Below are 274,589 nucleotides of genomic sequence, written 5' to 3'. Positions count from 1 at the left end.
GGACGCTAGCGCCGGCAGCATAGGGTTCCTGACACTAGAGGGCGCTTTTTATTTGTGCCATAGGAACGTTATTCCGAAAGTAGAAGTCCGGACACATATGGGAAATCCTGCTGCTGGCAGCCTTGTAGCAACCTGATAAGCTGCACTCAGATTGCATTCACGGCTTCTCTCCTTGACTTATACTTCGCTGCTGTCACCTCTGCATTGGGTTTTGTTTTTCTGCTCCATTTGGGAAGCAGGAAAGGGGAATCCCCGGGCTGAATGGATCCCCCTTGTGACGGAACCAAACAGACTCCATTGACTATAGTGGGGTTCGTCCGGCTTCCAATCAGCTGCCTGGCATTTTATCGGAAGAGAAAGCACTGCATGCAATTCTTATGGCATTTTGTGATGGAAGTTCCAGCGCAGATGCGAAGCCTTACCCTCATTATGCCACCTCAATTGTAACTTCTAGGCTGCAGAAAAATGCAACGTCCAGACGTTTCATTTATCTCATTTAGCATTTATTAAAGTCAAACTCTGTTCAGTTAGTGATGCTACCAGTCTACTTTAAGGGGTTACATCAATCTCTTGTACTCGCATCTCTGCCAATTTTGCCAAAAATAACGAAACGGCAGCGTATATACATAACCACTGCTTTGTTCTATCAGGGCACATGGGACCGCTGTTCTCCTGATCAGTGGGGATCCGAGTGGTTGGACAATTGGAAACTTATCTACTAAGCGCACCGCCTTCAACACCTTAATGACCGCCCATATGCCTTTTTACAGTAGCCATTAAGGGGCTTTTTTCTAATGCGTCTTTTACAATGTGTCTCCAGTGCCAAGAGGAGCGAGGAAGGGCCTGGCTAGCTGATGACATGTGCAGAGCTGACAGGTAGGGGGCTCTCTCTGTCACCCATCTGTTGCTGGCTGAGCTTCATAGGCTATATAATACACTGCAATACTAAAACATTGTAGTCTATTATATAAAACATCAAAAGTGGTGAACTTCAAGTCCCCTAGTGGGATAGAAGTAAAAAAAAATGTAAAGAATACAGAAAAAATAAAGACCTTGCCCCATTAGTTTGTAAAAGGAAACACACGCAAATAAAAAAAATACTAATTTAGTATCACTGTATTCGTAATGACCCACATAAAAAAATTAGTTCATAATTTAACCTGCATGATACCAGTCATCAAAAAATATATTAAAAGCATGGTGAAAATAGAAATTTTTGCATGTTTCACCTCATAAAAGGTTAAAATCCCACCCCCTGGACTGCTGACGAAAAAAATGTTAAGGATCTTTTAATGCAGCAATAAAAAAAAAATGCGTACAGCTTTGAAAAAAAAAGTGTGAAAAAGTTGCTGTTTAACCCCTTAATGACACGGCCTATTTTGGCGTTGAGGACCAAACGATTTTTGGTATTTTTTTCATCGCCATTTTTCAAAAGCCATAACTTTTTTATTTTTTTTTTTGTCGTATAAGGGCTTGTTTTTTGCGTGGCAAACTGTAGTTTTTATTGATACCATTTTTGGGTACATAGACTATACTGTAAAACTTATTATTTTTTTTTATGATCTCAGGGAGAGAAAACATCAATTCTACCATAGATTTTTTTTAGAGCAGTAATTATGCAGCATAAATGATACACTACATTGTATTTCTGCGGGACGGTACGGTTACAATGATACCAAAATTCTTATATTTTTTTTAGGTTTTTCAAATTTTCCACAATAAAAAACCTTTTTTGGAAATTTATTTTTTTCTAAAGCGCTGCATTCAAAGTCCTATAACTTTTTTAGAACTCCACCCTTGTCCCACTCCCTCCCATTGCAAACACCCGGAGGAGAGAGAAGGTGAGGCGGCGAGGGGGAGGGAAGGGGAAGACCGTTTAGATAGTAGCGTATATCGGCCGGCCATTAAAATGGCGGCCAATAAACGTTCGTGTGAATAGGCCCTAAAAATGGGATACTTAAAGGGGTTGTCCCACGCCGAAACGGGTTTTTTATTTTTTCAATAGCCCCCCCGTTCGGCGCGAGACAAACCCGATGCAGGGGTTAAAAAAGAAAACTGGATAGTGCTTACCTGAATCCCCGCGCTCCGGTGACTTCTTACTTACCTGGTGAAGATGGCCGCCGGGATCTTCACCCTCGGTGGACCGCAGGGCTTCTGTGCGGTTCATTGCCGATTCCAGCCTCCTGATTGGCTGGAATCGGCGCACGTGATGGGGCGGAGCTACGAGGAGCCGCTCTCTGGCATGAGCGGCCCCATTCAGAAGACAGAAGACAGGACTGCGCAAGCGCGTCTAATCGGGCGATTAGACGCTGAAGATTAGACGGCACCATGGAGACGGGGACGCCAGCAACGGAACAGGTAAGTGAATAATTTCTGTATGGCTCATAATTAATGCACAATGTACATTACAAAGTGCATTAATATGGCCATACAGAAGTGTATACCCCCACTTGCTTTCGCGGGACAACCCCTTTAAAGACTTGTATTCATCCCACAAAAACAGGGCCTCACAGAGTTCTGTCAATGGAAAAATAAAAATGTTATGACTCTTGGAATGCGGCGACACAAAAGCTAATCATTAAAAAAAAAGAAAGTATTTTTAGTGTACAAAAATAGCAAACCATAAAAAAAGAATGGCGTAAGCTTTGTTTTGCCAGAATTGTACTGACCCACAGAATAATGTTATCACATTACAGTATTTATTCCGCATACTGAGGGCTTATTCCAATGTGCGTATATCAGTCAGTTTTTCACGCCCCGGCCGATATATGCTGTCTCTCTCTGCAGGGGGAGGAGGCGGGCCAGGAGCAGTGCACTGAGCTCCCGCCCCCTCTCTGCCCCTCGACACTATTTGCAATGGCGGGGGGCGGGATGGGGCAAAACTTAGCACCCATCCCGCCCCTTCCATTGCACTTGTGTATTGATCTCGTATACAGTTAGTCCCTGACTTACGTACAGGTTCCGTTCCAGGAACCTGTTCGCAAGTCGGAACAAATGGTTGTATGGAGGGGATCGCGGGTGGATCCCGCTCCATACAACATCGGGTGCCGGCTTATATTACAGCGGGCACCCGGCAGCAGCAGTTCCGACGAGCCGCGCCGCTTGTCGGAACTGTTAACACTTTAAATACCGCTCTGACAGCGGTATTTAAAGTGTTAACCGTTTTGACGAGCGGCTCGTCGGAAGTGCTGCCGCCGGGTGCCCGCTGTAAGAAACAGCCGGCACCCGACGTTCAGGGGGCCCGTACAGCGTCCCACGATGAGATCGCGGGACGCTGTGCGGTTGCTAGGCAGCCGGGGACCTCCTGAAAGGCCCCAGGGCTGCCTATGCAGAGTGCCCATCAAGCGCACGGCTTGATAGGAGCTCTGCATAGACAGCCCTAGGGCCTTTCAGAAGGCCCCTGGCTGCCTAGCAACCGCGATCTGACCGGACAGGCTTCTATCAGGCTTGATAGAAGCCTGCCCGGTCCCTGCACAGTATGATGTAATGCCATAGCATGACATCATACTGTGCAGGACAGATAGTTCGTAACTTGTGAAGTTCGTAACTCGAATGTTCGCAAGTATGGGGCTATCTGTATCTGGACTTCTCTAAAGCATTTGACACCGTGCCGCATAATAGGCTGATATATAAAATGAGGCAGCTCGGATTGGGGGAAAACGTGTGTATCTGGGTAAGGAATTGGCTCAATGATAGAAAGCAGAGGGTGGTAATAAATGGTTCGTACTCTGATTGGGCCACCGTCACTAGCGGGGTGCCACAGGGTTCAGTATTAGGTCCCATTCTGTTCAATATATTTATCAACGACCTGATAGAGGGACTGCACAGTAAAATATCAATATTTGCAGATGATACAAAATTATGCAATATAATTAATGCAACGGAGGACAAGGTGCGGCCACAAATGGACCTAGATAAACTGGGGGCTTGGGCAGAAAAATGGCAAATGAAGTTCAATGTTGATAAATGTAAGGTTATGCACATGGGCAGGAGAAACGGATGTCACCAATATACACTAAATGGGATACTGCTAGGGAAAAGTGATATGGAAAAAGACCTGGGGGTACTAGTGGACTGTAGACTAAACTGGAGTAACCAATGCCAGTCAGCTGCTGCAAAAGCTAATAAAGTCTTTGGGTGCATTAAAAGAGGTATAGGGGCAAAGGATGAGAACATTATCCTTCCATTATATAAGGCACTAGTCAGGCCTCACATGGAATACTGTGTACAGTTCTGGTCACCGGTGCTCAGGAAAGATGTTACAGTGCTTGAGGGGGTTCAAAGAAGGGCAACTAAACTAATACATGGAATGACTGGACTGGAATACCCAGAGAGGCTATAAAAATTGGGACTATTTACCCTGGAAAAAAGACGACTAAGGGGTGATCAAATGATTATGTATAAATACATGAGGGGACAATACAAGGATCTCTTCCATGATCTGTTTATTTCCAGGACTGCGACGGTAACGAGAGGGCATCCGCTACGTCTAGAAGAAAGCAGGTTTCATTGCCAACACAGAAAAGGGTTCTTTACTGTAACAGCAGTTAGACTGGAACTCTCTGCCTGAGGATGTGGTGATGGCAAAATCCATAGAGGAGTTTAAAAGGGGACTTGATGTCTTTCTGGAGCGGAAGGATATTACAGGATATAAATCTTAGGTTAATTGTTAATCTGGGTATACAGGCAGGTAGGAACTATTAGGGGTTGATCCAGGGATTAGTCTGATTGCCATTAGGGAGTCGGGAAGGGTTTTTCCCTCAAAAGGGCTGATTGGCTCCTGCCTCTTGGGTTTTTTTGCCTTCCTCTGGATCAACAACACAGGAGGATAACAGGCTGGACTAGATGGACATTGTCTTCATTCGGCCTTACATACTATGTTATTGCAAGCAGTGGCGAGGGGGCAGGAGCTCAGTGCATCGCTCCTGGCCTGGCCCGCCTCCTCCCCCTGCAGAGAGAGACAGTGAATATTGTGAAAACCTGGCTGATTTTTGCACGTCGAAATAAGCCCAGAGCGCCATGAAAATTAGATTGAAAAAGCAGTGGCTTGGTTTCTTTTCCCCAATGCACCTCAAAAAAATTAATAAAAGTTATACTATACATTATATGTACCCCAAAATTATGCAATTAAAAAATACAGCTTGTCCCGCAAAAAAACAAGCCCTTGGGGCTCATACCCACTTGCATTTTTTTAATGCTGGGATATCGCACCGATGAAAAAAACTGAAAAATTACTTGGTAATTAAGACGCAACAGGCTCTGGTATTAAGGGGTTAAATTTTATTATAAAATTGAGAATGTCTTGAAGGCACCACACCTCACAAGTGAAGTGGAATGTCATGGAAGCTCACAGAACAGGAATGCAGAAGAGCCCAGTGCATAAAAGTCACCCGTTCCCTGGTGCAACATTTGCAGTAAGGATAGTTTCACACGCGTGATCACTGCAAGAAAATTGTGGCAAAATCGTGTCTTTGTTCCTGCTAGTTTTGAGCGTCAGTGCTGCTTTTTCTCGCCAAAACTTTGTTGCCACTTGCTATCTTCCCATGCGATTTTGACATGATTTTTTAGTGCAAAAGTAAATAGGACTTACTAATGTTAAAGGTGCATCGCACAAAAAACGCAAGTACGTGCATTGCGATAAAATGGTGGCTTCATAGGAAAACATGGGCAATAATTAATCGCAAAACACAGAAAGATAGGACTTTTTTTATCGTAACCTCGCAGGAGTGAAAACATCGTAAATGTGAAGGAAACCATTGAAAATCTTTGGTTTCATAATTCAGCGTTTTTACTCACTCTCAAATCACACGAAAATCAACCGGTTTCCCATGAGCGATAAAATAGCTGCCTTCCCCATCTTTCTGTGTTTTACTTTTCTTAATCTCCCATGTTTCTCTATTAAGCCTCCTTTTTATCGCATCACAAAGCACGAACCTGTGATTTTCATGTGAGGCATTTTTAACATTAGAAAGGCCTGTTGTTTTTATCACTGCAAAATCGCACAATGAAAACGTGCTCAAAAATCACAACTGACAGCGATGTTTTTAGCGAGAAGAAGAAGTAGCACTGACACACAAAAATCGCGGGAACAAAGAGCGATTTTCTCATGGCTATATCACGATCGGCTGTGTTTTAATTCTATCCTTGTACTGTGGGAATTTACATGTTCATTGACTGCTTGTGTAACTTGTTTGATTAGTTCATTTTTGGGTTTTTCATATAAATCTTATATTAGAAAACAAAACAAAATGTTTTTTTTTGGTGCCTGGAATTTTCCACCTGATTCTGGGTATTTGTTTGCCGCTGATTCCAGAAATGCTATTCTTTTCTTTGTAGGAGCTCCCGTTTTTGAGAGATCACTGATATTATTAGTTATCACTTTATTTTTGCAGCAGAATTTGTTTACTGTTTGTGTACATTATATCCTTAATTTTGCTGATGCTCAAGTGTTTTGTATCCATTAGGGCTAATGCCCACGGACGTATTTCCGCCGCATGAAATGCGGCAGAAATCCGCGGCATTACACTGCAGCTAATAGGTTCTATCGAACTTAATAGTGCAATGTTCTTGCTGCGGAATTCTGCAGCGTGAAATAACCGGCGGCATGTTCTATCACCCGGAGGTGAGTATGAGGTCTTTGGGGGGGTGGGGCGCCATGACAGACTCTGCTGCTGTATTCCGCTGGTGGAGTCCGTCATGGCCGTGGGCATGAGGCCTTACAGACATAGATATGGCAACATCACAAAGAAAATGTGTCCATCATCCTGATGGTTTTTGTTTCATTGCGGGGAATACACATTCCCCCAGCAGAGACAAGAAAAGAGCTTATTTAATTTACTCTGCAGTAAAATCGGGGGACCAGGACAGCCTTGGCACCACATAATGTGTGCAAAACATGTATAGAGCACCTGCAACAATGGTGGAATGGGAAAAGGAAGTGAATGAAATTTGGTATACCAATGGTATGGCACGAGCAGAGCAGCCATAGCCAATGACTGCTACTTTTGTTTGGTGAATGTAAGAGACATCCATGGGATAAACTGAAGTAAGTGAACATATCTATATTTAGCCTCCACTAAATGCCCTGTATCACATTCAGAAGATATACCTGTCCCAACATGTACTGTAGCAACCTTGCAGAGCTAGGTGAAGAAACATAGGAACTGGCTGGTGAGAAAATCTATGCTGAGCAACATGAAAGCGATTTTGAAGGACCTTAATCAGCTGCATCAGGTTTCAATCAATTAGAATTGAATGGTACTGTTGTATCTTGTCTCCACCAGAAGGATGGGTGCAGACCTCGTGAATGACAGTATCTGCCCAGGTAACGCTCCCAAGCAGCTGATTGGCTAGGGTGTGTTTTTGGAATGGCTAGAGGGAACCTCGCAACATCATCAGCCGCTGAAGCGGGACCGAGGTAGCCAGAGCAGCAGCTGCTTTCAGCCTTAAATTTGTGATGACAGCGCGTCATGCCTTCTGCCCCAGATGATCCTTGCATGCAGCCATGCTAACACCGGCCCCAGCGTCATTGGTACGGAACAAAGAAGAGCAGAGGCTCACGGTGAGTTACAGGAGCCAGGAGGGGTGAGCCGCAATGCCACAACAAACAGCACGGCAACAGGGTCTGTGACAGGCGGCGGGAGAGGTACAGAGTGTGCAGGTTACAGGAGCTGGCAGGTTAACTCTTACAGCAGCCAGGAGGGGAGAGGTCACCAGGCAACATTGCAGAATGGCTGGAGGCGGACTGACGACGAGAAGGAGGACACGCTGGGAGTCCTGCTTCGGGGACAGTCACTGCGGGGACGCAATGAGAAGCAGACGCACAGCCCTCACAGCCACAGATGCCTTGCCTAGTAGGGAAAGTGACAGCAGCGGCATAAAAGGAACACTCACTGCCATGGGCGGTGGGTTGGAAGCGGAGTCGCAAGAGCCTGCCAGCCCGTCGGCTACACTCAGCCTCCAGCAGCTAATCGCCGCCTGTGAGTGTCACCTGGCTGTCAAAATGGCTACACCTTCTCTCCACCCATGCGTCCACAGTCGACAAGATACACCAGTACCGAATTGAATGACCTCATAAGAGACGTAAATCTTACCAAGGAAAGCAACTGAGTTATTAGCTTCCCGGCTGGCAGAAAAAAGTTTACTGTTACCGGGAACTAAAATCACAGATTACCGCAACAGAGAAGAGGAGTTTCTGCTATCCTTCACTAAAGAAAAAGATTTAGTTTTGTGCAACAAAGTGAAAGGGTTACTCAGAAAACTGAATGTTAGCGAATATACACCAAGCGAATGGCGAATTGAACCAATCACAGCCATTCATCGAGTGCTGGCTGTGATTGGCTAAGCGTCAGCCAATCACAGTCAGCGCTTCTAGGAGGTGGGGATTTTTCAATCCCTGTCCAGAAGAGAAGAAGATGAACAGGGCCGGGACCTGGGGAGAAGCTGCAGCGGAGCCCCGGACAGCGCGGGAGAGGTGATGTATACTTTTTGAAAAAACTTTTCCTCAGCTATGGCTGATTTTCAGGGTAGGGCTTATATTTCAAGCCCCACACCTGAAAACCCTCGCATGCGGTGCTCCAAAGTCATGCGACTTTGTAGTCTTACAAAATCGCGGTATTGCCACGAGAAGACACATGGACAAGCGATGCGATATCGCAGCGATTTTCTCTCCGTGATGCCTTGTTGCCCATGTGAACGAGGCCTTACTTGCATGTGCTGTCAGGATACAGTGGGTGACAGTGTTTCATCAATTTTTCCTTGCGTGAAAAACACAATGAAAACGGTGCGTTTTTCACTGCCCGCGCATATGAATTAGCCCATTGAGTGGTGAACCAATCTGCAAAGACATGTCTTGAGTGCATATAAATGTAGCCGGCAACTCAATGCATAGAGTTGCAAGAAAGCATAAAGGACCTTTACACTGGACAGCTGTCGGACACATAAGCTTTCATCCAGGAGTGATAGTTATTTATTGATTGGAGGCAGAGTGGGCCAGAGATCTCTCCTGGCCACCAGCCTCCACTCACTGCAAACAGGCTATTGTTCAAAGACTGAACAATTCTTGTTTGCACTGAGTGAGAAGCCGATCACTTGTTGCTTCATTTCAGTGAGCCAAAACAAAGCAATAAGCTTTTACTGAGCAATTTCACGCTCACTACCCTGTCGCTGGCTATGTGCACATGGGATGACTATCACTGAAAATTGCTGTTTCTAGTGATTAAATGGTTATTACAATGGATCTTATCGATTTAAATATCATAACTGCCGTTTAACCTCTTAGTGACCACCCATTCGTTTTTTCACGTCATAGGTTTGTGGGCTTTAGGCCTCGTTCACACAAGTGACAAAGTCACGCGATTTTGTAGTGTTGCTACAATGTTACAAATCGCATGTATGAGAAGCCTGTGCTTTCTTATGGGTTACTTCACACATGCGATGTTTTGTAATGCGACAACCCAACACAAAAACCTCGCAAGTCTGGGGATATGCACGTGACTTGGGAGGTTTTGTAGCCCATGTTTCCCTATGGAGCCTTCCTCTCTTTTGCATTGCATCACATCGCACGAAAATTTTTTTAAAAAACACATACATCACCTTACAAGCCAATCACAGCCAACGCTCAATGAGTGGCTGTGATTGAACCAATCGCAAGCATTCATCAAGTGCTGGCTGTGATTGGCAAAGCATCAGCCAATCCCAGCCAGCGCTTCCAGGAGGTGGCAATTTTTTAATCCCTGCCCAGAAGAGAAGAAGATGATCAATTCCGAGACCTGTGGAGAAGATGCGGCGAAGCCCCAGACAGCGTGGAAGAGGTGATGTATACTTTAAAAAAAAATTTTCTTCAGCTATGGCTGATTTTTGGGGTAGGGCTTATATTTCAAGCCCCCACTCTTGAAAATCCTCGCATATGGTGCTACAAAGTTGTGTGTAGCACCACATGCGACTTTGTAGTGCTACAAAATCGCGGTATAGCCGCGAGAAAACGCAGCGATATCACACGGTGCTGCAATGCGATATCGCTGCGATTTTCTCGCAGCGATGACGTGTCGCCTGTGTGATTGAGGCATTAATCTACAGGACCACTAAAGGTTTTCTACAGGTTACAGTGCAAAACACATTCACCTTGGTGGAGTCACACATGTGCTCCATATAGACATGTATATTTACCCTCCTCCAGATTCTGGCATTACGCTGTGCCAGAAAGGTGGAAGGCAGCTTCATCATTGACCACTGAAGATTCCATAAAACCATTGCTTTCCATAAGAGTTAGCATACTCTCACAGAAAGAACGTCGCCTCGCTTTGTCATCAGGTTTCAGGGCCGGTAAGAGTTGCAATCAGTAGGGATAACATCACAAATTGTGGGCAGAATCTTCTACACAATCAGCTGTGGGATGTCCAATTCTCTCCTTCCTGTGACTGAGGCTTCTGAGTACTTTTCATAAAACTTGCACGGACAAGCTCCATTGTTTCCACACTTACTGTTTGGTCGGCTGGATCATTTTTTCTACAGATGCATTTTCCTTACAATCGGAGTACCGCTTATGAATTGTGTGCCCGCTGGGTTGGTCTTCACCAAACTTTTTTACAAAATGACGTTGCATACTAACACTGGTATATGTGAAAATCAAGGACACAAAGCGCTCGTCTGTCTTTCTTGGCAGCCATTTTGTCTCATATACCCCTTATAGCAACTACGTCAGAATGACATTTTTTGGGCGTCATTTAGCTAAACTGTCTAACAGTAAAACCGTGCTTGTAGCCCATTGCATCCAATCACAGCACAGCAGCTTTTATTTTACCTCAGCAGCTTGAAAATGAAAACTGCACTGTGATTGGTTGCTATGGGCAGCAATGACAGTTTTACTATTAGTTTCTCTTTCTATTAAGCTCTAATTTCTGTATCTGAGTGTCATTAACCCCTTAAGGACCAGGCAGTTTTGTACGTTAAGGACCAAACACTTTTTAGGAATTTTAGCCATTAGGTTGCTTTACTGCCCTATTTTTTTCCTATAGCTGTGTTATTTTTCCTGTGACAAATAGGGCTATTTTAAAATATCCTTTTCATTGACTTTCCCCCCCTTTTTTTAGTTTTATTGGGGGTAAAAAGCTAAAAAAAACCGAATGTTTTTTAAACATTTATAATTTTTTTTAAAAATTGGTATATTTACGATAAAATAAAGTATGGGAATGGGTTCCTCATTTTGTTTTGGATGTTTTGATATATAATATGTGTGGTCTCTCTCACTTCGCTGCAATTTTCTCATAAAACACATCACACTCATAAGCCAAAATTGCAGGTTTAGGGCTTATTGAATTGGCGTCTGTGTTTTTACGTTCGCTCGCCGGTAACATAAAAACACGTGAACGGGTGCACAAATTTGGCGTTTGTGTGCCTGTTCAGACGGCTCAAGCCTGGTGCATATACCGTTGGGCAGGGAGGAGACTTCCCTCACTGTCTATTGCAGTGATGGGCAACCTTTTAAGCTCGGTGTGCCAAAATTCGCCCAAAAAACGAGCATAACTCGGGTGGTGTGTCACTTCAAGAAAAAATCCATAAATTTGCGATATTTATAGTTTAAATAACAAAAAAATATAATTGTAATATATGACTGTATTTAGTAACCCTAAAACACCCATAACACAGGCCCTCACCTCTCCCAGCCTCCCCCTCACTTATCTTAGTAATGATGAGCCCCCAGCAGTGACAGTGCCCCCCACAGCAGCCCCCAGCAGCGACAGTAGCCCCCCAGAAAAGAATAAATTATGTTTTCATGTCAAAGTCATTAAAATTACAGTATTTCTAGTATATAGGGGTTCCTATAAATTTCCTTATATGAGAATTCTAATCATCATTGTTTTTACTTTGTCAGTTCTTAAAACGCTGTAGGTAGGTATTTAACTGGTATGGTTTCTTAGTTGATGTCTTCAGTACTTTTTATTGCTTTCTGTATCCACTTTGTATAGTATTATTGCTGTTTACACGGTGAAGATAGTTGTTTACCACATATTTTTATATGTTTCATGTGGACAGCCAAAAAGAACCAATTCTACCCTGAGCAAAACAAAGTGGCTAAATACAATCTGTTTGTTTTATAAGGAGAGACAGTGTTCCACTTCTCATGCTGAGTGCTTCAGTAGACAATGCATTGTGGTCATCAGACTAATTGCTTCAGTGCGCAATGTCTTCCGCCTGTCTTGCCAGAATTTCTATTCACATGAGTAACTTCAACTGTAAGGGTTTTAAAAATAACAGAAGTGATTCTTGAAAAATATAAAACACATTTTTTATAGCTTTAAAGGGGGTCGGTTGGCTTGAATATGCTGTCCAAACTGCAGGTATGTTATAGAGCAGGAGGATCCCAGCAGTTTGGTATATAGATTGATGGGGAAAGATTCAGTGTAACGTGTATTTTATTCATTTATATCTCTGCTCATTTTGAGCTGAATAGTCCAGTGGGCGGTCCTATCAGTGATTGGCAGTTATGTATGACTACATACAAGGGTAACTGTCAATCACTGATAGCCCCGCCTATTGGACTGCTCAGTTCAGAATAAGCAGAGGTTTAAATTAATAAAATACAAGTTTTACTGAATCTTTCCCCATAAACCTATATATCAATCTGCTCAGCTCCTCCTGCTCTATAAGATGCTGCCTGCAGTTTGGACAGCATGTTTGAGCTTACAGATTCACTTTAAAGAAAAACCCTATCTAATCATGATACAGTATTTGTACACAGTACAGGGTGGTCCAAAGGTATGAAATCACTGGTAAAATTTGAAAACAGTGATTGGGAACTCCATCTTGTGTGTGTTACGTTGCTAATGCGAAAAGAACAAATCTGACCGGGTTCGTGTACAACATGGTGACCAATTTGAAAGCTGCCAACTTGGAACCAAGTTGATATTTTCAAATGGGAAGGGGTGCATGTGACATGGGTATCTGATAGTGAAATTGATGAGGAATCCAAATTTGTGCTGAAATGTCATATACCTTTATTCCTAGTAAAGTTATTAACATTTTTTCTGTGATATGAAACACAACGACAACCCAGTACAGTAAGCGTTGCGGAACAAGTTGGCACTATATAAATAAAGATCATTATTACAGGGTATGCTTGATGTGCTCCCCGTTGTTTCAAATTGTCAAGGCTATCCTCTTCTCCCACTCAGGATGCACTAAGAGCAATATCTCAGCAGAAATGCTTGCATATGTGCACACTCTGGATTTTCACTGTGTAAACCCTAGACTTGACATCACACCACAGGCAGAGGTCCAAAAGGTTGAGATCCGGCGAGTGTGGGGGCCACTTCACTGGGCCACAAAGTCCAGTGCACTTTCCTGGAAACTGCTGATCCAAAAACTCATGGACATCATGTCTATAATGAGGAAGGGGAGGCACAATCCTGTTTGAAGAACACTGGGAATGTGCCATCTTCGTTGCACAGTGATAGGAACACCTCATCAGTTACCACTTGCAGATACGAGTACTTGGCAGCAGTAAGGTTACTGTTATCAAAGAAAAATGGGTCAATTATCTTCTTACCCCACACACTATACCACACTATGATTTTCTGTGCGCCAACCATCTTGGAGGGATCTGTCGATTGTGGGTTTGTGTCAGACCAGTAGTGAAGGTTTTGTTTGTTCACCTCTCTGTTTATGTAGAAGTTTGCTTCATCGCTGAACAATACTGTCTTTGTGAAATGTGGGTCCCATTGCAATTGTTTCTACATTCATTCTGCAAATTCAACACGGTGATTGGGATCATCCATATTGAGATGATGCAACAACTGGATTGTGTGCTTTTTGTATATAACCAGTATCTGCCCGATGAAGATTCAACTCAACCCACTCTTTTGTGACAGATGCTGGGTTCTACAGTGTGGGCTCTTGCAGAAAGACGTCAGAGCGGCCATTATTGTTAGTTCATCTGTCGCATTTTTGTTACGTTACCCTTTTGGCAGGTCAAACACAGAACTTGTTTAATGAAATTTGGCTAGCAATTTGATAACTGTGCCATGGTGGATGTGTGGTTTGTTAGGTTGCCGACCGTTGAAATCTGCTGCAATGATTCGGGTACTGCGCTTCCTGGCGATCAGGCCAATCTCTGTCCTCTCCTCGCCTCACGTGTGAATCTCATAGCCATATCTGTATTTGTATCAAGGAGAAAATTGATAATGACTTTGGCAGGAAACAAAGTATGTCACATTTCTCATCAAATCCTTTATCAGATACATATGTCACATGCACCCCTTCCCATTTTAAAATACTGACTTGGTTCCAAGACGACAGCTTTCAAAATGGTCACCCTGTTAGTCATCACCCCTTACAGATTTGTCCCTTTTCCTTAGCAACATGTCACACACAGGATAGTGTTCCCAACTACCGTTTTCCATTTATTCAGGTGTCTCCATCTTTGGACCATTCTGTACATTCTTTACACTACACATACAATGACGCATTTGTTGTGGACTTTTAATATAATGTGAAGTTTCATATAATCCTTTACCCCCTTTACAAAACACCATCCACATAATGCAGAAAATAAAAATGGATGACAGGGCAGAGTCCCCTATACATATTAGACATTCAGAATTGGAGGGGCCTCCAACATTTATCTCCTGTTTATGGGCCCCTTGAGGTTAAATTCACACAGTTTGCTGCTTGACGGTGGTATGTAGTGACTATCATTTATAAACATATTGTTCACATTATACGACTAAATGCTCAGATATTGTTAGGGCAGCACTTTCCTAAAGCAATCCACAGATCCAACTGTTACCAGCCCCTCTCCAGTTTACAAGATGGCTGCAGCCCTTCCCTGTCCACCTAAGCTTCACTTACTACCTAAGACACTACATGTGTCAGGTTCGGTAGCTCTAGGAGTCTCCATGACTGCACTACCGGTCCTACCGTATTACCCGGGCTGCGGGGGTGCAGCGCAGAGGAGCCCTGGTCTTGGTGACCTCCCCTGGCCGCTGTGATCCGGTAAGCTGGCTCTGGACATGCGCTCCCATGGGCAGGGGGTGTGCACCTAGTTAGCTGGGTTGCTGGGGACTCGGCAGGTTACCGCCCTGCGCCATGTCCCGGTTGCCATGACACCTGAGTGCGCTTGCTCTGCTGGATGCCTGCTCTCTGCTCTGTACTTGCTGTTTGAGGTTTAGGTCTCTACTCTGGACTCTGCTCAATGTCTGGGTCCTGCTGCTGTCAGGCTCCCCACCCCCATCAGCTGCTGCGGCAGGAGTTCTGACAGCATTTAAACTGCTCAGTTCCTTCAGACCCTTGCCAGTGTGGGTCTCCAGCTATACCTGTGTATCCTGTGTTTGATTACTTGCTGTGACATGCTTGCTTTGGACCTGACCTTGCCTTTGCGTGACCCCTTGTACCTCATTTTTCTCTGTTGCCGACCCGGATTGCCTGACCTGCCTTTGTGTTTGTTTGTCTCTTGTGTTTGTATGCGTGTCCGGCTCCTTCCCGCGCATCCCTAGCCAGTCTATGGACTATCGCCCAGTTGTCACCTTAGGGCTAGCCTATGGGGGCAAGTAGGTAGCGACAGGGGTTGCAGGAAGTTTTCATGGACACCCAGTTTCCCGGATCCCAGTTCCCTGACAGATACACTGGCCCACAACAGGTAAGACATTTTTTTTCCGGACCGGCGATGTGTTGCTCCTGTGGAGGCCGTGTCTGCCTTGGCAAACCAGGTCCAGGGCCTGACAAACCTGATTCAGGACCTGGCTACCTATTTACGACAACGAGAACAGGTGTTGGCTACCGGTCTGGCCCCCCCCCCCCCCCCTCGGTACCAGTGACAACTCCTGAGCCTCGAGCTACTTTGCCGGATTTCTTTGCTGGTGAGTGGAAACTTTTTTGCCTTCTGGGAAGGCTGTAAACTGCATTTTGAGCTGCAACTCCACTCTTCTGGCACAGAGTATCAGAGGATGGGGATCGTAATTTCCCAACTGAGAGGAGACCCGCAAAACTGAGTGTTCTATTTACCCTCTGACTCCTCCACACGTCAGTCTTTGGACTCCTTCTTTTCAGCTCTGGGTTAGATCTATGACGAGCCCAACCAGTCTGCCTATTCTGTCTCCCAGCTGTTGTCCTTGCGTTAGGGTCGGAAAGTGTTTGAAGACTACTGCTCCCAATTCAGACAACACTGTACTGAGTCGGGATGGAACGACTCAGCCCTCAAGGACCTCTTCCTGACCGGCCTTTCGGAAGGCCTCAAGTATCTGCTGGTTGCCCATCCAGAACCTAGTACCCTTGAGCAAGCAATGTCGCTGGCGATTCGAGCTGACCGTCGACTGAGAGCCAGACAATCCGTTAGGACCAATCCGGTCCGCTCGTCCTCCTCCTCTGTAAACCAGACAACTTCACCTCCCTCCGCTGAACCCATGGAATTGGGAATGATGTCACTTAAACAGCAAAGAAAATTGTTGCATCCTCCGGACATGCAACCTCAATAAGATAAATCAAAGGCACAGCTGTGCAAAGGAAACATAACACTATGGGGAATACTCTCTCTATAGTCCCCTAACCCGGGAGGGGGCCCTGTCACTCGGCAGACCGATCGCTTTGACAAGTGCGAGCCCGCACGCGTGCCTGGGCCACTAGCAAGTCCCTATCAGGGAGCCCTAGCACAAAATAGAAGCGAAACAGAACCAAACAAAACAGAAAAGAACTTAGCTTGCATGGAGAGCTTCCGCCAAGCTGTGTTGCTCCGTCGCTGTCCAAAATGCAACTGAAGTGATTGACCAGCACAGGAGATAGTGCTGGCCCTGTTTAAATAGGAGCCAGGCTACTCAGCACCAGGTGCTGAGTGACCATCCTCCTGCAGCTACCACACCCCTCAGCTCCCGGAGAAGCAAGGGCACACCCAAAACCTGGTCTGGCCTGCAGGCAAGGTGCAGGCCTCAGCACGGCTGCAACAGTACCTCCCCTTCTAGAAGGGGTCCCAGGACCCTTAGGACCAGGATGACCAGGGTTTGATCTGTGAAAATTTTTTACCAGACGATCTGCATGAACATCCGCTGCAGGAACCCATGACCTCTCTTCTGGGCCATAACCGCGCCAGTGCACCAGGTACTGTAGGGAATTCCTGACTCAACGGGAGTCCAGAATGCGACTTATTACAAACTGCTCCTCCCCATCCACTAGCACAGGAGTCCGGGATGGTGAGTCATTCCCCGAATCGATGAATCTTTTGAGCAGAGATTTATGGAACACATTGTTAATCTTCATCGTGCTGGGAATTTCTAACCGGAAGGCCACCGTGTTAATCTTCTCAATTATTTTAAATGGACCGATAAATCGAGGGCCCAGTTTAGCGGATGGTTGTTTGAGTTTTATATTTCTGGTAGACAACCACACCAAGTCTCCAACACAGAATCCCACCCCCTCAGAGCGGTGCCTGTCTGCAACTCGCTTGCTGCGCCGAACGGATCGCTGTAAGTTTTTCTGGACCTCCGCCCACCCAGCCTCAATATCGGAACAAAACTCATTTGCTCCTGGTACCTCCGAAACCATCTTGGAAAGGGGGCCAAAACATGGGTGAAATCCATAGTTACAGAAGAACGGTGAAGTCCCCGTAGCCTCCACTGATCTATTATTTAGAGCAAACACGGCTAGTGGTAAGAATTTCGACCAGTTCTCCTGATTTTCCGAGGCATAACAACGTAAATACTGCTCCAGGTTCTGATTACACCTCTGTTTGCCCATTGGTCTCAGGATGGTATGCCGAGGAAAACGAAAGCTGGACACCCAAACGAGAGCAGACTATTCGCCAAAAGCTAGAAACAAATTGTACGCCGCGATCTATATTCTCTGGCAAACCATGTAGTCTAACAATGTGGCAAATGAACAAACTCGCCAACGTCTTGGCATTAGGTAAACCGGGGAGTGCCGCAAAATGGCACATTTTACTAAACCGGTCCACTACCACCCACACAACCGTGTTGCCATCGGAAGGTGGTAAATCCGTAATGAAGTCCATGGACAAATGCGTCCATGGTCTCTTAGGAATAGGCAGCGGCAATAATATACCGGCTGGCCGACTGCGGGATGACTTGGTTCTGGCACACACCTCACCTGACGAAACAAAACTGAACGTATCCCGTCGTAATGACGGCCACCAATATGTTCTAGAGAGTAATTAATCCCCGGATGCCCAGCCAACACCGAACTGTGAATCTCGGCCAGCACCTGTAACCTTAGATGAACAGGAACAAAAAGCTTCCCAGCCGGAAGCTTTGACGCGGCCAAATTTTGTGCTTTACGTACTTGCTCCTCTAACTCTAATGACACTGCAGACACCACCGCCCCTTCAGACAGGATAGCGGCAGGAGGTTCCTCAGAAACTACTGGAAGAAAACTTCTGGAAGAGCATCGGCCTTCACATTCTTCCAGCCTGGACGATATGTAACTAAAAAATTGAAAGAAAAGCGACCAGTGTGCCTGTCTGGGATTAAGTCTCTTGGCAGATTCCAGATATATGAGGTTTTTGTGATCCGTGAAAACCGCTACTTTGTGTCGCGCCCCCTCTAGAAAATGACGCCACTCCTCGAATGCCCATTTAATCGCCAGCAATTCCCTGTCCCCAATGTCATAATTTCGCTCCGAAGATGAAAATTTACGGGAGAAGAATGCACATGGGCGGAGATCTTGCAATGTCTCCGTTCCCTGAGATAGAACTGCCCCAACCCTCACCTCTGAAGCATCGACCTCAACAATAAAGGGCCTGGAAGAATCTGGTTGCACCAGAACCGGAGTAGTAGCAAAACACCTCTTCAATCTCTGAAATGACTCCATAGCTTCCGTCAACCATTTAGTAGGAAAGCACCCCTTCTTAGTCATATCAGTAAGAGGTTTAACTATCACCAAAAAATTCCTAATGAATCTACGGTAATAGTTGGCGAACCCCAAGAACCTTTGTAAGGCTTTCACATTTTCTGGTAGGACCCAATCCTGCACCGCTCGGACCTTCTCAGGATCCATCTTGAACCCTTCGTGGGTAATTATATACCCCAAAAATGTGATCTCTTGTACAGCAAACACACACTTTTCTCTTTTGGTGAACAAACAATTCTCACGCAAAGCTTGGAGGACTTGGCGAACATGAGAAACATGGGACTCAAAATCCGGAGAGAAGATCAAAATATCATCCAAGTATACTAGTACAAATCTGCCCACAAACTGAGAGAGAACCTCATTGATCAAGGACTGGAATACCGCAGGAGCATTAGTGGGACCAAAAGGCATCACCAGACTCTCAAAATGCCCCTCTGGGGTATTAAACGCAGTCTTTCACTCGTCCCGCTCCTTAATTCGGATTAAATTATATGCCCTACGCAAGTCTAGGTTGGAAAACCAGTTGGAGCCATTCAACTGCGAAAACAGATCCGGAATAAGGGGGAGAGGGTATGGATTGCATTTCATGATTTTGTTCAATTCCTTAAAGTTTACAAAAAACAAACCAGCTGCTAGTGGGGAATTAGATGGCCGTATATGATTCCTTCTCAGGCTGTCCTGGATATAATCTTTGAGCGCCAGTTTCTCAGGGGCTGATATGTTGAACATGCGACTCTTGGGGAACTTGCAGTCAGGGAGAAGTTCAATGGCACAATCCCCCTTTCTGTGCGGTGGTAATTTGTCTGCCCCCTCTTGGGAAAACACATCAGAGAAGTCAGCTATAAATTCAGGCAACTCCTCTGCCTGAATGGAGGCTATATCAACAGAAATGCAACCGGACAGACAACCAGGGCTCCATTTAACAATGTCCCCCTTTTCCCAGTCCACTACTGGGTTGTGTAAGCGCAGCCAGGGCAACCCCAAGACTACTTGCGTAGGGAGGGATTCCATGACATATAGTGTTATACATTCTGTGTGGAACAGCCCAATCCTTAAATGGACATTAGGTACACAAAAACTCAGATTTCTCTGAGATAGTGGAGCAGCATCAATGGCGGACACAGGGATGGGACAATCCAAAGCACTCATCTCTAAGCCTAAACGTTTGACAGTCTCCTGATGTATTAAATTAATACAAGCTCCCCAATCCAAAAAGACTCATATGGGACTGTCAACACTGCCACAACGAATTTCAGCGGGAAGTACCAGCCTGGAAGAGGATACCCAAGCAATCTGATGGCCTAGAGGGAGCTTCTCTCTAACCTCCAGGCCATCTAGTTTTTCCGACTGAGCATTACGAGGTGGGCAAAACTGAGCCATATGACCTGTACGATTACAGACACAGCATCGGCCATTAAACTGTACCGTCCTTCTCCTCCTAACCGTGCCAGCTAGAGACCCCAGCTGTATGGGCTCTTCCATATCTGTAGGTAGGAGGTCGGGATCCGTAGACAGTTCCTGATGCCTCTCCCTGATCCGTCTCCCAACTTTAATAGCCAGAGACATGGCCTCATCCAGACTGTGAGGTACTGGATGTCCTACCAGTATGTCCTTGATCTCATTGGACAGACCACAATGGAACTGGCTCTTTAAAGCAGGGTAATTCCACTGAGTTTCTGCTGCTCAACGTCGAAACTTAGCACAATAATCTTCAACAGTGGAATCTCTCTGTCGTAAACGTCTGATATTTCCCTCAGCCACCGCTATCTTATCGGGGTCATCATAAATAAGACCCAAAGCAGCAAAAAAGTTATCCACTGAGGTCAGAGCCTCAGATGCCGGGGGTAATGAAAACGCCCATGCCTGTGGCGCTCCCTGCAGTCTAGACATTACAATGCCCACCCTCTGGGTGTCATCCCCCGAAGAGCTAGGACGCAGTCTGAAATAAAGCTTACAGGCCTCTCGAAAGCATCCGAATTTCTGCCTATCACTAGAAAAACGGTCCTTGCTGAGAACCTGCAGCGCAAGTTGTCGCTGTTTAATCTCAGCGACCTCTGCAGCCAGCGTGCCGAGCTGGTGCAACAAAACCTCAAGGGGATTCATCTTAACAGCACAGAATCTCCCTGAGTAGGTAAGGGCTGGTCAATCTGTTGCATCCTCTGGACGTGCAACCTCAATAACATAAATCAAAGGCACAACTGTGCAAAGGAAACATAACACTATGGGGAATACTCTCCCTATAGTCCCCTAACCCGGGAGGGGGCCCTGCCTATTCGGCAGACCGATCGCTTTGACAAGTGCGAGCCCGCACGCGTGCCTGGGCCACTAACAAGTCCCTATCAGGGAGCCCTAGCACAAAATAGAAGCGAAACAGAACCAAACAAAACAGAAAAGAACTTAGCTTGCATGGAGAGCTTCCGCCAAGCTGTGATGCTCAGTCGCTGTCCAAAATGCAACTGAAGTGATTGACCAGCACAGGAGATAGTGCTGGCCCTGTTTAAATAGGAGCCAACCTTCCTCCTGCAGCTACCACACCCCTCAGCTCCCGGAGAAGCAAGGGCACACCCAAAACCTGGTCTGGCCTGCATGCAAGGTGCAGGCCTCAGCACGGCTGCAACAGAAATACCGCTTAAAGAGGAACCTCTGTTTGTACTGTGGAGAGTCTGGTCATCGGATCGCTATCTGCGGGGAGAAGCCTCGACAGGAAAGACTTCCGCTCCTAGTCAGTTGTCGGGAAGACTGTCTAGGAGTTAAGCTACGACCATTTGTGTCTAAGATGTTCTTTGCAGTTCTTGCCTTAGATTTTCTTTTTTATTGTGCAGAGCAAGCCTTTGTTGACTCCAGAGTCGCAGCAAAGTTTGTTAATTTTGATTTTGTCGCTCTGATTTCTGGTTCCTTGGTATGGGTAGATCCGCCAATTCAAGTTTCTGGTGTAGACTCTACTCCATTGCATGCTGGCCTCGTCTATCTTGCTACCCCAGAGGTAAAATTCATGGTAGAAGCCTTACATACTGAGTCTTGCACCTTCCTCATCATGAAAGACTTGTCTGTGGACATAGTCTTAAGGCTACCTTGGCCAGGGGAACACAACCCCATTATTAATTGGGAAGCATTTGAACTGGTCAAGTAGAGTTACCGATGTATTAATCACATGAGTCCGGAGGAGGTGGATATCTCTGCTTGTGAGGATATTGAGTTACCAGACTATCTCTCTGAATTTCCTGATGTTTTCTCCAAACAGCTATCAGACGTAAAACTGATTTGATCACAGGTGCCAAACTCCCAAAGAGTCGATCTACAACATAACTGTCCCTGAGCGGGAGTCTATGAAGGACTATATTCAGGACAGTTTAGCCAAAAGGGCATATCTGACCCTCGGAGTCTCCTGTGGGCGCCGGGTTTTTCTTCGTCGAGAAGAAGAACGGGGGTCTCAGACCCTGCATTGATTACAGAGAGCTCAACAAGATAAATATCAGGAACCAATATGCTCTTCTGCTCATCCCCGACCTCCTCAATCAGGTTTCCTGGGCCCAGTGATTTTCTAAGCTCGACCTGAGGGGTGCTTATAATCTAATCCATATACAGGAAGGGGATGAGTGGAAGACGGCTTTTAATACACCTCTTGGCCACTTCGAATACCTGGTTATGCCTTTCGGCTTTTGTAATGCTCCAGCTATTTTCCAAGGGTATATGAATTCCATTTTTCAAGATATCATGGGCGTGTTCATCGTGGTATACCTGGATGACATCCTGATTTTCTCCTCTGACTGGGAGATGCACCGTACAAATGTTCAAACCGTGCTGACTCACCTCAGGGCTAACAAATTATTCACAAAAATTGAGAAATGTGTTTTCATTGTTCAGAAAATATAATGCTTAGGATACATTATTACACCATGTGATATTCAGATGGATCCTGTGAAGGTGAAAGCCATCACGGAATGGGCTCAGCCAGTCACCTTGAAAGCTCTGCAACACTTCCTTGGGTTCGCAAACTACTATCGCAAGTTCATTAAGAACTTCTCCGTGGTGGCTAAGCCTTTAACGGCTCTCACCAGAAAGGGAGCAGATGTGAGTACCTGGTCTTCTGATGCCTTTACGGCCTTTGCTACCCTGAAGGCTGCTTTCTCTTCAGTGCCCGTCCTCATTCAAACCAACCTATCCTGTCTTTTTGTGGTGGAGGTAGACTCCACCGAGTCTGGAGTGGGAGCGGTGCTGTTCCAAGGTCCCTCCACACTCAATCTTAGGCCTTGTGCCTATTTTTCCAAGAAGTTCTCATCTACCGAACGGAATTATGATATAGGCAACTGGGAATTACTTGCTATTAAGTGGTCTTTTGAGTGGAGGCATTTTTTGGAAGGGGCACGCTATCAGATCACGAAAGACCATAAAAGTCTAATTTATTTGGACTCCGCTAAGAGGTTGAATGCTTGGCAAGCCTGCTGGGCCTTGTTCTTTTCACGATTCAACTTTTTAGTGAAGTGCAGACCCAGCTCTAAAAATGTTAGGGCGAATGCTTTGTCTAGGAGTTTTGGTACCCTGGAACCTTCTGAGTCTGAGCTTGAGACTATTGGATCTGCATAAACTGTGCCTGTGTTCATGTGTTTTCCAATAAACTAGCCACAACTGAAACTCTGTAGGACCTGGCTTGGCTTATTAAGGACAAACCTGGATATAGAGGAGTCCTATCCGTACACAAGACCTCTCTACGAAGCAAGTTTTACTACTTGGTTTCTTTATTATCCAAATTGCGGAAGTAGCTGAGGAACTTTTACTTCTGTTGTAATAAAAAATCTGTAACAGGACCCTTAGCTACCAGGTGTCATTTCTAACACTGGTGTATTCTTTTGTGACAGAGGGGACTTCTGAACCCTCAGGCTCCAGGGCCCTAGTAAAATTGCTACTTCTGCACTCCATAAAGCTATGCTGCTGGCCAAAGATCTCTTGGCAACAAACTCTGCAGTCTTCAAGAGAAATCATCATGGCAGTCTGGGTCGAATGTAGAATGATGCCATCTGCAAGTCACCAAAATACTTATTTATTTGACTTTTGTCTGCTTATTTACAAATTGTGTAAATCTGTTTTATTAGCAAGTAAGGGTAGTGTTACATGGAGCAACTATCGACCAAATAATCACTTCAAAATTCAAAGTTTTGGTACTTTTTTTACACCAGGAATGTGCCATACAATGCACTATACATATGCCCCAGCATTGGATTCTTGAGACATAAAGTTCACAGGAAAAAATACCCCATACCAATCATCTACCAAGTCACCATCGCACAGTATTATATCCTTTTGACATGTGGCTATAGAGTCTGGATCTCACAAAAGAAATTTGTATTCGTGAAGTGCTAAAAATATTTGGCTCCTCATTTTACATCTCAGGGCACAAATTTACTTATAGTATTTAGTTCTAAGTGTGCTATACTGCCAGTCTAACACCAGAGGTCAGTATTCCAGCATTTTATAGACCTTGGTAATCACAGGGGAATGATTTCTTTCTTTTTGCTTTTGTTATTTTTTTTGTATCTTCCTAGCTTAAGCTGGCCTGAGACGTGAGGTGATTTTCGTCAGGGAGCTTTCTTCTCTGACCTCCTCATACAAATGTGTAAGGTCCGATAGGATAGAGCAGACACCCTCTGGCATAGTCGTGGAAAGATAAGATGCAAGAGACTTTTACTGAAGCAATTCAATAAACAACATAAATCAGTCAACACTTGGATGGAGTCCTGTTTTGGCCCCCTTGCAGACAGTCTCTTTGTGCCGTTAATACACTTGGGAACAGTCATCTAGTGCAGTGGTTCTCAGTGTGGGCATTATTGCCTCCTAGGGGGCTTTTTTACTTTTCAAGGGGGCGGTGGAAGGAAAAGGGATGGCATGGGGCATTGGAACATAAGGGGGGCAGTAGAGGGGCGTTCTGTTTTGCTTGGTTAATTTTTTTTTTTCGTCTAGTAACTACATTTTCCTAAAAATTAGTAAATCTTCAAAGTGGAAAAAATTATTTTAAATAATTAAAATATCCATTATTCCTTTTTGTTTGGTCTAATTATTTACCATTCATAATATCCACAATGTATCTATAATCTATTTAATATTATTCATATCATTCATTATTGATGTATGCATGTATTTGTAAATTTGAGTAGTATAATCCCACCATATGGTTTTTATTTATTCAATCCTCGTATTAACATTGTTTAACACCTTTAATTAATTGATTTAGATTGAATTTTAGCATAATTAATTTGATGCAATATCACTGCATTGATCCCTCTGGAGGTCGGAGTTATTCCTTTAAACATCAGACCGGGAGCTATATATCTAGCGACCCTCCCTTTTAGAATACGGAGTTTACGTTCAGTTTCAGCGCACATTTGCGCTGGAACACCCTCTCCGTTACAGGGTTATGACACTTAGATACCGCGCCACAGCGACACGATACGGAGGCGCGCGCCAAGCACCTGCAACTCCCACCTCCAAAAAGGTAAGACATGCTATTTAAAGGTTGTACTCTCATCTATCTGTATACTTGAGAAAGGCGTCTTAGAACGCCGAAACGCGTTGTATAACCATTGCTGCAAGACTTCCACTTGCATGCAATCCTTTTATTTGGAAATAAATTTATTATTAATTTATATAAAGACTGTCTGCTACGACAGTTCATTTTATTCTAAGAGGAGCTACAGTAGGAGCGCGGAAAGAGTTTTTTCCACTTTGAAGATTTGCTCGTTTTAACCCATTGATTGAAGTTTTCTCTCTTTGGGATTGTTTCATTCCGGCAGCTCTCCTTCCCCATTGAAGGATATCTGGAGTCTCTTCGTATAATACTACAGGCACACTCGGACCACAGGTGCAGGCGGGGTGTTCCCCAATGATTCAACGGTTTACAGGAACCCCGCTGTGCACCAGGTGAGTTACTCCCATTATTTATTATATGGTGGCGCGGATCGTTACTCCGAATCCTAGAAATTAGTAGTGATACCTCGGTTTTCATCAATAATCCATCCGAAAACAATTGGTGAAATCTGAAACTGATGAAAAACTTAGGCAATTATTTTCATATGAATCATTTACATGCAATGGGATTTGTGTGCAGCCTGCGTGCCTCTATCATATAATGTATGACTTTTATAACAACATGACTCCACTACAGATCAATCACACTTCATAACACTGAATACCTGCTGTATTCCATAATGCCGCTGATTGGCTGGAACCGCTTTAAACTTTCACTTGTATGGGTCTCTGGAAGTTGTAGTCCTAGTGGACACCAAGTGTCTTTTCAGAACACTGATATAAACTGCAAATCTCAGAGACCCATACAATTAAAAGTTCCAGCCAATCAGTGGCAATATGGAATACAGCGGGTTAGGTTGTTCTTTAGGTTATCCAGTGTCTTTGATCTGTAGCGGAGTCATGGAGTTATAAAAGTTATACATCATTATATGACAGAGCGACATAAGCAGTGCATTCTTGAAGCATACTTTATAAAAATGGCTGAGAAGAAGAAATGCCGTTAATATTCAAATGACTACTTGAAATACGGATTCATTCCTTCTCCTACAAACGGACAACTTCCATTGTGCCTCATTTGTGAAAAGGCATTTTCAAATGAAGCTATGAAGCCTTCAAGACTGAGTAATCACCTTGCAAAAATGCATTCAGACAAAGCGGGTGAGCCTATTTCATTTTTCAAGGTTTAAAGTCAAAGTTTGAGAACCGCAGCACTGTCGGTAAGCTATTTGGAAAATCTGCTCTCAATGCTGACAAAGGCCTCCTTGCTTCCTATAAAGTCTCTATATTAATAGCACAATGTGGCAAGCCACATACTATTGGGGGAAAACATGTGTTACCCACAGTTAAAGTGATTGTCAGTACTATGCTGTGGCCTGACACATGTGCCATGGTGAAATTGATTCCTTTGGACATGTTTACGTTTGTTTCATTAATCGGTATAAAGAGGTAGTAGAGGAACTGTTGGTTATGGTTACCAGAAATTTAACCACCGAAACAAAAGGCTCCTTTATATATAAAAGAGTGGAAGAATAAGAGCAAAAAACATCCCTTTAACAAATGTACTTGCTTGTGCAACTGACGGAGCTGCATCTATGGTTGGTCAATATTGCGGATTTATAGCCCATTTAGAATCTGCTATACCTGGCGTAATTGCAGTCCACTGTGTGATCCATTGGCAGCGCCTTGTTGCTAAACATTTATGTGAGAGATTGCATGATTATCTGAGCTATGTAATTAAAGGGGTTTTTACTCACCTAGCCTGGCCAGGACCGATCGCCAGGCATGTCCTCTCCGTCGGGCATCTTCTTCGGTGGCTTCTAGAAGCAGAGCAGGATCGGTCAAAATGACCGCTTCCTGCTTTGCTCCATCCGTCAGCCAGTTCCGAGGTGAACGGACGGGCTGCCCACAGCAAGCACGTCACAAGCAGTGCTTGTTGTGGGCGGCCCGTCCGTCCTGGTTGAAGTCGGAGTTCTGCGCATGCGCAGTGGAGACGGGCCCGTCCTGACTCCTGTCAGAGGGCACCTCTCCACTGCGCATGTGTGGATTCCCGGAGGGGGGGGCGGCTCATCAGAGGATGAAGAGGAGCCTGCTGGGAGATGACCCCGCTACAGAACAACTTCAGGAACAAAGTTAAGTGTAAGATTTTTATGCTTTAGCAGCTATTAATTGTGGGTTCCCTGTGTCCATTAGGCGGACCAGGGAACAATGGCTGCTAAAGCATAAAAATCTGATTTGTGTCAGAACCCCTTTGATGCTATTAACAAGATAAAAGCGCACTCTTTGAATGAAATTCTTTTCCACAAGCTCTGTCAAGACCGTGATGAAGAATTCAAACTTCTACTCCTACACACTGAAGTGAGGTGCCTGTCAAGAGGAAAGTGCCTACGACGCTTCTACGAACTTTTTGACACAGTAGTTGAGTTTCTTCGGCCGATTGACCTAAGCCTTTTTGATGCAATCAAACTACAATGTCTTGACATTGTCTATCTCGCAGACATATTTGACAAACTGAATGAGGTCAACACAAAACTACAAGGAGACAAAATGAATTTAGTTAAAGCTAAAGGTATAATCTCTTCCTTCATTACCAAACTGGACCTTCATACCAATAAACATTTCATAAAAATAACAAATTAGTATTTTCAACACCCTTTAATAAGAATTTCGATGAAATTAAAAAGATATTCTTCAGATATATACAAATCCTGAGACAAGATAATGATTTATGTAAGATCTTAGATCAAGGCATCCAATATGTAGCAAGGAAAAATAGGAATATAGGAAATATGTTGTCTCCTAGTTTACTCCTTTCAAATAAACAAAAATCACAATGGTTGTTGCCTTGTCAACTGCATGCTCTCTTGTCAATAACAACTCTCTGATTGGGAAACTACCCTTGTATATAGGCTAACCACAGACTTATATTAGCAGCATGACATGTTCACAACCTAGGGCTCTCACACCAGTAGAGGTCAGCTACCATTGGGTTTCAACCTCGATCTTGGCAATGGGACCATTGCTTCCTAGCATCATGTTGGTTATGGCATGGTCTAACTAAACTACTGAGAGCTACTGCATGTCATATTACCACAGAACACGGTCCTGCTACACAACTCACGCAACATGTGCATAACCTTACATTTATCAATATTAAACTTCATTTCCCATTTTTCTACCCAAGCCCCCAGTTTATCTAAGTCCATTTGCAGCCATATATTGTCGTATGTTGTATTAATTACCTTGTATAATTTTGTATCATCTGCAAATATCAATATTTTACTGTGCAGTTCCTTTATCAGGTCATTGATAAGTATATTGAACAGAATGGGTCCTAATACTGAATCCTGTGGCGCCCCAATAGAGACTGTGGCCCAATCAGAGTACGAACCATTTACTACCAGCCTCCGCTTTCTATCTCTGAGCCAGTTCTTATCCCAGCTACACATCAGATCACAGCACATATCGGTTGGCCGTGAAAAAGGACGGCCGATATGCGCTCACGTGAAAGAAGCCTCAAGCACAACTGATTCGCTTCACTTACACACTTACTCTCTTACACCCCCTTAGTTACACCCCTCACTTACCCTCTTTCGCCCTCTTTCATCCATTCACTTACACCCACTTATGGTCACAAACACAAAATATACTTATCCGCTCGTCAGCAGGAGTACTCTTCACAGCTCCTCTGAGGCCGATGATGTCACCTGCAGGCTCAGTATTGGGACCTCTCTCCGGGCGGTTGTACTCTCTGTTTTCCTGCCGTTCCGGAACCTGCTCCTCTTCTTCCCGCGGGTCGCATCTTCCAGTGACTCTTCCCTAGAGGCTCTCCTGGTCTTCTTATAGCCCTGGTGCCAGTTTGATGCTCCTCTGCTCCACGGACTCCCGCTGACATCACTTCCGGTATGTCAGTCAGATTATGGATCTCTCTGCCTGAGGATTTGGTGATGGCAAACTCGCTAAAAGAATTAAAGAGGGGCCTGGACGCCTTTCTTGAGTGTAACAATATTACATGTTATAATCACTGATTAATTCAGAAGGGCTGTTAAGATTGCCAGACTTGGAGTCATGAACAATTTTTTCCCCCTAAAATGAGTAAAATTAGCATCTACCTCATTGGGGTATTTTACCTTCCTCTGGGTCAAAATTGCTGGAAAATAGACTGAACTAGATGGATACAATTTTTTTTCAGCCTAAAATGCTATGTTATGTTACTAAGCAGAACGACCAGTCAGACCACTGCGGCCTGTCTAGGCAGACAGTCTGGATCTATATTGTTACACAGACTCCCTGGTTGTTCTAAAAAGGACATATTTGTGGAAAAAAGATGTTTTTTAATTCATGTTTTAGTACCCACACTGCTACAATAAATGATTTAAAATTCAAACAGTCAGCCATATGTTTAACCCCTGAACGACTGCCCCATCGGGAAACTACGTCCTCAGAAAGTGGGCCTTAATCCTAGAGGACGTAGTTTTATGCATCCTCTTTGGATTGATGCCCACTGGCCTGAGGACGTGACAGCACCATGCTGTCGGTGCCCGCAGGTAGCCGACAGCATGGAGCTGTCATCCCAGGATGCGGGCAGTCCCCCCCGGCATTGCGATCGGCGCTATAAAATGAATAGCGCCGATCGCAAAAAAGTAAATAAAACAGTGTAAAAAAGTAGTAATTCAGCTGCTATGATGGATCGGATCCATCACGGCAGCTGAAAATACTCACACGGCTTGTCGGCGGTGTCCCCGGAGATCTGGTCCTCCCGGACCCGCCGGCGGCCTTCTGCGCATGCGCGCCAGACGATGACGTCACGCGCACGCGCAGAAGCCCGGGTGTCCCCGGCAAATTTAAAATCTCCTGGCTCCCGGCTCCCGAAGGTAGCCGGGAACCAGGAGGTGTTACCGGGGACCAGTGTGAGCTGTCCCCGGGCCCGCGATCACCGCTATCCATTGCGATAGCGGTGATCGCGAAAAAGTTGAAAAAGTAAAACAAAAGTAAAGTTTCACCTCCCCTCATGGATCGGATCCATGAGGGGAGGTGAAGATACTCACCCCCGGTCCTCTGCGATGTCCCGATGTCCCGGGACCCGAAATCCCCGTCTGCGCATGAGCGCCCGATGATTGACATCGGGCGCGTGCACAGAGGGGCTCGAGCCCCGGGAAATTCAAAATTGCTCTGCTCCTGGCTGCCATGTGTAGCCAAGAGCAGAGAGATGTCACCAGGGACATGATCACTGTCATCCACTGCATGACAGTGATCATGTAAAGTAAAAAAAAAGTGCAAAAAGTAAAAAAAAAAAAAATTAAAAAAAGGGGTAAAAGGTAAAAAAAAAAAAAGTGCAAAAAGTAAAAAAAAGTTTTAAAAAGTTTTAAAAAGTTTAAAAAAAGCTTGCGTTTCATCTCCCCCCATGGATCATATCCGTGAGGGAGCATGAAATGACATACCTAAGGCCTGCGGATTTATCCGCGGACCTCACCCCAGCTTCTGCGCACGCGCCCTTCGCCAATGTGGCAGGCGCATGCGCAAAAGCCGTGGTTTTTTAAAATCTCCCTGCTCCTGGCTACAAAACTTGAGATTTCACGGGGGCCGCGGTGAGCGGTTCCTGATCACGTGTTCGCCGTTATCCAAAGAATAATGGCGATCACGTAAAAGTTAAAAAAAGGGAAAGGTTCATCTCCCCTCACTGATGCGATCGGTGAGAGGAGATAAAACTTTTTACCGGAGGCCTCCATATTTGCACCCCGACGCAATCTTCTTCCGTGAACTTTCCCGTATTCTGCGCATGCGACCGCCGGCAAAACACCACACACATGCTCAGGAGTTGGGGAGCCCAGGAAACTTAATATCTACTTGCTCTCGGCGACCAACGGTCGCCAAGAGCCTGGAGCAGTGACGGGTGGCCTCGTTGAGCGATCTACCTTTGGCCGGTCTCACATGACCGGATAGGAATTACGGATTCCGCATGCGTTTGATTAGCGGTAATACGCAGATCAATCGCATTGGATTACACAATTCCACTCACATTAGTGGGTTGGAATTGTGTAATCCACTCGCAGAAAAGAGAACGCAGCAGGTTCTATTTTACCGTGGATATCAGCAACATAGAGCCCATTGTGCTCCATGGTCGCGGATATACCCGCAGCCCATACGCAACTACGTTGTATACGGGCTGCGGGTACCCGCGTCATCGCTAAGCGACGGTGCGGGAAATACAAACAACAACAAAAAAAAATGTACTGCGCATGACCGCCCGTGTAAGTACGCAGTTATGCGCAGTACATTACGCGGCCGTACGCAGGGTCACAGCCGGGCTCACAGCTGGGATCCGCTGCGGGCCTCCACAAGCGGATTCCACCTACGGCTGTGTGAGCCCGGCGTTATTCAGACCGCTACCTGTAATACGCAATTTACAAGAAGCCCCGGGAACGCTCGCCTTCCTGCAGTTCCAGGAGCACCTTGTTGAGCGCCTTCTGTGTGAGACCGCCGCACCTCGTCAAGCTTACGGAGACTCACGGAACGCCACTTTTTACACCCCATCCCCGCCACTGAGGTCAAAAAATGACCCCCAAAAAGCATGAGAGGAGGGGGGATACCCGATTTTATTGCCCTATGTGCCCATCCCAACCAGCCTCCATAATTACTCGTCTTTGGAAACACTACACAGTTCACATTATTACTTTTATCTAAGATTTGGGGAACGCCGATAAGGGCGTGGAGGGGGTGGGGGGATTTTAGGGAGTCAATTTTTATTCCGTACAAATGAGCAATGGGGCCTGGAATGTATTCAGTTGTGCCCTGCAATCCAACGGGTGTTCCCTCCATTACAGGCCTTGCCATGTTTCCTGTAAGTAGATTAGGGCCACAATGGGTATGTTTTTGAACACGGGACAAACGGGGGTATCCATTTTGGGGTGAATGTCTTCATTCCTATGTACACTGTACAAAAAAACTGTTTTTAAATTGACAAAATTGCCAAAAAAATGAAAATCGTAATTTTTTCCTTCTGCTTTGCTGAAATTTATTCAAATTCTGTGAGGTCAAAATACGCAGTACACTCCTAGATAAATTCGTTAAGGGGTCTAGTTTTTAAAATGGGGTCATTTGTGGGGGTTCTTTATCGTTTTGGATGCTCAATGGCTCTATAAGTGGGCAATGGGGCCTGGAATTTATTCCGTTGTACCCTAAAATCCAACGGGTGCTCCTTCCATTATAGGCCTAGCCATGCGTCCTTTAAGTAGATTAGGGCCACAAGGGGTATGGTTCTGAACACGGGACAAACAGGGGTATCAATTTTGGGGTGAAAGTCTTCATTCCTATGTGTGCTGTACAAAAAAAACAGTTTTTAAATTGATATAACTGCCAAAAAAATGAAAATTGTAATTTTTTTCCTACTGCTTTGCTTAGATTTATTCAAAAATTGTAGGGTAAAAATACACAGTACACCCCTAGATAAATTCGTTAGGGGGTCTAGTTTTCAAAATGGGATCATTTGTGGGGGTTCTCTGTCGTTTTGGCCACTCAAGGGCTCTACAAGTGGGCAATGGGGCCTAAATCACCTTCATGCTAAATTTCTGTTCTGAAAGCCACCGACTACTCCTTTCATTTTGGGCCCCGTTGTGCATCCAGACAAAAGATTAGGGCCACAATGGGTATGTCTCTGAACACAGGAGAAACAGGGGTATCCACTTTGGGGTGCAAGTCTTCATTCATGTGTGTGCTGTACCAAAAAAGCAGTTTTTAAAACGACAGAATTGCCAAAAAAACGAAAATCACAATTTTTTCCTTTTGCTTTGCTTCAATTCATTCAAAAACTGTCTGAACAAAATGGTCAGTACACCCCTAGATAAATTCGTTAAGGGGTCTAGTTTTCAAAATGGGGTCACTTGTGGAGGTTCTCTTTGATTTTGGCCGCTCAAGAGCTCTACAAATGTGCTATGGGGCCTAAAACGCCTTCAAGGAAAATCTATGTTCTGAAAGCCACCGACTACTCCTTTCGTTTTGGGCCCCATTGTGCATCCAGACATGAGATTAGGGCCACAATGGGTATGTCTCTGAACACGGGAGAAACAGGGGTATCCATTTTGGGGTGAAAGGCTTCATTCATGCGTGTGCTGTACAAAAAAAGCTGTTTTAAAATGACAGAATTGACAAAAAAACGAAAATCACAATTTTTTCCTTTTGCTTGGCTTGAATTCATTCAAAAACTGTGGGGTCAAAATGGTCAGTACACCCCTAGATAAATTCGTTAAGGGGTCTAGTTTTCAAAATGGGGTCACTTGTGGGGGTTCTCTTTGATTTTGGCCACTCAAGAGCTCTACAAAAGTGCTATGGGGCCTAAAACGCCTTCAAGCAAAATTTATGTTCTGAAAGACACCGACTACTCCTTTCATTTTGGCTCCCGTTATGCATCCAGACATGAGATTAGGGCCACAATGGGTATGTCTCTGAACACGGGAGAAACAGGGGTATCCATTTTGGTGTGTAAATCCTCATTTTCATGGGCTCTATAGGCAAAAAAATATGTCTTTAAAATGACATATTTGCAAAAATATGAAATTTTATTATTTCTCCCCTAAATTGAACTAATTCCTGAAAAAAACTGGTGGGGTCAAAATACTCATGACCCCCCTCAGTGAATACACTAAGGAGTGTAGTTTTTAAAATGGGGTCATTTGTGGGTGTATCTATTATTCTGACACTTATGAGCCTTTGCAAACTTGCCTTGGTGCAGGAAAACAAAGTGCTCCTCAAAATGCTGAAAAGTAATGTTAAATTTGTGCGTCCTCTAAATGGTTAAAAAAAAACACAAAAGTTTTTCAAGTGTGCATTCAGAATAAAGTAAACAGATGGAAATACATATCTTATCAAAAATTTGTACAGTATGTTTGGACATATTTGAGATATTACGGTTGAAAATGTGAAAAAATGACAATTTTTTCAAAATTTTTCCAATATTGGTACTTTTAATAAATATACACAAATTATATTGGTCTCTTTTTACAATCTAAATGAAGTACAACATGTGGCGAAAAAACAATGTCAGAATCACTGGGATATGTAAAGCCTTTACGGAGTTATGCCACGTTGAACGACGCATGTCAGATTTCCAAAATTTGGCTCCGTCACTAAGGCGCAAACAGGCTTCGTCACTAAGGGGTTAAAATAAAAAAGTACAACTGCCCCCATGCAGCGATCCACACCTCCTTCTACATTGGCTTGTGCATGTTACTTACTATAGGTGGTTTCAGGACATGTCCAGTGCATCCCACCCCACCCCCTCTGGCGTCTTCTAATAGCGTTGGCACACTCATGCTGGGAAGGGTTCCTGTGATTCCCAGGTTGCATGCTGCAGTGGTGATTTGCTGAAGATAGTCATATTAAAGTTGTAGTTGACTGAAACTTCTTCGTGGTACAATTATGTCACCATTGCACAACACTTGTGCTTCACAGTACTGCAGCATTAAACATTTGTACCACGAATGGATAATGGAAAGAGATATTGCCAAATTAACTCATTTAAAGTAAACCTCTTTTTGGAACAAAATTCTGTCCTGGGACCTGATGCTGGTGTTATTACCTGCTGTTTGTCTTCTCTGCTGATGTTCTTCTGATCTGCTGGTTTGGAATCCCACTTTCAGCAGTGTTACTGCTTATGTAACTCCTATGAGAGCTATGCCTATGTCATACGAGTGTATTCGTGTAGTGTTTTATGTGCGCAATACGCAGCGAATAGAACCCATTAATTACAGTGGGTTCATTCACATCTGCATATCTTGTTTACACAAAAAAATATGCAGCATGCTTTATTTTCCTGCATGCTTACGCAGAAAAATAGCACATATTGAACTAATTACATTAATTGCCAATTGGAATCAATGGGAGCGTGCTTGTATGCTTTTTTGTTGTGCCCGCATATGCACGGTTTGCACGCAAGAAATACAATAAATCATGCATCGGCTTGCACAAAATGCGACACTAATTGCGCAAATACGCAGCACAAATGCATACATAAATACACTTGGCTTTTTCTGTAATCCCTATAGAAAGTGGTTGGCCCATCTTGGGCTGAGACCGGATCACCCCTTTAATGTATCTGTGCCACATTTGTTTCATTTTAAGATAAACGGGTTAAGGGTGCCTACCCACTACCGTTATGTTTTCACTGCAAATTCGCAGCGGTTTTTTCTCCAGGTGTCTATGGGACTTGTTAATGTTACAATCGCAATGCGGGAAAAAAAAATCGCAATTTACCGCGAAATTGAGATTTTTGCCACGTCACGATTTTAACATCAACAAGTCCCATAGACACCTGGAGAAAAAAAAACGCTGCAAATTTTGCAGTGAAAATGTAACGGTAGTGGGTAGGCACCCTTAAGCAGTTTTCCATTAAAAAAACTATTGATAATTATTTCCTCAGAATAAGTCATCAATAGTTGATCAGCCGGGGCCTGCTGTTTGGCATCCCAACCGATCGGCTGCCAGACACCGCTGCACACAACGGTCAGAGCAGCAGCTCCACCTATCCACAGGCAGATTAGTGGGGATCGGACTGCTGGGACCCTCATGATCTTGAGAACAGAGATCCAGAGCATCCTGAAAAGAATGCAGTGGCAGTTACACGTGTGCACACCACCATTCCATGCATTTCAATGGGACTGCCAAAGATAAAAATGTTCAAACATTCCCCCATTTCCAGAGATCCCACTGAAATTGAGCAGCAGTGTAGGTACATTCCCCGCTGCCTTCATTGTAGGATGCTCCATATCTCCATTCTCTGGATCGGTGAGGTTCCAGCAATCAGACCCACTCCAATTTGCTAGTTATCCCGTATCCTATTGATAGGGGTTGACCTATTATTGTGGAACAACCCCTTTAATACATTTTTGCTTTATTTGAATATGAATTTAAATCCATTAAAGGGGTTTTCCAGGGAAATACTATTGCTGACCTATCTTCAGGATAGGTCATCAATAGTTGATCGTCTGGGGTCTGTCACTCAACCCTGTACAACAGCCAGGTGCTCGGAGCCCGGAACAGCTGAATGCAGAAGGCAAGCAGGGACACCCCGCTTGTTCTCTGCATCCTCCGGAGCGCAACATTTGAGCGATCATCTTACGATGTAAATGACACAACGATTATCGCTCAAAAGTCACTCAAAAGACATCTTTTAAAGCTATAATCATTGTGTCTAAATGGGCCTCTACTCGGGGTTCTTCCTCAGGCATAATGAAATAGATCCCAAAAGGCATGCTTATATATACACATACATATGAAAAGGCACAGACATGGTGTGATAAATTTGCACTTAAAACAATACCAGAACAGGATGAGTAGAGGAGTAAATACTTCATTAGCCCACTGATAAGGGATGTGAAGGTTTTATGGTCCCTAAATTGGTGTTAGGGGGTCACCAGGCCTGTGTGTTATCTGTGCTACAGATTTCTCATAATCCCTAGTTACACATGAACCCTCTTGAAATATTTAGACCTGTATTGAAAGTGTCAAAGATGGTTATTAACTTGTACTTCCTGATTCTATAACACTGAGACTTGAAATTGTTTTTAACTTCATTGCCTGTGTTGTCATGAGAACAAATGCAGATGTAAGGGGACTTTAATTCGTTGAATGAAACTTTGCATAAATTTATGGGGTCATGTACTGGTATTAGGTATGAAGAGAAAAACTACTACTATACTACCAATTTGCTGGGACAATGATGCAATTCTAATATATGTGAATTTTGCAATGTGTGTGTGCACTTCAAAGAGAAACAGCAGACATAAGTTCTAGGATATTACTATGTGGTATGAAAGCATGCAAGAGATTTGTCATGATGACCTTTTTGCATGGCAACCACTATTCCTAAGATTTTAAATCCCCTATGAATATACTTTAGTCATGCTGTAATTTCTGAGCAAAGATTTGGCATTCTACTTGCCTTTTTATAACAAGACCAGGAGTATGACGAGGATACTAAAGTGAATGGCTCCTTTAGAAGAGAGCTTTGCTCTCCTAGAGTGCTTTTAGCTACAAATTATGAAATACTCTTCCTCTCTTCTTTCCATTCTGTCATTTACTACATCATATCAAAATTTGAAATGGGGGATTAATGTAAACCTTCAGATATCCAGAGAATACACTCTTACAAGAGTCCCCAACTTTATTTATCTTGGCAATGGTGTAAAATGATTAAACAATATATACTCACCGGCTGCAGACCCTTTGCTGCTCCAGCGCCGCTTCTTCTGTTCTTAATACCAATTGTGTTTACATCCTGCAGTGGGTGACTTTCTGACCACTGCAGCCAATCACTGTAGACCTGTGAGGGCTGTGATCCATCAAGTTACAATGGTCTCAGGTAATATGACTTTTCTTTTTATTAACGTCCATTGCAAGTCCATTTCTTTTTATTCAAAACACAACATTTTTGTATAGACTATTGTATAGGAAAATAAAGCCTGAAAAAAGTACTGTGCAATGCGAGTTGCACCCAAAAATCTCGGTCTCGAATCAGCTATGTAAATCCCCTCTTTAGGCTTTCTTCACACACTTTTTTGTTAGCATTTCATGTATTTTTTGCAAGGATTTTTGGCAATTTTTTTATATCTACAATGGAGCACCTGAATATTCTATTCTTGTGCAAGATTTGTACAAAAATAGGACATGCTGCGATTTTGGCATTGTTCAGCATTGCTACGAGAGAAAAATTGCCTATTTAACTAGACCCATTGCAAAAAATGGGGTCTATTTTCATACAGGTTTTGGGAGTCTCTCCAGTCTGGCTTGGCTACTATACCTGGGCTCCAATCCAATGCCGGTAAGACTTTACAGAAACCATGGCTGCACAAATTACTGGCAAAATTGTGTGGACAATTGCTACCATGGGTGGACATGGTTTGGCTGTGAGTTGTCACCCCTTTCATTTCCTTTAACCCTCTACCTGTGTATATATATGGCACCAGAACTAACATCAGTACATAAATGCAGCAACAGAAGCAAGCTCATACCATGAATACAATGCCAGAAGAAAGCACAGTACATAGATACAGCACCAGAATCAAGTTAACTACATTGGTACAGCACCAGAACTAGCATCAGTACATAAATATAGCCCCCGAACCAACCTCATCTAATATAAAAAAGCCTACAGGTTTTGTTTTTACACCACACTTGGACCCCTTTGCGTCACCTTTCGTGGATGATTTTGGTGTCATTAGATTTGTGACATCCTCACCACCTCCGTAAAACCATAAAATTTGAGTTTGATACATTGAGTGACTGTCAGGCCAGGTCAAAGTTCCTAAGTTAAGTCTAGCAGCGCTGTTATGCTTCAGCCAACAGTGCTGCTAGGGAGAGTAAGGGCCCCTTCACACTGGCGAGGACAATGTCAGGCTAAATCACGGCCCGATATTGCCCTCGCAATCCATGTGGAAACCCTGGCAGGGGATCGCACGGTACTGCCATTATTTATAATGCGGTCGGCACTGCTGTCGCCGGCCCCATTGAAAATAATGGACAATATGGCAAAAAGAAAGGATATGTTTTGCCCTCGCAATCCATGTGAAAACAGCCACACATCCCTGTGGGGCTGAAGGAATCCCCTGGTGTGGCTGTCAGAAGGAATCGCGATGCTCTCCCATTATTTTCAAACGGGCGATATAGAAAAAAGAAAGAACACCCCAGCAATCACCTCACAATGCACATAGGTCTGTAAAGAATTTGTATGGGGGTAGATCTTGATCAAAAATCTGCTTAGTCAGAGTTTATGCAAAGAAAAATCCAGCTCACTTACCAAATCCAGATGTAGAGCACATGCAGTATACTGTCTAAACTATATATATATATATATATATATATATATATATATATATATATATATATATATATATATACATACACACATACACACACACAGAGGGGTAACTTGAAGCTCCTGGGCCCCAATGCAAAACCTGTGACAGGGCCCTCAACTATAATGCTTTATTCATGGGCCCCCTAAGACTCCTGGGCCCGGGTGCAACCACATCCCCTGCATCCTCTATAGTTACGCCAGTGTGTATGTGTGTGTGTGTATATATATATATATATATATATATATATATATAAACCGTATTTATAATATATATTATGAATATGGTATAATAAATTCAATGTACAATTTGTTGCATATCATATTTCTTTTCATAGGAATTCAGTAAAGTTTTCTGTGTTCTGAAATTGTATTTCAATAAATATATTGTGTTCTATCTAAATAGCTTGATTATTTTATTATAATGGTGATAAAAAGCTGTTAAATGTTACTATTTTAATACAGTCAATTTATCACTTAAAAAACATGAGTCATATATGAAGGAGTCAGAGCCGGGAGTTGAAGTCTAGGAAAACTGAGGCAGTTCGGCTTACCGACTCAGAAGCCTTGATTGTAGAAAAAGACAGCTCAACCCAGGCTTGGAAAATTAAAAGCTAAAACTTATTTCTTTTTAGTTTAATAAAATCATCGTAATAAGGGATGTCTGTCTCAACTGTGCCCACAGGCCTATCTCAGTCAAAAGCAGGCTTACCAACACAGAGAATGGACGCCCTTCCTTTTTTCAACCATATCAAAAAGGTTTCCTCATAAAAGAACTATGGCACAGGACCCATCTATCCTGTCCCTTCGTAGGCCTCTCTTGCGACATTAGTACCTGTTTTAGTGATCAAGTTCATTTAGAGTGCACAGTCTTCTAAAAAACAAAGGACAAATCAAGAACAGTGTCCTTCAAAGACAGACTGTTCCTAGATATAATGAAAGAGGGAATAATCAAGGCCGAATCAAAAGGCTGCATCACCCCTCTACCCTTCAGACCTATTAGGCAATGCTTGCCTAACAACAGAGAATTGGTTCATAAACTATGTGTTTTTGTTTTTTTTTTGAAAGTACAACCTTCAAAAGAAACTAGGGAAGAGAAAGCATTTTCTTACATATATGGAGAAAATATTTGAGAACAGTAACATAAAGACTCTGAGGAGTGCTGGTACTTGCCCATATTTGGAGTATATCACCCCCCAAAAATGTGTGAAATCAGAGTAATATTTGATTCTAGTGCCAAGAATGAAAGTATCTCACTAAACGATGTCCTCTTATCTGGTCCAGACCTCAATTGCAGACTCTTAGTCCATAGGCAAGGACTCTGTTGCGTTCTTTTAAATCAGATCATTTTTATTAAAGTTATATATTTGGATACAATTACTCCTTAATTTCTACACATTTATACATTCATAAGCATACTTTACATAAAACATGTCACGTCTGTCTCCTGAGACCTGTGGTTTTACAGGTACTCTAGAGTGCTTCTGCTCAGGTGTGGGGGATTGTGCTGGCTGGGTGTGTGTGTGTCTGCGGTCAGGCAATCACTCTGGGTCAGTACACATAAAGCTGTCTGCCCAAGTGTGGGTGTGGTCTGATTGGGTATTGGGCACTATATGGTGTGATTATGGCTCTGTGTGTCTTCTTCCTCTGTTTAGTTGTCCATGTCTGTGGTGGCATGTGTATGCATCCTAGCCTGGGTGCTAGGGTTCCTAGGGCCAGCAAGGACCGAGATCCGAAGACCTCTGGGCCGCCCTTTATTGGGGCGATGTCCCCAATTAGGTAGGTCCAGTATCACTTACCCTAGTAGAAGAAAGTGGGAGGTGTTAATCTGTGGCAGTTTCACCCGGTGTTCCCTATTTTTGGTAACGTTCGTGTGAGCCTGGTGTTTACTTTGCCCATACGAACGTAACAGAACATAGCGTTAATTATTAAAGTAATTGTCGGATATAGTCTTTTTTTCTTCCTTTCATCTCTCTCTGACATACTGTTATACAGGGACTACAACCTGTCATTTTAGAAACTAATCTACCATTCAGCTCCACACCATTTCTTTCCCCTCACCCCTTTATCTGTTGCAATTTAGATGTGAAAAATATATTGACAACCCTCCAGACCGTTTATTCCTTTGAAGGGTCTCCAATTCAATTCTAGCATATTTCTTGTTTCATAATAAACTTCTAAATATTGTATGGAGTCTAAAAACAGTTTCAGTATGTAAATGAACCATTTTAACAAGATTTCCCCTGCCAATTATCGACAGTGGGTGACGATTCCAGACCTTGACCTTATCCTCAAACTTTCATACCAATGAAAGCAAATTGGCAGAAATATAGTCTTGAGGCTTAGAAGATTCCACAACTCCCAAATATTTGAATTCCTTCACTGTTTGTAGTTAAATATGTTTCAATGAATAGTCCACTGGCAAAGGATTTAAAGGAAGAACTACATATTTCTCCCAGTTAATATCAAGACCCGACATTTTACCAAAGTTATCAAAAATTAATAAGATAGGACAAATTGATCTACTCTCACCTCTAATATACAACAACAGATCATCAGCATATATTGACATACATTCCTCATACATGCAATCCAACTATATTGGGTGATTGCCTTATCAAACTAGCCAGAGGCTTGATTGTCAAGGCAAAGGGAAAAGAGGACACCCCTGCTTTGTTCCCATATCCAACACCATCCATCCCGAAATATGACCATTTGCTCTCTTGCCCCTGTTATTGAATAGAGCAGTTTAACCCATGCCACATATTTTTCATCAAAATGCATCCTATGAAGAACAGCCCACAATTAATTCCACTCAACCTAATCAAAAGCTTTGGCATCATTGAGTGAAAAAACAGCCCTGCTCCCAAAACTCAAAGATCCGTCTGAAGATTTAAGTATAACCTTTTTAGATTAATAGCAGTTGATTTGTTTAGCATGAAGACGGACTGATCTGCATGTATTAAATGAGTCATTACTAAAAGAAGTCTATTGTAAGTGCCTTCACCAAGATTTGTTGACCACATCAGTGGTCAACAAAATATTGGATAGAAATTAAGAAGAGATAAATCCTTTTTCTGTTTAAGAATTAAGACAATCAAAGCATCTATTATTTTAGGTCAAAGTATGTCTTTATGCAATGATCCATTAGGCATTTTCAATAAGTGTGGCAGAAGCATACACTGCTAATGCTTAAAATATTCATTTGAAAGACCATCCAACCCAGGTGTCTTTTGATTAGGAAGTGTTGGTACTGCATCCTTTAACTCACTTAGTGTCAAAGGAGCCTCTAACATCACTCTCTGATCAGACAAAACTGGAAATTGCACCTGAGTCAAATATTCATAAAGGTCTTCACAATCGACACTTAACTTGGAAGCATACAGGTTTCTAAAATAGAGAAAAAATGTCTCCAAAAGGTAATCCTCCTTTACATCCAGAGAATTATCAGGCCTTCTCAATGCTGCCACATAAGATGAGGATTCCTGTTCCTTAATTATTAGAGATGAGCGAACGTACTCGGATAAGCACTACTCGTCCGAGTAATGTGCTTTATCCGAGTACCGCTGTACTCGTCTTGAAAGATTCGGGGCGCTCCGCTGCTGACAGGTGAGTTGCAGCGGGGAGCGGGGCAGAGCGGGCGGGAGAGAAGGAGAGAAAGATCTTACCTCCGTTCCTCCCCGTTCTCCCCTGCAGCTCCCCGCTCCGCAGCGCGTCCCGAATCTTTCAGGACGAGCGGGGAGGTACTCGGATAAAGCACATTACTCGGACGAGTAGTGCTTATCCGAGTACATTCGCTCATCTCTATTAATTATAGAAGCTGCTTCCCCTACCTCAAAGATCTTCCACTTCATACTAAGACGCTTATTTTTTGCAACACCTCTCAGATGATCTGCTAGCGGAGACTATGCCCCTCTTTCCAATTAATTTCTACCTAATTAGTGGGAGCATATATATACGTTTCCTCTGCATCTAAAGCTTTTTGCTGAAGGGCCCAAATGACACCCCGAGATTTAGACTTATGTAGGCTAATCTATATATAATGACCACATATAAATGCCTTCATAGCATCCCATGCTATAGACACTAAGGAAGAGCCAATATTAATCTAAAAAACTTCCAATAAAAACTCCTCCATTCTAGCTTCAAGCAAGGTCAACCAAAAGGGATTTAACATCCAAACTCTATCCAAACCAAATCCCCCACCATTCATAATCAATGTAAAATAGAGAGTGATTAGACACAGTTTATGGTAGATGATCCACTCTACAAACATAGGTACTTGGAAGATCTATTCTAGAAAGGGTGTTATGTGAACTGGAATAACAAGAGTATTGTTAAACTTCCTGATTTCTCCACCTCCACAGATCACACAAACCCAATTTCATTAATAAAGTGTGAAATCAGTTGGGGGGAGAAGTAGCTCTTGTAGGGCCTTAATTAAATCTATCCAAACAGGGATCCAGACAATTATTAAACTCGCTCACAATTAACGTAGGAACAGCATGGGATATAAATTACAAATTCCATCAACTTTTTAATACATTCACTGGAATACGGAAGGGGAATATATTGCCACCAAAAAATATTTCTTTTGTGCAATGATACATTTAAGACAAACAAATCTCACCATAGAATCTATAAAAAATGACTCACAGATAAGAGATTTTTATAAATCAATGAATCAGAACACTTACTCCATACGAATAACTCGAGTACACAAAATGAAAAGAATGTGCTTATACAGAATGGTGAAGAAAGTTCACAGTATTTCCTGTTAAGTGTGTTTTTAACCCCTTAATAACATGGCCTATTTTGGCGTTGAGGACCAAGCGATTTTTAGGTATTTTTCCATCTCTATTTTTCAAAAGCCATAACTTTTTTATTTTTCCGTGGACGCAGCTGTATAAGGGCTTGTTTTTTGCGTGGCGATCTGTAGTTTTTATCGGTGCCACTTTTGGGTACATAGACAATATCGTAAAATTTTTTTATTTTTTTTATGATAACAGGGAGAGAAAACGCATCAATTCTGCCATAGATTTCTTTTTCTTTTTTTTACAGCGTTAATCATGCAGCATAAATGACACACAAAATTTTTTCTGCGGGTCGGTACGGTAACAACGATACCAAAATTGTTATATTTTTTTTTTACACTTTTTTGCCATAAAACCCCCTTTTTTTTGGAAATCTTTTTTTTCTCTATAGCTGCATTCAAAGTCCTGTAACTTTTTTACTTTTCTATGTACAAAGCTCTATAAGGGCTTATTTTTTGCGAGACGAGCTGTAGTTTTCATTGGTACCATTTTGGGGAATGTACGGCTTTTTTGATCACTTTTATTGCATTTTTGTGAGGCAAAATGCTAAAAATTAGCATTTTGCCTCTGTTTTTTAGCTGTTTTTTTTACGCTTTTTGTCGTACAAAATAAAAAGCATGTTCAACTTTTTGTACACGTCGTTACGGATGCGTCAATACCCAATATGTGGGGTTTTAATTTTTTCCACCTTTTTTTATGTTAATATTAGAAAAAGCATAAAAAAAGGGGGTTTTTTACAATTTTTTTTAACATTTTTCTTTTTTTACACTTTTCTTTTCTTTTTTTTACACTATTTGAGTCCCTCTGAGGGACTTGTAGCACTATGCCTATGATCGCTGTCATAAGGCATGGCAGAGCTGCTGCTCTGTCATGCCTTATCGCTTGTACAGCGATTATAGGCACAGGCAATACAGGACGCCAGTGTCTGGCGTCCTGTTGCTATGGTGACAGGCCGGGCTCTCGCGATGACATCGCGAGAGTCGGCCGGAGACACAGAGGGAGCGCGATCCCTCTGTGAACTCTTTCCCTGCCGCGACCTACTTAGATCGCGGCAGGGAAGGGGTTAACAGCGGGACGCCTGCTGTGACTGACAGCCGGCTCCCGCTGCGGGATAGCGCGGGATCATATGTGATCTCACGCTATCCCCAGGACGTACCGGTACGTCCTGTTGCGGGAAGTACCAGGCTCCTAGGACGTACCGGTACGTCCTGGAGCGGGAAGGGGTTAATGGCCAAACAATAGGTACTTGAATTGTTAAATAGATGAAAAAAAGCATATCTTTTAGTTTTATCTGCATTATCTTGAACATTGTACAAAATTATATTAACCACTTGAAGCATTGTAAATGATATTCATCCTTTATATTTTACACATATAATTAAAAATGAGAGAGAGAAAGAGAAAAGAAAAAAAAAACACCCGCAGCACGAAACCCCAACCATACATAACTCATATCTCATAGGGCTCAAATCACCTAGGCACAGTGATAGTGAAAAAAATCCCAATATTACAGTAGGGTCACTAATACTAAGGAGCAGTACCCAGGAACCTGAGTAATATCATTTCAGGCGGTCAAATATTCTATCAATAATCCACTAATAAAGGACTACTTATTACTGTGATAAAAATATTGTTCATGTTTATCAATCCAGGAGGCAGCATCCCTAGAATATCAAAGAAAAAAGTGTCCCCGTTGCATCACAACTCTCAACCGTGCCTGATACAAAATAGCATGAAGCAGCTGTAAACCCTGTAACCTTCTCTTAACATCCTAAATCGTACAGCTATAGTAGGTTTATTTTGTGTATCATTTGGCATATTTTCTGAAACAGCCTGCATAATAATATTCGTAGAGGATGATGAAGCATATAAAACAGGGCCATGCTTACCCTTCTCAGCAGAGTTAGATAACATATTAAAACTCCCATCAAAGGAGGCAAATGCAGCTGTAGATGTTTTATGAGCATTTCTTACTGGGATTGAAGAAGTTGTTCAATGTGCAAATTCTGTCAGCTTGTTCACCACATCGCAGAATTTCTCAGTACAGCAATCAGAATGGTCAAAGCGTTTTCTGTATTCCCCATGATCGCCTAGCTTAATATTTAATATTGCCTCCAATGTTACACGGACAGCCCCACAGTGCAAGTATTTGCAGTAGTGTTCACAGATGCCTGCGCCGGAGCGCCCTCATGAAGCGCATGTACACCAACGGCTTCTTTCCTCTTCGTCATCGCAATTTGGTTAAACAGACAAGCCTCACAACTGACCAGCCTTTGCTATCACTGCTCCTCCGCTTATCTGCTCCACCACAAAAGGAACCGTGGTGCAGCACAACTAAAGGCCCAGGGAGTAGAAAGACAGCCAGCATTGTAGAGTCAAAAACACTGCTTCAGAAAACCAAACTAGGATGCTAGCATGATAGATGGTAGCTCTCCTGCTGTGTCTACACTGCTCACATCATGCTCTAGGCCACACCCTCAGAGACAAAAATGGAATTTGTTGCATTCACAGCTGACATCCAACATATGTTTCACTGCTTCCTCGTCAAACAGGAACACAGAAATTTCTTAAGATTATTTGTGTACTGTGACAATGACTTCTCCAAAGGCATCATAGAGTACCAGATGGAGGTGCATATCTTTGGTAACAGCCCTTCACCCTTCACTGCCATCTATTGTCTCAAACATTCTGCCCAAGAAGGTGAAAGGAAGTATGGGTTACATGTTAGACTCTTCATGGAAAAGAATATCTATATGCATGACTGCTTGAAATCAATGTCCATGAGTAAGAGTGCAATCAGTCTGTTTAAAAGAACACATGAAATGCTAGCTTGCTGTAATTTGAAATTGCATAAAATAGCTTCTAACAGCGAAAAAGTAATGGAAGACTTGAAAGGACTTGCATTTAGGTGCTGTTTTTCTCCCTATACAATGAAGCCTTGGTCTACTATGGGACGTGAAGTCCAACGCTGTCACCTTTCAGATCATTGGGGGAAAAAACCCTTTACCTATAGAGGTGTCTTGGCGACCATAAACAGTTTGTATGACCCCTCTACGATTGATAGCTCCTGTCACCACCCAAGGGAAAGCTATATTGCGGGATTTAATTTGTGATACGACAGACAGGGACGACCCACTTCTCATAGAAAAGAAGGAGCTATGGTTGGAGTAAAGAGATTCTTTAAGAGTCATCAGATGCCCCTGTGCCCCACACAGAGGTTAAAGCTCAGAAACTTTCTGTGTTCAGCAATGTTTCGGTTAAAGCAATTGCATCCGTGGCTTACTTAAGAACTGTGGATATTAAAGGGCAGTGCCATGTAGGATTCGTTGTAGCCAAACAAAACCTGGCACTGCTCCCTGAACATACAATACCTAGATTAAAACTCTGAGCTGCTGTATTGGCAGTTGAACTACAGTAGCAGAGCTGGTTACTACTGAGATGTACATGGAGATTAAAGACACTGAGTTCTACAAGGTTAGTTAAAGGGGTTGTCCGGCCAGAAACATCATAGCTCATTACTTCTGTTTGCCCATTTCCATGCACTTTGTAATATACATTGTGCATGGAAAATGAAGCAAACAGAAGTTTTGGACTTACCTTTAGGGGTGCCCCCCCCCTGTGTTGACCCTCGGTCGTCCCAGGTTACGACAAGAAATCTTCTGCATTTCTTGTCGGGCCGGCAGCAGCTCTCGTCGGCGCTGGAACGCCCCTCTTCCCTTCCGCGCATGCGCAGTCCTTTTTTCTTCTGCCGGGACCGCGCTCTTTACCTCATCATCGCAGGGGACGCGCGCCGCCGGTCGGCGCATGCGCAGTACACTCACTTCCTGGTTTCATATACCAGAGCGGAGTGAGTGACTGCCTGCCGCTGCTGCTTGGACAAGAGCCAAGAAGACACCGCCGGGACTTTAAAAGTATGTGAAAGGGGAGAAGGGGAGTAGGGGAGAAGGGGAGAAATGTTGGAGAGATGGATGGATGGATGGATGTGTGCACGGGGGGGGGGGGGCAGTGATGTGTGTGTGGTGTGCACGGACCGGCTGTCAGAAGTCCCGGGGGAAGGGGGGGTGTGTGGAGTGGGAAAGATCGATGGATGGATGGATGTGTGCAGGGGAAGGGGGGGGGGCAGTGATGTGTGTGTGGTGTGCACGGACCGGCTGACAGAAGTCCCGGGGGAAGGGGGGGTGTGTGGAGTGGGAGAGATCGATGGATGGATGGATGGATGGATGTGTGCAGGGGAAGGGGGGGGTGCAGTGATGTGTATGTGCATTGACCCGGCTGACAGAAGTGTGGGGGGGGGGGGGTCATTGTGAGAGGGGCACTATGAGGGCATGTGTGTGTGGGGAAATGTTTTACTTTACTTTAGCAGGGGGCGGGGCCTGGGCGGGGAGAGACTGTAGAGCAGTTCAATAGAGGTGGGCGTGTCGTGGGCGGGGCTAGGACGTGAGCTGAGGGAAATCCTGCCTTTTCATGTCTTACTACCATCGGGAGCGCGCACACAGAAGAGGGGGGGGGGGCGCAGGGCATGTGAGAAGGCAGCACAGAGGCGCCATCTTTGAAAACTGCAGAGAAGATCAGTCTAAGGTAATAAACTGACATTGCAGCTGATCTGCCGGACAGTTTGAGCCCTAGTATGCTGTCTGTTACTATCCTTACTGAAAGGGAAGCAGCAGCATTATAAAAATTTTTACCCTGTGTGGCCGGACAACTCCTTTAAGTAGTCTTTATGATGAGACTAGATGCTTGTATGTCTGTCAATAACAGTGTTGAGAATTCGAAATTCCACCCGCCCAAGATTGCTTGCTTGCTGCTGCCCATCTCAAGGATACACTATGGTTCATGGGTCCTACATTTTTCTGTAGTTCAAAGCACAGTATTACAATTAATGACACATTTGCATTGATAGGTGCAGATGCAGATGTAAAAATCCACCCTCAGGTATCCACACTCTATACAGTAATGTTGAGTAGTCTCTTTAAACCCAATTGTTTAAGTAGGTTCTCAACCTTGAGGTCTCTTTCCGAGCCATCGCCTACTAAGCACATGTAACTTATCAGCATATAAAGGGTTGGCATCACTGTGAACACATGTACACAGTCACCAGTTTAGATCAATCAAAAATGTGATCCTTCTAATGGTGGAACAAGAATTCTTTGCCAAAGAAATCAACAGCATTACTATTCAAATACTTATTCCTAAAGACAGTGTTTTATCCAAACTTTACTGATTCCTTGACAAAAATGGGTTGTTGAAAGCCAGGGTGTCACCTAACAGAAGCCAGATTATAATTTGCAGAAAAACATCCTGTGATAATCCCTGGTCATCACCATATTGTTACCTTGCTTGTGCAACATTACCACAGTGAAACAAAACATTAGGGCTGAGTATTTACAGAAAGAGCTCTACACACTACTGGACTATGTATAGTTGGATCCAAGAGGTGTGTGAACAGTCATTTACAAATTTGTCACCTGTTGTAAACTCTGTAGCATGTTTTAGACTCAAAAGATAGTCTCCCAATTGACAGACTCCCTATGGATCTTCCCCTCACTAGTGTGGTCCTCGGTGTCTTCAGTTCCTGGTTTGTAGCTACTTGATGCACTAGAAACAATTAAACAAACAGCAAGCGATGGACAGTTATGTTTACTTGCATGGCCATGAGAACTATTCATATAGAAGTAATTGAAACTATAGACACTTCTACTTTTATAAACATATATGCCCTGACATGGGCTCAAACTTTGTGGAGGGAGCCAAAGAACTACAAATTCCTTCCAACTTGATCACTGTTAGGGTGAAAAGATAAGTAAGCATGGATGTACATGGACCTTTAATCTACCACACTCTTTTCAAATAGGAGGAGCTTAGGAGAGGATGACAAACCTAGCACGAAGACTCCTAGACTCAATTTTTTCTTAAGTGAGTTCAACAATGCGTACTTATGAGAAGTTGATTACTGTTATGTTCGTATGGGCTAGTGAGCACCGGGCCCACATGAACAATAGCAAAAGATAGGGAACACATTAGGTGAAACAGCCACCAATTTACACCTCACCCTATCTTCTACAAAGATGACCAAGGACTTACCTGAGCGGAGACATCGCCCCAATAGGGGGCGGCCCAGCGATCTTTGGATCTGGGCACCCAGGCAAGGATGTATACACATGCCACCACCGACAGGGACAACTGGACAGGATAAGATGACACACAGAGCCATAATCACACCATACAGCAGCCAGTATGCAAACACTAGTAGCAGATGTTAATACTATGAAGGCTAGGTATTTGTTGACATTTTTGCCAAAATATGGAAGCTAGTGGGCCACATCACAGCTCCTGGCTATACTGCTAGTCCCTACACTAACCAGGAGTCCCGTGACATAACTAAACAAAATCCAAAACACAAACCTTTACTGCAGCCACAACACACAAAACCTGCTCACACCACACACAGAGAGAAAATGAGAACAGCGAAAGCTGACCACACCCACACTTGGGAAGACAGCTTTTATGTGTACTGACCTAGAGTGATTGGCTGACTGGAGATATACACACGCCCAGCCAACACAATCCCCCACACCTGAGCAGGAGCACTCCAGAGCACCTGTAGAATGACAGGTCTCAGGAGATGGACGTGACACTTACCTTTATGGATGAAGTTTCAGCTATCATAAATGCCAGATCTCTGGCTCCAATGTCCTATGATCCTAAAGATCCATTCATCCTTGCTTCTATTATGCTGCTTACAGAGAAAACAGATTCTCTTAATGATCCTGTTGGAGAATTCGGGCCTAAAGACCTCTATAAACATCAATGAAGGCATGTACAAAGCCGTGCCGACACCTACAAGGATAAGTGGAAAAAATAATATATTCTGCAACCGAGAAAAAGGTGGCAAACAACCAAACCCAGCCTCAAACCTGGTGATGTCGTACTGATGAAAGGCTCGCAGTTAAACAGAAATAAGAGGCCTTTGGGTCTTCTCTTTATTTTATTTATCTTTATTCGTATAGCGCCAACTTATTCCGCCAATTTATTGTCACGTGTTCTACCCATGAACATGGGACATAATATTCATATATCAAAGGAATGTTTCCAGCTGTGACAGAGTATTTCCCATTTGTGTTTATTGCTATGTTATATGCCATATACATAAGATCTTGGTAAGAGCACCATCTAGTGGTTAGCATTGTTACAAACTTTCCTACTCTGTAAAGATTAATTAGGCCGGGCTCAAATGAGCGGGTCGAATTCTGCATGCGCATATCCACAGGGAAAGACCTGCAAATGATTACAGAAGTGAATTGCGTATGGTCGTGTATGCGTGTGGTTTTCCACACAGATGTACTGCGTATAACAGCATAATATCCGTGCGGAAGAACGAACGCAAGCAGGGAATGGCATTAGAAAGTTATTCAACCCCCTGGAACACCCTTCTATCGCTTAGGTAACAGTGTTTTGTGCTGTTGTGGTGAGAGATGTTTTGAGAGCCTTCAGAACGGGATGCTGCTCTCTAGGCTGGTTTATACTACTTATTTTGAAAGTGGTATACAGCATTTAAAAAAAAGACACTTATTCTTGCGGAGGAAAAGCCCAGAAGAATAAGTGGAGGTTGCAGACAACAGTCTGGATGGGTGTGCTGCTCCCTACACTCTGTCCTGCATTGTCTGCCCACAAAGTCCTGCTTTCTTTATACTTTTTGTATTTGATCTTCTAGCAATGTGCGTATGAATCTGTGTCCATACACAATATTAATTATATATGCACTGCGGATCAAACGCATCCATAGAGATCAATGGAGCTCTTATGTGAGAAATCTGCGTAAAATAAAGCATGCTGCAATTTTTCCTCCAATTGCGCAATCCACAATTCTTATCCGCAGGTGTGAGAGAAACTTTGAAAGTCAATGCCTTTCAATGCCCGTGTACCACGTATCATACGCTTGTGTGAGACCAGCCTTAGTGTCAAGGACCTTTGATGACATCAGTGCCACATGAACTGGAGCTGAGCTCAATGGTGGGCGGTAAAATGCATTTTGGGATGGCATTCACTATTTTGAGAATACTCTGACTGGGATAGTCAGACTCCATTTCAGTTGTCTACTTCGCCGCATGTAGCAGATCCTAGTTGCTTAACCCCGCGTCTTGCTGCTGAACAAATGTTATTCTTTTAACCCTTTCCAATCCAATTTGTATCCTGGTTTTCCTAGGGGGCTTACTCTTTTTCTGCCGTTAAACAGCACTATATGCTGACTAAAGCCAGTACTGCATGAGGTGACACGTTGGATAGGCTCCGACAGCAGAGAGGCTGGCAATATAGAGTAAGAGAACCCCCGATGGATGTCTTCCAACATCGGAGCTGTACAGCCTTAAATCATAATGTCTTCAGAGGTCAGACAGTGGATTGGAAAGGGTTAATGTAGCTCTGCAGATGCTATGCATATATGTATTTGATTGATAGACTCCATTCTGAGGTACTCCTAAGTTAACCACGTTGTGGTTCCCTGAGTATTTGATGTATATGTTTACATCTGTAGTTTTAGCTGTATCTGTAGATTGCTGACCTTCTGTATGTCATTCAGTTTGTACTGATTGCCTGCCTGCTTCTGTTTATTTTTTAGTTTTACCTTGCTTACTTGTTCTAATAAAGTTGTACTACAGCAAAACAGTCTCTTTATTAGAAAGCAAGTTTATCTGCATGTCAGAATAAACAGTATAAATGTGTAGGAAGGCAGAACACTTAAAATCTAGTCACCAGCTGCAGCAGTGATATATTCATGTCAAGATGGAGCCAGAAGTGTGAGGGTATATGTATATATTGCCATATGTTTTTTATGCTTTTATACCTATATGCAAGTTCTATTCAGTTCTAAAATGAGAAAAACTTAATCTGTCGCCTTACATGAGATATTCCAAAGGACTTGCAAGGCGAAGACAAAATGTATCTTAAACACCGCAAGGAAGAACCGGATACGAAGGCCGTGTGCTTGGCTGTTTTCCCAGAAGCGCCGTATCTAGATAACGACTGTTCAACTACGTATATGATTTTCACTGTCTCAGGCGGAAATCCGGACTTTACATATATGGTTATGCGGTGAATTTGAGCCAATGAGACCATTACCCATTCCTAGTGATGTGACCAAAGGGTATAAGATCCTTTGTAATCTGTAATAAAGTGCGCAGTTATGTCCCCGTGTGAGGAACTATACCAGACCTCCGTGTGTGGTGTCTCTTCTTTACCGCCGGCAGCGGGGCATTGGGGTGGGCCTGATTGGTGCTGTACGCAGAAATTTCCCTGACAAATGGAAATTTCCCTGACAGAAGTACAGAGAATAGGTGGGGACCCAGGAAGCATTGGAAAGGAGTGGCGTGGGATTGACAAAGTGAGTATTACTTTTAAAGCATACTTTTTTTGTTATAAAATGTAAATGGCTAAATAACCCCTTTAACCCCTCAACCGTCACATTAAAATCGGAAAAACAATCCCAAAAATGTCACTTTTTAATTGCAGATTTTTAATGTCTCATGTAAATATATTTGACATAGAACTCAAGTCATCTTAAATGGGTTTTGTCATTACAACAAAACCCCATCCACCTGCTCGGCCCAGCCTAAAATAAAAAAAGAGGGCACACTGGCTTGTCCTGGAGCTCCAGAACGCAGCTGGTAGCGTCGGCGACTTCCTGGTTGATGGCCCAGCGTAAGTCAGGTGTCGTCTGTTGCCAATCAGAAGCCGCAGTGTAACTGTACATATGTCACCGTACATGCTCCTGGTAAACATGTACGGTGACGCTGCGGCCTCTGATTGGCAGTAGATGACACCTGACTTTCGCCAGTCCGTCAACCCAGAAGTCACCGCTGATACCAGCGACAGCTCTTAGCTGCTTCCCAGGCTCCAGGACAGGCGAGTATGCCCTCTTTTTTTCTTTTAGGCCCAGCAGGTGGACGGGGTTTTGTTGTAATGACAAAACCCCTTTAAGTACATTTTTAACCACTTAGTGACATAACTAATTTTAACTTTAAGTGCTTATTTAGACGATCGTATATCGGCTGGGTTTTCACACCCAGCTGATATACGGTGTCCCTCTCTGCAGGGGGAGGAGGCTGAAAGAGCTGGGAGCAGTGCACTGAGCTCCTGCCCCTCGCTACTATTTGCAATGGGAGGGGCGGAGCTAATTTTCGGAATTTAGCTCCACCCCTCCCATTGCCAATACTGGAGAGGGGGCGGGAGCTCAGTGCACTGCTCCCGGCTCTTCCAGCATCCTCCTCCTGCAGAGAGGGACACCGTATATCAGACGAGCGTGAAAACCCAGCCGATATACGGTTGTCTGAAGCCGCCCTAAGAGCCATTACATCCTGTCCCTTTTTGTGTTCTAGCAGTTACAACTTACTTTTACATCAATCTAGCTGTATGACACCTTGTAATTTGCAAGTCAAGTTCTAGTTTTTATAGGAACCAATTTTGGGTACATCTAAAGTATTATATAACTTTTATTTATTTATTTTTTGCTGGAGGGCAATGAAAAAAAAGCTATTTCACCATTGTTTTATTACGATTTATTTTCATAGCGTTCACAGCGTGGTATAAATATTATGGTATCTCTATTCTACGGGTTATGTCAATTATGACAATTCCGAATGCATAAAGGTTTTAGACTTCACGGGACACAACATTCCAGGACCAGAGCATTATAATTTTTCAGTCTATAGAGTTGTATCAGGTCTGTTTTTGGTGGGGCAACTTGTAGTTTTTATTGGTACAATTTTGAGGTATATACAACTTTTTTTTTAATTCAAATCTTTTTTATTGAATACATTTTTCTTGTGTCTCAAGACACTTTTGGTGCACAAACAGTACAAACACATAGACAATAACAAATCTCCCCAGTAAACAAGACCCAATAGTCTCTCCTGCAGTGTCTCAGCTCATTGTATTAAAGTTCCTTGGATATTTCGCAATCACCGAGAGGCACTTCACAGACCACACAGCTCAACGTCACCTAGAATTCAGGGGTTAGCATTTCCATGACATAGTTATCTCATTGGACATTATCCTCTAGTCAGGTAATTTTTAAAATATATACAACTTTTTAATTATTTTATATTTCTGTTTGGGGGAAAGCGAAGTGATTAGTAAACTGCTGTTTTGGCATTTTTCATCTTTTTCTTCTTTTATTGTGCTGGATAAATAGTGTAATATTTTATAGTACAGGTTGTTATGGATGTGGCAATACCAATTATGTGTAGTCATTTTGATCTTTTTTCAATATTTAAAGCCTTGTGTAAGGGGAAAAGTTAAAAAAAATGTTTGTAGTAAAAATGTTTAAATGCCATGATCAGGAATGCCTGCAGCATCTGCAGGGTTAAACGGTGTAAAGCAGTGATTAGATGAGTAAGTCCCTTTTTTCTAGGAGAAAAAACACATGAAACACATGAAAAAAGCAAATATGCTCTGTGATTGCTGGGTGGTGAAAACATGAACAAAATTCATGTCACCCCTCTCCTGGGACACAGATATACAGAAGAATCATAAATCTTCTATGCTGCTGGCTTGTCTCCCCTCCCTCTCACCTCTGCACACACTGACTGAAATTGACAGCTGTTAATTTAGTATTCTTGACCTCAATTCAAACAACTACAGCTCTGGTTCTGTAATAATCTTAGCTTAAATTAACCCTAAGATGACACTGAAATCATGTTAGTATCCCTAATAGAATTGGAGCTACAGCTGTTTGAAGCTCTGTTCATCCTAAACCGTAATGTCCTTTCCCTGCAGAACTAATAGAGCTCAGCCTAAAGCTTTACAGCTGCAACTTTACTGACTCCAATTGTGTATTTCTTTTGTTTATACTCCTCCCCATTTCCTGCACAGCTCTTATTCGGCTCACGATACTGTGAACATGTCAAATGGAAAGTCGAAATGGCCCACTGTCAATCTAGTCTGACGTCATCCAATGAAGAGCTAAGCAGTTAGCCCCACTGGCATGAGGTCATCAGAGGCCCTCTTTAACCCCTTCCTACCACAGGGCGTAACTGTACATCCTGGCAGGGAAGTACTTAGTGCAACAGGGTGTAGAGTTACGCCTTGAGGATAGCGTGAGATCATTAGAGATCCCGCCCTATGCGGCAGCGGGAGCCAGCTGTCACCGATAGCCAGCCTTCCGCTACAACAGCGGGGGTGCATCTGAGCAGTGACCCACAATGTTAACCCCTTCCCTGACGTGATCGCTGACTCTCGTGATATAATACTAGAGAGACAATGGACGACAGGTTGCCATGGCAACAGGGTGCCAGATACCGGTGTCCTGCATTGCTATTGCCTATGATCGCCATAACAAGCAATAAGGCATTGCAAGACAGAAGTCCTGCAATGCCTTACCATAGCGATCATAGGTGCTATGGTGCAAGTCCTCCACAGGGACACAAATAGTGTAAAAAAAGATAAAATAATATACAAAAAAGAAAAATGGAAATGTACAAAAAAAACCTTTTTGGGGCTTTTTCTCATATTAGCATAAAAGAATAAAAATCCCACATATTTGGATATCGTCGTATCTGTAACGAAGCGTACAAGAAGTTAAACATGCGTTTTATCCTGCACGACAAAAAGCGTAAAAAAACCCCCTAGAAAAATGAGGCAAATGCTAATTTTTAGCATTCTGCCTCCCAAAAAACGCAATAAAAGAGATAAAAAAAGGCACATGTACCCCAAAATGTTACCAATAAATACTACAGCTCGCAAAAAATAAGCCTTCACAGAGCTCAGTCCATGGAAAAATAAAAAAGTTATAGGACTTTGAATGCAGTGATTTAGAAAAAAAATTATTTCCAAAAAAAGCGGCTTTTATTGTGGAAAAACCTAAAAAATAAATAGGAATGTTGGTATTGTTGTAATCGTACCGACCCGCAGAAAAAATGTATTGTTATTTATGCTGCATTATTAGCGCTGTAAAAAAAAATCTATGGTAGAATTGATGTGTTTTCTCTCCCTGCTATCATAAAAAAATTCAGAAAAGTTTAACAATATAGTCTTATGCACCCAAAAATGGCACCAATAAAAACTACAGTTCGCCACGCAAAAAACAAGGACTTATACAGCCGCAACTATAGAAAATTAAAAAACCTATGGATTTTGAAAAATGGAGATGAAAATTCGCCAAAAATCGTTGTGTCCTTAAGCCCAAAATAGGTCAAGTCCTTAAGGGGTTAATACTGACCAATTCTCCTTCTAATCGCTAAGAAGTGAATGAATCATGATGATGTAAGTGTAAATGGTTCTCTCATAGGGCGCATTCAGGGCGCTTTATTAATTCAAGTCCTGGATTTTCTTAATTCATGCTGAAAAACTGACAAAAAATTGGAGTAGCTTGGTAGATTGGACGTGTTCCATTTTTTCTGCATTAGTGTCATCCATTTAATGCAATTATGCCAGAACTACTAATAGAGGGGTTTTTTGGCTGTCAAAAGATTTAAAGGTTGTCAATCTTTTTGCACTCTGGAATATTACCAGGGGCACCTTGGGTAACATTCAAATGTAATGTTTACATGGAATTATTGCTAAAATGTTTATCTTATATAGAACTCCAATATTCCTTTATGATATCTAGTCTAACATTATTTTAAATAAAACTCTCCTTTGGATTGTCCTTTACAGAGGGCATATAATCTAATTATAAAATGAATGGCTGTCTACGCCATACACTTCACAATTTTCCTTCGGGTCAAATATCAATACATGTTATGTGAAAGCATAATCAATTCTAAAATGTATTTTAAATTTATTAGTCTCTGGGGAAGCTCTGCAAGTACAAAATATTTTGTACTGTAATTAAGAATTATCGCTTTCTTAAGAAATTGTATGAAAGAAAACACATTTACTATACTTATTGCTTACTAGCATGAGTCAAATTGGAAAGAACTTTGGTCAAATCTTATGTATGCTATTGTATTGAAATAGCAAATACGCTAATATTGTAGAGTAGTGTTCACTAACATTTTTTTTCATCCATAATTTTTATAGAATTTTTTTTGATGAACAAAGATGATATTTGCACAAACTAAGTCCATAGAACATTACAAGTCTCAACAGGAAACACTCATGATTAGAGATGAGCGAGCACCAAAATGCTCGGGTGCTCGTTACTCAGGACGAAATTTTCGCGATGCTCGAGGGTTCGTTTCGAGTAACGAACCCCATTGAAGTCATAGGGCGACTCGAGCATTTTTGTATATTCGCCGATGCTCACTAAGGTTTCCATTTGTGAAAATCTGGGCAATTCAAGAAAGTGATGGGAACGACACAGCAACGGATAGGGCAGGCGAGGGGCTACATGTTGGGCTGCATCTCAAGTTCCCAGGTCCCACTATTAAGCCACAATAGCGGCAAGAGTGGGCCCTCCCCCCTCCCAACAATTTTTACTTCTGAAAAGCCCTCATTAGCAATGCATACCTTAGCTAAGCACCACACTACCTCCAACAAGGCACAATCACTGCCTGCATGACACTCCGCTGCCACTTCTCCTGGGTTACATGCTGCCCAACCCCCCCCCCCCCCCCCGCACGACGCAGTATCCACAGCGCACACCAAAGTGTCCCTGCGCAGCCTTCAGCTGCACTCATGCCACACGCTGGCCTCATAGCCACACCACCCTCATGTCTATTTATAAGTGCGTCTGCCATGAGGAGGAACCGCAGGCACACACTGCAGAGGGTTGGCACGGCTAGGCAGCGACCCTCTTTAAAAGGGGCGGGGCGATAGCCCACAATGCTGTACAGAAGTAATGAGAAATATAATCCTGTGCCACCGCCATCAGGAGCTGCACACGTGGGCATAGCAATGGGGAACCTATGTGCCACACACTCTTCATTCTGTCAAGGTGTCTGCATGCCCCAGTCAGACCGTGGTTTTTTATAAATAGTCACAGGCAGGTACAACTCCGCAATGGGAATTCCGTGTGCACCCACAGCATGGGTGGCTCCCTGGAACCCACCGGCTGTACATAAATGTATCCCATTGCAGTGCCCATCACAGCTGAGGTAACGTCCGATTAAATGCAGGTGGGCTTCGGCCCCACACTGCATGCCCCAACCTGACCGGGGTTTTTAATTCATAGACACAGGCAGGTACAACTCCCTATTGTGAAGTCCCTGTGGACCGACAGCATGGGTGGATGCCAGGAAGCCACCGGCGGTACATAAATATATCCCATTGCATTGCCCATCACAGCTGAGGTAATGTCATGTTTAATGCAGGTGGGCTTCGGCCCACACTGCATGCCCCAGTCCGACTGGGGTTCTTTAGAAGTGGACACATGCAGTTACAACTTCGTGTGGACCGACAGCATGGGTGGCTCCCTGGAACCCACCGGCTGTACATAAATGTATCCCATAGCAGTGCCCATCACAGCTGATGTAACGTCAGCTTTAATGCAGGTGGGCAAAAAATTAATTGGATTACACTGTAGGCGAGGGCCCCAAAAAATTGGTGTACCAACAGTACTAATGTACGTCAGAAAAATTGCCCATGCCCAACCAAGAGGGCAGGTGAAACCCATTAATCGCTTTGGTTAATGTGGCTTAATTTGTAACTAGGCCTGGAGGCAGCCCAGTTAAAATAAAAATTGGTTCGGGTGCAAGTTTCAACGCTTTAATGAGCATTGAAATGTATAAAAATTGTTTACAAAAATTATATGACTGAGCCTTGTGGGCCTAAGAAAAATTGCCCGTTCGGCGTGATTACGTCAGGTTTCAGGAGGAGGAGCAGGAGGAGGAGGATGAATATTATACACAGATTGATGAAGCTAAAAGGTCCTCGTTTTTGATGGTGATAGAGAACAATGCTTCCATCCGCGGGTGCAGCCTACGTATTGTTTAGGTATTGCTGCTGTCCGCTGGTGGAGAAGAGAAGTCTGGGGAAATCCAGGCTTTGTTCATCTTGATGAGTGTAAGCCTGTCGGCACTGTCGGTTGACAGGCGGGTACGCTTATCTGTGATGATTCCCCCAGCCGCACTAAACACCCTCTCTGACAAGACGCTAGCCGCAGGACAAGCAAGCACCTCCAGGGCATACAGCGCGAGTTCAGGCCACGTGTCCAGCTTCGACACCCAGTAGTTGTAGGGGGCAGAGGCGTCACGGAGGATGGTAGTGCGATCGGCTACGTACTCCCTCACCATCCTTTTACAGTGCTCCCGCCAACTCAGCCTTGACTGAGGAGCGGTGACACAGTCTTGCTGGGGAGCCAGAAAGCTGTCAAAGGCCTTAGAGAGTGTTCCCTTCCTGTGCTGTACATGCTGCCTGATCTCCGCGCCTCCCCTGCTACCTGGCCCTCGGAACTGCGCCTTCGGCCACTAGCGCTGTCGGATGGGAATGTTACCATCAGTTTGTCCGCCAGGGTCCTGTGGTATAGCATCACTCTCGAACCCCTTTCCTCTTCGGGTATGAGAGTAGAAAGGTTCTCCTTATACCGTGGGTCGAGCAGTGTGTACACCCAGTAATCCGTAGTGGCCAGAATGCGTGTAACGCGAGGGGCACGAGAAAGGCATCCTAACATGAAGTCAGCCATGTGTGCCAGGGTACCTGTACGCAACACATGGCTGTCCTCACTAGGAAGATCATTTTCAGGATCCTCCTCCTCTCTTCCTCCTCCTCCTCAGGCCATACACGCTGAAAGGATGACAGGCAAGCAGCATGGGTACCCTCAGCAGTGGGCCAAGCTGTCTCTTCCCCCTCCTCCTCATCCTCCTCCTCCTCAACACGCTGAGATATAGACAGGAGGGTGCTCTGACTATCCAGCGACATACTGTCTTCCCCCGCCTCTGTTTCCGAGCGCAAAGCGTCTGCCTTTATGCTTTGCAGGGAACTTCTCAAGAGGCATAGCAGATGAATGGTGACGCTAATGATTGCAGCATCGCCGCTCACCGTCTGGGTAGACTCCTCAAAGTTTCCAAGGACCTGGCAGATGTCTGCCAACCAGGCCCACTCTTCTGTAAAGAATTGAGGAGGCTGACTCCCACTGCGCCGCCCATGTTGGAGTTGGTATTCCACTATAGCTCTACGCTGCTCATAGAGCCTGGCCAACATGTGGAGCGTAGAGTTCCACCGTGTGGGCACGTCGCACAGGAGTCGGTGCACTGGCAGATGAAACCGATGTTGCAGGGTGCGCAGGGTGGCAGCGTCAGTGTGGGACTTGCGGAAATGTGCGCAGAGCCTGCACACCTTTCCGAGCAGGTCTGACAAGCGTGGGTAGCTTTTCAGAAAGCGCTGAACCACCAAATTAAAGACGTGGGCCAGGCATGGCACGTGTGTGAGGCTGCCGAGCTGCAGAGCCTCCACCAGGTTACGGCCGTTGTCATACACGACCATGCCCGGTTGGAGGCTCAGCGGCGCAAGCCAGTGGTCGGTCTGCTCTGTCAGACCCTGCAGCAGTTCGTGGGCCGTGTGCCTCTTCTCTCCGAAGCTGAGTAGTTTCAGCACGGCCTGCTGACGCTTGCCCACCGCTGTGCTGCCACAACGCATGACACCGACTGCTGGCGACGTGCTGCTGCTGACACATCTTGATTGCGAGACAGAGGTTGCGTAGGAGGAGGAGGAGGAGGGTGGTTTAGTGGAGGAAGCATACACCGCCGCAGATACCACCACCGAGCTGGGGCCCGCAATTCTGGGGGTGGGTAGGACGTGAGTGGTCCCAGGCTCTGACTCTGTCCCAGCCTCCACTAAATTCACCCAATGTGCCGTCAGGGAGATATAGTGGCCCTGCCCGCCTGTGCTTGTCCACGTGTCCGTTGTTAAGTGGACCTTGGCAGTAACCGCGTTGGTGAGGGCGCGTACAATGTTGCGGGAGACGTGGTCGTGCAGGGCTGGGACGACACATCGGGAAAAGTAGTGGCGACTGGGAACTGAGTAGCGCGGGGCCGCCGCCGCCATCATACCTTTGAAAGCCTCCGTTTCCACAACCCTATACGGCAGCATCTCCAGGCTGATAAATTTTGCTATGTGCACGTTTAACGCTTGAGCGTGCGGGTGCGTGGCGGCGTACTTGCTCTTGCGCTCCAACACTTGCGCTAGTGACGGCTGGACGGTGCGCTGAGAGACATTGGTGGATGGGGCCAAGGACAGCGGAGGTGAGGGTGTGGGTGCAGGCCAGGAGACGGTAGTGCCTGTGTCCTAAGAGGGGGGTTGGATCTCAGTGGCAGGTTGGGGCACAGGGGGAGAGGCAGCGGTGCAAACCGGAGGCGGTGAACGGCCTTCGTCCCACCTTGTGGGGTGCTTGGCCATCATATGTCTGCGCATGCTGGTGGTGGCTCCCCGGCTGATCTTGGCGCGACAAAGGTTGCACACCACTGTTCGTCGGTCGTCTGCACTCTCAGTGAAAAACTGCCAGACCTTTGAGCACCTCGGCCTCTGCAGGGTGGCATGGCGCGAGGGGGCGCTTTGGGAAACAGTTGATGGATTATTCGGTCTGGCCCTGCCTCTACCCCTGGCCACCGCACTGCCTCTTCCAACCTGCCCTGCTGCTGCACTTGCCTCCCCCTCTGAAGACCTGTCCTCAGTAGGCGTAGCAAACCAGGTGGGGTCAGTCACCTCATCGTCCTGCTGCTCTTCCTCCGAATCCTCTGTGCGCTCCTCCCTCGGACTTACTCCAATTACTACTACCTGAGTGATAGACAACTGTGTCTCATCGTCATCGTCCTCCTCACCCACTGAAAGCTCTTGAGACAGTTGCCGGAAGTCCCCAGCCTCATCCCCCGGACCTTTCCAAAGGTTGGGCATCGGTCACGACAAACTCCTCCGGTGGGAGAGGAACCATTGCTGGCCATTCTGGGCAGGGGCCCGGGAACAGTTCCTGGGAGTCTGCCTGCTCCTCAGAATGTGTCATTGTAATGGAGTGAGGAGGCTGGGAGGAAGGAGGAGCAGCAGCCAGAGGATTCAGAGTTGCAGCAGTGGACGGCGCAGAATTCTGGGTGGTCGATAGATTGCTGGATGCACTTTCTGCCATCCACAACATGACCTGCTCACACTGCTCATTTTCTAATAAAGGTCTACCGCGTGGACCCATTGATTGTGAGATGAATGTGGGGACGCCAGAAACGTGCCTCTCTCCTAATCCCGCAGCAGTCGGCTGCGATACAGCTGGATCAGGAGCTCGGCCTGTGCCCACACCCTGACTTGGGCCTCTGCGTCCTCGCCCGCGTCCACGTCGTCTAGGCCTACCCCTACCCCTCAGCATGCTGTATTACCAGTAGTGCAGAAACAGAACGCTGTAATTAAATGTGCCGCTTATTGGCCTGTGGTTGGAGGCTGACTTCCCTTACGGAATGCACAGCAGATCCAGGAAACAATTTTGCGCAAGGCTGCTGTAACGCTTAGCTGCGTATTAATTAGGACTACTACCCCCAGCAGATAGATACTGTAGGCAGCGTATAATATTATGTATACTGTTTCCCTCTGGTGGGATGACGGCGCTGATGTAACAGAGACAGCAGATCCAGGAAACAATTTTGCGCAAGGCTGCTGTAACGCTAAGCTGCGTATTAATTAGGACTACTACCCCCAGCAGATAGATACTGTAGGCAGCGTATAATATTATGTATACTGTTTCCCTCTGGCGGGATGACGGCGCTGATGTAACAGAGACAGCAGATCCAGGAAACAATTTTGCGCAAGGCTGCTGTAACGCTTAGCTGCGTATTAATTAGGACTACTACCTAACAGCCTCAACAGTACTGCACACGGTCAGATGTGGCCCTAAGGGTCCGTTGGGGTTCTTGAAGCCTAAAATCACTCCTAACGCTCTCCCTATAGCAGCTCCGGCACCAGCAGCACTTTCCCTGATCTCTGTCAGAATGCATCTGTGGCGAGCCGCGGGAGGGGCCGATTTATATACTCGGGTGACACCTGATCTCGCCAGCCACTCACTGCAGGGGGGTGGTATAGGGCTTGAACGTCGCAGGGGGAAGTTGTAATGCCTTCCCTGTCTTTCTATTGGCCAGAAAAGCGCGCTAACGTCTCAGAGATGAAAGTGAAAGTAACTCGAACATCGCGTGGTGCTCGCCTCTAGTAACGAGCATCTCGAACACGCTTATACTCGAACGAGTATCAAGCTCAGACGAGTACGTTCGCTCATCTCTACTCATGATCTATTTCAAGAATCATCAATGACAACAGAATGAGTAGAAAATCAAACAAACAAAAGGAGTACACAATATAATGAGATTAGAAAAAGAAAACTGAAGCCAAGGATTCCACATAGAACAATATTTATGTAGGCAATTGTGGCGAATTTTCTCATATGCATTATCTTCCAAGACAGTAGAGATCAAATCATTAATAGAAGAAGGTGTGGGAGATCTCCACTTTACATAGTAGCATAGTATGCAGGCCCTTTTACACAGGAGGATTATCGTTAGGAGTTGTTCAAATACCTGCGCTCCCGCAAGTTTTAAACGATAGTCTTCCCATGTAAATGCATGTAGAGACTGAATGACTAGCCATTCAATGTAAACAGCAGTTGTTCAGCTTAGTGGGAAGGGGTGGGGGCCCCCCATGGCCACCCCATTTCCATGTCGGTAGCCCTTTCAGTGATGCCAGCTCCTGTGTAACAACACAGGAGCGAGCTTCACTGGGACGATTGTCGGGGATCATTTGCCCGACAGCTCGTCCTGTGTAAATGGGCCTTTAGTTACATTCTATATATAGGACGCTTGCCGAAAATGGGAATATGGCATGTAAACTTTCTATGTGTAGAGGATGGGGAAAAAAACAAAAAACAACAGTGCTGTTGCTGAGTTATTGCTAATGTTCATACCCTTTTTATAAAGGAAACTTCTCTTCAATAGTTTAACAATGGAGTAGAGTACATGTATAAGTTGATCCAGGAATTATTCTGACTACCATCATGGAGTAGGGAAGGATTTTTTTCCCCCTGAATGAGGGTAAATCGGCTTAAGAGGCTAAGAGTTTTTTACTGAAGTGTTTCATGGCATCTAGATATGTCCAAAAAGTTGATCAGTGTTATCCAATCATTTATGCCCCCTTCAATTCCAAGAAAGGAGCTGACAAGGTCAGTCAGCTGTTTCTGCCTTACTTAATGTAACCCCCTAAATGATTATCCCCAGATGTGCTCTAGCTACATGAAAGGTTAACACTGTTTTGCCCTAGGACAGCTCAGGCGGCAGTATTGTTACGATCGTGTAGGCAAACTAAGCTGGGGGCCCACACGATCGTGACCAATGGAAGGATTCACACGAGGTTCATCCAGGTTTCAGGCAACTGACCCTGTGCTACTGGGGAAAGGATGACATGGCCCTACCTAAGCAGGGACATCGCCAATAAAGGGCGGCCCAGCAGTCTTCAGATCTGGGCCCTGTACTGCTCCTAGGAACCACGCCACCAGAACAGGACACATACACAGCCACATAACAGGGACAGAACAACAGGACACACAGAGCAAGAAAACACAGCATACAGTAGGAAATGCAACCACTAGTAACAGATGATAAGCTATATATAAATACCAGGTATTAGTTGACATTTTGTACAAAACATGGAAGCTAGCGGGCCACTTCACGGCTCCTGGCTACACCGCTAGTCCCTACATTAACCAGGAGTCTAGCACCACCAGACACAGTTCACACAGCAAGCTGCAACAGGACAGGACACAGGTCACACAGCAAGCTGACACAAAACTGACAGAAAATAAACGTACAAACGGACATGAACCAGCAAGAGACCAAGCACACAGCAAGCTGCAACGGACAAGGATTCATGACTGCTCACCCTGAACACCAAACACACAGCATGCAGTAACGGACATGGATACATGACTGCTCACTCAGGACACTAGCCAGACACTGACAAGAGCAGGGTTTATATGTGAGCAAAGACCCAGGAGATTGGCTGGCAGGAAGTCACCACACCCAGCCAGCTCAATCATTCAACACCTGTGAGCTGTGCTTCTACAAACCATAGTACTACAGGTCTCAGCAGTACAATGTAACAAGTATACAGTGATCCCTCCCTATATCGCGGTTCAATGATTGTGGCTTCAGTGCATCGTGAATTTTAGATAGACAATATATAATTCTGTTTTCGCAGAGTTTTTTGCTATATCGTGGAATTTTGCGGTACATACAGGAAATACAGTACGCCACTAGCGCTTGTCAACATGAGATTGTACACGGCACACTATTGGGGGATAGAATATTTTCTATATCGGTCGCTGATTGGCTCACTGACCATAGCATCGGTCTGTTTGTTCACTTTTGCGATTGTTTGGCAGTTTACCCGACAGATTCATTTGTGTAAATAGAACAATGCTACTTCGCTGATTTTCACGTATTGCAGGGGTCTCTGGAACGTAACCCCCACAATAGACGAGGGATCACTGGAAAGGTAGCTGCTACTAAAAGCTCTAGCTTTGTCTAAAACAATACCAGAATTGTAGCTTTAGCCACTATATAGCCCAAGCTTCAGCAGGTTGAAATGGGAGCTGCATATACTTGTAAGTACACTCTCACAAGAGTTTTTATCTGCATTTAATGCTGCGTTTTCAGCGCAGCACTAAACGCTGTTAATCACTACTATTTCAATGGGGCTTCTCAGACAAGCATTGACACGTTTTTTTTTTTTTTTAAACTTGTTTTTATTGAATCAGGACAAACTTTGACATTTCAGTTGCATTTGCTGTTTTGACTTCACAAATAAAAATGTCTTCCTAATTCACTTTTTCATAACATTTTTATATAACTGGGAAAGTTGGGGAGGGGTATGAGGGGTCAGGGAGTTGAAACGAAAGGGAGGGAAGGAAAGACACTCACAATAACAAAACAAAAAACAAAGAACAAAAAGAAAAAAAAAAAAAAAAAAAAAAAAAAAAAAGGGGGGGGTGGGAGAGGAGGGGGGGGGGGGCAGGTCTGGCCGGAAGGGACGGGGGGGGGGGGGGGGGGGGAAGGGGAGAGAACATTTGCATTAAACCAAACTTTTGACCCAATTGGTGTTTATACACTTAGTCTTATGAACTTCGTGCTGGAGATCTTCGAAAGGTATGGAGACCCCGCGCGGCCACGGCACGACCAGTGATTCACCCTATATTGGTGTGTCCCCCACTGCCGCCTGCTCCTGGAACCAGTAGGTGTGGTGAAAGCAATTTTTTAGTTTTTCTTTTACTCTCTGTGGCAATAATTGGATGAAACTTCCCCATGTTTCGAAGAAAGTTTGTACCATCTTCTCCTTAAATAATGAAGTTTCCGCCCAGTCCATTTGAAATAAAAATGCGAGTTTTTCCAGGAACAGTCTGAATGGGGGGCCTGTTGGTTGCACCCAGGTCTGCAGGATGGCTTTTAGGCCTGCTGCTGCTATAAAATGTAGTAACTTTCTTACTCCCCTTGCACAACGATATGTCTTGGGGTCTAGATATCCAAATACTGCCCACGCTGGTTCTTGTGGGCAGAAGTTTGTCAGGTGTGTTGTGGTGTATTCGCGTATTCGGGACCAGAAGTTTTTTATCAGTGGGCACGTCCACAGGCTGTGGTATAGATTAGTGTTTGGTTCCTGGCATTTGAAACAGTTTGGGGTGTCGTAAATTCCCATGTAAAATCCCTTAATTGGGGTGAGGTATGATCTATGGGCTATCTGTAGTCTCATCTCCAGAAACCTAGCTGATGGCAGGCATTTGTGGGCTGATACTAGGGATTCCTTAATTAATGTAGGTGTGAGGTCTGGGTTGTCCAGAGACCATTTCCCAACCCCTGGATCAATGTCCTCTTCTTCCCTCATGTTCCTTATTGCTCTGTATATTTTTGATATCATTCCCCGTGCTCCCGTTTTCTTGGAGATCCAAGTGTTTCCTGCCTGTGTCCAGTCATGTTCCTGGAACTGCGGTGTAAGGCCTGTGATATAGTGTCTGACCTGTAGATATGAGAACAGTGGAATAGGGATTTCGGGGTATTTTTGTTTTGTTTCTGCATGAGTCAGGATTCTTCTTTCCTTTTTGTGCAGTAATTTATCTATTGAGTCCAGCCCGTGCGCCTCCCATTCAAAGAAGATGTTGTGGGATTTTCCGTCCTGAAAGTTGGGGTTGTTTATGAATGTCAAGTGTGGGGATATGTGTGGTGACGTTTGACTGTCTCTACGTAGTTTATTCCATGCTTTCCACGCTGCTAATATCAGGGGGTTATGTTTGATTTGCTTTGGCAGTTCTGAGTATGGTTGGTGGAGTACATTTTGTAGTTGTATTGGCTTGGCCATTATTTGTTCTAGTGGCGTGTTTGTAAAGTGCGACTTGGAAAAAATCCAGTCATGGATAAATCTCGCTTGTGCTGCTAGGTTATAGTCCCTTATATTTGGTAGGTTGGTGCCGCCGTTGTCCTTATGTTTATGTAGGGTTTTAAGGGCAATGCGTGGTCTTCCCCCTCCCCAGATAAATTTTCTATATAGATAGTTGATCTTCTTTATGTCTTTCAATTTTAGAAATATGGGGAGTGAATGCAGGATATATAGTAATCGTGGGAATTCTACCATTTTTAAGAGGTTGATTCTCCCCAGAAAGGAGACCGTAAAGTTCTTCCATACATTTAGGGTCGTTTCTAGTTTTTTGACATATGGTTCAATATTTGTTTTGTAGAGTGCTGAAGGGTTTTTTGTGAGTTGAATCCCCAAATATTGTATGGACTGTTTTTCCCATTTGAATGGGTGTTGGTTTGCCCATGTGGGTTTCGCTGGTCCTCTAAGTAGCAATGCTTCTGTTTTGTCCAGGTTCAGGGTGTAGCCTGAGAGTTTGCCTATTCTTTCTATTTCCCGTAATAGGGGTGATAGTGTTTCCCTAGGGTTGTTGACTATGAGTAAGAGGTCGTCAGCAAATGCTTCTACCTTTATCCTCGTTTCTCCGTAGCACGCCCCTGTATAAAGCGTGGTGTGTGTTAGGAATCTGAGTAGTGGATCAATTGATATGTTAAACAGTAATGGTGAAAGGGGGCAGCCCTGTCGAGCTCCTCTAAAAAGGTCGATGTGGGGGGTATTGTGGCCATTGACTGTGAGGATTGTGGTGGCGTTTGTTTGTGTTGTGTTAATATAGTTTGCAAAGGTCTGTCCAAACCCTCTTTTTTTCAGCAGTACGTTTAGGAATGGCCAGGCCATTTTGTCAAAAGCTTTCTCAGCGTCTAGGCTGAGAAGCATTGTTGTGGGGTTTTCAGGGTTTTGTGCTGCCACAGTTGCCGCTATGGCGGCCCTGATGTTTTTTAGGGCACTACGTCCTTGCGTGAAGCCTTTTTGCGATGTGTCTAGTATGGACGGTAGGATGGTTTGAAGTCTGTCTGCTAGTATTTTAGATAAGAATTTATAGTCGCAGTTTAGTAGTGCGATCGGTCTGTATGATCGCGGGTCAGTCGGGTCTTTATTTTGTTTGGGGAGTAGAATTGTTCTGGAAGTGCCAAAGTCCTCTATTTGGGTATCTTCCTTATATATTGCATTGTATAGTTGTGTCAGCACTGGTACTATATCTGTTGTTAGTATTTTATAATATTCTGTTGTGAGACCATCCGGTCCCGGCGTCTTTCCCCCTGCTGCCGCTGCTATTACGTCCCGAACCTCCTCCTCTCGTATGTCTGCATTCAGTGCTGTTTTTTGTTCCTCTGTGAGTCTCGGCAAGCTCATAGTTTCTAAAAAATTGTGGATGTCCTGTATGTTTGCTGGTTCTGCCCGGTATAGGTTTTCAAAATATTCGTATAGTGTTTGGGTTATCTCTTCCTGTTTTGTCATCAGGATATTATCGTTGATGCCCCTTAGGGTTAATATTGGTTTATGTGGCTGCCTTTGTTTGGTTAGGTTTGCTAACAGTCGCCCCGTCTTGTTACCCCACCTATAGAATTTATTTTTTGTTAGTTGTGTTTGCCAATGTGCATGTGTGTGTACGAATTCATTTAGCAGGTGTTTTGCTGTGAGGAATATTTGATATGAGTTATCGTCTTGAGCGTCTATGTGTTCTTTTTGTGTTGTCAGGAGAGAGCTGTGTAAGGCCTCGAATTCTGTTTGGAATTTTTTCCTTTTGTGGGACACGTAGCTTATGATGTGACCTCTCATCACTGCCTTCGAGGCCTGCCAGAAGAGTGCTATGTTGTCTATGTGTTCGCTGTTGTCGTCTGCGTAGTTGTTCCAGTGTAGTTTTATGTATTCTCTAAACTCTTCCGATTCCCGTAGGTAGGAGGGGAAGCGCCACAGCCGTGACAGCCTCCGAGAGGGGACCAGTTGTAATGTTGTTGCGATCGGTGCGTGATCGCTTAGAGATATCGGATGAATTATAGATTGCCGATGGCAATCAAATATTTTGTTCGATATTAGGAAAAAGTCTATCCGAGAAAACGAGTGATGGGCGTTGGAGCAACATGTATATTCTCTGCTGGTTGGGTTTGAAAGTCGCCACGGGTCGCACACGTGGAGTTGGTCTGTTAGTGTAATTAGCGCTTGTGTAGTTGAGGTTGGTTGGGTGGAAGGTCCTGTTCTGTCTAGTGAGTCGTCTTGTGTGCCATTAAAGTCTCCCCCCAGGATTATGTGGTCGTTTAGGTAAGGTTGTAGCTGTTCAGTTAATGTTGCATAGAATTTTGGTTGGTCTGTGTTGGGGGCGTATATGTTCACCAGGCAATATGTTTGTGAGTCTATGCTGACCCTCAGCACCAGGAATCTCCCTTGTGGATCTGCTATGGTTTGTCTCATCGTGTGTGGTATGTTTTTCCTTATCAGGATGGCTACTCCTCGTGATGCTGATGTATGTGAGGCTGTGTAGCATGTTTCTATCCACGGTGCTCTCAGCTCGCCTTTTCCCTCTTTTTTCCAATGTGTTTCCTGCAGGAATACAATGTCTGGTTTGTGTCTCTTCAAGTGTGTTAGTACTTTTTTTCGCTTAATAGGTGTGTTAAGACCATCTACATTCCATGATAGAATTTGTAGTGTTTTGGGTGTGTGGTAATCTGTAGTCTCTGCGTCTATAGGCATGTTAATGTATGTGTTTTGGTCATATTTACCGTTGTGAGTGCCTTTCTGTCGTCGCATCCCCCGGTCCCAGCGAGCCGTGGGTGCAACTGAATAGTGGTCGTGCCGCGTCGGCGGGGCCTTTCGATCTCCCTGTTGGGTTCCCTCCTAGAATTCAAATGGGTCATGGTGAAAAACATAGAAAAACTTATGTAAACATAAAACATGTATGCAGTCTTTTCTTTTGCATTAGTACTGCCGCATCCGCATTATTTGGATCAGGGTCGTGTTGGGGGATCAAGGACCCAGTTCCCTTTTTCTTTCTGTCTCATCCTCTTCCGTCTTCTTCTTCCAGTTGTAGGTGTCTCCTTGCGTCTTCCGGATTGTTAAATATCAGAGTTCTATTGCCTTCTTGAACCCAAAGTTTTGCGGGATACAGCAGTTGGAACCGTGTGTTCTGTTCGTGTAGGGCTTGACAAATTGGAGTGAATAGTTTGCGTTTTTGAGAGACTGCAGCTGAGAAGTCCTGAAATATGAGGATTTTCATTCCTTGAATTATCAGTTCTTTTCGTCGTCTGTAGGCCTGTATAACCTCCTCTTTCGTTGCCCAGTGCATGTATTTGGCTATTACTGGTCGTGGTCGGGTTCGGTTGTTGCGTCCGTCTCCTGGTGGGCCAATTCTGTGGGCCCTTTCAATTATTAAGGGGTCATTTGGCATGTTGAGTTGAAGGGCTTGTGGCAGGTCAGTGGTTAGATATGTTGAGAGTTGGGCGTTGGTTACCGATTCCGGGATTCCCACAAAGCGTAGATTATTACGTCGATGTCTGTTCTCTAGGTCGTCTACTTTTTCCCGGAGTGCTTCGGTTTCTAATCGGCTTCTTTGTAATGAGGCTTCTAGGGTGGCTATGGATTGGTCCGTGTTTTGGGACTTTGCTTCCAGCTCTGTCAGTCTTTGGGTGTTGTCTGTAATTTGCGCTAGAGCTGAGTTTATAGATTTGTGCAATGTCTCTAATCTGTTGTCAAATAATGGTAGTAATATTTTTGAGACCTCTTGCGCCACCATTGTGGCCTGTGTCATTTCTGCACTGTTATCCATCGGTGATGCAGTGGTTTGTGGAGGCGGAGTTTCAGGGTTTTGGTCCGATGTTGTTGTAGCTCGGGGTGAGGCGTTTCTTGGGGAGGGTATGGGTTGTTGAGTGTTCTTGCTCTCTTTTTCTTTTGTATTCTTAGTCGGTCTGTTTTTCTGCTTTCCCCCTGAGTTTGATTTGTCTGTATCTATCTGGCGTGTTGCTCGCGTTGTAGTGTTTGAATTACGTTCGTTTAGATATTTGTCCATATTTTGGTTTTCGGTTCTGGTGGGTATGCAGACTTTGTGTACAAGGAGCTGCTATTTCCCTGTATCCAATTTCGCTTTTGTTTTGTTGCTGTTTTTTTCGGAGCGGATGCGGCTTCTCGTTTAGTTATTATTCTTGCATTTTTGCTTGTTTGGTTCTATTGGGATTTTCTGGTGGATTTTGTTCTTGTTATGTTTACTTCTATCTCCTTTCTCGCCTCCACTCTACTCTGCCGGGTTGGGGGGTCACTGTTTTGCTGCTGTCCTTCTCCTCCTGTTCGTTTTCTTCCCCCCTTCCACCTCCCCCCCCTCTTGGGGTATTCTCCTTTTCTTTCGGTGTGTTACCCTTCTGTGTTCCTCTTTACTTCTTCTCCCCCTCCCCCCAGGCCTTGTTTATGCCTTTGTTGTTTTGTTGGGGCACTGCCCGGGGCCACGGCCGGGTGGGGTTTGTTTGCTGTTCGTGCGGGGGCTTTTATGTGGTTTTTGTTTTCCCCTTACTATTTTCCCCTGTGGCCTGTTTCTAGGGTGGTGTGTGGGTGGGGGCTACCCACTTTTCTGTGGGGGGGTTCTGTGCCCTTCCCCTTATTCACTGGTTCTCTGATGTCACCTTCAGGGCCCCGTGCCGCTGCCCCTGGGTCTCGTCGGGTCGCGGCCCACCGATAGCCCCCTCCCCGTCGGGGCCGAAGATTCGGGCGCCGCCGGGCCGCGGCGCGCTTTGATCGGAAAGGCCTGTCTCCCAAGCGCCGCTCCTGCGGCTTCATTGACACGTTTTTAACACTGCATTTTTCAAGTGCTGTCTGTTGTATTTTTATGCGTTTCTGTGTTTTAAAACGTGATGCTTTGCCCATTAAAATGAATCGGGTGCGGTTTCAGCGCTGCTTAAAATGTGGTAGAATGTGGTTACCGCATTTTTTAGCTGCGTTTTTTCAGTTCTTGCATTAGCAGCTTACTTGACTGCATTTATAACTGTGCTTAAAACGCAGTCAAACGCTGTCAAAAATGCAAGTCAACGCAGCATTCCTATAAGCGCCCGTGTGAGAGTGGCCAAATTCTCACTTTAGCTTGTAAAAAAAGCAGAGAGAATGAGCTAGCAGTGTGCAGTGAGTGTTGGATTTGTGATTTTCCTCCAGGAGTCTGTGCATAGCTTCAAATGACTTAAGAAGGGGTACAAGAAGGAGGGGTAATTACCCCCCACCCATCAGTTAGAAAGCATACTATATGGCCGCCTGCAGACGGCCGGCTCGGATCCCGCTGCGAGAATTCTCGCAGCGGGACCCGACCCAAGCCCCTGCAGGGACCAGTGCAGCACTCACCTCTCCCGCGTCTCCGGCTCTTTGCTGTGCAGGCTGCCGGCCAGCCGGCACATACGTGGAGCAGGGCCAGCAGCCTGGGAGTTACATTTCAGAAATAGAACATGCCGCGATTTGTTTTCCACGCGTGATTTCGCGCAGAGAAAATGGCGACCGTTTGCCTAGGATTGCGTTTTCTAACGCAATCCTACTGCAACTTCCACGGGCGGAAATTCTGCGGGAAATCCCACCACGGAATTTCCGCCCGTGTGCAGGGGGCCTATGGTAACATAGTATGTTAGGCTGAATGAAGACAATGCCCATCTAGTTCAGCCTATTTCCACCCTCTAGTTGATCCAGAGGAAGGCAAAAACCCCAAGAGGCAGATGCCAATTAGCCCATTTGGGGGAAAATTCCTTCCCAAGTCCATAATGGCAGTCAGACTAATCCCTGGATTAACTTTGATAGTTCCTACCTGACTATAAGACCCAGAACTACAAATCCGCTGATCACTCAATGTCTATATCCTGTAATATCCTTCCGCTCTAGAAAGGCATTTAGTTCCCTCTTAAACTCCTCTATGGATTTTGCCGCCATCACCATGTCCCCCGGCAGAGAGTCCCACAGTCTCGCTGCTCTTATAGTAAAGAACCTCCTCCTGTGTTGGTGATAAAACCTGCTTTCTTCTAAACATAGCGGATGCCCTCTTGCTGCTGATGCAGTCCTGGGTATAAACAGATCATGGGAGAGATCCTTGTATTGTCCCCTAATGTATTTATACATAGTTACATATGTGCTCTCCGATTGTTAAATATGGAGGGGGTGGGGTCTTTTTTCCAGAAAAGAATTCAGACACTGAAAATTTGCTAATCTAATCCCTCCTCTGTGCCAAATTAGGCTGTTGACTATTATTTGGCCGATTAAACCCTCAAGTAAAAAATATTTTTTCTTACAATGCATTGAGTGGTGCACTAAGTAGATCACCTGTTCTAATTTTATATAGGGCAGAATACGCTGGCTAAATGCACTGAGTGGCGCCTTTCAGTGCTGACACCGGGGGAACAATGAAGAAGATAAGTATAACACTGACATTCCCCAACACAGCCTAGTTTATAGGGCTAAAAGTAGGTGAAAGAGTCTCTTTAAACTCACTCTGGCTGAGGGGGGTGGACAAACCTAGGGGTAGATTACCTACTGCCCTAAATCCATGGGGAATCACTGCAGCTAAATTAGAGTTGATGAAATATGGAGCACCTGATACAATCCATGATATGCTAGCTAACGAGGAAAAGGGGTCCAGGGAGCTGCAGGCTTGTTGATATGGTGGGTCTTTATTACAGAAGGCTGCATGGAGGTGGTGCGAGCACCCGCGTTATCATCATGCAGCTTTGGCATCGCTTCTAATTTAAACATCTTTCTCTGCTTCCTTTTTGGCGCGATAAAGAGCTGAGTTGGTGTAACTGCGCTCCCCTCATAAATGCCCAAGGAAATACGCAATAAACAGATGACATCTCCAATGGTCAAATCCAGCATCAGGTAAGAGGGAGTCTTATGCAAGCTCTTTGCCTCAGGTTGATGAAAGCAAACAGGAGATCGCCCAGCAAGCTGACACAAGTGATGATGCCAGCTTAGCCCCTGTGCCGTATCTTCACATACCACCATATCGTCTCTCATTCTTCTCTTCAGCCCTTATGTCCTCCCTCTTCTTCTTCATCCTTTATGTCCTTCTCTCTCTTCCTCCACATGATCCTCTCTCATTGTCTTCCTCCTTCATGTCACTTTCTCATCCCTCTAATAATCTGCAGCCGCTGTTCTCTCTACAGAGGTTCAGACAACAGCCGGATACCCACCATAGAGGGACCACCAACAGGATGGGAAGAGCAAAGGAGAAACAGGTCGAGGAACAGGGACAGCACAGGACCATATGTACAAGATAAAAACACATACAAAGAGGGCACAGACAATAGGGAGGGGGACAAAGCATGATTTAAAGGGCCAGCACCCCAAGCTTATACACTTTATATACTAACTTCCTAGGCCTCACCTACCACCAATATGGCTACCTAATGTTTTGCTGACCCCTCCTACTTGTGTGGGTCCCACCTGATGGTAATTTAGATTCAGCTACAACATGAGGAAATTTTTAGATTCTTTTTCCAGGGCCATTTTAAGTTCAAATCACCCCTGTACAAGGGGTGTGCTGGGAATCGTGGACCCAATATGGGAAGAAGTAGTGAATAATGTGATATGAGGGGGGATACTAGGAGTGGTAGAGCAAATCCTGAGAAGGGATGGTTGGAGATAAAAAGCTGAAATGATTGAGGAGGGTTATGCTAGTAAATGATTCCATAAGCTGGGAAGCTGCTGCCCCCTGGCTGTGAGGAGGGTGACTGACAGCGCTGGTTACAGTGCAAGCTGCGTTGGGGCACAGACTGCGAGATTCCCTGGTTAAAGAGAACCTGTCACATCCCATAGCACTATGAACTAGGTTATGGTGCTGTTAGTAGAGGCAATAGGGAAACAGGGGATGTATTTTTTTTATTTTTTATACTGGCCCGATCACACAGTATTCCCCGCTTCTGTAGGCATGTCGCATGAAAAGCTGACTCTTTTCAGAGTCCCAAGCATCTCTGATATAAATCTATGGGAGAACACGGGAATGAGAACCTGGTTTAAAAAAACAAAAAAAAAGTCTGATTTTCATGCACAGTGCGATCTTTATCAGGTGACAGCACTTAGTTTATGATACTGTGGTAACGTGGCAGGTTCCCTTTAAATGTACCATACACCCCAATCCTGAGTGAGAGGCAGTGGCTGGGTCTACAGAGTCCTCTAACCCTGTTGGCATTAGTCGGTGTGCCTCCTGCTGCAGTGCCATCATCCAGTAGTAGCAGTAGTGTGGCTCCCGTGTTTTGCACGTGCAACTGCGCCATTCTATACTCCAAATATAGCGGAAACTAACAGAGCTCTTGTCAATCTATCACCAAAGTGGCGTCCATTTGCCTAACGACAGTGAATGGTTGCGGGTCAGGGTGCTTCTCCATGAGGTTTTTAGCATATGTGACAGAATCGCAGAGACACACATGTAGAACACGGTGGGGATGCAGCGTTAGGCTGTCTGTACACGAACGTGTCGGATTCCCGGCGGAATCCAACCCTGTACCCAGATGGCAGCCTGTGTAACTGTCATGGCAGCCTTCTGTACTGCGGATGTTGCAGCGTGAGCCGTCAAACATGAGCAGTACAGATTCTCACGTGCCGTCGCTAGGCGAAAACGCAGATCTCGCGACCCTTTTGCAATGCTCACTATGGAAGGGCCATGGGATGGACTGGTTCCATTGACTTCAATGGAAGCTATCTGTCCGTGTGGAGCCTGCACTAAAATAGAACATGATGCCATTTTTGCCCCCTGGGCAGAAAATCTCAATTGATTTCCGCACATGGGCTTGAAAAAGCGCTTTTGCATGGCAGGCATTTGCTGTGTATTCTGGGGGTGGACACCAGCCCTGGATTCCGCAATGCAAATCAGGCCGTAGTCGGCTGGGTCACAACTATGACCCCCATAACTGATGCAAACCTGATGCACACCCAGTACTACGGCTCTGTAGCAGCTGCATGTAATACCAGTCCTACTGCTGCACGTCCCCGCATGTACAAGGAGTGCGGTGACACAGCCGCTGCTCCTACTTCCCACTGAGCGGGTCTGGTTGCTGCGCCCTCCGCTCCCCCCAAGCACTAGTGACGCACTTCCCGCCCTCCGCGCGCCGCAGGGATCGCTCCTCGCTGCCGCTGACCTGGGGCGAGAACACCTATGAAACCCCCGCGTGACGTCTGCAATCAGCTGCTGCCGGTCATGTGACGGGGAGCCCCGCCCCTCCAGTTTGACAGCTGGGTCCCTCCGTGCGATATAGCCGCTGCCGGTCCGCCCCCCGCGTCCGGGTCTGAGCCTTCCACCTGGAGACAGCAGCCGTGAAACATGCCCGAAGTCTCCAGAAAGTAAGGCGCCGAGCACACCGCTGGCAGGGAGGGCGGAGGCTCCACACATATGTCCTGGGCACCCGTCCCGTGTGCAGCCTGACTAGAGCGGCCCCGGCAGCTCGCGTGTCCCTACGAGCCGCTGGTCATCTCTCGGCGGGCCGCCCGACACTTTCCCTATGTCCCGCAAAGCGAACGACAATGTGGAGTACACCCTGCGGAGCTTGAGCAACCTGATGGGGGAGAAGAAGCGGAGGAAGGCGGACGAGGGCGCCGGGGAGAGGAGCCTGATAGCCGCGGACTCCTGTACCAGCATCAACAGCCAGGCGAGCGGCGCCCCGTCCTCCGCGGCCGGAGAGGACCTGGAGCGGGCGGCCCGCAGGCAGTTCCAGCAGGATGTCACCCCGGGCTTCGTGTACGTGGTGTCCGTCTTCTCTGCCCTCGGAGGCTTCCTCTTCGGCTACGACACCGGGGTGGTGTCCGGGGCCATGCTGCTGCTCAAGAAGGACATGAACCTGTCGGCGCTGTGGCAGGAGCTGCTGGTGTCCAGCACGGTGGGGGCAGCGGCGCTGTCTGCGCTGGCCGGCGGGGTGCTCAATGGGATAGTGGGGCGCCGGCCGTGCATCCTCCTCGCCAGCCTGCTCTTCATAGCTGGCGCCGTTCTGCTGGCCGCCGCTCCGGACAAGGAGACGCTGCTCGGTGGGCGTGTGGTCGTGGGGCTGGGAATCGGTAAGTCACATCCAATCCCGAGTCCTTCTCAACTAACCGGTGCAACAGGGTGGCTGGGAGGATATGGGGGTGCTGGGGCCAGTATCGCAGGCGAGACTCGTACAGTGCTGGAGGATATGGGAGTGCTGCGGCCAGTATTATAGGTGAGTCATCTACAGTGCTGGAGGATACAGGGGTCCTGGGGTCAGTATTACAGGTGAGACCCCTACGGTGCTGCAGGATATGGGGGTGTTGGCGTCAGTATTACAGGTGAGACCCCTACAGTGCTGCAGGATATGGGGGTGCTGGGGTCAGTATTACAAGTGAGATCCCTACAGTGCTGCAGGATATGGGAGTGCTGGGGTCAGTGTTACAGGTGAGACCCCTACAGTGCTGCAGGATATGGGAGTGCTGGGGTCAGTGTTACAGGTGAGACCCCTACAGTGCTGCAGGATATGGGAGTGCTGGGGTCAGTGTTACAGGTGAGACCCCTACAGTGTTGCAGGATATGGGAGTGCTGGGGTCAGTGTTACAGGTGAGACCCCTACAGTGCTGCAGGATATGGGAGTGCTGGGGTCAGTGTTACAGGTGAGACCCCTACAGTGCTGCAGGATATGGGAGTGCTGGGGTCAGTGTTACAGGTGAGACCCCTACAGTGCTGCAGGATACAGGGGTGCTGGGGTCAGTGTTACAGGTGAGACCCCTACAGTGTTACAGGATATGGGAGTGCTGGGGTCAGTGTTACAGGTGAGACCCCTACAGTGCTGCAGGATATGGGAGTGCTGGGGTCAGTGTTACAGGTGAGACCCCTACAGTGCTGCAGGATACAGGGGTGCTGGGGTCAGTGTTACAGGTGAGACCCCTACAGTGCTGCAGGATATGGGAGTGCTGGGGTCAGTGTTACAGGTGAGACCCCTACAGTGCTGCAGGATACAGGGGTGCTGGGGTCAGTGTTACAGGTGAGACCCCTACAGTGCTGCAGGATATGGGGGTGCTGAGGTCAGTATTACAGGTGAGACTCCTACAGTGCTGGAGGATATGGGGGTGCTGGGGCCAGTATTACAGATGAGACTCCTGGAATGCTGGAGGATATAGGTGTACTGTGAGTAGTATTACAGGGGAGGCTCATAGTGCTGGAGGATATGGGCGTGCTGGATCCAGTGTTACAGGTGAGACTCCTACAGTGCTGGAGGATATGGGGGTGCTGTGGCAGGGATCACAGGTAAGACTCTTACCATGCTGGAGGATATGGGGGTGCTGGGGCCAGTGTTACAGGTGAGACCACTTCAGTGCTGGAGGATATGGGGGTGCTGGGGCCAGTGTTACAGGTGAGACCACTACAGTGCTGAAGGATATGGGGGTGCTGGGGCCAGTGTTACAGGTGAGATTCGTACAGTGGCTGGAGGATATGGGGGTGCTGGGGCCGGTATTGTAGGTGAGACTCCTACAGTGCTGGAGGATATGGGGGTACTGGGGCTAGTATTACAGGTGAGACTCCTGGAATGCTGGAGGTTATAGGTGTACTATGGGTAGTATTACAGGAGAGGCTCATACAGTGCTGGAGGATATGGGCGTGTTGGGTCCAGTATCACAGGTGAGACTCCTGCAGTGCTGGAGGATATGGGGGTGCTTGCTCCAGTATCACAGGTGAGACTCCTACAGTGCTGGAGGATATGGGAGTGCTGGGACCAGAATCACAGGTGAGACTTCTACAGTGCTGAAGGATATGGGGGTGCTGGTTCCAGGGTTACAGGTGAGACTCCTACAGTGCTGGAGGATATGGGGGTGCTGGGGCAGGGATCACAGGTAAGACTTAGTGCTGGAGGATATGGGGGGTGCTGGTTCCAGTGTTAGGTGAGACTCCTATAGTGCTAGGGCCAGTGTTACAGGTGAGATTCCCACAGTGTGGGAGGATATGGGGGTGCTGGGACCAGTATTGTAGGTGAGACTCCTACAGTGCTGGAGGATATGGGGGTACTGGGGCTAGTATTACAGTTTAGACTTCTGCAGTGCTGGAGGATATGGAGGTACAGTGACCACTGCTGTAGGGATGGAGGTGATGGAAAGGGTCCCTACTAGAGATGAGTGAGCACGCTCGGATAAAGCAGTTACTTGAGCGAGTATCGCTCTTCCCGAGTAACTGCTTACTGGTCCGAGCAGGCTCGGGGCGGTAGTGGGGGGGGATCTTTCTCTCACTCCTCCCGCTCCCCCCCCCCCCCTTTTCCCCCAAGCCTGCTCGGACCAGTAAGCAGTTACTCGAGAAGAGCGATGCTCGCTCGAGTAACTGCTTTATCCGAGTGTGCTCGCTCATCTCTAGTCCCTACACAAAGCTTCATGTTGGGACTGGTGGCTGATGTGAAGAGATAAGCATTGTCTGGTTTCACATCTGTGTTGAACCTCTGGAACAAAATAAAAAATACTGCAAGAAAAAGCTTTGTATGCAGCACTTTTCCTTCCTTCTAAAGGCTCGGGCACCTGAGCGTAAACTGAACAGACCCCATTACAGTTAATGGCGTCAGTTTGACGCTGTTTGGTTCTGTCCTGAGACAGAGCCGCATGGATTCTCCTTTCCTTTACCCCAAACACAGCCGGAAAGTGGAACCCTGGGCGCAGATGTGAGACACTATAACAGAGTGCTGTCGCTGGGGAGAAAGTCTAGATCAGTGCTTCTCAAGTCAATTCCCAAGGGGTCATGGTTTGAGGGTCTCCCATAGAGAGAACACCTTGAGGTCGCACTACATATATTCCAGAAGAGTAATAATACTACTCCAAATATATCTGTCTATTTTCAGCCCAGGAGGAGAATGCAATTTGCAGTAAAAAAAAGATTTAAAATAAAATACATCGGCATATGTGGTGTTAAAAACTTGCTCTTCCTGTAACTTCTAGCCATGCATAGATGGGTTTAGAATTCTCTAGTTGACATTATACACTGAACATGAGGCTGTGACACACGGGTGACCGGCACGGCTCACAGTACCAAACTGTTACAAACTGATTTGATTCCCTAACCAAGAAAAGACCGGGACTATCAGAATAAAAAGCTCAATGATTAAAACAGAACATAAATACAAGGGGTAACAAATGACCCTAGTGTCAGCCTACCTTGACGAAGCACCTGCCCTAAAGAGGGCAATCTCTGATCACCAATCTCGCCCTAGTAATCCCTGCAATGGGCCTCAGGGATTATCAGAGGTATAAAATAACTGGGCCCTAGATTGGTTTGTGGTCAGTCAACACTTGGTCCGGTCTGTGAGCATATAAGTAACTAGCCTAAAGCCGGATTAACACGAGCGTATTTGCGTGCACAATACGCAGAGGATAGAACTTGATTTTTGTGTTTGCATTTCAGTCGTGCAAAAAAAAATATGCAGCGTGCCCTATTTTCTTGCACATTCGCAAAGGGAAAGAACACATTGAACTCATTAAACTAATTGGCCATTTCAATGGCTGAGAGCATCACTGTGTTTTTTTTTTTTTTGCAAAACACGCTTGCAACGCCCATCAGATAACATACACATGTGAATCTAGAGAAAAGCAGTTGCAACCAATCGGATAAAGGCTTTCATTATGCTACCTGCATTAGGAAAATAATAGCTGCAATTGGTTGCCAGGGATACAACTCATTATGTGTGTTAGCATCCTTCATACCACCAGCTCAATTTTGGGCACTAATATGGCGGTTTACCCCCGAGGCTGAAGAATGAAGCCCCCTTTTTTTGTGTCCCCCGCGGCCATCCTGTGCTCTGTTCTTAACCCCATCATTGCTGGTAGTTTGTGGGAACTTATGTGAGCCCCTCTTGCTGTCTTGTCTTCCCAGCTCCCATGGCAGAGAACAAGCTGGTCTACATATGAGACTGATTGCAGCACTGGGCTAGAAGTTGTTTCTACAGCAAAATTTTACTGCACAGGCGTTATTGTGACCCCTGCCTGTGGCAATCTCGATGATTATTATACCACCTGTGCTGTACTAAGAAGATCCTGACATGTTGGGGGTACTTGAGAAGTGCAGTAGAGAAATGTATAGGTTAGAGGCTTATGCTATAGCCAGAGTCATAGAAGTGGGTGTGCGGTCACCAGTAATGGACAATCCAGAATAGCGCCTCATACAGGTCACACAAGGGTGGCTGAGTATAGTCCTGAATGACAAATCTAATGAGTTGTAGTAATCAATACTTGAAAGGATGTATGAATGACTAATTGACTGTAGAGAGGATTGTGGAAGCTTGGTGATAGCCCACATCATGCTGTAATAGCAGCCATATTTGTTGCCATCTGATTCCTTGTTTTCAAGGGGGAATTCTCTTTCTTTACCTTCTACTTACAAAAGCATTTGTTTAAAACTGGAGCAGCCAATCACATTTCAAATCTAAATTTTCAATCTAAATTCTCCACCTTTCCCCGCACTAGTTTCATTAATTTATCTCTTCACTGTGACTTAATGTAAATTCTGAAGATTTTTTTTTTTCCACTGCAGAAAATCTGCAGCAAACTTGCCACGTGTGAGCACACACATAGGGTGCCAGGGCCAGATTAAGGTTGCCCACGGTATGGAGCAGTCAGTTTCAATCCTACCCTACCTTCCTATGTTACCCCCATCCCCAGCCCCCCCTTCCCATTAGTGGAGTAATCTTGTGGTGCGCTGAGAAATCTGGGGTTGTCTAGTATTGCAGCATGTAAATGGAGCTGGGCTTCAGTACCATACATAATCCTATAGACAAGGGTGGCGCTGTGTTTGGTAGAAAGCAGCCATGTTTTTCTTATGCCCCAATAATGCTGCCTTCTTTATTGGTTGGTTCTCAATTGGCAAAAGCTTATCAGGCAATTATGGCATATCCTGTAGGCACTATTGAAATGCCCCTGTAACATAAGTGCTTTTATTCATTTATGGGTCATCTTCAAGAAGATTTAGTAGTACGTCGGTGTAGTCTCAGTGATGAACTACAGTCCAGTCAGGCTGCTTTCAGGTGATACATGTTTAAAGCAACAGTAGAGAATTGTAGAAAGATTCTGTAGTTGCTAGGAGACACGGTGACTTCAGCAGCACTCTGCTTTCCTCCTGTTATGTTATCAGCAAGAAAGGAGGCCGGATTCTCCTCCATTCTTATCTTTTATTACATACAGAGATTGTTTTTACCCCCTAATAGCAGAATCCATAGAAACTAGCATCAGATTTTAGTATATATATTTTTTGGTTAACACTGACTTGGTGCATAATGTTCTAAGTCTACAATCTTGCCGCTATACAGTTGGCACAAAGTGATGTAAACAAATGGCATGGGAACCAGCACTCTTTGGTAGTGATCAGGATTGGAGATGACACCCATCTTCAATCCTGGCCATTTAACTTCTCCATTGTGGTCCGTGGTGGGACATCATCCAAAAATTAAAAATATTCAGAAAAAAATACTAACGGGAAAAAATTAAAACTTGACCATCTTAGGCTTAGTTCACACCTGCGCTAGGGCTCATCTCAGAGTTTCCATCTATGCTCCATTTTTTTAGACGTGAGAAATTGGCAAAAAAAAAATCCCCCCCCCCCCCCCCAATCGATCTCAATGGGGTTTCAAAAGAACCAAGAAAACAAACGTTAAAGCTTCTGCTTGCTTCCATTCCGCCAGGTTTCTGTTTTGATGACGTATATAATATGTCTTGGGTTTCGAAACCCGGGTTTTCTGCTTAATTCGTAAGTGTCAAAAAATGTTGATTACAAAAAAATGTAATAACATGAAAATTATTAATGATTGATAGATACATGAACGGAATTGTATTCAATACAGCATTAAACATAGCATGATGCAACTGCAGTGCAAAGTTGTCCTGAAAATGTGTGCAGCGGCGCACATTAATTTAGGGCTCTAGTCCACGGATGATTTTGCATTGCGTTACTCGTGGCGATTATACAGCCGTGAGTAATGCAGTGCACGCTTGCGCAGCCTCCTGTCCACAAGCGGAGAATCATAATGATTCTCCGCTCACGGGACTCAAATCGCAGCATGCTGTTTGCCGTGATGAGCCTATCTGTCAGATAGGCTCACTGCAGAGACCGTTCTCTCCCCTGCTCCCCGGCAGCGGAATATCGCTAGCGATATTCTGCATCGCCCGTGGACAGGCGGCCTTAGTCTAGCTCTGGCTTCTGTTGTGTGAGCACAACCTTTTTAAGATGTTGTTTGTTTTTTTGCGCTGTATAAAATGGATTATAAATAAAACCTCTATTACTTGTATAGTTATCGGCCTTCAAAACATGTAAATTTTGCAAAAATTAAAAAATGTCCATTTATGCCTAATAAACACCAGATGAGTTATAGAAACCGTCAACAGGAAAAAAGATTGAGAGATGGAGATTCTAAGAATATCTGGATGTCTGACGCTGAGTGTCAATGGGCTTGGTGGGAGCACCTCTAAGTTGAGGCGTTGCACCACTAATGTGAACAAGTGCCCGATACGAATGCGCTAAGTGTCTCCACCACTTAGTTCGACACAAATGGCATATCTGATGACCCAAGCTTTTCATTATCAAGAGATAGAAATCAACCCATGGAGGTTGATAATGAGCCACAACCATGAACATCAATAGACGATTGACACTGGTATCGGTGATATTTGTATGGTTAAAGTGTTGTACAATGGTGTCGTGAGATTTATACTAGGCAGCATTTATATTCATCCTAATGTGTTGATATCTGATATGGATATGTTCAATGCTATGATCAAATATTCACCAACAACTAGACTGATCAGTGAGAACATGGAGGTGGATACTGATGTGCTGATTATAATATGTGTTTTGTTTGTCCAGACCCAGAGAGTGTCTTTAAGGAGACAGCATAGCACAGGGTGTTCATCTGTCACCATTAAACTAAGCCACCTCTCAGAGCCTGGATACAGTTAAGATGAGGTAGGTGGAGTACAGGGGTCTAGAGATAGGTGTAGTCCCACCTCTCGGACTTGCACCTATCAGACATTTATCGTGTCCAAGATGGAAATTCCACTTTAGGGCCGATATATGTTGTCCCTCCCACTCACCGGCTCTCTGCTTCTCTCCTCCCCTCCGAGCGGTTTGCAATGGAAGTGGGCAGAGTGGAGCTAAGCTCCCGCCCCTTGTCCATAGCCAGCAATAGGAGTGGGTGGGACAAAGCAGAGCTTAGCTCCGTCCCCATCCCACACCCTCCCATTGAAACGTAGGAGTGGAGGAGAAAGGCAGAGAGCTGGTGAGTGGGAGGGCAAGGGGGAACTGCTTAGATGGAAGTGTATATTGGCCGGCTGTGAAAACGTCGGCCGATATACGCTCGTGGGAATAAGCCCTTAAGCTGTATTTCAAACTGAATGTTCCTAGACAGTTTACACATTTGCGTGGGTATGGAAGTAGGGCAGTTGGTCAGTTGCTCCATCTTGTGCAATGGTGGGCTGCTGTGTGGTATGTCAGTATTGGTGAACATATTCCCAGTTATGCGCACATTTAAGTAGTGCATTTTCCACCATTGGGTTCATACTGTATCCGTGTACAGAACTGAGACAAAAATCTCTGCATGCTCCATATAAATACGGCAGCACATGGTGGGCGTATAGGTCAGTATTACCCTTGGGTCTATAGGAACACAGTGCCACCGTTCCAGAAATCTTAACATGGTTTCATCAATATGCTGCACACTGTAATACTATGTAGGGATTCTCAACTTGGGACAATTCTTACTTTGTTGGAATGTTCCTCTGACAATAAGCTGATCACAAATGGTCTCCATTTTTGGACCCTACCGATCAGATGTAGTCTGTGGGGAATCTGGCAGAAAATGTTTAATTTCCCTTCAGCTCCACCACAGGGGAGAATGCCAGGCGACGTGCCGGAAGCAGGACAGACTCTATTAGTCAATAGGGACCATCTGGCATCTTTTGCGTCCAGTATATGCCAGATCTGAGACTTCTAGTATTTATGTTAAGCTCAGAGGATGGAGCTAAATGATGGAAATAAAAACCTTCCTATAAAAGGGGCCTCAAACTATATGAATGCGTTTTCACCTACTATATAATAATTTTCTATTTTGTATTTTAAATCTAATTCCCTAACTATAAGCTAACACTTCATAGGAAAAGGTGTATAAAGGTTTACTAATGGTTGCATAATACAGCTGTCAACAGTCAGACTGAGAACAATAAAGTCTGTATTTGACTACATTTAAGTTTTTCTAGCATATCTGCCAGATACAATAGCATAGTCTATTTAAGGGATTCAGATGGAGCCCAAGAACGTGGCGTGAAATGTAATGTGTAGGCCTCCTAATACGTATAATACATTTGCAGGATTTCTACAAATGTATGGACTGTAACTATAAGGTGATCATAATTAAAATATCCCACTTCAGATATTTCTAGAGAGACATCTACTGGACATAATTGAACCAAACTTTGTATTAATACTCTTCAGGACAGGTGGAAGCGATCCATGTGTAAAAAAAAAATGTCAGCACTGATGTCTGTCTCGAAACAGCACATGCACTACTTGTCCTTCAAGTTCACAATAGACTTGTTAACAGTGGCTGTAGCAATGTCTTCTGTTTGTTGTTGTTAGATTAGTTTCCACCGTCTTCTAGGTTGGAATCTTAAGCTTCTCGTACTTTGAGTTTCGCCACTTCTCAGTACACTTGGTGTCACTGGGCTTCTTTACATTTACCAAATTTCTTGAAATTCTTAGTGCTCCTGATAGATCACTTCTGCATATCTTGAATACTATTACAAAGTTTCGTTTAATCTGTGAATATGGATACTTTAATTATGATGTATTTTGCCATGCTGCTGTCAACATTGCTGAATTTTCAGGGTTTAATGTACTAAAGAGGAGCATGTGATTTGTTATAGATCTTTGTGGGAAGTACATGGCTGTAATTATGATTTAGCGTCTGATTAAATTACAAATTATTGGAGTAAAATTGTTCCTAAAAATTCCCTACCTCCCAATTGTGACTGAGCAGAGATTGCCATGTTTGTGGAGAGCTGTATAACTTGCACCTTTAGTGCATATCCTCCTGTACAGATTATACTTTGATTCTGCAACTATAAAAACTGCTCTGGTGAATCTGTATTCTAGAACCATGGATATCGATATGCCAATATTGTGATCCCTTTAACTAGCTGGTATATTTGCTGTTTCATCTTGTCAGAGGATGGATGCTTTCTATTTGGAAGTATAGCTTACCATTAAGTAATTTAATCCCCCAGCAGTTTTTGATGAATTCTATTTGATCAGCAAGCAAAGGCCATTACAATTTATAGGCTACCAACATGTTTTTGGTGTCATTTTAAAGCTACGATTCTTTGCTTTAAAATGACACCAAAAGCATTTCTGTAGCCCTTGGAGAACCGGAGCTAAAGCCATTTGAAACTGAGTCAGGAATACTGAATTTACAGCTGTAACTTTTGAACCATACTTACACTGCCGATAGCGCGTTGAGCCAAAGACTCTTGCGCAGAAAACGCACAGCGCGTCAGTTCTGTGCGATGTGCGGGAGACTGCACATCTGTATGTTCTATTCTTGAGTGAGAATTGCATGAAAATGGGGCACGCTGATATTTTTATTTTCCATCTCGCAGCATCAATTGTGTCTATTTTTGTGCGTCTCACAATTCGCACAAGAAATTTGGCCGTGTAATTACAGCTTTAGTCAGTGTGCAGAGGAGAGGGAGGAGGAAGGGAAACCAGCCCGTAGCAGAAGTGACTTGTGATTTCACCTGTATATCTTCTTGCCCAAAAGAGGTAACATGAATATTTGTTTATCACCCCCTCAGTAATCGGAGAGCATACTTACTCTCTGATTGTGACATATTGGGTTTTTTGCCAACAAAGGAGTAAAACGATAAAAACTTGCTCATCTAATACCTCTTCGCCAATTAACTTAGCAGATTCTGCAATAATTGCTGACCGTGGCATTTAAATGTATTTACACAAGGCTTTAAATATTGAAGAAATAAAAAGAATAAAAAAGCCTAAATATAATTTGTAGCGCCACATCCATGCAACCCGTACTATAAAATATTACATTTATCAAAAAAAGCCAAAATAACAGTTTTCTCATCTCATTTCCTCAAAACAAAAATTAAAAATAGTCGTTTATACCTCAGAATGGTATCGATTAAAAACTACAGTTTGTTTCTCAAAAAACACAGGCCTGATACAGCTCTGACTTTAAAAACAAAATTTCTCTGGTTTTGGTATGTGGCGGCACATGAAGTTTTTTTGTTTTTTTTTTGTAACAAATGTTTAAATTGTGCAAAAGTTTCATTTTTGGTCACTATATTTAAAAAAAATCCTGACACTTCCTTTTTATAAAGAGTCATCTCATTACTGGCAGGGTTACAATGCCAGGTAACGCCTATATGTAGTAAACACTGGATCCATCATTTACAATAGGTGATAAGCTGTGATTAGCTTCTCTCATTGGCTGTACAGATCACAAAGCTTGCCTAGAACAGTCTCCCATAGTCAGTGGATCCTCTCCTGTCTATTCTGTGAATGGCTCATGTGGTTGCTGTAAAGCATTTCTAAATGCAGCTCCAGCAAGATGGCATCCCCCAGTCATGTGCAGACAATAACAAATTTTACGGTCATAAAATAAAGAGGGGATTAGAAAAATGCAAAATGTTTCACTATCTGGTTTTAATTAGAGAAAATGTATCTTATATTTATTACTATCTGAGCACAAAGCGTTTCTGATTTGAAAACGAGTACAATCACTTTAATTCTTCACTTTTGACTATCTTGCTTTAGTTGAATCAAGATCCGCTGTAGGAGCTGTGTGGTTTGTGTTCTTTTCTCCCTATAAAGAATTCTCAAATGTTAAGATTGTTTGTTCAGTAAGTTTATTTTTCGCAGTTACTGGGCTGTGTATCCTATTGTCTGTCCTGTTCCTTGTTCTCCTATGATCTGATGCTATTATGCAACAGTATTGGAAACACTGTATTGTCAACCCTGTATTTTTGTTTCCACTTGATGCTATGTTTACGTCTCGTTTATGTCAAATGTTTAAACCCTAAAAATCTTTTATAAATATTATGTCTCCATGGATTTCTATGGGGCTAAATTATGCCAAGAAGGTCATCCTGGCACGTAATATGTACGTTTTTAGTTAAAGGGGTTTTCCATGGAAATACTATTGATGACCTATAATCATGTTAGGTCATCAATAGTTGATCAACTGGGGTCCTTCGCTCAGGACCCTGACTGATCAGCTGTGCAGGTGCATGCTGTCAGCACCGCAGTAACAGAGGTCGGACCGGAAGACTCTGTGCCAACCTGTAGTGGCTAGCACTTGTAACTTCGGGCACAGCTCCTATTGATTTCAATAAGAGCCGTGTCTGCAGTTAGAAGCACTAGCCACTAGACAGAGGTCGGCGCAGAGGCTTCCATGCACCCGTACAGTTGATCAGGCGGGGTCCTGAGCGATGGACCCCGGTCGATCAACTTTTGATGACCTATCCTAATTAAAGGTCATCAATAGTATTTGCATAAAAAACCCCTTTAATTTTTTGAGCTACTGAATAGTGTAGCTATGCTGCTTGGCTCACTAAAAAGCCATAGTACTTTAAAAAATTACCATTTTTCGTTGGTAATTAAGAAATAAAAATTCTGTTTAGCATAAACTGAAAGAATGTCATATACCTAGTTGAAGACAGCAGCACTAGTTCTATTCTCAAACTTCTCAAGAGACTATTCAGACCGCCAAAACCTGGCATCAGCATCCATATATTTTACTAGGGATTCATTAAACTCTTTATGACATTCATTATTGGAGTTACATCTCAGGATTCCATAAAGGAATAGAATGTCTACGGCAAGCAACTCAACTCATCAAATAGGTATAGTCATGGATGACCTTAAGGTGTTTGACTGTAGTATTAGGGAACACTGTAGATGCACTGAATGTTCGCTCTATGATGCAGACCCTGTTTACCTGTGGTGGTATTGTCCAAAGCATTTCTTGTATTCGTTTGCGCTACTGAAACCTCTTTTGACTTATTTTTGATGCAAATATTCCAAGAAATCCTGTGCTGGGTCCTTGAAGGCACAGGTCATCTATGTATCACTCCATTAAGAATAGTAAAATTAATCCTATCTGTCATTTCTTGCTAGATGAGTAATCCTCCAATATTATTGTAGAAGGGTGCTCCCTTTACACTAGATTGGAAAAGACAGGTCAGCATGGCCTTGCTTTTTAACACTAATCTTTATTTTTTCTACTTTGGAAAATTGCTACTATAAATGGATGTGGTCTGTGAATTTAAGAGGGCTTTAATATTTGTATATGGAGAGGCGGGAGAATAGGAGGAACTTTAGCGTGTGTTTCCATACAGCAAAATCTGGCTACTAGATCATGCAGCTGTTACTTCCCGTGGGTGGGCGAGTTTCAGGCACCAACTGTTTTTCATATGTAGCTTAATCTTCTTGCCCCATATTTTAAAACTGCTGCAGTACTCTTGTCCTAAATGCAGTCTGATTTCAAATGACCTGCATTGTTACCACCTCCACTCTTGCAAGTTGACACGATCCAAAAATTGCAATAAATCAGTTTTGGATTTCTTGTGATGGCCGTGTAGCCCTAGCTTAGAGGGGATTAAAGCAATAGAATTGCCATATACAGTAGAAGAGTTCTAGTATAAATTTTGAATGGAAGGATATTGCGACTTTATAAAGCTGAGGTTGCAGTGTAATTGACCTATTCCTCACTATACTGAAGTGAACTGTTCCTATGCTTTCAAAATGAAAATGTATGTAAGTCAATTACTTGAGATTGTGTGTCTGTTCTCTCGGAATTAAACTTATCCTGTAATTAACCTCAGCAACCCTATGTTACAATAATCAGAAATTCTCTTACTGCATCATTTCCTGTCTTTTAGCTTGTTGTTGGGGCAATTGCTATATACATGTCCTACAGCAGATCTATAATTGTGGATCAGCTGACCACACTAATGCAGCCTAGCCTCATTTGGGGAGCAGTTCCTATTGGCTAACTTCTCTTTAAATATTCCTGCCTTCTGTAGTGTGTTGCTGTTTATAATGTAAATGTTTGGTTTTTTTTTGCCTGCATTCCTTTTTCTAATATCTTGCTCTTAGTTTAGCTTGTTTCTTGTCGAAGTACAGTGTTCCTGTGCTTATTTCTAGTTCAGTCTTTTGCTTCTTAGCCTTGTTGTCTGTTGTCTTCTCTTACTTCTTTGTTTAGCTCAGGTTTTGGTTTTCATGTTACTGGGTCTTGGTGTCCTCTTGTTTTGGATGCTATTTTCTCCAGCAGGTTTCGGGGTATTCTGTAGCTTCCTAATTATGTAGTATGGCATGTGCATGCCTTATAACAACCAGTCAGACACAAGCTATAAGTCTCAGGTCTAAACTGGATCTGGGCAGTACATTGCTCAGACCCTCATTTTATTGAAACACATACCTGCCCTTTATGGGCGTATAACACATTACATCTGTAACATATATATGTTTTCATTCGTTGGGCCATATAAAATCCCCCGCCCCTCCGCACACCCCTCAAGTCCAGTGTATGAGCCAATCTTTGTCTCCACAACAAGTGGTCAGGCAAAAGTAGCTTCTTTGTCTCAGAAGTTGAGGGTGGGGGAGGGCTAGGAAAATGCCCAACGTGGATACAGTTCTTCTGTCTTGCAGTATAGTGATGTGACTTTAACCCTTAAGAGGCTGCAGAGGAGCTTTACATTAGGCTGTTATAGAACACATCTTTCACCATGCCATTGTCCAGCAATTACCATAATGAAATTGTGAACCGAGAGCAAGGCAGGTGGTTTGGTCTCTGCAACCAGAAAGGACGCACACGGGGTGGTCAAGTTAAGAATAATGTATTTACTACAGGTTAATAAAGGCAAGTTAATGGTAAAAGAACAGGAATAAGGACAAGCACAATACACAGTATAGTTGGAACAATTCAAGTTAGATTTCACAATATATTCCATGTTTACTATGTCCACCTCCACAGCACGGACACTGAAAGAACAATAGTCCCAAAACTATCCCTAACTGACCCTAACTTCACATTTGGGTGCGCACCCCTCTTACCAGTGGTCCGGGTGGACTGCTTACAGTTTGTAGAAGCGCGCGTTGGGGCCCAATGTCGTTCCTTTCTTGTATAGCAAAGCGTCCTCTCCTCACGATTATCACAACATCCGAGGCAATAAGATTCTTCTCAGCAGGCAGGAAAACAAAATGGAGGCAATGAAATCCAACAGCAAGTAGCTCAGCCCACCGACAGTCCTGCAGAATCCATACATCCCGGTGTGATATAAGCCAGGGTTATGCAGTTACCGTCCGGTACTCAACAGCACTGCCAGTCTTTAACTTTGGTGGCAATGTCCACAGCCACAATGTCAGTATTACTGGTTAGCCACTGGGCACAGTCCTGTCAGCATGGCTCCACTGAACATACTGTCTCTTTATACTCTGTCTGCCTCTGGACTGAATTACACACAGGTTAGCTGCACAGGAAAGTCCTCTAAGATCTCCACACACTCTCAATGCAGCACAGACACTTTGTTCTTTCTCTGCAAAGATGGCTGCTGCTCTCTCTGTGTTATCACATCCTGCTTCCTTCTCATACTGTCTGCAGACAGGCAGGCTGACCTCATAGGGGTGTGTCCCTCCAGCATCACATTCCCATTGCAGGGGCTGCTGACCAGAATCACAGAAACACATATGCACTCAACTTTAACACAGTTTAAACAAATGAAACTTGGCACATCATTGGGCTGTATATTAGGACAAGTATATGCACAGAAGCAGCACTCCTATTGCCATAAGGCTGGGACACAGTCTGTATATTACAAAATTATGCAGTCATTAGCCTCTACAGAGTTAAATCACTAAGGCTGCGTAATACATCTAGTTTATACAAATCAATAGACATTTTAAGCTAATTAATCATGTCTACTACACTCTCATTGTTAGAGTCAATGTTTCCATTGTAACCCAGTTAGGGTTTCCATTAGGGATAATTTAAGACACAAAGGTCCATAAGTGTCAGGAATGCATTAGGTTCAGTTTTGGTTCACCACCATCTGCTTCATTATCTGTTACCATCATCCCCCTCATTCGTTTGTGCCATCATCTAATTATGGTCACCTTTTTGTTACGGTCATCTGTTGATCTTTTGTTACAAAATGGTATTTATATGTGCTTCATTTTGCATTGTCTGGTTATTACATAATTCAGCTGTACTGTATGTCCTGGGTTTATCAGAACTAGGAGACACCGTATTGAGGAAAAGCAACGGCTAGGTGAAGTTCAGTTCTACTATCCTGTATCCAGCTGGTGTTTTTATACCATATCTGATTCAGCAAAACCGCTCACTCATTAGAGCAGTAATTCCCAACCAGGGTGCCGTGAGAGGCTGCCAGGGGTGCCTCGTCTCTCTGGCTGGAAATCACGTCGATACTGTTGCATCTTGATGCCAGCGGAAGGTATGGGTGTGACAAGGCTTAGATAGAGGGACGGCTCTGTCACATCCCTACCTCCGGATTGGCTGTCATTCAGTGTGCTCTGCTGTGCCCCCGCAGCTCAGTTACTCATCAGCCAGGTGCCAGCGTGTCCTCTTGCAGCTGCGCATGGTCATCTTATCTCTCCCTCTGGCCGCCAGGTAGCTGTTCCTCCATGCAGCCTCCAGCCATAGCCGCTCGCACAGTCACTGCTGTGCTCTCCACCGGATGGACTGCGGTGTGAGCAGGTGCTGCTGTTCTGTGCGCTGGGGGACTTCGACAGACACCTGGGACGCCAAGGGCACTGGCCGGCCGCCTTCACACAGCGCATCACATACACTGCAGCAGGGAGGGGAAATGGTGGACACCTGCCGGGGCAATGCTGCTCAGACTCTCGTTGTCGCTGTGCCATGTGCGTCTGCTGAATACTGGCTGCAGCATGGAGCAGAGCTTGTGCACAGCGGCCGCACATGGCATGAAACCACCCACAGCACACTTACACCTTATGGCCTCCGGGGACAGTGGGTTGAATATCCACACTCTGGCCTCCACTGAGCCACATGACTGCTGCGACCAAAGTGCCTGCACTGCAGACAGAAATTTGCCCGCATCAGGGAACAGAGCACAGCACCAATCCCAGGAGACATGGAACACGCAGCTAAAGGATCTTCAAGGACCTGGAGGAATTCCTACATCCCTGCCCTGTCAAACCCCTAGCTTCCAGTGGCGTCAAGATACACCAGTACCAGGAGGGGGTAAATATATGGGTTGGGTTGGTTAATGTTATTACCCGGGTGGTGGTGGTGGGTAATGTTGTTACTGGAGGGGGGTGGGGTTATTTTTGCTGCAGCTACTGTGGGGTTAATATTACTACTAGGACCACAATAGGGGTCACTATAACTACTGGGACTGCTATTACAGGGGCCGCAATAGGGTTCGCTATAACTACTGGGGTCGCTATTACTATTTGGGTCGCAATAGGGGTAAGCTATAACCACTGAGGCTGCTATTACTACTGGGGCAGCAATAGGGGTCGCTATTACTATTTGGGCAGCAATAGTGCTTGCTATTACTGGGGCAGCAATAGTGGTCGCTATTACTATTTGGGTCGCTATAACTACTGGGGTCGCTATTACTACTGGGGCAGCAATAGGGGTCGCTATAACTACTGGGGTCACTATTACTATAGGGGTTGCTATAACTACTGGGGCCGCAATAGGGCTTGCTATAACTACTGGGGTCACCTATTACTGCCGGGGCCGCAATAGGGGTCACCTATTACTGCCGGGGCCGCAATAGGGGTCACCTATTACTGCCGGGGCCGCAATAGGGGTCACCTATTACTGCCGGGGCCGCAATAGGGGTCACCTATTACTGCCGGGGCCGCAATAGGGGTCACCTATTACTGCCGGGGCCGCAATAGGGGTCACCTATTACTGCCGGGGCCGCAATAGGGGTCACCTATTACTGCCGGGGCCGCAATAGGGGTCACCTATTACTGCCGGGGCCGCAATAGGGGGTCACCTATTACTGCCGGGGCCGCAATAGGGGGTCACCTATTACTGCCGGGGCCGCAATAGGGGGTCACCTATTACTGCCGGGGCCGCAATAGGGGGTCACCTATTACTGCCGGGGCCGCAATAGGGGGTCACCTATTACTGCCGGGGCCGCAATAGGGGGTCACCTATTACTGCCGGGGCCGCAATAGGGGGTCACCTATTACTGCCGGGGCCGCAATAGGGGGTCACCTATTACTGCCGGGGCCGCAATAGGGGGTCACCTATTACTGCCGGAGCCGCAATAGGGGGTCACCTATTACTGCCGGAGCCGCAATAGGGGGTCACCTATTACTGCCGGAGCCGCAATAGGGGGTCACCTATTACTGCCGGAGCCGCAATAGGGGGTCACCTATTACTGCCGGAGCCGCAATAGGGGGTCACCTATTACTGCCGGAGCCGCAATAGGGGGTCACCTATTACTGCCGGAGCCGCAATAGGGGGTCACCTATTACTGCCGGAGCCGCAATAGGGGGTCACCTATTACTGCCGGAGCCGCAATAGGGGGTCACCTATTACTGCCGGAGCCGCAATAGGGGGTCACCTATTACTGCCGGAGCCGCAATAGGGGGTCACCTATTACTGCCGGAGCCGCAATAGGGGGTCACCTATTACTGCCGGAGCCGCAATAGGGGGTCACCTATTACTGCCGGAGCCGCAATAGGGGGTCACCTATTACTGCCGGGGCCGCAATAGGGGGTCACCTATTACTGCCGGGGCCGCAATAGGGGGTCACCTATTACTGCCGGGGCCGCAATAGGGGGTCACCTATTACTGCCGGGGCCGCAATAGGGGGTCACCTATTACTGCCGGGGCCGCAATAGGGGGTCACCTATTACTGCCGGGGCCGCAATAGGGGGTCACCTATTACTGCCGGGGCCGCAATAGGGGGTCACCTATTACTGCCGGGGCCGCAATAGGGGGTCACCTATTACTGCCGGGGCCGCAATAGGGGGTCACCTATTACTGCCGGGGCCGCAATAGGGGGTCACCTATTACTGCCGGGGCCGCAATAGGGGGTCACCTATTACTGCCGGGGCCGCAATAGGGGCTCACCTATTACTGCCGGGGCCGCAATAGGGGCTCACCTATTACTGCCGGGGCCGCAATAGGGGCTCACCTATTACTGCCGGGGCCGCAATAGGGGCTCACCTATTACTGCCGGGGCCGCAATAGGGGCTCACCTATTACTGCCGGGGCCGCAATAGGGGCTCACCTATTACTGCCGGGGCCGCAATAGGGGCTCACCTATTACTGCCGGGGCCGCAATAGGGGCTCACCTATTACTGCCGGGGCCGCAATAGGGGCTCACCTATTACTGCCGGGGCCGCAATAGGGGCTCACCTATTACTGCCGGGGCCGCAATAGGGGCTCACCTATTACTGCCGGGGCCGCAATAGGGGCTCACCTATTACTGCCGGGGCCGCAATAGGGGCTCACCTATTACTGCCGGGGCCGCAATAGGGGCTCACCTATTACTGCCGGGGCCGCAATAGGGGCTCACCTATTACTGCCGGGGCCGCAATAGGGGCTCACCTATTACTGCCGGGGCCGCAATAGGGGCTCACCTATTACTGCCGGGGCCGCAATAGGGGCTCACCTATTACTGCCGGGGCCGCAATAGGGGCTCACCTATTACTGCCGGGGCCGCAATAGGGGCTCACCTATTACTGCCGGGGCCGCAATAGGGGCTCACCTATTACTGCCGGGGCCGCAATAGGGGCTCACCTATTACTGCCGGGGCCGCAATAGGGGCTCACCTATTACTGCCGGGGCCGCAATAGGGGCTCACCTATTACTGCCGGGGCCGCAATAGGGGCTCACCTATTACTGCCGGGGCCGCAACAGGGGCTCACCTATTACTGCCGGGGCCGCAACAGGGGCTCACCTATTACTGCCGGGGCCGCAACAGGGGCTCACCTATTACTGCCGGGGCCGCAACAGGGGCTCACCTATTACTGCCGGGGCCGCAACAGGGGCTCACCTATTACTGCCGGGGCCGCAACAGGGGCTCACCTATTACTGCCGGGGCCGCAACAGGGGTCACCTATTACTGCCGGAGCCGCAACAGGGGTCACCTATTACTGCCGGAGCCGCAACAGGGGTCACCTATTACTGCCGGAGCCACAATAATTACTATCGAGGCCACTGTGGGGGTTGTCATCACTACCTGGGCCACCAATATTGGGGTCGCCATTACAACTTGGGCCACCAATAGGGAGGTCGCCATTACAACTTGGGCCACCAATAGGGGGGTCGCCATTACAACTTGGGCCACCAATAGGGGGGTCGCCATTACAACTTGGGCCACCAATAGGGGGGTCGCCATTACAACTTGGGGTCGTCGTTGCCCCCGGGGCCACCAATATAGAGAAAGGGGGTGGGACACTATTACTACACGGGGCGGATTAGTTGTGGAATCTATAGTAGCTGTAGCAGCAAAGTAGATGAGATTTAGAAAATCATCTACAGTGTGGAAACAATCCGCAGCATTTTAAATATAATGCATATCAATAGCCCATCCGGCGCACTTCCTTTTTTTTTTAAACAGCCCTGTCCTTTTTATAACGATGGAGGTAAAAATCATAAGCCACACCCTAGCCACGCCCATGGCCATACCATAGTCACACCCCTAACCACAACCTCTTTTGGTAGGGGTGCTGCACCATAAAAAATTTTCCCTGGGGTGCCCCAAGGCTGAAAAGGTTGGGAAACGCTGCATTAGGAGGTCTAACAGAGAATACTATAGTCAGTTAAGGCCTTTGTGGAAGGCAGGTACCGTTTACAGGGTCATTTTCCAATATCTTTTTACAGCTGTCGTAAGGGCCTCAACTAATGTTGCAACTTATTATAGAATAAAATGTATGTGCAAGTTTCTGCACTAATATAAAGATCCATGTGTAGTGTACAGAAGTTCATGTATGGAAGGTTCTGAAAGGTGCTGAATGATGTGTGTAGTCTCATGCTTATGTGTATTGTCAGTCTGTTCTATGTTGCATAAATATGAAGTGTATTTCCTAGCTGCAGCACTCCATGGGTTACTGTCTGGGTTATGTCTGGAAAATGTAACTTTTGTAAGTCGTGTGACATTGTCATATAAACGTGATTGCAAGGTGCATGATTGGAGTTCTTGTCCTTAGTCTTGTGCTGACTGAGCTGGCTAGCGTTCGGTTTTTGGCGCTCCATGGAGTAGCAGCCTACCCACGTGCAGGTAACTTCAACGTGCACGTGGTGAAGATGGAGGAAAGAGAGGTGGCCTAGACATTTTTCCTAGGACCCCCTACCCTGAAGTGTGCCTGGAGTGTGAAGTCTGTCGTGCAGAGTTCAAGTCTTTTCAATTTGTGTGAGTGACCGGTAGAGAGTTCTTGTCTTGCTCAGGAGTATTGTTTCCAGGAGCAGAGCTACACAGATAACTTGTGGGTCCGGTATCCTCCTGTGTCTGCCTCCCTGTCCTCATCGTGTATTCTGCCTGCACTGGTGTGTTTTCTACAACTGCTTTCATTTGCTATAATCCATGCAAGTTATTTCAAGTAAAGTTTCCGTTGTCGACCGTTTCCCAGCAATGAGGTGTTTTCACTACTCCCCGTGTGTGTACTTTATTACATCTACAGCTTCACCCCGTAGGAAGGAACGGTGGCGTCACCTGTGACAACCTCAGAACCAAGTAAGCTGCAAACCCCATTTAATAGCTTGCCCTCGGCCACTGGGACTTGTTTTCCGGTTACCCTCCGGGTGGGAGACGGTAGTGCCGCCGCGACATAGCCCTACTCTGATGGCTGCTGTCACCTAGGCTGAGACCTGTTCCTCGAATGCTGCACATGTGCCTGCCAACATGCTTGGTTTTTATCAAACTTCCTCTTCCCCATCATTTAGAAGAGTCCTGGCTGGATAAGTCAGCATTTAACAATTAATTCCTGACACAAATGTAACTAAGCAACTGAAATCAACTGGTGGACATAGCTGACAAAACATTGATTTCCAAGCAGACCATTGACTCAAGCTAGTAAATAAATGTATGAGGCAACTAAGATTAATAGCAAACAGCAAGGCTAAGAAGATATTGCTAACCAATAATTGGTTTTAATGGAAGCCAGTAAAGTAGAATGTGAGTACTATATATTAAATACCTTGGATCTTGAACAAAAAATCCTGCCATGCTGTTATTTCCTTTGAGATTGTAGAGCAGTAATGCAGCAGTTATCTATACATCTCCACTTAGAGAGCATTCTGTTTTATGAATTTTTGTATCTGGTGAATCGTTTCTATATATTGTATAGGGAAATCTTCATGTAAATCCATATACACTGTAATCTGGGTTTATGGCAGATTCTAACTGAGCTGCATGTACAGAACTCTGAAAAGGCACTTTTAGTAGCCGAATCAAGTGATTAACGACTAATTAATAATGAGAGAAGAAAGGTAAACCTCTTTTTTTTCTGTCTGTGTAAGCAGCAACCTCATCCCAGTGGGAGCAGATCTTCCTTTACGCTGCTCTAGCTTCCTTTGAAGAGTACAATTACAGATAAAAGAACCTTTCTTCGAAATGCAAATTATGATCTTGGTTATATTTGAAAATATCTAGTTCTAATACAATCTGCATACTTTAGATACTCTTAACCAAATAGCTGCAGAAAATGTTGACTAGTAAGAGGCAATATTTAAAAACTGACTTTTAAATGTCTGAGTGAATGTATGAGCCTATTTAAGGCACTTCCATATGTTACATCTTATCTCCTCTTCATATTATTAATGTAGTTGTGATGTAAATGTGGATCTGTTCCTTCATCTGACTGCTCAGCCAGAACTGCCTGCAGCCCAGGTTTTCTAGATACCATTCAGTGAGTGCTGCAAAGGTGTTTGCTGAACCTGAAGTTTTTGCTGGTTTAGAAAGTGATTATCTTTTTTCCACTAAAAATATGCATTTACAGATTATCGTCAGGTGTGTGCATTTGTGTATATATAAATCATTCATTTTGTCGAGTAAATAACATTTTCCACTTGATGTAACAGTATTACTGGCCCATTCACTGATTTTAGTTTTTTTATTTCTTATTGCATGTGTTGAATGTTAATGGATTTTCACTAGGTGTTTCAGATACATTTCAGCTGCTTTGAATAGTCTAGTATTAATCATGTTGTTAGAAAGTGCCCAGCCTAGTGCTCAGCTACAGTTCTGCGCAAATGTTTTAGGCAAGTGTGGACCTCACAAAGCTCAGGTCTCCTCATTGAATCTGTCTGGGATTAACCCCTTGAGTGGCAGGTTTCTTGCCACCCTGTCAGACCCACCAGGGCGGGTTTTTTTAAATGGTCTAATCATTTAATTTCAACTAATTTTGCAGTCGCGTTCCAAGAGCCATAACTTTTTCATTTTCCCATTGACACGGCTATATGAGGGCTTGTTCTTTGCGGGACAAGTTGTACTTCTTGATCGCATCATTTTGGGGTATATATAATGTATTGCATAACTTTTGTAAAAAAAAAATTGTAGGGAGATTGGGGGAAAAAAAGAGTCTGCCATTTGTTTTTTCGATTTTTATTTTTACGGCGTTCAGCGTGCAGAATAAATAATGTGATAACATTATTCTCTGAGTCACACGATTCCGGCGATACCAAGTTTATACAGTTTTTATGTTTTGCTATTTTTGTACATTTAAAACATTTTTTTTCTTAAAGGTTTGCTTTTGTGTCACCACATTCCAAGAGCCGTGTTCATTTTATTTTTTCATTGCCAGAGCTCTAGAAGGCCTTGTGGGATGAACTCTAGTCTTCATTTATCTAATTTTTGGGAACATGTCAAATTTTGATCGCTTTTTATTCCATTTTTTTTCTAGTGGCAAAATTAACAAAATCTGTAATTCTGGCATGTTTTTTATTTTTACTGCATTCTCTGAGCACTATAAATAATACATTAAAGTAATTCTACAGGCCAGTACAATTATGCCAATTCCAAATTGTAATAGTTTTTTTTCTTTTTCATGACTTTTTCACACATTAAAAAAAAGTAATAAAAGTTTAAATCGCCCTCCTTTTGCCAGATCTATAATAAAAAATCTAAATCATAAAAGAAAAATACATATTTGGTATCGCCGCGTCTGTAAAAGTCTGATCTATCAAAATAGTGCATTATTTACCCCGCATGGTGAACGTAGTCCGAAAAAAAAAAAATAAAGAACGCCACAAATGCACTTTTTCAGTCACCCTGTCTCCCAGAAAAAATGCAATAAAAAGCGAACAAGTCATATGTATTCTGAATTAGCACTAACGTAAACTACAGTACATCTCGCAAAAAATGAGCCCTTGCTCAAGTACGTCGATGGAAAAATAAAGTTATTGCGCGCAGAAGATGCCACAAAATAATTTTTATTTTAAATGAAATGTCTTTGAAAAAAATACAGGTACTACAGCAAATAAAACTATACAAGTTTGGTATCGTACTAATCGTACTGACCCATAGAATAAAGGTATCATGATGTTTCTGTTGCAGTTTGTGCGCCATAGAAATAAAATGCACTGAAAGATGGCGAAATGTCTTTTTTTTTTTCATTTAACTCCACTTAGAATTTTGTAAAAGTTTTTCAGTACATTATAGGGTACTTTAAATATAGGGCACCATTGAAAAATACAACTCGCTCCACAAAAAACAAGCCCTCATACAGCGACGTCTATGGATAAATAAAGGAGTTATGATTTTTTTAAACGGGGGGAGGAAAAAAACTGGGGGGGGGGGGGAGAAAAAAAAAGCAGAATGTCAAGGGGTTAAATAATGTATTAACTTCTCTGGGTCATTACAATGCAGGGATACCACATGTGTAACTTTATTTTTAATTTTTTACAAAGTAAAGGGAGAAAAGTGGTTTTGGTTTTTATTTATTATAATTTAACTTTTTTTTAAACTTTTTTTTTTGTCCCTTTAGGGGACTTCCACAGAGACCCATCAGGACCCCCTGATCACATTCCGGGGGTCCTATGGTGACAGGCCTTTACATGCTGCAGTCACATAGACTGCAGCATGTAAATGGTTAACACAGCAGAGATCAGAGGTTTTCTCTGATCTCTGCTGTAAGAGCTGGTGTCTGGCTGTCCTCTGACAGTCAAGGAGCAGCTCTCCCTGCCACAGAGATCGGCTGGCTTCTGACAAGCTGATAGTCTCCATAGCAACCTGTAAACAAAGCATTGCAGAGGTTTGAATTCAGAAGCGGGAGATTGCCGGCAGATCGGCAATAACTTCCTGCTTCTGTTTTTTGGTTCTTCTGCACTAGTTCTCTGTGGGACATTGTGCTCTGCAGCTTCCATAGTAATACATAGCCCGGAAATCTTCCGGGCTATATCACTATCGGCAGGTGAGCTCGTTCCGGAAAATTTCCAGGCGTGCCACTCAAGGGGTTAAATGAAGAGACAAGATTTGAGGAAGCCTACATCTACAGTTAAAGTAATGGTATTCCCCTTAGTAACCTATAGATGTGAGAGCTGGACCATAAGGAAGACTGAGCAAAGGAAAATAGACTCTCTTAAACTGGTGTTGGAGGAAAATGCTGAGAGTGCCTTGGACAGCAAGAAGCTCAAACCAGTCCATACTCCAGGAAATAAAGCCAGACTGCTCACTGGAGAGAATATTAAAGGCAAAACTGAAGTACTTTGGCCACATAATGAGAAGACAGGATACCTTGGAGAAGATGCTGCTGTTGGGGAAAGTGGATGGCAAAAAAAAGAGGGGCCGACCAAGGGCAAGATGGACGATATCCTTCAGGTGACGGACTGGACCTTGGCGGAGCTGGGGGTGGCGACAGCCGACGGGAAGCTCTGGCGTGGACTGCTCCACAAGGTCACAAAGAGTCGGAAGCGACTGAACGAATAGACAACAACATCAACAGAAGATCTGTGATTAGTTTTCCAAGGTGTTTAGAACAACCTCCCTGCCGAATTTCTTCAAAAGCTGTGGAAAAGTGTACTTAGAAGAATAGATTGCTTTGAAGGTGAAGGGTGGTCACACCAAAAATTGATTTGCTTTAGATTTTTCTTGCCTCCCATTGGACAGGAAACGGGACCTCCTCCTGGATCTCTTTAAAGGTGAGTTCCTGTCCATGCGACCGGTTTTCATGGAATAACCTCCGAAAGCCCCTATTGACCGCAGATGAAAAATACTGGACAAGATTTTCTTGGCCTAGAACAGTACCCTTTTGATGAGGTGGACGCACTAGTTGCTAAAATAGCAAAAAAAGGGGACTTTAACAAAAGCAAACAGGAAATGTTGCATATTTTCTCCCTAAAATCAAAAGATCATCCTTTAGGATTTGATGCCCTGTCTCTTTCATGGGAAAGGAAGTTTTTTGTTATGCATTTTCTCCTCTATGCCTTCTTCCCAGGGTGATTCAGAAGATGAGAACAGAGAGGGGGGGGGGGGCAGGCTATTCTGATAGCCCTTTTTTGGCTGCACAGAGTATGCATTTTTTTATTTAAGGGGTGGGGGGGGGGGAGAAGATATCTGATAATCTCTCTGAAGGCACACAGAAATTTATCTACTTCTCCAGGGCCCTCTACATCATCCAGATGTGAGGCCTCTACATCTGACAGTGTTGAATTTTGAGAGGAACATATTGAAAAGCAAAGGTCTTTTGGATGAGGTAATTTCTGCATTGTTGGCTAGTTGGAAAAAGGTGACCTCAGATATTTTAGGATCTAAAAAGCTTTCTTTAGATTTTGTAAAACTACAATAGATTTATCTATATGCCCAATAATTCTGAAGTATAGGAGGACATTGCGGTACTCCATTCCTGTGAAATTTTAGCTTGAATGAGGTGCATATGTAACTGTGAAATTAACCCCCTAGGTCCCTACGCACACAAAACTCCTGTCAAGGGGATTAGTGGAAATAGCTTGATGTGGCTCTGGGAATTGGGCGTTGAGCACATGTCTTAGCTGGAGGTATCTGTAAAAGCTGGTTCTAGGGATCTGGTAAAGCTGCTGCAGCTGCCCAAAGGAGGCCAATGCCACGTTGACATATATATATGTTCCAAGATCTATTGGAAGTTGTGTGTCTAGGAGGTTCAGCAAGTGTGGGAGTGCTCTATTAACCCATAGGGGAGTGCCTTCATATCTAGCAATCTGTTTACACATCTGCCAGACTCTAGTGGCCAATCTTTATCGGGAGCAGCAGCCTAGTAAGCAGGTTTGTTTTTTCCAGTACAATCCAGAGGGAAGTCTTAGATAGGAAGAGCGTCAAATGATGTTCCGAGTTTGACAGGTCTGAATCAGAGAGCCAGTGACGAATGTACTTAATTGGCCCGCCAGGTAGTACAGTTTACAGTCTGATAGGGCCGTGCCTGCCATTTCTTTTGGGCACTGTAAGGTTTCCAAACAGTTGAAGGCGGTTAATAGAGAGTTTAGTTTTATTAAAAAGACTTTTGTGCTATTATCGTATCTGCGCGTTACAAGTACAGTACAGGAATTTGAGGAGGATTATAATTTTGATAAGATTAATTCAGTCTGCTACATATAAGGGCAGGTAAAGTCCCCTGGTACAAGCACCGAGTCATGACTGACTCCTTGGGTAATGTCACATTGTGACATTTTGTAGGCAGACTGTTTTTGTGGAGTGGTTTGCCATTGCCTTGGTTATCTTTTTAGTCCCCAGCAAACTGGGTACTAATTTTACCAACCTCAGGAGGATGGAAGGCTGAGTCACACGGGGATTGAACCTGCAACCTTAAGGTCGTGAGTCTAGTGCCTTAACTCTCTACGCCACATGAGGCTCAAAGGGCCGCATTCATATTAAAGCTGCAAGCAAGGTCTCTAGATATGTGAATTCCCAGCTATTTAAAACTTGGGGAAGACTTGGAGGTCATATATCTTTTCCCCAATGGTCCAGTTTCTTGTTCGCAGCGGCATAAACGTGGACTTTTGCCAATTTATGTATAGTCCTTAAAAACGTCCAAACATATTAATCAGGCAGATGGCAAGTGGCAGAGTTTTCTTAGGGTTTTTGATATAAACAGAATCAAGTAATCTGCATATAGTTCGACTCTGTATTCCCTTGGGCCTATTACTATACCTTCATAAATGGGATCTTGACGAAGGAGTAATGCTAGTGGTTCTATGGACAATGCAAACGAGAGGAGAAAGAGGACAGCCCTAGTGAACTCCCCTGGTCAACTGAAAGTGGGTAGAAGTCATATTCTTTACTGAGACTGTAGCGACCAGAGAACTAGATCTATGGATATCCATTTAATAAATATTTCTCCAAACCCAATCTTTGGAGCACCACCAGTAGATAAGGCCACTTGACAGCATCAAGGTAAATTAAAGACCAATCCAATTGCCACCTCCATCCTTCTTGTGTGGCTACCTGCACTCTTTGTATATTATCTGAAGTGGATTTCCCAGGTATAAATCGTGATTGATGCGGGTAAACAATGTTCTGTATAGTTACGTTTGAGTGAAGTGTCAGTATTTTTGTTAGGATTTTATAATCTAAGTTCAGTAGGGAGATGGGCCTATATGAGCCGCACTCTACCAGGTCTTTATCAGGTTTAAGAATGGGTATTATGTTGGCCTCCTTAATGGAATTTGGCATTATGCTTTTTTTTTTTTCTTATATAGCATTCACCATATGGAATAATGTGACACTAATATACTGTACTTTCACCTTTTTTTGATGCAACAATAATTTTTTTAAAATATGTGGCAAAAGGGTATTTTTGGATGTATTTCAGGTTTTCCTTAAAAAAAGGTTTTAATTATTCCTTAGTTTTTTTAGGGATATTTTACATGAATGATTTCCAGATTTTTACAGGTTCTTGTGCAAGAAGTGTTGAAAAAATGGAAAGCCAGTTATGGGGCTCAAGAAAATATGGTCAAGTAAAAGTCTAAACCATAGCTGTTGATGTTACTTGGTTTGTCTCTTATCCGCAAATTTCCTTTATAAATGATTGACTGACTTGATGGTTCTAGCGAGCAATGAATTTACAGAAAATGTTAATTTCATTATAATTTACAATATTTATAAGGTATCTGAAATATTATAAAGGAATATGTGTCTGTGCTTGAATGGGGAATGGTTATTTCAACCCTTAACAAAAACACTGAATACAAAGAGTGACTTTCACTGTAATTCACTGCCTTCATTACTTTATCTGTGTTTGTGCAATTCAAGACTAATTATATGAATTTTTAAGAAGATTGATTACGTAAATATTTAAAATGTGAATATATGAATATAATTACACAATAGAACGTTTTTTTTTTTCTTCTTTAAATGGAATCTGTGTTAAATAGGAGCTAAGCTGCAAGAGATCCTCAGAGGAATTCAAAATTTAGCAGTTGTATAGGGCATAAGAAAATTTTAACGCATTTTATGCACTGTAAATAGAGCGTTACCAGTTTGGACTCTCAAAGGCTTTAATCCTCTGATATGGCCAGTCTAGCTATTCATGTTGCTGCAGCCTTTTGAATGGCAGATGATTCTGCATAGCGCTCTGGCACACTGTCAGCCCTATTCTTCTAAAGTGACAGGGAGATAAAAATCATAGAATAGTAGAGTTGGAAGGGACATCCAGGGTTATCTGGTCCAACCCACTGCTCAGTACAGGATTCACTGAATCGTCCTAGACAGTTGTCAGTCCAGTCTCTGTTTGAAGACTTCCATTGAAGGAGAACTCACTGCCTCTCACGGCAACCTGTTCCACTCATTGATCACCCTCACTGCCAGAAAGTGGGTTTTCCCCCCCCTAATATCTAATCCATGTCTCCTCTCCTTCAGTTTCATCCCATTGCTTCTAGCCTTTCTTTATGCAAAGAAGAATGGGACTGATCCCTTCTCACTGACAGTGCTACATCACACTGTTAACTCATGTTCAGTCTGTGATCAATTAGTATGATCACAGTATGTCCTTTTTTCATTTTTCTTGCCCAAATGTAGTACTTTGCATTTCTCCTTGTTAAATACCATTCTGTTAGTCACCACCCACTGTTTACGTTTGTCCAGATCTTTTTTTAGTCATCTCTCTGTTCTCTAGTGTTAGCTATCCCTCCTAGCTTTGCATCATCGGCAAATCTGATTACTTTCCCTCCTCATTCAAACACTCCATGTGCCCTGTGCTATAAAAAAAAACAAAACCCTTGACCCAACAGCTGCTACCTATTACCAACCAATCTCAAAACTCCTCTTCATCTCCAAATTATTATAACGCCTGGTCTATTTTCCCCTCGCACGCTTTCTCTCTGATAACGATCTCCTCGATCCCCTCTAGTCCAGCTTCTGCCACATACACTCGACCGAAGCCAACCTCACAAAAGTATCAAATGACCTGATGACCTACTGCTTTTTGATACAGTTGACCATGACCACCTCGCTATGCTTTGCTCTATCGTCCTAAAAGACACTGCTCTTCACTGGTTTTCCTCCTTTCTCTCTGACCGCTCTTTCAGAGTGTCCTTCGCTGGCTCTACCGCCTTTCTACTTCCTCATAGTTGGGATCACCCTGGGCTCAATATCTTATCTATCTACACAACTCCAATCGGACAAACCATCCGCCAATTTGGCCTCCAATATCTCTACGCTGATGACACCCAGCTATACATCTCTTCTTGCAACATCTCAGCACCATTCCTCCAAAATATCACTGACTGTCACCATAATAACCCCCAGACAGCACGCCCGCTGTCTTGGGGTCACACTGAATTCTGACCTCTCCTTCACCCCCTACATCCTATCTATGGCTTTAACATGCCACCTGCACCTTAAAAATATTGCTAAAATCCGGCCGTTTCTCACTACAGACACACTTAAGGCATTTGTTCTCTTTTCCCGACTCGAATACTGCAACTTATTGCTCATTGGCCTTCCCCGCACCGGACTCTCCCCTTTCCAATCCATACGAAATGTGGCAGCTAGACTCCTCTTCCTCTCCAGCCGCTTCTCAGGCGCCTCTGCACTATGCCAGTTGCTGCACTGGCTGCCCATCCATTATAGAACCAAATTCAAACTTCTCACTTTCACCCACAAAGCTCTCCATGGCACCGTGCTACCGTACATCGTCTCCCTCCTGTTTGGAGTGTGCGGCCTGGGTGGTGTACAATCGGCCAACACATTTAGATTAAACGCCACTCTACTTTGATCCTCACATGCTCGTCTCTAGGACCTCTCTAGAGCAGCTTCAGTCCTCTGGAACGCTTCAGATTTCTCAGATTCTCCATTGATGCAAGAAGCCCCTCCAAGGTTTATTCAATTCTCAAGTATCAAATATGGTTATAAACTTGTATTCCCAAATTCTTCTATGACGGTGAGATTTGAATTTGCCTTTTAGTATAGTAACTTTCAAGTGTTCTATGTTGTGTCCAGGACTAGAAAGATGCTCCACCTCAGGTAATTCTTTTCTTCTCATCTCATCCTTGCTTTCCGTTTTTGTCCCTTTTCTCCAACACAAAACTGATGTGGAACACATGAATGTTCCCGGAATCTTAGTCCTGCTGTGTGTTGGGGATTTGTATCCTGTCCTTGATCAGTACATGTGAGCAGGTCTTGCAGCTCCTTACATTACAGGGATAAGTTCCTTTTTGTGTGTTAGAGGGCAATGCAGTCCAGATTATAAGGTTCCTCAAATTCGATGGTTGTCTGTAACACAGAAGGGGAGGATCCAGGAATATGGTTTTTAGGCGGTCATCCTTTTTTTAATGGATTTGCTTTGCAGTTTTCCTTAGTACTTCTAGCTGTGAATTGTAGGTCACTACTAGAGGTACACAATCATTTCCTTCCTTCCCTGTGTGTTGGAGTAGATGATTTCTGGGTATCCTGGTGGCTCTGGTGACTTGGTCATCGACTGAGGTGGGATGGGAACTAAGAAACAGAATACAATAGTTTGAGAAAGTTCTTACTAGTTAGGTTATGCGTGTCCTAAGTTCTTACCTGTTGCTTTCTAACACTATAAATGGATAACTTTCATTAACAATAAGGTAATTGTGATGAAGGTGAAATTCTATAATAATTGGGTGCAATGCCCTGTTAGCTCGATGATTATCGGCAAGACTGTTCTGACCCTTTTAGGTCAAGATGAGATGCACAAATATGAACCCTGTTCTTTTGAACGGGGTCATGCACATGAACAATGTTTCCATGCATGGCACTGTGATGCTATGCGGGAAACAAATCGTGACATGTTCTATTACGGTACGTGCTCTCGCATCGCAGCGCCCATTCTTTTTAATGGGTCTAGTAGCAGCATTGCATCATGTGAAAGGTGCACGTGTTGCAATGCGAGATCTCCCATTGAAAACAATGGGAGAAACTGCACGTTCCCCTGCCACAGCAGGCAATTCCCTTCATCCCTGAAGTGATGCAAGGCTGTTTTCACATGAAAATGCTTTGGATCTTTGGATCTTTGGGGCTTTCACATGGATGGTGAGTGGGATTCGCGCCCCCCATATTGCGCTCGCCCTTTTGAAGTTAGCCTTAAGCTTTCCTAGCATAGAAGGCGATAAATTGCAACAATGAGTTAAGTTGAGCAGAGCGAAAGCCATTGTTGCATAGTAATGGTGGATGCTGTTTTGCGATTCTTGACCTCTTCGTGGTATTCCATTACATTATTCAGAGCACAGGGTAAACTCACCCTTTTGTGTGCTCTTTTAAAACTTTGTGTGACAAAAGCAATGATATAGTTGGGGTGCAAAGTGCACATACTTGATATCATACGTGGGAGATTGCAGGGATTATTTTGAGATGTAAACTTCACTGGTTAAACTATTATTCATTTTCTTTTTATACTTCTGTAAATATTTATTTTTCATCTATTCTTATCTCTTCTACAAAAAAAAGAAAAGAAAATCTACAGGTTCTGTTTTGGTATCACATTGAAGCCCCATCTGTGCCTCCAAAAAAGAACAAATTTAACCAAAGTTTTTTTAAAAATTATAATTTACTCTTTAAGAATGTGATATTCAGAAAGGTGAAATATTATTGTGGACCTCTAGGTAGCAGAAATTATTGGTCTTGAGAGGGTTAAAAGGGTTGTCTAGTTGTAGATCGATATATTTATTTTTTTTAACTAGAGCTGCAAATATATTGCAAAATAACAAAAGCTGCAGTTCTTACCTTGCTTCTCTGTTGGCAGTCCAGGGCTGGATCCCAGTGGCCATAGAGAGAGGTAAGTATACTTCAGTTTTACTGCAGGCAGCACTATTGAAGCAGGGTTGTCTGGTAACCAGAGAACCCATTAAAGTCACACAAATTCAACTGGTGAGATTGAAAATCAGAGGTCATTGTTTTTCAGTCAGTTCACATCTGCCTTGATTCATATTTCGATGGCTTACAGACTTTTAACCCCTTAGTGACCAAGGCCGTTTGCGCCTTAATGACCAGGCCAAATTTTGAAAATCTGACATGTCACTTTAACATAGAATAACTCCGTAAAAGTTTTGCATATCCAAGTAATTCTGACTTTGGGTTTTCGTCACCTTTTGTACTTCATTTAGGTTGTAAACCTAGTCTGCTAGAATTTGTGTATATTCATTAAAAGTGCACAGAAGACTGTTGGAGACCAGCGCGAGGGACCCGGACGGCGCCTGCTAAGTGAATATTAAGACACTGCCCCCGAAAATAAGATCTAGTGCCTCCTTTTAAGGCTAAAATTAATAGGGTCTTATTTTCAGGGAAATGCGGTAATACCAACAAACACATACAGGTGGGAGAGAAAGAAAGCGGGGTTATTTACACCATATCACAGCTCTTGTCCAGGGAGGGTGAGACATTGCCTTTCTACATGCAAATATCAAGAGGCTGGGGAAAAAGCTGCTAAATCTGTTGCATTTATAGCGACGTTTCAACTATTCAGGGACTATATAGTGGATACAAAAAAATCAGTGAGGGGTGAATATAGATCTAAGGCCAGACACACAGAGCAAAATGGCTGACGAACTAACAGTATCTATATCACATGAGTATTTTACTCCCACAGTTTTTTTCAGGAGTTAATGCAATTTAGAAGAATATAAAAAAAGAATATATAAAAGAATATAAAAAAATAAACTTTCATATTTTTGCAAGACAGATTTTTTTTCTATAGTGCACCTGAAAATGAGGATTTGCACCCCAAAATTGATACCTATGTTTGTTCTGTGTTCAGAAACCTACCCATTGCAGTACAAATCTGTTTTATGGACACATGGCTAGGCCTGTAATGGAAAGAAACCCTTTTTGGCTTTCAGTGTATAACTGAATAAATTCCAGGCCCAATTAATGACTTGTAGAGCCATCAAGGTGCCAAACCAATAGAACGTCACCCACAAATGACCCCATTTTGAAATCTAGACCCCTTAGCCCACGTATCTAGGTGTGTACTGAGCATTTTGACCCCACAGCTTTTTGCAAAAATTATTATAAAGCAGGTAAAAAATAAAAAAACTTTTTCCCATAAATGTCACTTTCATGACTGTTTTCTTTGTTTTAAGCAGGAAAATCTATGGAGATGACGCCAAATGTTATAGCACTAGTTCTTCTGTGTTCAGCAATACACCCATGGTAGCCTCAATGTACTAAAAGAACATATGGCTAGGCCTATAATGGAGGGAACAACCATTGGATTTCACGGCACAACTGAATAAATTCCAGGCCCCATTGTACACTTGTGCAGAAAAAGAAATTGACTCCCTAAAAAGAATCCCCCTCCCCTTTTTCGCATTCTTTAAATCTTCACTCTAAGTAATATAAAACTGTGTGGTATGTCTCAAAACGGGTAATTACCGAGGCTGGTTGGAATGGCCACGTGTGGCAATAAAACCAGGTATCCCTCCTTCTCCCATGCTTGCTGCAAACCCAACACTTTTTTTCGGGGGGGGGGGGGGGGGGGGGGGGGGGGGTATTTTTTGACCTCAGTGATAGGGGTGGGGTGTAGAAATAGGCACTTTGTGAGGCTTCACACTTCCTAAGACTTGTAAGCTTGCTGAGGTGTTGTGGTCGCAAACAGAAAGCTCTCAACAAGCTGCTCCTGGAACTGCAGGAAGGTGAGCATTCACCGGGACTTTTTAAATAAAATTATATAGGCATTACAGGTAGCGATCTGAAAAATGCTGGGTCTTACACGGGTATATGTGGAATACGCTTGTGGGGGCCCGCAGCGGATTCTAGCTATGAGCCCAGCCGTGGCCCTGCATATGGCCATGCAATGTACTGCGGTCATGTGCAGTACACCTTTTATGTTAATATTTCCCGCACCATCGCTTAGTGATGCAGTTACCCAGGGCCCATACAAAATGTAATTGTGTATTGGCTGCTTGTATATCTGCGATCGTAGTGCACAATAGGCTTTAAGTTGTAGATGGCCACGGTAAAATAGAACATGCTGCGTTTTAGTTTCTGCAAGTGGATTCTGTAATTCTGATATGTTAATGTGAGCTGAATTGTGTATTTCAATACATTTGATCCAAGTATTGCTGCGCATAAAATGCTTGCGGAATCCACAATTCCTATCCGATTGTGAGATCGGTCTAAGGTAGACTGCTACCTTTTTATACCATTGGATGATGGCGATCACTCAATGAGGCCTCCAGTCACTGCTCCAGGCTTTCAGCTACCTTTTGGTAGCCGGGAACAGGAAGATTTTAAATTTTCCGAACCCTCCCAGGCTTCGTGTGTGCGTCTGCCATTTTGCCGACGGGCACATGCGCAGCAGCCGGAGAAAGGTCTGTGGATAAAGATCCCGTCGGGGGACAAATTTGGGGGCCTTAGGTAAGTAATTCCATTTCTCTCATGGGTTGGATCTGTGATGGGAGGTGAAACTTTAGCTTTTTAAACTTTAGTTTATTTTTTTTTACGATTTACATGATCATGTGACCGGGATCGCATACTGCGGCCCCCTCTAGAAATTCCGAGCCTATGTCTGGTAGCTGATAGCCAGGAGCCAGCATGTTTTTACGGCCCTTTAGAATAAAGCCTAGACACCCAGGACGTGAAAACACTTATGGGTGGTCACGAAGTGGGTTAATGCCTAAATCTGGTGCAACAGCCACTGCCAGTTTACTTACTATGGTATGTCTTTTTCCAGAATCTGTTATTTCTCACCTTGCCTTGCATCCATTGACATCCTGTCTAAGTATGCTATATTTTAGTACATTAAGCGGAATGTATTGAAGTAATTACTAGTATGAGTAATGCACTCTGCCCTCCATCAGACCTAGAGGATGATCTTAAGACAGTTAGCTAGTCCTGCCAGTCAGACTGCATTACATTCTGCATATGTTATGCCATTAACTAGACTTAAGATTATGTTGTCACACAAGGTAGAAATAAGGCACAATGGATTTAAAGATGACTGATCTCTCCATTACGGGAAATGGCAAAATCATTTATGAAATGAATGAATCATTACAGCCACTGACTGAATAATCAGAGTTCACAGTGACTGCTAATGAGAAGTTGAACTCAAGTTCAAGCATCACTTTAGTGAATATGAAACATTTTAGTGCCATCTCGATAAGCCATTATAGGCATCATAGTTTCTTCTTTTCTCTTATTTCTACTACTTATTTCAGATTCCAAAGCTTTTCGTGACATCAGTTTTTGTTTTTAAGTGGATGAGTTTTGATCCTAGGATCCCTATTGAACTTCAGAAGCTGGACCACAGTGGCTGAAATGGGGGGTGTGAAGCCAGGGATAGCTTGCCAAGAACATGTACGGCTCTCCATTATAGTCTATAGAAGTTAAAAACCACAAAAAAGCCAAATGCAGCTTCACCTGTGCATAGATATGAGTAATCTTTATGTATAACTCTTCCATTACTGAAATATATCCTGAATGTGAAAGTTTGCACTAAATTTCAGGCTGTACTTTCCATTATTTCATTCATTTTCAGACTCCGGTTTTACGGTTTGAACAGACTTATGAAGGCATTTCCCTCTAGTAATAAGTTAAATCAAAAGGCTGCCCTCCCTAGCACTAATGTATTAGCATAGCTTCATCCCTGTACTGCTTCTGCCTTCTAATACAGTTGCAAAAAATATGCATTTAGGCTGGGCTCACATGAGCATAAGTTTACCGTGTATTATGCTTCTGTGATACGCAGTAATTCGCATGCAATCAAATACTGTTTCCCCAAAAATGAGACCTATACCAAAAATAAGCACTACCTTGATTTTTTGGGAGGCTTGAAATATAAGCCCTACCCCCAAAAATAAGCCCTATGTACACTACATTAGGAAAACAGAGCTAAATTACCTAGCAGGCGCTATCCCGTTCCGTCCCGCTACTCTCCAGAGCCGCAAAGTACCCACAGTCCTCAGAGCTCGTACATCTCGTTCTCATTATGGGCATCAATAAATCCCGCCACCAGGAAGCGATAGCTGTGATTTTAGTTTTTAGACTAATCAGTGCAGTGCTGGATGAACCAATGCGATGGCTGTGATTGGTTCATCCAGAGCTGCATTGATTGGCTGAGCAGCGGTCGAAGAACCAATCAACAGATATTGCTTTGTGGAGGTGGAATTTTTAAAGTGTCTGGCCGCAGCTCAGTTAATTCATTAATCCCACCTCAACAATGTGATGGTTGTTGATTGGCTGAGCAGTGGTCGAAGAACTAATCAATGCAGCGCTGGATGAACCAAAGCGATGGCTGTGATTTGGTTTATTCAATGCTGCATTGATTGGCTGAGCAGCTGTCAAAGAACTAATCACAGCCATCACTTCCTGGAGGCGAAATTTATGAATTCCGTAACCAGGAAGTGATGTTATACGATCGGCCAAGGACTATAGGAGTGCCGGACCTGCAGCCAGAGGGACACGGACCTGTAACGAGCCTGCTATGTGAGTAATATAATATCCTCCAAAAATAAGACCTAGTGCCTCTTTTGGAGCAAAAATTTATGACAGGGTCTTATTTTCAGAGGAAACATGGTACATTGCCTTATGATATACTCACATTTGCTATATGCATTGTGTAATACATGAGTGCCAATGCAACGGAGTGCTACATGTATATTCTTGTGTTGTAAATTAAGGGTTAAAATTCGAGCAGCTCAGAATCACTGACATGTCACACAGCATTTTGTGAAAAGCTGGCTGCACACACAATTAGTTCGGATCTCACATTTCTTCTTTACTGTACTGCGGATGGTCCTCTCGGTGAGCCGTTGGACATGCACAGTACAGTTTTTTTTGTTTTTTCTTTAAATCACGGCTTTTCTAATGTCGTCACTAGGCGATGATGCGGTACCCGGGCCGTGGGTCAGATGGCTTCCATTGACTTCATTGGAAGCCATCTGTGCAGAATCCACACTGAGAGCATGCAGCGTTTTGGTTTTTTTTCTTCCGGGAATGGAAAATTGCAATAAATTTAAGTTTGTGGACAGGAAAAAAATGCTAATCTATAGCATACTATGGGCAATATTTGCTGCGGCACCTGGAGGTGGATGCCCGCTCTGGATTCTGCAATTCAAATCCGGCCGTGTGCAGCCAGCCTAAATCGCAAGTGATTCCATTTATTTGTTAACCAGACAAACTATTTATAGTCCTTTAAGAAAAATGCATTGAAAGTAAGACTAAAAGTCACCTGATTTGACGTATACACAACTTATTAAACCTCTTTATTACTGCTTATTAAACTTGGCACCAGCAGTGATGATTTTCTGTAGTCACGTTTGCTCACGGTCTGAGATTGTTAATTGGTAATCTATAAATGTTCCTAAACTTAGTTAATATTTTCATAAAAATACAGGTATAGAAGATCAAATAAAGTAAAACACATGATAGAACTTTTTATTAAGCAGAGTACATTTTTAAAACAAAGTCCATCTTTAGTCGGTCTGGCTCCACATTTGTGTGAGTTAAGGTCAATCGAAGCTTTTTTTTCTTTTAGGCCTTGTAGACATCTGATTGTCCTGTTCATATGAAGACATGTCAAGTAAGTTACAGAAAATGGAGTGGGAAACAAGATGGTCTTCAAACACTATGGTTTTTTTCACATAAGCGCAAAAAACACAGCTTGTTCTATTTTTGCCACATATTTGGTGCACTAAAGCCTATTGTTCTCTATGGGAGCATAATGAACGCCGCCCATATGGAATTACATTGCGTACGGGAGGCGTTAAGACGCACCATTGCGAAGCGACTGTGGGGAATTTAAAACAGAAAAAGAACCCAGGAAGCCTGCGCATGACGGCGTGCGTGAAATACGCTGTCATGCACATTTTAATATCCCTGCCATGCATGGCAATAGGGCGACGCTCCAGTGGTAAAACCATGTGTGATAACAAAATGGTAGGAAATTGTTTGCTTTCAATTTAGGACCAAATTTACTATAAACACATCAGTACAAAGGCGTTTAACCTTTAACACTGTTTTTCTATACATAGTTAATCTCCAGTTGACTTGAGCTGTGTAATTTCACTAATACGTGGATTAGTAAAGCAATTTTTGATTACTATGGTCTTGTGTTCCAATCAGCCATAATAATAATAAACCCGTCTGCCTAATATTGTGGACCCCACAATACCTCAAGATGTTCTGTGGTATCTGCCTGTACTGTACGGGTGCTTTGATATGGGACAGAATATTCTGCCAGAATGCAGATTTTTGACACTGAATTTCTGGCAGAATTCAGATATTTTTAATTTCACACCTCATACATGCAATTTTTTTCCACATTGTGGGATATTTTCTAATATTTTGTACCTGTATAATAGAGCCCTAAGTAGCAAGTGGGGACTTCATGAATCAGATTTTTTTTCTCCAGCACCTCCCACTGATCCTTAATCCGATTGTGATCTGGGCAAGAAAAAGTAGATGCTGAGTAAAGGTCGATTTGAGTAAAGGTCGCCATGATGTGGTAGATGGGTGCGCATGTTTTGATCAAAGTATGTGCTAAGAACTTTAGGTTTTTAGTAAATAGGCTGTGCAGTTTTATTCAGATATTAACCATGTGCAAGTGCTGAAGCGTGTGTTTTTTGCTACTGTATTTGTTGCAGCCATGGCTCGTGTGCATGTGATTTGCAGGAAGTGCTGACTGAATCTGTTGTATTTGTGGAGGAGTGGCTGTCTTGGCTGCGGTGTACCATATTTTCCCAGCGTGTCTTAAGCCTTTTAGATTACATAGCCTGGATCCTGCTTTCCTTGAATAATTTGAGGTTTGAGCTCAGAGAGGCAAGTCTGTGAGTAGGTTCCCATCTGAGTAAGGCGGGCTCACACAAACGTATTTGCATTGTGTATTTTACGATAACTTGCGGGCATTCAAATGTATTGACTTGTGCTGTCTCACTCCCACTTGGGTATATGCATTGCATATTACGTGCATGTACAAAGGAATGCAGCATGTTCCATTTTACCACGTATTACGTGCGTGAGCCCTGTTGATCTCCATGGGTGTGTTCAGAATGCAGTGCATATGCAATTACATTATGTATGTACAAGGTTTTTTATGCACGTTGCTAGGAAACCTGATAATGTATAAATGATCTGGCATACTCAACTCTGCTAGATTAGCCTTCTTGTTTATGATTATGGGATAACTACTCCCCCAGCCTGTACCCACCACCGCTGTTGTATCGCAGAGTCCTCATTCCACACAGGCTTTTATTGCCGAGCGTTGGGAGTTGGTGAGGCAGTCTCCAACAAAAGGCACGTGTGTATGCTGCAGCTAATCAACAGCTACCTTCAGCCGGTGAATAAGGGCAGCGTTTTTGTGTGACCCCTTGTTGTATCGTTAATAATAGCCTCCTGGAAATGTAGTTTTGCGTTGTACGGAGACACCAGCACTGTAGGAGCCAACACGAAAAGCAGATTGAAGAAAGCTCCCCCCACCCCACCCCCTCGAAAAAAATACAAAAAAAAGCCCTATGCAGCACCTCTGCTCCTACACTCCTTTTGAATGTTTACAAATAAATACCTTGTTTTTATTGTGTTTTTTTTAAAGAAGACTGTATTTAGTTTTGTTTTCTTTTTTTAAACATTTTATTTATTTTCCTGAGTGATCAAAAAAAAAGTATAATTGGGTATTACTTTATAATACCGCCATATTATGAAAATAAAAACATTTTAAAAAAGGTATGTTAAATGGCATTTTGATTTTAAGGAAAACCTTGCATAACTTGGCTATGTTATATAAGCTCGCAACCCACGTCAACTGTCCTCATGGTCTTGAGTCCCTACCAAAAAAAAATGGAAGCCAGTATAAAAAAACTTAGTTTAGAGAGTCCAGATCATCAGGCTTCTTGGATAGTCCATCTGCCATGGAACTTTTCACTGAGGAGTCTAAGTAGTCTGCAAAGAGGCCTCTAACTTAGTGTAAATGATGCTGGCCTACGCTGTGGGTTCTGAACCACTGTAACATATTGTGAGGTTGCTGGAACTGGATGATCGATCACAGTCCAAACCATGTCATTGATCTGGCAAAAATTGTGCACAACCACACCAGCTTTAATTACCGCACACACATTCTTAGGTTCCATATTAAATAATGTAGATAGTCAGGTGCTTGAGCGGAGGAGGGACATAGGCTGTACCTAATGTGCACTTTATTACATTATCACATGATGCTACATCGTATAATGCTAGGTGTGCTAATAGACACCCCTCATGTGGTATGTTATTGTATGTCAGACTTTTGTTACCTTTTGGTAAAATTGATTACAATACTAAGGCCTCCTGCACACAACCGGGTCAGATCCGGCATGTGGGATCTGACTGTGCCTGGCCGGTGACCCTGCTTACCTGTCCGGATTCTTCTTCATCTGTACTGCGAAAGCGCCGGCCATCGCGCATGCACAGTACAGATTATGCTGCGCCATCACTAGGCGATAATACGTATCCCTCGACCTTTTTGCGATGATTGCTGAAGGGGCGGGGACCGGTCGGCTTCCGTTGACTTCAGTGGAAGTCGTTCAGGCGAAAACCTCAGAGAAATGGAGCATTCTGCGTTTTTGTTTTTTTTATCGCCGTTGATATCCACTTGTGCGCAAGATGCAGCGGTTCTCCACAAAAGGCTATAGGCAGTATTTGCTGCCGAGTCCAGAGGCAGCCGCCGGCCCTGGTTTCCGCAAATCAAATACGCCTGTGTGCAGGAGCCCTTAGATTGTCTCGTAGTGGATGTCATTGTGAAAACATTTCTGTGAAGAACCACCAGCTGCATCCCCTGCGTGCTTAATATCCTCTTGATAACAAGTTTTACATAAATACCATGACCTTCATGAGCGTCACATTGTTTATTCTCCTGGGGGCTGTTACTAAAATACATTGGCGACCTGGAAAGCACATGTCAGAAAATGGAACACCAATTGATGTATCAGTATCTTTGGTGCAGATTGTATGCTGTAATTGGCATCTTTTTTAATAACACTTATGCATTAGAACATTAAGTGCCTCTGTAGAGTGTATTTTACTGACAACGTAGGATTATATGAACAAAGTAACGGTTAACCCTTTAATAGCCAGTCTTCAGGCTTTTTTGTTTTCATTCTTGCTATTCATTAGCGATGACTGACTTTTGTTTGTTTTATTTTTTTGGCTGTTATAGTATTTTGAGGGCTTGTCTTTTGCAGGACAAATTATATATATATATATTTTTAATGGTACTATTTAATTTACCTCTTTATATTGAAAAACCTTTTGAAAATATTTGTGTGCTAAAATGGAAAAAAATAAAATATAGCTGTGCAATTTTCAGGGCTTTGCTTTTGTGGCATCTATGGTGCAATAAATTAATGTTTTAAATGTATTCTATGGGTCAGTAGGACTTTATGATTGTGGCAATACCACATTTATATTTTATGGTTTGCTAAAGTTTTTATTTATTTTTTTAAACAAAAGTTTGTCACCATTTTTTGAGCCCCGTAACATTTTGATAAAGCTCTTGGAAAGCTTATTTTTGCAGGACAAACTACAGTTGTGGCTAAATGTGATTTTTTTTTTTTTTTTTCAATCACATTTCATTGAGTTTTATGGTGGAGATGGCAGTTTTTAGTACTGTATATGAATATACTAATATAAGTTTTTTATAATTCTCTCCTGGTGGTCTGGAGAAAAGGAATTGTCAATGTCTGCAACGTTTGAACTGTAGGTGGGTGGGTAAAGGGTGTAGTTAAAAGCCAACCAAAATCTGCAGTGGAATCCACACATCACTTTATTGCAGATTTCTATCACAGTTTTTACTTACTGCATTGCAAGTAATGAAATCTGCTGTAAAAATCCATCACATTTTCGCGACACAGCATGCTGTGGTTTTACTGCAGAACTCGGGCTGACGTTTTTTTTTTTTTTCTCAGGTAGTAATGCAAATGGTTAGAGTTGTGATGTGCTTGAACGGTCTTGTCACCTGAGGCATTAAAGGTGGTTCTATCCTTGGCCTAGAAAAAGGCTTTTGGGCTATAAAGTATAGTATGTAGTGGACCTCTTTTTCTGCTTGTGTGGAGTTTGTTGACCCATAGCCATGCCTTTTCGACATCTAGTTTACATAGTTTGCGTGGGAGGAGCATTCTTGGAATGCAAGAAGCTGGTCTTATTGACAAATTGCCTGCCAGCTGGGTCTTTTTAACCAGACTGTTAGGAGGTGTTGGGACCAGTGGATGTGTGAGGGCACATATCAGGATGCCTTTGACAGACCATCAATGGAGATGATCGTCTGAACATCGAACAAGCACCAGCAGTTCCAGCTGTTCCATTGTCCGCCATCCAGAGACAGGTGGCACCATTGTTACAGGCCCCTGTGTCAGTCCAAAACATCTCCAACCACTTGGTTGAAGGACATTTTGTCTCACAGCACCCATTACATATACTGCCTTTGACACTCGGCCACCTTCGCTTCCATTTGCAGTGGTATTATGAATGACAAAACAGGTCTGCCATGCAGTGGAACCAAGTTGTCTTCAGTGATGAATCCAGGTTTAGCTTGGGCACCGACGATGGTTGTGTTTGTGTCTGGAGAACAAACAGTGAGGGCCTCAATCCTGCCTTTGCTGTGCAGCGGCACACTGTCCCCACTGCTGGTGTGATGGACTGTGGGGGTCCATAGCATACAAGTTATTAGGTCACCCCTATTACTGGCACAAGGGACAATGACAGCTCAGTGATATGTTCAGGACATCCTTCAGCCACATGTTCTTCTCATGGCAGAAATGCCTTCTAAGAGGCATTTTTCAGCAGGATAATGATCGGCCACACACAGCAAGGGTGTCACAGGAATGTCTCCTCAACACTGCTTCACTTCCGTGGTTTGCCTGGTCACCAGATTTATCACAAATAGTCCCATACATGTTCTATCTTGGATGTCAACTTCGACTGCCTGTTAACTTAGGTTATGGCGCTGTAGGAAAGTGTGATGTTTACTTTCTATACCTTTCAATACTTGAACACACAGATAAAACCTGTTAGCAGATTAACATGGTAGGAAGTGCATTGGTATTGCGGCAAAGTCAGAAGATGGGTCTCATAGGGATTCAAAAGTAAGAGGCAGTGTCTTGCCAGTCAGACCTACATGGCTCTGCATGTAACATCTTCATTCACTTAGCCTTCGCCTTTCCCTCAGTAGTTCATTGTTGCTTGGAAGAACATGCCAATGACATGAACAGCAAACACCCTTGCAGGGCAGTTATATGTTTTGCTTAGCTGGCGGTAAACTTAGCCAATTTAAACCAAGCAGAGTAGCCATTTAAAACATGGGGTGGTAAGTCAGCTTGGGCCTCTGAATAGCTAATCAAATAGATTAGTATTTCGCAAACTGCATTCCTCGACACTCCCCAACAGCTCAGATTTTCAGTATTGTACCGGTGATTGTCAGTGCACCAGACATTGCCACGGGTGTTCTACATACAGGATATCCTCAAATAGTGACCTTTTGGGGGATGGGGTGCGTGAGAACTGAAGTTTGGGTAATGCTGATATAAATGGGTTTTAGACAACCCCAGGCTCCTAAAGGATAATGCAATCTAGCTGAAGCCACAGATCATGTCTTTGTCAGAATCCCCAGGGCTAATCAAGCTGCCAACAGAGGTAAAGCATTACCTGGCACTAGGGACGTGTGTGTGTGTGTGTGTGGTGTGTGTGTTTTTTTAACCCCTTAAGGACATGGCCTATTTTGGGCTCAAGGACACAACGATTTTTGGCGGATTTTAATCTCCATTTTTCAAAAGCCATAACTTTTTTATTTTTTCATCAACATGGCCGTATAAGGGCTTGTTTTTCGCGTGGCAAACTGTAGTTTTTATTGGTGCTATTTTTGGGTACTTAGACTATATTGTAAAACTTTTAATAGTTTTAATTTTTTTTTATGATCGCAGGGAGAGAACGCATCAGTTATGCCATAAATTTTATTCTTTTTTTTAAAGCGCTAATTATGCAGCATAAATGCCACAATACATTTTTTCCGTGGGTCGGTACAATTACAACTATACCAAAATTCCATTTTTTTTATTTTTTTTTTTAGGTTTTTCCACTTTTCTGCAATAAAAACCCTTTTTTTGGAAATCTTCTTTTTTTTTTTTTTCTTTTCTAAATCGCTGCATTTAAAGTCCTATAACTTTTTATTTTTATTTTTTTTCCCATGGACGAAGCTCTGTGAGGGCTTATTTTCGTGAGACAAGCTTAGTTTTTATTGGTACCATTTTGGGGTACATAGGTTTTTTTTTTTTTATTACTTTTATTGTGTGTTTTTGGGAGGCAAAATGCAGAATTTAGCATTTTTGCATCATTTTTAGCGTTTTTTTTAAGCTTTTTGCTGTGCAGGATAAAAAGCATGTTCAACTTATTGTACATGTCATTATGGACACTATGATGCCAAATACGTGTTATTTTTTTATGGTAATATGAGAAAAGCCCCAAAAACTTTTTTTTTTTTTTTTTTACAATTTTTATTTTTTGTGCATTTATTTTGATCTTTTTTTTAGACAATTTGTGTCCCTCTGGGGGCCTTGCATCATAGCACCTATGATCGCTATGATAAGGCATTGCAGGACTTCTCTCCTGCAATGCCTTATCGCTTATTACAGCAATCATTGGCAATGGTAATACAGATCCTGTAGGTGGCGTCCTGTTACCTTGGCAACCACCCAGGCTCTCTGCAATTATATCGTGAGAGCCTGATAGCATCACAGAAGGGGTTAACAGCAGGTGGGGGGCGCATCTCTAATGCACCACCTCTGTTGCAGTGGGAGGGTGGCTACGTGAAATCCCTTATGCTCTCTCACTATCCACATGGCATAAGGGAGGGAAGGGGTTAAGACCACGTTTGTACATCAGCACTTTCCCACAAACTATTTTCTGTTGTTGATTTTGGCCACCTTCAAAGAGCTATAATTACTTTTGTTGCAAGACTAGTTGCATTTTTAATGGTGCCATTTAATGTACTAGCACCATTCTTTGGCTTTAAGTTTTATGCCATTCATGCTGTGGTGAAAATAACTTACGATTTTTTTGCATGTAAGTATGATTATGACAGTAGCAAATAAAAGTAACTTTACTGCTTTTAAAGAGAAACTTGAGAAATGGATGTCAAATGGTAATGCTTAAGACATAAGTATCTGACTCAAAGCTATAAGTTGGATAAAAGTGTTCTGAAAACTCTAGCTTAAATGGCATCTAACACATGACAGAATTTCCAACATCAACAACTCCTATCCTAAAATATGCTGAAGAGGTTATGTTTCCCCCCCCCCCCCCCCCCCCCCCCCCCCCATCGGACCATTCAAGATGTCAAATTAGACAGGTGTCTAACTTCCAATCCATTCGAAAACCAATTGGGCCTATATCAAGCTCAATCTAAAAATCAGCGTATGTAAATCTTGACAATATAATTTATAATCCGTTTTACGTTTATTCATTTACAGTACATACTATATTCATCTTATATTTATACTAAAAGAATAAATTCTCTAGTATGTGTGTTTGCCAAATGTTACTCAGTGTGACTGCCTGAGTGGGCACAGCCAGTCTTCAGAGTTGGGTGACAAACTACCTTTAGGCTAGGGTCACACAGGGCGGATTTGTTGCGGTTTTGCTGCGGTTTTTCCATTGCGGTTTTGACGCAGAAGAACTGTTTCTGCGGCAAAACTGCTTCAAAGGTTAATTTGGGCTTGCGGATTTTCGTGCGGAAAAATCCGCAAGCGTTTTTTTCCGCAGTGCTTTTTTACTTTTGTCGCGTATTTGGTGCGGTTTTGGCTGCGTCCATAGAGGTCTATGGACAAAAAAGCGCTGCGGAAATGACCAAAGAATGAACATGCTGCATCTTTTAAAACCGCGATGCAGTTGCATTTCCGCACTGCGGCTGTGCGGAAAAAATCCATCCTGTCAGAACAGCTTTTTGGCAAATCTCATTTGTGCTGCATTGCACTGCAAACGCAGCGGTTTTGCCGCAGTGCGGATATGCAACGGCAATCCGCGGCAAAACCGCGGCAAATCTGCCCTGTGTGACCCCAGCCTTATCGTAACATTTCACTGACATAAGAAAATTAGTTTAAGATTTTATTGCTAAAACTCTGCAACTTTTTGCACCAGCAGAATGTTGCAACCCCTGTTTATATATTACTTAAGGTGGTTAGAAATAAATGACATTGTTGATGAAGATTTCTATTTAAAACAAATACAGTACTTTTGAGACATTAGGCTATAATTTTATCCTAAATTTCTATTTTTCTTCTACTAGGTATTGCATCTATGACAGTCCCAGTATACATTGCAGAAGCTGCACCACCGCATTTGAGAGGAAGATTGGTCACAATTAACACCCTCTTCATCACAGGCGGACAGTTCTTTGCAGCAGTTGTGGATGGTGCTTTTAGTTACCTTCCCAGAGATGGATGGAGGTTCGTAATGAAATAGAATTGCTCAAAAGGTTAATAATTCTCTCTAATATTGAATTTCACAAGTAATGTGAATATATTTGTGAATGTTAATGCCATTTTACTCTTGCATGCCGTTACTTTGATTCTGATCAGTTTCAGCAGGGATTCTCTTGAGGGATCATCTGGATTTCATGATATGATAGACCGATGGTGACCCTGGTCTTGCAGTGATTAGTATGCTCGAACAGAAGTTACATGGCTTGTCCTGGTAGGCTTACCATACAGTTGCAAATTATAGTGAAGAGTCAGCTAGCTGATTGAATAGAGATGCAGAATGTTTTCATATAGTTACTGTGCTTACAGAATGGAAAATGACTGCATACCACCAGATCATCATGGCACGTTGTGGTCAGGTTACCAGCCTTTTTCTAAAAGTCCTTCAGAAGTCTACTGACTGCCGTATAAATGTAAGTCCTAGAATAGAAATAATTGTGCCCAGGCAGACAATTGATTTTTAAGATATTTTATTTTAGTATACAAAGACAGAGCTCATGTTCCATACACTGGAGCTCGAGCTACAAATGGGTTCTAGAAATAGTTGCGTAACGTTGCCATTGCTATTTTTACTTCTGTCCTTTGAATGAAAGGTGTATTTAAAGTGAGCTGTTGCAAGTTCTAATTAGTGAGTAAAAGGGTGTGTACAAATATAGATATTCATTTATATGCGTGTGTATGTATAATAATTTTACAGCCAACTTTACAAGTTTTTATGGGGATGCATGTTACTGGAGCTGCAGTGTTCCGAAATCACAAGCCAATAATGTTTGCATAATACAGCTGTAAATCACCTACTGTGTAACCCAAGCCCCTGATATGACATGAAGCAAAATGATTAATTCCTGGTTTATGGCACTTTTAATGTGAATGTAATAGATTTCATTTCTTCTAAAGAGAACATCTATTCATCATTTCAGGATGTCTAAATTGTTTGATTTTTCAACATTGTTTTCTGAAATTCACTTCACAAATCCAGCTTAATGTCGCAAACAATATTCCCTATTTGTAATCCACAGAATTGACAGCTGCTTTATCTGAGCTCTTACCAGACTATTCAGCATAAAACACATGATATTCCGGGGACCTTTTCCCATTTCTTAAGTGTATTAGTTAAGAGATAAGCATGGCTTTAAGAAAGGGATCAATTAATCACAGCTTGATTCCCTTTGAACACTCTATTCGTTTTTCGAATATTGAAACTGAACATAGCCTTTGTAAGAGGACAACAACATTTAAAATGCTGGTTTAAACCAGAACAATGCAGTTTGCATGAATCTATGACCTGCATACTCTATTTGCTTTATGGTGAAAAGACAGCCAGCTAGCAACAACTGATGGGTATTGGTGGCCTCCCTGTGCTGTAGGAGAGGAAAAAAATGTTCATGCTAATGTGTGTACGATTATCGCTTTATACAAAAGGGCAAATAAATGTTTATACTCGCGAGTTCTGGTACACGTGATCGAGATCTTGCAAACGGGCAGCCAAAATTCCCCTTCCAAGAGGCATTTTGGTTGTTAAAGAAAATTGGAAATAAAAAAGGTTCTGCGCACTTGAACTGTAAAGCATAAACCAGACTTATCACAAAAGGTTCAAGAAAAAAAGAGCAGCACTTACTCGAGAGGAGGGGTGGGGGATATGATGTCCAGAAATCCCCCTCCTAGAAGTGTCGACTCCTTGTGTCAAATAGAAACCATGTCCCAGCCGCATCAACGGGATAACATACAATTCTTTATTCCCCCTGCTCTCGAGTAAGTGCCGATCTCTTTTTCTTGAACTTTTTGTGAGAAGTCTGGTTTATGCTTTACAGTTCAAGAGCGCAGAACCTTTTTTTATTTACAGTTTTCTTCAATTTTCTTCTTGGGGGAGATTCTCTGTGTAGAGAAACCCACAATTGTTTCTGCAGCTCTCCCCATTATTATAGGACGTGAACTGTTCAGCAAATAACTAATTGGTGCCCTGAAACCGCTTTCTAAACGTTTGTTTGTACATTATGGTTGTGGCCCTTAAGAGCCCAAAATAACTAGTGGCAAAGACACTTGAAATCGGGGCATTGGGTAGACTTAACTGTATAATAAAATATAAATTTACACTAGGCTGTGCTTCTGTTAATGAAAAATAGCATTTAATCTAGTTTAACCCCTTAGTGACCAAGCCTGTTTGTGCCTTAAAGGAGATGTCTCGAGGAAGCAGTGATTTTTTTTTTTTGCCCAGTCCCCCTAATTAAACATACATTACTAAGCCCCCCTGTAAATTACTTTCCTAGCTGGTTTCTACTTACCGTTCCAGCGTTTCAGCAACTTATAAAAGTTTCCCCAAGATGGCCGCCGGCTCTTTCCCCGTCGCTCGCTGCAGCCCGACGTGCGCGCTCCCGAGACGCTGCCAGCTGTGTCTCCATGGCAACCGGACGCCAAGCAGCCGCCGACCGGACGCCCCGCAGCCGCCGACCAGTCACCCACCGCCAGGCAGAAGGTAACCGGCGCTAGCCCCCCCCCCCCATCACAGCGGCAGCCCCCCCCGGTGCAGCGACAGCCCCCCCGGCCTAGCGCTAGTTCCCCCATCACATCGGCAGCCCCCCCGGCGCAGCGACAGCCCCCCCCCCGGCCTAGCGCTAGTTCCCCCATCACAGCGGCAGCCCCCCCGGCCTAGCGCTAGTTCCCCCATCACAGCGACAGCCCCCCCCGGCGCAGCGACAGCCCCCCCGGCCTAGCGCTAGTTCCCCCATCACATCGGCAGCCCCCCCGGCGCAGCGACAGCCCCCCCCGGCCTAGCGCTAGTTCCCCCATCACAGCGGCAGCCCCCCCCCGGCCTAGCGCTAGTTCCCCCATCACAGCGGCAGCCCCCCCGGCGCAGCGACAGCCCCCCCGGCCTAGCGCTAGTTCCCCCATCACAGCGGCAGCCCCCCGGCGCAGCGCCAGCCCCCCCCCGGCCCAGCGCTAGTTCCCCCGGCGCCAGCCCCCCCCCGGCGCAGCCCGGCGCAGCGGCAGCCCCCCCCGACCCATCACTTACCTGGGACGCTTCTCGGGGCTGCTGGGCTGGGCTGGGCTTCTCCGCTGGGCAGCTCCAGTTTCTGCACCTTCCTCTAACAGAGAAAGGTACAGAATGGCCGCTCCAGCGCGCTCCCGAGCAGTGACAGCTCGTCTGCGCATGCGCAGAAGAGCTGTAGCGGGGAGCACACTGAAGCGGCTCGTGCTGAATGGAGAAGACCGGACTGCGCAAGCGCGTCTAAAAAAGCAAGCTGCCGGCGAATTTAGACGGAACCATGGAGACGAGGACGCTAGCAACGGAGCAGGTAAGTGGAATAACTTCTGTATGGCTCATATTTAATGCACGATGTATATTACAAAGTGCATTAATATGGCCATACGGAAGTGTATACCCCCACTTTGTTTCGCGAGACCACCCCTTTAATGACCGAACCAAATTTGGGAAATCTCACATGTGTCATTTTGACATAGAATAACTCCATATACCTCCATGGTATGTAGGTCAAGATACTCTTGACATGGTATCTACCTTGCATACAGGTAGTTTAGCATTGCGTAATCCGAAGCGGGTGTCCGCTTCCAGATTCTGCAGCAAATATCTCCCATAGCATGCTATTGCAACACGTGTTTTCCTCTACAAGAGCAGAAATCAGTTGTGAGTTTTCTGCTTGCCAAAGAAAGATCGCAGCAAGCTCTTTTACTGTGTAGATTCTGCATGGATGGCTTCCATTGAAGCTAATGGAAGCCATCCGACCCGCGGACCTTCCGCAATAAAATTGCGGAAGGGTCGCAGATTCCACATCATTGCTTAGCACCGAAGCAGAAAAGATGGGATTTAAAAGGGAAAAAAAAAAGAAACTGTACTGCGCATGTCCGATAGTCTGCCGTGGATGCTGGCTGGGCACAGGGTCGGATTCTAATGTGGGCTCCCGCATTCTGAATCCGACCCAGTCGTGTGCAGCTGGACTTATAAGAACCGAATTGAAGTTTGTTTTTCTGAATGTTTATTACATAGAATATTGGTAAATATAGTTTTATAACTTTCTAAACTGTACCTAGCAGAAGTAAGGCAAATACACCCATGTATTGTGATAAACAGCATGCCTGCTGTGGCATTTAAATACACCTCTTTGTCATATGGCGAAACATCCTATTTATTTAAATGAGACATGAATATGGATAACTGCCTACCCATGAGCAGAAATCTTTGTGACTCATTTATTTGGCTTGCATTTATTTTCCTTGGCATTGAAATATCTGTTTGTGAAACTCTTTATTTTTATGGAACCTTGTATTCTTTTGTAGCATTCTAAATGTAAAGTCTTTACCTTGGACTTTCCAAGGCACTCAGACTATCCTCAGTTCATACAAGCAAGTTACCGTAAATACATATGAATCTTCTTTAAAAAAAATGCATTAATAAAAAGTGCGGTCTTTACTGGCTGTTTTCTGAGTTTTACAAAATGACCTTTTTTATTTCTGAAAGTAACTAGTCCATATACATATGCTTTGAAAAATGTTTTGTAGTGTTAGTAGTAATACAGTAATCTCAATTAGAACATAGTTAAAGGTGTATTCCCATTCCAGCGTTTCATGGATGAAATGAAAAAAACATTGCTGTTTCCCCGACCATCTCGCCGGGTGTTACGGAAACGGCCAAGGCGTCAGCTTTATGCTGTTTCCGTAACTCCCACTGAAGTGAATAGGCGTTACGTAAACTGAATAGTACAGCGTGTTACAGAAAAGGTGTAGTGCACTATTACTCTAACACCCATTCACTTCAGTGGGAGTTACAGAACTGCATAAATCTGCTGGCCCAGCTGCTTCCATAACATCTGGAGAGGTGAACGAAAATGGCCATTGGTTTATCATCTTGTCCATGAAACGCTGAGATGGGGCAACCTCCTTAACCTTTTCCAATCCACTGTCTGACGTCTGAAGACGTTTTGATTTAAGGTTGTACAGCTCCGATGTTGGAAGATGACCGTCTTACTGTATATTGCCAGCATCTCTGCTGTCGGAACCTATCAAACATGTCACCTCATGCAGTACTGGCTTTAGCCAGCATAAAACGCTGTTGTATAACAGAAGAAAGAGTAAGCCCCCTAGGAAAACCAGGAGACAAATAGGATTGGAAAGGGTTAATGTTGCTTATATAAGGGCAGACTAGATGGACCATGTGATCTTTTTCTGTTATCAATTTCTTTTCAAGTTTTTCTATGTTTCTATTAAAGTTATTTTTGACTGTTAACATGAAAAAGAAAACTTAGAAATGGTTTGTCTGCCATACTTTACCTATCATCAGGCTAGACAGCCTATCATGCATGTCAGTTTTTAGCAGAAGTAATACAAATAGTTATACTCTATTGAGGCCCTGTGTTTTGAATGGACAATATTCTGTTTAGGTCACTCCCCTTAAATGGGTTGTGCTAAGATGGCATCCATATTAGAGTATATGAACGTCACAAAGGGGATTCTTCCACTCGGGTCCCCCAATCTATGGTTGGAATGCATGGACCAAGTACTGTCCTTGTAATTGCATTAGGGTTGTTCATGTGAATGTTTGTCTCGTTATAATATATTTCCCTTCAGGTTTTACTGCAGGAGAAACATCTAGGTGGTCGCAGCTATTGCTTGAATATCCCTGCCAGCGGACATATTTACCTAATATGCTAATACAAAGCTATACTATGGTAGTAGGTACCCACTCCACTTCCCGGCAGAATGCAGAGGCAGATTGCTATATGGAGGAGCATTGCAGAAGTGCAACTTACTGATAAACGGCCACTCTTTCACCTACAGATATAGGGGGGGGGGGGGGGGTGGCTGCGTAGCATTAAACTTGCACATAGATAAGGCATACAAAGGGTGCCAAGTCCCACTACTGATACATATAATACACTACACAGGCTTACAACCTTTAATGATGCCACATATTATTAAGCCCGGCGGTTTGCCCTGCATCTCAAGTGAGCCACACACGACTGAAATCCCAGGCTCCCCAGCATCTAAAGGCAAACAATGTCTGCAAAAAAGCGATAAATAAGCGTTGTTAGTTAATATTTTGGCCAAAATACATAAGTTTGCAAGCCCACGACAAGGGTCCTCATTACACTAACGTTTACAAACAAAATGTCTTATGTATGTGCAAGTATTATGTAGTGTCCCGTAGGGTGATTCCAAACACATGGCATGCGCTGAGGAGCTGGGGGGTAAGATGCTGCTTTATCACGGCGGCACTTACCACGCTCCCTCCCGGAGGGACGCACGCAGCCGAGGCCAAGGCAACGCTGGGCCTCTTCAGAACACCCTTGGGATAGGGATGCCCAATAAACAGTAGGACAGAAGTTTGTAACGGGTGACGCCACCATTCCGTAGTATAGTACCTCAAGTTCCTGGGAACGGTCAGGGCCTGGAAATAACTTTACTTGAAACTTCAGCAGTACAAGACACAAATGACAAGTTTGGAAAGTACTGGAATTAGATAAAACAAAGTACCTCCACACGGCAGACCCAGACTTTAGGCAAGAATGACAAGAAAGTTTTGCACAGAGCATCTACATAAGACAGACATGTATGACATTTATGGAGGGGGCCAGGAAAGCATGTACTGGGCCACTATAGTTATACTAAGCAGCCTCTCCCCCCCAATATGTGGTAGATATGTGAGTGACTGTTCATCAGTATCTTGTACTTGTGCAATGCGTCCCTATATCAGTCTGCCTCTGTATTCTGCTGGGAAGTGGTGTTTGTACCTGCCCTTTGTATCTTTCTATTAGTATATAGGTAAATATGGTGGTTGGCAGTGATATTTCAGTTGATATCTCCCTTTACAGTGCTAGGTTTGCAGCATTTACTGGCAATATCAACTGTTTCTTAGGATGCTGAGGGTAGTAGGGGGAGCGATCAGTGGTTTGCCCTGAGCCCAGCATTCTGAAAGCACATGTTGGCACAACAGCCTTTAGTGGTTAACACGTATGGTTGATTTGGGGGGGGTGGAAAGGGTGTGTTTGTCTCCACTAATAGTGGATACACCAACAAAGGTTTTTGTAAATTCTGCAGAAGCCTAATGCAGTGACTTTATGGGTGTCATATTAGGGCTCCGTATTATACGAGTTGTAATATGCCTGCATGGCAAGGCCCTTACCAATATGAGTTGAAGAATGTATGATAGATAGATTAGATATTTCTTGTGTGGCCCCCAGATAATATTGGTAAGGGCTTTTCCATGCAGGCATATTGCAACTTCGTATAATACTAGGGCTACCCAGTGACTTTGGCCACATGACCAAAGATTGCAGTGTAGTGCAGAGACATCGTACTGCCATTGAACTCAACAGAGTTGCAATGTAAGTCACAGGTTGTCTTGAGCCAGGGATGCAGAAGATGCGGTTGCACCCAGGCCCATAAGGCATCTCTTCTCCATATAGGGAGCCCAGGTACTATTAATAAAGCATTATATTTGGGGGCCCTATTACAGATTTTGTGTTAGGGCCCAGAAGCTTTGAGTTATGCCTCTGTCTTTGACACAAAGTACAAGCATGTTGGATTTTTTTGGGACCATGGTGTTTCAGTCTCTGCAACTTGCACTGCTCAATGGCAGTACGATGATGCAGCATTACACAGTAATCTTTGGTCATGTGGCCAAAGTCTGCGTAGCCCTAGCCTTAGAAAAACCGTGAACAAGAACGGTGTTCATGGAAATACATTACGATGGAAGCCCCCGTTGTCCTTTTTAAAAGAAAAAAAAAATATACCTCATCTTAAATTTATCTGAGACCACTTAGATATTCTACAATGCTTCTGGGAAAATGTTTTATGGACCGATGAGAAAAAAGTGGAACTTTTTGGCACAAATCTACAACAGTGTGTTTGGAGAAAAAGAACAATGCACACAAACGCCAGAACTTCATCCCAACTGTGAAACATGGTGGACTGAGTTTCATGCTTTGGGTCTGCTCTGCTGCCTCAGGGACTAGAAGCTTTACCATCATTAAGAAAAGATGAATCCTAAGGTGTATCAGAACATTTTACAGGATAATCGAAGAACAGTCATCTATGACCTTTAGCAGAATAAACATTGAATGATGCAACAAGGTGATGGCCTAAAGCACACAATTACATCTGCTAAAGAAAGATAGTAAAATTATTTGTTTTGGAATGGCTAAGTAAGTGTCAGAGCTGACGCCGTGGTGTGATGAATCCTTGTTAATTCAGGTTGAATGGGTTTTTCAGGGAAAATACTATTGCCCAACGATGACGCTGCAATTACACGGGGGTTGGAGTGGAAGCAGCAGAAGTCTCCGCCCCGACCTCTGTGTAGTGGCCGGCAATTGTAACTGCAAGTGTGACTCATTAAAATCAATGTGAGCTGCTGTTATTGTAGGCACGGCTTGTGTTGATTTCATTGAGAGTCGCGGTTGAAGTTACAAGCACCAGTAACTACATAGAGGTCGGAGCAGAAACTTCCACTGCTTCTGCTCCTACCCCTGTGTAATCGTGCACCTGTTGACAGCACCATAATCAGCTGATTGGTTGTGGTCCAAAGCAATGGACCCCAACCGATCAACTATTGATGACCTAGCTTGAAAATAAATCATCAATAGTATTTTCCCCGGAAAACCCCCTTAAGTCTTCTTTTTCCTTACCTTGTCATTGTCAATTAAATTATTTCCCATATGTGATATTTTTGAACGGCTTATTTTTTGCACTTGGGCTTTTTGACAACACTTTAGAGGGTATATGACCTAATTGGTGTCTTCTGTGGATTCTTATCCGTGGCTCAGTTTTTCCTGTAGTTACATAGTAACATAGTATGCAAGGCTGAAAAAAGACGAATATCCATCCAGCTCAGCCTGTTTTCCCCCCCCCCCCCCCCCCCCCTGCTTGTTGATCCATAGGAAGGCAAAAAAAACCCCAAAGAGGTAGATGCCAATTTACCCCATTTGGTGGAAAAAAATTCCTTCCCGATTCCATTACGGCAGTCAGAATAGTCCATAGATCAACATTTGAAAGGTCCTACCTGACTCCAGAACCCAGAACAACAAAAATACCCCTCTGGTTATTTAATGTCTATACCCTGCAATGTTGTAGCGCTCTATAAAGACATCTAGTCCCCTCTTAAACTCCTCCATTGATTTTGCCATCACCACTTCCTCAGGCAGAGAGTTTCATAATCTCACTGCTCTTACAGCAAAGAACCCCCTTCTGTGTTGGTGATGAAACCTTCTTTCCTCTAAATGTAAAGGATGCCCTCTTGTTACCATTTGACTCCTGGGTATAAAAAGATTATGCTAATCTTTTTAATATATTTTTTTAAGGTGATTATAGTAAATATTTTTTTTCCCTTTTATGTCCTGCCTATGGATGCCTATAGAAGTACTTAAGTATTCACAAGAGTTATGAAGGTTACAAGATGGCGACTAAACATTTTTATAAGACTACCTACCATTTTTATAGCATCATGTAGGCTATAAAAACACCCACCCCAATAAGAAAAGAGCAAAAAAAACACCCTTTTTTCTTTTTTTTCCCCCCATTCCATCCCACTTGGAGATTCTTAGAAAAAATATTTTTCAATACAGTTCTACAGTCTGTAAAATTGTACCACTAAAAATACAGGTTACTGCAATAAACAAGCCCTCATGTAGCTATATCACCCAATTTACTTCTGCACGCTAAAGAAAGTTTTAATATAAACTTTTTTTTTCTTGCATCGCCATATTCAGAGACATAACACATACTTATGGTATTGGTACTCTATACAAACCTGGTCCTCCCCTATGCATAGTAGGTGTGTGGGTGCTTGTTCAGCAGTATTTTGCACCCGTGCTAACTCCCCATTATAGCACTTTTGCCTTCAGCATGGTACAAGGAACTGGTACTTTGTATCTGCCCTTGTGTCAGTAAGTATTCTCAGAATTCCCCAAATCTTAGTCCAATCAAGCATCTGTGGGATATGCTGGAAAAATAAGTCTCCATGGAAGCCATGCCTTTCAACTTACAGAACTTAAAGGGAACCCTGTTATCATGTTTGAGCTCTATAAACGGTTATGTGGCTCTAACATCAGGGAGCTATGATGATACTCACTGGGATACTCACTCTAATGCTGTATGTGCGGAGGAACTATTCGGGCACACCATTCAGGAAAAAGCGACCCTATGACTATCAAACACAGCTTCCGGTTCCATCGCGTTTGAGTCTCACAACATACCGGGTTTCCCCAAAAATAGGTCCTACCCGATAGTAAGACCTATTGGGCTTTCAGGGGAGGCTTGAAATATAAAGCCTCCCCAGAAAATAGCACCTAGCTAAAGTGCCCCCCCCCCCAAAAAAATCAATACTCACCTGGTCCGTGGCATGCCGATGGTCTCAGCGCTGTGGTAAACTTCATCCTCCTTGTCTCACAGCTGAGCTTCTGAGCTCAACAAGCCAATCACAGCACTCACTTTGCTGGAGGCGGGGTATTCAAAGCCTTATCACCAGCAGAAGCTCTGCTGTGAAACGACGAGGACAAAGTTTACCGCAGCGCCACCGGAGACCATCGGGAGGAATCCGGACGCCGTGGACCAGGTGAGTATAAGGCCCACCCTCCGAAAATAAGCCACTGTGCCCTTTTTGGGGCAAAAAATAATATAAGACAGTGTGTTATTTTTGGGGAAACACAGTAGTTAACAGACTAAAACATGATGACAGGTTGCTTTTAAAAGAGGACGACTTGGGTTGCTATTGCAGTCATACTCGGAATGATGTGCTTGCAATACCAATCTGGCCCACTGCAAAGTGTACAGAGCTGTCTGCTTTTGGCTCTGTACTCTGCCACAGTGGCCTGCAAGCAGCTGATTATCTGGGGTGCCAAGCTGTGGATTCCCACCCATCAACTGTTGATAACCTCTTTTGAATGATTTGTTTCTAACCTCTTGGTGCCAGTTTATCTATCCATCCATCGATTTAGCGGAGTCATCAGTTAACTTTGTCCATCATAATGCTCAGTTAAGACAATTTATTATTTTGATATTCTAATTTATTATGTAAAATGTGAGGCTCTCCAATATTGGACAAGCTCACCTACATTACCTATAAAGGTATAAATTATGATCTGTTATGTCCAGTATAGATAGATGTGAAGTTTAACAGCTGAATTATAGTATTAAACTGGAGGTGTTTAAAGGTCTTTAGTGACAAAGCCATGGGACAAAACCCAATAAAATATGATCCGTATACTCAGTGGGGTTTGGGAGCTAAGATATCTTGAAGAAAAAAAATTTACCAAAGTTTGCCACTAGGGAAATATTTGGCGCTGTAGAAGTGTTTAGATATAGGAGTACATCACAATTTTTGGCTAGATTTGGGACCAGATTGTTTACTGTACAATGACTTCTCATGTTAGGAAAAACCTATAGATATGGTTCAATGTGTGCTCCTTGCACATGTTCAATGAATTTGTTACCACTTCGCTGATGATGTTTAACCAGCATGATGTGTTCAGAGTCCTAGTACTGCAGTTGTACTTTACTGGTCTTAATAACAGATTGACAGAATACTTTCACCAGCTGCATTTACTGTACACACCACACCATTCACGTAAAGCACCAAAAAATTCTCAACATTAGGTACATTTTTTTCCTTCAAGAAATCTAAACCTCCTACCCCACTAAGGTATACACACCAGCTTTCATTGGGTTCTCCCCCATAGTTTGTTCGCTACAAAGCTTCTAGTTTAATTCTGATCACCCTATAGATACAGCTTTCTAATTGTTTTCCTCTGTATTTTACAGATACATGCTTGGCCTTTCAGCCGCCCCAGCTATACTCCAGTTCTTTGGTTTTCTTTTTCTACCAGAAAGTCCACGTTGGCTTATTCAGAAAGGCCAAACGCAAAAGGCAAGAAGAGTTTTATCTCAAATCCGAGGAGTTCAAACCATTGATGAAGAGTATGATAGTATAAAGAACAGCATTGATGAAGAAGAGAAGGAAGTGGGTGCAGGTAACGGCCTTTTTTTCTTTTTGTATTAATTTTCTATAATTGCTAAAAGTAATTTAGCGTTTACTTCATTCAAAATACAGGTGCAGCGCTTTTTATTTATTTTGCTCAGTGGATACTTCACAATATACTGTACATTCATTAATGACCGAACACAATCTGCACATCTTTTGTCAACTGGCAGAGGATTTCATAATATCTTCAATGTACAATACCCAGGGTAAAGGTTTGGAAAGCTAGAAAGAAGCAGAATAACAGCAGAAAATTGACCTATGGAAACTCCAGTGTCAAGGCTTTTTATCTAATAAAGAACATGCCTCACTGTTAAGTTAGAAAAGGTCAATCTGACAATTAGTAGTGGGGAAAAGTTTCATTTGGATGCCAATACAATTGATATCCTTGCCTCTTCCAGAAAGCAGTATGCTGTTTATCAAGCTACAAAAGGTTTTGTGTAAGGGCAAAAATGCATCTGGACACGGATGCTTGCAAAAAGGCAACAAATGTCCAAAACGGAGTCTTTCCATACATACAAGTCATATAGGTAAAATACAGGATTTCACATATATCATAAGTGGCAAAAGATCTCTGATCTCACGGTTAACACTCTGTGCTGCAATTAAGTCTGATTTTTACTGTACAAGTGGGATCCCTTATACAAGTGACTTCCAGGGCTGGTGACCAATAATATGCCATAAACAGTGTCTGTATATTTTTAGAAAGCAATTTCAATTTGTTTCAGTTTATGGTATCCACTATGAAAATGCAACCTTCATTTAAGTGCATTATTACTCTGACTAATTTCTTCGGAAAAAGGTGGAAAACCCTAAAGGGAGCTACCCCCTATACTACTACTACTACTACTACTACTACTACTACTACTACTACTACTATTTTGTCATTAACAAAGAAACGGACAAACTATATAGGGATTATGATATCGCACGTCTCTGATAGAGATGGTCCACATCAATGCCATAATGCACTGAATAGGGTAGTAGAGACTTCACAATCTAAAAATTACCGACCACCACTCAGGCATGTTTCACTTGACCACCGATGCCTGCATTCTGTGACTGCTATTCCAATAATTTGTCTAATCCATTCGGGTAAGTAGCTAACTATGTTGTGTGCAGATTTCCTTTATCCTATAATTGTACACTAAAGGCACGTGTACAAACTACAATATGTCTTTCCAAAAAACAAGACCCCATATTTCTGTATTGATGCAGAATAAGGTATAAATAAGTTATTAGTTCCTGAATGGCAATATGAAAAAATATAATTGTCGTTCTGATGGACAAAAATGACCCAGCCCTTTTTAAAAAGGGGCCTTTAGAGTTATAGTATTTATTTATCATGTATAATGTTGATAAGGAATTTATTCAACATGGCAGAGAATAGGCAGAACTGGCTGGACACAGCAGGCCTTTTATTCAGCTTTAGGGTGAATGCGGATGGCCGGGTCGGATTCCGACTGCGAGATTCTAGCAGTAGGATGCGACCCATTCCCCTGCATTGACCTGTGGCTAACCTGTCCGGCGTCTTTGCTCTGCTCTGTGGATGTGCCGGCTGGCGCACAGTAACACATGCGCAGTGCAGAGCCTCACACTGAAATAGGACATACACGATTTTGTTACGGTGCGAGTTTTCACGTGGTCAAATTGCGGCTGTCTGCATAGGATTGCATAAACTAATGCAATCCTATGGCAGTTCTGTGCGAAATCATGCCTTGGAATTTCCACCCGTGTGCATTCAGCTTTAAGGCCCTTTCACATGGGCGGATAATCTAGCTGTGCTAATTACCATTGACCAACAATAAGCATGCTGGACAGTGCTCATGCCCTCCATTTCAGGAGTAGGTTATCTGCTCTATGGAGATGACAGATTAACACAATAGTTAATTCGTTCCCCTACCACTGAATAACTGGTTACATGAGAAGATGTGCAGCGGACCAGAGAGTGTTTTTATGCTTGTCTAAACGACAGTCAGCTCAGGAACAAGCGTTTGAGTGTTTGGCTGATCGATTATTTTAAACTTGGTCCTGTTGTCTAGCAAATAAGCGTTCATGGGAATGTTCACAGTAAAAAAAAAAATAGCATAGCGGGCAGGAGAGCATTCCAGCCCATCTGCCTCCATTCAAAATAAACAGGTAAATAAATAGTGATACTGCCTGTTTATGCTGACCGATTCATCATTGAGTTTTCTGCATGCAGAAACTAAGGGACGAACAAGAAGCAAACAAATTCATTTGTCATTCTGTAGGGGCATGCATTTACACTGAATGATATCGCTCGTACTCTGGATGCGGGAATCTGAACAATTTATCGGCCCATGTAAAGGCTGCAGCATGAACGAAGAACCGCACACAATATGCCTCAGGGTGGCTTCACACGAGCGTATGCCGTACATAGGTGCGCACAAAAGTGCCCACCCACGTACGTGCACAAACACGCATGAATGCAGGTCCGTGCCTATTGCCTTTTAATGGGTCTGCGTCTGCTGCCGCAACCCCATTGCAAGCAATGGGCTGCCAGCAACCCTTGCAGTGGTTTTTGGGGAAGGGCTTTAAAGATAAGCCCTTCCCTGAAAATCATCCCTAAAATGTGGTAAAGATAAAAAAAAAATTATACTCACCTCTCCTCAGCTACCGAAGCTCAGATGCGTCTACACTGTCTTCTCCCTGCACTGCTCTGAAGCTCTTTCAGCCAATCACAGGCAGCTCGCAGCCAACTTCTTTGAATGACAGCTGAGTGCGGCCTGTGATTGATCACAGCCCTCAGCCAATCAGTCAGTGCTTGGCCATTTATTCAATTCTATGAATGGCCAGGTGTGCTGCCTGTGATTGGCTGAGTGCTGTGACCAATCACAGGCAGCACTCAGCTGTCATTCAATGAATGGCTGAGAGCTGCCTGTGATTGGCTGAATGCTCAGCCAATCAGATACAGCCCTTTCAGCAGGCGGGGATTTTAAATCCCCACCTGCTGAAAGGGCTCCAGAGCAGTGCAGGGAGAAGATGGGCTAGACGCGCCAAGTCCCGGCAGCTGAGGAGAGGCAAGTAAAATTTATTTTTTTAAAAATTTTTAACACATTCTAGGGATGATTTTCAGGGAAGGGCTTATATTTGAAGCCCTTCCCTGAAAATCCCTGCAGGGCTTGCCAGCAGTCCATTGCTTTCAATGGGACTGCAGAAGTGCCGATCCCATTGAAAGCAATGGGAGAACATTGCGATCCTTTGTCACAGCTGTGACAGCTGTGGCGGGGGATTCTTTACTCCCCGTAGAGAAAGAAATCCTCTGCCACAGCTGTGGCGGGAGATTCTTTACCCCCCTCGGAGATCAAGAAATCCTTTTGCACACCTGTGGCAGGGGATTCTTTGCTACCCGCGGGGAGTCCTCTTGGCACTGATCACTGTGACAGTGCTATCAGTGTTCAGTGACAATGGGTCTCCCCGCTGGGGAATATTGACACGCACCACAGACCTATGGTGCACGCATGTCCTATGTTTTGCAGGTACGTGCGTTTGCACGCCTGTAAAACACGGACATGTGAACACACCATAGGGAACCAATGTTTCTAATAGGAGCGTGAATTTGTGCGCACAACTGGATGCACATAAACACACTCGTGTAAATCCACCCTTAGAAACCATGAACAAAATGTGAATGTAGCCTCAGAGACCTGTGATTAAAAATTGTTATTCTGCGGGATGCAAAAGTGAGGAATCTCCAGTGAACTATACATTCTGACACTATGGCCCCCTGCACACGGGTGGCAATTCCCCGGCGGTATATCCTGCAGAATTTCCGCCCCTTGCCTGCCTGCATAGGATTGCATTACAAACACAATCCTATGCAGACGGCCGCGATTTGTTCGCGTGAAAACACACGTGGAAAACAAATCGCGGCATGTTCTATTTATGTACGGGTCTCGCAGAGGGTTGGTCCGCATCCCGCTGAGAGAATTCTCACAGCGGGATCCGACACGGCCGTCTGCAGGCGGCCTAAGAAACATATTTTGTTTGGTTAGTACTGCAGATTTTAGTGTAGCTCTTCAGAAAGTATTTCACACCACTCTCATAAACACAAACTACAAGACGGTAGAGCAAATGTTCAGCAAAGCCTTTTCTAAAATGTCAAGATGCCGTTTAAATGCCACTGGTATAATATGATTTTAAAACTGATCAGAAATAATTATATTATAATTAAAAAATAAACTTTTTCCGTGTACTTAAAATATATAGCAATCAGCCTTAACCTTAAAACAATCTACCTAATATTGGGTTGATCCCCCTTTCACTACCAAACCAGCCCTGACCCTTTTGAGGCATGCATTCAACAAGACCTCTGAAGGTGTCCTGTGATATCCGGTATGTTATTTCAGTACAATATTCGGACCAATTTTTCGATCTGAAAATTGGACGGAAAAAGCGCTGACTGCGGATTGCGCAAAAAATATCCGCCTGTGAGTAGGAGCCCTAAGGTAGGTGGTAGGTGTCAAAGGATCATCCGTATAAATACCAGAACCCAAGATGGAACCCTAGACTGATTCTCCTCTCTTTTGGCCAAGGGCCTTCAGACTTGGGGCATGTAGGATACTCTGGGAGTAGCCTTGCCCCAAGCAAGCTTAAATTATGGGTGAGAGAGATTGATGCAGTGAGCCAGTGCTTATTTTATCTTAGAGGATGGGCTACCCAGAGAGTACATAATACCATGTGATTGTCAGATGGAGGAACATTGGATTGTTCCTGTCCCATGAACATGGAACAGAGCAATGTTCATAACAAAAGTTAAAAATGACTCCTATGGGTGGGGGGCTGCAATCCTGCTAATAAAAAAAAAATTCTAAACTACTTTTTTGGCTAGTTGGACAGTCACTTTAAGTGATCTAGAACAGCACTTCATCTGGTTACAGTGGCACTGGTCAGCAATTTACAAAGTAAAATAGATTGTCAGGAATCTCCTCCAAACAATGAGTCCTCTGATTTTATAACGCAATGCAAACAGAATACTGGCAAGTGAAATAAAGTATTGTTTGAATAAAAGCTGATTGTTTCCTATGAATTAACCTCTTTTGTATAGTGAGGGAAGTTGCATGTTAATGAAATTCAGAGTTTGCTAATAGGGGAATTGTACTGGACAATTGAGTCAATCAGTAATCTTTGAATATTTCAGTGTCTACTTTTTATTAAACAGCATGTTTTGTTTTTTTCCTGGTGTTTTCAAATGTTATAAAGAAGCCTATGGGTAGCAATAGCAGAATAAGCAACAATATCCAGGGTTTGCTGGGGTTGGGGGGGGGGGGGGGGGGGAGGGGAAAACCCCCACTGCAAAAAAAAAATCCCACTGTGCAAAAAAAATAAAATAAAAGCCAAAAACCCAAACTGTATTGTACATAGTATTTTTTCACTAATATACTTGTAATGGTTTTTTAGTTCACCCAACCCCATAACCTATAGTAGTCAATAAATAGTAGAAAGAACACAGAGTGCAAGTCTTTAATTTATTTCATTTTAAAGTCAACATTGTAAAAGAAAAAAAAAATCTATCTATCTAGTGCAAGGCAACCCCCACCACACCCAACAGCACCCATGGGGAAAGCGACTAAGTAGCCCATCAGCACCACAACTGCACCTCGGCAACAACAGCTACCATGCAGCACCGCAACATGGGAGCAGGCTCCTAGAGCTTACTTATGCATACAATACCAGAAACCCGTCTGAGATCCAAATAGGCAAAGTCTTTAATTTGTATACTTACACTCCCTTTCATTCCCCTACTTAGCACCTGCAAACGGAGCATTCACTGCATGCTGAAGTATCAGGACTAGTCCTCTCCATTATGGATGCACGCTCAGTCCTCTATGCAGCGAATGGCCATTTTGCAGACACACAACTAAGGAACGGAGGGAGTGTAAGTATACATAAGTTACATAATTGAACTGTCCTTTCTACTTTAGATGTCTGTCATCAGATGTTACTGGTTCCCTATAAAATTGCGTCTTATTTTCAGGTGGTGTCTTATACTCACATAGCAGCCGCCGTCCGGGCCCCTCTCGCTGGTTTCCGGCGCTCCGGCAGGCTTCCGTGTAGTCCTCTGCGCTAACAGAGCATCTCTTGCTGGTAACGGGGCTTGAATACTCCGCCACCAGTGAGAGATTGCTCTTATTGGTTTGCGAGTGCACACAGGCATTTATTGAAGGCGGGGTATTCAGTGAGCATTGTTTTTTTTTTTTCTTTCGAAGTAGTGTAGCTATGGCTTATTTTTGGGGTAGGGCTTATATTTCAAATCTACCCACCCCCGCCATCATTCTTAAAAATCAGGGTAGGACTTATCGGGGTAGGTCCTATTTTCGGGGAAACGCTATGTAACAGCACAGGAGAGAGCATCACTGGGATGAGTTCCTGGCATCATTTGTCCCACAGCTTGTCCCGTGTAAAAGGACTCTGATTTGTAGCGGAACATGGCACTGCTTATTGCAGTAATACATTCTAAAAAATAACTTAAAGGGATTTTCTGGGCAAATACTATCTGATGACCTATCCTCAATGAGCGCTACCTGCAATTAAAAAGTGTCGGTTGCTGCTGCACCTCTATGTTGTGGAGCTGACAGCAGGCGCCCAATCAGCTGATTGGCTGGTGTCCTGAGCCGTGGACCCCAGCAGATCAACTTTTGATTACCTATCCTGAGAATAAGTCATCAATAATATTTGCCCAGAAAACCCTTTCAATGATAGAATAGCACAAAGCTTTTTTTTTTTTTTTGGAGCACTTCTAGCAAAGACACTTGTTTTTATGTTTTGGTTTTTTTTCAACAAAACCTCTTGTGACGAGATGTCTACTATAGGTCAGTAGAGAGTTACTTCTCTAGAAGATTAAAAAATAAATATTTGCAAAAAATGCATGCTATTAAGGCCGCCTGCACACTGCTGGGTCGGATCCCGCTGCGAGAGTTCTCGCAGTGGGACCCGACCAGAGCCCCTGCAGGGACCAGTACGGTGCTCACCTGCTCCAGCTCTTTGATGTGCCAGCTGCCGGCGCATGCACAGAGCGGAGTCGGCGGCCCAGGACTGACATTTCTATGCGGGCCTCTGCGAGACCTACACAGAAATAGAGCATGCCACGATTTGTTTTCTGCGTGTGATTTCACGCGGAGAAATCGCGGCCGTCTGCCTAGGATTGCATTTTCTAACGCAATACTATGGCAGCTTCCGCGGGCGGAAATTCTGTGAAAAATCCTGCCATGGAATTTCCACCCGTGTGCAGGGGGCCTAAGTGGTTTTTTTTCCACAGCTTGCTAAAAAGTCACAAAATAGCTGAAGAAAAGCCTTAAGCAGTCTCATTAGAAACAACCCCTACCAAAATGTGGCCTCTCCCGACAGCTGATTTTGTTAGGAAATGCCGCCGCCAGCCAGACGTGGCCATTTGGGAAATAGCATGGTGGCCATTTCTCGCATAGATGCTCAAGTCCACCAGAACTGGAGCTGCTCTGTGATGTCCATATGCCCTATTACAGCATATGGGCAGGGGCTGTCTTGAACAGAACCCCTTTTTAAAACTCTTTACATATGGTCTATGCGAGCGCCACATTTTTTGTTCCAAAATAGGGCATATCCCATGAGTAGTAAATGGGAAACCTTTCCTAAAGTCCTTGAGACAAAGCATATATCTGTCATACAAGATCATTCATACAACCATATAGATATTCCTTTCCCACTTAAATTCTGCTGCTATTTTTCCATGAAGATTGCTAAGTGGTGAGATATCACTTTAGAATTTGTATCTTTTGATGTGAGCTCTTCGGATGTATAAAGATAACAAAATTGTGTTGGGATTTCAGTCTTTATCAACTTGTGCATGTCTCATCAAATCTTAGTGTTTCTTCATTCTTTGATAGTTGTAATGTTAAGAGTTACAAATTGCTTCAATATTATCTTTCTACATCAGAAGATAGAGGGCTAAAATATGTGATACATCACAGGAGGGACATGAAAGGAACTATTTTGCTCTAAGGTATTGTAGAAGGTAAAACATTCATATTTTCCCAAGAATTACTACCACTAGATGTATAGATTACAATTTTGGTATCAGATGACAGAGCTATGCATGCACTTACAGGTCTAGGAGAGCTATGGTAATGCAGTAAAGTTTAATGTTCCCCAGGCAGCACTACTGACGTTTGTTTTTTATTTGGCATAATCATTTTCCATAAGACTGCAGTAGTAAACCTTTGGACAAAAGTCCCTCTCCCTTCTAACTTTTGAATTAATACATCTTACTCCTTTTTTTTTTCTCCATCCTGTTATGGAGACAGGTCTGATTCAAACTGAATCCTCAACCCACCCCTTCCCCACTCACCCCCCTACTCTACAACCCAGACTTTCCTCCTGGCCTATGCGACTCAATTTGTATGGTGGCAAACAAATAGTTTGACGTCTCTTTATGACTTTCTCATACATGGCAAATTGATCTCAATATCCTCCTTTATTAGCCAATAAAGATCACCTCCACAAGAATGGTGGAGAAGAATGCAAGTCTTCCATTATTGGTCCTCAATCTTACCTCCATCGACCAAAGCAGAGATGAGTTGCATGGAAGCCATATGCAAATTCTGCCCCACACATCCAGGCACTCTATCCCATTTCTATAATATGTTGAATAGAACACTGCAGGATTCCAAGCTTCCCTTTATGCTACAATGGGAGTCCGACTTAAACTCCTCCCTGTCACTAGACCGTTGGCACCACTGCTGCGAGACCTTAAGCAAAAATAGCTGGTAAGTCTCTTTGACAGAGACGTCCTTAAAGGTTTTACATAGAGCTTATCTAGTACCTGAGCTACTAAACGCCATCTACCCGGAGACCTCCCATTTGTGTTTCTGAGGATGTAACGACACAGGCTCTCAGCACCACATTTGGTGGACATGCCCAATAGCACAAGCTTTTTGGAGAAGGGTCTCCCATCTCATAGCCTCTGTGACTGGGACAAGTCCAGGACTCAATACCTTTATCTTATTGCTAGGAAATAAATCCGCAGGGATGCGCAACGCCCCATTCAAACTACAATATATTACTATGGCAGCACGAATCTTGATAGCACAGCAGTGGCGGAAACCAACACTACCATTTGAACTCCTTATATCCCGCATAAATAAAACTCTTTTGAATGAAAAACTCATAGCTATACGCCAAGACAAAATTTAGCAATTCGAAAAGATCTGGAATCCCTGGATAGTTTATGCCAATGTTCCTAATTTACTCTATTTTGTGAGACTATAAAAGGAGGACGAATAAGTAACATATCAGGAGACTAAGAATAGTACTTAAGTAGATCTACACCGATATGTCTCACGCAATCTATAACACCTTAAAAAATGGAGATATTGTGATCTGTTCCTTCTCTTCTGTGTGATGTACGGAGAAATACTGACTATTCCATGCATACATTTAGAAATTCTACCCTGTCTACTGTTTTTCCTATCTGTTTTTGTTTGTTTAAAAATGGAATCTCTGCACTCCAATGAAAAGATTTGATTATATCCCCCTGCGTAGGGTCTATGTGGCAAAGTGTTACCAACTTTAATATTTAAACCAAATAAAACACTTTGAAACATAAAAATTCAAGGTACCCGATCCTCCTTTTCCCCAACATATGTTGGGAGAGTCAGAAGACTCCCATACATTTATAATAGTCCAGCGGGCACTCTGAAATCTGCAGGTTTATTCAAATTTTCCTAAAATATGTAGGAGGGCCTTTACTATTAGCTGCACCATCTCTGTGCCTCTCTACTTCTCTTGGCTTCTTCTCCCTCCTTCCCTCATCCCGTTTCCTAGTCAATGGGGTAGCATGTAATCTGATCTGTCAGTAAGCTGTTAAGGATTTCTCTTTCAATGTAAAAGAAGCTTGAAATTAGCGAATGATGAATGGTTTGCTTTAGCCCCTTAAGGACAAGGCTGTTCTGTACCTAAAGGGCCAGACACTTTTTAGGGATTTTACCCATGTGGTAGTCTTACTGCCTTTTTTTTTTTTTTTTTGTCTTCAGCTACCAAAAATTTATTTTGCTGCATTTTATTTTTCAGTGACACATATGGCTGTTTTTTTTCTTTTACTATTTAGTTTTATTCAGGGGGAAAAGCAAAAAAAACATTTCATTTTATAGTTTTATTTTTAAAATTTATAGATTTACCCCCTAAAAAAGTACGGGAATGGGATCCTCATTTTGTGTTCGATGTTTTGATATATAATTTATATATTTTTGGATTACAGGGCGCATATAGAGACTGTTTTGGTTGGCATCAGTGGTGGGTCATTTTCTTTATGTATATATTTTTATTCTGTAATTTTCGACTTATTAAAAAAATATAGTTATAAAAATATCTGTCCCCCATTATGTCATATAAGACCTATGGGGGTCATTCACATATTTGTCGGGTTTTTTGTTTGTTTTTTTTAAATTTCACTTTCCACTGTAGCTTGGGCATCATTAAAAGCCCCAATTACAGGGGAAAACATCCCCCTGTAATGACAATAGTCACTGGCAGAGCTGCTCTGGATCTGCTGAGACCCTGCAGCTTTGCTGTGCCAGGGGGCATCCAGCGATCATAGAATGGTAGAGTTGGAAGGGAGCTCCAGGGTTATCGGGTCCAACCCCCTGCTCAATGAAGGAGTCACTAAATCATCCCAGTCGGATGTCTGTCTAGCCTCTGTTCGAAGACTCCCATTGAAGGAGAACTCTCCACTCACTGATCACCCTCACTGTCAGAATTTTTTTTCTAATATCTAATCTGTGTCTCCTCGCTTTCAGTTTCATCCCATTGCTTCTACTCTTTCCTTGTGCAAATGAGAATAGTGCTGATCCCTCTGCACTGTAACAGCCCTTTAGATATTTGTAGACCGCTATTAACCATTTCCAATCCACTGTCTGACATCTAAAGACATTATGATTTAAGCCTGTACAGCTCCGATGTTGGAAGATGTCTGTTGGGGTTCTCTTACTGTATATTGCAAGCCTCCCTGCTGTCAGAGCCTATCCAACGTGTCAACTCATGCAGTACTGGCTTTAGCCAGCATATAGTGCTGTTGTATAACGGCAGAAAAAGAGTAAGCCCTTTAGGAAACCAGGATGCAAATTGGATTGAAAAGGGTTAAGTCTCCTCTTAGCCTTCTTTTTTACAAGCTAAACATTCCCAGATCCTTTAACCGTTCCTCATAGGACATGATTTGCAGACCGCTCACCATCTTGGTAACTCTTCTCTGAACTTGCTCCAGTTTGTTTCTTTTTTAAAGTGGAGTGCCCAGAACTGGACACCGTATTTCAGATGAGGTCTGACTAAGGAAGAATAGAGGGGGATAATTACCTCACGTGATCTAGACTCTGCTTCTCCTAATACATCCCAGAATTGTGTTTGCCTTTTTTTGCTTCTGCATCACACTGTTGAGTCATGTTCAATCTGTGATCTATTAGAATACCAAAGTCTTTTTCACATGTGCTGATGCTTAGCCCAATTCCTACCATTCTATACATGCTTTTTAAATTTTACTTGCCCAAATGTAGGACTTTGCATTTCTCCTTGTTAAATACCGTTCTGTTAGTCGCTGCCCAATGTTCAAGCTTTTCTAGATCTTTTTGAATTCTCTCTCTCACTTCTATAGTGTTAGCTATCCCTTCTAGCTTTGTGTCGTCGGCAAATTTGATCAGTTTACCCTCCATTCCCTCCTCTAGATCATTTATAAAGATGTTTAACAACACTGGGCTTAGGACAGAGCCTTGTGGTACCCTACTTGATACAATCTTCCATTTGGATGTGCAGCCATTTATGACCACTCTTTGAGTACGATCACTCTGCCAGTTGTGAATCCACCTAACAGTTGCCTTATCAATCCCATATTTGGTCATTTTTTTGATTAGTATGGTATGAAATACTTTGTCAAATGCTTTCCTAAAGTCAAGATATAGTATATCTACTGCATTTTCCTGATCAGCCCAGTCAATTATTCTGTCATAGAAGGAAATTACATTTGTCTGGCATGACTTGTTTGTCACAAACCCATGTTGGTTCTGGTTAATTATTCCATTCTCATCCAAGTACTTTCATACATGCTGTTTAATAATTTATTCAAAGATCTTTCCCGGTATAGAAGTCAGGCTCACGGGCCTGTAGTTTCCTGGATCCACCTATGTCCCTTTTTTGAAGATGGGGACAACATTTGCTCCTCTTCAATCTTCTGGGACCTCTGCTGTTCTCCAGGAATTTTCAAAGATTACAGCGAGTGGTTCAGCAATTTCCTCTGGTGCTTCCTTTAGTATCCTAAAATGTAATTCATCTGGACCTGGAGACTTGAATTAATTTTAGTTTTAGCTAAGTGTTCCCTCGCCATCTCTGTTTATAGATAGATAGCCTACAGTCTTCAATTCCCCCAGTATGACAGGGAGGATCAGTTGATGTTACATCTACGTTCTGAAAGAAAACCGATACAAAATAGTAATTTAAAAGTTCAGCCTTTTCACCATCACTAGATTGACTTGGTGTTTGCTATGGTATCGTTCTGTGTAAAAAGGGCCCTTAACCTTTCTTGTCTACCAAGTCCGATTTAAGCAATTTTTTTTGTGTGAGTGTGAGCAGTTTAGCAGGGAGGAGGAGGAAGAAGAGGAAAGAAGCATTTTTTGCTGACCACATGCATTGTTTCTTATGCCTGTGCTATTGATTTATGGAAAGTCTGTTGAAAGTTCAGTGACCATTTAAAGGCAAATCTATTTCTGTGTCTTTTATACTAAGCCTTTCAATATGAAAGTAATAAGGATTACCATAATACCTTAGCAAATAACTGCTGTTTATTGAAATATCTACATTCGTAAAATTGGCCTAAAGCCGCCTCTGTGCATTTGACTAACAGACATATTTCAGTTTTCCCGTTTCATCTGAGTAGTATGCAGATTGTAATAAAATGTTTGATCAAGAGAGCAATTATCAACAAATGTTCATCCTTGGTTATTTTACAGTGTTTCAGATTGTTGGTGTTTTTGTGGTTGAATATATTTGGCAGCACATTCCTTAAGCATATTGTGCCCTTTTACATATTGGCAAGTTGTCTTTTGTTTTTTTTTTATACTATTTGAAACAGTGAAACAGTAATGTCAATGTACCAGTAAACAGTTTAGAAAAAAACAACTTAAATATTAAACACATTCTGTTTTCCTAAACTTTGTAAGCATTTTATTTTCTTCCTTAAAGGGAAAATATCACCATTTGTATTTTGTATTAGTTAAAACCAGATGGAGAAACATTTTACATTTTTCTAATCTGTCTTTATTTTCTAATTGTGGAATGTTTGTTTTTTTGTTGTCCATACATGACTATGGGAGTGGCCATCTTTTCTGAGCTTGGTTTAATAGCATATAGAGCACTTAGAAGATGGACACAGTGGACAAGAGGACAATTGACTTGTATGGAGACTGTTCTGTGGAGACTGTGCCCTATGCAGAGGTCATTTTGAAGTGAGGGGAAGTAGACAGTCACAGCTGATCACCTTTTATGAATGGTGATTCGTGTGCTATCTACATATAGGTGTTTTATCTTCCATTATAATCCTGCCTGTGATGTTATGGCCCTTTTACATGGACCGACAGTTGGGTAAACGACTGCACGAGCGCTGACGTCACTGTATGGTCTTTAGTGCTCGTGTAAAACTTTTACACTGAAAGACTTCTCACTGGCTTCTAGCTCAGCGCTTAACCTTCTGTGTGAAGCACTGAGCAGAAAACATTTACATGGAACAAGAAGCCAGCGATCCAGCAATTTTTAGTTTTAACGACTAGTGAGCGATGTTGTTTTTTTCCTGCATTTACACGTAACTACTATCGCTCAAATTCGTTGATTTGAACAAATTCTGAGCAGTAATCTTTATCTTTAAATGGGCCATTTGTGAGATGACTGCTAGAAAAGCTTTCTCTACAGATCAGAAAATATGAGCCTATTATGCCCTGTGGTCAGTGTGAAAATGCAGGATTTCAGCAATTTTTTTTTAAAATGGAGATTGTGACCAAAAAAAAAAAAATCCTAAAAAATGTTTAACACAAAAATGTGATTTATATAACCGGTAACGTCCTAGCTGTTTTGCTGCAGGTAGCAGATACCTTTGTACATTGCGCAGTGTCCCAGGTTGGCACTGCAGGCTGAGGCCCAATGAAACTCTACCTGCAGTATCAAGCTCGGTCTCTGTCACCTGCCTAAAGCAGCATAAATTAACTTGGGGTGCTGTTAGGCAAGGTGACAGCGAGCTGGGTGCTCTATTTTTTTTAATTCTCCTGATTCCCACAGAGTCTTCCACTAAAGTCCAGCTGAAAATCCTACTGTCTTCAGAGTACCATGGGGCCATTCTCCCACTGACTTGTATAGGAGAGCAACACACACAGGACTCTGAAAAGAGTCGGATTTGAAGCAGGTAAGTTTGAAAAATACAGCACTCAGATCCCTGTCACCTTGCCTAACAGCACAGTTTATAGTGCTTTGGCATTTAAAAAGGAACCTGTCACATGCCTAGTCTAGTGTGGCAAGGGAAGTGACAACTGAACTGTTCACCTTTTTGGTGCAGAAAAGTGGCATTCTTTTTTTTTTTTATTGTGAAAATCTGATGCAGCTATCTAATCAAAGGTCGTTTTCCAGAAACATTTTATCAGATGAGTTATGTAAATCAAGTTTTTATGTAAATTAGGAAGATGAAATAATACATTCACAGTGCCACCTATTGGAAGGCAGCATTCCTTCAAGCCAAAGGCTGCATGGAGCTCCAGAGAGCGGCCCCCGGGACATTGACGGCACCTGCTAGGTAAGTATATTGATTTTTTTTTTTCCCCTCAAGCAGTGTAGCTAGGGCGTTTAGCGCTGCCCATTCATTTCAATGGGCGATGCAGGGCCGAAAACGCTAGCGTGAACAGCCCCATTGAAATGAATAGGAGCGTTGTACAGCATTTAGCGCTGCGCTGAAAAAGCAGCGCTAAATGCTGTACAAAAATGTGGTTTGGTGTGTTTTTTGGAATGTCTAGAACAAATTAATTGGATTTAAATTAATTCCTATGGAAATAATTACCTCGAGTTTCATTGGTTTCAAATTTAGCCAATTGCTTTCGGACGGATTACCAACGAAAGTACAGGTCTGACTGTAATTTAAAAAAACCTAATATGCAGTTTTCACTTTAGCAAGATTATTAAGATTATTGTACTGTAGAAATCATTTTTTCAGTAGTCCTGTTATCTCGGGTAGGATTTCAGTGATGGGTATGTCCTATATAGAAGACACAGGATCCACCATTTACAATGGCTGATGGTCACAGGACGTCTACTACCCCACTCTGCAAAATCGCCTTTGCATGCCAACAACACTCTCTCATAGAAGTCAATGAGTTTCTATCAAGTGTATTGTATTTATGTTGTACAAAACAGGATTCAGCCTATTTTTAGGTTTAGTTTACAGTGAAAACTACAAGATGATAGGTTGTTTTTTTGAAGATACATAGTAACATGCAAATAAATGAAAAAATGTTTAAAATATGACTATTTACAGTCATTTTCTGATTGCACATTACCTTTAATCAGGGCTACATAACCTTTTTTGGTTTGTTGGCTGCATTTTTGGCCCACCCAATTAGGGTGCAGAGAACTGAGCCAAACAGTAACCAAACTAGGTGTGTTGGGGAAAAAAAAGTTTATACTAGTCAAAATCAATTGGTCATATTTTCATCATGCCAGTTGTGTGATTCACTCAGTAGGGCTCATCTCAGGTGTGCCTAGAAATGGAAAATCCCAAGTCAGACAGAAAAACAAAGGTATAAATTGGCACAATCTTGAATAAAAATTCAAAGCTTTATTCCAAACGATAGAAGCCATAGATATAAAAATGTGGAGTATCAGTCCAACATTATATTTAAGCATACATAAGCCAGGTGTCAGGGGAAAAATTGATGCGTCTTACGTGTTAGTCTGAGATACAAATGATGAATAAACTCGAAGAAAATAGAAGTTCAGAATTGGACACACCACTTCTCACGTGACATTTTAATTTCAGATAAAATATTACGTATAAACTAAAGAATACAGTTTCTAGAACTTTATGAAGGAGACCTATGGCACAGATGTAGCAAAGCTTAACTCTACACCTAGCTCTTTAAAATGGGGCACAGAACTTTTTTTCTTAAATTTTCAGGAGCTTTTCAATGGCTTTTGTTGTGATAGAGGGGTTATCCCATTTCTAGGTGTTTTGCTGCAGGAAGCAGATGGCCCTGTCCATTGTGCAGTGGCCCAGGTTGGTACTGCAGGCTGAGTGCCCCAATTACTTCAATAGGACTCAACCTGCAGTGCCAACGCAGGCCACTGCGCAATGTTCAGAACTGTCTGCTTCCTGCAGCAAAACGCCTAGAAATGGGACAACCCCTTTAAGATAACTTGTGGCAGCAAATGATCAGCATTGGGTTAAGTTTTACTTCATCTGTATATGCGATCTGCAGTAAGTATTATTGCAAAAATGTAATCCTTTGGGGCATGACTCATTAAATGTGGGTATCCAAAAGACCTTTTAGTTGTGTACCCTGCGCCAGTTGCTTCCCCTGATGTGTCTATTAATGTATTTAACATGATAAAAGGAAAAGTTTAAGAGAACCACGTCTTCCCTCTCCCAACAGAACCATGTTTCCCCCTTCTTCTCCAAACCAGGTCTCCCATCATATCACATCTTTTCCCTCTTTCAACGTCCTCCACCTCATACAGTACTACTCCAATGCAGCCCTTCTTTCATCACAGCACATTGACAAGCATTCCCTCAATAAATGAGCATTTTTGTCAGCTGTCACAGGAGGAGCCTGTAATAAACAATGAGCATTTTTCCTTCATAGTCGAGGAAATCAGCCCCATCTTCAGAAGCACAACTGATGACACAGCAGGTGATCAACTGTGTTTCTCTCTAGCAGGGTTAGCCACATACGGGCCGCGGATTGGGCATCCCAGCTTTTATGGTTCAAATGTATTTTATTTGGTCGTACAATCATTCAATAAGAACAGCTTTGAGATACATATATCTTACACAGTCACATTAGAAAAAATCTTGTTCATAACTTTCACTATATAAGTATCGAGATTTCCGTATATAATGCTATATCCAACATCAACAAAATAATTTATGGGGATGCCCTCCAGAGGAAAATCTCCCCATGCAGATTTAAAATATCAGGACATAGAGGAGCAAAAACAGTCAAGAATTAAAGACAAAAGTATGAAAAGGTGAAAAAGAGAAAAGAAAAACTCCTCCGTGTTCGGCAGGCCGAGCCACCCGCCCCAATTATATAATCTTTTGCTAGTTTCTTACTGATTTAAGGGTGAATTTCCCCTCTAAGGAGCCAGTCTCCAAGTCGACTGGAAGAACGTAATGTTAGCCATGTCGCCCATGTTGCATAGTACTTTTGAAATCTGTCATCTGTAGCTATGGTTTCTTCTAATTGTCTCAGTGTGTCCATGGTTTCCAACCATAATACTCTGGATGGGGGTATTATTGATTTCCAAAATCTCGGGATTACCTGTTTTAGGGCCTGAATGAAGAATCTTAGTAAACCTTTTTTCGCACCTGAGATGGAACTCGGGAAAATCGACAGAAGGGTCAATTCAGGGGAGAAGGTGATCCCAGCATGCGTCAACGCGTTGTAACGTTTGTTTACATCTGTCCAAAGACTATGGATCAAGGGGCATGACCACCATATGTGAAGAAATGTACCCTCCTCTACAAGGCATCTCCAGCATCTATCTGATTGCCGTGGATATATCTTGGCTAATTTTAGATGGGGTTCTGTACCATTGAGAGATCAATTTGTAGTTTGTTTCCTGAAGTTTGCTGGAAATAGATAATTTGTGTCAAAGTTAGAGCCTTCACCCAATCTCCTTCTGGTATTGGGTGCCCCAACTCCCTTTCCCAGTGTGATTTAAACCCCACTTTATCGTCCTTTGTCTCCTCTGCTAGCAAGATGCAGTATGAGAAAGAGATTTCAGCTTTAGGTGGATCAGTTGCCACACACAACTCCTCGAACCTAGTCAAGGGCCTACTCAGTTGTCCCAATGTGCCTAAGGAGTGGGCATAACTACAGATTTGGGGGTACTGAAACCATGCTCCAGTCACCGGTCCCCTCGGTCCCAAAATGCTTTGTAGTGTTTATGTTCCCATTCTCCAACAAATCTCTGATACGGGGTGTCGTAACTCCTAATTTGGCCAACAACGAACCATCATCTGTTGGAATTGGTAGTCCGGGATTCCCTGTTAATGGTGTAAGTTGTCCTAGGCATGACACTAGACCCTTCCTTTCTGCAAAACCATACCATGTCAGGCTCAATCTCTTCCTATTTTCTCCTCCAGGTATCCAAAACATACCTAGCACCTGTCCTGAGGCAAAATCTTGTTCCATAGCCACCCACCTTTTGGTATTCCTATTGTGAAGGAGATCCAGGACACGCTTACAAATCGCTGCCTTATAATATAGATCAAAGTTGGGTAAACCCGTTCCTCCTGTGTCTTTTGTTCTAGATAGTGTTTTGAATTTGACTCGTGGCCTGGACCCCCCCCCCCCCCCCCCCCAGACAAATTTTGTTGTTTCTCTTCTAATACTAAGTATATACTTCCTAGGGAGCTTAATGGGAATGGTCTGAAACAAATAAAGGAATCTCGGAAGAGAGTCCATCTTTAATGCATTGATTCGGCCGAACGATGACATCTTAATGGACCGCCACTGTTGTAAATCCTTCTTTGGTTTAGACCGCGCCGGTATATAATTAAGTTCATATAGTTGATCTGGGTTCGAAGACCTAATAATTCCCAAATACTTAATATCGCAGCGCCACTTAAAGGAGATGTCCCGCGCCGAAACGGGTTTTTTTTTTTTTTAACCCCCCCCCCGTTCGGCGCGAGACAACCCCGATGCAGGGGTTAAAAAAACCACCCGCACAGCGCTTACCTGAATCCCGGCGGTCCGGCGTCTTCATACTCACCTGCTGAAGATGGCCGCCGGGATCTTCTACCTTCGTGGACCGCAGCTCTTCTGTGCGGTCCACTGCCGATTCCAGCCTCCTGATTGGCTGGAATCGGCACGTGACGGGGCGGAGCTACACGGAGCCGCTCTCTGGCACGAGCGGCTCCATAGAAGACTGCTGAAGACCCGGACTGCGCAAGCGCGGCTAATTTGGCCATCGGAGGCCAAAAATTAGTCGGCTCCATGGAGACGAGGACGCTAGCAACGGAGCAGGTAAGTATAAAACTTTTTATAACTTCTGTATGGCTCATAATTAATGCACAATGTACATTACAAAGTGCATTATTATGGCCATACAGAAGTGTATACCCCCACTTGCTGCCTCGGGACATCTCCTTTAAAGGGTAAGGATTTACTTAGTTGGGATATTTCTTCTATTGAGAGCGTGACATTCAGAATTTCGGATTTATGCGCATTGACTTTAAAATTACTTAATCTACCAAATCGTTCAAAGTCTTTGAGTATGTTTGGGAGATCAATTCTGGCATTGGTCATATAAATTAAGAGGTCATCTGCAATTAGGGCCAGTTTCTGGGAAGAAGTCCCTGTTTTAAATCCTCTAATATCAGGATTATTTCTTAAGGCATAAGAATCTCCTGAATCCCGTGCCCTCAGTATGATGGAGAGGGTCCTGAGTGTATTATCCCGAGCTTCACAGCCAGGTACAAAACCCACCTGATCTCTGTGAATTAGAGATAAAACAAGGGGCTGTAACCGAGTGGCTATAATTTTGGAGAAAATCTTAGTATCCAGGTTCAGGATGGAAATAGGATGATAATTACTGCATTCGAGAGGGTCCTTCCCTGGTTTAGGTAGCACCGTAATGATGGCCTGGAGGGCCTGCGAGGAAAAAGGACACCCCCTGGATATGGCGTTGAATGATTTTGTTAGCATAGGGCCCAACAAATCACCACACACCCTTGAAAATCGTGGGGTAAAACCATCTGGTCCCGGACTTTTACCAATTTTCAGGCCTTGGTCTGTAAAATCCGTTTTCAATGCCTGTGCTTCCTCCGTTGGGATAATAGGGGGAGCATTTTCGTTCAGATAAGCTTCCAAAGTTTCATCCTAACTATAAAGAGTATCATTTATTTTATTTTTAATGTTATACAGATACTTATCATACTTCTGGAATTTGTCAAGAATTTACCCAGTTGAGTGTAACAATCTTCCACCAGGGAAATTGATGGCAGTTTTAGGGTGAATAGCCTTTGCCAGCCATTTGCTACATTTGTTGCCATGTTCATAATACCCCCCCCCCCTATTTTATCCCTAAGATAGACAATATCTGGTTTTGAAGTTCAGAGATATCTGCCCGAAGTCTATCTGAGGGGGTGTTTTTATTTGAAGCTTCTAATATTCCTAGCTCTTTTAGTTTCTTCTCTAAATTCTGCGAGCGTTCTTTTTTCAGTCTCGAACCATGTGAAATGCAAGCTCCTCTCACCACACATTTCAAGGCCTCCCACTGTATAGGAGCCGCCGTGTCATCCTGTTTATGATCCGCTATAAATTTTTCTATTAAGCGAATATCTCTCAGGCCTATTGCGTCATTTAAGATATTATCATTTAATCTCCAAGTGCTTCCCCTCCATGACCCGGAGTGACCCATAGACTGGAGCATGATCTGACCACACCATGGTTCCCATAGTGCTTGTTGGGGATGAGTCCAGGATTTCGTGTGAAACCAACAAATAATCCAGCCTCCCGTAACTATTGTGGGCTGCTGAATAGTGACTAAAATCTCTTGATCCTGGATGTAGGATCCTCCATAAATCCACCAGCTTCATCATCCCAGCTTTTAAATCAATGCCACTTTATCATTGCGTTAAATTTCCAGTATCCAAAATGTGAACAGTGCCAAAGATGTATCCTCCAATTGAGGTCACTTTTCATTTTGCAAATCCGTTGCAGACCTATATTACAAATTGTGATCAACTTCTACTGCATGGATCGGACACATCTGATGATCATTTTGGCTGCATTAACCTTTTTTTTTTTTTTTTTTTTAAAGTGCCTATTTTATATATAAAAATGGACCAAACAAGACCTTTTGAAATATGTGATACATATAAATCCATACATTATACTACTACAACATGTCAGTCACTTAGTACAAAAACATGTTCTCCACCAAAGAGCCAGGAAAATCATGTGTGTTCCTTCAAAGGGTTAATAGAAATATCTTGCTTTTTGTCATAAGTAGGATTAGTCATCCTCATCATTTATAAAATTGCAGGCTTTTGTGATTAAAAAAGAAAAAATAGATTAACGTCAGTATAATTACAGTGATATTAAGTGAATGAAAAAAATCTGAAATTGTCACAGGCACATTCTTAGCGGTTGATTAGATTATATTTGTGACCGCTAACCTCATATTAAAGAACACAGAAAATGCTGAGGTATTTGTATTATAAAGGGGCATCCTCATCGATATGTAGTCAAATATGCCATACTCCTCTTTTGTGACAAATTTAAAAAAAACTTTGACCAGATCTGTCAGTGTAAATCTTTTGGTGGTATTGCAGTAGTAAGTATCATGGCGCCTACTGTAGGTTTGCATGAAAATCTAATTGTTAGGATGCATATTCTTGTGTATACTGTATATGTTGCAAGTAAAAACAATTTAAAAAAAGCTTGCGGTTTACCTTTTTTTTATGCATGTAATATGTCTGTGCATATGAGGGCTCCTGCACACGGGCGGATTTGATTTGCGTAATCCGGGCTCAGCAGCTGCCCCTGGATTACGAAGCAAATGCTGTCCATAGCCTCCTATGGAGACCTGATTCTTCCTGCACACGAGCGGAAATTCATGCCGGATCTTATCCTGTCGTGTGCAGGAGGCCTTACTTGGTATATTCAAGGGGTTGTATCAGAATAAGGCCTCATGTCCATGGCACGCGCAGATTTTTCATGCAGATTTCTGCAGCAGATGCACTGCGAGTCATCATTAAATATTTTTTTTATTGCCTCTTGGGAGATCGCGGATTGTGGTTTTTATTTTATTCTTTTTTTTCCCCCTGCACGGATGCACTGCAGATCATCCGTGCAGAAAAAATCCGCAACCCCACCTCCCAGCCTTTTCCCCATCTCCCTAATTAATTTAAATCTTCAAATCTGCAGTGAATCCGCAAATGTATTTGCGGATGCACTGCAGATCATAAGCTCCCAGAGAGATGAATGGAGCACATCTACATGTGGTCTGTGGTAAAATGGAGCATGCTGTGATTTATTATGGGTGCATGGCATCCGCAAATCTAATAAAAACAAATCTGCAGGTGTTAAATGAAGTGGCGACGCCCAATGCTTCTCTATGGGTGGCTTGCAAGTCTCACACCTGGGTTCTGCAAATCAAATCCGCCCTTGGACACTGGGCCTAACAAGTTGTCCTGTGTCTCCTGGTCACTTTTTTTTTTTTTAAACAAATTGCTTTTTATTGCCATATTCTGAGATGCGTAACATTTATTTTTCATTCGTTGGGCTGTGTAAAGGCTTTTTTTTTTCTTGCTGGGCGAGCTGTGGATTGTATTAGTACCATTTTGGGAAACCTTTTTAATTCGTTTTTATTCATTTTGTATTCACAATTCTGGAATTCTGTGCTATTTTTTTCTTTTAAATGGTGGTCACCATGTGGGATAAGTAGCATTTCTAAAAATTTTCTTAAACTTTTTTTTTTTTTTGTTCCCATAGGGAACCTGAACTTAAGATCACAGACAGGGCTTAATAGGCATCCATGCATGACCATTTTGGGAGCCTTTACTAGGCTCTGGGCTACCTTGTGAACTGTTCAGCACCTCACATATATTTACGTGATGTGAAAGGGGTTGAAAAAAATCACTACTATGTAATACCTGTTTATTTTGGTAAAGTGTTCCAGCAGTTAAACCACAAAAGAGTTGAATAAGAATATATTCTGCTCTTATTGAAGCTTGCTGACATGGATAGTTGGACCTTCTCAAAACATCCAGCTTAGAGCACATACACACAGTTTATTTTTTCTATCTGAATTTTGGACCAAAAATTTGTCTGAAAACCGGACAGAAATTGCACTTTTTTTTTTACTCTGTTCTTGTGAGTAAAAAAAAATAAAATTGGTGGCATGTCCTATTCTTATCCAATTTTCAGATGAGAATGGCGCATGTCAATGTGTGGTGTTCAGCATATCGGACAGCACACAGGCAATATCCGTGTGCTGTCCAATGCGAGTTGCGCCCAAGACCTTTTTAATAGCTCGTGAGTATATGTAGTCTTAGCCTTCATTTTCTTAGATTACAGGATTTTTAAAAATTTTGAGAAATGCGCTGATGATAGAGATGGTAAGAAAAGGAATGGCATTCTTTATTTTCTAGAATTTATAGTAGATAGTGTGCAGCTCAGGTTAAATTGGACTAATATGGAAATAAAGCATCCACAGAAGTAGTCCTGGAACGGCACACTATTACATTGCTGTCGGTATGGCGTTTTCTATGATTTCGCTCTCAAGACCTATTTATCCAAACCTCGTATGTAGCTGTTATGAACATCTTTATAAAATGAGATTAACCAGATGTAATATCATGGGCAGAACTTGCCTCCTGAAAATGTAAAGCGAAGTATGTGACTATTTAGTTCATCACTGTCCATGTGAAAACAGAATCCCCTTTGTGGTGTATCCTAGCAACTGGTAGTGAAATATGTCCATGGCATAATATTAAAGAAACCATAAGGGACGTTTGTTGGCTGTATTAATTCTGTAGCAAAGACTCATTTCATTAACATGTTCAGCATATTTTTATGCTTACAGAAGCTTGATTTGTATATTGATGCATCTAGTGACTGGAATGACTAAGCTCAGATACTGTACTCCATATTGCTCACATAAGTAATATCAAGGTGTCTGAGGTTTTTTTTTTCTTTCTGATGTGTGACCAAATCTTAATGTGGAAATATAATAAAAATTGCAGTTTTATAGCGTAAAAAGTAAAATTATAATAGAAAGAATTAAAAAAAAAACTACCTCTTACTGCACTCTCTTCAAGTAATTGTTTTGTTCCCCCAACAGGACATTTACTGCACATGATCAGGTACACAACACTGGATGTGGAACATGTGACTTATAGTCCTGCTGTGTGTTGGGGATTTGTATCCTGTCCATGGTCAGTATATGTGAGCAGGTCTTACAGCTCCTTACATTACAGGGATAAGTTCCTTTTTGTGTGTCAGAGGGCAATGCACTCCTGATTATAAAGTTAAATTAGGAGGTTGCCTGTAACACAGAAGCGAAGGGCCTGGGAATATTGTTTTATGAACGGTCATTCCTGTGTAGGGTATGATGGAGTTTCTTTGCCATTTTCCTTAGTACCCCCAGCTGCGAATTGTAGATCCCTAGTAAAGGTATATGCCTTATTACTTATTCCCCCTCATCCTGTTCTGTTACTGTTTTTAAGTGCAAATTAATCACACCAGATCTGTGCTCTTTTATGTGTATTTGTATACATATATGATGCTTCAGATTTATCATATTATGCTTGATGAAGAATGTTAAGTGGGTTTGAAAGCTTGCTGTAACATCTTTTCATTAGCCATTAAAAAGTATCATGTCTTCGATTACTTTTTTTTCCTCTTTTTGAGAATAATCACATTTTGCTCTACAGACTAAGGCTGGTCTCCCGAGCGGATAGTAATTCCGCGAGTGCTGGATGTGCAGTAATACGTAAATGAACCAAATGCATTGGATTACACAGTTCAGCTCGGAATAGCATAATCCACTCATGGAAAATAGAATGCTGCATGTTCTGTTTTACCGCTGATATCCGCAACATAAAGCCCATTGTTCTGTATGGTTGGGGATATACCTGAAGCCCATATGGAATTACAATGCATATGGGCTGTGGATATCCGCGTCATCGCTAAAGATGAGCGAGCACCCAAATGCTCGGGTCCGCATTATTCGAGTCGAGCATTTCGTAAAATTCGAGAGCTGTACTCGAGTAACAAACCCCATTGACTACAATGGGAGACTCGAGCATTTTTGTATGTGGGATGCCGGGTGCCGAGCTTTTTATTTTCTTCTAGGTTCGTCTCTGTCTCTCTCCTGCAAGACAAAAAATTTGCCAATGACGTGCGGTGGGGAGGGGCCAAAACAGGCACGTCACGGTGGGGAGGAGCCAAAAACTGGGGCTGGGTCGAACACTACTTGATGCTCGTTCCAGTAACGAGCACCATGAAATACGCTAATACTTGAACGAGCATCAAGCTTGGCAGAGTATGTTCGCTCAACTCTACTAAGCAATGACGCATCAAGTATAAGCTAAAAAAGCGTACTGTGAATGACCGACTGCGTGAGTACGCAGTCATGCACAGTACAATTACGTGGCCGTACGCAGGGTCAGGACTGGGCTCACAGCTGGAATCTGCTGCGGGAGGCCCGATTCTGCATGCGGCAGTGTTAGTCCGGTCTAACTCAGTAATAAGCTTTTTTTTTTTTCTTATTCCCAAACTTGAACATGGCTGTGAAAAAGAAATAACCCAATCAGAGCTTTCAGTTTTATCATATTGACATCAGCAATGGATGAAATTTTTGAGTATATTTTTCTCTCATCTTGGGTATTTTCACATTTCTCCAGTGACTCCATACAGTCTCCGGAATTACAGTGAACTTCATTGTATTCTTTGGTAGGCTATATTTACAAAACATCACAATTTATTTATTTTTTGATAATAGTACAGCACACTTCCAATAATATGCAGCCCTTAAACAGAGCAGTATAGTATGGTGACCCACATCAAATGGCTCCAACAAGTGAAAAAAAAAATGTTCTAAATATGCTGCTAAATGCATATAAAACACTGTCACCTTGAGGAGATCTCTTGGCCACTTGAGAACAATTAGAAAACTCAGGTGTTTGTATTTTTCCGAGTTTTGCAGGCAGTAAGAGGTATGTGACATTTCTGTCCTGGCTGTTCTATAGTTTTAGTGCGATGGTAGGGCATCTGTAAGCTTCTATTACGTTAATGAGCAGATTCCACTCTTCTTGAAACACATTTGCTGGATTTTAGGGAAGATCATACATTTACTATCTTTTGCAGAGATTCAGGTCCCCTGAGTTGCAAAAGCGTTGGCTAGGTTGGCTACTGTTGTTGGCTGAAGAATGCTGGGTTCTCAGACATTTAATTGTTTAATTGTTTTTAAGAGCATGTTTTAGGCTTGAAATCCATGCTTTATACAATCCAGTTAAGATATTCGAAAAATTATTTATAAATTGTGCTTTCTGCATATGAGCATTCTCATGTTGAAACAAAAAAGCACTTTCAACCAAAATGTCATCACAACACATGAACCCTTTGAATGTTTGCATGGGGTACTAAGATGTATTGGCTGCAAAAAAAAAAAAAAAAAAACTTACTAAAGGGATGTTTACAGGATAGGTGAATGATAGCCAATCGACAGTGGTCTGTCGAAAGAGACACTGGCCAAAAACTTGTCGGCAAGCCAGCTTGTCACTCTTTATAGACAGAAAGCAGATGGCTCTGTATGTTTAGTGGCCCAACGTGGTATTAGAAGTGCAGCTCTCATTCATTTCAGTAGGAGATGTGCCTGGAATATTATGTTGGACGATGGGAAAATATAAATTGTACTACAAGCAGTATGGGACTTTTTGTAGAATTTTTTTTTTTTTTTTTTACTTATGAGGGTTTTGAAGAAAAAAGTGGTTTGCGCTATCCTGCTTTTAGTTGCTATACCAATATCGCTACTTTTCCAGATTTTGTCCATGTTTAGCATTGTGCTTCACCCAAATGCTATCCTACGTTTTATCTCTGGCATAGATTCTCGATTGGTATAAAGTGATTTTATTAGCTTGACTAGATGTGCCAATGCGCCTAACTCTTATAGGGCCGCCATAGTCGACACAGGCAAAGGCCTTGATGTAGTCGATGAAGCACATGTAGATATTCTTTTGGTATTTAACTTTTTCCATGGTCCATCGCAGGTTTGCAATATGGTCACGGGTGCCATGTCCTCGCCGGAATCCTGCCTGCGCATCAGGGAGTGCCGCTTCAACTATTGATCTCAGTCTTTCCTGTATAATTTTGAGAAGGATCTTGCTTGCATGCGAAATCAGGGCAATTGTTCAGCAGGTTGAGCAATTCTGAGAGTCGTTTTTTTTTGGTAAAGGGATGAAGACAGATATTTTCCAGATATTTAATCAATCTGATTTTGATGGAGGCAGGGGCGTACCTAAGGGCTCAGGGGCCCGGGTGCAAAAGTTCAGCTCGGGGCCCCCCCTTGGGCCTCCACCCCACACTTCCCCGTACCCATACCTAGATCGTGCTGCATACGTGATCTTGGTGTAATTTATCCAAACATGACGCATTTCCTGAACATGATAATTTGTTTGTAGCCCCGCAGGCCACTCTCACACACCGCTTTGTACCGCTATTAGCGCGGTGTCCCGAGCGCCGTACTAACCGCGGTACAACACTCCCAGAGATTTTAATGAGCTTACTTAAACCTGCGCTCGAACACGGTGTTTCTAACGCTGTGATTTTAGAGAGCTGTCTGTTCTATTTTTGCGTTGTCGTGGTTTTTAACACACCTCCTCACAATGATGGGGGGCATTAAAAAGCGCCGTCAGACGCGGTAACCTGTGTTCAAAAACACTGCTCGAAATCCTGGTAAAAATGCCACGATTTCAAGCTGCGTTTTCTGAACACGTGTCTCTATCTATCTATATACTATCTATCTATCTCATATCTATCTATATACTATTTATCTATCTCATATCTATCTATATACTATTTATCTATCTCATATCTATCTATATACTATTTATCTATCCCAAATCTATCTATATACTATCTATCTCATATCTATCTATATACTATCTATCTCCTATCTATATACTATCTATCTCATATCTATCTATATACTATTTATCTATCCCATATCTATCTATATACTATCTATGTATCCCATATCTATCTATATACTATCTATCTGCTGTCTGTATACTATCTATCTATCTATACACTATCTATCTAATATCTATCTATATACTATCTATGTATCCCATATCTATCTATATACTAGCTATCTATCCCATATCTATCTATATACTAGCTATCTGCTATCTATATACTATCTATGTATCCCATATCTATCTATATACTATCTATGTATCCCATATCTATCTATATACTATCTATGTATCCCATATCTATCTATATACTATCTATGTATCCCATATCTATCTATATACTATCTATGTATCCCATATCTATCTATATACTATCTATGTATCCCATATCTATCTATATACTATCTATGTATCCCATATCTATCTATATACTATCTATGTATCCCATATCTATCTATATACTATCTATGTATCCCATATCTATCTATATACTATCTATGTATCCCATATCTATCTATATACTATCTATGTATCCCATATCTATCTATATACTATCTATGTATCCCATATCTATCTATATACTATCTATGTATCCCATATCTATCTATATACTATCTATGTATCCCATATCTATCTATATACTATCTATGTATCCCATATCTATCTATATACTATCTATGTATCCCATATCTATCTATATACTATCTATGTATCCCATATCTATCTATATACTATCTATGTATCCCATATCTATCTATATACTATCTATGTATCCCATATCTATCTATATACTATCTATGTATCCCATATCTATCTATATACTATCTATGTATCCCATATCTATCTATATACTATCTATGTATCCCATATCTATCTATATACTATCTATGTATCCCATATCTATCTATATACTATCTATGTATCCCATATCTATCTATATACTATCTATGTATCCCATATCTATCTATATACTATCTATGTATCCCATATCTATCTATATACTATCTATGTATCCCATATCTATCTATATACTATCTATGTATCCCATATCTATCTATATACTATCTATGTATCCCATATCTATCTATATACTATCTATGTATCCCATATCTATCTATATACTATCTATGTATCCCATATCTATCTATATACTATCTATGTATCCCATATCTATCTATATACTATCTATGTATCCCATATCTATCTATATACTATCTATGTATCCCATATCTATCTATATACTATCTATGTATCCCATATCTATCTATATACTATCTATGTATCCCATATCTATCTATATACTATCTATGTATCCCATATCTATCTATATACTATCTATGTATCCCATATCTATCTATATACTATCTATGTATCCCATATCTATCTATATACTATCTATGTATCCCATATCTATCTATATACTATCTATGTATCCCATATCTATCTATATACTATCTATGTATCCCATATCTATCTATATACTATCTATGTATCCCATATCTATCTATATACTATCTATGTATCCCATATCTATCTATATACTATCTGCTATCTATATACTATCTGCTATCTATATACTATCTATCTATATACTATCTATCTATATACTATCTATCTATATACTATCTGCTATCTATATACTATCTATCTAATCATCCATCTATCTATCTACTATCTATACACTATCTATCTAATCATCCATCTATCTATCTACTATCTATACACTATCTATCTATATCTTCCATCTATCTATCTACTATCTATACACTATCTATCTATATCTTTACACTATCTATATATACACTATATCTTTACACTATCTATATATACACTATATCTTTACACTATCTATATATACACTATATCTTTACACTATCTATCTCATATTTATCTATATACTATCTATCTGCTATCTATATACCATCTATCTATTCATCCATCTATCTATACACTATCTATCTATATACTATCTATTCATCTATCTATATACTATCTAGCTTTCTCATATGAGATAGATAGCAGATAGATAGTATATAGATAGATGGATGAATAGATAAAAAATAAAATGGATAGAAAAAACAGATAGTATATCGATAGATATGGGATAGATAGATAGATAGATAGTATATATATAGCAGATAGATAGTATATAGATATGGGACAGATAGATAGTATATAGATAGCAGATAGATAGTATATAGATAGATGGATGAATAGATAGATATGGGATAGATAGATAGTATATAGATAGATATGGGATAGATAGATAGTATATAGATAGATAGTATATAGATAGATAGTATATAGATAGATAGTATATAGATAGATAGTATATAGATAGATAGTATATAGATAGATAGTATATAGATAGATAGTATATAGATAGATAGTATATAGATAGCAGAAAGATAGAATATAGATAGTGTGTATGTGTGTGTGTGTGTGTGTGTGTGTGTGTATATGTATATATATATATGTATATATATATATATGTATATATATATATATGTATATATATATGTATATATATATATATGTATATATATATATATGTATATATATATATATGTATATATGTATATATGTATATATGTATATATATATATATATATATACACATACATACGATGGAGGGATGGATAGATAGGGGAGGGATAGATAGGGGAGGGATAGATAGGGGAGGGATAGATAGGGGAGGGATAGATAGGGGAGGGATAGATAGGGGAGGGATAGATAGGGGAGGGAGGGATAGATAGGGGAGGGAGGGATAGATAGGGGAGGGAGGGATAGATAGGGGAGGGAGAGATAGATAGGGGAGGGAGAGATAGATAGGGGAGGGAGAGATAGATAGGGGAGGGAGAGATAGATAGGGGAGGGAGAGATAGATAGGGGAGGGAGAGATAGATAGGGGAGGGAGAGATAGATAGGGGAGAGATAGATAGGGGAGAGATAGATAGGGGAGAGATAGATAGGGGAGAGATAGATAGGGGAGAGATAGATAGGGGAGAGATAGATAGGGGAGAGATAGATAGGGGAGAGATAGATAGGGGAGAGATAGATAGGGGAGAGATAGATAGGGGAGAGATAGATAGGGGAGAGATAGATAGGGGAGAGATAGATAGGGGAGAGATAGATAGGGGAGAGATAGATAGGGGAGAGATAGATAGATAGGGGAGAGATAGATAGATAGGGGAGAGATAGATAGATAGGGGAGAGATAGATAGATAGGGGAGAGATAGATAGATAGGGGAGAGATAGATAGATAGGGGAGAGATAGATAGATAGGGGAGAGATAGATAGATAGATAGGGGAGAGATAGATAGATAGATAGGGGAGAGATAGATAGATAGATAGGGGAGAGATAGATAGATAGATAGGGGAGAGATAGATAGATAGATAGGGGAGAGATAGATAGATAGATAGGGGAGAGATAGATAGATAGATAAAGGAGGGAGACAGACAGACACATTCATATGCACTTATCCCAGGGCCCGGTCCACTTCTTCATGTGACAGCAGCAGCAAGCCAGCAATTCAGAAGCTTCCCGTTCAGCAGGAAGCAGGGGGAGGGGGGAGCACATGATCCCTGTCATGTGACTTCTTCCCTCCTCCCCTGCCGTCCCGCATATTAGGTATTTCAGCCGCACTTAAGCAGTTTAATATATCTCCAAAGGGGGGTGTGTACCCAACAACCAATCAGGTCGCTGGAATCGCTCACTGCTGCTTAAGTGCGGCTGAAATTCCAAATATGCTGCCGGCCCATGTGAGTTCCTCCTCCCTGCTCTGCCGAGCCTTCCTCTCACGCTGGCCGTTCCGGCTGCCGCATGATGAGAATTTTGCTGCAGTCAGAACGGTCAGCGATTAATGCACTAAATGTGCATGTTGGTTATGCAGAGGGCGGCCTCGGGGCCCCCTGAGCGCAGGGGCCGGGTCGCCATGGCGACCCCAGCACCCCCTGACGCTACGCCTATGGATGGAGGTCACTGGGAGATGTCCACATGTGTAGTCGACGTTTGGGTTGCATAAACCATGTGTTTGTTATCCTGACCCGATTTTCTTGGCAGAACTGTACCAGGCGATCACCGGCTTCATTTCTTTTACCAAGCCCAAATCTTCCTTTGATGGTTCATTCTGGCTGGCTGCAGACTTTGCAATTGAAGTCGCCCCTAAATGTAAATGATGTCCTTCTTTGGCACTTCATTTAGAGTTTTCTTGACATCTGTATAAAAATCTTCAATGGTTTCCTTATCAGCATTAGTCGTTGGGGCATAGACCTGTAAGATTGAGATGTACACTGGCTTACTACGTATCCGGATGGTGATGATACGATTGCTGATTGTTCTAAAACGTTCTACTGCCTTCGAGGTTTGCTTGTTTGTAATCGAGGCTACTTCATTCCTCTTGATTTTCCTAGTGTCTGGCATAGTGTAATGTGAAGTCATCGGACTGAAAATATCCATTACCTGTCTAGTGCAATTCGCTAATTCCATGAATATCAATGTTAAGTCTTGGCATTTCACAATGTCCAATTTCCCTAGACTCATGCATGAACATTTCATGTTGCTAGTATGTGAGCTTTGGTACAGTGCAGTCCTTTCCTTTCATCGTGAGGTGCATCAGCAGCTGGGCTTCCTGAGGGCTTTTGCCCCAGTTCTGTCATGAGGAAAACGCTGACTACTTGTACTCAGACCTTGCTCTTCCCCAGTAGCATTTAGAGAATCCATTGGATACCATGTCTGAATCATTTGAGAGCTCTTTCATAGGGTTTTGAAGGCAAGGTTTATACAGGGTACATGGCTGGGTTAATCTAACCTTAGTTTGTAATTGCCCAGCTGACATAAAGAAACAATTCTCATGGTTGGGCCATTAAACATCTATTTGAATACCTATTCTTGGTAAACAAACGTACTTGTCCAGAGCTCTTCTATTAGAATTGGAACTGCATCTCTTTAAATTATTTCCTGTTTGTAACCTTACATATCTAGAAAGGACATAGGGCCAAAGTTAGTAACTTCTAAAAAGTAAAAAAAAAATGGAGCCTAACTTTTCCAGCCTAGAAGCTATACTTTCATGCAGCGCAAGTAGCCCAAATCTCGGCACATTCAAAGGCATTAGAGATTGTCGTCCTTTGGATAGGAAAGATAAATCAGATACTGAAAAGGAAAATAAAATACAAAGCAATGTGGCTTTTATAGCAAAATTTAATGTGCAACATGAGAAAATAAAATTGATCCTCAAGAAACATTGGGGAATTTTAAAGAGTTGTTTTTTTTTTTTTAAGTAACCTTATTCCTGCTATCCCGAAAGTGGTTTTTAGAAGAAATCACACTTTAAAAAATATTTAGTCCCTTCTATTCCAAGTAGTTCTAGAGATTCTAAAAAAATGGGCCTCTTTAATAAGACTGGATCCTTTATATGTGGATCAATGAGATGTAGGTTTTGTGAAAGCATACAGAATGGTGTAACACATGTTCCTACATTCAATGGAGGCCCCCATTTAAAATTGAAAGATCATATGACCTGTAGTTCAAACTGTTATTTATTTAATTGAATGCCCGTGTCCCCTTCATTATGTAGGAAGGACTACAAATAGTTTAAGGACCAGAATGAATCAGCATTGTCACAATATTATTAAAGGCTATCTAAAACATAGTATATCTCGACACTTTACTACGATTCATAATAAAGAAATAACAGGATAGAAAATAATACCTCTAGAAAACAAAGAAAATGGTAATTTTACAAAATTAAAACAAAAAAAATGCATTGGATCTATAGAATGAATAGTTTGATGCCAGGGGGACTTAATGAGGTGTTAGAAAAATATTCAGATGCCATTTAAATTTTTTCTATGTGTTAAAACTAGAGATGAGCGAACGTACTCGGTAAGGCTGATTTCGCAATCGAGCACCGCGATTTTCGAGTACTTCACTACTCGGGTGAAAAGTACTCGGGTGCGCTGTGGGTGAGCTGGGGGTTGCAGAGGGGAGTGGGGGGGAGAGGGAGAGAGAGAGGGCTCCCCCCTGTTCCCCGCTGCTACCCCCCGCTCCACCACGCCCCGCCCCACAGTGCACCCGAGTACTTTTCACCCAAGTAGTGAAGTACTCGAAAATCGCGGTGCTCGATTGCGAAATCGGCCTTACCGAGTACGTTCGCTCATCTCTAGTTAAAACTCATTATTTATAAATATAGAGAGATTAATTATAAAGAGAATAGGGCATTCATTGTAATAAATTATAAAATCCCCTTTTTCCTCCTTAAGGATACAAGTAGTAATTTTATTTTTATTTAGAATTAATTAAGCTGATTTTAAATGATGTATTAAGTAGTTTTTTGTTTTTTTTTTTAAGTATGAGTTATTGAGATAAGATGCATTTATTATTGCTTTTAGATAGACTACAATGGATTGTATATTATCATGCTCATTAAGATTGGCACTAGTTTAGGTTATTTAACTCTTGGAAAACAAGAGGATATTGTTTTGCCTGTTTGTAGAAGGCTGAACCGCAACGCTTGCATTCTGAATCAGAGTATGGAACGCACACACGTGATGCACAGTGACGTGGGCGTACTCTGCCTCATTGTGTCATGATGTAATGACGTCATTTATGGCGGAAGACGTAGAGGCACTTTGCATCATTACGTAGTGACGTCATTTATGGCGGAAGATGTATTATGCATATAAGGAAGGATTTTATCGGATAGGATACTTGAAAAAGGGGCACCACAGCCCCGAAACGTGTTGAATCGGAATTTTATGCAGGTTATATTATGTGTTTATTTTTTAGTTGTGTGTGTTTGTGTAATAAATCAGTGTCCACCAACTTGAGGATATGTGACCTCTGTCTTTGGTGATCTTGAAAGGCTCATCTTTCGGCTAAAGGGGGTCTCCAGGGTGGGGACCTCCCAAAGAAGTAAGTGCTTCTTTGGAAAAGAAAAAATGTATATAAACATATATATTATTTACTTCATCCCTATAAGGAGCGCAGGACCACTAGTTTTTTGTTTCTCTTTTTTCCAAATCTCAGCTTGCAATTGTAGCTTCTTTTCAAATTCCTCACTACTCCATCCTTTATAAGAGCCCTAATGTGGTTTCCCTAAGTAGGCGAATACTTAATTTCTAACTTAAATAAAATAGTGACCCATTCTCTCATGTTATTTTTATAGAGACGGGTACAAACGTATCTCTTGTCTTTGCCCCTACAGCCACTATTACTTGAGGGTGCATTCACATGGATGAGTGTGATATGTGTCCGACAAACTGAAATTAATATCGCACTTGCAAAACAGTGATTTTCTATGGGCGTACGATGCATTTTGCGAGAAAAACATCATGTAGATGCGATTTTTCATGCTTGTGAAAATCTAATTATTTTTTTCCATATGGAAAGATTGAGAAATTGCATCCCACTTGCATGATGCAATTTTTTTTCAACCCATAGGGAATAATGGGCAGTTCTAAAAATGGAATTGCCTGAAAATAGAACATGCAACGATTTTTCTATCTTGAACCATCAGTTCAAGACAAAAATCACTTGTGAATAAACAGATGTAAATTAATGTAGTTTTTCCAGTGCGATATCTGACCATATTGCAATCTGTCAGGTAAAGCGTGTGAAAATCACTTGTGTATGCACCCTGACCTCAGATTTTGGACCTGGCTTCAACCCAAGACATTTCAATGGTGGAATCCAATGAGGTCTTCACTCTTTATTAAAACTGCAACAATAATGAAACTATATCTCCTGGAGGTACTTCAGCAAGATTACATTATTCCACTTAGGAAATACTTATGTTATAAACAAATTCACCCGTTTCTATCCTCTTCTATGTAGATTCCTAAAGACTTAGTAATAGCTTCTTTTGAAATTGCCTGTTTATACTGCTTCTAGAAAAAAAAGATTAATTTCTGTGCGTTGTAGTAAATTCATCCATAGTTTAATCGGGTCTTCCTTTGATGTAAGAATATGAGAGAAAAAAGATCTTGAGACCCCTCCCTGAATCCTATTCTTGGCAAAAAATGTTCGTTAGGCCAAGCACTATGTCCCTTTCTAATTACCTAAAAGATAGAACAGTGGAAAAAGGAGGGGTGCAGCAACCTCCAGAAGAGGTAAGCAAATCCCTTGGTCAGAACTATTTTTTTTCTTTCATGGTAGGTCCAAAGTTTCTATAATGGGTACAGCCAACCCAATTACATGGAGTGGAGTGAATTGGCAGTTAAAAATTGGGTGTACGGAGTAACGTTTTAGAGAAGCACAAATACATGGAAATGTTAGCCAAACTTTTGTTTTATTATCCAACATAAATAAAGGTATTTCAGGGCTTAAACGCACATTCCTTAGTATTTGCCTTATTTTTTGACTAATAGGATAGACGTCCAAGCACTGCTCCATACCCTAGACCAGTGATGGCGAACCTTTTAGAGACCGAGTGCCCAAACTGCAACCCAAAACCCACTTACTGCAAAGTGCCAACACATCAGGGGCTTATCATGACGTACGATCTTACCCTCATTGTTCTAAACGGGACAGGAGAGCTTCAAAATAAACAGCATGCAGATTTTGACTGCTTTTTGGACGCTGAAATACTGCAGAATGTCCTCAGCGGAAATTTCTGTGGAACATTTCCGCATCCAAAAAGCAGGCAAAATCTGCACCCTGTTTATTTTGAAACAGCCCTGCCCATTTCCACCACATGTAAACATACCCCAGAGGTAATGGTGACCCACCGTCCCCCCCGCGGCCCTAGCAACAATAGTGACCACCCCACAGCGGCCCCCCAGTATCACAGTGACCCTCCCGCCATAGCAGCCTCCAGTATCAGTGACACCCCCCCCCCCGCAGCAGCCCCCCAGTATCATAGTGACCCCCACCCGCAGCAGCCCCCCAGTATCAGTGACACCCCCACCCGCAGCGTTCCTCTAGTAGCACAGTGACCCTCCACATTGCCCCCCCCCAATATTAGTGACACCCCACAGCGGCCCTCCAGCATCACAGTGACCCCCCCCCCCCCCACAGCAGTCTCCAGTATCACAGTGACATCCCCCCCCTCGTAGCAGCCCCCCAATACCACAGTGACACCCCCCCCCCCCGCAGCAGCCCCCTTCTATCAGTAACGCCCCCCCCCCTGCAGCGGCCCTCCAGTAGCAGTGACACCCCCCACTCGCAGCGGCCCCACAGTATAACAGTGACACCCCCACAGCGGCCCCACAGTATAACAGTGACACCCCCACAGCGGCCCACCGGTATAACAGTGACACCACCACAGCGACCCCCCGGTTGCACAGTGGCCCCCCATTCCTGCCCAAGACCCACATACCCCCTCCTTCTTGTGGAAGCGACACTCCTCCTCTGTCTGGCGCGCCCTCCAGCAGCACTGATAGCAGGTGCATACTGACGCCAGTGTGCTTCCGGACACCTCCTTCCTTTGCTCTCGTGGAACCAAGTAGAAGACTTCGGGGGAGGATGATTCTGGCTGCACACTGACGTCACAGTGTGGCCAGGATGCATATTAACTTTTTCTTCCCCACTTCTGCCCTAATCAGCAATTCCAGAAACCTGAATGGTTGTTTGGTGAATCCATCAGGTTGCTGGAATTGCTGATTAGGGCAGAAGTGGGGAAGAAAAAAGTTAATATGTGGCTGGGATCAGCGCACATAGCGCTGCTAAGTGAATGCTGGCAGGGGAGCTGCGGCTCCTGCAGGTATTCACTAACGTGGTGAGCAGCTGATGGTGACTCATACCAGCAGGGAGGGCTTTGCGTACTGCAGGTTTGCCACCACTGCCCTAGACGTATGTCCCCAGCAAATACTGAGGAAGTGGTTTTTAGACTTGATATTTAGACTTGTGGTGCTGGATAATAAAACATAAGTTGAACAAATCTTTTCACATTACTATTTCTCTAAACGGTTGCGGCTTACATCCTTTTTTTTTTTAACCGCTAATTGGCTTTCAAGATTGTATCGAATACCTGAAAAGCTAGCAAAATTTTTTCCCTCCTTACCCAAGCTTCTGTTTTGAGCCTGTAGGAAAATGATTCACATTTGGGGATTTTGTCCAACTGTATGAGCTCCTTGGAGTAATCTTAGAAAGTTGATCACCCATATAATCTCTGCTACTAAGTGTACTATAGCAATTCGCTGTAAATCCCCTAATATGCCATTTACTTGAACTTTAGCAAAAATACAGGAATTCCATCAGCTTTGCAAAAATGATTAGTAGCACTGAAGACAAAAGTTGTAAAGTTTGAAACCATGTGGTCCATTTGGTTCCCCCAGCATAATACTGACAATCGGCCTTTGCACATACACCCATGAAGAAACAAAATTTAAGCATTTTTTGTCCCAAAATACAAACATGGGGATTAAAAAAAAGCTCTAAAAAATGTCCAAACAAAAATGGCTTGATCCTGAAGAGGTTAAGCAAGCCAGTTAGATTTCAGATCTGATCCTTCGCACTCTTGATTCAACTTCTCAGGTTGCCATACTGCATATATCTCAGTACTACATCTCATTCATAATTATCTCGGATGAATTCTTGTCGATCACTTTATTTATAGCATAAGTGTATTATACTCCAAGCAACAGTGAAACAACCAGAGATAAGTAAATCAGCTGCAATTCAACATATCCACAAAATGCTGCCAATTGTTCAAGTATTGGACTGCTTCCAAAATTCGGGTTGGTTATTTAATCATGTCATTAATTGCTTTTTTGTATGAGAAACAATACCGAAATTTGTGGACTTCAAATTCCTTCTTAAAGAGATAGCTTGCTTTCGCCCTGAAGATTTAAAGGGGCTATCCAGGATTAGAAAAGCATGGCTGCTTTCTTCTATAATAACTGAGCCATCCAGGGGTTGTGCCTGGTATTTGAACTTCAGTTCCATAAGGGTGAATGGAACTGAGCTGCAATGCCGCACATTCCTGTGGGAAGATGAGGTGCTGTTTTTAAAAGCAAGCATCCTTGTACTAATCAGACATTGTATTTTAAATGCTTAAGGGAAAAAAAATAACAGAATGACATCTGTAAAGAGTTAAGTCACCAGATTAATACTGGTAGGACAAATCCAGACCTTTGATTCAAGCCCACTGGACATCTAGTTCGCAGAGTGAATATCCAAAAGGCCTCTTGTTTCAGCAAGACCAACTCCTATCTGCTTTGTTGTTTACAGATGTAGCATAAAGAATGTCATGCTGTTAGGTGTGAAGTTTTGTTACCTCGTTAGTTCTCTTGTGCATTTAAAGAATGGTTCATCCGTAAAAGAATATGCTATGAATTAGAACTCTGTTTGAAACATTTGCCTCATCATTACTTGCATATCCTAAAGGGAAGACTTTTATGCGAGTACTAAAACTTCTGCTTTTCACTTAATTGCTGGGTAGCCAAAGACCTTGCAAACCCACAGTTTCTGCATACAAATAAAATCTGCCTCAAGTAGGCAAGTTTCCTGAAGTAATGCCATATCGGCTTTCAGTCTCCAATCATTGTGCATTTATGAAGAGAGCAGTTACTTTTACATGCCAAGATTGCACTCCCCTAATGATTCCTGCCCATAACATTTAAATATTTTTAAACATTTTATCAGATTTTTATCAAGGGAAAGGGAGTTTAACCATGCTTCACCAAGTAGGTAGAAGTAGGTTGTATTAATTGGCCACAGCAGGCATTCAGTGGAAAACGAGCCGCTTCCTGCTGGTCCAAGAGGTTTCACTCTGTCTACAGCCTTCTAGATATTCCATTAAAGTACCTATGCAATACAGCTGTTCTGCAGTTGAAAACTTTTTTTGTACAGCATGTTGTCAATTTTCATGAAATTTATCTAAAGGGGTTTTACAATGAATACAAGCGATCCCCACTGATCCTGAGAACGGGGCTTCGGTGCATGCCTGAATGCACGGAACGGCATTCACACATGCGCACTGCTCCATTCATTTCAATGGGTCTACCAGAAATTGCCAAATGCTTGAACTCCATTTCTGGCAGTTCCATTGAAATGAACAGAGCCGCAGCATTCGGATTCAACCACGGTTTCATTCATGCGAGGATGCTCCAGAGCTGTATTCTTGTTGGTAGGGGTTTGAGTGGACTTAACCCCACCGATCAGCAAGGTATCTCCAAACTGGTTAGTAAATAAAAATATTGCTCCTATATACTTGTGTGGTGTTTTTGTTTTTTAACTTTACACAAGAGTATTTAACATCCCACGTTTTTCAGGCTAATATGATACCACACTATTTTTGATGTTCATGGCAAAAAATCTGTTTGGGTGCTCTCACATGCCGTTTTCACCCAGCTTCTTGATGTACAGAGGTTTTGTTCTTTGGTAAATGAATGTTAAAAGTAGATTGTAAAGTCAAGGAAATTATGTTGGATAGATTATATTCTCCTATTTTTTTTTTCTTCCTTTATGAATCTGCTTTTAATTTTGGCTATATAAACTGCATCAGGTTGACGTGTGTGAAAAGGTTCCTTCCGGCGAATTAAAAAAAATAAATAAATTTTATTCAGTCTAAAAAAGGTAAAGACAGAAAGGACACTTATCTGCTTTGTAAGTAATAAACACTGCTAAAAATAGAAGAAAGATGAGTGTTTTAAAGACATTTCTTCTCATTGTCTACACATTTCTGAATTAATGAAGTTGCTAAGCAACACACAGCTACCTTGGGGTTCTACATAAATCAGTCATTTCAAAAAGAATATTCATGCTATGTTGAATATTTCCATCCCATCGAGGATTTTGGAGTTTACATAGTTTATTGCATAATTATTTTTCCTTGTATCCAGCGTGTTAAGTAGCAAAATGCTAATGTGGACTGTCTATTTGTATTCTCATGTAATATAGATATATAGATAGAGATAGATAGATATAGAGATAGATAGATATAGAGATAGATAGATATAGAGATAGATAGATATAGAGATAGATAGATATAGAGATAGATAGATATAGAGATATAGATATATAATACACACACACATATACACCATATTCTCATTGGTATTAAATGGCAAGACCTTGTATACCAGATGTTATACATTCAGAATCCCGATCAGAAATGGTCTTATTAAACAATCTGAAAAAATATTATGAGTTGATGGTTGGTTGACCATAAAAAGGGACCCACCTTGTCTGCAAATGCGCATTCAGGTTTTCACACAGTTGGCACCTGAGACCCTGGAAAGTAGCCTCTATGTAAACCAACCACCGCCACTGTAGACACCAGCTCCATGAATTTATTGTGTTTGCATGCTTGAACCTACTGTGTATTAGAAGAGATACAGACTGAGTTCTATTACGACAAGTTGCAATCTCCCAATCACGTTTTGCTTGTCTCCACGGAAAACGTAACCCTTTGCAATCCAATTTTGGATTCAGGGTTTCCTAGGGGGCTTTCTCTTTCTGCCATTATACAATGGTGCCATCTGCTGGCTAGAGCCAATACTGCAATATGTGACCTGCTGGAGAGGCCCCCAACAACAGAGCAGCCAGTAATCTACAGTAAGAATACCCTGCCGGATGTCTTCTGACATCGGGGCTGTACAGCCTTCAATCGGAATGTCTTTAGACATCAGACAGTGGATGATTGGAAAGGGTTAATAATCACTTATCATGTAGAAGTCTTAAAAGGCTAGAGCGCCTTTCCGCATTTAAATGATGTCCGAAATATGCATTCTTAAATTGCTCATACTTCTCTAGGTTACTGCTTTTAACTGGTGCCTTTACGCTTGCAATCTCACATTGACAATCTATTTTCTTAAAAAGTTCTGTTTGTAATATATTAGCATATAATAACCTTTATATAGTAGCAACCTATTCCGTAGCGCTTTACAAATCAGGGAAAAGATGCACAAAATAAATCCTAACATATAGCATTTGGCATTATGTCCACTTGCACACACGGATACCACTGCTAAATCCTGCAGAGGAAAAGAATGTTTCTTACCTTTCCGGGTCCGGCGTGGGTCTCCTCGGAGCCAGCCAGATCTTCTTTCTTCAGCACGGCAGATGTATCCGGGAGCGTCAGGCGACACGCCCGATGCATGCGCAATGTTCACTTTTTGTTAAATACCCTGCTTTCCCATGGATCCGCGGCACCTCCACACTGACAGCTGCAGGTAGGCTGTGGCGGGGACTGCTTCCATTGACTTCAGTGGAAGCCGTTGTTGCAGGACCCGCAGGAAAATGAAGGATGCTGTGATTTCTTCCTATGCGTGCGACCCTCACGCCGGGGAAAAAAAAAATCACATCCGCAAGCTTTTACTTTACGTGCGGATGCTAGTGCATGCCTGTGGGCGACAAGAGGTTCGGGGACCACGCTCAAATTTTAGAATAAAATCTGCACGTGGACATTGGGCCTTAAACTGGTGCACAGCGTGAACAACAGAGGTGATATGTAAGTACTTTTGAAGCACAGGTTGATGGAGAGGTATGATCATCCAGGGCGACAGTTTGGGGTTTGTTCCTCTGAATTTCAGCATTGTAGGTAACATTGCTGACTATCACTAAAACGCTATGCTCACAAATAAGTTGACATGCAACCTTGTTCATCTGCCAACTACAGCATGATATTTAGATGTTCTCCCTACATATTGGTTAATGGTAGTTATATGCTATTAAACTATATCTTCAATTGCCTGTTGTGTTTTCTTCTTAAGGTGGACCTGTCATATACAGAATGTTAATCTACCCTCCGACACGCCATGCTCTTATAGTTGGTTGCGGATTGCAAATGTTTCAACAGTTGGCTGGCATCAACACTGTAATGTAGGTATTTCACTTCAATTTTTGTTAATTCATTTTTACCAAATTGCTTTAGCTGTAAGATATAAAATAGAGTAGTAATTTTGCTGCGGTGATATTGGCTTTGTCAATGTAGGGGCATCTACAGTTAATTTATACATGATTTTATTTGTATACGTTTAAAGGAAACCTTATCCTTTTGGTTATATATTTATGTATTCTACTTGGATTGAAATGGTTGCTTTTCTTTTTACAGTTCTATTATATTTAACAGTGCACATTTTAACTGCTATTTATTCTAATTTCTATTAACCTACATGCATATCTAAGAGCAGGAGTGCGTTTTTATATATGATTGATAATTATAGATCGTAATTTCTACCCAGTCCTCGGAAAGATGTTAGTGACCCTCTGTCAGGACACAATTTTGTCTTCGGACAGGAGGTGGGGGGGGGGGGTATATTACCTGACGCTCTTCCAATCCACCAGTTCTAGGCCCTACTTTCAGCTGTCCAAGATGGCTGAAGCAATTTTCTGACTTCCCAATGAACATTGTGCATTGCTCTCTGGCCAGCTCTGATCATGTGAGCAACTCTGACCAATTAGAGAACAGGTATAGTGCATTGGTAGTCTAACACTACCAATGCACTTTTGGGGGATTGGGTAGTCTAAAGCTTGTATTGGCCATCTTGGAAGGCCAAAAACAGGACCTAGAAAGAGTGGATTGCAGGATTGGCAGAAAAGAACTTCAGGTGATGTCCCCATCCCCCCCATCCCCCACCTCTCTCCGGTACCAGGACAGAATTTTGTCATGAAACCAGAGGGTCACTTTTTTTTCCTTTCTAAATAAGTTTTTATTAAGCCACTGCTCATGGCTAAATTTTCAATTTACAACAATAAAAAACAAATGACATTAATATGGCTCAAAAATTGGGATACAGCTTCGTAGGTCACATAAAAACCACTGTCGCATGTTTGTGGGACAGGCAGAACTCCGTCTGTGGGATCTGGGAGGGAACCTCCAAGTGGCGTTTCTAGTGCCTATGTACAGTGGATGTTTACTATGTGTTTATAGACCAGGTAAGCCATATTACAAACAATCAGAGTAAGGCTGGCTTCCCACGGCCATGACGGGCTCGGCGCCAGTCACGGCGCCCCCCAGAGACCCCAATACTTACCTCCAGATCCGGCGTCCTCCGTCCCGCATGACGCTTCAGCGCGCATGCGCAATAGAGCACGTGACGCGCCGGCCGCTACAGCGGAAGATAGCGTGATGGACGGCTTCCATTGACTGCAATGGAAGCCGGCCACGCGTACACCCGCGGCAAATAGAGCATGCCGCGGGTAAGGTCGGGTGATTTCACGGTGCGGAATTCCGCGATGGAATTTCGCACCGTGAGCATTGAGCTATTAGGTTCAATAGAACCTAATAGCTGCGGGCAACGCGCGCGGAAATCCGTCCATGGGAAGGAGCCCTAATTAAGTAACATAAGGAATGTATAAAACACATTCCAGGGTAGAGAAAACAAATCAGAGAATATAGAAATATAAGAGAAGAAAAGGAGTGAAAAAGAAAAGTTCCATGGGCCCCCAGACCCTCCATAAAATAGATGTGCTGCTATGGTATTCAAACAGGGGGATTACCTCCAGTTTCTTCCGCCAAGTACCTAAGGGTATCTTGGAAGTGGGTTGATTCTAACCTGTAGCAAGATCGCTTTTTAAATGTCAGACTTTTTTTACAGTGGAGAAGAGCATCCATCCTGGTAAAAGGTTTGGTTGGAATTGGGCAGCAAATAGGTTTTTCCAAAGCAGAAGACACATGTAATTTGTAAAGAGCCAAACTGAGAAATGATGGCATGGCTGAAATTGGGTAGAACCTTGTCTTTATAATATGAAGAATGAAAATTGTATAAAATGGTTGAAATTTTATTAAGGCGAAATGTGAGTGGGTTATTTCATACCTGATTGGACTAAGAATATACAGTCTAATGGTTATAAAAATTAAGAAGTTTGGTTTTGTACAATGGTATAAGGGGGGAGGAAGATCATATATCTAAATGCATCCACACAGGCCTACTCGATCACATCAAATAGAATAATTTGTCAGTTGTACAACACAAAGTTGGATAGACAATAATAACAACCCACCTATAAGCTCTGTTGTAAAGTCTGAGAATATTGATAATTTTTTTTGCCTTACCATTGATGCATAACCCGGAATACAATCCAAAATTGCATAGTGGGTTAAAAAGAAACCTAGGGAAGGAGCCAAGCCTACTACATGTATCCAAAGGCATCATCAACAATACAACAATATATTTATTCAATAAGTTTTATTGAGAAATTTTTCAGATAAAATAAACATTTCAAGAAGGTCGCGCAGGACAACTTGTGCAAAGAAAATTAACATATGTAATAAACACAAAATTCGGGCCAACTCCTACTAAATCTCACTCTTAACTTTTTAGGCTAGGTTCACACGGGGTGGATTTCCAGCGGAATTCCCGCGGTTTGGCTGTACCGAAAAACAGCAGGAATTCCAGCTGGAAAAGTGCAGCAGTTCGGCTGCTGGCATTCCGCTGCAGCTTTCTCTCCCCATAGAGAGGAGCAAGGCCGCAGTGGAGAAAAAGAGACATGCTGCATATTCTAATTCCGCGCTGCAGCACCGGTTCCGCCCGGCTTTGCCGCAACGGATTGGCTGCCCCGTGTGGACGAGATTTTTACAAAATCTCGTCCACATGGCTGGCTAATCCCGGAATTAGTGGCCGCAGCAAAATTCCACGGCAAATCTGCCCCGTGTGACCCTAGCCTTATGGTGTCTATTACCTTAGGATAAGGGTATAGATTAAGTGCCTCAGGTAGTACTTGGCTGGCAATAAGATTTAATCCTATCTTCACCCATATAAGAAAAAAAAAGATAAGCAGAATGAGAAAGTGTGTGGGGTCGGGGGAAGGGGTGATTGAAAAAATAAAACAAGACAAAGAGGGGAGGGAAAGCAGGTAGGTTTAGTATTGTTAAACCTGCTATTCTGATGGCCCACAGATGGGTCCTATATTCATCATGCCTAAGAGAACAAGTCTTGGAGAGAAATGTATCTGCTTCCCTCGCATTTTCCGCACACAATTCCACCATGTGACATCTCTTGTTGCCATTCATACATGGAAGGAACAGGAGTGGTCTGCCAATAGCGTGGTAAGATCACCCTAGCAGCTGCCAGGCAAAATTGTAGTAAACATAAGATATTTATGATGGTTGCACCACAGGATATAATCATTGATGGGTTCTGAAGTACTTAAAGGGAATCTGTCACGTCCCCACAGCATGATAAACCCCGTTATGGTGCTGTTGGGAGTCATTACAGGGGGCTGGGTGATACAGATGGGGCTGTTACAGACATGGTATCAGCATGTGAAGTAATTATGCTTTTGGACTCTGACTTTCATGTGGGTTCCAGCTGTATAAATTTTAATTTCACACTTAACAAAGCAAATATATAGTACTATTTTATTCAGATTATGTTTCCAAAATTAAAATCTCTATCTGTTCCATGAAATTTTACTTAGGAAAGAGACTATCAGCTATTTTGAGCCCTTTAAGCTGATTCCGGGGATGCAAGTTCTGCACTCGCTGTTCCCTAGCTGTCAGCACTGAAAGCCACCACTGAATGCATTGAGTGGCGCACTAAGTCCTTCCATTCTAAGCTCAGCAATGCACTGCAGTGGCCGGTTGGAGAGCGGACACCAGGGGAACTGCGGGGAAGGTAAGTATCCCCCAGGATTCAGCAGGTCAGCTACTTTGATTAAAAGGGGCTGACAGATTTCCTTTTAAATTGACTCCAGCTTCACTACTAGGAAATGAAAATAAGGAACAATAGAATTATCCTAAGAAAAGTCTTTATGTAGTCCTGTGAGTACCTGCAGAGAATGAGACAACTGCTCCCATAAAAGCCTGACTACCAGTGTAAACAGCTTTGTGAATTGCTAATTGTTATCCTCTTACATGTGAGGGTCTAGTCCTCATCTCTCTAGTGTCCCTAGCCTTGACAGACTACATTATGCCACAAGACATCTCTGACTATTAAACGTCTATTTGAGTCTTTCTTAGGTCGTAGAAGTAACGCTGTAGCCCGGACTATGCTTGTTTGTTGTATTGATATATAATCACAAACCATAATCCTACAACCAACCTGTGCTCAATAGAGAACAAGGTAAAAAGGTTAATTGTTTCTATCCTTTAGCTGGTCCTAGATGTAAAGTGAACCTGTCACTATGAGAAGCCTATTAAAATGAAAATATCAGTGCATAATTACATCCATTAAACAGTTTCCATGAAATGCCAAATAGAGAAGCAACAAATTAGCTCTTCCTGGTCACACATTATCGCATGATTCCAATTTGCATTTGAAGTAGTCCGTGACTCCTATTTCTAAAGAATTTTATATCACATGATGCTGTCTAGAGACTCCACAGAGCTAGGAAGCGCTTTCTTTTCAGTTCCTCCTTTTGACACTTTGTGGTGGCATTTACTGCTTACAATTGTATTCATTAGTATATCTCTGCAAGAGTATGTATTGATGTTGTCATAGTGATAGATTCCCTTTAAAGATTATTGCTACACTGGAATCGCACATATACAAACTTTATGGCAGTTTTGCATGCAGTTTTTTGTGTTTCATATTATGTAAGAAATATACAAATGGATTACTGTATTTTTCGCTCTGTAAGACGCACCTAGGTTTTAGAGGAGGAAAGTAAGAAAAATATATTTTGAACAGCCGCATTAAGAACTATTATAACTGTAATTAACAGATGAGCAGAGATTTTTATTTTAGAACAATACACCTCTAGTCATCAGGAAACCCCCAAAACTCCTCACTACTGTCCGAACTTATCAAGCTCAGTGACTCACTATCACTGGTGTCAGCATCTTCATAAAGGATTCCATCCTCAGAACCGCCAAAGCATTACTGAAGGATCCTACAACAGTTTCATCCTTCACAGCCTGCCCCGATGTTTTCACCCACTCGCGTGAACAAATGGCACGTTCGCTCTATAGGACGCACTGACCTTTTCTCCCCACTTTGGGGGAAAGAAAAGTGCGTCTTATAGAGCGAAAAATACGGTATACTTCTACTTCTAGCTGGACCCACTTCTGGTTTGGCTCTAAAAACTGCCCGAGAAACTGCACACATACAGTAAATGCGCATCATTTTTTTTCAGCATTTTTAAAATACATGTAAGAAAACGCTGTGAATTTTTTTTTTTTTATATACATTTTTTTGCAAATATGTTTTTAGTGACCTGTTCCTTTCTTTTTTGTTTTTTAACATTTATTTTTTCCCTGGCATTTTTCAACCCTTTAGAAAACCTATGAGAAAACTGCCAGAAAGACTCCCTACTCTTGCTGCATCTCTAATTGCAATTCCCTTGAATACAATAATATAGGTTGTTGCACATAGTGTGTAAGGCTGAAAAACTCCACATGTCCATCTAGTTTAGCCTATTAACCCCCCCCCCATGTTGATCCAGAGGAAGGCAATAAAAACTCCAAAGAGGTAGAAGCCAATTTTCCTCATTTTAGTGGAAAAAAATCCTTTCCAACTCTAATATAGCAATCAGAATAATTCCTGGATCAACAACCCTTCTAAGTAGTCCGTGACACTGAACTGTAATATTGTTACACTCAAGAAAGACATCCAGACCGCTGTTAAACTCTTTTAGTTAGCCATCACCATGTCCTCAGAGAGATCCACAGCCTCGCTGCTCTTACAGTAAAGAACCCCATTCTATGTCGGTGTAGAAACCTTCTTTCCTCTAGACGTAGAGGACATTCCCTTGTTATAATAACACTCCTGGGTATAATCAGATGATGGGAGAGATCTCTGTATTGTTTCCTGATGTATTTATACATAGTTATTAGGTCGCTCCTCAGCCGTTGTTTTTTTCTTTCTATTTATTATTTTAGTTGCCTGCCTCCGAACCTGTTCAAACGCTGATATGTCCTTCCTGAGTACCAGTGCCCAAAACTGGACACACAATTCAGATGTTATGGTCTGACCAGTGACTTGTAAAGAGGAAGAACAATGTTCTCGTCATGTGCCCCTAGACCTCTTTTGATACACCCCATGATCTTATTTTATTTTGCAGCAGCTGTCTTACACTGGTTGTTCCAGTTAAGCTTACAGTTAACTCTCATACCCAAGTCCTTCTCCATGTCAGTTTTACCCAGTGGTTTCCCATTTAGTGTGTAATGGTGACATGCATTTCCTCTGCCCATGTGCATAACTTAGATTAATTAGTGTTAAACCTCATTTGCCACTTTTATGTTTAAGTCCCCAACTTATCCAGATCAATTTGTATCATCTGTAAATATTGCTATTTTACAGTGCAATCCCTGTACAATTTTGTTAATATATTGAACAAAATGGGGCCCAATGCTGCCCCCTGTGGTTCCCCACTAGTAATGTTGACCCAATCAGAGTATGAACCATTAATGACCACACTCTGCTCTATATCACTGAGCCAGTTACTTACTCAAATAAACATATATTCTCTCCCAAACCAAGCATTCTCATTTTATATACCAACCTTTTAGTTTCAAAAGGTTTTTATTAGAATGGCATAATCTGGAAGCAATATCATTTGTTCAACAATATTCCCCACACAGGGACCTTCAAAGTCACATTTTCAACTGCTAAAGCAGTCAGTTATATATGCAATCCTAATATACATTTTCTTTAATTTTCTTGACTTTAATATGAAATATATTCTATACTTTTGTATTATAAATTTCAACAATCAAACTTGATTGGACTGAACTAAGCTCATCCTACTATTAATTAGCTAAAGACATTCCACAGATTTATAATAAAATATCTATCTTTAACTCGACAACCACGCCGCTCTAGGTCGAAATGAGAGTATGCCGGGATATCTGATATCTACTAGCTCTATCCATGGTCCCCACAGCTGCCCATATCTTTCTTAACTATCTGACCTTATAGCATGTAGCCTTTTAATATAGCATAATCTGCGAGATTCTATTCAACACATCTTGAAAAGAAAGGTGTGACTGTTTCCAACTGGCTGCAATATGCACTCTAGGCGCCATACAGATATGTTGAATCAATTTATGTACCTCATATTTAACCTTTGGCTGACGATCTAAGAGAAACATCGATGGAGATTTTTGCAATGAACTTATAAAATGTCCACGGAGTAGTCTATGCACCAAAGCCTAGCCACCTCAGGACAGGTCCACCAAATATGTAGCTAAGTTTCCATCTTGGCACACCCCCTGAAGCGCCAGGGGCGATGATGTTGGGTAAAATTTGTTTAGTCTGACAGGTACCAAATGGGTATAGTTTAAAATTTTTAAGGAGGTTTCCATCAGGGTAACCTGGTGACTACCTTTTAGAGATTGTTTCACAACAGTGGTACCATCTTTCCTCTGACAAGTTAATTCCTAAATTCGTCTCCCATTTCAACATAAATGGATGTTTGCCTTCCCCCGTTGGGTTACTGAAAAAAAATACTGTAAATTAATGACATAGTTTCTTTTGTCATGGGACCATGCTTACAGAGTCTCTAAAACATTGTCATGTCAGGAAGAACAGAAGGTAGCTGTGGCGCGCGTAAGAAATGGAAAACTTTGCTAACATGATAATTCTTTGCTGCAGGGGTATTAAATTTGGCTTGGAATTAAGCCACTGTTTGTAGCAAGTGGGAATCCGCTACTAAATAATAGGGGCTTGTCACTTTTTTGTTATTATTCCACTACTGGAAATGAATGAGATTCAGGCTGGGTGGGAATCTCACATTTGGAATCCGAGACAGCATCCTAGAGGGCTTTGTTGAAAGGTTATATTTAAAACAAATGTTTCTCCATATTCGCAGTGAATAGTAAGTAAGCAGACTAATATTGCACAGATTGGAAACCAGAGGACTATTTGACCATATCAAATTAGGAAATGTGTGTGGAATTATTCTGGAAGCCTCTAAATCCACCCACAGCGGAGCCCTGTCTTCCCCCAGAGACTCAATCCATTGGGCAGTTCTAGCAGCTGTGTAATATTTCCTTACGTTTGAGACAGAAAGACACCCTTGTTTTTTATGGTAGTGCATTATGGGATTCTTGATTCTAGGGTGTTTGTCAGCCCATATAAATTTAAAGAGAAGTCTCTGGAAATTAGTTAAGACAACCCTAAGGACTGGGATAAACAAAGTGGATAAACAAAAGATAATATATGTGGAAGCAGATTCATTTTAATCGCATAAATTCTTCCCACCCAGGACAAGAGCAGATCATGCCATTTAATTCTGAAGAAAGCTTCTGGATTAAGGGGTGGTAATTATATACCAACCTTTTGTGTGGCACAGTATCAAACACTGAAAGAATCAAGATACACAAGATCCAATGACTCTACCCGGTCCAGTCTAGAACTTGCCTCCTCAAGAAACCTAATCAGATTGGTTTGATAGGAGCGACCCCTCATAAACCCATGCTGATAGTTATGCAGCTATTTTCCTTGAAGTCCTCCAGGATAACCTCTTAGTTACCCTTTAACCGTTTTACCCACAATAGAAGTAAGACTTACCGGCCAGTAGTCTACAGGTTCACTTTCAATAGCTATTATCAAACGTGTGTTCGGCTGACGGCTATTTCTCTCTACTTCATAAACACATACTGCTCACTTTGAATAAATGTTAAATCATTCATTCAGTGATCCTTTACACATTTACATCAGCTGATTATTGGGGAAATGAACATTCAGGGAAACGTTCATGCCCAGTTATTGAGCCCGTGTAAATGCACCATAAAGCAGCTGTCTAGATTAAGATGCAGCATCAGTACTCCAGATCTATACAACTTCATACAAGTCTACATTTGCAATTCTTTAAGACACTGTTAAAGCTTTTATGTTTGCCATCACGTATGATACTATTCAATGTTTTTTACATGAAACTTAGAATAGGGTCTTTTCAAAATGTGTTTTTGACCACTAATTGGCTTATAGCCACCTCAAGAGCAGCCTAGAACCCAAATTTCCGATAAGTAGCTATGGCACAGCCTTTATTTTGTGCATTTGCACATTTTACTAATACTTTATTAGGTTTGCAGCAGTTAATTCCATATTATATTTTAACATCTACATCTAGAAAATACATTTGCTGATAATACTGCCATCAGTGAGAGCGTTTAGCTACAGTGATCGGGGTTTGGGGCTGGTGGCAGGAGAGTGAAATGCAGTAATTGGCTTAGGCAGCCAGGTAGTGAGGCGTGAAGACTGAAAATATGTCAACCTTCTTGTTGGTAATGATTAAAGAAGCTAGAGGGGGCAAGCATATGGAGTTAGTTTGGCTTTGTAAGCCTTGTGTTAAAACTTGTCATATTGCATTGTGTCAATCTTGTCCTTAAATTACTTGTTACGATCTTACACATTACATGTCCTATAAGTAGCTCGTAAGCATGTCCTAAATTACCGTTAAAATGTATTTTTTTTCAGACCATTATCATTGGAGGCAATACTATGAAAATTTAATAACCACAGAAATCTACCTTTATCTTAAAACAAGTACCTATATGTTACATATTGGATGTCCTTACTGCTTCATTTGATCTAAGGATATGATTTCAATGAATTAACTCCATGAATTAATCTGGCGTGTGTATAGAGATGTCTGTTGTGTATATATTATGTGCCATATCGTCCTACTTTTTAGCTTTATGTATAGCCAGGGCTAATTGTTGTAGGTCTGCCAGAACACACAAGCTATAGCTGAAATATTGATCTAGCATATATTGCATCCCCCCCCCCCCCCCCCCCCCCGCCCAACAAGGGGCACAGCTTTAAGGAATATGGCGCAGGCTAGTAAACAACACAAAATTGTTCTAAACAGAATAGGACAGTAAAAATAGTTCACAAATTACAAGTAGACATTTAGGCCTATTTTAGACAAAGAAATAACAAGTACAATGTGTTAAAATGGAATTCCAAATAGTCAGCCCTCTTAACGGAGGTTTCACATGCAACCGTTTTTGGGCTCATTCAGACAGGTGTACGAGTAGAATACTACGAGATTTGCAGCATTTTAATCATCACAGCCCCTACGCTCTGCCGGCTGAGATCGCAGATGCGTTGTGATAGGTACTGCGTATGCGCAGTGTGACTTCTTTTTTTTTTTTAATTACCCGCTCTGTGCAGAGCAGGGCTGCGTATTAAATGTTGTCTTGTCACAGGCATTTCACTCTAATTGATGTTATATTGCTGATTTCATAGGCCGTCTCTCTAGAAGTCTCAATGCAGTTTCCACATTTGGCTTCACTCTGGCGAGAAAATTGTGAGGCACTCTCAGGACTGTGTGAAATCGTATGATTATGAAACCAATGATTTTCAATGGTTTCATTTAATTTGCGATGTTTTCACTCCTGTGATGCTGCATGAAAAAAGAAATTGCATCTTGTCTAGAGATGAGCGAACGTGTTCTTAACGAACACTTACGCACCCAGACACCGGCTTATCCGAGGACTTCAGTGTCCGCGCGTAAGTATTCGGCCGGCGCCGGGCGGCGGGGGGAGGTGCGGCGGCGCGGGCGGCAGCAGCGGGGAACAGGGGGGAGCCCTCTCTCTCTCCCTCTCCCCCCCACTCCCCGCCGCACCCCCCCGCGCTGCCACGGCGACCCCCGAACTTTTTTCGCCCGAGCACGGAATTGCTCGCAAAGTTCGGTGCTCGGGTGAAAAGGGGCGGAGCCGAACACGTTCGCTCATCTCTAATCTTGTCCTTTCTTTTTGTAATATCGCCCATAGTTTTCAAAGGGGTCACTGGCAGCAGCGCCAGCCCCATTGAAAACAATGGGAGAACATCGCGATCTCCTGCCAAGACTGACAGCTGTGTCGGGGGAATTTCTTCAGCCCCGCAGTGATGTGAGGCGGTTTCCATGTGAAAACGCCTTGCATCGAGGGGTTTTCAGAAGGATTCTGATGGTGATTTCTGGCTGTGAATCACGGCCTGAAGATCGCCCACGCCAGTGTGAAGTAATTGTGTAGTTTTTCAGCATTGCTAGTTTCTTACTGTTGTACAGTACAAATACAGAGACTTCATTGCGGGTTTCTTGTTTATGAAGAAAGAAGGGAGAGTAAGGGCACACTCCGATCTGTGTTTAGACTTCTGATCGATTTCCATTCGGCTCCATCCCTGAAGCCGAACATCATAGTGTCGAATGCAGCTTGTGCCAGATTAGAGTGGCGCCGGACAGAACCCACTGACTATAATGAGGTCTTCCATCTGAAATTTTCCCAGGAAAAATAGTGCAGCATGCTTCGTTGTTTTTGTCTTGGATTTTCTGCCAGATCTACACCGCAGCCTCTAACTCTGATGTAAAACTAGCCTAATACATACTATGGTTATTTAAGATACTGCTGGCAATGGCACTGGCTCACTGCTGTTCTCGATATACTATGTGGCTTAGGCCCAATGCCCACAGGCGGATTTTTGTCGCGGAATCCGCGGCGGGCGTCTGGCCACGGATTCCACAGCAATGTCAGTCCGTAGCATGAAATGTGAAATGGTTCTTCCACGAACACTAGCGGAAATCACTTGCAAATTCTGCTTGCGGAGAAAGAAATGCAGCATGTCTTATTTTCACGTGGGACTCACACAGACGGCTTCCATTGCAGTCAATGGAAGACATCCGACCCGCGGCGATTCCGAAATGTCAATTTTGAAATTGCTATGGATCCGTGTCATTGACAGTTTGGTATTCTCTGCACTGCGAATGTGCGCCAGCCGGCACATCCGCAGCGCACAGAAGATCAATCTGGGCAGGTATGCTAGGGGTCACCGGCCATCACAGGGTCTGATTCTGCTGCAGGAATCCAACCCAGCCATTTACATTCGGCCTTAGTTTCTTACATTCTGTAACATGGACAAATTCACTGATTTGACAAATATGCAATAAATACCTTTTCTGGGCTGAAACAGATTGTTTACAAACTTAACACTTCGCGTTTTTATATAGTAATAGTCACTTTATTTTTAGACAGCAACTCTAGCACAATCCTAATTATGAATACAACAGATAATCTAAGAGTAATGTACATCTAGTTATAGTGGTGGCGACGCTGTCCCCTGCCTGGATAAAATGTCTAACATACTCTACGTGGTTTAATAAATATTATTCTAGGACTTCTATTTGTCTTACCACTGACCTATCCTTGGGATAGGTTGATGCTATCCCATCAGTAGGGGTTTTGACATTCCCGGTGATCAGCCATTTGTAGGAGCCACTGTGCATTGGAACTAGAGCAGCTCCATACATTGTGCGGTAGCTCGGAAAGATACTACAAGCTCAGTTCCGTACACTTGAATAATTTACTTAGCTCTTTAATCCCAAAAGAACGACAGGTTAGGAACAGAAAGATGAGGTGTCAAAAAGTGCTCCATTGTGCTAGCTCAAGGAATTCTTCCTGGTGTGTACCCCAATCAAACCCCCTTTTAATAGCTATGCCCTCTTTTTCTAAGGATTATTTACATATTGATTCAAGCTAGTTACATCCAGAGTATCTTTAACCCCTTCCTGCCCCATGACGGGAAGGGTACGTCATGGCAGGCTGGTACTTCCCGCAAAATGACGTACCCTTACGTCATCGGGATAGTGCGAGATCATGACTGACCTCGCGCTATCCCGCAGCGGGAGCCGGCTGTCAGTGATAGCCGGCCTACCGCTGCAACAGCGAGAGGGGGGGGGGAGGAATCGGAGATGCGCCCCCCCCCCCCCGCTGTTAACCCATTCCCTGCTGCTATCTCCAGCCGGCTCTCGCGATGTTATAGTGAGAGCCCGGCCTGTCGCCATGGCAACAAGACCCCAGACACTGGCGACCTGTAGTGCCAATGCTTATGATCGTTGTATAAGCGATATGGCAGGGCAGTAGCCCTTATCACAGAGATCATAGGTACAGTGCTGCAAGTCCCCTCAGAGGGACTCAAATTGTGTAAAGGGGAAAAAAAATGTAAGAAAAAGTTTTAAAAAACCCTTTTTTTGTGCTTTTTTCTAATATTAGCATAAAAAAAGGTAAAAAAAATTAAAATGGCACATATTTGGTATTGACGCATCCGTAACAATGTGTAAAAAAAAAAACCCGCTAACAAACTGAGGCAAAAATGCAATAAAGTGATCAAAAAAGCCGTATATTCCCCAAAATGGTACCAATAAAAACTATAGCTCGTCTCGCAAAAAATAAGCCCTCATAGAGCTCAGTACATAGAAAAATAAAAGTTACAGGACTTTGAATGCAGCGATAGAGAAAAAATAAAGATTAAAAAAAAAAAGGGGGTTTTATTGCAAAAAAATGTAAAAACCTAAAAAAAAAGTGTTTTGGGATCGTAATCGTACCAACCCGCAGAAAAAATGGATTGTCATTTATGCTGCATGATTAACGCTGTAAAAAAAAAATCTGTTAGCATAAAAAAATAATAAAAGTTTTACGATATAGTCTATGTACCCAAAAGTGGCATCTATAAAAACTACAGCTCGCCACGCAAAAAACAAGCCCTTATACGGCCGCATCAACAGAAAAATAAAAAAGTTATGGCTTTTGGAAAATGGAGATAAAAATCCGCCAAAAATCGTTGCGTCCTTAAGCCCAAAATAGGCCATGTCCAGGGGTTAAATGTGGTGCTCTTGTTTACCAGACACACAAGCCTTTTCATAACTATTAAGCTATAGTCATTGTAGCTTTGCATATAAAAGTAGAATGGTTTGCAGAATGTTTTCAAACCAGAAATCAAGACCTTTAGGCCCAGTGTCCACTTACATGCATGGATTCCACTGCTGAATCCCACAGCGGTATCCGTGCGTTCACGCGGACATGGAGAGGAAAATACATTTTCTTATCTCTCCGGATCCAGCGTGGGTCTCCTATGTCATGGCTGGATCTTCTTTCTTCAGCATGGCGGATGTGTCTGGGCACACCAGCCGACGCATGCACAGTGTTTTTTTTCTTTTCACCTCCTGCTTTCCTGCGGATCCTCTGCCCATCCACAGTGAAATCTGCAGGTGGTCCACCAATCAGACAGCTTCCATTGACTTCAATGGAAGCCGACCGCACGGGATCCGCAGAAAAATGAAGCATGCTGCGATTTCTGCCCGCACGTTCGATCCGCACGCAGGGCAAAAAATCACATCCGCATGCTTTTTACTGTCCTGCAGACGCCAATGCATCCTTATGGGCAGCTTGATTTGCGGATCTGTCACGTGGATACCGCAAATCAAATCTGCCCGTGGACATTGAGCCTTCAACCAGTTTGCAGAATTCAGAATTGATGGGCTTCTGTAAACCTGGATATTAAAAGCTCTCCCCTTTAAGGAAGTGAAGTGAGGTGCGCCATCTTTGACTTCATATGTGCAATGCAAGTGCACCCAGTGCTGCTGTAGAGGAGTCTCGCACTTCTCTCTGGTAAGTTAAAATGTTTGTTTTCTAGATAATGCAGAAAAAAGCCACATTTTTAAAAGGGTAATCTTTAGAAAGCTAAACCCAGATACATAATGTCATGGTACCGGTTTATTGGCTCCAAAGGTGCTAACAGGTTCACAATAAACAGTATAGACCTACACTTTGCCAGCTGGAGACTACTTTTAGGCCGCCTGCAGACGGACGGAAATTCCACGGCGGAAGCTGGCATAGGATCGCGTTAACAAACGCAATCCTAGGCAGACGGCTGCGATTTGTCTGCGCAAACTCTTGTGCGGCAAACAAATCGCGGCATGCTCTATCTCACTCCCTGGCCGCCGGTCTGCGCATTCGCTGGCTGCCCGGCAGACGGCATATCAAATAGCCGGGGCCGCGGGAGCAGGTGAGTACGCGCTGCTCTCTGCAGGGGCTTGGGTCGGGTCCTGCTGCGAGAATTCTCGCAGCCGGATCCGACCCGGTCGTCTGCAGGCGGCCTTAAGTGACAGGAAACAGAAAAAAGTGAAAAAGAGCCGTTAAACCTACGCTGTAGTTTGCTGTAATAGTAGCTGCCACACCATGCTGTACTATTATGTCACAGGAATGGTGCAGGCTTCTGGGTGTTTAACTATGCGGATGTCACACTCAATGCCTAAAGTGTAGTTGCTTTAAACTTTTACATTTGCATAGCGGAATCCGGAGTGGGCATCCAGTTACCAGTTCCGCAGCAAATACCTTCCATAGCATGCTATGGAAAAGCGCTTCTTCCTGCACATGAGCGGAAATCAATTGCGATTTCCCCATGACATCATGACAGCATACGCTGGAGGTTGCTCACCTGCTGACCTGAAGGGACAGGAAGAGGCAGAGTATAAAAAGCACCTCCCCTCCACCAACACCAGTGTTTTTCCTGTCCCTTCAGGACAGCAACGGCAGAGCTCCAGCGACGCTGTCCCATGCCGGCAGAGGACTTACCGGCAAAGTGGCGGCGTTGTTCTTCGGGCAGCCCCGGCAACCCCAGTGGGAAGGACCCCATCTGGGCATTTTCCGGGGACTGCGTGGGCCGGGGTCCAAGTACGGGCTGCCGGCACCACTGCGGCTGTCATTTCGGGCGGCAGCCGCCATCTCCGGGTCCAGGGCCGACAGAAGCGCTCCAGGGGGCGTGGTCTCGGCGGAATACAGCGCGGTGACGTCTGACGCTCCGCAAAGGGGGCGTGGCCTGGTGCGGCCGGCGCCAAATTTAAAAATCTGCTGCCCCTGCATCAGCTGGTGGTGTTTCTCCACGCTAAGGAACGATCCTAAGTACAGGAAGCGTTCCTGCAAGATGCAAGATGTCGGCCAGAGAGGACCCAGAGACCCTCCAAACTGTAAGTGGTCCGGTGGACCAACCTACACCTGCACTACATACACTTCCCGACTAACAGAGTTTCCCTTGTCTTACAGGACAGGGATACTCAAAAACCGAGGGAGGCTAGACGAAGGAGCAAAAAATGTCCAGTATGTCTAACCAAACTCGACGACTCCTGCACAAAAACGTTATGTGCTACCTGCTCCGCAAAAGTTATGCAGGAGGAAAAAACTTCCCTTATGGCCGAAATTCGGTCAGTCGTCCGGGAAGAAGTGCAGTCCTCCCTCTCGGACCTCCAACCTGGGCCTTCCGGGGTTACACGCAGGTCGGTTCCGGCGGTGTCGGAGTCCGACTCCGACATAGAGGAAAATATGGATTTTGACGGGGAAGTGACGCAGGAGGACAAAAAATATCTTTTCTCTACCTCAGACATGGATCAACTGCTAAAAGCTGTACGCAGAACCATGCAGGTGGAGGAAGACGTGCAGCAACCCCGCACAGTCCAGGAGGATATGTTCGCGGGGTTACTCCCGCAACGGAAATCTTCATTCCCCGTAAACGCCACGCTCAAGCAGCTGATTCTAAATGAGTGGGAGAGCGTGGATCAGGCTCCGCTAATCCCTAGGGAATTTAAAGAACGCCTTTTATTTCCGGAAGATGAGGTGTCCTTTTTGGACGAGATACCAAAAGTCGATGTGGCAATTGCCATGGTATCCAGAAAGTCCGGATTACCCTTTGAGGATACGTCCCACTTAAAGGACCCGTTGGACCATAAGGTGGACACAACCATGCGTAAAGCCTGGTCTACCTCCGGTCTGATCATAAAATCCAACATCGCGGCCACTTCCGTGGCTCGTTCCATGGCAATCTGGTTGGACCAATTCGCAGCCCTAGTCGACCAAAAAGCCCCTAGGGAGGAGTTCGCAAGTGGCATCCCTCTGCTACGGATGGCAACAGGGTTTCTGGCGGATGCTTCAATGGAAACAGTCCGCTTCGGAGCCCGCATGGCAGCACTATCGAACACCGCCAGAAGGGCAGTGTGGGTAAAAGAGTGGTCGGGGGACTCAGCTTCCAAAAATAGGCTATGTACCCTACCGTTCCGGGGCGGGCGCATATTTGGACCAGACCTGGATCGTCTGCTGGAGAAAGCAGCTGACAAGAGTCACGGACTGCCTGCCACCAGACCACCCAAGAGACCCTTCACTCCTCATCCCTCGTCCACGTACGCCGGGAAGGGGAAGACCGGAAGATGGTCTTATCCGAAGGGCGGAAGGGGTAAGACTTTAACTTTTGTCCCTCAGCCCATACTTTCGGGCCCGGTAGGGGGTAGACTGGCTCGCTGTTCCAATAGCTGGCGTAGTATTACAACTAACGAGTGGGTACTGCACCTAGTGGCGGAGGGGTACAGGATCGAGCTACTATCCCGCCCCCTGGACAGATTTATGATAACCCCAACCCAGTCTCCAGGCCTAGAACAGGCTCTGTTGGAGGGCGTACGGAACCTGCAGGGTCTCGGCGCGGTTATCCCGGTCCCCAAGAAGGAACAGGGAATAGGTTTCTATTCCCCCTTCCTTTCTGGTTCCCAAACCAGATGGCTCCCACCGCACCATTATCAATCTCAAACAACTAAATAGATTCATTGAATATAGGAAATTCAAAATGGAAACCATTAAAACTGCAACTCCTCTAATTGCCAGGGATAACGTAATGGCTACAATAGACCTTAAGGATGCCTATTTTCACATCCCTATTTACGCCAACTCACAAAAGTTCCTGAGGTTTGCGCTGAGGGTGGAGGGGGAAATCTGCCACTTTCAGTTCGTCTGCCTCCCATTTGGAATCTCCTCGGCTCCGCGGATTTTTTCCAAGGTCGTGATGGAAATGGTGGCCTTCTTACGAAATCAGGGTGTCATGATCATCCCCTACTTAGACGACTTCCTATTGGTGGCAGATTCCCCGTCTACTCTGAGATCACACTTGGAGTCCACATTGCAGTTATTTAAGGAGCTTGGCTGGATTGTTAACGAGTCAAAATCCAACATGGAGCCAGAAACCAGGAAGAAATTCCTGGGTGTCATCCTGGATTCCAGTCTACAAAATTCGTCCCTTCCTCCCCTAAGAAAACATCTTATCATAGAGGAATGTTCCAACCTCTATAAAAAAACATAGGGTAACGATAAGAGACGCAATGCGGATCCTGGGACTAATGACTTCGTGCATCGGCGTGGTCCCCTGGGCCCAGTTCCATAGTCGCGGACTCCAATCACTAATTCTCCAGAATTGGGACAAGTTGCAGGCTTCGCTTGATCAGACAATCCCTATTTCTGCGGAAGCCAGAGCTTCACTCCGTTGGTGGGTGTCGTCGGACAACCTGTCTCAAGCATCCGATTGGAATTTGGACCCGGCTGTAATAATCACGACCGATGCCAGCGCCAAAGGGTGGGGGGCCCACTTTGAAGGCGGTTATGTACAGGGGGCCTGGGACGTTCACGAGAAAGCTAGCTCATCGAACTTTAGGGAGCTTAAAGCGGTATGGAAATCCCTGCGTAGCCTGCAAACACGGTTAGTGGCGAAGCATGTGAGGATCTTCTCAGACAATATGACAACAGTATCACTCATTCGCCACCAGGGTACCACCAGGAATCCTCCACTACAACGACTGGCGGGGCGGATCCTTCAATGGGCGGAAGGCACAACAAAGTCCCTATCGGCCTTTCATATAAGAGGAGCCGAGAACTCAGCCGCGGACTTTTTAAGCAGAAGGAAAGTGGACCCAGGAGAGTGGGAACTCCATCCAGAGGTGTTCAGCCTTCTTGTGGAGAAGTGGGGGGTACCAGAAGTAGACCTCTTTGCGTCAAGCACAAACACCAAATGCCGGCTTTTCTTTTCCAGAGGCGCAGAGAAACAGGCCTTGGGCACGGACGCTCTCTCTCACCCCTGGGATTGGGACCTAGCGTATGCCTTTCCCCCTCTACCACTAATCCCGCTCCTGCTAAGGAAATTACTGCAGTCAACCCTAACAGTAATTTTTGTAGCACCATATTGGCCCAAAAGACCGTGGTTCCCCCTCCTGAGATCCCTGTCAGTGGGAGAGCCCTTCCACCTTCCAACAAGACCGGACCTACTGTCGCAGGGCCCTCTTCTTTACCCGGAAGTTCACAAGTTCAGGCTTACGGCCTGGAGCTTGAGCGGGTAAAGTTCCTAGGGAAGGGTCTTTCCTCTAATGTTATTTCCACCATTAGCGAGAGCCTTAAACCCTCGACACACAAAATCTACTCCAAAGTCTGGGAAAAATTTTCGGAATGGTTAGGCCAGGACATCCAGCAGCTGGACCAGCCAGACGTCCGTAAAATCTTAGATTTTCTCCAGGCGGGCCTGGATAAAGGTTTGAGTCTGAATACCCTCAAAGTCCAAATTGCGGCCTTGGGGGCATTCTTCAATCTCGCGCTGGCGGAGCACAGGTGGATTAGGAGATTTCTTAAAGGGGCGAGCAGATTACATCCATTCACACGGCACCACCCTGGGATCTGACCATAGTCCTTCAGGCCTTCTGCGACCCCCCCCATTCGAACCGATTACGGATCTATCCATCGCCTGGCTGACGTACAAGGTAGCCCTGCTTGTGGCAGTTACGTCGGCCAGACGCGTGGGGGAAATCCAGGCCCTCTCACGAAGGGCCCCATATATGACTATCCACCCAGACAAAATAGTTTTTTCTTTAGACCCGTCCTTCCAGCCTAAAGTATTGTCAGATTTTCACAAGGGCCAACCAATAGTTATTCCAGCCTTTTGCCAAAATTTCAAAAATGGAAAAGAACAAAAGCTCCATAATATAGACGTCAAAAGAGCGGTACTAGCGTACCTGGAGGCAACGGAAAGTTTCAGGAAGTCTGACAAACTTTTCGTTCAATTTCAGGGGCAGGCCAAAGGAAAGGCCGCTTCTAAAGATGCGATCGCCAGGTGGCTCAGGAGAGCCATCCAGGAGGCTTACAAGGCCAAGGGCATCCCCCCTCCAGAAGGATTGAAGGCCCACTCAACGAGAGCGGTGGCATCTTCTTGGGCAGAAAGAGCGCACGCGTCGATTGAGCAAATCTGTAACGCAGCCACATGGACTTCAGGCCATACTTTCATTAAACATTATAGGCTGGACTTTAAATGTAGTCAGGACGCATCCTTCGGTAGGAAGGTGCTCCAAGCCGTAATCCCTCCCTAAAAAGCCCATGCCACTTATTTGGTATTCCTCCAGCGTATGCTGTCATGATGTCATGGGGAAAACGGGAATTTTTTCTTACCGATAATTCCCTTTCTGGAAGACATCATGACAGCATACAGGCTTTTTTCCCCCCCTTACCAACATGGTTACCCTAGTTTGTCCAACACATGAGGTAATGTGTATGCTTTGACTTTGTTTTCTGAGGTGTGTGATGTCAATAAAAACACACCTTCTGGTTAAATAGCTGGTCACTGTGGTCATTTGGAACGCACTGGTGTTGGTGGAGGGGAGGTGCTTTTTATACTCTGCCTCTTCCTGTCCCTTCAGGTCAGCAGGTGAGCAACCTCCAGCGTATGCTGTCATGATGTCTTCCAGAAAGGGAATTATCGGTAAGACAAAATTCCCGTTTTTCCAATCGTGGAGGGAAAAAAAATCGCAGCATGCTCTAATTTTTAAGCGGTTTCCACGCAGATGGCTTCCATTGGAGTTAATGGAAGCTGTCCGATCCATGGCCATTCCGCAATTGACATTTCAAAAAAGGTCGCGAATTCGGCATCATCGCTAGGCAATGATGCGGGGAAAAGCAGAGGTTTTAAAAATAAATAAATAAATAAATCTGTACTGTACATATCCAACGGCAAGCCGTGCGGACCATCTGCAGTACAGAAGAGGCGGGCAAATAAGAGGTACGTGTGGATGCCAGCTGGGCCATGGTCATATTTCCTACTGTTAAAAGTTGCATCGCACCGCATGAAAATCGCATTTTCATGTGATGCAACAGAGAGAAGGGCTCCATAGGGAAACCTGGGCTACAAAATCTCACGAGTCGTGTGCTTATCCCAGGATCCGCAAGGTTTTTCTGTCGGGATGGTGCATGCTACAAAACATCGCACGTGTGAATTAACCAATAGGAAAGCACGGGCGACAAAATCACATGTATGTGAAGTCCGTGTGAATGAGGCCAGAAGAGAACACATTTGCAAATCAGGGGCAGCTTTACTACTGAATAAGTTATTCAGTTCAGACTAAGGGTGGCTTAGACAGAACTATCTGTCAGTGACTAGAGGCAGAGTGCGCTGGAGATGTCTTCTGGCCACTCAACTCAAAGATGAATGACTGCCAGTTTTGACTGATCGAGAACTCGCTAGTTGCTTTGTTTCAGTGAGCTGAAGTGATTAACAATTTCTTGCTCAGTACCCTGTTGGGTCCTGTATTTGCATGTGACACCTAACACTGAAAATCACTAGTTGTTTCCCCCCCCCCCCCCCCCCCCCCCCAACTGCTGGCCTATATAAAGCCACCCGTAGTCTTAAAGTGTGCCAGATTTATCACAGTGACTCATGCTGCATAAAATTATTTGGCGCTACCACCTATTAGTTGGTTTAGGTCATGCAAGTATTTGCGCTAAAATTTTGGTGTACTTTTGGAAGCATACTTCATTGTATAAACTTGCTGTATGGACACCCAATGCACTGATACACTGACAGTGCATCAGGTCTGCCTGGGAATGGGCACACTGAGGCGGAGGAGCTGTCTTCAGCACTGAATGGCTTCTCTTTACACAGCGTTGGGAGCAGCGGCAAGAGAGGAGACAAACTAATAAAATCACCCTGGGGAGGCAGAGCAGTGGGGCACAGAAGAACCAAATATGATTGATCAATAAAATATAAAGACATTCATTGATAAACTGTTGTATGACAAGTTTTGTTCAGTAACATTATGTAGCTTATTACTATATGCTGGTACTATTTGCTTGGGGGAAGGAAGGGGGGGTTGAAGAGGGCCCAACATATTCCTTATTTTTTAAGATCCTAGCAACGCCCCTGACCTTATTCAGATGTCTCCATAGAAAATAGTGCAAATGTGAACCAGGCCTAAACTGCAAACATGAAGGAAAAAATATAGGTCCATCTGCAAACGCTCCTGCCCAAATGTGCCCAATTCTAGAGCGCTATATTGTAAAATCCTCCTCTTATGTTAGTAACAACCGCATGGATTGCTAGCTAGCAGATGTGACTCACAGATTTGCGTGGATGAGCATACACGGAAAATGATTAAAGTCCTCTGGGAAATGAAGAAAAGGGGCCTCAAACTGATTTGGATATATGAAGTGATATGACTGGATAAAATTCATTAATTTTTAATAACACTTTAATTAAATGATTGATTTCAAGTCTAGAATTTGTCAGGGAATCTTCTAAACGCTTATAAATTATTTCTCCATAGACTGTTGACGTAACACTGAGATTTCTGCCTAAATTTAAAGAATTTGCTAAGGCAGCTTTCTTCACTTTGGTTATAAAAAAAAAAAAAAGGTCTAGTGCCCACGGCCGTTACGGGCTCCGCAAGCGGAATTTCGCAGCGGAGTCCGTCACGGCGCCCCCCCCCCCCCCCCCCAGAGAACTCATACTCAACTCCGCATCTGCTACCCGATATCCCGTATCCCGTGCCAGCGCACAGGTGCAGTACAGGGCATGATGCGCCGGCAGCGCCATGACGCGCCGGCCGTGTCATATGACGTAGGCGTCGGTGACCGGGGAAGCATTTTCACGCTATCTACCGCTGACTGACTGCTTCCGTTGACTGCAATGGAAGCCATCCACAGGTACGCCCGCGGCAAATAGAACATGCCGCGGGTGATTTCACAGGGTGGAATTCCACGGTGGAATTCCTCACCGTGAGCATTGCGCTATTAGGTTCAATTCCGTGATACGCGGCGGAAATCCGCCGATTGGAATTAGGCTTAAAACTTGAAAAACAACATATGAACATAAGCATAGCTTTAAGAGAATAAAAAAAGCATTGTAATCCCAGAGTCCTTATTTATCAATGTTCCCTTAACAGTTTATTGCCTTTTTGGAACTACTTCTATAAAGTGGCCAAGCCCTTTAAATTGATATCATAAAAGATTGATATCCTAAAAGAACCACATGGTCCATAAAATCTGCCCTTATATTGTTTAATTTGTATTTTTTCCCTCAGGTTAGAATTATCTTATCACAGACATGTTTACAATCATTTAGTGTTGCTTTTTAAACCACATCTGCTGGAAGTTGGTTCCAAGCATCTACTACTCTTTCAGTAAAATACTTTGTCAAAAAAAGATAATGCATCTATAAGCAGTTGTCGTTTTTCTGTAAAACTTAGCATGCAGTTACATCTCACGCAGATATGCACAGATTAGAGTTGTGGAATGAGTAAATGAGCGGTATTGCTACCTGAGGCCCTAAAAGTAGTTCTACCCTTGACCTAAAAAAAAAAAAAAAAAAAAAGACTCCCGGGGGTTTTTTGTAGTGTGCCTCTTTTTCTGATTGTTTAGAGATTGTTGACCACTAGATATGCCTCTACAATGCAATTGAAGAAGGCTCGGGACACCCTCGACAGGCAACCAGTAAGACGACCGTCTGATCGACCAACAAGCACGAGCAGCTCCAACTGTTTTGTTGTCAGACACAGGTGGCATCATCGTTGCAGGACCCAGTGTCTGTTGGAACCATTTCCAGGCTCTTGGCTGAAAGACGTTTGGTCCCACATCCCTCATTATTTATACTGCCTTTGACACCCACAATCGCCTCCATTTGCAGTGGTGTCATGAATGACAAAACTGGATTGCTATGGAGTGGAACAGTGTTGCTTCCAATCCAGGATTAGTTTGGACATTGATGACTGTTGTTTTTGTGTTGCTAGTGTGATGGTCTGTGGAGCCATCTCGTATGATAGTTGGTCACCTCTAGTAGTGGTATGAGGAGCAATGTCAGCTCAGTGATATGTTAAGGATATCCTGCAGACACGTGTTGCCTCTCATATCAGGGCTTACAAGAAGCATTTTCCAGCAGCCATCTACCATCCTGGGTAGCCAACGTGTGAATTCTTCATGTGTGAGGACTGGGACACTGCTGATAGGAGAGATGAAGCTCCAAGCCTACAATGGTAAGTCCTCTTTGAGGACCTAGACACCTTTCATCCAGGAAGGATTATTAAGGACTCTGACTCCTAGAGACTTGGGTAGATGTTCTGGTAGGCTGGGGAAAAACGGCACTGAATAAGGGACTGATCCAGAAAGACAACCCAGACAGAGATCCGGAGAATGAAAAGCTGATCCTACTTAGATGCAGCAAAAGGGGCACAAAGTTAATGTGTAGCTTAACCCTGTTTATCGTGCTTTCAGGTGGTCAGCCTAATGTCCTTCATTCAGGTAGTGAAATTTTGGAGACCTTAGCCAGGAAGAGGGCAAAAGCTTGGAAGGAGTTAGCGCCAACTGTTATAAAGAAAGATGACCCTCAATAATTTGTTTGGGACTATTAACTCTAGTTGAGTTAGACAAAAGTTGAGTTTCAGAAGAGTTAAATTGTTGTGAAATTTGCCATAGCAGAGGACAGCAGTTGAAAAAGGAGGGGTGGTGTAAGGGCTCATCATGGGCAGGTTGTTACCCAGTGTTTAACCACTTTTATTATCACAGCTGTTGTGGATGATATATTTCAACCTTTCTGAGACAGTGAAATGTTTCTAATGTAAGGTACAGTATATTACAAAACGTTATAATTATATACTGTCATTTTAGATGACTAAGTCATTGTAAAGACGTGCACAGTGTATGACAGAGGTGGGCAAGTGTGGGGGAGTACTTTTTAAATAGAGACCTTCCTGTACAGTGTCTTGTTCAGTTTCTCGCTTGGGCCTGCTCTCTTCCCTGAGCTTTACAGGATGTAGGGGGATGAAGTATCGACTCCTCCTGTGATCTAGCAGGCAGCAGCACTAACCCTTCATGCTATTGTCTCTTGTATCTTGGCCTCTCTCAACAGCCTCCGGAACTTAGCCTGGTTTTTGCCTGTGGCCACAAGCTTACTTGGGTAAGAGGGCATACGGAAAAAATACTCACACACCTAGCATTCATCTGAGTGGCTGCTTAGTGTTATACCTGCATACAAATAATGGCTCTTTTACATGGGCCAGCAGTTGGGTAAACAACTACACGAGTGCTGACGTCTCCACTAAGATCGGCACCCCTTCTGAGCAATTACACTGAGCGACTTCACAGCTGAATCGCTGGATTCGTTTACACAGAACGACAAGCCCATAATCAAGCGATGGTTTTTAAGCAGACTGAAAGGCAGATAAAAACCTGTCAAAAAAAGCAAGCGATTTTTGTGCCTTTACACTGCACGATTAACGCTCAAATTCGTTTGGTGGAATGAATTAAGCGATTATTGTCCTGTGCAAATGGCATATTAGGCTTCAGTAGTATACTAGTTGTGATGCACTACACATATCCATCAACATGGAACCTAATAGAAGCCTTATTTGTAAGAATAATACTAAGCACCCCACCTTTTTCCTATAAATGGTAGGTTTGTGAGTGGCTGTTGAGCAGTATTTTTACCCATGCTACCTCCCACATATAGCATTTTGTCTTCTGTGTGCTCCTGGGAACTTGTGTGTATACCTAACTTTGCACCTTCTGTATCAATGAGTGTGGCCATTTTCTGTGTTGTTTTTTTTCTTCATACAATGAAGAGGTCACAGCCTGAGAACCACAGCCCCATCTGACAGCTTACAGGCTGGAGTGCCAGGAGTCAGGCCACCACTGATCTGATATTGATAATCTATCCTAATGATTGATTATGGGTATTTAAACCCCTTAGTTTTGGCCAATACACCTTTTTACTGACCTCACTAATAGACTTTTAACCTGCACATACATCTTTTTAAGGTGATTGCTTAGCTGACTACTGACAGCCAGGCACCTTCTCTGACCGCTAGATGGGGAGAAACCTCAGATACTGGGAGTTTAACCACTTGCATGCTACAACCAGTGGCAACTACAGCATTTTAAGCACATGAGGGGGAGGGAAATCCTTCTGTCACCCATCAGCATCCCACATTGTGATTTCAAGGTAGCAAAGCCCTCCCATGTCTGCCATCTAATTTTGCCTATTAGGTCCTGCCTCCGGGAGAGTCTAAGGCCCAATGTCCACAGGCAGATTTTATTTATGGAATCCGCGCGGGTCATCCGCAGCTCTAGCCGCCCACAGAGAAGCATTGGGCATCTGCACTTCATTTAAGTCCTGTGGATTTGATTTTACATGATTTTGCGGATGCCACGTGCGGATAATAAATTGCAGCATTCTCCATTTTACCGCAGATCTGGCTCCATTCATCTCTATGGGAGCTTAGGATCCGCAGTGCATCTACGAATACATTTAAATACATTTGCGGATCCGCTGCGGATTTGAAGGTTAAAAGCAATTAGGGAGTCGGGGAAAAGGCTGTGACGTGGGGTTATGCATCTTTTTCCTGTGGATGATCTGCAGTGCATCCGTGTGGAAAAAAATCTGCGATCTCCCGCAAGGAAAAAAATATATCAATATTAAGAAGACCCACAGTGGAAATCCGCATTAAATATCCACGAGTGCCATAAACATGAGGCCTAATAGACTGCTGTCATAGGCTTAGTAGAATGTGCTAATTCGGTATACTATCTAATGATCAAACAATCGTAACTTCAAGTCAAGTTTAGGATTTCTATGCATTTTTCAACACAAAAACCCTTTTTAAATGGATAAAATAACAAAAAATAAAAAAAAGCAGGACATAGTAGGTATTAGTGTGTTAATAATGACCCAGACAATTAAAATACTTTATCACAGATGGTGAACACTTTAAAAATAATTTTGAAAACGAACGCTAATATTGCTATTTTTTATTTTGTTCACTTCGTAAAAAACACAATAGAAAGTAATACAAAAGTCACATGTACCTCAAAATGGTACCAATAAAAGCTAGAACTGTTCCCACAAAAAACAACTTTTGCCATAAAAGTAACAAAACTATCAATCTTAGAATGCGGTGGAGCAAAAGTAGTAAGAAAGAAAAAAAAATCTACACTTGGTATCACAATAATCGTGCTGATCGAGATAAAAAAATATTTTTACCAAATATTGAATGTGGTAAAAACAACACCTAGAAACAATGGCAGAATTTCTGAGTGGTTTTTCAATTTCACCACAAAAAATGTTCTCAATAAAAGATATGCAATACAATATATGGACCTCAGAATGATGCCATTAAAACAAACAAGACCTCCTACAGCTATGTCAACAAGTTGTGGTCTTGCAATGCGATGATGACAATCGCTTGGTCCTTAAGGCAAAAAATAGGCTCGTCACTGAGGGGTTAAAGGGGTTGTCCCGCGCCGAAACGGGTTTTTTTTTTTTTTAACCCCCCACCCCCCCCGTTCGGCGAGAGACAACCCCGATGCAGGGGTTAAAAAAACAACCCGCACAGCGCTTACCTGAATCCCGGCGGTCCGGCGTCTTCATACTCACCTGCTGAAGATGGCCGCCGGGATCCTCTGTCTCCGTGGACCGCAGGGCTTCTGTGCGGTCCATTGCCGATTCCAGCCTCCTGATTGGCTGGAATCGGCACGTGACGGGGCGGAGCTACACGGAGCCGGCATTCTGCACGAGCGGCCCCATAGAAGACTGCAGAAGACCCGGACTGCGCAAGCGCGGCTAATTTGGCCATCGGAGGGCGAAAATTAGTCGGCTCAATGGGAACGAGGACGCTAGCAACGTAGCAGGTAAGTATAAAACTTTTTATAACTTCTGTATGGCTCATAATTAATGCACAATGTACATTACAAAGTGCATTAATATGGCCATACAGAAGTGTATAGACCCACTTGCTGCCGCGGGACAACCCCTTTAAGGGTGGTTTTTAGATGGGGTGACAAACGTTCCTGTTCTTTCACACAGGAACAGTAGTCAATGAATGGAGGAAGAGCGCAACGCAGATCTCTTCCAGCCCCCAACCTCCATTCACTGCAAAAATGAACAACTGTCTGTTTATACTGAGCGAGAAGTCTCTTAGTTTCAGTGAACTGAAATGGAATGACTAGTGACTACTGAGCCACTTCTCACGCCGCACCCAGTTGGGTGCCGTGATTATTCGGGTAACTATCTGCCTATGTAAAAGTACCCAAAGTTCCTGATAACCCCTTTGTTTTCTCTTGCTCCTTTATAATGGATTTAGCAGACTGTGCATAATACAGTCGGTGCAGAGTTTTGTAGTGCTAATATTTGTTCCAGTGATCAGCTGCAATAACTGATGTTACTGAAAACTATTAATATGAGCTATAAAGTGTTCTCTGTCTGCTGAGCAAACAGCCTGGAAGCTGCCATCTGCTGTTATGTGTTTTTTCAAGGACTGTTGGCATACACATTGCACAGGAGTGCTCTTCCTTGTTATACAATTGTGTATGATTACATGTGATGGTATTTAGAGAAAATAGCTTACGTAATAATGTCCGTTCTTATGTTACTATATAGAGCTAATGGAAAAGTATAGCATAACGTTGTTCTGAGAACAAAATGTTCTTGCTTCATAATTTGTCCTTTTCGGTAGTGGTAAGCTCTACAAATGTGCGCTTTACTATTGTCTGAAGAATTTGATTTCCAGTGATATGAATAGGTTTCCTTATTCATGTTTTTTCTTTATGGCCCTTCAGAGAGATTTACTTTTGTGGCAAGCTCAAAGCTGGTGATGCTGTTCTACAATGCCACCAGTCAATTATATGCCTGATCATTCATCCGAATGATCTGACCATCAACATGCCACGTTGACCAGGAATGGTCAGTGACACCATATGAACATACCGATGTTTCCTTCCTTATTTTTTCTTTTGGCTCAATGTATCCCAAAAAGCATGGGACAAGATAACCAGCTTTAAAATTTTTTTTTTAAGTTTCATGACTAGGTCACAAGATATCTATGTATGGTCACCCAGTAGTTGTGTTATGGGTTTCAGCCCATGAACAGTCTTGCTAGAATGTAACGGTATTGATTTAGATTCATGAGAAATTAGAATCCTTAGGCCGCCTGCAGATGGCCGGGTCGGATCCCGCTGCGAGAATTCTCACAGCGGGATGCGGACCCGTGCCCCTGCACAGCCCTGCAGCTCACCTGCTCCCGGCGTCTTCTCTCCGCGCTGTATGCCGGCTGCCGCCCAGCTGGCGCATGTGCAGAGAGGAGTCGGCCCGTCACCACTGACACCATGAGACCCGCATAGAAATAGAACATGCCGCGATTTGTTTTTTGCATGTTTTTTATGTGGAAAAATCACGGCCGTCTGCCTAGGATTGTGTTATCTAATGCAATCCTATGAAAGCGGGCACGGGCAGAAATTCTGCGGGAAATCCCGCCACGGAATTTCCACTCGTGTGCAGGGGCCTTACAGGGGTTGTGCGGGGTTAGAAAAACATGGCGTCACCCTTGTCTGTTGACCATGTCTAGTATTGCAGCTCCACTCACTGGAGCTGAGCTGCAATACCACACACAACTCTATGGGCAAAAATGGCACTGTATTTGGAAGAAAGCATACACGTTTCTCTAACGCTTGACAACCCTTAAAGTGTTATGAGGCTTTAAGCATTTTTTTTTCTATTGATGTCCTATCCTCAGGATACGTCATTAAAAGATGACTAGTACCAGTGTTTCCCATGGCACAATGCGCCACTTACTAATATAGTGAAAAGGATTGGAGTTAGGCTCTGCTGGTTTAGGACCTGTGACCAACAGCAGTCGTGTGCTTACAGGGCCTGTGATGATGTGACCGTCATGCAATCAGTCATTGGGGCTCTGAGCTCCATCCCTGATCACATGACTGTGGCATTATTACAGGTCCTGTAAGCGCACTGCTGCTGTATCTGCATATTTTAGGACCTGTAATGACGTCAGTCATGTGATGAGGGGCGGAGCTCAGAGCCCCAGTGACTGATCACATGACTGTGACATCACATATAACGCAGAGTCACGAACAGACAGGTGGTCGTTAGCATTTTGATCTGTGGAGGTCTGCTGCTCAGGATCCCTGTCAATCAGCTGATTTCCAGCCCCACCGTCGGTATGGACAGCGCAGGAAGCATACTGCATTGTCCATAATGGTAGCAACCCATTTTGGTAGCGCAGGTGCAGCTACTATTTATTCAGTGGAAGCTGCATCTGCTCTATAAAACCGAGCCACTTCCAGGTCCAGCAGCCATGTGCTAGTCTAAGCACATGTCTGCTGTGGTCACTAACCAGCCTCAGTGGTTACTGAGACAGTTACAGGCAACTGACTGCTGAACCCAGAAATCAGGAGGGCCCAGGGGATTGGAGTAGTAGGGGCACGTAAGAGATAAGTATGACTTGTTCTATTTTTTTATTCTTCTTGTTACTTCTCAACTGTATCAATGTCCTGAGGATGGGGATACTGTTGAAAGTGGTGCTTCTACAATGGGGGGTGCCTGGTATCCAGCATGCTTTCTCTCTATATTTGCCTGTAAAGGCAATGTGAAGCTCTGTATTGGCAGGACAGAGCTCCAACTGCTATAATCCTATATTACAAAATTAATCAGTAAAGACTTTTGGACTTTCTGATTTAAATCCAGCACTTGTCGTGAGTAGAATCAAAATTTTTATTTCATTAGTATAAAAGCCTGTATGCAGCATAAGACTCCAAGTTCATTTACGCATTTCAAGCAATGAACTCCCTTTTAATCGAAGCACAAGCTATAGCTTGAAATCTGCAGCATTTCTGACCTGTGTGAATATAGCCTAAGGCTGGACAGCCATCTCTCCCTATTGAGAAAGACACATGTGCCTTAGGGGCATGTATGCTTTATATTTTAAGGGAATCTGTCACCTGACAGATATAAATACTACGGTAGTAGTCTGAGAGGGCACTTAGCAGGAAGGTTGACAGTAAAGTGCATACATTAGTGTGCTTTTATGTATTTGTAGTGTTTGCCCTGGGGAAGGGAAGTATAAGTTATTATAGTCTCGTCTACCTGCTCATTGCTTTTGTTTTTTCTACAACCACCAATGCGCAATATATACTGTAAATAAACTATTTTGCCCAAGTCTATAAAGGTCTAACATGTAGCAACTACTTCAGTCAGATAAAGCACATTAGTTTATATAAAAAGGTCTCCAACATAATATCGGTAGTTGGTAGCATTAGTGGTGGTGGTACTCCTTTTGACAGATTAGTGAAAGAGGGTTACAATGTTCTACGGCCCGCTGCATCACAACATCCTTCTTGAGCAGTCCGTTAAAAAAACACAGGCTGGAATATTATTGGCTGTGTCCTACTTGTAAAGTGAGGGATAATAACATTATATTGGAGTATTTTTGATGATGGGGTTTCTTAATATACGTGCTATATTTTACAAAAACCATAGGACAAGCTGATACTGTCTTTTAGGCAATTGGCTCAATTTCTTACATGTTGGACTAGTAATCATTGAGTGTTATGTAAAATCCCCAGCTAATCCACTCCAATGACCGCTCTGACAAGTTGACCACTGAGCCACACCCTTTGCTGGGGAAAGAAAGGCATTTTGTTGGCCTACTAGACCTATCAAAGGAAATGTGTCAGACAGGCAGATGTGGATCCACTTTCTCACACACCAGTTTGTGGGCTAACTGTTGGCAGCACCAGAGGAACCCCAGTTTTCACACAACCCCTCCATCAGGATAGTGGCTTCGCTGTGGTGTCCACAAGCCATCAGATACAAAGCTAGTCCCAGTTGTATGACTGTACTGGTCAAGGGGCAGTACCTGAAGGTCTGAACGGGTGCAACATTAGACAAGCGCGAGTCAGGGCTGGCAGCACAGGTGCATAAATGAGGAAGAGGCTTATTGGTCAGGGTAGGCAGCAGACAAGGTCCACAAGACAGAGTGGCAGCAGCACTCTACATATTAAATATCTGAAAAAATGCATCTCTTGTGTATATACTGACCAAGTAAAAATACAAGGTTCTTAGCACATATTTCGATCAAGGCATGTTGGCCCATTCACTAACATCCAGGTGACTGTGATTATGGATGCGTCCTAACACTAACAGATGCCTCTTTTAGGCCTAAGCCTCAAAATGATTCAGAACAGTCTAGAAGTCCATATGTCCTCCACTGCATTGGCGGTGATAGAAAGAGGCCTTGCCTATTTTAATGAGCTGACAGCCCGTCACTCTCCTATGACATCACTGACAATGGAGGCAGCGATATCACGTGACCTTTTGTTGGAACATAACTGCAAGTGTCGAGTTAGACTGCGCGTTCCGGTAAGAAATTTAAATCGCCAGATAACCCCATTAATCCCTTAGTGACAAGCCCATAGGATTTTTACGTCCTAGCCAAGTGGGCTTTAATCCCTGAGGACGTAAAAACCTGCTTCCTGCAGGGATTAAAGCCGCGTGGGATATGGACGTGTCGGCTCCATGCTGTCTGTGCCCACAGGTAGCCGACAACCTGAAGCTGTAATCATAGACTGCAAGGAGTGTCGTCGCCTCCCCCCCCCCTCGCGATGCGATCGGCACTATCCAATGAATAGCGCCGATCACATTAAAGTGAAAAAAAGTTTTTAAAAAGTTAAAGGGGGCGGCTGAGAATACTCACCCCAGTCCTCCGCACTGTCCCCTGCTGATCTGGTCCTCCGGGTCCAGACGCCGGCCTTCTGCGCATGCGCGCCAAACAGATGACATCGCGCGCAAGCGCAGAAGGCTGGGGGCCCCCGCAAAGTTTAAATCTCCCAGCTCCTGGAAGTAGCCGGGAACCAGGAGATGTCACGGGGGACCACGGTGAGCTGTCCCTGGGCCTGTGATTGCCGCTATCCAACGTTTAAAGAACTTAAAAAAAAAAAGTTCAAGTTTCACCTCCCCTCATGGATCGGATCCATAGGGGAGGTGAAAATACTCACCCCGGGTCCTCCGGGATGTCTCGGTCTTCCGGGACCGTAAGTTCCCTTCTGCGCGTGCACAGAGGGGCTCACCCCCGGGTAAATTCAATATCCCTCTGTTCCTGGCTACCATGTGTAGCCAGGAGCAGCGGGATGTCACTGGGGACAATGGATGAGTGATCATGTAAAGTTTAAAAGAGTTTAAACAAAAGTTTAAAAAGCTTACGTTTCATCTCCCCTCACGGATCATATCCGTGAGAAAGGATGAAATTACGTACCTAAGGTCCCCAGATTTGTCTGCGGACCTTAACCCAGCTTCTGTGCATACTCCCATCGCCAAAATGGCAGACGCTTGTGCAAAAGTCATAAAAATGCCAGGGTAATTTAAATTCTCACTACTCCTCACTACAAAACTTAGCCAAGAGCCTGGAGATTTCACGGGGGGCCGCAGTGAGCGGTTCCTGATCACGTGTTTGTCGTTAGCCAATGGATATTGGCGATCACGTAAAAGTTTTTAAAAAAAAATAGAAGTTTCACTCCCTGTGATTTGGTGAGAGGAAATGAAACTTTTTACCGGAGGCCTCCATATTTAATCCCCGACGTGATCCTTCTTCATAAACCTTCCCGGATCCTGCACATGCAACCGCCGGCAAAATGACAGACACAAGTGCAGGAGCCAGGGAGCCCAGGAAATGGAAAATCTCCTTGCTCCCAGCGACCAACGGTCGCCGAGAGCCTGCGGCAGTGACCTCGTTTAGTGGTCCCCGGTCACATGATAAAAAGGTAGCGATCTACCTTAGGCCGGTCTCACATGACCGGATAGGAATTACGGATTCCGCGTGCATCTGATCCGTGGTAATACGTGGATCAATCAAATGCTTTGGATTACACAATTCCGCTCACAATGGTGGGTTGGAATTGCGTAATCCACTCGCAGAAAAGAGACCGCAGCAGGTTCTATTTTACCGCGGATATCCGCAACATAGAGCCCATTGTGATCCATGGTCGCAGATTTACCCGCAGCCCATACACAACTACATTGTGTATGGGCTGTGGGTACTCGCCTCATCGCTAAGTGACCGTGTGGGAAATACAAACAAAAAAAGGTGTACTGTGCATGACCGCCTTTTTGAGTACGCAGTTATGCGCAGTACATTAAGCGTCCGTACGTAGCGCCATGGTCGGGCTCACAGCTGGGATCCGCTGTGGGCCTCCGAAAGCGGATTCCACATACGGCCGTGTGAGCCCGGCGTTATTCAGATCGCTATCTGTAATACGTAAATTACAAGAAGCACTGTGAATGCTCGCTTTCCTGCAGTTCCAGGAGCAGCTTGTTGAGCGCCTTCTGTGTGAGAGTTTGCTGCACCTCCGCCAGTTAACGAAGCCTCACAGAGTGCCACTTTTTACACCCCATTCCTGCCACTGAGGTAAAAAAATACCCCCAAAAAAGCATGAGAGGAGGGGGTATACCCGGTTTTATTGCCCCCATGTACCCATCCCAACCATGCCCCCGTAATTACCCCGTCTTTGGAAATACCACGCAGTTCACATTATTACTTTTACCTAAGATTTGGGGAACACCAAAAAGGGTGTGCGGGGGGGATATATTTTTAGCGAATCAATTTTTATTCCTTACAAGTGAGCCTGGAATTTATTCAGTTGTGCCTTGCAATCCAACAGGTCTTCCCTCCATTATAGGCCTTACCATGGGTCCTGTAAGTAGATTAAGGCCACAACGGGAATGTTTCTGTACACGGGACAAACGCAGGTATCCATTTTGGGGTGAAAGTCTTCATTTCTATGTACACTGTACAAAAAAAGTTTTTTTAATTGAAACAATTGCCAAAAAATCGTGATTTTTTGCTACTGCTTTGTTTAGATTTATTCTAAAATTGTAGGGTTAAAATACACAGTACACACCTAGATAAATTCATTAAGGGGTCTCGTTTGCAAAATGGGGTCATTTGTGCGGGTTCTCTATGGTTTTGGCCACTCAAGAACTTTACAAGAGTGTTATGGGGCATAAAAGACCTTCAAGCAAAATTTATGTTCTGAAAGCCACTGATTACTCCTTTCATTTTAGGCCCTGTTGTGCATCCAGACATAAGATTAGGACCACAATGGGTATATTTCTGAAAACAGGACAAACAGGGGTATCCATTTTGGGGTGCAAGTCTTTATTCCCATGTCTGCTGTACAAAAAAAGCTATTTTTAAAATGACAGAATTGCCAAAAAAGCAAAAATCACAATTTTTTTTGCTTTGCTTAAATTCATTCAAAAACTGTGGGATTAAACTATGCAGTACACCACTAGATAAATTCGTTAGGGAGTCTTTTTTTTTTTCTAAATGCGGTCATTTGTGCGGGTTCTCTATGGTTATGGCCGCTCAAGATCTCTACAAGAGTGCTATGGGGGCCTAAAACGCCTTCAAGCAAAATTTCTGTTCTGAAAGACACCGACTACTCCTTTCATTTTGGGCCCCGTTGTGCATCCAGAAATAATATTAGGGCCACAATGGGTATGTTTCTGAACACAGGACAAACAGGGGGATCCATTTTGGGGTGTCAATTTGGGGTGTGCACTATAGGAAAAAAATGTATATATTTGCAAAAATATAACATTTTACTTTTTCTCCTTTAAATTAAATGAATTCCTGGAAAAAAACCTGTGGGGTCAAAACATTTATGACACGCCTCAGTGAATACATTAAGGGGTGTAGTTTTTAAAATATGGTCATTTGTAGGGGTATCTATCATTCTGACACCTATGAGCCTTTGCAATCTTGGCTTGGTGCAGGAAAACAAAGTATTCCTCAAAATGCTGAAAAGTAATGTTAGATTTGTATGTCCCCTAAATGGTTAAAAAAACAGAAGTTTTTCAAATGTGCATTCAGATGGAAATATATATTTTAGCAAAAATTTGTACAGTATGTTTGCACATATTTGATATTACAATTGAAAATGTGAAAAAATTACAATTTTTCAAAATTTTCCCAATATTGGCACTTTTAATAAATATACACAAATTCTATCGGACTGTTTTTCACCACCTAAATAAAGTACAATATGTGTTAAAAAAAACTATGGCAGAATCACTTGGATAAGCAAAACCTTTACAGAGCTATTCTATGTTAAAGTGACACATGTCAGATTTCCAAAATTTGGCCTGGTCATTGAGGTGTAAACAGGCTTGGTCACTAAGGGGTTAAGAACACAGCCTATTTTGGTCTTCAGGACTACAGATGAGCGAGCACCAAAATGCTCGGGTGCTCGTTACTCGAGACGAAATTTTCACGATGCTCGAGGGTTCGTTTCGAGTAACGAACCCCATTGAAGTCAATGGGCGACTCGAGCATTTTTGTATATCGCCGATGCTCGCTAAGGTTTTCGTTTGTGAAAATCTGGGCAATTCAAGAAAGTGATGGGAACGACACAGAAACGGATAGGGCAGGCGAGGGGCTACATGTTGGGCTGCATCTCAAGTTCCCAGGTCCCACTATTAAGCCACAATAGCGGCAAGAGTGGGCCCCCCCTCCCAACAATTTTTACTTCTGAAAAACCCTCATTAGCAAGGCATACCTTAGCTAAACACCACACTACCTCCAACAAAGCACAATCACTGCCTGCATGACACTCTGCTGCCACTTCTCCTGGGTTACATGCTGCCCACCCCCCCCCCCCCCCCCCCCCCCCGCACAACGCAGTGTCCACAGCGCACACCAAAGTGTCCCTGCGCAGCCTTCAGCTGCCCTCATGCCACACGCTGGCCTCATAGCCACACCACCCTCATGTCTATTTATAAGTGCGTCTGCCATGAGGAGGAACCGCAGGCACACACTGCAGAGGGTTGGCACGGCCAGGCAGCGACCCTCTTTGAAACGGGCGGGGCAATAGCCCATAATGCTGTACAGAAGCAATGAGAAATCCAATCCTGTGCCACCTCCATCAGGAGCTGCACACGTGGGCATAGCAATGGGGAACCCATGTGCCACACACTATTCATTCTGTCAAGGTGTCTGCATGCCCCAGTCAGACCGGGGTTTTTTATAAATAGTCACAGGCAGGTACAACTCCGCAATGGGAATTCCGTGTGCACCCACAGCATGGGTGGCTCCCTGGAACCCACCGGCGGTACATAAATACATCCCATTGCATTGCCCATCATAGCTGAGGTAACGTCCGATTAAATGCAGGTGGTCTTCGGCCCACACTGCATGCCCCAGTCTGACCGGGGTTATTAATACATAGACACTGGCAGGTACAAATCCCTAATGTGAAGTCCCTGTAGACCCACAGCATGGGTGGCTCCCTGGAACCCACCGGCGGTACATAAATATATCCCATTGGAGTGCCCATCACAGCTGAGGTAACGTCAGGTTTAATGCAGGTGGGCTTCGGCCCACACTGCATGCCCCAGTCAGATTGGGGTTCTTTAGAAGTGGACACATGGAGTTACAACTCTGTGTGGACCGACAGCATGGGTGGCTCCCTGGAACCCACCGGCGGTACATAAATATATCCCATTGCAGTGCCCAGCACAGCTGAGGTAACGTCAGCTTTAATGCAGGTGGGCTAAAAATTACTAAGATTACAATGTAGGTGAGGGCCCAAAAAAATTGGTGTACCAACAGTACAAATGTACTTCAGAAAAATTGCCCATGCCCAACCAAGAGGGCAGGTGAAACCCATTAATCGCTTTGGTTAATGTGGCTTAATTTGTAACTAGGCCTGTAGGCAGCCCAGTTAAAATAAAAATTGGTTCACGTGCAAGTTTCAACGCTTTATTGAATTGAGACGTATAAACATTGTTTACAAAAGTTATATGACTGAGCCTTGTGGGCCTAAGAAAAATTGCCCGTTCGGCGTGATTACGTGAGGTTTCAGGAGGAGGAGGATGAATATAATACACAGATTGATGAGGCTAAAAGGTCCCCGTTTTTTATGGTGATAGAGAACGATGCTTCCATCCGCAGGTGCAGCCTACGTATTGTTTAGGTATCACTGCTGTCCGCTGGTGGAGAAGAGAACGCTGGGGAAATCCAGGCTTTGTTCATCTTTATGATTGTAAGCCTGTCGGCACTGTCGGTTAACAGGCGGGTACGCTTATCCGTGATGATTCCCCCAGCCGCACTGAACACCCTCTCTGACAAGACGCTAGCCGCAGGACAAGCAAGCACCTCCAGGGCATACAGCGTGAGTTCAGGCCACATGTCCAGCTTCAACACCCAGTAGTTGTAGGGAGCAGAGGCGTCACGGAGGACGGTCGTGCGATCGGCTACGTATTCCGTCACCATCCTTTTACAGTGCTCCCGCCGACTCAGCCTTGACTGGGGAGCGGTGACAGTCTTGCTGGGGAGCCATAAAGCTGTCAAAGGCCTTGGATAGTGTTCCCCTGCCTGTGCTGTACATGCTGCCTGATCTCCGCGCCTCCCCTGCTACCTGGCCCTCGGAACTGCGCCTTCTGCCACTAGCGCTGTCGGATGGGAATGTTACCATCAACTTGTCCGCCAGGGTCCTGTGGTATAGCATCACTCTCGAACCCCTTTCCTCTTCGGGTATGAGAGTGGAAAGGTTCTCCTTATACCGTGGGTCGAGCAGTGTGTACACCCAGTAATCCGTAGTGGCCAGAATGCGTGTAACGCGAGGGTCACGAGAAAGGCATCCAAACATGAAGTCAGCCATGTGTGCCAGGGTACCTGTACGCAACACATGGCTGTCCTCACTCGGAAGATCACTTTCAGGATCCTCCTCCTCCTCAGGCCATACACGCTGAAAGGATGACAGGCAAGCAGCATGGGTAACCTCAGCAGTGGGCCAAGCTGTCTCTTCCCCCTCCTCCTCATGCTCCTCCCCCTCCTCCTCCTCCTCAACGCGCTGAGATATAGACATGAGGGTGCTCTGACTATCCAGCGACATACTGTCTTCCCCCAGCTCTGTTTCCGAGCGCAAAGCATCTGCCTTTATGCTTTGCAGGGAACTTCTCAAGAGGCATAGCAGAGGAATGGTGACGCTAATGATTGCAGCATCGCCGCTCACCATCTGGGTAGACTCCTCAAAGTTTCCAAGGACCTGGCAGATGGCTGCCAACCAGGCCCACTCTTCTGTAAAGAATTGAGGAGGCTGACTCCCACTACGCCGCCCATGTTGGAGTTGGTATTCCACTATAGCTCTACGCTGCTCATAGAGCCTGGCCAACATGTGGAGCGTAGAGTTCCACCGTGTGGACACGTCGCACAGCAGTTGGTGCACTGGCAGATTAAACCGATGTTGCAGGGTGGCAGTGTCCGTCTTGGACTTGCAGAAATGTGCGCTGAGTCGGCGCACCTTTCCGAGCAGGTCTGACAAGCGTGGGTAGCTTTTCAGAAAGCGCTGAACCACCAAATTAAAGACGTGGGCCAGGCATGGCACGTGCGTGAGGCTGGCGAGCTGCAGAGCCGCCACCAGGTTACGGCCGTTGTCACACAGGACCATGCCCGGTTGGAGGCTCAGCGGCGAAAGCCAGCGGTCTGTCTGCTCTGTCAGATCCTGCAGCAGTTCGTGGGCCATGTGCCTCTTCTCTCCTAAGCTGAGTAGTTTCAGCACGGCCTGCTGACGCTTGGCCATCGCTGTGCTGCCACACCGCGCGACACCGACTGCTGGCGACGTGCTGCTGCTGACACATCTTGATTGCGAGACAGAGGTTGCGTAGGAGGAGGAGGGTGGTTTAGTGGAGGAAGCATACACCGCCGCAGATACCAGCACCGAGTTGGGGCCCGCAATTCTGGGGGTGGGTAGGACGTGAGCGGTCCCAGGCTCTGACTCTGTCCCAGCCTCCACTAAATTCACCCAATGTGCCGTCAGGGAGATATAGTGGCCCTGCCCGCCTGTGCTTGTCCACGTGTCCGTTGTTAAGTGGACCTTGGCAGTAACCGCGTTGGTGAGGGCGCATACAATGTTGCGGGAGACGTGGTCGTGCAGGGCTGGGACGGCACATCGGGAAAAATAGTGGCGACTGGGAACCGAGTAGCGCGGGGCCGCCGCCATCATGTTTTTGAAAGCCTCCATTTCCACAAGCCTATACGGCAGCATCTCCAGGCTGATCAATTTGGCTATGTGCACGTTTAACGCTTGAGCGTGCGGGTGCGTGGCTGCGTACTTGCGCTTGCGCTCAAACACTTGCGCTAGCGACGGCTGGACGGTGCGCTGAGAGACATTGCTGGATGGGGCCAAGGACAGCGGAGGTGAGGGTGTGGGTGCAGGCCGGTAGACGGTAGTGCCTGTGTCCTGAGAGGGGGGTTGGATCTCAGTGGCAGGTTGGGGCACGGGGGAGAGGCAGTGGTGCAAACCGGAGGCGGTGAACGGCCTTCGTCCCACGTTGCGGGGTGCTTGGCCATCATATGTCTGCGCATGCTGGTGGTGGTGGCTCCACGGCTAATCTTGGCGCGACAATCCTTGCACACCACAGTTCGTCGGTCGTCTGCACTCTCAGTGAAAAACTGCCAGACCTTTGAGCACCTCGGCCTCTGCAGGGTGGCATGGCGCGAGGGGGCGCTTTGGGAAACAGTTGGTGGATTATTTGGTCTGGCCCTGCCTCTACCCCTGGCCACCGCACTGCCTCTTCCAACCTGCCTTGCTGCTGCACTTGCCTCCCCCTCTGAAGACCTGTCCTCGGTAGGCTTAGTCAGTCACCTCATCGTCCTGCTGCTCTTCCTCCGAATCCTCTGTGCGCTCCTCCCTCGGACTTACTGCAATTACTACTACCTGAGTGATAGACAACTGTGTCTCATCGTCGTCGTCCTCCTCACCCACTGAAAGCTCTTGAGACAGTTGCCAGAAGTCCCCAGCCTCATCCCCCGGCCCCCGGGAACTTTCCAGAGGTTGGGCATCGGTCACGACAAACTCCTCCGGTGGGAGAGGAACCATTGCTGCCCATTCTGGGCAGGGGCCCGAGAACAGTTCCTGGGAGTCTGCCTGCTCCTCAGAATGTGTCTTTGTAATGGAGTGAGGAGGCTGGGAGGAAGGAGGAGCAGCAGCCAGAGGATTCAGAGTTGCAGCAGTGGACGGCGTAGAACTCTGGGTGGTTGATAGATTGCTGGATGCACTTTCTGCCATCCACGACAGGACCTGCTCACACTGCTCATTTTCTAATAAAGGTCTACCGCGTGGACCCATTAATTGTGAGATTAATCTGGGGACGCCAGAAACGTGCCTCTCTCCTAATCCCGCAGCAGTCGGCTGCGATACACCTGGATCAGGAGCTCGGCCTGTGCCCACACCCTGACTTGTGCCTCCGCGTCCTCGCCCGCGTCCACGTCCTGTAGGCCTACCCCTACCCCTCAGCATGGTGTATTACCAGTAGTGCAGAAACAGAACGCTGTAATTAAATGTGCCGCTTATTGGCCTGTGGTTGGAGGCTGACTTCGCTTACGGAACGCACAGCAGAGCCAGGAAAGAATTTTGCGCAAGCCTGTAGTGAGAAGTAGGTGCGTATGACTGAGCTAGTGGAATTCACAGCGCAGAAGCAGTCAAGTGTCCAAAGGCCACTAGTAGGCCTTAAGTATTTTGCTTCTATTTTTTTAAAGGCTGAGCTGAGACAGCAGACAGATACTGTAGGCAGCGTATATATGTATACTGTTTCCCTCTGGACGGGATGACGGCGGTGATGTAACGGGCAACGCAGAGCCAGGAAACAATTTTGCGCAAGCCTGCTGTAACACTTAGCTGCGTATTAATTAGGACTTCTACCCCCAGCAGAGACGCAGTACACTCAAGACGGTCACAGGCAGCCCAAAGATAGTATTTTTCCCAAATTTGTTTGAAAAAGCCCACTGCCTATATAGACAGTATATCTTTCACCTTTCCCACTGTCCCTGCCTCACCAGTACTGGCCCTATACTATGTACAATGACTGCAGACTGAGGACGCAATGCTCTGCACGGCCGATATACAAAAAAAAAAAAAATGTGCAACACTGCTAAAAGCAGCCTCAACAGTACTGCACACGGTCAGATGTGGCCCTAAGAAGGATCGTTGGGGTTCTTGAAGCCTAATATTACACCTAACACTCTCCTTATAGCAGCAGCAGCATCAGCAGCACTTTCCCTGATCTATGTCAGAATGCATATGTGGCGAGCCGCGGGCGGGGCAGATTTAAATACTCTGGTGACACCTGATCTCCCCAGCCACTCACTGCAGGGGGGTGGGATAAGGCTGGAACATCACAGGAGCAAGTTGTAATGCCTTCCCTGTCTTTCTATTGGCCAGAAAAGCGCACAAATGTCTCAGAGGTGAAAGTAACTCGAACATCGCGTGGTGCTTGTCTCGAGTAACGAGCATCTCGAACACCCTAATACTCGAACGAGCATCAAGCTCGGACGAGTACGTTCGCTCTTCTCTATTCAGGACACAATTTTTTAGTAGTTTTGACATCCATGCCTCAATATTTTCATTTGACGACTTGTTGGTTGCAGGATGAGTTTTATTTTTTAGGGCTTTTTTAGGGGGTTTGTTTTTACTGCATTTACTATTTGATATAAATGACGTGTGAATTTTATTCTGCTGGTCAGTCAGATTACAGTTCAAAATATATATGTAAATTTTGTAGAACAATCAAAACTTTAAAATTGTTTGTGTTGTATTTTAAAACTCTTAACCTCTTTAATTTTCCTGTTCAAAGAGCTGTTTGAGGGATCTTTTTTTTGGGTGGAGGATCAGTTGATGCTTTCTTTGGTACTATTTTGGGGTACATGCAGCTTTTTGATAATTTTTTTATTGTCTTAATTTTTTATTTGGGTGGTCTCATAAAAATGTGGGCCTTTTTTTCATGTCATTTACTGTGTAGATTTTTTAGTTTGGATGATCATAGGTGCTGCAATACCAGTTCTATATTTTTTTTCTGTAATAGAATAATTCCATAACAACATATCCGCAAAAGGGGTGATGGATTGACAGACTTTAGCTCTCCCCCTATAACTACTTAAATGCCACAGTCAATATTAACAGTGGCATCTAAAGTGTTAAATGGTTTGAATTGGATCATAGTGATTTTGATCCTAGCTGCTGCAGCAGAATGTCAAACGTCATATACAGCTGAGAACCCCTATCACAACCTGTAGGGAGTGAGGGCGCATCATCACAGAACTGTAGGCACAGTAGTTGGTGTAAACCACCTGGTAGCAGTGATGTAAGTGCCAGCTCAGGTCGCCAAGAGGTTAACGAAGTGTCTCCCTTCAGCTCCTTCTTCTCTGTCAACTCTTGTCTGTGAGTAGCATGTAATCTGATCTCTGTGATGGGTTTTTTTTTCCTTCCAGTCTTTGAATTTAGGCCTCAACAGAATTCAGGTGGGTGAGGGCATTTTTAGTAGCAAAAAAGTGTAGACTAGAGCATTTGTTAAAAATGTAATAGGCACATTAGTTCACCCATATGCATGTTGTATATGTTTCCATGTTTTCAATTAAGTTTTGTCTATGAATTTCAGGTATTACAGTGCAACAATTTTGCAGATGTCCGGTGTGGATGATGACAAACTAGCTATTTGGCTTGCTGCTATTACTGCATTTACAAACTTCAGTTTTACACTTGTTGGTGTTTGGCTTGTGGAAAAAGTTGGCAGAAGAAAACTCACACTTGGAAGTCTTACAGGTATGTGGACAGTGTAAGAATATAGCTATCTGGAAAATCAATTGGGTGTGTTATAAGTCATACGAAAAGGTACTTAAAAAAAAAAACCAAAAAAAAAAACTTTATATCTTTTGCCATACAAAGACACAAAAAAAATAGAACAAGGTAGCATCCAACCAGGAAGGGAGCTCACTTGTCATAAAGTGAATCAGGTAAAGGCAGTAAATGACCTAATAACTTGCATATTTAAAGGGATTGTACCGAGAATACAAGCTATGCCCTATTTGCAGGATAAAAAATAACTTGCTGATTGGTGGGGGTTGTACTGTTGTCCCCCACTGATCATGAGAATGAGGGTCAAATATCATAGTGAGGAGAAGACTGAATGGAGAGCTGGCCATGCAAGCGAGCTGCTGCTCCAATCACTTTTATAGGGACCGTGGAGATATCTGAGCAGCAAGCATTCAGGTATTTCTAACAGCTCTATTGAAATGAATAGAGTGCTTCACGTTTGCTTCCTAAACTGTAGGTATTTATGAACTTACTAGCTGATATACCCGGCTTCGCCCGAGTTAATTTGGTACTGGTGTTTATCTGGTGTTCACATGGAAAATCTTATGAAGTCGTGGTTTCTTTAGAGATACTGAGGGAAAACATATGTTCACCATTTTGCATAGTTCTCTGCGTTACCCAGGAAACACCACGTGGAGGTAACCATGCGACGTTTCCTTCATATAAAATGACATCAGGAAGTGAGAGAATTAGATTACGTACATAAAATTTGGACACTAATTCTTTTGCGCTTAGAACTGAATAATCGAGTTGGGACCTATTAACTTTTCATATTTATGACACAATGCTCGTACCAAATTTCCCGTTTCTATGACACTGGAATGTGAGAGATTTAGATTATGTACATAAAATTTGGACGCTAATTCTTTTGCGCATAGAATTGAATAATGGAGTTGGGACCCATTAGCTTTCCCTATTTATGACATAATCAATGCTCGTGCCAAATTTCCCGTTTCTATGACACCGGAAAGTGAGAAAATTACATTCCGCACGTAAAATTTGGACGCTAATTCTTTTGCGCTTAGAATTCAATAATGGAGTTGGGACCCATTAGCTTTTCCTATTTATGACATAATCAATGCTCGTGCCAAATGTCCTGTTTCTATGACACCGGAAAGTGAAAAAATTAGATTCCGTACGTAAAATTTGGACGCTAATTCTTTTGCGCATAGAATTGAATAATGGAGTTGGGACCTATTAACTTTTCCTATTTATGACATAATCAATGCTCGTGCCAAATTTCCCGTTTCTATGACACCGGAAAGTGAAAAAAATTACATTCCGCACGTAAAATTTGGACGCTAGTTCTTTTGCACATAGAATTGAATAATGGAGTTGGGACCCACTGTATATCGCATGAGTCATCTTCACCAACTTTTTATTAAGCACAATCAGTTGTGAAGTGTTTATAGACTCTTTTGTGGATCTCTGGATTAGTTCCACATCCGTTTCTGTAAGAGCGCACCAGTGATGTTTATGCGCTCACTTATACTGGTTGCTAGATATACAGGAATTGAGTAAATAAAGTGTCTATGATCCTTTTGAGAATTATTAGATTAATGAAAAGAGACAGATGATCTCCTTTTCTGGTTCTGTTCTCTATATATACAGTGCTCAACGCGTTTCCTCGCTCACGCGATTCATCAGGAGCAGTGTTAACGAACACATAGAGCCACAGGGTACAATTAGTATCTGCGACTCTCTATTTATAAGAGACTTAATCCCATAAGTTCTTTCATCACCAATGGGATTACTTGTACGAACTACATAAGATCAGACATGACTAGCGTCTGCATACTCAATAATAAAATGTCAATTATGAGTCTATAACGCTACGCAACCAAGAAATCGTCCATCCAGAACGCCTTATGCGGTTGCGATTTGTGCTGCACATGCACTAGTGTCTATTTCCAGTGCATGTGTGCTGCACATGCACTAGTGTCTATTTCTAGACCACCAGAGATTGCTACCAGAGGCTCACCTAGGGCTTTTGTTAAGATTCTGACAACAATCTGTCTTGGATTCCTGACAATTTTTTAGTCAGGCTAACCTAATATAGTCCCTAGATTGCTAAGGTTGTAAAGCCCCCTAATTAATCAGGGTACTGGCATCTAACGTTAGTTTCCTTTCTATGCTCAGGCGCTAGTGCTATTCACCAGTGACCTGGCTTTGTGGAGTAGTCAGCAGCACACAAAATAATAAACTGGCAGCAGCTCCAGCCTTAGTGGTAGGCTGGAGGCATCTAATGCGCAGTCAGCTGAATGTTCCTTTTTAAAGCCCTGAAGCGACACTCCCCCCCCCCCCCTCCCTGTGGGTGTGTACTGCCTGGCCAATCAGCTCTTACCATGATCACGTGACACTGATCAGGTGATCCCGGAAGTTAACCATGCGACCCCACGGAGCTAAACTTTGTCATCAAGGAGCTCCACACTAGATCGGGTGACACAAATCTTATGGTATCCCGTCCCTGCTTGAATAGTCCACATCTCTTTTGGAAATAAAAAGCAAACTGGAGGATTGGAGTCTCTCACATACAGGCCCATGCAATGATCATGGTAAGAGCTGATTGGCCAGGCAGTACACACCCACAGGGGGGGAGTGTCGCTTCAGGGCTTTAAAAAGGAACATTCAGCAGACTGCACATTAGATGCCTCCAGCCTACCACTAAGGCTGGAGCTGCTGCCAGTTTATTATTTTGTGTGCTGCTGACTACTCCACAAAGCCAGGTCACTGGTGAATAGCACTAGTGCCTGAGCATAGAAAGGAAACTAAGGTTAGATGCCAGTACCCTGATTAATTAGGGGGCTTTACAACCTTAGCAATCTAGGGACTATATTAGGTTAGCCTGACTAAACAATTGTCAGGAATCCAAGATAGATTGTTGTCAGAATCTTAACAAAAGCCCTAGGTGAGCCTCTGGTAGCAATCTCTGGTGGTCTAGAAATAGACACTAGCGCATGTGCAGCACACATGCACTGGAAATAGACACTAGTGCATGTGCAGCACAAATCGCAACCGCATAAGGCGTTCTGGATGGACGATTTCTTGGTTGCGTAGCGTTATAGACTCATAATTGACATTTTATTATTGAGTATGCAGACGCTAGTCATGTCTGATCTTATGTAGTTCGTACAAGTAATCCCATTGGTGACGAAAGAACTTATGGGATTAAGTCTCTTATAAATAGAGAGTTGCAGATCCTGATTGTACCCTGTGGCTCTATGTGTTCGTTAACACTGCTCCTGATGAATCGCGTGAGCGAGGAAACGCGTTGAGCACTGTATATATAGAGAACAGAACCAGAAAAGGAGATCATCTGTCTCTTTTCATTAATCTAATAATTCTCAAAGGATCATAGACACTTTATTTACTCAATTCCTGTATATCTAGCAACCAGTATAAGTGAGCGCATAAACATCACTGGTGCGCTCTTACAGAAACGGATGTGGAACTAACCCAGAGATCCACAAAAGAGTCTATAAACACTTCACAACTGATTGTGCTTAATAAAAAGTTGGTGAAGATGACTCATGCGATATACAGTGAATAATGAAATGCATCATCTGCATACGTAATTAACAGTTCTTTTACTAAAGCCTTCTCCCCTTACTAAGCTTTTTTAAGCATATTTATTAAAGGTTAAGTTTTATATAAAAAAGAAATAAAACTAGGATTTCAGTCTGTGACAAAAGTTAAAAATATACTGATCCTCTGCAGCGGTGATTTTTTTGGAGTTGGGACCCATTAGCTTTTCCTATTTATGACATAATCAATGCTCGTGCCAAATTTCCCGTTTCTATGACACCGGAAAGTGAGAAAATTACATTCCGCACGTAAAATTTAGACGCTAATTCTTTTGCGCTTAGAATTGAATAATGGAGTTGGGACCCATTAGCTTTTCCTATTTATGACATAATCAATGCTCATGCCAAATGTCCTGTTTCTATGACACCAGAAAGTGAAAAAATTAGATTCCGTACGTAAAATTTGGACGCTAATTCTTTTGCGCATAGAATTGAATAATGGAGTTGGGACCTATTAACTTTTACTATTTATGACATAATCAATGCTCGTGCCAAATGTCCTGTTTCTATGACACCGGAAAGTGAAAAAATTACATTCCGCATGTAAAATTTCGACGCCAATTCTATTGCGCTAGAATTGAATAATCGAGTTGGGACCCATTCGCTTTTCCTATTTATGACATAATCAATGCTCGTGCCAAATTTCATGTTTCTATGACATTGGGAAGTGAGAGATTTAGATTATGTACGTAAAATTTTGACGCCAATTCTTTTGCGCATAGAATTGAATAATCGAGTTGGGACCCATTAGCTTTTCCTATTTATGACATAATCAATGCTCGTGCCAAATTTCCTGTTTCTATGACATTGGGAAGTGAGTGATTTAGATTATGTACGTTAAATTTTGACGCCAATTCTTTTGCGCTAGAATTGAATAATTGAGTTGGGACCCAATTTCTTTTCCTATTTTGGAGATAATCTATGCTCGCGCCAAATTTCATGTTTCTACGACATCGGGAAGTTGGAGAACTTTTGGCGAGTCAGTCAGTGAGTGAGTCAGTGAGGGCTTTCAGCTTTATATATATAGATATATATAGATATATATAGATATATATAGATATATATAGATGTGGTTTTTAAGTATTACATTTTCATTATTTCTGGAGAACCCTAGAAGTCCTATCCAAATAATACCTGGCATTTTATTGAAGAGGCTGCCCTGCTAGACAGCCAACATACAGACTTCACAATCAATTATCCACCTCCCACCCTCTCTACAAAGAAATTGTCTCTTCATATTATCAATAAATTGGAAAAAATTATACCATCACTTTAACACTAGCAGGGATTATATATAGAATTTTAGTATGACATTTTCCGTATTATACCATATTCTACATTAGGAGCATCCTGATCCAGCCGGCAGAACCACATTTTATCAAACTTAAATATAAAATACTCCATATGAATTGGAAATGTTCGTATAAGTATTGATTAGGCAAAGTGTGGGGAGTCTGATTTACGGACCATATTGACCAAGATCAGTTTGGAGCATGACTAGACAGTGAAAGTATGAGCCTACTTCTGCCTGTCACTGAACGCAAAGATCAGAAGCGGACCTCCCAATACATTTTGGTTTTACAAGTGTATAATATACTCTGTACAGAATTTTTTTTAGATTATAAAATCACTGGAAAATGTCTCCTCTAGCTCTTTCCAAAAACTTTGTCAAACACATTGGGCCTACTATATATGTCATACCAATTAGCAAATATTTGCTCTGTTTTGAGTATCGAAATTATTTAAGAATAACTCGGGCATTGAGGACGCTTACAAATCACACACCTGATATGATTAGAAAACATCTCTCTATTAGCGGTACATTCTATTATAGGGTAAAAGGAAGAACAGAAAATCCTTCTTTCATGCATAATAGGCTTCTCAAAACAAATTGTACGAAAATACGATAAACCTTTATCTTGGAGAACTGTTATAACACCAAGGTTGTGTAGTCGGGGTTTCTTGTCTCAAACTTCTGAGAGTATGGGATGTTCTGACCAAGCAAGTCAGTAAAAAAGCAGATCGTGAAACAAATGATTTACAATGGTTTCCTTCCCATTAGCAAGGTTTTCACTCATGTGATGTTGTGAGAGCAAAAATTGCAGCAGTTCTATCTTTCTGCGATGTGCGATTTTTATTTTTTATTTATTTATTTTCTTTCGTCCTTTATTTTAAATATCTCCCCATTTTTTCCTTTGGAGCCTCCTTTTTATGGCGTTGCAACGCAATGAACTTGCACTGTGATGCGACTTTAACACTAAAGTCCTATTGACTTTCACTAAATAATTGAGACAAAATGGCAAGCGGCAATAATAATTTTGCAAGAAAAAGCATTGCTAGCGCTCCAAAATCATGGGGAAGAGACTTGATTTTGCCATGAATAACTTGCAGCAAAATCGCGATTGCCTGTGTGAAACTAGCCTAAGTTGGGAGGAAAAGAGCCTCCTAGTGTCCATCACTTTAGAGAGATTTCAGTGTAAAAATGTCATTTTTAGATTAAAAAAAAAATAAAAAAAATGTGCACTTTTGTTATGTTGCCTGTCACCTAAAAACTGGATTGTTCAAAGTATAGTGCCTATTTAAAGGGGTTGTCTCAAGGCCACAGTGATTTTTTTTTTATTGCCCAGTCCCCCTTCTTAAGCATACATTACTATGCAGCAGTGTAAACGGCTTTTAAAGCCGGTTTCTACTCACAGTTCTGGTGTTTCAGCAACTTATAAAACGTTTCCCAAAGATGGCCGCCGGTTCTTTTCCCAAGGTGCACCGCGGTTTTCTCCCATGGTGCACCACGCTTGCTGTAGCCCGACGTGCGCGCTCCCGAGACGCTACCAGCTGTGTCTCCCTGACAACCAGACGCCCCGCAGCCACCGACCGGACCCGCCGCGGCCGCCGACCGTCCCCACAGCCACCGACCAGGCCTCGGGATTGAACGCGGCCGACCACGGCACACGCTCTTGGGCCACAGTCACCCACCGCCAGGCAGCAGGTAACCGGCGCTAGGCCCCCGGCTCCCCCGCGCTAGGCCCCCGGCTCCCCCGCGCTAGGCCCCCGGCTCCCCCGCGCTAGGCCCCCGGCTCCCCCGCGCTAGGCCCCCGGCTCCCCCGCGCTAGGCCCCCGGCTCCCCCGCGCTAGGCCCCCGGCTCCCCCGCGCTAGGCCCCCGGCCAACAGACGCAGGCTCCGGGGCCCAGTGTTAGGACACCCGGAGTAAACCAGGGGCCCCCACGCCAGTTAGTCAGGGACCTATACAGTCCCCCCTGCGCACACATCACCCCCGACCCCTCACTTACATGGGCGGCTTCACGCAGGGCTGGGCGGCTTCACGGCAGGGCTGCTCAAGTTTCTGCACCTTTCTCTGAGAGGATGGTAGCAGAATGGCCGCTCCAGTGTGCTCCCGAGAAGTTACAGCTCGTCTGCGCATGCGCAGAAGAGCTGTAGCGGCGAGCACGCTGAAGCAGCTCGTGCTCAGAGCAGAAGACCGGACTGCGCAAGCGTGTCTAAAAAAGCAAGCAGACAGCGAAATTAGACGGAGCCATGGAGACGTGGACGCTAGCAACGGAGCAGGTAAGTGAATAACTTCTGTATGGCTCATATTTAATGCACGATGTATATTACAAAGTGCATTAATATGGCCATACAGAAGTGTAAAACCCCACTTGCTTTCGCGAGACAACCCCTTTAAGGACTGCATTCCCTAACCCTTTCCAATCCACTGTCTGACGTCTGAAGACATTATGATTTAAGGCTGTACAGCTCCGATGTTGGAAGACACCCGTCGGGATGCTCTTACTGTATATTGCCAGCCTCTGTGCTGTCGGAGCCTATTCAACGTGTCACCTCATGCAGTCCTGGCTTTAGCCAGCATATAACACTGTTGTATAACGTCAGAAAAAGAGCAACCCCCCTAGGAAAATCAGGATACAAATTGGATTGGAAAGGGTTAAGGTGGTCACTTGCTTTAGATTAAAGTGGGTTACTATTGATAACCTTTCTACTGGATAGGTCATGAATATGCGATCAGCAGGGGTTCGCCACTTGGGATCCCCACCGATCAGCTGATCCCTGGACCCTATTTCAGTGCAAACAGCCCTGGATCAAATGGCACTGTCAACATTGCAGTGGCTCGATTTGTTACTGCAAGCACAGCTTTCACTGAATCTATCTGCTTCCAGCACTATTCGCACTGACAGCAGGCTTAGGGATCAGATGATGTAAACAAAGTCACAGTGAGTCTAACTGCTTTGTAACTACCCTTTTCCTCATAGGTACCATATTGGCCTTGTTTGTACTTGCTTTGGGCTTTTTATTATCTGCTCAAGTCTCGCCACCAGTTACTTTCACACCAGCAGATCCAATCAGTCAAAATTCTACTTGCTCAAAATACAGGTGAGTGTGATGTGTATGTTGTCTCACTTCTGTTAAATGAAAATATGTAGTTTCAGTGTGTATAAATTATGTTGGTGTCCATACAACAGTGATTCCCAACTGCACCCTGGGTCACCGCAAGAGGCCGACAGGTGTGCCGTGACATTCCTGGCTAGGGAGCCAGTAGTAGCCATGTTAGAGAATAATTAGCTGCTGGCCATTCGCACTACAGAAAATGGGATGAGAGAAAGCGTTGCAGGCAAGCTCCTCCCGCAACGCACAATCACACTGCCTTGCCTGCTGCAACACCATAGAGGAGTGTTCCCACTCAAGAAGCTGCATGTTGGACATCCACATGCTTACACAAGAGTACGGCCAGTTCTACATGGCCAAGAATCTCACGCAAAATTTGTGCGTTGCGAGATGCACAAATCTTGCAGAAATATGAACCCCCATTCTTTTGAAAGGGTCCTACACATGACCGATGTGGCAAAAAAAGTTGTGGCATGTCCTATTTTTCCGCGTGCTCTTGGATAGCCCATTGTTTTCAATGGGGCTAGCAAAGCATCGTACCACGTGCTAGGTGCACACGAGTGTGATATGATGTTTCCCATTGAAAACAATGGGAAATGCTGTATGATCCTTCGCCATGCCTGTCAGACTTCTTCGGGGATCTCTATTTCCCCGAAGAAGTCTGACCATACGTATACTGCTTGGATGGGGGAGGGAGAGGTTGGGGTCCCACATATGTTACTTGGTTAATGGAGAAAGGTTTGACTGCAACAGAGAGATGTTTTAAAAAAAAAAAAAAAAAGAATATAGCAGTGCCCCTAGGTAAAAAATTCTTTCTAGAGGTGTCTGAAGTCTAATATGGTTGGGAAACACTGCCATACAGACTGGGTGGAAGGCCTTTAGAGAAATTTGCTGTGTAGTGACTGTATGGACAATGCTTTGCGCAGGAGATAAGCCCACAAACAATATTTATTGTTCATACAATATCTGGTCATACATTAATGTGCTAGGTCAGTACCTATATAATGGCTATATTTTAATATTTAACATCCTTCATTTTACAGCTTTTGTAATGGATGTATGCTGGATCCCAACTGTGGGTTTTGCTACAAAGTAAATGGTTCAAGTATTATTGATTCATCTTGCATTCCAGTAGATCCAAAAACAACCGAGCAGTCAGCATGGGGCAGGTAACTTATTTTATTGCACATAATTGAATTCTATGTTGCCTTATATTGAAAGTAGGTTTAAAGAAGTGCTTAAACTATCAAACAACTGCAGCTTTAAAGAAAAAAAATGAAAAAATGGACACTTGAAATCCCAAGATAAAATTATCCATCCGGATTCCGTTTTGAATAAAAAGCGCTGGAGTATGCTATTCTTGCATATATATGACTACTCACACTAGCCACATTCTGAGTTCTGGCAGGTTTCTGTTCATTCTTGCTGCAAGAATAGCATACTCCAGTGCTTTTATTTAAAAAGGAATCCGGATGGATAATTTTATTTTGGGATTACAAGTGTCCATTTTTTTTCTTTTAAGCAGCAGTTGTTTGATAGTTTATGAAATACACTATGGTAAAAAGGACAGAAGTTGAAGTACATGTGAAACATTTCTAAAACGCTGTTGTGGTAAATGTAAAGAGTTTTTCCAGCATTAACATTTTTTTTTAATTTTTTTTTACTGAATCCTCATGTACTAAAATGACAAATTACAAGTCTGCCTTAGTTCTGGATCCCTGCCGAACTCTGTTTACATAGCTGCATCAATGACTTGCTGTACCTACGCTTAACCGCTGCAGCCAATACCTGAGCTCAGTGGTTACTTGTCATACTTATTACTATCACTTGTACCATGTTGATAGAAAGTGTCATTACTGTATCAATTGTCAGTGTTAAAATGACAGAAGTAAAAAGTGAGTGTAAGTATATTTTTATTTTAGCGCTAGAATTCCAATTTAACATTGCTTTCATTTGCTTTTTTTAGATGTACAAATGAAACCAAATCTAAATCGAATTCATATTGGGCTTATAATTACTGTCCAACGTCATATTCATGGACTGCACTGATCGGATTAATGTTGTACTTGATTTTCTTTGCACCTGGTAAGAGAACCTAAATGTGTGGTCATTTTTTAATAGGGTCTATCAATAAACAAGTGAAACTCATTTAAACATTGCTTTATGAAATTGCATAACTAGGTTTCTAATACTATCTCAGAAAATCCCCCTCCCTCTCTGAAGTGGAGTATTTTTGGGTTAATACATTTACTCTTGCTATTCTAGCTAGTGAAATAGAGAGTGGTTTTATATAAGCACAGCTTTGAATTGGAGCTACACTCAGTTTTTCAGTTATTTGAAATAACTGGCCAGTACTAAGTTTTAATATTTTTTTGAGGGGTGGGGACTTAATCATCTTTGTGTACAGCAAAAAGGATCCCCCAATGGTTCTCGAGGTCCTTCTAATGGAATTGTGTTAGGGCTCATTCACATTGGCATCAGTCTCAGTTATCCATTTCAGTTTCTCTGTTCCTTTTAAGGGAGCAGAGAAACGGAAATAAAAGTGGAATTAAACGTTTCCATTTTTTCACCATTGTTTTCAATAGCTTTTCAAGAAAATAGAACTATTTACACTTATCAGTTTATATTTTATTTCATTTCTGTTCCTGTAAACGGAACAAATAGCACAGGTTAACTGGAGCTAATGCCAGTGTGAACGAGCCCTTATATATGGATGTGCTCTCCCACCTCCACTATAGTGATTGGCGTATTCAACTAAATGTATTTTAAATCCATGCTAAGCAAAAAGAAACAAAAATTAAAAAATTCATAGCCTTTCTTTTGCCCCATCTCAGGTTTGTCACTGAAGCTTATAACATGCAGAGATTTTTGTCTTTTTTTCCCTTTTCTAATGCTATTATATTATATAACACATATAACATTTTTGAAAATGATAAATCATAAAATTGGTTATGTATTGTCCTAAAGTTTGTTCTAGGCTGACCAACATATAGGTAAATGGGCAGTATGAAGAGAACTTTACTGTGCGGGTCTGCAATTATAGTCGGCGTGATCTTTTCTAGTAAGCTAGGACTTTTTTTTTTTTGTCACCCATTCCAGAATGTTCAGATTTTCTAATAGTGTTTTTGCAGTATTCTGGAGAAGGCTGCTTGATCTATAACAAAAGTCTATAATTAGGCGCTAAATAAACCACTTGTTCCCTGCGTGTTTGAATTTTCATTTCCTTCCACTAAATGCTGTGTTATTTATAGGTATGGGACCAATGCCATGGACTGTCAATTCTGAGATCTACCCACTGTGGGCAAGAAGCACAGGAAATGCATGTTCCTCTGGAGTTAACTGGATTTGCAATGTAGTGATCTCCCTCACGTTTTTGCACACCGCAGAGTATCTTACATACTATGGTAAGCACTGCTTCATTTGGAAGCACAGAAAGAATATATGTGCCCTCATTCGTTGCAGTGCCATGATATTCACCTGGTGAATAAACTGCACCTTTTTTTCCCTTTTTTAACTTGAGATACCAGTTAAGACACAGGCCTCATGTCCACGGGATAAAAATCTGCAGCGTTTTTCCTGCATGCGGATCTGCACCCTATAGGGATGCATTGGACACCCAGAGGTAGTTAAATACCTGTGGATGTCATGTTTCCCTTCAGGCGCGGATCCGCGTGCGGGGAAAAAAACGCAATATGCTCCATTTTCGTGCGGGTCTCCCTTGGGGACGGCTCCCGCAGGCTTCTATTGAAGCCTATGGAAGCTGTCCGGATCGGCGGAACACCCGTAGATGAATTAAAACTTACCTGTCCAGACGCTGCGGATCTTCCCTCCGTCGCGGCCGGATCTTCTTTCCTCGGCCCTGCGGATAAGCCCGGCGCATGCGCGCGGGCACGCTCCTGGCGTGCCGAGCACATCCGCCGGGCCAAAGAAAGAAGAAATTGGTGGGTTCGGTTGATGAATATCTAATGTGTATGGCCAGCCTAAATAGACTGGTTGCTTGACCTGCACATAACCTGGAGACAGGGGACTTATAAAGTGCTGAGGTTGCATTATCCCTGCTATTAAACAAGGCTGCACAATATATATAAATGTTCTCAGACATGTTTACGACATAAGCCGCTGCTCTCTTGCTGCATTATTTTTCATGGCTAATATAAACTTCGGAAGATGCTGGCAGTTCAGCTCATCTTTCTGTGCAATAAATAAGATGAGTAAAATGAACATCTGTGTCTGATCACAATAATATTTCCAGTAATTACCTAAGATTTCCAGACATTGATTTAACCAAGCAGCAAACTGTAAAAATGCTGAACGTGTTGAAAGCTGCTGGTTCTGTGAAATGTCTGCTGCACAAGGGGCGTTTCTACAGTACAGAAGGTAATGTATATCTGTGTGTATGTATAAAATCTGACCTCTTGCCTTCCATTTTCACGTTATTAGAGCCATTAAAGCAGAATTTCCCCAGTCGTCTCCACGACAGCACCAATTGAGATTGCCTCCTCCTGATAGGACAGGAACATACTGAGAGGTTAAAAGCTCCCCCCCTTCCCCACTTTCCTCAGTGTCTTCTTGTCCTGCCAGGAGGCAGGATCTCTGAGAGGGGCTGGTGGAGAGCCAGCCAGAAGCTACTCACAGGCGGATTGGAGGGTAGTGGGTCAGCCTGTCCTCCCTTCCAAGCCAGACAACTCCCGGGATGCCACATGGGGTGGTAGCCCCCGGGCCAGGTTCCTCCCGCGGCGGCTCATGGGGGGTACAAAGCAGGAGCCTCAGTCCCCCTCCTCTTCCCTGCAGAGTTACAGCGCGGCGCTCCAGGAAGCCCCTTGACGGCGAGGGGCGGGGCGCTGCGTCACGTGTCCAGTGCGACGCGACGTGATCGCGCCCGCATAAGGAGGCGCACGGAGGGGGTGGAGCTTAGCGCAGGAGCGCGAAAATTTAAAATAAAGTAACCTGAGAGAAGCCAGAAGGTGGACCAGCACTACAGGTCGCAGGGTGTCTGCAGCACCGGTATAGCAATGAGTGCTCCAGCCCCAGTGACAGCTGAAACCTCAGCCTCAGCGACCGGGGATAAAAAAGACATCCCCCCCCAGAACAAAACTCAAAAAATGCGTGGAGTCGGGACGAGACTACCAGCTACGTACCAGAGGCCTCTATGCAAGGCGTGCGTAGCTAGGCTAGTCAAAGAGGAATCAGGGGGATTCATGGAGGACGTTAGGAAGCTGGTGAAAGAGGAGGTTCGATCAGCCCTAACGTCACAGCTGGCGCCGCCAGCTAAACGCCAGAAAAAGGCGTATGTTCCCGACGAGCCTTCCGACTCCAAGAGTTCTATCGGATCGGAGCAAGAGGAACAAGTGGCTGAGGAGTCCTCAGACGATGAGGACTACAAAAAATACCTATTCCATCAGGACGACTTAACGGAATTGACTAAGTCAGTCAAAGCTACACTAAAAATGTAAGAGCCCAGAGAACCACGTACCTTACAAGATGAGATATTTGGGGGACTAGGGGAGAGGCGTAAACATACCTTCCCTGTCCACAAAAATATCATTAAAATTATCCAAAAAGAGTGGAAGAAACCAGACGCAGATTCCTTCTCCGTTAGAGGTGTAAAAAGAAGGTACCCATTCGAGGAGGAAGTTTGCGCAAGCTGGGAGGAGGTACCCAAGGTAGACGTTCTAGTGGCCAAAGTAGCTAGGAGGACGAGCCTGCCCTTTGAGGACGCTGCACAATTAAAAGATCCTATGGATCGCAAAGCTAAAGGCCTTCTAAAAAAAAGGCATGGGAGGCAGCGGCAAACATACTTAGGCCAGGGATCGCAGGGATCGTGCGTGGCGCGCACTCTGGGGGTATGGCTAGAACAGCTGGAGCTACACTTAACCAATAAGACGCCAAGGGAACAGATCCTAAATTCTCTTACTATCCTGCGTATGGCAACAAATTTCCTAGCGGATGCCGCGGCCGAAACGGTTAAACTCTCGGCGAAAGCTACAGCCCGGTCTAACTCAGCCAGAAGAGTGTTATGGCTGAAATCGTGGTCAGGCGACCTAGCCTCTAAAAATAAGCTATGCGCCCTCCCGTTCTTTGGTCAGTTTTTGTTCGGACCAGACCTAGACAAGATCCTGAAGAAGGCGGACGACAGAGGGGATTCCCGGAAGAAAAGCCGCAGAGAGGGAAGACCTTCTTCCGAACCCCAGTGCAACAGCCTGAGGCCTACCGAGGCAAGGGCAAGACAGGCCGCTGGCGTTACCCCAAGGGGGGCAGAGGAAGAAATATCCTCTTTAACCCCCACCAGGGGGAGCCAAAGCAGAGACCCTGACGCCAGCTCCGTAGGGGCAAGGCTGGGGAACTTTGTGGATCAATGGGCCGCAATTTGCGAAGGCCCATGGATCCCAAAGATCTTACAGCAGGGATACCAGATAGAACTGGTGTCCCTCCCCAGAAGGAAATTTGTTATCACGGGAGGCTCAGGGCAACAGTTACACTTACTAAGGCAAAGCGTTCGGGACCAGCAACAGCTAAACGCAATATCCCCCGTACCGCGAAACGAGGAAACCCAGGGCCATTATTCCAGGCTCTTCCTAGTAAGAAAACCCTGCGGGAAACAGCGGATGATGGTGAATCTGAAACCTCTGAACACCTGCGTCAAGTACAGAAAATTCAAAATGGAGTCCATCTCCTCAACGATAAAGCTGATTCCCAAAGGGGCCTACATGGCATCCACCGATCTGAAGGACGCTTATTTCCACGTACCGATCCACGGGGGGTCCCAAAGATACCGAAGGTTCGCAGTGGATATGGGCAAAGGAATAGAGCACCACCAATTCAGATGCCTGCCTTTCGGGATCTCCTCAGCACCCAGAATTTTTACCAAAATTATGGCAGAGGTAGCCGCCTACCAGAAGAAAAAGTCGGTCCTAATAATACCCTACCTGGACGATATTTTGATAATAGCAGAGTCCAGGAAACTACTATCGAAACACCTAGAGATAGTGCTAGAACTCCTCCAGTCTCTAGGATGGATCATAAACTGGGAAAAATCCAGCTTAGACCCCAACAGGAAGAAGTTTTTGGGCATAACGCTCAACTCAGAATTACAATGCTCCTGCCTGCCCGAGGAAAAAATACAAAAAATCCGAAGGCTGGTCAAATCCTTCCTACAGAGACTATCATGCACAATTCGGGAAGCCATGACTCTCCTGGGAAGCCTGACGTCATGCATTCCCAGAGTAGCATGGGCCCATGCTCACACCAGAGCTCTGCAGGCCTCCGTCCTATCCACGTGGGACAAAAAGCAGTCCTCGCTAGGGACAAAAATGTATATCCCAAACACAGTGAAAACATCCCTGCGTTGGTGGACATCCCCAGCAAACCTGCAGAGAGGGGTTCATTGGCTACAAAACCCAGCCACGCACATCACAACGGACGCAAGCGCCTGGGGATGGGGAGCGCATGTGGGGAACCAGTTCTTTCAGGGCCTGTGGTCTCAAAGGATAAAAGAACAATCCTCCAACTACAGAGAGCTACAGGCCGTATGGCGGGTCCTACAGCAGTTAGGAAACTCGCTACGGAACCAGCATATAAAGATACTGTCAGACAATACCACCTCGGTTGCCCATATTCGGCACCAGGGGGGCACAAGATCTCCTGCACTGCAAAACATCTCGCAGAAAATTTTCCACTGGGCAGAGGGCCGGATCTTTTCGATCACGGCAACACACTTAAAGGGGACGCTAAACCAAAAAGCGGACTTTCTCAGCAGGAGGCAAATAGACCCAGGAGAATGGTCTCTCTCCCTGGAAGCATTCAGAACCCTGACCAACCGGTGGGGGATCCCACAATTGGACCTGTTTGCAACCAGGGAGAACGCCAAAGTAAGCAATTTCTTCTCCCTCCGGCCAGGAGAGGGGCTGGCGTACGCTTTTCCTCCGATACTGCTGATCCCCAGAGTCCTACAACATTTCAGAACCCAGGTATGCACGCTAATCCTGGTGACCCCCTTCTGGCCCAAGAGAAGTTGGTTCGGTCTTCTGACAACGTTGAAAATGCAAAAGGCAAATGGAACAAGGCATCCATAGTGTCACATATCAGAAAGTATTATTCCTAAAAAAAAAGGTCAATGTTTTACCTTTTAACAGGCCTTACAACAATGACTAGGAATATAAGCCAAAGCCAGAGTCGTCTTCAGAAGGAAAAGATAACCATGTAAAGACAGACTGGGAGTTTTTGCTCCTCAACTGTGTGCAGTAGGTTGCTGGCTTGGCTGGGTGGCCTATGACATGTGTCAGAAAGGGTATACTTTCTCCACAGGTGCATGGATAGCCTTCTAACACCTTCTAGGGTCAGTGTTTCTCAACTCCAGTCCTCAGGACCCCCCAACAGGTCATGTTCTCAGGTTATCCTACAGTACGAACACCTGTGGCAAAGTCTGAGGCACTGACAATAATTACATCACAATACTAAGGAAATCCTGAAAACATGACCTGTTTGGGGGGTCCTGAGGACTGGAGTTGAAAAATACTGTTCTAGGTGCTATCTATAAAGAGAAATTATACCCACATCACAGTAAAATTGTGTCTTTTTTTTATGCTGTTTTTAACTGAACCTTAACGATCCATCTGAATATAGCCATAAGGCCGGGGAAAGACCATGCATAGCCTTGCAGTAGCTCATGCATGGCAGAGGCGGCATTGATGTCTCTGTCAGATGGCATAATGTGGCTAGTGTCTTCAGACATGTAGTGAATTGGATCTATAGTACTTAATACTGGCCACTATTCATACTGGAATTTGAACTCTAGCTTAGTGCCCCAAGCTAAGGCTTTGCTGCATCATACAAGCTAGGGAAACTCCAGCATCCATATTACTTACCGTGTTTCCTCGAAAATAAGACGGGGTCTAATATAATTTTTTTTCCCCAAAAGAGGGGCTGATTTTTGGAGAATGTCTTATTTTACTTACCCAGCAAGCTTAATCCAGATCCTTCCCGCTGCTTTCCAGCCACACAGGATCACTTCCTGGTTACGAGATTCATACATCCCGCCGCCACCTTGCAATGGCTGTGATTGGTCCTTTGAGCGCTGCATTGATTGGCTGAGCCGCAGCGCTCCAAAGCCCAACCACAGCCATCGTTTTGTGGAGGCAGGATTTATGAATTGGCTGAGCAATAAATCCCGCCTCCACAAAACGATGGCTGTGATTGATCCTACGAGTGTTGCTCAGCCAATCGGAGCCATCACTTCATGGAGGTGGAACTTATGTATTCCGTAATTACGAAGTGATCCTGTGTGGATGGTTGAGGAGATTTTAAATGTTCCGCGACAACCCTGTCTTCTGCTCATGTGTCGCTAATTTTTCTTTGGCGTGCATGCACAGAAGACGGCCGAAAGTCCTTTTCGGACCAGATCGTCGCGGGACATCGCGGAGAACGGGGGTGAGTAGTTTCAACGCTACTCATTGATGCGATCCGTGAGGGGAGACGAAACGCTTAATTTTTTTCCACTTTATATTTACTTTAATGCGATTGCATGACGGGCGGGCTTCCCGCGCCACCCCCTATGACAGCTCCAGGTTGTTGGCTACCTCCAGGAGCTGACAGCATGGAGCTGTCACGTCCAGAGCCCATGTGGCTTTAATCCACAGGGGAATCCTGTTTTTATGTCCCTGAGGATTAAAGCCCACTTAGCTAAAACGTAAAAAGGCAATGGGGCTGTCACTAAGGGGTTAAATAAGACATAGCTGAGCATAAAATTCTAAAAATACCTCCCATGTAGCACAAAAGATTGTCATAGAATAGTAGATCTAATGTTCTATAGAACCAGATGAACTTCATGCATCTAAGGTCAGTCATGGAATGCCAAAAACAGCATTATTTCCTTCAAGGAGTATTCTGGCTTCAGAAACTTAAAGGGGTTGTCCCGTGCCGAAACAGTTTTTTTTTTGCATAGGCCCCCCGTTCAGCGCAGGACAAACCCAAAGGATGTGTTGAAATTAAAAAAAAAAAATGTTACTTACCCGAATCCCCTCTCTGCAACTTCTCCCTTCTTTTCCTCCAAGATGGCCGCCGGGATCTTCACAAATGATGCACCGCGGGTCTTCTCCCATGGTGCACCGTGGGCTCTGTGCGGTCCATTGCCGATTCCAGCCTCCTGATTGGCTGAAATCGGCACACGTGACAGGGCGGAGCTACGCGATGATGCGTAGAAGGGGGCGGAGCCAGAACGCCGCTCGTGCCCGGACCGACCAGAAGGGAGAAGACCCTTCTGCGCAAGCGCATCTAATCGGGCGATTAGACGCTGAAATTAGACGGCACCATGGAGACGGGGACGCCAGCGCAGGGAAGTTGAGTATATAGCTTCTGTATGGCACATATTTCATGCACGATGTATATTACAAAGTGCATGTATATGGCCATACAGAAGTGTTTAACTTAACTTGTCATCGCGGGACAACCCCTTTAATGCTACTAGTTATTTAGCTGTACAGTGTTTTCTGTATTAAAATGGTTTTATGAGAAGTGATTTATTTTAAACTGGCTGGCCATACTGAAAAAAATTAAAAGAAAATGTGCTCGCCCGTCCCGCAGCTCTACTGCCACATCTGCCATTCTCTCCACTGGGTCTGTTTAATAATAGGTCTGTTGGGAATTTGCTGGATTCATGAGCTTCTTGTACTGTGATTGAATAAAAGCTTCAGGTTTTCTTCCATGTGTTATAAATCTGTTCTAGTCTTGTCATGATCACTCAGGTGTTTGGCCTGTTGCAAGACACCATTGTGATATCCGTGATGTAACTGATGAACCATAAACCTGTGTGTCCATCATATATATGACCAGGACAAGTTTTTCTAAACTATGTGCTATATGTTCTTACAGGATATCTCTGTAGAAAAATACAGTAGACTGTTTTCTATACATCTAAAAAACAAAAAGCTGCTACTCCCCTGATGCATAAGTTGAACATGGTGTTTAAAAAACAAAAAAAGTATATGGACATAGCCTTAGAATAGTCTACATGGTATTGGTAAAATCTGGCCTGTCAGAAGAGTTTGGGGGAACATTTTTTGTTCAGGTCAGCAAGGTAGAAGTTCTTTAAATAGCTTGTATCAGACAAGCAAATGACTTCATCATATGATAACCGCAGTGATGATCTAACTGCTCTTCAAGTATAAGTGAGAATTTCTATAGGTTGTTTCATTGCTGTAATGTATTAGTGATGGTGCATTTGTGAATTACACCCCATGCTCCTTACTAATTACATATAATTTTATTTTACAGGAGCATTCTTCCTGTATGCAGGCTTTGCTTCTGTTGGACTCATATTTATTTATGGCTGCCTACCAGAGACTAAAGGAAAGAAGCTGGAGGAAATTGAATCTTTATTTGAAAACAGACTTTGTACATGTGGTGCCTCTGAATCTGATGAGGGGAGGTATATAGAATATATTCGTGTAAAGGGAAGTAATTATCATCTTTCTGACAATGATGCTTCTGATGTGGAATAATTTTCCTCTGCAGATGCATACTAATCATTTAAAAGCCTTCTGGAGAAGGACCGCTATAGGTGACCTCACAGTCCTGCTTCTGGTCTGGTGCTCTCAACCGTTCAAAGTGAACCTACTGAAATCCTGGTACTGATCTGGAAGGACAATTCAGTGTTTGAAATTCAGCAATGCTTGTTTCTTATTGTTTTCTTTCTATAAATGTATTTATCCCTACATTGTATTTACTTTTAGGTCTGTAAGTTATCAGAAAATCCAACTAATGCTCAGTTTAAGTCTTCCTTTTGTTAATATGAATTGGATTGTATCCCTTCCCACTTACACTGAAATGCATACGATCAGTATTTGATGATGTCTAAATATATGTACAGTGTTTAGCAGGAATTTTATATATAATTTGATATACCTGTGCTTAAACTCAATGTGACATTCCGATACAAATATCCAAGTGCGATACAGTATCTGGATCTAGTAACATTCCAAGTATGCCAAATGACCAATATGTAGAAAAGCACAACTGAATCTCTCTCATGATAGTCAATGTTGCATTTTTATAAACCCTGACAAACCCAACACTTGCTTAATATTTAAGTGCCAAGTAGCAAGATTTAGTATGGTTCAAAAAAAAAAAGAAATCTGATAAAACAACAGGTTTCAAGTAGCATTGAAAATGTTTACATAGGTGTTCTAGTTAGTAGAATGGTTCAGTTCTATCAGTCATGCACTGTGGACGTGAGATACAGTGTAATCCAATCACTAGGGCATTAAGGTAGAGTTAGGGCTCGTCCACACGCCTATATTATGGTTCATTTTCGATGGAGCTGTAACGGGGAAGCCATAGAGGTAGGTGGTGAATCTGCTACCTCTGTATGTGTCTGATTTCATATGGAGGTATACAGGGTTTTTTATTTTAGGTTCTATTGGGATCTGACAGAAGAAAAGAATGTGTGGCACACCCAACTCTGAGTAGCTGTGCTGGTGCATTTGATGCAAAGCCAAGAAAAACACTTGATAATTTTACAGATTATTTTCTTTTTTTTTTTTTTCAAAAAAATTTAGGTTTTTTTTCTAAGTGACAAGTTATAAATTGAACAAACTGTTTATAGGCTGATAAAAATGCTAAATATACAGTCTTAATCAGATATAACACTATACATATCAGCTATGACAAATTGGTATTTGCCCTGCTATGTATACATACTGTTTGTATGTTGTAACCCTTTATCATGGACTACAAGCAATATATATCGTATGATAAAAGGTTAAGTCTTGAAGATATTTGTTGGCTTAATAGGCATCTCTGGGGAAAATAAGTCATGGTAAAAGCCATGAGATTACAGCACAAAACACAAATATAATTAAAGCCAGCAAGATATTTCCTGAGCATACAATAGCTCTGAAAAATCAAACTATTGTATTTTGTCAACTTATGTTTAATATGAAAATAACAGTACTCCCAATTATAGCATGCAATGGTTTTACTATGCTGATGAATTCTGTCATAGCAGTGACATGTTCTACCATTTTAATCTTGTAGAATCCCCTCTCTGTATTGCGCACTAATATTAATCACTAAAATATGTTGAGGCTACAAGTTTTGTAATTTTTTGCACTTTCCAGTAATATATGAAAATGACACATTATCTGAAAATACAGAAAAATCATTTATATGGATTTAAACACATTCTCTATGATAATACCTGAACCATCATATAAAATATGTATAGTGCTGCTTTAGATTAACCCCTTAGGGCTCATGTCCACGGGCAAAATATGATTTAAGATCCGCAGCGGATCTCCCGCATGCGGATCCGCATCCCATAGGGATGCATTGACCACCCGCGGGTACATAAATACCCGCGGATCGTCAATAAAAGGGATTTTTAAAAAAAATGGAGCATGGAAAAATCCGGACCATGCTCCATTTTCGTGCGGGTCTCCCGCGGGGACAGCTCCCGCGGGCTTCTATTGAAGCCTATGGAAGCCGTCCGGATCCGCGGGAGACCTAAAATAGGAATTTAAAGTATTTACCATCCGGCGCGGGCGGAGAAGATCAGCTGTTCCTCACGGCTGCATCTTCCTTGCTTCGGCTCGGCGGATGTGCCCGGCGCATGCGCGCGGCACGTCGGCGACGTGCCGGCGACGTGCCGCCGGCGTCAGGAATTCATCCGCCGGCCGAAAATGAAGATCCGGCCGTGAGGAACAGCTGATCTTCTCCGCCCGCGCCGGATGGTAAATACTTTTAAATTCTTATTTTCGGCGCTCATGTCCGCGGGGCAGGAGGGACCCGCTGCAGATTCTCCATGGAGAATCTGCAGCGGATCTGATTTTCCCCGTGGACATGAGCCCTTAATCAACAACATTTTTTTTTATTTTAGCTATGCCAGAAAACCAGATTGTGTTTTAATAAAAAATAATTATACACATCTACTCTTGATTGTAGATAGTCTGTGACCTTGTGAAACCTTTACTAGAAACATTGACAGAGCTTGTAGCCTTCTTATATGTTTTACTTAGAAGAGTATAGTTTGTCCTATACAGAACAAAGGCAAGTATTCACATTATAGTTATTATATAGGTCAGCTTGAGTAAAACATGAGATTTCAACTGTGGTTGTGTTGAGCACAATTCTCTGCCACATCAACTTCCTGGAAGTACGGAAGTTTGATGTGGGGCACATTTGAGATTTGGCCACACACTAGAGTGCTACTTTAGATGTCAGTGAACCTAAAGGATAGATATGGACTGTATCATTCTCTTTTGTTACAAGCTTCACTAGTGAATACCAGACTTTTCCCCGTTGTAAGTCAACTAAAAGTGATTCCTGGTAAAGTGCAGCACAGATATTGACTTCCCAGACTTCAGTGTGAGATATGACCTGGGGCTAATGCCCACGGCCGGATTTCTGCCATGTTTCACGCGGTAGAAATCCACTATGTTATGCCGCAGCTATTAGGTTCTATCGAACCTAATGGCTCAATGTTCATGCTGCAGAATTCTACCGTGGAATTCCGCAGCGTGAAAGAAACCGCGGCATGCTCTAATTGCCGCTGAAAAACACACAGACGGCTTCCATTGTAGTGAGCACAGTGGAAGTATCGCGTGATTACGTGTTCCCGCCCATCGCTGGCCGCGTCATCTCACACTGCCAAGACGTCACGCACTGTACTGCACATGTGTGCGGCTCGGAAGACGGGACGCGCACGGCAGATCCGGAGAGGGAAGTATGGGGACTTTGGGGGGCGTCGTGAGTGACTCCGCTGCGATATTCCACTGAGTCCATTACAGCCGTGGGCATGAGGCCTTAGGCTGGCTGCACACAGGCAGATTTGCACTGCAGAATTCGGAGTGGGCGTCCGCCTCCGGATTCTATAGCATGCTATTGAAAAGCGTTTTTGTTTTCCTGGAAACAAGCAGAAAGCAATTGCGATTTTCCGCTCACGGAGGAAAAATCGCAGCATGCGCCGCTTCTGTGTGGATTCTGCACGGATGGCTTCCATTGAAGTCAATGGAAGCTGTCCAAACTGCAGCCCTTCTGCAAATCTACAGCATGCCCTCTCTGTTGCAGAAATGCTGTGGACTTTCTCTTTACATTCTGATCATTACAGTGCATGAAATCCAAAGCTTTATCAGCACTAATATTGGCAATGAATGCCCTAATTAACAGGTGGATTTCGCATAGATTTTGGTGCTGATTTGTACGTTTGTTCAACAGTGTGATATTTCTACTATAAAGTGAACCTGACTTAAGGGAATGTTCAAACATACGTAAATGCTGCAGTTTTTTCCACAGTGGAATTGCCTGCAGAACAATCATAGAATTTACAGTACAAGCCATGTGGATCAGATTAAGAAACTTTATCCAAATGGTACAGATATCACCTCTTTCATTGAGCAGCGAGAAAAAATCTGCAGCAAAATCGGCAACAAATCCACACGTAATACGTAGATTTTGACATGGAATGCAAAATCCATAATGGGATTTCTGCTGTGGAAAATCCAGCCTGTGTGGCCACAGCCTAATGATTCTCAGTTTAAAAAATGTGAATGTTTTAACTCAATCTGTCTGGCACTTTTTCAGTAATTTTGTTTATTGAGTTTTTTCAAGGGAAAATCTGGTAAAAATGATCTTCTCATATGTCATAAATAGATGTAAGGCTATCAGATTTGTGAAGCCAGTGACCTCTGACCAGCACAGATTTCCAGAATGAAATTGATGTATAGAACATAAGAACTAATTTGCCCCTGCTTGGAAATACTGGTAATGAACACCTGCAAGTATCTCAAAGGGCAATTCAAATCCCTGTACCAATATGATCTCGCATGTATACATGACTTTATTGGGAGGTGCGTTTGACTGGGTTATCTATTAAGTAATTCACTATGTATGTAGGTTCCTTTTTATAACCAAAGGGAAAACTAAGAAAAACTACTGGAGTTAGCAAACCAAATATGATCAAATACCAAATTCAATATATGGAATCCAATCTTTCTTTGCGCTCTTCATAGACGTAAGTAATGTAAGCACTGCCAAAGGTTATGCTTTTATTTGTGAATAATGTTTTCATTTTGTTCTTTAATCTTTTTCCAGTTTAACTTGTATAGTATGAAACTTATTTTACGAGTGAATTACCCATTTTATGTATTTGAAAGGGTTGGTTCATGAACAACATTTACCACCTATCCACAAGATAAGTGACGTATGATGGATGGGAGTCTGACTCCTGGGACCTCCACTGATCTCGTTAGAATGGGAGTGGCAAGCCCCATCCTTGTAGGACACTGAATGGAGCAGTGATCGTGCATGCGCATTACCACTCCATTCACTGTCTATGGGACTGACTGACCTCTTTAAGTGAAGAGTATGTAAATTATCAATGTGATGGCACAAATCATTTAAAACCGAAACTTCATTTTTGTATAGCTGAAAGTCAGACATTTTCTGAGAAAGTTTTAATGTTTATACCATATTTTTTCATATGTCTTCTATACTGGCAGGGAAAATAGTACACGTATTGTATTAAAATAAATTCACTATTTGTAGTTCTTAATGATGTAATTTAACTGCTATTTGTTTATTTAATGAATGTTCATATACTTGTACCAGGCCAGAAGCAGAGAATTCACAATGTGTGCTTTATGGCAAATTTGTATTTTTTTTCCGGGTACAATTTAACAAGAATATGTAGCTGCAGTGTAATTCCTAACTTCTGAAAATTACAAATTATTGTAATATATTGTCTGTTTTATATACATTTTAATAGCCTTGTGTACAGTATTGTAAACCTCCTTAAGTGAACTAGGTCGTGGCAGTGTTACAATGTCAGCAAAGTTAACTCTGACAGTGTGTTATCAAATACAGTTTGTGTACTTCAGGGTAAATTACTACAAAACAATGTCAGAGTAAGGCGGCTTTCATACCACAATTTTAGCTCCACCGCCAGTTCTGTCTCAGGTTTCTGTCTTCTATGCAGAAAAATGCATAGGGACAAAAACCTGGATAAAACCTTAGTATTTATTGTGTGAAAGGCAGACCTATTTGGTTTCCATCCCTGTCTGTCTTTTTATCTGGATAGTAAAGCGCCATCCTCAGCACTTTTATTTCCAGCTAAACAGACAGACAAGGACAGAAGCCGTTTGAAACGAGGGACAAACTGGTTTTAGTTTCACACATTGAACACTATGGTTATATCTGGTTACATCCCAATGTAGTTTTTTTTTGCATAGAAGGCGGAAACCCAAGACTGAAGCGGGGGTGCTGCGGCTCTAATTGTGGTGTGGAAGATGTCTTAGACTTTACCGCTTGTACTGTATGTTTCACTTAGTTTTATTTTTTATAGTATGTGCTAATTATCAGCACTGTGGTGTTTTGTATTAAAGTGTCAATGGTGTATGAACAATATAAAAAAAGTATATTAGTTAATAAAGAAACTATGTTCATAGAAGGTTTTTAGTATTTAATTATGTGCACCTTGTGTATATTGGAACATTCCATCCTTTAGGGCATGACCTCTTGATAAACGGGTCTTTAAACAAACAAAAAATCCCTCAAAAAATGTGGTGATTTTTATGCAGTGCAGCTCCTTATGCTTTTATTGCACTGCCAGCATTCTCAATGTGTTGTGCATGCCAAACTGCATTCAAGTCAGGCTTACAGAAAAAAGATAAATTGACTGTGGTTTCTGTGGTTCCCAAACATATCAATAGTAAGGAATTTGCATGCCGCAACACATCACCAAGAACATGAAGCTGCTACTCATGAGATTGAATTTGTGGTAGTCACCTATTTTAAATGGATCTCTCCGGTATAAAATGCAGCATTGTGTAAAGCGTGTTGTGGAGTCGCCTTTTTGTTTGTTTGTATATCTCCCTCCTTTACGCTAGGCTCACACACACGGGTTGGATTCCGGCTGTGAGCCGGCCGGTTACCCTGTGTACCGTAAACTGTACTGCGGATGACCGTGGAGGCTCACAGGCGGACATGTGCAGAACAGTTTTGTTTGTTTTTTTTCTTTGCATTTCTCGCGCCATATGCGCTGCGGGTCAGGCGGCCTCTATTGACATCAATGAAGGCTGTTCATGACGATTCCACGGCAAAATAGAGGATGCCGAGATTTTTCTTCCGCTTGCGGAATCCGTAATTTATATTTGTTAGGGTGAAGGAAAAATCGAAAGTTCATGCTTTTTAATGCTCGCGTTCTACCACAGATTGTCCATGCAGACGACAATCGCAGAATCCGCAATACAAATCTGGTGGTATGAAACCCCCCTTAGGCACATACCAGTATTATGTTATTTTGAAAAGTAAGTTTATTCTCACTAGTATTATCTATGGATCTCATCACAACACGATAACTATGACCATTTTATTTCTATTACTGGTAAGGCTATTACCTTTATTATATCGCTACTTCAGTCAGTCTTCATAATAGATGTGATTCATTCCTATGACGTTATGCATTGTAGTTTCCCATGTTACCCCTTCTAGTGCAGCGTTATGATTTGCTTCATTCTCAGTGTCACATCCTTAGCGATATAACAAATGACACCCATTCTAATTTAATAAACAGTTTCTTCAAACATTGCAGATCACCCATATTATCACCTTAATATTTTAATTTCACACATTTTGGCAGTTGTGATGCTATAACTGTGTATTCATATTACATGTGGGAATTGAGGGTAATGTTACTCACATTTTCATCTACAGCTCTCAATAAATATGGCACCTTCTGAGGTCCCTGTCATTCTCCCCTATTATGTCTTCTAGATCTTTTTTTGTGTGTCACAGATGTTCTCAGAAGCTATAATGTTACAGTATAGTGCCAGTTTATAATCTTTGACTCAATTTATTAGCAATATTACTTAATTTTTTTAACAGATCTAGCCAAAATGGTTACTACGCAACTGAGACTATGCCAGAGACATGAATAAAAACCTAATCCGCTACAAATTTGAGCTGCACCAAAGCAATATGCTCAAGAAAATCACACCAAAATTATTAGGCCCAATGTCCACTTGTACGTCCGGATTCCACTGTTGAATCCCGCAGCAGAATCCATGCGTGTCCGTGGACATGGAGAGGAAAAGACAGTTTCTTACCTCTCCGTATCCAGCGTGGCTCTCCTCTAAGCCGGCCGGATCTTCTTTCTTCAGCACAGCAGATGTGTCCAGGCATATACCGGCTGATGCGCCCGGTAAATGAGCAGTGCTCTTTTTTTGAATCTCCTGCTTTACCGCGGTTTGTCCACAGTGACAGCTGGTTTGCAAATCAGGTGGCTTTCATTGACTTGGCTTCCACAGCAAAATGGAGCATGCTGCAATTTCTGCGGATTGATTTGTGGATCTGCACGACCTTACTGTACAACTGAGACTATTATTGGAGACACATGTAAAATTAAAATATAACCATTTAAATAACTCAAAGCATAATAATTATGCTTTGATTTGTAATGAAATTTTTATTAGTTGATTGTCGTCTTGGTTGTGTCATAATCATTTTGATTTACAGCTCAGTAGATGCCTTAAATTGTAACTGCACAAGTTTGTAGAGGATTACGTATGATTGGCGTACAAGACCCATCTTTTATTTGCGGGACTAGTTATACTTTTCAGTGGTACTATTTAATGTACCATATAATGTACTGAACAACGTTAAAACAAATTCCTAATGGGATGAAATGGAAAAAACATAAATTTTGACATTTTTGTCAGGGGGAGAAGGATCTTGTTTTTACAGCATACACTGTGCAGCAAAAATAACATGTTATGTTCTGTGGGTCAGCACAATTGTGGTGATATCAAATTTATATAGTCTTGTAAAAAAAATCTTCTAAGCCTCATAACTACTTGATTTTCTTTTCATTGATGGGGTTGTGAGAGGCTTATGTTTTAGGATAATGTAGAATTTTTGATCATTCTTCATAACTTTTTTTTCTCTCTCGGAGACAAGGTGGGCAAAAAAAGCACAAATTTGGTGTTGTATAATTTTACTGTAGACAAGGCTTTTTTATTGGCAAAATGTTTATTCAAGGTATAACATGAAGCCTACAGATTGTCATACAATATGGCAGACCCTGAGGTCAGGGTGGTATATCAGTTGAAGAGAATGTAGATGACAGTTACACTGAAATGATCAGCGACCAGGTTGGGAAATCATTACAGATGGGCAACTATGCCCTAAAAGGTAGGGGTCTCACCATTCGATGTTATCTGTTCTATTAACTCACGGCTTCAGGGTATTAAAGGGGTTGTCCCGCGCCGAAACGGGTTATTTTTTTTTTTTTCAATAGCCCCCCCGTTCGGCGCGAGATAAACCCGATGCAGGGGTTTAAAAAAAACAAACCGCATAGTACTTACCCGAATCCCCGCGCTCCGGTGGCTTCTTACCTTGCGAAGATGGCCGCCGGGATCTTCACCCACGGTGGACCGCAGGTCTTCTCCCATGGTGCACCGTGGGCTCTGTGCGTTCCATTGCCAATTCCAGCCTCCTGATTGGCTGGAATCGGCACCCGTGACGGGGCGGAGCTACGAGGAGCAGCTCTCCAGCACGAGCGGCCCCATTCAGAAGGGAGACGACCGGACTGCGCAGCGCGTCTAATCGGGAGATTAGACGCTGAAATTAGACGGCACCATGGAGACGAGGACGCTAGCAACGGAACAGGTAAGTGAATAACTTCTGTATGGCTCATATTTAATGCATGATGTATATTACAAAGTGCATTAATATGGCCATACAGACGTGTATACCCCCACTTGCTTTCCCGGGACAATACCCCCACTTGCTTTCCCGGGACAACCCCTTTAACTCAACAGTAGAGATGAGCGAACGTACTCATCCGAGCTTGATACTCGTTCGAGTATTAGCGTGTTCGAGATGCTCGTTACTCGAGACGAGTACCATGCGATGTTCGAGTTACTTTCACTTTCATCTCTGAGACATTAGCGTGCTTTTCTGGCCAATAGAAAGACAGGGAAGGCATTACAACTTCCCCCTGCGACGTTCAAGCCCTATACCACCCCCCTGCAGTGAGTGGCTGGCGAGATCAGGTGTCACCCCAATATATAAATCGGCCCCTCCCGCGGCTCGCCACAGATGCATTCTGACCGAGATCAGGGACAGTGCTGCTGGTGCCGGAGCTGCTATAGGGAGAGCGTTAGGAGTTATTTTAGGCTTCAAGAACCCCAACGGTCCTTCTTAGGGCCACATCTAACTGTGTGCAGTAGTGTGGAGGCTGCTTTTTGCAGTGTTGCACTTTTTTTTTTTTGTATAGCGGCCGTGCAGAGCATTGCGTCCTGCAGTAATTTTACATTGTCCAGGGCCAGTAGTGATGAGGCAGGGACAGAAGACATATTTAGTGTATATAGGCAGTGGGCCTTTCCAAAAACATTTGGGAAAAAAAAAATCTATTTGGGCTGCCTGTGACCGTCCTCAGTGTACTGGGTCTCTGCTGGGGGTAGTTGTCCTAATTCATACGCAGCCAGCTAAGTGTTACAGCAGGCTTGCGTAAAATTCTTTCCTACCTCTGTGTTGCCTCTTACATCACCGCTGTATTCCTGTCCACAAGTGTACTGGGTCTCTGCTGGGGGTAGTTGTCCTAATTCATACGCAGCTAGCTAAGTGTTACAGCAGGCTTGCGCAAAATTCTTTCCTGCCTCTGCTGTGCGTTCCGTAAGCGAAGTCAGCCTCCAACCACAGGCCAATAAGCGGCACATTTAATTACAGCGTTCTGTTTCTGCACTACTGGTAATACACCATGCTGAGGAGTAAGGGTAGGCCTAGAGGACGTGGACGCAGGCGAGGACGTGGAGGCCCAAGTCAGGGTGTGGGTACAGGCCGAGCTCCTGATCCAGCTGTATCGCAGCCGGCTGCTGCGGGATTAGGAGAGAGGCACGTTTCTGGCATCCCCACATTCATCTCACAATTAATGGGTCCACGCGGTAGACCTTTATTAGAAAATGAGCAGTGTGAGCAGGTCCTGTCGTGGATGACAGAAAGTGCATCCAGCAAGCTATCGACCACCCAGAGTTCTGTGCCGTCCACTGCTGCAACTCTGGATCCTCTGGCTGCTGCTCCTCCTTCCTCCCAGCCTCCTCACTCCATTACAATGACACATTCTGAGGAGCAGGCAGACTCCCAGGAACTGTTCCCGGGCCCCTGCCCAGAATGACCAGCAATGGTTCCTCTCCCACCGGAGGAGTTTGTCGTGACCGATGCCCAACCTTTGGAAAGTTCCCGGGGTCCGGGGGATGAGGCTGCGGACTTCCGGCAACTGTCTCAAGAGCTTTCAGTGGGTGAGGAGGACGATGACGATGAGACACAGTGTCTATCACTCAGGTAGTAGTAATTGGAGTAAGTCCGAGGGAGGAGCGCACAGAGGATTCGGAGGAAGAGCAGCAGGACGATGAGGTGACTGACCCCACCTGGTTTGCTACGCCTACTGAGGACAGGACTTCAGAGGGGGAGGCAAGTGCAGCAGCAGGGCAGGGGTAGAGGCAGGGCCAGACCGAATAATCCACCAACTGTTTCCCAAAGTGCCCCCTCGCGCCATGCCACCCTGCAGAGGCCGAGGTGCTCAAAGGTGTGGCAGTTTTTCACTGAGTGCAGACAACCGACGAACAGTGGTGTGCAACCTTTGTCGCGCCAAGATCAGCCGGGGAGCCACCACCACCAGCCTCACCACCACCAGCATGCGCAGACATATGATGGCCAAGCACCCCACAAGGTGGGACGAAGGCCGTTCACCGCCTCCGGTTTGCACCGCTGCCTCTCCCCCTGTGCCCCAACCTGCCACTGAGATCCAACCCCCCTCTCAGGACACAGGCACTACCGTCTCCTGGCCTGCACCCACACCCTCACCTCCGCTGTGCTCAGCCCCATCCACCAATGTCTTTCAGCGCACCGTCCAGCCGTCGCTAGCGCAAGTGTTGGAGCGCAAGCGCAAGTACGCCGCCATGCACCCGCACGCTCAAGCGTTAAACAGGCACATAGCCAAATTTATCAGCCTGGAGATGCTGCCGTATAGGGTTGTGGAAACGGAGGCTTTCAAAGGTATGATGGCGGCGGCGGCCCCACGCTACTCAGTTCCCAGTCGCCACTACTTTTCCCGATGTGCCGTCCCAGCCCTGCACGACCACGTCTCCCGCAACATTGTATGCGCCCTCACCAACGCGGTTACTGCCAAGGTCCACTTAACAACGGACACGTGGACAAGCACAGGCGGGCAGGGCCACTATATCTCCCTGACGGCACATTGGGTGAATTTAGTGGAGGCTGGGACCGAGTCAGAGCCTGGGACCGCTCACGTCCTACCCACCCCCAGAATTGCGGGCCCCAGCTCGGTGGTGGTATCTGCGGCGGTGTATGCTTCCTCCACTAAACCACCCTCCTCCTCCTCCTACGCAACCTCTGTCTCGCAATCAAGATGTGTCAGCAGCAACACGTCGCCAGCAGTCGGTGTGGCAGCACAGCGGTGGGCAAGCGTCAGCAGGCCGTGCTGAAACTACTCAGCTTAGGAGAGAAGAGGCACACGGCCCACGAACTGCTGCAGGGTCTGACAGAGCAGACCGACCGCTGGCTTGCGCCGCTGAGCCTCCAACCGGGCATGGTCGTGTGTGACAACGGCCGTAACCTGGTGGCGGCTCTGCAGCTCGGCAGCCTCACGCACGTGCCATGCCTGGCCCACGTCTTTAATTTGGTGGTTCAGCGCTTTCTGAAAAGCTACCCACGCTTGTCAGACCTGCTCGGAAAGGTGCGCCAGCTCTGCGCACATTTCCGCAAGTCCCACACGGACGCTGCCACCCTGCGCACCCTGCAACATCGGTTTAATCTGCCAGTGCACCGACTGCTGTGCGACGTGCCCACACGGTGGAACTCTACGCTCCACATGTTGGCCAGGCTCTATGAGCAGCGTAGAGCTATAGTGGAATACCAACTCCAACATGGGCGGCACAGTGGGAGTCAGCCTCCTCAATTCTTTACAGAAGAGTGGGCCTGGTTGGCAGACATCTGCCAGGTCCTTGGAAACTTTGAGGAGTCTACCCAGATGGTGAGCGGCGATGCTGCAATCATTAACGTCACCATTCCTCTGCTATGCCTCTTGAGAAGTTCCCTGCAAAGCATAAAGGCAGACGCTTTGCGCTCGGAAACAGAGCTGGGGGAAGACAGTATGTCACTGAATAGTCAGAGCACCCTCCTGTCTATATCTCAGCGCGTTGAGGAGGAGGAGAAGCATGAGGAGGAGGGGGAAGAGACAGCTTGGCCCAATGCTGAGGGTACCCATGCTGCTTGCCTGTCATCCTTTCAGTGTGTATGGTCTGAGGAGGAGGAGGAGGAGGAGGAGGAGGAGGGTCTTGAAAGTGATCTTCCTAGTGCGGACAGGCATGTGTTGCGTACAGGTACCCTGGCACACATGGCAGACTTCATGTTAGGCTGCCTTTCTCGTGACCCTCGTGTTACACGCATTCTGGCCACTACGGATTACTGGGTGTACACACTGCTCGACCCACGGTATAAGGAGAACCTTTCCACTCTCATACCCGAAGAGGAAAGGGGTTCGAGAGTGATGCTATACCACAGGACCCTGGCGGACAAGCTGATGGTAAAATTCCCATCCGACAGCGCTAGTGGCCGAAGGCGCAGTTCCGAGGGCCAGGTAGCAGGGGAGGCGCAGAGATCAGGCAGCATGTACAGCACAGGCAGGGGAACACTCTCTAAGGCCTTTGACAGCTTTCTGGCTCCCCAGCAAGACTGTGTCACCGCTCCCCAGTCAAGGCTGAGTCGGCGAGAGCACTGTAAAAGGATGGTGAGGGAGTACATAGCCGATCCCACGACCGTCCTCTGTGACACCTCTGCCCCCTACAACTACTGGGTGTCGAAGCTGGACACGTGGCCTGAACTCGCGCTGTATGCCCTGGAGGTGCTTGCTTGTCCTGCGGCTAGCGTCTTGTCAGAGAGGGTGTTCAGTGCGGCTGGGGGAATCATCACGGATAAGCGTACCCGCCTGTCAACCGACAGTGCCGACAGGCTTACACTCCTCAAGATGAACAAAGCCTGGATTTCCCCAGACTTCTCTTCTCCACCAGCGGACAGCAGCGATACCTAAACAATACGTAGGCTGCACCCGCGGATGGAAGCATTGTTCTCTATCACCATCAAAAACGTGGACCTTTTAGCTTCATCAATCTGTGTATTATATTCATGCTCCTCCTCCTGAAACCTGACGTAATCACGCCGAACGGGCAATTTTTCTTAGGCCCACAAGGCTCAGTCATATAATTTTTGTAAACAATTTTTATACGTTTCAATGCTCATTAAAGCGTTGAAACTTTCACCTGAACCAATTTTTATTTTAACTGGGCTGCCTCCAGGCCTAGTTACAAATTAAGCCACATTAACCAAAGCGATTAATGGGTTTCACCTGCCCTCTTGGTTGGGCATGGGCAATTTTTCTGATGTACATTTGTACTGTTGGGACACCAATTTTTTGGGGCCCTCGCCTACAGTGTAATGCAATTAATTTTTTGCCCACCTGCATTAAAGCTGACATTACATCAGCTGTGCTGGGCACTGCAATGGGATATATTTATGTACCGCCGGTGGGTTCCAGGGAGCCACCCATGCTGTGGGTCCACACGGAGTTGTAACTGCATGTGTCTACTTCTAAAGAACCCCAGTCTGACTGGGGCATGCAGTGTGGGCCGAAGCCCACCTGCATTAAACATGACATTACCTCAGCTGTGATGGGCAATGCAATGGGATATATTTATGTACCGCTGGTGGCTTCCTGGCACCCACCCATGCTGTGGGTCCACAGGGAGTTGTACCTGCCTGTGTCTATGAATTAAAAACCCCAGTCAGGTTGGGGCATGCAGTGTGGGCCGAAGCCCACCTGCATTTAATCTGACGTTAGCTCTGCTGTCCAGGGCACTGCAATGGGATACATTTATGTACAGCCGGTGGGTTCCAGGGAGCCACCCATGCTGTGGGTGCACACGGAATTCCCATTGCGGAGTTGTACCTGCCTGTGACTATTTATAAAAAAACGCGGTCTGACTGGGGCATGCAGACACCTTGACAGAATGAATAGTGTGTGGCACATAGGTTCCCCATTGCTATGCCCACGTGTGCAGCTCCTGATGGCGGTGGCACAGGATTATATTTCTCATTGCTTCTGTACAGCATTGTGGGCTATCGCCCTGCCCCTTTTAAAGAGGGTCGCTGCCTAGCCGTGCCAACCCACTGCAGTGTGTGCCTGCGGTTCCTCCTCATGGCAGACGCACTTATAAATAGACATGAGGGTGATGTGGCATGAGTGCAGCTGAAGGCTGCGCAGGGACACTTTGGTGTGCGCTGCGGACACTGCGTCGTGCGGGGGGGGGGGGGTTGGGCAGCATGTAACCCAGGAGAAGTGGCAGCAGAGTGTCATGCAGGCAGTGATTGTGCTTTGTTGGAGGTAGTGTGGTGCGTAGCTAAGGTATGCATTGCTAATGAGGGCTTTTCAGAAGTAAAAGTTGTTGGGAGGGGGGGGGGCACTCTTGCCGCTATTGTGGCTTAATAGTGGGACCTGGGAACTTGAGATGCAGCCCAACATGTAGCCCCTCGCCTGCCCTATCCGTTGCTGTGTCGTTCCCATCACTTTCTTGAATTGCCCAGATTTTCACAAATGAAAACCTTAGCGAGCATCGGCGATATACAAAAATGGGTCGCTCCTTGACTTCAATGGGGTTCGTTACTCGAAACGAACCCTCGAACATCGCGATAATTTCGTCCCGAGCATCCGAGCATTTTGGTGCTCGATCATCTCTACTTAACAGTCAACTAAATAAAAACAAAGGAAATAAAAGCTATCTCAAATTATTGAACCATGTAGGTAGCTAATACTATAGTTAAATCTTAGAAGATTTATAGGAGTCGGATCGGTTCAGAACAGTCCTCGGCTCAATACTTGTGTGATGTATTGGGGATGAAAGAAAAAAGAGGTGAAAAGAAAAAAAAAAGGGGTGGGGGAGTGGAGTGGAAAGATGATGTCTAAGAGGTACAGAGATGGGCAGCGAGAAAAGGAGCTGTTAAGAGGATAGAGAAGAAAGAGAGAGAAAGAAGGGGGAGTAAAGTGGGTAGCGTCTCGGAGTAAAGCTATTGGTGGGACCCCTACCGTCAGTTAAGTAGGGAGGACCCCCCGCTCGAGCCATCGTTCAAACCCCGCGGAACTACGGAACGTCATCCATACCTCCCATACAGCATAGTACTTTGACCATTTATCGTTGTCTTTGGCTCTCAGCTCTTCCATGTACCTAATGTCTTCTAAGGCCACTGCCCAATTCAGACGTGTCGGTATCGTCTGGGATTTCCAGAGTCGTGGGATCACCGATCTCATGGCTAGAAGAAAAAATCTCAAGATATCTCTTTTACTGGCGGCGATGGAGCCCGGCAGGATTGAGAGGAGAGCAATCTCCGGGGAGAGTATTAATGAACTTCTTTTCAAGAAATTATATAGGGCCAGCATCTCCGCCCACAGACCCTTGATCCCGGGGCAGGACCACCAGATGTGTGTGAGTGTCCCTGTTTCTCCCGAGCACCTCCAACAAGCAGCCGAGGAGCTGGGGTATATCTTGGCCAGGAGTGCTGGGGTATGGTACCATCTCATGATGAGTTTATAATTCATCTCGTGGTGTCTGCCCGAGCCCGACATTCTATGGGTCAGGTTGATGCCTTTAGCCCAGTCTTCGTCGGACAGGGTCAGTCCCAGTTGTCTCTCCCACATTTTACGGCATCCCCCCTCCAAGTCCGGGGCCCCCCCGGATACCAGCATGCCATAGACCGCAGTAATTTCCCCTCTCGGCTCATGAGGGTTTGCACATAAATTTTCAAAAGGCATGGGAGGAGTGGACAACTCTGAGATTGAACCCTGCGCTCTGATGAAGTGGCAGAGCTGTAGGTATTGGAACCACGCATCCGCCGCGGCCCCCCCTTCTCCCGCGAGCGAACTTAGGGGCCTAACTGCTTCCTCTCATAGAAGATCATGAATTCTTGGGAGGTAGATTCCCAAGCCATCTAGGAGTGTCAGTCCTCCTATTCCCAGAGGGAAGTCTGGGTTTCCCGCCACGGGGGTCCAGGAGCCTGGAATGGAAATCAGCCCACCTCTGCTCGCAAAGCTATCCCAGATCCGTAGGAGTGAATTTAAGAAGGGTGACACCTTGATGCCCCGTCTACCCAGGCCTCCTCTAAGCCAAAAAAGACCCTGAGCCCGGAATGGGACAGAGCTCTGCTCTAATTCAACCCATAATTTGGCCTGTCTCCTGTGCATGAAGTCCAGGATAATCCTGCTTACCGCTGCCCTGTAGTAGAGCAGCAGGTCAGGTAGACCCACGCCCCCGCTCTTTCTTCCGTGTGAAGAGTTCGCAGCTCAGGCGAGCTCTGGTCCCCCCCCCCACACGAAACACACAACCGCCTTTCGTAGTTTGACAAAATAGCTGTGTGGTAGCTGTATTGGTAGGGCCTGAAAAAGATACAGGAACTTCGGGAGGGAATTCATCTTGATAGCGTTTATCCTGCCGAACCAGGAAAGTGTTAGCGGACGCCATTTTTCCATGTCTTTCACTAGGGCGGAATACATGGGCTCGTAGTTTAGGTCGAATAGTTGTCCTGGGTCTGAGGATAATTTGATTCCTAAGTATTTGATATAATCTTCACGCCACGACAGTGAAAATAAGGGTTTGAGTTGGGCTATTTCCGCGGGCTGGAGAGTTATGTTTAAAATTTCAGACTTTTGCAGATTAATTTTGAAGTTGCTGACTCTGCTATATTTATCAAATTCTCGCATGAGAGCGGGTAAGGCTTGACTGGGGTTTGTGATGTAGACCAAAAGATCGTCAGCGAACACAGCCACCTTGTGTTCAGCTTGAGTCACTCTGTAACCTTGGATTTCTGGGTTCATTCTGATTGCGTTAGCGAGTGACTCCATTACTAGAACATAAAGCGTTGGGGAGAGTGGGCACCCCTGACACGTGCCGTTCTTAATGTAGATTGGGCGGGATAGTTTCCCGTTTACTCGGATTTGGGCCGTGGGCTTGTCATACAGGGCTATTATCCAGTTTCTCAATCTATATCCCAAGCCTATCTTTTGTAGTGTGGCCTCAAGAAATTTCCAACTGACGCGGTCAAATGCCTTCTCGGCGTCGACTGATAGGAGGCATAAAGGGCCCTTTGCATCTCGCGCTCTACTCATCAGGGAAAGGGTTCTGATGGTGTTGTCCCCAGCCTCTCGGCCAAGGACAAAGCCCACCTGGTCCCTGTGTGGGAGTTTGGGGACAAGTGGTCCCAAACGCGTAGCTAGGGTTCTTGCAAAAATTTTTGTGTCTACATTTAATAGGGATATGGGCCTATAGTTCCCGCAGGAGAGAGTCTCTCTTCCTTGCTTTGGTATAACTGTGATAATGGCCTGTAGAGCTTGTTGTGGGAACAGGCAGTTGTCGGAGATGGCATTAAAGGCCTTACAGAGTATTGGTTATGGATTCTCCGAACGTCTTATAGAAATGGGGCGTGAAGCCATCTGGGCCGGGGCTTTTGCCTGCTTTTAAATTTTTTATCTCCATTGAGACCGCTTGTTCCATAAAATCGTTTTCTAGGGCCTCAGAGTCCGTCGGAGATATCGGTTTGGGGGCATAATCATGTAGGTAGGATTCTACGTTGTCTAGTGTGTTGCTTTGGGCCTCATTTGGTGGTTCTGTGATGTTGTAGAGCTCTTTATAGTACTGCCTGAAGGAGTCTAGTAGATCCTCGGTTGCGTGGATCTTTCCGTTTCTCGGGGAGTTTAGTGCGAATATGTAGGATTGGTACCCGCGGGGGTTTAGTGCCCTTGCTAGCCAACTGCTACATTTGTTACCGTATTCATAGAAACCTCCTCTTAACCTATCCCTCATGCACAGGTGGGCCTGATCTAACACGGACAAAATCTGGTGGCGGAGAGAGGCAATTTCTGCATTTAGGGAGGGGGAGATATTTGCTTTGTTGGCCTGCTCTGCCTTCTCTAGGAGGGTGAAAAGATCTTTTAGCTTGCCTGCTCTGTCCTTTTTGAGCCTTGCCCCGCAATACGCATTTTAGTGCTTCCCACTGTATAGGTGGTGAGGTAGTGTCGGTTCGGTGAGTCTCGACAAAGGTCTCAATGGTCCTGCTTATCTCCTCATGGCAGCAAGTATCACTCAGGAGGTTATCGTTAAGGCGCCAGGTGTTATAGCTGTTCCTATGCTCATGCCTCAAGAGGGCACCGTAAACGGGTGCGTGGTCCGACCACAGGGTGGTTCCTATTGAACTTCTACGGGCCAAGTCCAGGAGACCGTGTGATATGAACAAGTAGTCCAGCCTCCCATAGCTGTTGCGTGCGATAGAGTGGTGACTATAATCTCTGACCTTTTGGATGAAGTGTCCTCCAGAGGTCAATGAGCCGCAATTCTAACAAGCGTCTCCGCAGTCTACGCAATGCCACCTGAGGGACCCCGGACTTACCCAACGACGTATCCAGACTGGGGTCCATCGCTAGATTACAGTCTCCTCCGAAAACGACGCCGGACCCCTCTGCGAATTGTTCCAGCTTCCCCAAGACGCTGAGTCCAAAGGCGACTTGTCCTGTGTTGAGAGTTAGCAATCGTCACAACACGATGTCCTAAATCTAACTTGAGGAATAAGTATCTGCCTTCAGGGTCCGTTTTTGACTCCAATACATTGTGGGGGAGACTTTTATGGATCGCTATCGATACCCCGCATTTCTTTTTTTCTGGATGGGGGCTATGATACCACGTAGGGTAGAATCTATTAGTACATTTGGGTATATGGCCGGTCTTGAAGTGCGTTTCTTGAAGAAAGGCAATTAGGATGCGTTTTTTGTGTAGGTGCGCCAGAATCTGACCCTTTTTTGTGGGATTATTTAAGCCTCTGGCGTTACAGGTGCAGAACGCGAGAGCCGTCATGGAGGTTGCTTGATGGTGGAGGGGGGTGTCCCTAGGCCGACCGAGACGCTAAGTAGAGCGAGTGGAAAAGGAAGGGGAGAGAAAGGGGGAGAGAAAGAAAAAAGAGGAAGAGGTAGCGGGAGTAGAAGGTGACAGAAAACACATTTTCCGTCGATTGGGAAACAGTGTCCCAATCTCACAAAGTGGGTTTCGGACCTATGGTCAGAATCGGACGGCACCATGGTGGCGTTCACCCATTAGGGGGAAGAGATTCGAGGATGCCAGAGCCACTCCCGGCACCTCTCTTCTAGTGAAAAATGCCTGTTAAGGCTGTCTGTATTCGTGTAACCTGCAATAAGTAGAGTGCTAGATATGTGGCAGATTGGCCCCCAGAGGAGGCATATGATGGGGTGGGGGTTGAGGATGATCAGAAGAGGTGTAGAAGGACCAGGATGGGATGGCGTGAAACATGCTGAGTCTATGAAACAATAGGGCTAGGCTGGCGTAGTCCAGCAATGATGTCGATCTGCGGGCCTGGTCAACGCATCGCAGTGTCCCGTTTGCGCCAGGGCAAACAGCCAAAGTTTCCACAATGCTGATCACGGTGGTGGTCGTACGGGGTGATTTCTATTTCTCGGGCGCCTTGGCCTGGCTTCCTGCCAGGTCGTTCTGGGCGCTGTGATGGGCAGTGCTGGAATGTGCGGCCAGTCTGGAATCGTGACCATCGGCAATTCCATGGTGCCAAGGAATTGAGGAAGATCAGCAGGGGATCTGAAGGTCACCGATCTCCCATTCCTTGAGGCGGAGAGCTGGAAAGGGTACCCTCATCTGTAGATTATCTTGTTGGTCCGGAGAAGTTCAAGAAGCGGTCTAACAGCCCTGCGAAGTTGAAGGGTGCGTCAGGCCAGGTGTGGGTAAATTGCTATAGGAGCGCCATTATGGGTAAGGGGGTCCTTCCTGTCGCGGGCACTTTTTAAAAATGGCTTCTTTATTCTTGAAGAAGTGTATGCGACATACAATATCACGCGGCTTCCCTGGGTCGTCCGGCCGGGGGCCGAGGGTTCTGTGGATACGGTCTATCTCTATTGGTCAGTCGGTGGCACGTTTTAATAGGGAGCTGAAGAAGTTGCGGGCCCATTCTTCCAGCTGTGGTGAGGTGATTTCTTCTGAAACACCTGCGTCTATGACTATTTTCAAGGTCGTCGAGGTGAGACATCATGTCCGCCATTTGCTGGGCTTGTGCATTTATGATTTGGCTATGGGCCTCAAGTGTGGTGGCAACCACGTCTTGCGTCTCCTCTATGGCGTTTATACGGCCTCCCATGTGTTTAAGTTCTTGTTGAATGAGGGACAACGCTTCCTTTTGCGAACTTTCTAGGTGCTGAAAGTCTCTTTTGGTAGGGAGAGATCTTAAATGAGCCTTCCACTCCCACTCCTCGTCTGATGAGGAGTCACTATAAGATGGCGGACTAGCTGCCTGGGCAGCTGTAGCTTTTGTGTGTCCTCTGTAGCTTTTCTGATGGGCAAGACTACTACTCCTCTCAGAGTAGGGGGTCCTGTTGTGTGGCGCGTTTGAGGGTGAGGGAGATTTTTTAGTCGCAGTGTCTCCCTTGGGGTCTTAATGGGGTGTCTGTGCTGTTATGCTGTGTCCCCCGCAGGCCCCTGGGTTATTGTGCCCCTCTGGTTGGTAGTCTTCACTATGAGAAGTATGGAGGCTAGGGGAGTTGTGATAAATGGGAGGCTGTCTGCCGGTGGTGAGCGTGTCCCCAGTGTATGTGCAGACTTATCTTGATCCTGGAAGCCTCCGTGCCCGTCCGCGCTGGATGCTGCACGCCCGCGGGACTCCACGCTGCCGCCGCTGCGGGGAGCGGAGTCCGGCGCCATCTTGGGTGAGGGAGAGGGGTTTCTCTTCTTCCCCATTGCTGGTCTGGAGGGTCTTTGTGCCGGGGATCGTGCTGGAAAGCAGGTTAGTGCAGAGAGGTAGCCGGGAGCTCAGCAGAAGCGTGGCTTACTCCTGCATAGGAAAGTCACCCCCCCCCCCCCCAGCATGTATGTTTATACGGCAAGTACTGTCGACCAGGCTTTTTTAATATTGAAAATGGGAACATTTTTATACCATTATTTTTTGTAATGGATAAAAAAAATGTGACCTTGTTTTACTGGGGTTTTTTTCCCGCCACCATAGGGGAATCGAACAGGCGATCATCTGACAAACCTACATGGCAGCGCTGGGGGGTCTTCACAATGCCCCGATTGTCTGAGATTTGGGGTGTCATGACAGAGGGAGCTCTCCCTCTGTCCAGCTGTTTAAGTGCCGCTGCTATCTAAATGATTAATAGCTGCAATTGGCATTCTTTCCAATTGTAGCTGATGCTGGAGGGTATACACATACCAGCAGGCTATATTTAACCCCTTAACACTAGAGGGTGTAACAAGAGAATCTTCCTTAAACATAGAAATTCATTTTTTTAACATGTCTTAATTATGGATCACAGGAAGGATCGGAGATACAAATAGTATAGAATTCATATTAATCCATCAAATTTTGCTGTTGGTGCAGACCATTACAGGTCACCTACCCAGTATGAAAATCCAATATAATAACTGTCACTGGAATTCTAGGGTGAATGAGAAAACAGTAGCATAATTATCCTAGCCCAAAACCTGAAAACAGCCCATACCATTATCCCTTCTCCACTAGGCACTGTGCCCACAGGGCAACTGCCAAAGGCCGTATTTACAAGGACGATTTTTTTTTTTTTCAGGCAAGTTACATGGGTCCTTTTTCTCTCACAGCGATAATTTCTCCTTAAGGAGAGCACCTAGAAGGTATGTGAGGAGACCTAAAAGGCCATGCATGCTCCTCTGGGAAATATGCACATGGTAAGATGGAACGATACCTCTGCAGTGCCACCTGTTGGAAGGCATCACTCCTGCAAGTCAATGTCAGACTTTTTAAGTATGCCTTATAACAAGGACTGAGAATTGTTCATCTGTAGCTGACAAACAAAAATTCGAGTCAAAGGCTCCCTGCCCTATCATTCACTTTTCTTGGAGCACAAAATGTGAATGAAATACACCAAACATTATGCTTACTTAAAGGGGTTGTCCCGCGAAAGCAAGTGGGGTTATACACTTCTGTATGGCCATATTAATGCACTTTGTAATGTACATCGTGCATTAATTATGAGCCATACAGAAGTTATTCACTTACCTGTTCCGTTGCTGGCGTCCCCGTCTCCATGGTGCCGTCTAATCTTCAGCGTCTAATCGCCCGATTAGACGCGCTTGCGCAGTCCTGTCTTCTCCTTTGCTGAATGGGGCCGCTCGTGCCGGAGAGCGGCTCCTCGTAGCTCCGCCCCGTCACGTGTGCCGATTCCAGCCAATCAGGAGGCTGGAATCGGCAATGGACCGCACAGAAGCCCTGCGGTCCACCGAGGGTGAAGATCCCGGCGGCCATCTTCACAAGGTAAGTATGAAGACGCCGGACCGCGGGGATTCGGGTAAGTACTATGTTTTGTTTTTTTTTATCCCTGCATCAGGTTTGTCTCGCGCCGAACGGGGGGGCTATTGAAAAAAAAAAAACCCGTTTCGGCGCGGGACAACCCCTTTAAGGGCCATTTACACAGGACAATTATCACTCCAAATTTGTTCAAACGGACGAAATTGAGCGATAATCGTCCCATGTAAATGCAAAGAAATCTTTACTATTCGTTTACGTCTTATCGTTGACTGTCAGTCAGCATAAGAAAAACTTCGCTGGATCGCAGGATTCTGGCTGAGCGTAAATGCTCCTTGCTCAGCGCTTCACATAGAAGGTGAAGCGCTGAGTGAGAAGCCCCTGATCTAGCAGTGAAGTCTGTCAGTAAACGCTCTGTACGAGCGCTGATGACCAGGGCAGTGACGTCAGCGATCATGTAGTAGTTTGACGACTGTCGTCCCCTCTAAATGGGACATTAGTGGTCAATCAGGGTAGGGTTTTCTTTTCTTCATGCAGTTACAGACCCAGCACAGGCAGTGCGCTGTGGTAACGTCATTGCGCCACTTGTGACCGAATGAGAAGGAAAGGAAGGTAACCCACAGTAGTGCATACTGCTCCTGATGGTTTGGGAGGATGCATTGGTGAAGTAGGTTAGAGCAAGCAACTCAACAATTGTATTTAATCTAGAGAAGTCCAGAATTTTCTATAGGTGTCAGTGGTTTGTTTTCTCATACATAGTCTTTCTACATGGAATGATTGTCAGGTGCTTAAGTATTCATCCCAACAATTAGAGCTCCTGTGCTTTTACACAGAAACAATCATTAAAAGAGAATAACACAGTAAAGAGTCGTTCATAGATGAAAGACTGCTGGTTTACACAGGCCGATCGTCCTTTCATTTTTATGCCTGCAGAAACCGAATGCCGAACAATAAGCAAATTATCGTTCGTGTAAACACTGCTACCGATTTGAACGATTACTTTTCACTTTCTTACTATCCAGCAATAAACTGAACAATCATTTCGTAAAAAAGGATGAATAGCAACAAATTCCCTGCTTTCCTTTACACAGCCACACCCAATGCATACTAACATTGCTTTATGAAAATCTAGTGTGTGTATTTGGGGAAGGGAATTTAGATTGTGAGCTCCACTGGGGACAGTGCTGTGGATTACACTTACGCTATATAAGAAATAGATTTGGTACAATGCTCTCTGTAGCTCCTATCACTATGGGAGCAAACTACAGGGATTTAGTGAGCTCTCATTAAACTCAGAAATAAATACACATGCAGTGGGCTCCCTCTAGTGGTAATAAAAAGAACTTTATGATTTAAAAAGGAATGTATAATCTGAAAATTACCTATTTTAAGTCTCGTTTACACTGGCAATTGTATGTATTTCTGTTTCTCTGTTCCGGTTGAGGAGCAGAAAAACTAAAATAAAAATGGAATTAAACTGTTTAATTTTGTTTCCCATTAATTTCAATAGGTGTTTATAAAACTTAAATATGTCTATTTCCATTCCGTTTCATTTCTATTTTTCAAGCTGAACAAATAATGCAGTCAGCTGCACTATTCCATTTAAAAAATGGAAATGAAAGGGAACAGAATGAAACTGAAATAAACAAATATTTCCCTTTTTTAGTGGAAATCCATTAAAATTAATGGGGAAAACAGTTTAATTCAGTTTTTCTGCTGTTCAAATGGAACACAGAAAACGGAAATATATACCCGAGACTAACACCAGCGTGCATGAGCCCTAGGCCTACACAGCAGGATGTGCAGCACATTGAGCAAAGCCCCAATGCACACAGGCGCATTTTTGCTGCAGAATCAGGAGCGGGCGTCTGCCTCTGGATTCCGCAGCAGTAACCCTCCACAGCATGCAATGAAAAAATGATTATTCCTGCACACTAGCAGAATGCAATTGCGGTTTCAGCTCGCGTCTGAAAAATCGCAGCACGCTTGATTTCCCTGTAATTTCCCAGCGCTGCAAGGCTGCGAGAAATCGCAAAATTATGAAGCCAATGGCTCAATGGACATTTGCGATGTTTTAATGCTTGCGATCCTAACAAATATTTGCTAGCTCTGCTTTAGCAGAGATATAGGACATTAGAGACCTGAAGCCTACCGCTTTAAAGCTTCCTACTGTACTCAACTTTCCTAGATGCTGAAAAGCATTAAACCCTTCTACCTACAAGCTACACAGCACTGTTGCCAAACCACGTGGGACTAATGCCCTACCTCACACTGACCGCGCATGCTCAGCCAGCACTCTATTCAGAGTGACGGCACTGTGGGGGGCGTGCAAGTCAATGAAAGCTGTCCAATCCGTGGCCTGTCCATGGCTGCCGCAGGAAAGAGGAAGTTTAAAAAAATTAAAACTCTACTGCGCGTATGCGGCAGCGTGCCAGCTGGCGCTTCAGCAGACATCTGCAGTGAACCTCGGACAGGTAACCACTGTCCTCTGCCCCGGGCAGAGTCTGATTCCGCTGCGTAGTGCTGCAGTGGAATCCAACCCACACGTGTGCATTCGGCCAAAGACTGTACTTTTGCACTGCTGCATCATAATTAATATTGATATGTAGGCACTTCTTTTGCACTAGACCCACTTAATAGAGAAAGGTATAAAATGCAGCTTATTGATACCATTAAAAATAAACAGAGCTTATTGCTTTTATTGCCACACAATAAGCGTGGGTTTTCACAGGACTAAAATCCCGCAGAAATCTTGTGTCTTAGCTGCACTGAAAAACCAAGAGATTTCCACGGGATAAGCGCAACTTCAAAACCCATGGCCTTTGGCCGCAAGTTTTGAAATGGCTTTGCCGCCTGCATCTTCACTGCGTCCCTCAATCCTCAGAGAGGAGAGAGGCCGCTGCGGAAATGGAAAAAAGAAATGGCATCCCGCGTCTTTGTTTTCCATGTGGTATGTCAGTCTCAGTGCGCTGGGCTGCAGCATGCGGACAAGGTTTTTGCAAAATCTCAACCACTTTGCTGGTTAATCCCGGCATTAGGAGCTGCGGGCAGAATGGCCGTGTGGACATTCCGCCCACATGTGAATCTAGCCTTAGAAATTGATTTCTAATTGTCGATACTCTTTTTTTTTTTTTGTCTTTCTATAAGGCTACTATCACATGGGTGTATTGTCATTGACTCGGGATGCCTATAGCATGTTGATTTCTATTGGGCCTGTGCTTTTTTTCATGTGCATATTACTCGCGCAAAAAAAAAAATATTTCAGTGTAGTAGACATGATAATTAGTATAAAATGTCTATTGATTTGTATAAACCAAATGTATTATGTTATTGTAATGACTTTTAGCTCTGTGGAGTGTAATGGCCACACAATTTCATCATGGTAGTTGCCGGACAATGGCATGGAGAAAGATGTGTGGTATAATGTTAGCTGAATATATATATAAGTTACACAAGCAGCCTCTAAGAGTTAAAGGTCCTAGTGTTATATATACCTGTATTCAATATTGAGTGTTTTCCCAGTCCCTCCCCATCCCCCACACAGGACCTTCTCCAACAAAGGGATATCTACTTTCACTTTCAGATTTGGACACATGTTAAAGACAAAGGCTTCTACTTGAGAGAGTTGGGGAGAGGGGGAGGCGGGGAATTCTATATAACCCAGCGAATAAGAATATATATATGTTACTGATGTAATCTGTTAAACGCCCATAAAGGGCAGGTGTTATACTTTTTCAATAAAAGGCCCTGTCTGGATGTTCCTCCCAGAAGAGCCATTTTTAACATGAGATTCATACCTTGTGTTTGACTTGGTCAGTGTGCGCATACTGCTTCCACACAATTAGGAAAGCTGCAGAATACCCTGAAGCCTGCTGGAGAAAACCCTATTCCAGCTCAGTGTCGTCCCTTGGTGAGCGGTGGATCTGTGAGGTCACAGCCTGGAACGTATAGAGACCGGCAGATAGCACGCGGAACTCAGGGGCCCAAAAACTACAGAACACGGTAAGATTGCTTTATCTACCTGTGTCAAAATTGATTTCTAACTGCTAAATCTGCCTGTATCTGATCCAGACTAGACCTTCACTGAAAGACAGGTAATAACTCTGTCCACCCGAAAAACCACCATGTTATCTGTCTAGGGGTATTCTGTATGCTGTTGCTGTTGTGTCTGAGACGGTTAAAGACTGTGTACCTAAGACCAAGAGACAAATTCTGTGAGGATTAACCTTTTGTGTGTAGAGGGGCGGACTCGAGTGTATAGCAGGACATAGTCTGTGTTCCTATACGCTTTGAGGGTGCACGCCCGAGGGCCACGCTCCCCTAGGTAATAGGGCACGGTTGCTCTAATACGCTTGGAGAGCGGGCAGGTAAATTTGGAAAACGCGTATTCATTTTTGTATGATTGAGCTCGGTATATGCTCTTGTACAAAGGGAGGAATACGTGGGAATTTTAGCCGTGCGTTGTGACGGCTGACGGCTCCGGATACTGTTGAGGTCTTTGGTCACTGAATATAATCGTCAGTCTCTGTATAGTTAAATGTCCTGTCCAAACTGTGTTCAGGGAGTGTTGTTGGGGATTACAAGTGGAGGGTGGGCTGTCGCTAAGGTAGGTGAGCCATATACCTTGAGCCGTTGTGGGTATTCTCCAGTAATCCCGTCTGTACCGTTTGTTCGGTGTTATAGAATTAATGTGCATTGTGATCTGAGTGGGAAAGAGGGGTTATATTGGAAGGATTTGAAGAAAGCAGATTTTACAAGAGGAACATTACTGTGTCCAGAAACTTCGGATAGGATAGACTTGGTAGGTAGGATAGAGTTGAGCAGATTGAGAAGGTTAGGCATAGACGCAGGTTGTTTAGAAAATGGGGAACAAAGTGAGCAAGGACAAAGGCCATAGAGCTTGTGATTTGGTTGCTGAAAGGGAGGGAGCAGAGTTTGCTGAACAATGGGAGAGGATCAGAAAAGCTGCAGGATGGGAGAAGATTAGGGGTGGTAGATTACAGCCAGAACAATGGAGGAAAGTTTTGAAGGACAAAAAGGGGGCTCTGGCAGATAGGGGGGTGCTGCAGTCTGCTGAGGCGTGGTATAGAGTAGCAAAAGGGATACACGAGCAGAGTTGGGTGGAGGAGGAGGTGAAGGAGGGGGGGATGTGTATTACTTGTATCATGAACAGTGTAATGCCTTTATGTCCACTATACCCCCTCCCTATGATGGCAGCCATCCCTGCTGGACTTGCCTTGTTTGTAATGTTCAAAATCCCACATGGCGTGAGGTCTGCAGTAATTGTGGGGCGCCCCGCCCCTACCGTGATGTTACTTCTTCCTTTGTGTCCACTTCTAGTGTCGGTAACATCACTTCCGGTCCCTCCCCATCAGGGACAGGACCTGGCCCCGCCCTTTCCTCCAGCGGCCATCTTGCCTCACCTGGCCCCGCTCCTTCCTCCAGCGGCCATCTTGCCTCACCTGGCCCTGCCCCTTCCTCCGGCGGCCATCTTGCCTCACCTGGCCCCGCCCCTTCCTCCAGCAGCCATCTTGCCTCACCTGGCCCCGCCCTTTCCTCCAGCGGCCATCTTGCCTCACCTGGCCCCGCCCCTTCCTCCGGCGGCCATCTTGCCTCACCTGGCCCCGCCCCTTCCTCTGGCGGCCATCTTGCCTCACCTGGCCCCGCCCCTTCCTCCGGCGGCCATCTTGCTACACCCGGGAATCCTAATTCTCTGACGTCCCTGTATCCAGTGCTGCATGCAGATGGCTCTTTTCATGTGCCATCCAGCGCTGTGCCTCTATCCCTAGAAGGCACTGTAGAACAAGCTAACCAGTTAAATTCTGGCAGCCTTCCCCTCATGATGTTAGGGGAAGATGGTTCCCCGAGCGTTGCCCCTGGCTACGGACTCCATCCATGGGCAGATCCATCCCCCGCTAGTGCCAATGTAGCCCGTAGCCTCCTGGGGGAGTTCCAAGGAGTACAGAGAGATATCCGAAGTGCGCAGGACCGCCTTGAATACTTCATTAACGCAAGTGGAGACCAGCGGGCCCGGATGCCAGGGCCCGCACGTTTAGCCCACAGCCAACAGCCTCCCAAGTCCGCAGGAGTCCGGCTTCCAGCCGATGCTCCTGTGTTGTACGTTTCTTTTACTCCCACTCAGGCGTCTACCCTTAACACCAGTCTCCCTGACCTGGAGAGACAGCCGATGCCTTTTTACCGGAGACTGGTGCAAATTCAGAAGAATTTTAGTGCTACCTGGAAGGACCTCCAGGCCCTTACTGAAGTTAAAGCAGGAGACACCTATTGGCCAGTGATTGAAAAGCACCTGGACCCACTGAAGGTGGAGAGCGACGTTACATATGAATCCGGTATTCAGTTCTGTGAACAGATCAAGGTGTGGGCCCAGGATCATCTTGCAGATCAAGCGACCACCATCCAAGACGTCACCCAGGAAAAGGGGGAATCTGTGGAGAAGTACCACACTCGCCTGATTCAGTTGTTTAATGACCTAGGCTTCTCCACGCAAACCAAAGCGCATGCCCAAATGCTTTCATCTGCCTTTGTGTCAGGACTTCGTGAACCCATACGGAAAGGCCTCATCACATCTCGTCCGGAATACAAGACATTGTCCATGGATACACTGTTACTGGTAGCAAAGGGGCTAGAAGGGAAAGGACACACACTTGCAATGCTGGCAGAGGACCCATCCCTGCAGAGATTTCGGGTGCCACAGCCTGGACAACCAGATCTGCGTACATGCTACAATTGTGGTCGCCCTGGACACCTCCGCCGTGACTGCCGCGCTCCAAGAAGGCGACGTTCCGGCCAAAGTACCAGAGAGCATCTTCCTCCCCCACCTCCTCCAGCCACTGACCTTCTACAATAGGACAGTGGCAAGCCTGCGTCCATTATGGCCATGTCTCAGCGGGATACCAACATTGATCTGCCGGGTCCACAAGCCCAGGTTACCCTCTCCGTTGCAGGCCGTCCCACTACCTTCCTCCTGGACACAGGTGCAGCCAGAAGTGTGATTAACGAAGCGGATTTCCCTTTCAAGACCCTGCTGGACAATGTCGAAATCTTGACCATGGGCATAGGACGTCCTACCTCTCACCCCCTTTCAAACCCCCTACAGATTGGCTCTCTCCCTAATGTGTTAGCACGGTTTGTGATCCACAAGACATCTCCGCTAAACCTGCTGGGAGCAGACCTGCTATCCAAGCTACAAGCCACCATCACTTATACCGAGGATGGAGGAATAAAGGTATCATCGCCTTTGTCGGAGGAAGATACGATGATTCTGGCATCAGAACCTTTACTCCTTGCAGTCAGCACGGAAAACCCTAATACAGTGCCGGCCGATGTCCTCCAGCGAATTCCAGATAAACTGTGGTCCAAAGGCCCGGAAGACATCGGTAAACTCCGAGTGCCACCTGTGGTAGTTAAACTAAAACCTGGAGCCAGCCTACCACGTCGGCCGCAGTATCCACTCAAGATTGCTGTCTCACAGGCTATCGCAGGGCAAGTGAAGGCACTCTTGGAAAATGGGGCACTCATACCCTGTGAATCTCCCTGCAACACCCCGTTGTTTCCAGTAAAGAAGAAGACACCCAAGGGGATGCCGGTGAAATACCGTATGGTGCAGGACCTCCGAGCAGTGAACGAGGCCGCCATTTTGGACACACCCCTTGTGCCTAATCCACATACCCTGTTGGCGGGGGTACCGCCCACCGCCACATACTTCACAGTCGTGGATCTTGCAAATGCCTTCTTCAGCATCCCGTTGGACTCGCCCTGCCAATTTCTCTTTGCCTTCACCCATGATGGCCGGCAATATACATGGACCGTGATGCCTCAGGGGGCCCAGAATTCTCCAAGTCAGTGCGCGAAAGCCATTGCGTCTATCCTCGCACCATGGCAATCTGAACACACTACGGTGGTTCTCCTACAATATGTTGATGACCTCTTGCTGTGCGCCGATGATCTCCCCACAGCTGAAGCGGCGTCGGAAAGCCTGCTTTACTTCCTGGCCGACCAAGGTTGCAAAGCATCTCTATCCAAGCTCCAGTGGTGCTCCACTTCGGTGGTTTTCCTTGGTCACTGCATCTCGCAGGGGGCCAGGCACCTCACCCACGAACGGATACTGGCAGTCCAGAGGATACAAGTGCCAAACTCCGCGCGGGCGTTACAGGCTTTCCTTGGCCTAATCTCCTATTGCAGATCATGGATCCCAGAAGCCTCTCTACTGATGCAACCTCTGTATGATGCTTTAAAGACGGATCCATTTCTTCTAGGACCGGAGGCGCTTGAAAGTTTCTATCTTTTGAAGACAGCCATCTCCACAGCCCCTGCATTGGGCCTGCCGGACTATAACAAGGACTTCCACCTTTTCGTCAGCGAACGGCAGGGACATGCGACGGGTGTCCTTGCCCAATCTCACGGCCCCAGAATGAGGCCAGTTGGCTACTACTCTGCACAGCTAGACACAGTAGCCCGAGGAGGGCCCTCCTGCCTAAGGGCCGTTTTTGCTGCTCAGGTCCTGTTGGACAAAACCTCGGACCTTGTTTTGGGACACTCTTTGATTGTTCAAGCTCCTCATGACATTACGGCCATCCTCAATCAAACGCAACCAAAACATCTTTCGGCAGCAAGACACCTCACACTGCAATGTTCGCTCCTCCTGCCGGATAATGTGACTCTACGCCGATGCCATATACTCAACCCCTCCACTCTCCTCCCACTTCCTGAGGGGGGTGTAGAGTCAGAAGAGGAAAAAGAAACAAATGATCCGGGGGTGCCCGAACATGATTGCTTTGAGCTTATGAAACAACAAACCTCACACCTACCTACTGTCCTAGATACCCCACTGCAGAATCCCGAACTTACAATTTTTATTGACGGTTCCAGGTACGCGGACAGCAAGGGAAGGTTTCACACGGGGTATGCGATCACTACGGAAGACACTATCCTCCAAGCTCAGAGACTGCCTTCAACGATGTCTGCACAAGAAGCAGAACTGCAAGCCCTGATTTCAGCCTGTAAATTGGCCAAAGGGAAGACTGCAAATATCT

General features: G+C 44.1%; 1 protein-coding gene across 2 annotated transcripts; it reads left to right on the top strand.

Annotated features, from left to right (window-relative positions):
- The first annotated feature begins 77,476 nt into the window (after positions 1-77,476).
- SLC2A13 (solute carrier family 2 member 13) lies at positions 77,477-244,508 on the top strand. Of its 2 annotated transcripts, XM_066591914.1 has the most exons (11): positions 77,477-78,303; positions 124,913-125,072; positions 136,872-137,080; positions 179,684-179,792; positions 222,947-223,110; positions 231,009-231,129; positions 232,185-232,310; positions 233,108-233,226; positions 234,393-234,545; positions 242,410-242,563; positions 242,650-244,508. In XM_066591914.1, exons 1-11 carry the CDS (start codon positions 77,754-77,756, stop codon positions 242,666-242,668), a joined length of 1,884 nt encoding a protein of 627 aa, XP_066448011.1. In that variant the 5' UTR covers positions 77,477-77,753; the 3' UTR covers positions 242,669-244,508. The 2 variants fall into 2 exon arrangements, with proteins under 2 accessions (XP_066448011.1, XP_066448010.1); XM_066591913.1 differs by having other exon boundaries at positions 242,410-244,508.
- The last annotated feature ends 30,081 nt before the right edge of the window (positions 244,509-274,589 follow it).

Source organism: Eleutherodactylus coqui, chromosome 2, assembly GCF_035609145.1.
Source record: "Eleutherodactylus coqui strain aEleCoq1 chromosome 2, aEleCoq1.hap1, whole genome shotgun sequence".
Classification (NCBI taxonomy): domain Eukaryota; kingdom Metazoa; phylum Chordata; class Amphibia; order Anura; family Eleutherodactylidae; genus Eleutherodactylus; species Eleutherodactylus coqui.
Note: the sequence above shows the minus strand (reverse complement) of the source record. Positions and strands in the feature narration are given on the sequence as shown.

Excerpts from the sequence above, each read along its gene's own strand:
- SLC2A13 (XM_066591913.1), top strand. The coding sequence starts at position 77,754 with ATGTCCCGCAAAGCGAACGACAATGTGGAGTACACCCTGCGGAGCTTG. Across the intron at positions 78,304-124,912 it reads GGTCGTGGGGCTGGGAATCG|GTATTGCATCTATGACAGTC; the intron begins GTAAGTCACATC and ends TTCTTCTACTAG. Across the intron at positions 137,081-179,683 it reads AGAGAAGGAAGTGGGTGCAG|GTGGACCTGTCATATACAGA; the intron begins GTAACGGCCTTT and ends TTTCTTCTTAAG.